The sequence below is a fragment of the Uloborus diversus genome, chromosome 7 (genome assembly GCF_026930045.1).
Source record: "Uloborus diversus isolate 005 chromosome 7, Udiv.v.3.1, whole genome shotgun sequence".
NCBI classification, from domain to species: Eukaryota; Metazoa; Arthropoda; class Arachnida; order Araneae; family Uloboridae; genus Uloborus; species Uloborus diversus.
In genome coordinates this window covers 164,141,408-164,429,765 of record NC_072737.1, presented here as the reverse complement: position 1 = coordinate 164,429,765, position 288,358 = coordinate 164,141,408, and the positions used below count along the sequence as shown (strand labels likewise).

General features: G+C 34.1%; 2 protein-coding genes and 1 long non-coding RNA gene across 3 annotated transcripts in view; all 3 read right to left on the bottom strand.

Annotated features, from left to right (window-relative positions):
- Nucleotides 1-9,044, bottom strand: part of LOC129226980 (TD and POZ domain-containing protein 4-like) — a 10,264-nt gene extending 1,220 nt beyond the window's left edge. Inside the window, exon 1 of the mRNA XM_054861608.1 lies at nt 8,363-9,044. Within this exon, the coding sequence (XP_054717583.1) occupies nt 8,363-9,044 (682 nt within the window). The remainder of the gene's footprint in view (nt 1-8,362) is intronic.
- Nucleotides 9,045-22,831: 13,787 nt separating this feature from the next.
- LOC129226979 (TD and POZ domain-containing protein 4-like) lies at nt 22,832-32,837 on the bottom strand. Its single transcript, XM_054861607.1, has 2 exons — nt 32,447-32,837; nt 22,832-23,415 (listed from the first exon to the last, which is right to left on the bottom strand). The coding sequence occupies exons 1-2, from the start codon at nt 32,835-32,837 to the stop codon at nt 22,832-22,834; spliced, it is 975 nt and encodes a 324-aa protein (XP_054717582.1).
- A 55,359-nt stretch (nt 32,838-88,196) lies between these two features.
- Nucleotides 88,197-285,530, bottom strand: LOC129226161 (uncharacterized). Its single transcript, XR_008580776.1, has 6 exons — nt 285,511-285,530; nt 107,880-107,930; nt 102,434-102,475; nt 95,898-95,968; nt 94,427-94,505; nt 88,197-88,377 (listed from the first exon to the last, which is right to left on the bottom strand). It is a non-coding gene; the product is annotated as an uncharacterized LOC129226161 (long non-coding RNA).
- Between the last annotated feature and the right edge of the window lie 2,828 nt (nt 285,531-288,358).

The window sequence follows — 288,358 nt, the reverse complement described above, 5'->3', positions numbered from 1 at the left end:
CTTCATTCTTGTTGCATTACTAAAATAATAATTCCATCTTTGCTGATTGTAAGAGAAGGATGGGGAAAGAAGAAAAAATGCAAGAAAACTTACTTTAGTGCCAGGTACTGTAAATGAAAAACTTGATTTTTATAATAAAATATGGATTTTAGCTAAGGCTTATCTTTGTTCACAAATTGATCATTAAAATTTCTAAATGCTTTTCTCAAGCATTTACCACTCATAATCATGTCCAGGGGAAGGGACCGATTTACACACCTGGGTGCCCCGGGCACTGACAGATATGGTGCCCCCCCCCACACACACACAAAAATATAAGGTAAGTGTTGGATATTATTTTGATAGAAAGAAAACTTTAAAATATCGATTTTATACAAGAAAGTTAATTATTAAGATGTTTTGCAAAGAAATCATTTGATATAAATCTAAAATAATTTTTTGGTTTTCATGTTAGAAAATTTTTTACAGTCGCAGATGGAAGAACTATGATACAAATGGTAAAGGTAAATCATAATGTGCTTTCTGCGCATCAATGATTCTTTGTATATTTTCTCCTTTGTTTTCTTGTAGTAAATTCATCTATAATGTCCTCATAATCAAGTTTTAGATCAAATTTACTTCTATTGATAACAGAGCTAATAAAGATAATTTACCATCAGAAATGTGAGTATGCAAAGGACATTTAATTCTCTTCGATAGCCAAAATGATCGTTCTCCGCAACAATTGGCTAATGTGCTTTCATTTAATAAAAAAAATTGTCAAATGAGAAAAAATTTTTGTTTCCTTTAGTTGGAGGCCCCGAGCACTGGACCATGAAAAAAAAATTTGATGACAGAAATTTGGTGCCCCCTTTCCTTTGGTGCCCCGGGCCACGAATGCTCCGCCGTAAATCAGTACCTGTCCAGGGGTACCCACCTAGGGGGGGGTCATGGCGCAGACTGCGCCATTGAAATTTTTAGGGGGGTGTTTTGCGAAGTATTTTTTCCTTAGTTTGTGTTGATTGAAAATATTGGATATTTATAACAAAATATCTGATATACAGTAGCCGTTGCTTTTATGAATCACGTTTTATGTAAATAGCTTTGATTCCACAAAGCGGCAGATTCGATAATGCGGCAAATTCAATGAAGCTGGATTTTGTTCTGTTTTTGACGGCTTGATTTATTAAAGCGGTTGATTTAATTAACCACTGATTCAATTAACCAGCGTTCACTGTATATCAAAATATCGTATATTTTCGAAAATATCATGATGTTTTTGAACCCTGACTAACAAATAGCATCTATGGTCCTACAAATTCTATAAATCACATGATACAGATTGAACAAATTTTATTCCAGAAAGTCATTTCAGTACTGCTGAGTAATTTTCAGAAAACTGCAACTTTATTTATTTTATTTAATTTTTTTTTTATTGGGTTTCATCAAGATTGCAGAAAAAAAAACTGAGGTACTTTCTTGAAGTTTGTTTAGTTCACAATTATTTGCAGTTTTGAAATTTTTTTGTCACGACAGTTTTCAACATTTTCAAAAATACCTGGGATGATGAGAAAGGTTTACTTTAACTTGTTGTAGGAAATTAAACTGCTTATTACATTTTTTGATGAGATAAAAATGAAAAGTAGAAAAGGTGACCAACGTGCCCCATCTTTCCCTATAGTACTTTCTTTCCCCTCCCCCAATAAAAAATTTTAGCTCAAGAATAGGTTCTATTTAGCCAGATTTAAATTCAACAGGTTTAAGAAACAGGTAGTATAAAATATTTAATGGATACAACAATCACGATTCATTTCTGTAACGACTTCCATATTTCAGGGGTTCCTAAACTTTTCCCATTTTTTTTAATCAAAAAAATCACAAACCTTGATTATTCCACTGTTGTGTTTTCCTACAATGCAGGTGAAAATGATAAAGCATTGAAACCATAACCCCTCCCTTTATGAAATCCTGGACACAGGTCTGATATCAGTTACTGAAGAGATTATCATTAGCAGAAAATCACTTGAATAAACTGTAATGATATTTTAAGCAACTTGGGTTTTGTATGTAAAGTAAATGCAAGATTTTTTACTAAGCACTTTTCATAACTTGGTATGATGGTATGTTTGTCAAGAAAAACCTGAGGCCTGCTTTTGCTTATATCTCAGTAACTTGGGTTACAGACCACTTAGAGACTTTAGGTTCGGGATTTCCCTAAATGATTGGTTAAATCATAATGCACAATGTAATACTAAAAAACTAAATTGTGAAATAAATTAATTTGGTTCAGGATGAAAAACAGTAAATTTCACGTAATTTCCCCATTAAATGATTAAATATAAAACTCATTCTTCCAAAAATTTGTTGCCTTATAACAGTAATATTAATGGTAATTATAATGAAAATTTTGAATGAAGGCTTCTCTGGAACAAGCATGAAATTTATTTACTATCATTGCTCTCATAGGATTTTAATTCTCATGTATGCCAAATCAATAACGGGGCTAAGTAAAGAGACAGATAAGGATCTTTATCATGAGGAATTTGTACAGGGGCCAATACAGGATTTTTTTCTCACTACCTATTTTTGTGAATTTTTTTTTATCAGCATTGTTTTTGTGAACTTTTAGAGGCATCCTAATTTTTGTAAAAGAGAAGTTGAACAAGTGAAATTTTAGTTTGAAAAGTGTAAATGTCATCTAGTATTATTTTTAACAGGTTTCGTTTTTTGGGGAGGGGGGGGGAGCTAAAAACCTAAGAAGTACAAAAAATACCATTGTAATTTCAGCTTAATGGGCTATGTACTGTGTACAATATTGGAAATTATGAGAAAAACGGTTTCTCAAAACATGTTAAAAGATTGCGATAATATTGCATAAATACACCTTGGCAAGAAACAGCTAAAAATTAATTAAAATACCTCAAAAAGGTTGCTATTTAAGCGATTGTTCATATAAACCTGCTTAGAATTTTATTTTATGAATAAATTTTGTTTTAAACAGAGAAAAAATTTTTATATTTTAAAATGCGCATTTTTGTGAAATTTTCGATGTTTTTGTGAAGCTACTGATTTTATTACTTGATTTTTGTGAAAGTACCTATTCCAAAATAAGATTTTTGTGAAGGTACCGAAAAACGGTAGCAAAATCAGCCTGTATTGGGCCCTGTTGTATGTTGTGAAGCATAAATTAGATTGGTAAACCTTTAATATTTAAATGGTTCTTAGCATACAAACAGATTCTAGAGGGGGAACAAGGATTAATTTTTAACTGCTTAAAATTTTATGCACAATATTTTTAGTATGGCACATTTATATGAAAGGATAAAGTGAAGTTTCGTGATGGTAACAACATCATTACTATTTCTGAAATACATTTACATTAAAAAGAATAAAATAAAAGATTTTTTTTAAAAAAATACTAACTACTTTTCATTATGCACTCAAAAGGACAAAATAACTTTTCTTGAGCAAAATGACAATTTAAGTATTCCTGTAGTTTTTAATTGTTTCAAGAAAAGGACACTAAAAACAAAGAAAAGTGCCGCTCAAGTTAGGTAGAGAATCTCTTGTCATTATCTATCTTTCAATCATAAATTTGAGTGTTTAAACATGAATATTATTTTCTGGGAAGGTTTGTTTTAACACAACTTGAGTCGCACTTTTCTTGATTTGTGGCGTCATTTTCTTGAAATAATTAAAAACTGCAGCAATACTTGAACTGTCCATTCTGCTCCAGGAAAATTATTTTGTCCTTTTGTTTCAGGGTTGGGGGAAGTTTTTGACAGATAGATTATGGTTTTATCCAGTCTTAATCTCAGTTTTTACCATCATGTAAAAACCCTTTTTTGACATTGTTTTTGACAATGTTGTCGAAAACCTAAATTTCTGTCCATACCCTTACTAAAATTTATTTTAACTATAAAAGTACTCTGACAAATGATTCTTAGTCTTATAAATTTTAAATTCATACACTACAGTAAGCTTCCGATTATCCGCCAGTCAATCAACAATCAGGAACATGTATTTTCGCAGCAAAAAGCAAATACCAATGGCTTTTTTTTCATCGAAAAATTATAAATTTAAACTAGTTGTTGATTAAAAATTAGTTCATTTATGCACAGAGAATAGTTTGTTCACAGGAAAAGTTAATTACAAAAGAGGAAAAAAATATCATCTAAAATAATAATTAACCATGTGCTGATCAACTTGGTTATTCTTTTACTTAAAAGGAGGGGAAAAACTGCACAAATTCTGACACAGAAGAATTTTTAGATTCATGAAATTACTTGTCATTAATTGTTTTAAGTTATTAAAAAGTTCTAACTATTTTGAAAATTGAATTTAACAATTTTAATATTTGCAACTTTTACAACAATTAAAATTTTAAAAAATGTTCTTATTAAGCTTATTAATTTAATTTTTGATTAACTTGATAGTTTTTCAGCATCGAGAAAAATGTATGTTCTTATAAAAAAATACAAATAGTCAATGCATTTGTCAAAATGTTAGTACTTGAAATTTTAACAAGTTTTTGTCACAAACAGAATTTGGACGTCAAAAACCCAACCCCGTTTTGAGTGCAATAAGAAAATAATTATTACAGTGAAGCACCGTTTATACGTTTCTGAAGGGACTGTATGAAAAAAGCGTACAAATGAAAAAAACGTATAGCAGGATCAGGGTTGGTTTTCTGCCGGCAGAAACTAGTTTTTGCCATGCCATTGGCAGAAACTGGTTGTAACCGGTAAAAACCGGCAGAAACTGGCAAAACTAAAAAGTGTCTTTAATAACTCAAGCATTTACTGAATGATATTCGTTTACATAAACTAAAAAAATTAACTTCATTTCATCATTTAAAAAAATAAAAAACTATGCTAGTGCCCTTGATTTAGTTCAAAAAGGGAACTTTTCTATTGCAGATGCTTGTAATATTTGGATTAATCTAACGTTTAGGACAAAAAACACAGGGATGCTTAGGAAAGAGGAGTGACATACAGAATTAAAACAGGAATCACTGATTGTAATTTGCTTCCTTATATGCTTCATCTCTATTGCTTGTGATTGAAATTATCATGTGCTTCCAGAAGAAAGTGCCAGAACTTAACTTGCCAATATTAACATAGATTTTGTACCTAATGTCACAGCTTTGCAAAACAAATTGGCCCCGTTTCTCAAGACTTATTTTCCCCAGTTAAATTTTTACCACTACTCCAGTTACTACATAGTGGACCAATTTTAAAAAACATACAATAGATGAAAGTTTCGCAAATATTGCTTGTGTCTTGATGCATTGAATTCTAGCTCTTCTGTTGCAAAAATAGTCTAAAGCTTTTCGTTTGTGCGTATTAAATTGAGAAACTATTTAGATTTTTGAAACCACCTTTTCTTAGAGGCAACTGCAGGGTCCAAACAATAACATTTGATTTTGAATTGTGATAATATTGTAATTAAATTGTGGTTAGGTTAACAATTAATTATTTTTCCATGCATTTTCTATTATGTTAATAATTGTCATTTTATGAGTTTTTGCCAGTTTCTGCCAGTTCTTGCCAAAAATAATTAATTGTTAAACTAACCACAATTTAATTACAATATTATCACAATTCAAAATCAAATGTTACAGTGTTTGGACCCTGCAGTTGCCTCTAAGAAAAGGTGGTTTCAAAAATCTAAATAGTTTCTCAATTTAATACGCACAAACAAGAAGTTTTAGACTATTTTTGCAACAGAAGAGCTAGAAGGCAATGCATCAAGACACAAGCAATATTTGCGAAACTTTCATCTATTGTATATTTTTTAAAATTGGTCCACTATGTAGTAACTGGAGTAGTGGTAAAAATTTGACTGGGGAAAATAAGTCTTGAGAAATGGGGCCAATTGTTTTGCAAAGCTGTGACATTAGGTACAAAATCTATGTTAATATTGGCAAGTTAAGTTCTGGCACTTTCTTCTGGAAGCACATGATAATTTCAATCACAAGCAATAGAGATGAAGCATATAAGGAAGCAAATTACAATCAGTGATTCCTGTTTTAATTCTGTATGTCACTCCTCTTTCCTTAGCATCCCTGTGTTTTTTGTCCTAAACGTTAGATTAATCCAAATATTACAAGCATCTGCAATAGAAAAGTTCCCTTTTTGAACTAAATCAAGGGCACTAGCATAGTTTTTTTTTTTAAATGATGAAATGAAGTTAATTTTTTTAGTTTACTTAAACGAATATCATTCAGTAAATGCTTGAGTTATTAAAGACACTTTTTAGTTTTTGCCAGTTTCTGCCGGTTTTTACCGGTTACAACCAGTTTCTGCCACTGGCATGGCAAAAACTAGTTTCTGCCGGCAGAAAACCAACCCTGATCCTGCTATACGTTTTTTTCATTTGTACACTTTTTCATACAGTCCCTTCAGAAACGTATAAACGGTGCTTCACTGTAATAATTATTTTCTTATTGCACTCAAAACGGGGTTGGGTTTTTGACGTCCAAATTCAATCAGTTTCTGCCACTGGCATGGCAAAAACTAGTTTCGGAACAAATCTGATATACCTCCCTCTTGGCGACTTTTTCCTGTTGGCGCCAAAAAAGCGTCGCCAAGAAAACTATGTATGACGTCATATGTCATACATCGTTCTTAGCGATGCTTTTTTAGCGCCAACAGGAAAAATTCAAATTATGTCATTAATTATTTAATAAAATTAATGCATTAATTTTTTTCCGTTGTTTCTCCGGGATACGAGCCCTCGGTCTCATAGTACTTTCGTAATGAGACCTCGGCTCGCCGGCCCTGCCTCAGTCTCATTACGAAAGTACTATGAGACCTCGGGCTCGCCAGGACCTCGCTGCCGCTCGGTCCGTTATCCCTCCGACTTTTAATATACATCACAGTCGGATATAAGTCACAGATCTCCTCCGTTCAGTATACAATAAAGTCACAGATTTTATGTGAAATTAACACCATTTTTGTGCTACAAAAATGCCAACCAGACCAAAATACGAACTACCAGAAACACACTAAAAACACAATAATTCAAAATATGTTCACTTACCTTTTTTACTTTTCTTTTACTTCCTCACGTGAGGCAGTGCACATATGTTCCGCTCTTAGGGAAATTATCCCATTTTTTATTATCATTACTTTACAAAAATATTTAAATATAAAATATATATATAAAAAATCTATTTAGGACTCCGGTACGTCCAAACGTTGGACGACCTGACGAAAAAGAAAAAGAAGATTCATTCAAAAATTTCAATTGATACATTTGGACAACATCACAAACCGAACTCATAATTAAAATAGAAAATTCAACTAAATTAACATTAAAAAACAACAAGAAAAAGAATACTCTAAAATAAAGTTTGAATTGAAACTTTATTTTAGAGTATTCAACTTAAAATCTCCCTAAGAGCGGAACATATGAGCACCTACCTCCTACCATACACACACGTGCAAAAAGAGACTTTGAGAAACTACTTTCCAGCGTTCAAGTTGCAAAACCAGGGTTGCCAAGTTATCGCCTTATTGGCGATTTTCGTATCGAGCGAAAAATTAAAATCTCGCCAAGAGGGGGGCATATCAGAGGAGAGCCCTAGTTTCTGCCGGCAGAAAGCCAACCCTGGTTAGTCTTCTAACCTACAACTTTTATGACTTAACTATAACAGTCAATTTGGAAATCACATCTTTATAAAAAAAAAAAAATGCACAAAAGCACATTAAAATCACCCTTGTGACGAACGTTAGTGGTCGATCAAAGTATTTTAAGTTACTGTCATAGAGGAAGATTATGTAGTCTTGAACTTTAAAAGAAGGAGTTTTGAAGGAGTTAAAACCAAAATGAAGGAGTTTGAAGGGCCCTTTAAAAAAATTTCCTAAGTGAAGGAGTATTGGAGGAGTTTGGAAGGAGCGTACGAACCCTGATTTTAATTGTAGGGGGGAATTACGCTTCACTCACTATAGGGCAGAATTAGGGTAGCGTGGTTGCTTGGAGCGTTAAGCGATGAACTATGCAGTTGAAGAATCATTTTGAGTTTTAAAGCTACTGTTAATATTTTTATGTTTTGCCAAATAGTTTTAAATTTCAAAGAGACTTTAATAGGTCTTTTGAAAAGGTGTGTACGCATTTTAGTTGAAGAAAAATGATCATTTCACATCAAAAGGTGATGGGGGGGGGGCCTGGATTTTTTTTTTGTTCATCGAACTTCCTTTAACTTCTTAGCACGGGCATCGTCGTGCGGGTACTGCTAGTTAAATGATGAAGGACAAAAACACTTCACCTGTAAGATGCTTTGCTGTTCCCATAGAAGACATCGAGGAGTTATTTTCTTGAGGAACTGTAATATCGCAATTTACTGTCAGCACATTTCCAGGCAAATATCCATTAATACTTCGCAGCACCTCATCTCTGCTTAGTACATTTCTATATCCCCAACATAGATTGTCATCGTTGTCTATTTTAAATCTCCGTCTTCTGGCGAAACACTTTAACTTTCCTTCTTTACGCCGAATGCTCACGCCGAATTTCATACTATCCAAGTGATTTTGCACAGTGGAATTAGTTTTTTCCAAATATATTCCAATATATCCGACGTTATTATGAAGTCTTGATCCATTCGGATGGAGACGCAACTGCCAAGTAGAATCTGAGAAATAGAACTCACGACTCTTTATTTCATCATTTGCTTTCTGTGCTCTGCGCCGATAATTGGCTATTTTCCATGTTACGGTAGCACATTCCACAGTTCCTCCTCCGACAAACTTAGTTGAATGTTTCACATGTAGTGAATCATAGGATGAATCTCGTTTAAGTTTCTCAGCTTTAGCTTTCTTTTGCCTACGTCTTATAGTTCTAAGTTGCTTAGATAAAGCTTTCCTTGCTTCAATTTCCTTAACTAAAGCTTTCTCAGCTTCAATTTTCTCAGCTAAAGCTTTCCTAGCTTCAAGTTTATCTTCAACTTTCAAAAATTGAACTTCCTCCTCTTCAATTTTCTCGGTTTTAATTTTCTTATCTTCAACTTCCAAAAATTGAACTTCCTCCTCTTCAATTTTTTCAGCTTTGACGCTATTCATGTTGCATTCGAAACGAAACAAAGAGTACAATGCTGAAAATCTCGGCAGACTTTTAAAACCAGCGGGAAGCTGTCTTTCATTTCATTTCATTTCATTTAACTTGGAATTACGGCTTTGCCTCCAACAATCTATACACCCCACTAAAAGGGTAAGTTCGGAAACTCGCCGCGGTCGCACCGGTGCCACCGCAAGCGTTCGGAAACGCAATGGGGTCTATTCACGATTTGGGTTCGAGCTTAGGCAAAACCACGTGATCCGTGAGTTTACATTTTGAATATTAATGCTAAGTACTGGAAAAGTTCGCCTTTAAAATTCAGGATTAAAATTATGTTTTTGTTGTTTTCATGCTATATTTGTAGTTTGGGAGAAAGATTACATTGTGCTGCGCTTCTGTATGGCACTCGAATGTGGGGATAGTGAATCAAGATCATGTTGTAGCGTAAAATGTAGACGCTTCCATACCTGTCATTTGCTCGATCCATAGTCTTAAGAAAAAGCGTGTAAAAAGTCAATCGGATTCGTCTTAAGTATTCTGTGGTCTTTTATTTAGTTCTCATTATTGATTTTAGTGAATGTGCACTATAGGCGTCAGAATCAAAGAATGTTTTTAAAAGAAAAACTGTTTACAAGCCTTTTTTGTTGTCATTCCTGCATCGTTCTTTTGACGTCAGTATAATACGCTACTGCATCAAACGAACTTTATTATGGAAACATCGATAACAAAATGGGCAGCAAAAGAGAAGTGCTAGTATACTTTAAATCTACCATACTCTATTGCTGACTTTTTTGTTCCATATGCTACATTTTTTTGGTTTTTGACAGGTAGGTAAGAATAGTTCTTGTTCTATGTTATTTCAATTATGGTGTTTTGATGTTCAAATGTTTACATTGGTTTCATTTGCTTGCGTAATGTAACAATCAGGATGTATTGATATTGTTTGTTGTTATGGTAAAAAACTCCATTAACAATTGAAGTTACTTGATTTTTTTTTTTTTTTTTTTTTGCATGTTTTGCTGTTTCAAGTTGATGGATTTCATTGAATTCAGAAACAATAATTTATACATTTACATTGCAGTAAAACCTCAACCAAGTGGTTGATAAAATTTAAAACTGAATTTAAATTCTCTTTAAAAATTTCTGCAAAAAACCATTGTATTTCTCCAGAGTCTTGATTGTCATATCAAAACCAACAGCAAAAACGTCATTGAGTTACAGTATAATGTGACCAGACGTCCCGCTTTTGGCGGGACAATCTCGCTTTTTCTCTTACTGTCCTGCTGCGGGAATGTCCCGCCAAAGTGTCCCGCTTTGTCGAAAAAGTCCCGCTTTTTTTGTTTAAATTCCGTCACACAAGAAATATAACATACAATCTAGATTTTTAAATGCTTTTTCGATTTTTTGCTGTCAGTAAACGTAAGAACGCCATGTAAAATGTTATTCTTCAATGTTTAATACGCTGAACTACCTCCACCATGATTTGGATTGAAGAGGATTTTATTGGATTTTATTTTCAACTTGAGTTCTTCATTGGTACATTTGAGTTATTTCTTGGCATTTTTCTGTTACATAAAATATTAAGCCTGTGGAAAAAAAACTACTCTACCCCCCCCCACCCCGTCATGTGTCCTGATTTTTAGCTTGAAAAATCTGGTCACATTAGTAGAGTACCACAATGATACCAGCATGTGTTTTTTAATTACATTTGTTCTTTTTTCAACATTAATTGGCAAAATTAGCGAACAACATTTGTTACTGGCCCAGAGGCCATATCAGGGCAAGGAGGGAGTTCCCGACTAGTCCCCTAGTCGAGAACTACGGGCCCAGCTTGGAATCTGGGATGTATAAATGTTACAAGTTTTATGAGAAGAGGGAGACCTGGCAAACAAACTGACAAGGGGCCCGCATCGACTCTATGCGGCAATGCGCACGCCAAAATAGGGTCGACTCAGAATTGAATTGGGTCCGCTTTGCGGCTCCTTCACAAAAATCTGCATTGTAAAAGCAGCCGTTTCACAAAATTCCACACCGTGAAAGCGGCTCATTCACAAAAATTTGCATCATGAAATAAAACTCAAGTTTAGGTTGCCCCCACGGCCGCACCGTCCCTATGTGCAAGGTCGTGCGATGCACGACGGCGCCAGAATCAAAAAGGCGCCGAGCTTTACGAATCAAAAATAATGCTCCAAATGGGGGATAAAATAAATAAATAAATAAATAATTGAACTTCTCATTACATGTGATGGTGGCGGTGGAATTGTTGTGAATAAACCTGCTAACTCAAAGGCGCAATCTTTTACACTGAAAACACGTGATTCTAATTACATTGGCGTTTTTCTTCCTAATGTGGAGCCGTTAATGCTCTTTCGGCATGCCATGGAGCATACAAGGCGCAAGAAATTAGCTATTTCCTCTTTTGGTTCTTGCAAAGAATTATAATTTATGCAATATGTCTTTTTGTGACTTTTATAACTATTGTTCGTGGTAATTCGGCTGCCTTATTTTATCATGCATAAAAAATAAAGAGAAAAAAATTTAGGCACATTTGCATAGTAACTTTTGCGTACATTGTGTATAATAAATTAGGTTAACATTTTAGTGCTAAAAATGTCAGGGGTGTCCCCCCCCCCTCAAGGCAAAGGGCGCAACCCCTCCATATCGCGGAGACCCCCCGAAAAGCAAGACCCTCAAAATGAGAACAATACCCCGCAAAATAACCCCCCTAAAAATTTCAATGCCAGTTCGCGCCATGACCCAGGTGGGCACCCCTGGAAAAGAAACTTTACTCGATTCTGTCCCCGCCCCCTCCCTGTTTGCGTATTAAATTAAAAAACTTTGGCCAATGCATTTGCTTTAGACATTAAATTCAAAGCCTTTTTAACGATTCCGTATTGGAGAATTGTTGGTTTCACCAAAAAGGATTTCTTCAATTTAGAAAAATAATCAGTACAGTGTTGTCACATTTTGACCGGCATAAAAGTTTGATTAAGTATCCGTCAATCAGCGATTAGAGACATTTAGACTGGCGTTAACGTTGATACTTAAGGGGTCTAATGACCCTTAACCTTCGAAATTGTCGATTTTCTGGAAAAAATATATGTTATTCATAGTCTGATTCTGAACACTTTGATACCTTATTTATTACCATACGCAAAAAACTTTTCAAGTTATCGTAAAAATGCGTAAACTTTCCCCATAGAGATTTATGTTAACAGCAGCTGTTTAAGCCTCTTTTTCTCAGGTGCCGGTTTCTTCAGTTTTCTGGTTTTGCGCGCATGATATCTCAGAAAGTTTGTTATATATTTCCGCGAAACTTTTCATGCATGTTTGTCTGGTATATTTTTATGACCTGAACCTAAATTTTAACTAAATATAAAAGTTAATATTTAAAAAATATATATTTTTTTTGCCCAAAGTTTTGGAAATGTTCGATATTAACTTATAAAATTTCAAAAAAATAAATAAATTTAAAAAAAATTAACAAATTTAGGTTCAGGTCATAAATATAAACCAGATAAACATACATTAAAAGTTTTTCGGAAATATATAAGAAACTTTTTGAGATATCATGCGCGCAAAATGAGAAAACCGAAGAAACTGGCACCTGAGAAAAAGAGGCTTAAATAACTGCTGTTAACATAAATCTCTATGGGGAAAGTTTACGCTTTTTTACGATAACTTGAAAAGTTTTTGGCTTATGGTAATAAATAAGGTATCAAATTGTTCAGAATTAAACTATGCATAACATATATTTTTTTCAGAAAATCTAAAATTTTGAAGGTTAAGGGTCCTTAGACCCCTTAATATATATATATATATATATATATATATATATATATATATATATATATATATATATATATATATCATTATCACATCAGAGGAGCTACTGAACTCCAAATAACTTCGAGACATGTAGTAAAAACGTACGCTGAAAATCCAAAATTAAATATTTACATTTTGTGTTTTTAAGAAATTAAAAATGCAAGCGTATTTTGTTTTATATCATATTTGTCTGCAGAACCTCGCTCTTAGTGTTAACTATATTTTCCCCAAACGCCACTGCATTAAGGCGCTCAAAAGACATTTGCACGACGGCGCCGATCAGGCTTAGCGCGGGCCTGGTCTCCCCTTGCCATGTGGCGATCCAGTGTGACAAAGTGCCGACCCCCAAAAAACGGTTTTTGTGATTCTATCACTTGGACATTAACAATTGCCTTCTTGTACTTCATATTGTGTAATTAAAAGGTTGCACAAGCATCATTTTGCCATGCCTATATATAACCTGGCAGTTCACAATAATTTCATTTTCAAAAATTAAGAAAATTTAGAAAAATATTTTGTTTTTAAACAAAATGGGGATCCAAAAAATAAAATTTGGATCGACCCCTGAAAAATTTTCTGAAAATTTAATAAGTTATCAAAATTATTGTCTAAGTAATCTTATTGAGCGGTAACTAGCATATCTGTATACAGGCATACTTCATGTCACACGGAGTTTCTACAACACGGTTTCGATATTACACGGTACGAAGTTTTCATTTAATACCCCACGGTTTTAATATAACATGAATTTCAAGAAATAGAATTTCATTTTTGTTTAGTACCAATTATTCTAAACCCACGTATAACAGAAACTTTTAAATACTTTATTTTCTCACTGGTGTTCAAAAAAAAAAAAAAAAAAAAAAAAAAAACATAATAATTCTTTTGTTTCCAATTCGGAACTCCAGCGCTCGAATACGCTACCTTGCGGTGATTTACAAAACTGCAGATGAAACTAAAACATTGCCACGTTGAGTTTCACGTGTGTCTGTTGACGTAAACACAGGCAGTTTGTTCTGAGTATTTATTAACGCAATCGATGAGTCTTAGTTTGCTTTCAGCTACAGAAATTAATTCGTCCCTTAGTAGTATTCTCGAGCTTCTCAAAATAATGTTAGTTTTCCTTATTTCCTTCTACAATATGAGTTGATTGAAAATGGTGAAAGCGAAAACTGGATTAACAAACTTGGATAACGTTATACAAGGCAAAAATTTTTATTGTTTTGTATGAATTTGTAAGAATATGAGTATTTTTTAATCTTAAATTAATTTAACTAACCATCTTTTACAGCAGCATTTAGTTGGAATGGACGGTATGCAAAATATTTTCTTGAATATATTATCGTAGAACAAAATGAAAAATGTTTCACCGAGAAAGAATTTACGTAATTCCTTTTATTCTCAGCTGAAAGGTTTCGCCAAATTTGTTTAGGGTTATAGTTTTAGTATTGTGCGAGCAAAGTAGCCTTGGCGAGATTTCGCGTTTTTAGTTAAACCATTTTTAATTTTTATCATGAGTGGAATAAAATGGTAGTAAGATTACAGAATTCGATAAGTAAAAAGAAATAATGGTCAATCAACTGAAAAGAAAACTACCACCATATATCCGTAAGAATTCTGTAGATGATTTGCATAACTTGACATAATTAAATCGTAACTCAGAAATTAGAAAAATCGAAACAGAAAAATTTTAAATTAACCGATTCGGGAATTCGAGAGAAATAACTCAGCAACAAGTGCAAAACAATAAGCGCTAGCCAAGCAAGGCAAAGAAGTATCATCTTCTTTCGATAATAATGTGTAATGTCATATTGAATTTTCTAGCATTAATTGTTGTTCTTGTCAGGCCACAATTATTATTTAGTTTTATCAAGAATTGATAAATATCGAATTCAACATCGTGGAAATAGCTGCTTAGAACTACGAACTACGTAGTTTGCATTAATCTTTGACGTTTAGTAATGCTTCTTGAATTCTCATTTCTTTCTACGTGGGCCAGAATATCCACAAGACTTTGAAAATTAATTTAAAAAGAATAAAGCGAAAAATATCATACATACGAACAAAAATCACAACACTTTTAGCATTTTCTTCGTTACCACATGCGTTTGTTTTAGTTTTTAAGTCGGCCATTAGACAGTGACTGCAGTGCCCCCTATAGTTCGTTGGAGTTGCGAATTCAATGTAAGAAAATAACATTTAGGAATAAACATAAGATAAATTTTGCAAACGATAAATAAAAAATGTAGTGTAAGTATGATGAACAGTACAAAGAAATAAATAGAATAATTTTATTTTTTCTTTTATTTGGTCGTCGCTGCTCAGACAAACTTTATTGCTATAGAAAAGCTCCTATTTTTTTCCCTGATAAAATGCATTTTTTCTTAGAAAAGACAGTTGATAAAGTTTTTCTTGAGCTGTTATATGTTCTAGTCGCCAGTTTTCATTTATATGTCCTATTTAGTTAAAATTTTATCTATTATGAAATCTTTACCTTAAGACTTGGTTTCAACATAACACGGTACACATTTCTTGATTCACATTATTTCAAAGCAGGCGCGGATCCAAAGGGGGGGCAATGGGGGCAATTGCCCCTCCCTGGGAAAATCAGGGGCGCCAGTAGGAAGGGGGCGCCGAAAGCGTCCCTGGACGAATATTTAAATACCAAAAAGAAAGAACGAAAGATAGTTGGAATTTATTAGTCTCATTCACCAGTTCTCAGCCTGTGTGAAGTGCGGCGCTTCCGTGCCCCTCTTGTGGGGGCAATATCCGCAAGTTATGAGCTTTCTTTCTGAATTTGGTAGGAAAATTTTGGAATTGGGTACTAAAGAAAGACATTTGGAAAATTTATTTGGTTCATTCACTACTTCTCAATGTGTGGGGAGTAGGGCACGTCCCTTGGGGGCGCAATATCCGCAACTTATGAATTTTCCTTCTAAACAAAGCGGGGGGGGGGGAGTTTTGGAATTAGGGACAAAAGAAAGAAATGTACTTAGAAAATTTATTTTTCTCATTTACGATTCTAAACCAATATTAAGTAGGGCGCTTCCACGCCCCTCTTAGGGGCGCAATATTCGCAACTTAAAACATTTCCCTCCAAATTTAGGGGGAAAATTTTGAAATTGGGTATAGAAGTAGACATTTATAAAAGTTATTTGGTTCATTCATCAGTTCTCAATCAGTGGGAAGTAGGGCGCGTTCCCCTAGGAGGCGCAATATCCGTAACTAATGAGTTTTCCTTTGAAATTTAGAGAGGAAGTTTTGGAATTAGGTACAAAAGAAAGAAATATATTTGGAAAATTTATTTGTCTCATTCACCGGTTCTCAACCTGTGGGAAGCGAGCTCTAGGGGGCGCACTATTCGCAACTTTTAAATTTTCACTCTAAATTTAGGGGGGGGGGGAGTTTTGAAATTTGGTACAAAAGAAAGAAAGACATTTTAAAAATTTATTTGGTTCTTTCATCGGTTCTCAGCGCACCCTGGGTGGCGCAATACTGTAACTTATGAGTTTCCCTATACATCTACTGGGAAAGTTTTGGAATTGGGTACAAAAGAAAGAGAGACATTTGAAAAATTTATTTGGTTCATTTACCGATTCTCAATCTGTGGGGCGCCCGCGCTCCCTAGGCAATATCTGCAAATATCATAAAATGCAATATCTGCATTTTATGAGTGTCCCTCTAAATTTAGGGGAAGTTTTGGAACTGGGTGCAATAGAAAGAAATTTAATTTTTTTTTAAACTTCATTAACCGTTCCTCAACCAGTGAGGAGTGGGGCGCGTCTGCGTCTGCTTAGGGGCGCAATATCATGAGAATTGCCCGTTCTCAACAGCGGATACAAAAATTTTTCAAGTGAGGAGCGATTGATTTTAATCATTCAACCTTTACTACGTATCCTGGTTACACATGTTAATAACACAGGTTTAGGTCTTCAATCCTGAAACATTTCCGCTTGAGAACTCTAACCTCCCACTCCCTTTCCCTATTATTATCGAAGATCATCTAAAATTGCGTTTTTTAACATTCAGTAATAAAAAAACTGCGGGGGAGGTCCTCCTTTATCCTCCTAATATCATCGAAGAGCGTCAAAAATTTCATTATTGACTTCAATTTCTAAAAATTTCTGGGAGAGAGTTTCAGAATGCCATTTTTTCGTTTATCGTTAAAGCTGGCTTGCGATTGTGTTTTTTATTTATGATTTTATAGTTTTCAAAAATGTCCGAGGGAAGGGGCGAACCTCTCCCCACTCTGCGATCACCGAAGATCGTCAAAAATTGCGTTTTTGAAACTTTGATTTCGAAAAATGTTCGCGAGAAAGTTCCAAATCCAAACCCTTCCACTAACGCCTAACGTCATCAAAGAGATACTTTATTTACGTCTTTAGTATTTTAATTTCGACAAAATTTCCAAGGGAAAGCCTCCTAACCTCTCTTTGCGAAGCATCATCGAAGATCGTCTGAAATTGCGTTCATGAAACTTTTTCAAAAAAATACACATAAACCTCATTCCTTCCTTCAACATTACGAAAGATAGGTTACAATACCGTTTTTATGACTTAAGTTTTGAAAAATATCTGGAAGTAGGGGGTTTGGAGGTGAAAACACCCCTCAGAGCCATTGGTTTTAACATAAATGCCAATTCTAGTAGAATTGTTTGAGCAAAAAAACCACCTTCAAAAGGTATTACCTTATCAAGTATAGCCTACAACTGATTTCTTAGAGTTCAATTTCGAAAAATTCCTGGGGAGGGGTCTTTGAAATCCGTCCTTCTAATATCAATAAAGAATGACGAAAATTGTGTTTTTAAAGCTACAATTTTGCTAGTTTTAAGGGGATGAACCTCTGAATTTTTCTCTCTAACATCGTTGACGAAAGTCTAAAAACCTTTGTTTTAAGGACTTCAATTTCGAGAAACTTCCAGAGGAGAGTCCCCCCTGGAACTCCCCTCTCCTCAATATCTTCAGATTGTCAAAAATTTCGTTTTCGGCGCTTCAATTTTGAAATATTGCGGGGGGGGGGGGGGGGTAAATCGACTCAAAAAATCGGTATTCTAGTAGTTTAATAATTCTTCGCATTCTAGGGCTTTTTTACCGTTTGATAATAGCCTATTTGCATCGATGACATTTCCTAAACCCCACTTCTTTCTTTAACATCCACAAATGCAGTCTATAATCCCGTTTCTAAGACATAAATTTCAAAAAAAATTCTGAGGGGGGGGGGGAGCCCGAACATTTGCTTCCTTTAACATTACCAAAGATCATCTCCCAGTTTTAACCTCCCAACGGTCCTGTTAGTTTTTGTATGTGTGTTATATATTACATATATACATATGTCTGAGGGAATTTTTTAAAAGTGCTGCCCCTCCCCCCTTCAAACTTAAAAAAAAAGCTATTTTCAAGTTGTGCACCTGCTCTTCTTTTAACTTCAGATGGAATGCAATTGCGTTTTTAAGACTACAATTTTGAAACATTTTTGAAGAATCCCCATCCTCCTTCCGCTAACTTCTTTGAAGATCGACTGAAATTGCGTTTATGGCAGGTGCACAGTCCCTCAAATTATTACCCCCATCGCCTCTCCCTTGCATCCGCGCTTACCATTTTGCATTTTGTTATTTAAGGCTATACTAAAACAATTGTTTACACTGAAAACGTTATGCGCATCAATTACTTTTATTGCAATAATAAATTAGAATACCTTGTTGTACTTTTTTTCCCTTGATGGGGCGAGTGAGGGGGGGGGGGGGCACCACAAATTAACGTCCAAGGTGTCACCCGTTCCGGGAACTCCACTATAAAATCCTATTATGTCCTACATTAGTTTATTTAAATTATTTTTCGCTTCCAGTAACAATGCATTTTTACTTAATATTTTTTTCCCTAGCGGGAGAATAGCTGAATGTTCAAAAGTAAAGAAGATGAGGATAACAATCAAAAATGTGATTTTTCATCTTTGAGAACTCATTTGGTGGTTGGGGGGGGGGGGGGCGCCAGGTGTGTGGGGGCGCCGAAATTGAAAAAAAAAGTGCCCCCTCCTGAGCCGAATCCTGGATCCGCGCCTGTTTCAAAGGTTCATATAATATGGTTAACAATACGTAGGACATAATTAATTAGTTCAAAAAATAAGTAAAAAAACTATTTATAAAAAAAAGTCTCGTATTAGACAACCGTGTTATACAAGATATACCTGTTTATGTATGATAAGTAAATGGCATAAGTGCTGTTAAAAATTGAATTAATAAAATGGTTTTTGAAAAGTTTAAGCTTTTCTTATTTTTATGCCATACATTGTGGAAAAAAGTGAAATTCTTTGTCAATCCGGTGGTTCAGTGGTAGATTCAGATTATCACGACTCGAAGAAAACTTAACATCTTTATTGAAGACTATGTACATATTTACATTGATGATTAAAACCAAATCATTTATTCTAATTAGCGAATTACTCGCTTCAACGGAACTTGCGCTCGTGTTTCGAATTCTATTCCATTCCTAAAACTCTCTCAGTGTTTCCACTAAATTTTTCCATAATCTACTTACTTAATTAAATAAGCGCTTGCAGCGCTCTTTATTGGAATAATAGGCGAGAAGGAGCATAGAGCTTAGGTTTCTCTACATACATAAACATACAGTAGAACTCTACAACAATTATCCGAATCGCTTTCAGAATTTGAGCAAAAAATTAAGGCGATGCACTTGCAGCGATTTTCAAAATGATGATTCTGTTGACTCATGCTATTATCCTTCTCTCTGCAGCAGCACTTGTTAGTACACATAGCATGAAAAGCGCTACCTTTCTACTTGATTAATTCAAAGTTCTTTTTCTTTAAAAATAGTTTTTCTGATCTTCAACATATTCATGCAGTAAAAAGATTAAAATATGCCCCTTTTTTTAGAAAAACTAACAATCTAAATGGGGTCCGGTTGATTCGGATAATTGGAGTTCTACTGCAATTTAGAAGTTTTTTGTTGTTCTAAATGAAGTATATGTCCTTAAATTCTTGTATTAAACATTTTATGCAATGCATATTTCTAATTACCAGTAAAGTTTCAAATAATCAAAACAGACAGATCTTTTTTTAATGAAAATGACTCATTTTCAATTTAATATTGAAAAATGCAAAGGTGGTACACTTTTACAGAAGAAATTGGTTTACTGCGTCTTACATAGCGATGGGATTGGCTACCCAATGGATGCGTGTCCTTCGTCATACTAAAAAATTTTTTAAGGTGGGCCTAGTTGAGCACCTCCCCTTTTGATTGCATTCGGGTGTTTCTAAAGGGGTCTTTTGCCCCTTTTTGGGGGAAATCATTGTTTATTTCGATGTATACTCAAGTGGTGTTATAATTTGGGGGACACTTGGCGATATATCGCCAGGCTTTTGGTCGCTAAGTTTTGTCGCCAAGTTGGCGAAAAATTTGGTGATTATTTTTTTATTTTTTTTTTTTAAATCTTGTTTCAATTTGGCCACTGGTGGTGATATTTCGAGAGTAAATTATTGAATCACATTAAAATTGCCAATAATGGGAAAATGACATTAAAATTGGAGTAAAGGGAAGTCATGTGATGCACACATCAGCTCGTTTTTTTTTTCTTTCTTGTGGAAACCAAATAAGCAAGCTTGAATAATAAAGCTAATGTACATATATATAATCTGAAATTGGATATAAGCAATAGCCTCTTCTCAATTTGCTAGGAATTTTCTCTTTCTAAATTGAGTGCAGGGACAATCTGGCAGAACTTTTAATTCTAAGGTTGCTGTCCGAGTTTTCTCTTAATATTAAACTAGCGCGGTACCCACACGGCTCTGCCCGTAATAGAAAATTAAAATGTCATTTGGTTCGCTTGTATATTTTCAAGTAATGGATGATGATTTTCTCGCCAATTTGTTAGGTTAATTTGCTCGCATATGTTATGGTTCTACGTTATGATAACTTGGCAATTTACCCGTTACATGTTATGATAATTTGCTCGGTAAAATCTTCTTAAAATTGGAATTGAAAAAGAACAAAATTGAGTTTTCGAAAAATCGCTTCGAGGTGCTCACCCCTATGCTACGAACTCTTCCTGTGCATAATTTCATGAAAATCGGCCGAACGGTCTAGGCGCTATGCGCGTAACAGGCACACAGATCCAGGCATCAAGAGACAGACATTCAGAAATCCACACACACAGACTTTCAGCTTCACTATTAGTTAAGATAAAAGTAAGGTTTCCAAAAAATTCTGGAAGGAAGTCTGTGGCGTGCCTGCGTCCAGGAGACCGCGTAGAATCTACAGCCTTGAAATTTAGTACAAAATTACTTCGAACCCCGGTGGTTTGCACTTGGAGTTTTGTTTTTTAAAACTGGAATTAGTTTTTTTTTGTAATTCATTTTTTAAGCTCAAATTTCACGTAAATTGCCTATTATCGCCTATTAAAGGGGTGAAAACTTATTTGCACATTAGTATACATCGTAGGAAAGGGTGGAATTTTCTGCGTTCTACGCAAATGCTCTAACTTAAATACGGCGGGACATTTCTATGCCTAGCTAAAATTTAGGTTCTACTTTCTTCATTAAAACTATCACTAACCTGATCATTTGTCAAAATAATTAGCGTCTATCTTCAAAGGAAAAAAAGTTACAAGCCGTTAAAAATCAAGTTCGAATAATCTCACCTCCATTAAAATTATTGTTTTATTTGGCGGTGCCATAGTTACCTCTTTTCGATTCGCTTGTTTTTTCTTTCTTATTCACAAACTTGAAGGGTTTCGATTTTAACGGAAAATCTTAGGCTCAATTTATTCAATTCAAGCTCCAGAGCAAAATATATTACTAGAGACCACGAATATGAAAGCGACTTTTCAAACGCACAAAACTGCATTTTTGCAATGCTCAGGAGCCCCTTAGCCCTTACGGCTCTGCAAGTTGGTACTAGTTATTTTGAGACCCGTGCTTTTTGTTCCAAAAGGAGTTCATAAATCGTTTTTCATCTGTTTCTTTCAAATCGACGATTTAAATCTTTGCGAATCAAATGAGATTGCGAAGCTTGGAGAAGCCCCAAGCGACTTTGGGGCTTGGTGAGCGTTAGCGAGCAGGGGGGCAGAGCCCCCTCTTGAGGAAAAAATGTACAACAGAAACTAGATGAACATGTTAAAATCCAAAAACTTGCTAACAAAAACAAAAATAACATTTTTCTTTCCATACTATGGCTAAATTTGAAAAAAAAAAAGTTTTTTATACTTTGTTTAATATTGATTACAATTGTTATTACTAGCTTTATCCTAACCACTAATCAATTCATTTTGGGATAATCAACCAATTGCCAACTTTTCTCAATGTTGTTAAGTCTACAAGAAACTTCTTTTTTCCTTTTAAAGGATTTTTTACAACATATTAAACGCATATATGTTCCTTTTTTAATTCTTTTTTTTTTTTTTTTTTTTTTTTTGCAGGTAGTTGACTAAAAAGAAGCTAAGTGTTATGTACAAAATAGGTTTTTATTTACATGCAATTTAAAAAAAAAAAAAGATTCTTACCAAATAATGCAAATTTTTCCAAATGGGTCAAAATTAAGTTTCACGATTGGCGATTTCTCTTTTATAAAGAAAAGGGTTATAAAAAAAACAAAATGGTGTTGCTATTTATATTTTTTTTTCCTCCTTGAAATGAACTATTTGATTAATTTGCAGAAAAATACCGACTTTTACTGCCCCCTATTCTGAAAATACTGCCCTTTTTATGCCCTGTTACAGAAAAGAGTGAGATTTCAAATTTCGTCCCCGTGTTCTTCAATCGGCATGCAATTCGAGTGTTGTTAAAAACATGTTTTTACGCACAAACAGTTGAAGTGAAATGGTTGTTTATTTAAAATTAAGAAATGTCAGATAAGCGTTTAAAAATCCAGACATTGGAAAAGTCTTTAATAAAATAGACAGAGATCGAAACGACTTAATCAGGTATTATAAACATAGAGTCCTTTTTTATCAGTCAATTATTTAGAATTACAGCGTGAATTAAATTCAGCACCAAGCTTGGATTCTCTTTTGCAAATTCTTGCCACTTGTCAGTCTTCAAAACCTGCTTCGTGTTTTCGGCCAGAAGCTCTTTCACGGCGTCCATGAGTGTCTGGTCATGGTGCAAGTCGGCGACCGAACTTACTTCGCAGATATTGTCGATCGACAACCCGCTCAGCATGATCGCGCGGCAATGGTGCACCAGTTCTCGCAAATCGTACCGGTCCGCCGCCGCGTACAGGCGAAGAGCATCTCCGGGAGTCAACCGGCGCACTTTGCCGCAGTAAATGTAACGGAGCATGTCCTTGACTGTGTCGACCTCCATGGTGGCGAGGTCGACTGTGTCCTGTCGATTCTCCTGCATGTCGTGCTGGAACATGGCTTCGAACACCTTCGATCGGCTGCTCAACACCAGCTTGTGCGCCGAGAACTCGCGATCACCTGCTTTCAGGGTGACGTCGGAAAATCTCGGGTTGTTGAACAGTGCCTCAAAGTCGTTAGCTAACGGGTCGGAACTGCTTTCTCCCATGGCATATATATTCTGAGGTTGGCTCGTGCCTAAAAAAAAAATTAATTAAATATTTCTAGTTTAATAACATTCAAATCAAAAGTCATCAAAATCCAGTTCAATTTTGCGTCCGATTGTGCTTCAAATTTCAGTTCAATTGTGAGTGGAGAAGGCATAAATAAACATGAATAAATAGCTAATAACTGGAGCTTTGAATAGGAACTGCACCGAAAAAAGAAAAAAACCTTTATTTTAATTGGAACGGAAACCAGAACTGAACCCTTCTGCGCAGGAAAAAAATATATCGGTTATTTTGGTTCGATAGATCTTGAGTCATTTTGTTACTGCAACCAACTTAACAATACATTTGAACCATTTTTTTTAAGGAGACTTCTGCGGTTTTGTAATTTTACGAAAGAGGTAAAAAAACTTCCTAACTTGCGGTGTAATTTACCTTAATTTACAGATTTTTTGCCATCTAATAGTACTCATTCATGTACATATATTAATGCACAAAAACCTAATTTATGGTCAGTACTTTTTTCAAAAAAATAAATTATTTAGGCGGTAGAAGCCCATTTTAAAATAAAATGCAGAAATGTCATTCAATTTTTATGGAAAAAAGTAAGTGTAATGGGTTATTTTATTCAGTGGCGTACCTGGCATGTGTGACACCCGAGCGGTAATTTGTGGTGTACCCCTCCCCCCCCCCCCCCCCGCCGGCAGACGCAAAGGAAAATAAATATGTAAACATGAAATTCATGCAATTTTTAGTAACACCTTTATCTGTGTTATAACGAAATTTTATGTGGACTAATATACAAAGAACGAATAAAAGTGGGATTCCAGGGGTTTACCCCCAAAAAATTTTCAAAATGTTAGTCTTAAAAATGCCTTTTAGCTTCATATTTTTCCAAAACTTGCAATTCCACTTAGCCCCCCCCTCTTATGACACCCCCACACCCCGGGGAGGGGACTACCTCCCCCTGTAGTGACGTCACTGTTTTATCACTTTCCCGCTAGAAACCTACGGTAACGTACAAGTTTGTTTTGCACGTTACAACGCGCGAATCCTCTTTTCTTTCACAAGGGAGTCATCGTGCATCGTGGTGGTCTTTGGGGGGGGGGGGGGGTCTTTGGGAATGCTTCATTTTGCCTGCAGCTTCAGATTCAGGCAAAAAGCACGAAAACAGGAAATGCTTTTGCTGAAGGCGAGGGCTTCATTGAGGGAATCGATTGAAGGGGTATTAGTAGGATTCTCGGACAGATGGCCGTTGCTTAGGAAAGGGGGATAAAAGGTTTTGCAAAGATTTAAAATCAGTTTACAAAAATGAGGAGTGATCAAATATTGGATTTTCCAATGTCGCCCAGTGGTTTGATTTTTCATCTTCCAGGCGACAATTTTTTTTCACTAGGCGACATTGGTGTCACATAGTCCCTATATTAAAAAATGCTCTGGGGGAGGGCGCAGCGGAATACAAGCTCTCTGAAATATTTCGGGATATTTTATGTTTTTTACCTGCTGAATTATTCTGAAATTTGAATGAAAATCATGTATACATCATCAAAATCATTAGAAATATTATTTTAATTTATTTTACCTTATTATTATACAGTACTAGCTGTGCCCGACGCGCGTTGCTATGCCAACAAAAAAATACATCATTATACTGATTTTCATGACAATCGGTTGAACGGGGCAGAAGTTGCTACTCTGCAGTGCCACCTGGTGGCGAGTGGCTTCAATGAGCATATTATGCACCTTCTCCGTGGAAAAATACATATATATAGCAATTTTCATAATAATCGGTCCAGGTATCAAGTGAAGCCGTGACTATACTCGAATTTTGTACCCACGCAGTTTGCAAGATCAATCAATCGCTAAAAATATCAAATAGAAAAAGTTTTAAATCCCCCCGTTGCATGAAAAGCCATAAAACAATAAAGAAAGAATTTATTTGTTCAAACTCAAGAAAAATGGCAACAGCTAACTTCTTATCAATGAGATCTTTCACGCGAACTAATTTCTGCAGCCGATAATTTTATTCGTATTTATCCAATGGATTGAGACTTAAATTGGAATAAAAAAGGAACTATCGATCGGATTTTTTTCGAACTGGTCTATAAACATTTCCAGTACCAAAAATAACAAACGGTGAAAGTTTCAACCAAATCTGCCGGGTAGTTTTTGAGTTCATGGATGACATACAGACAAACATTCATTTTTATGTATATATAGATACTGTACTATTAAGATTGTGGATTTCACATACTACCAGTCTTTAAGTGGTACTGTGAATACAAAATACTGAATTAAATTGATAGATATGAAGAAAGAGCAAAAAAAAAAAAAAAAAGAAGAAATTTTCTCTATATTTACCATCACTGCTCTACTCTGGCACTTTTTAAAGTTTCTCGGGGATGATTACAAATATCGTTAAAAATTATATTACAGTTTTGGCTACGGCAGGAACTTCTTTACTAACATAAATATAAGTCTATGCAGAACAATAGTAAGTATTTTTGGTTTAAAAAATTACTAATGTTCAAAATAAATGCAATGAAGCATTAGAATTTTTGCATTGCCCATATTATCACGATGTTACGTTGAGAATTACTTTGCCTCCTCCATGTTGTTTGCGTTACTAAAACAATAGTTTGAAGATGCATGGAATCACAACATTGTGCTTAATATTTTACGTGATCAATTTTTAAGCATAAATTTAAAAAAATTTCGTAACTACTAACTACACTAGTAAATTTTTTAACTAGAAAATACTATTTCCGCCATTCTTGCTGATTGTAAGAGAGAGATGGAGAAAGAAAAAAAAAATGCGAGAAAACTTATCCCAGGTGCTGTAATGAAAAATGCAGCTTTTTACTTCCTTTTACAAAAAAGGAAGTATTGTATTCGCGAAAAAAATTTCACCCATTAATCGGTCTTAATTTTCATTTTGCTCACCCCCAAATGAATGTTGAGTTTTTTTTTTCAACTCGACCACACGTGGATATGTGCCTAGGAACGTACAGACACCCGAAATATACATTTTGACGTTCCCCGAGTTAATTACGACGAGTTTTCTGGTGACGTCTGTATGTGTGTATGTATGTCGCATAACTCAAGAACGTGATGTCCTAGAAAGTTGAAATTTGGTACGTAGACTCGTAATGAGGTCTAGTTGTGCACCTCCCTTTTTGATTGCATTCGTATTCTCCAAAGGAGATCTTTTGCCCCTTTTTGGGGGGAAATCATTGTTAATTTCGATGTAAACTCACATAGTGTTATAATTTGGCGAACACTTGGCGATATATCGCCAGTCTTTTGGTCGCCAAGTTTTGTCGCCAACTTGGCAACAAACTTGACTTTTTTTTTAATTTTTTTTTAAAATCTGGTTTTAGATTGGCCACTATTGGTTTTATTTAGAGAGCAAACTATTGAATCATAATAAAACTGCCAATAATGAGAAAATGACATTAAATTGGAGTAAAAGGAAGTCATGTGATGCATACATCAGCTCGTTTGTAAAAAGAAGTAAAAAGCGAAAAGAGCGCAAGTGCGACTTTTCGTCACAAAAAAAAAAAAAAAAATACGTCACTCACGTCACACAAAAGTTTTTCGATCAGAATTTCAAAGCTCTCACATAAAAAGTTTCAATTCAAAATCCATTTGACTATCTTTCAACTTTAGAAAAATATGGCGATCAGAGGAGCTGCTTTTTTATTATCCCCCAACTAACGATTTTTTAAACTTCCTTGTACAAAAAATTAAGTATTGTATTCGCAAAAAAATTTTCACTCAAAAATCGACCTTAATTTCCATTTTACTCAGCCTGGAATAGATGTTGATATTTTTTTGACTCCACCACATAACACGTGGATAAGTGCCTAAGAACCTATAGACACGCGAAATATACATTTTGACGATTCCCGAGTTAATTACAACGAGTTTTCTGGTGACGTCTGTATGCACGTACGTGCGTATGTATGTTGAATAACTAACTCAAGAACGGTATGTCCTAGAAAGTTGAAATTCGGTACGTAGACTCCTAGTGGGGTCTAGTTGTGCACTTCCCCTTTTGGTTGCATTCAGGTGTTTCTAAAGGGGTCTTTTGCACCTTTTTGGGGGAAATCATTGTTAATTTCGATGTAAACTCACGTGGTGTTATAATTTGACGGACACTTGGCGATATATCGCCAGTCTTTTAGTCGTCAAGTTTTGTCGCCAACTTGGCGACAAATTTGGCGATTTTTTTTAAAATCTGGTTTCAATTTGGCCACTGTTGGTGATATTAGAGAGTAAACTATTAAATCACATCAAAAATGCTAATAATGGGGAAATGACATTAAATTGGAGTAAAAGGAAGTCATGTGATGCACATATCAGCTCGTTTTATAACGAAATATGGATTTTAGCTGACTTATCTTTGTTCACAAATCGATCATTTAAATTTCTAAATATTTTTCACGAACATTTGTCAGTCGTAATCCTGTCAAAAAGAAATTATGTACTTAATATAAGATAACTAAAAAAGTCTTATGATGCATAATAAAGCAAAATACTTTCATTTATTCTTGTCTAAATTCTGTACGTTACATTACGTATTAAGCAGTAAGTTATAACTGCCAAGTACCCCGTAAAAATATGTGTGAATCATAAAACATTTGTAAATTATAACAAGGATATTAAAATGCCTGTTTCTGTGAGAATTACGGAATGGATTTTTTCCCCTTCCAGGGTGCGACAGGAACGGGAAAAAAAGTTCCCTGATTTTTCCCTGACTTCCCTGATTAAGTTCACCAAAATTCCCTGATTTACGTTAACAATGATAACGGTTTCCTTTTTTGCCTACCTGAAAAGCATTGCATATTAAATAAAATGCAGTGCTTAAAACGGTTTATGTTGTTAATTAAAAATATATTTTGAAAAGATGCTCCTTTTTTTTTTGGTAAAAATAGTATATAAATTATCGACAAAGAAATATTATAGGAAATCTAAAACAAATACATACTTTATTTCCAGGAACCAGTTAACATACAAATTCTAAGAAATTATTAAAACCACTCTTAAAGACATATCTAATCACGATAAAACTGAAAAATTAAAATGGAAATATTCTTGAACTGAATTTTCAAGCAGTATATACTTGTTACTACAAGAATAACAAGTGATAGTTAAAGTATAGAAGTAATATAGTTTTACTTACGCAAATAATACTGCCGTGTGCAGGTAAACGGCAGTATCTGCAGAAATAAGTTTTCGATATATTTGAAGAAATGTGAGGTGGATTCCGTTCTAACAACAGTGATATATTGGAATTAGACGGTTTTTTTTCGTGCCTTTTTTTCAGCGAAAACCAAATAAGCGAGCATGTACAATAAAGATAACGTACAACAGGATGACAAAAATGCAAAAAAAAAAAAAAAAAAAAAAAAGAAAGAAAGAAAAAGAAACATTTGCAGTCACTGCTCTTTACCTGCACACGGCAGAATAGACATATTTATGTAAAATAAATGAAAATTTTTCAACAACCAGTAATATTGAACTATTCCCTAATCAAGAATTAGGTTTTAATGAATGAATACAGCATTTTAACTATTAAAAATAATGAAAATATTTACTTATGTACACAATTCAATTTCAAATGATTTCATAAGTTGTCGAAAAATAATCTTAGCTTACTTTAGTAACAAACAACATTGAAATGCAAAAACAAATATTAATTTCAAAATATATACGTATATGGTTTTAAAGTAAGAAAAGAAAAACTCTTCTTATAATCTAAAGCAGTGGCAGCGATTCGCACCTCCCCCCCCCCCCTACTTTTTATGGTTCATTTTTCTTCTTCCCAATTTAGAAACCCAAACCAGAAATTATGAAAAGAAAAAGCAGAAACGTCAAAATTTTCGGAACATAATTATTTGTTTTACTTTGTATATCTGTTTATAACATTATTTAACACAAGCAGTAACTTTTAGTTTATGTATTCATTGTTTAGATATTAGTGAATCAATTGATTAACTTAAACAAGCCATACTTGTTCAATGAAAGTATTAAGTGTTCGTGACGTCTCAAAATACTTTGGGGGAAATAGCGCAAGTTTAATTCATGTCTAAGTGTTTCTTCGGGGAAAATTATTGTGCACAAAATTCATATTAAAATCTTAATAAAAACGTGAGTTGTTTAGATTTACATCAATTACCACGCATCTGCTCTCAAAACCAGCCCTAGCAAAATTTTGTACTTTTTTTCCCTCTCTTTTTTTTTTTTTTCATTTTTTTGCTGCCGCTAAAAATCCTATGGCTTTTAGTTGTCGGTTTTTTTTTTTGCTCACCCCCTCCCTCCCACTTTTTAGTTTTTAGTTCCAATTGCCGCCTCTGATCTGAAGTGACAGCGAATAATACCATTGCAAAAAACAAATTTGATTTTCAGTTAACATTTAATTTTAGCAATTAAATTAAAAACGCCAAGTGATAACTTTTAAGATTTTATCCGCATTAATTTAAAAAACAAAGATTTCTTACTGAGATCATGACAGCAGTATGCTAATTACTTCAAGACAAAGAGTGAAGGCGAGGGAGCAAAGTCATTGATGATGGCTTCCTCTTGGCCTGTGGGTTTGTTTATTTTGCGTAGTATGGAATGCGTGGAAGGGAAATTTAAGCTTGCTAAAATGAACAACTTTACAGACATAGAATCAATATTAGGAAGCTCATCCTAAGATTGAACACTTTGACGTTGAGGGGGAAAAATGCACAAATATGCGGCATTGTATGATTGCACTTCATTAATTTTACTTTTTTTAAACAAATAATTGGCGGAAAATTCATAGGGAATTAAAATACTTCATTTTGCAAAGAAAAAAATTTTTTTTCTTCATTTAATCAATTTTTACTGAATTTTTGTTATTTTTTCAAAATTCCCTGATTTTCCCCTGAGTGATCAAGTTCCCTGACTTTTCCCTGATCTGTCGACGCCCTGCTCGCTTGAGGGGGGAGGGCTAAAATTGAAAAAATAAATAAATAAAAAGGAGGAGTTAGCCTTGGTAATGCGGCACTGTTTGGCAAAAATATGGTGCCCATGCGGATTTACAAATCAAGCCTTCATTGATTGGTTTTATTCTTGCACAGGGTGGTAACACATCCTGGAAATCAGGGAATTCTCAGGGCAATTTTAATTTCTGAAAAAAATCAGGGTATTTTATAAATTTCTCAAAATATCAGGGAAAATTATAATTTTCAATCACCAAGCCGCCAAACCTCTTAAAGTTTTCCTCCCTAAAATTTCTTTTTATTTGGACACGAATTTTTTTTTTTTTTTTTTTTATTTTTTTGACCAAACAAAACTTGCTGAACATTCTAAAATTATTTTTAAGAACTGCTACAAACCAACAAAGTCTTGGGATCAAACCCGAAAAAATGATAAAACTTTCCTCAAACGTTCTGACGATCGTGTATATAATCATTAATACTTTTTTAATTTTTTGTTTCATACCGCTGATGATCTCACTATTTTTGCATCTGTGTTTTTATTCATTTACTAAAGGTACCCGCACGGCTTTGCCCGTAATAGAAAAACTAAAAGATCTTTTGGTTCGCCTGTATATTTACAAATAATGTATGGTGAATTTTCTCGTCAATTGGCTTGTACCCATGTTACAGTTCCACGTTACGATAATTTCGTATCTCGTCAATTGGCTTGTGCCCATGTTACAGTTCCACGTTATGATAATTTCGCAATTTACTCCTCCATCTTATGATAATTTTGTTCTTAAAATTGGAATAGAAAAAGAACCACATCGAATTTTCGAAAAATCGCTTCGAGGTGCACACCCCCATGCTACAAACTAACTTTGTGCCAAATTTCATGAAAATCGGCCGAACGGTCTAGGCGCTATGTTGTCACAGAGATCCTGATAGACAGAGAGACTTTCAGCTTTATTATTAGTAAAGATTTTCATTTTTGTTTATTATTTTAGCTTTGTTAAAAGGCTTGTTTTTAAAATTTTGCTTGTTTTCCTTAAAACATTAATTCTGAAATGTTTAATCCCAATTCTGTGATCATTTTGATTGCGAGTTTTTAAGTGTCACAAATTAAAGGTTGAACCAAAAAAAGTTTAAGTTAAAAAAACTTAGTCTTAAAGTATTTTGAATGTTAATATTACCGTTTTCTCTCTTGTTTTCTGACTTAAAAATCATGAGGAACGATTTAGGATCGATTCGATATCGAACTCTTCCCAAACATAATGTGGTTCTACATTTCAGATATGTGTGATAGCCACGATTGTAACATCAGGGAATTTTTCGAAGCTAAATCAGGGAACTTTTTTTCATGGATTTTGTTACCACCATGTTGCAGTAAAAGTTTTACGAAAAAAAAAAACAATTTGATTCAAAGTGAACAAAAGAACATAGGAAATAATAATAATTAACAAACTAAATGTTGAAGGGACAAAAACACCTCACCTGTGACATGTTTCTCTGTTCCTTTTGAAGAAATCGAGGAGTCGTTTTTTCGTAAAACCGTAACATCGCACTCGATAGTCAACACGCCTGCAGGCAAACATCCATTTCTATTTCGCAACACCCAATCTCTGCATACTACACTTCCATATCCCCAATATAGATCATCGTCTTCTGTTATAAATGTTTGTCTTTTATGATCGAAACACTTGATCTTTCCCCTTTTACACGGTATCTTCACGCTGAATTTCATGCTAGCCAAGTGAGTTTTGGCGGTGGAATGAGTTTTCTCCAAAAAAATTCCAACTTGTCCAACGCTTGAATGAAGTCTTGATCCATTTGGATAGACACGCAACAGCCAAGTAGCATCCGAACAATGGAACTCGCGACTTTTTATTTCATCGTCTGCCTTCCGCGCTCTGAACCGAAAATTCACTATTTTCCACGTTACCGAAGCACACTCCACAGTTCTTCCTCCGACTAACTTAGTCGAATGTTTCACATTGAATGAATCTTTATGGGGTGAATCTCCTATAAGTTTCTTTAATTTAGCTTTGTTAGCTTTACGATTTTCAGCTTTAAGTTTCTTGACTAAAGATTTCTTAGCTTTAAATTTCTTACCTACAACTTTCTCAGCTTTAACTTTCTTATCTGTAACTTTCACAGCTTTGACTTTCTTATCTCTAACTTTCACAGCTTTAACTTTCAAAACTTTAACTTCCTCATTTTCAATTTTCTCAGCTTTAACTTTCTTATGTTTAACTTCCTCATCTTCAACTTTCACAGCTTTAACTTTCGCAGCTTTAACTTTCTTATGTTTAACTTCCTCATCTTCAACTTTCACAGCTTTAACTTTCGCAGCTTTAACTTTCAAAAATTTAACTTCCTCATCTTCTATTTTCTCAGCTTTAACTTTCCTATATTTTCCATCCTCATCTTCAACTTTCTCAGCTTTGACTTTCAAAAATTTAACTTCATCATCTTCAACTTTCTCAGCTTTGATGCTATTCATGTTGCATTCGAGAAGAAACTAAAAGCAGATGCTAAAATAGGAATCCACAACTACTCCACACACATGGACTCCACACACGTGGTTGGGATTTGGCAATGATAACAAAATGTCGCGTCTCGGCTGACGACTGAGTTGGGGGGTTGGAGCAACGGTTGTCTCCTTGGCTCACTTTTGGCGAGAAACCTGACCTTGACTGATGGGGCATAAGGAAGCTACAGACGAGACACCGACTGGGCATTGTAAACAAACAGCTGGCGGTCTCCGCGTGGTGGACGCACTGATCACCGATCAATGAGTGGGCTCCCCTTCCGGCTAGAATCGGCGCATTGTTTGAACAGAAACTTTCAGAATTCAATTGAATAACATAACAGATGTAATATGTATATACATGGATAAAATAACTCATCACATAATGATAAAAAAAAAGTTATGAAATAAAACTAAAATTGATTACTTGTTACCAGTGGTGGCGCTAGGAAGTCTCCGACGGGGGGGGGGGAACAAGCTTGCCCGACAGGGGGGCACAGCCAAATTTCGGTTCGCAAGGTCCCCCCCCCCTTTAGGTGAAAAAGAAACTAATCATTCAAGCGTCGAACAACACGAATTCCCCGTAAAAATTAAAAGCATAAAATATAAATTTTAAAATAGATAAAATGAAATATGTAGGGAAAAAAACAAATTTAAAACGAAAAACATGAAACTAGGCTTTTGTGAAAAAGCGCGAGATCAATAAACTAGAACTGTCTAAGAATTAGAGTTTAACGAAAAATCTGAATATGATGTATTAAATCATTATAAATGATTACATTATAAATGACTCTACAGAGTTTATGCAGAGAAAGAAACTTAACAACAGGAATTTAGTTGTGAGTGTAATGCTGAACTAACAGAAGTTAGAGGGGGTTGAGGGTTCCCCTCCCCCAGAAAATTTTCGAAATTGTCCCTCTGAAAACGCAATTTTATATGTTCTTCAGTGATTTCAAGGAGAGAAGCGTTTGGGTGCTTACTCCCAAAGAATTTTAAGATATTGAAGTCTAATAAATGAGATTTTAGTCTATCTGTAATGGTATTTTATGGGGAGTGAGAATCGAGGTGCACTCCCGAAAAAATTTCAAAATTAAAGTATCAAAAACGCATTTGTAGGTCATGTTTGGTAGCGTTAGGGTGATGGGGTTCGTGACCGATTAAGATATTGAGGGTTCCTCCCCAACCCCTTCCGTAATCAAACCTTATGAAAACACAAATTTATGGGGTGGCAACTCAAGGGTATAGCAGTGCTCATCCACTAGCTCAAAATACTCATTGGGGAGCGGAGAAACTCGCACCTTAAATGAACCAGAAGAAGAATAACCAATATTAGGTTAAACAATTCAAAATAAACTTGAGCCCAATGCCTAGCTTTATATTAACTCGCGGGTCAGAACACGTGTAAATTTAAATATATTTATGTTTTATTTCATTAATTTATTTTTCCGAAATAACATGGGAAAGCACGAAAAGGGAAGACAATCATAACTACTAAGTTTTGCTAGTGATAAAGCAGAATCAAGAGAAAAAATTGGAAAATCTTTTGAAAAGCCTTGCTTGCTAAAACCAATTACAAGTATTTTATTTGATAACAAATAGAAACTGGAGACGGATAAAAATTTTGCGCTAAAAAAAAACTGGAAAAGGTGCAAATTTTTACGGTTTTTAATTATTTTCTATGGTAATAAAAGTTCTATAAAGATTTGCAATTGAATAATATAAAAATAAAGCCATGATTTTTCACTTCTTTCTTTTGATCAGATAAATAACCATGATAGTTTCATAGGACCGCCAACATATTTCATTCCTAGTTTTTTTAAAATATCATCGTGAAAATCACAGCTATTCGGAGGAAAATGTGTGGGCCGCCGAAGCATGTTTGAAATTGAAAACAAAAGTTAGAATGTAGTGAGCGAAATTTAAATTATTGAAATGAATAGTCACACCAGTATTTCTAAGCAGGACTGCAGAGTCGGAAGAAAAATGACCGACTCTGACTTAGGGAATTTTAGAGCCTTCGACTCCGATTTCACAAGTACTGGCAGGGTTGCAGATTTTAAGGGAAAAAAATTCGAAATTAAAGTTTAGCATTTCCTTCGCAGGGGGAAAAAAACGCGCACGCAACGAAATTGCGGTTACGCAATCGTTAATGCTCATGATCAAAATTCATGTCTTCCTAACTACCCTCCCACCCAAGAAGGAGAATGCAGACATCTTCCCCCATTCCCAATAATAAGCCGTCAGCCCTCTCGCCCGGGGCTAGGAAAGCTTCCGACTTCCCAGAAAAGGCCCGGTCCCGAAAAAGGTGACATTTTCAGCGCAGTCACTTTTCTCGCGCAGAAACAATGCCTCAGGATCAAGAGTACACCATTCCATCCCCGCGACAAAAAAATTCTCCATATAGAAGGTAAGGGGTCGGTTAAAATTATAATTTGTTACACAGAAACAAGTAACAGAAGGGTAATACGAAGATTTAAAAAAAAAAAAGGAAAAAGGGGGGGGGGCATGCTTATAAACTTCTCATATAGATGATAACTATCCAATGTGTAATAAAAGTAATTTTAAAACTATGATTTTATTACTTTTAATACATGAGACATTTATCAGACAATTTTTAACCCGCTCTATTTATGAGTATACTCTAATCCAATGTTAGGAGCAACGCCCCCCCCCTCGCACACACACACACACACACACACAAGGGAATATTGTTTGACGGAATAATGAACAATGCTAAGAATATTATTTCCATAAAACCTATTGTTCAATGGCAAATCATGAAATTAATTGAGAAGTTCAAGAAATAAACTTCTAAAACTGGACGTTATGTCCTAGCTGTCAAAAAATGTGGACGTTCTGTCCGTCGGACATTGAGTCCGTTGGACGTTATGTCCGCTGGACGTTATGTCCATTGGACGTTCTGTCCCTCGAATGTTTTGTCCCTCGGACGTTTTGGACCTGGACGTTATGTCCATGGACGTTTTGGATCTGGACATTATGTCCGGCATTCATGTTAAATAGCCAAACATGAAGACGGGAAGATGACGAATCCATCGATACCTGGTTCGATGGTCAGTTCACTGTCGTTCGGGAGAAGAAGCTTGGACATAGATAGATAGATAGATACTCAGATTTTATATATTACTAGCTGCGTGCCAGGCGTTGCACGGGCTACCTAAAAAATGTAAGAGCAGTCCAGTTGATGCTTTTGTAGTACACTGACATTAGTTTCTAACGCGTTAAGGAATAAATAAATGCGCGTAAAGCAAGGTTTGCAAAACACCAGTAAAACATATTTTTGCCAAAACACCTCATCAACGTTAATAATCGTTATCAATGATACAAGTTATGAGTACATTTTCAGTCAGCACAAAAGGGGAAAATATATGCATTATCAACTATAATCTTTACTCACGTTAAACTGAATTACATCTGATAGACTATATCGGAAATATTTATGCACAATAACAATCCGCTTTTTACATAAAATAGTCTACTACCCGGCGTTGCCCGGGTGTTTATTAATGCAACATACCACTCAGATAAATATTTGGATGGATTCTATCCACATGGTCGTACAAGAATTACATCAATCCGTTTTCCAGGTACAAACCCTCAAAGAACTCAAATAACTTGTAAATCACTCATTTACTTTACGACGTGCACGGTCCTCCTCGAAAATGAAAGTTATGTCATGTGACGCGTATTTAACAATCAGGCTTGAACAAAAAAAAAAACAGCAAAATTTTGCTGCAGATTACGGCAAAATAATCGAAAAGTTAACAACTTAAACACCCTGATTACAGGAAAAGCCTTAAAACAAAAGCCTAATTTTATTTCTTTATATTCGAGAAAAAAAATTGCAACAGATGTTTCTTTTCAATGATTTTCTTCACGCTGTAAATTTTAATAAAAGCGTTCATCCGGAAAGTTGAATTGAAGCACTGAATAATAATTTGAATGGAGGAAAGCCTTCGAAAAATAGTGATTTGATTTTGAAATCTAAGAGTCATAATTAAAAGTTTTTAATTGATATCTCCGCTAATTATTATCGGAGAATTATGTTAAATAGCCAAACATGAAGACGGGAGGATTACGAATCCATCGATAACTGGTTCGATGGTCAGTTCACTGTCGTTCGGGAGAAGAAGCTTGGACATAGATAGATAGATAGATACTCAGATTTTATATGTATAAGATAATAATGTATACTTCAAACCGCCGATGAAGGGCAATGATATGGCGATGAAGGGTAATAATTGCGCTCACATGAAGCTGGTAAGTATTATATAACACCAGTTTTTAAGGGCATAAAAATATAGTAGGTTTCGTTTCTTGTGTTTCAGTTTTTTTTTTCGGTATATCTCACATCATAACGATTTTAGTTTACATTTTAGTTTGGGTTAGTGTACGAATTAGTATTTATGTTTGATAGTACATAACAACTGAAAATATACGGATTTTCGTGTGAAGGGGCACCAACTATTACCATAAGATATGGCATCAATTTGGCATCATCGACCCCTGATGGAAACCAATTCACATTGATGAATCTAAGCTGCCTGATGATGGATAGTGATGCAATGTCTCTCATTTGCGCTAAGTCTATTTTTTTACATACATGTTGCAATAGTGCTAAAGGCACAGCCTTAAAAAGAGTAAAAATGCTTGAAAACATTTGTTTTCGGCAATTGCGTTGGTTTTAGAAAACGGTCAGACAGTCTCAAGAAGTTATCGTTGACCCCTCCCCTCTCCCCCTTTTTTTTCCAAAGCTCAGACACTTTTTTTTACGACAAACAAATCGCTCCGATATAACGTAATCAAATTTTGAATGAATGAAAATTATTTTGTACGTTCCGTAGTACAGGGGTTCTCAACCTCAACCATTCAGGCTCTGTGCCCCCTTTGAACACTGATGTTAGGTCACCCCCCCCCCCCCCTCTCTACCCACGCACACACCACTACAGTGTATGGTTAATAAAATCAGACTTCAAAACCGAAGCTAGATACTAAATGAAAACACAGATAAGTTCATGCACAAAATCTGATTCGCATTTTTAAACTTTTAATAATATTATTATTATTATTAGAGCAGCTGAAATCAAATAGCCAAAGAACTATAAGTGCAAGTAAATTAGCATCTAGGTGAAGTTGGCTTGTAATACCAGTATTTTTCACAACATCTACGTGGAGTAATATTACCAATTTGTCCTTCACAAGTTTTTGAACATTAAATTGTAACTGTTACAAAGCACTCCTCAAATCAATTTCAATGTCCTTTTTTGACTGGTATTTATTCTGAAAATCCAAATTTAAAGACTATTGGGATAAACACTGTAAAACCAAAAAAAAAAACAAAAAAAACGAGGTAATGTCGAAATAATTTACATGTCACCACAGCATCTTTTTTTAATATCTCTACCTTGTTTTTGCGTCGGTCCGTGCAGTGGCGCACCCAGAGGAGTTTTTTTAGGAGGGGTTTTTAAATCGAAAAATATTGCTTTTTTCTCATTAATTTCTAATGTGAAAATATCATTCAATATATTTCAGCAAACAATTGATATACCTCAATAATTATTCATTATATCACTTGCTTTAAAAGATCAATAATTAATACATTCGTATTGATATCAAAATGACTTCAAAGGGAGCAAAGGGGATAAACTAGTCAAGAAATTGTAGTTAGTGTTACTTTTTCATTGTATTTTTTTAATCGTTCACGCAGCCCAGGTTGAGAATCGCTGCTGTAAATAAATGTTCCTGAACAATTTTAAGAAAGACTTTCGTTAATTTCTTTCAAGTTTGTTCGACTGTCTCCCCCTCCCCCTCCCACCGTTTTTTCAATTTCAATGCTTGACTCTTGTAAAGTGTTGTGAAACGAAACGCTTAGAACTTCTTTTATTCCACTACGCTTTGTAGATTCAAAAATAACTGTTATCAATTTTTATTTATGTTATAGTATATCGGTCGGTAACTGGCGAACCGCGGTTCAGATCCGAAACGCGATCGGTCAAAAATTGTACCGCCAAAACTATTTTGGAAGTATAACTTCTACAAATAAATTGTCTTCAGATTACAATACCTTCGGGTACTTAAATTACTTTTTTAAAATATTTTACTGTGGATAACAATGACTTCGAGAACCACCCTTACCATTTTTTAAATATACTAGTGTTGGAGCAAACTTAACCAGGCAGCATTATGAAGGCAAGGCATTTTTTATCACAACATTATGTTGCCAGGTTAGGTTAGAAAACTGTAAGTTTTCTAAATTCTAGTTCATCATGTTTTTTAACTTATTAATTGACTGATTTGAGCCATTTACTTGACCGTCATGTCAGGTTTACATGCGTTTGGGTAACTTTTGAATAATAAATATTGCTCAAAACTTATGGCGTCCACCTTAAAAGCTCTTTGCATAAACAAACTGCTTTTGCGTGAACCTCACTTGCAAAATCTGAGAACCATAAATTCTCCCACTGATTTTTGAATACAAATGAACCTATTGACTGCATTTAATATTAATTTGGGAGCGAAAATTAAAATAAAAGAATTGTAAGGCATTTGTTTTTCCTGGACCTCAATAAATTTTTTTTCAAAAGTATCCGAATCTCACTTAAAATTACTTGCCGACTCCTGTTATAAAGGTATTCAAAAATCTTTTGTGAGATAGTACAGTTAATTTATCCCTTTGGGTCCCCAAAAACCAGTTACTGAACTTCCCTTGCGTTTAAATCAAATCATCAGTAATTTTACTCAGAAAGATTTTGTTATCTATTTTTTCATGTTTCAATTTTCCAAGAAATTTCAACAGCGTATGATAGGAAAGATTGACATTACATTGTTAGTAAGTAAGAAAGAGTTCATAATGTTTTTTTTTCTTTTTGTTTTACTAAAATTTACAAATAGACCTATCTATATTTGTTAAGTGAACTGATATTATTTTTATGAATTTCTCAGGAGCTCTGAATCAAATAAGTTTAGTTGCATTCGATGCGAAAGTAACCTGGCGGCAGTAACGAAAAGAGACGTTTATTCGTATAAGCTTTGACGTTAAATGATTGTTAAAGTTTGACCACGGAGAGATGGCGGATGACCTTGAAGCGAAACATCAATTTTTAAATCATTTGTAATAAGTAGAATCAGTTAGAAGGTGCCGAGCAGTGAGGTGCGTGTTCTCGCTGATATTGCGAAATAATAACAAACCACCTATTACAAATGATGTTTTTGCTTCAAAGGCATCCGCCATCTCTACGTGGTCAAGCTTTGGAGGCATACGAAGAGTTTCTTTCAAAATACAGTATAACATGGCTAACTCTATCAATATTTTCATAAGTTCCAACTAAATTCCTTTGTGTTTCGGATTATGTTTTTACTTTGCGTCTATGAGTAAATGATTGGTAGCTCTTTAAATATTTAAATTTCTGATTGTATCTTGAAATAGCATTATTTAGTCATTTAATTACACTAGTAAGAAAATATTTTGCCCACATAAAATATTTATTTATAGGGTTAGTGTTCCTAAGGAAATTATTGACTGTGATTTCAAATATCAAATCAGAATTTTTCTATCACCCAGTTCCTGTGCATGTTTTAAGATTGCCTGTCATGAAGCGAATAAATGGGATGATAGATATTCAGGTCTGTTACTGCAGTGAAAACATGCTGGTGAGTCTCATTGACACCAACTTTCATGATGTATACATATACTATCAGAATTGAAAAATTTCCTGTTTTTTTTACATATTAATGCAAACATTAGGGTTTTATAGGTTTTTGCTCTAAGGGGAACGATTAAGGAAATGTTTATATCTGAGCATCCAACAGTTTAGACAACATTTGATATCAATTCTTCCAAATTAGTTTAAAAGCTACACTATTACATAACAGTAACTTATTGCCCTAAGTATTAGTGGCATATTCAGTTTAAATAAAGGAAACATGTAGATTTTAAAGTTTTATCAGATAAAATTTGTTCAACACTAACTGTGGGACTGTGGCGTACCTAGAAGGGTGCAAAGAGAGCCCCTCCCCCTTCCCCCAAAGTTTTCACTTAAGTGAACATTTTTGTATAATTTTTTAGTGTACTTACATTCCGGATTATATAACTTGAAAATTATTAAGATATGCATGCAAATATGCACTACAAATACTTAAAATATGCACTAAAACTAAAAAGATTTGAAGCGCTATTTTTTTTTTATTTAAATGAAAAGTTGTTATACCTGAATATAAAATTTTTGATCTCTTTTTTTTTTCGCAAATTGTTACCATTGCAATTAATTTGAATTTGAATGAAAAAATTGAAAATAAAAAAAGGAGAGTGGAAACGGGGGGGGGGAGGCATTTCCAAAAAGTGGTGGGAAATGGGGGGAAATGGTTGTCATATTTGGTTCTGGATCAGTAGGTCATTTTACATAAGAATCAGCAGAAATTGTGTCAGAACCATTTTTCATGCCTCTCAATCTAATTAATTTACTCACAATGAAAAATTTAACTTTAACTTTAAACAATTCTTCAGTTTTGAGAAATATGCGAAAACCTAAATATCGCAAAAGAACATAAGTTTTTCTTTTAATAGTTATGTTTTACTTCATTGTTTACGTCAGTCCATTTAAATTTTTAAAAAAAATCTTTTATATAAAAAGAAAATACATACAGAAAAAGAAAGTTCTATATAGAAAATTACAATCTTTAGACCTCGTGATAAATGAATCCATGACAAAAAGTAATAAAAAAGTACGGAATATTAAATGGGGTATTATAAAACTTAAAACAATAATGGCAATAAATAAATGAATAAAAAAATGAATAAAATCTTTACAGAAAAACAATGGAGAACCAGCAGAAATTGTGTAAGAAGCATTTTTCATGCCTTTCGACCTAATTAATTTGCTCATATTGAAAAATTTACCCTTAACATTAAAAAAATCTTTATTTTTGAGTACTATATGGAAAACTTAAATATCGCACAAGAACAAAAGTTTTATTTATTTATTTTTTTATAGTCATATTACTTCATTGTTCACGCCAATCAATTTAATTTTTAAAGAAAATATTCTTTAATAATAATAAAAAAAATCTGTATAGAAAACTACAATAATTAGACCTAGCGAGAAATAAAAAGAAAGGAAAATTCTTCGTAGAAAATTACTATCTTTAGAAATCGTGACAAATAATTTCATGACAAAAATTAATAAAAAAAATACGGAATACTAAAAAGCGAATTAAAAAATTAAATCAATAATGGTAATAAATTGCCTAGAAAATAAATGAATAAAAACTTTTTTAGAAAAAACAATAAAAGAAAAATAACAATAATAAATACAAGAAGACAGAAAAAAGAAGATAAGCAACGCGCGTAAGCCGCAAATACTGAAAGGGGTTTGTTCTCCCGTTCCACCTCTGCGCTGGAAAAGGCATAGCAAACGCGAACCCCCCTTCATCAGCAAAAATTTCTCCCCCACTCCGATCAATGACCTTCAACTGCCCTGTCTTCCTGAAAGAAAGGATGAAAAAACCTTCATGATGTATCCGTAACTATTCCCGCAGTAACTATCCCCGCCCGGGGCAAATTCCGAATTCTCACCCACATCTGCGAAGTAGGAAAATCACGTGAAAATACGGGGGCCATCTCTACGCTACATTTGCAGTAAAACACATTTTATTTTTAAAAAGGGGGGTCCTATTACTTAAATTATATTTCCATTTTGTCAGTGTGTGTGGGGAGAAACGGGGGGAGGTCTATACAGACTCAATCTTAATTAAAAAGACGTATTACACAAACTAGAGAACCCGACAGACGTTGTTTTTTGCAAACTTTGTAAATTGAAAAACAAAAAATACAATAAATTACATTAACAGTAGCTTTAAAATGTAAACAAATGATCACACAACTCTATTGTTTATAGCCAAAGTCGCCAAGCAACCACGTTACTGTAATCCAGATGATCAGTGAGCGAAGCCAACTCATTTTTTTTCCCAATTAGCAGTCCCACACACACTCATGCCAGCACACAGACACAAACACACATGCCTACACACATACACATACCCCCTACACACACACATACCCCCTACACACACATACCCCCTACACACAAACACGCATACCCCCACACACAAACACACACGCCTACTTACACACACTCGAGATTGCGAAAAACATAATTTGAATTCAAGATGTCAAAATTCAAATTAATTTTTCTTTTTTTTTTTTGAAATTTAGCACAAAATTAGTTTTTAGCATGGGGGTGTAGATCTCGAAGCGATTTTTCGAAAATTCGATTTTATTCTTTTTGTATTCCAATTTTAAGAACACTTTACCGAGCAAATTATCATAACATGGACGAGCAAATGACCGTCACAAGGGCGAGCAAACTAACATAACAAATTGGAGAAAAATTCACAATCCATTACTTATAAATATACAGGTGAACCAACTGACCTTTTAATTTTCTACTGCGAGCAAAGCCGTACCGCTAGTAATATATAAAATTACAACCAACACGCTAATTGCGTTATGCGGGCTTTTTCTCAGTATTCTTAAGTCGTTAATCAATCTCACTGTAAAAACATTCGTTTTTAGTTTCTTCTGCTATTTAAAAAGTATCGGTAAATTTTTCGGATCATTGCATTTGTTATAAAAATTAAATTTATTTCAAACTAGTTTTTACCCGCGGCTTCGCTCACGTTGATGTAGTTTTTTTTTTTCAATTGATTCAAGTTAATGGTTATTACAGGCAGAGGTCAAATAGTTACCAAAAAATTTTTTGTCTCTAGTTTCGCCGACATTTCAAATTAACTGCCCCCTTAAATGTATCAAAAGGTATGATTAAAACTGAAAATCAGGGGGAAGGGGAGTAAATGAAATGTCGGGAAAACTGGGAAGACACCCCAAAATCACAAAAAATATGGTGATTATAAAATGATGCTACCTGAAATGTTTCCAATAAATAGTAAAAATTTGGCAATTGTTTGAAATTGTGTGCAAAGACAAATTAATGGAAGTTTTTGTGCTGTTTATGGATTTTCTTAATTTAGTTGGCGAATTATTTTACGTGTTAACAAATTAAAAGAAAGAAATATTAAAGAAATGGCGATATTTGGTTACATGGTGAAAATTGAGAAACAGTATTGAGTAGTTTTTAGCTTCCAAAACAGCGACAGTTGAAAAAAATGCCTTATTCCCTAGCTATTGAAATGATTCCACAAAAAAACGTTATGCTAGATTTCCGCTGATCGATTAAATACCCAGTCAACACAAATAAAAAACCCATTAATTGCCTCAAAGTTGCATTAAAATGGAAAATAATCAGCCAAATCCATGTATTATTTGCCAATCTTGTGCAAAAATCTTACTTCAAGATTTGACTTGAGAAAAGCCTTGAACAGTCACGAAAAGCAAAGATAGTCAACAATACAACAATAGTCGCTATCAACAGGGAGTTGAGACGATACACTAAATATTGTATTGAGTTGAGGAAAGCCTTCGAACATGGAACTAAAAAGCTTATAACTCGTTTTTTACTCTACTTAGAAATTTCGAACAGGTGCCATCTTCAGCAGAAAAATCAGAGCTTTCGATGGACATATAATGTTAATATGTGCAAGTATTTTTTCATCCCCATATTAGAGAATTTATACGAAAATTGTGTTTTATTGCCCCCCTAAGGGGGTTTTGCCCCCCATAACTGGACGAAAACTACCCTATGTGTTATTCTGATGCATAAGCTATATTATTGTAAAGTTTCATCAAAATCCATTCAGTAGTTTTTGCGTGAAAGAGTAACAAACATCCATACATCCATCCATACATCCATGCATCCATACAGACAAACTTTCGCATATATAATAGTAGTAAGATAATTCAACAAAATTAGATGAGACAAAGGAAAAACTTTAAAATCCGTACGTTTTGTCCAGCCTGCTCAGAAAACTGGACGTAATGTCCTAGCTGTCCAAAAATGTGGACGTTCTGTCCTTGGATCTTTTGGCCGTCGGACATTGTGTCCGTTGGACGTTATGTCCGCTGGACGTTATGTCCGTCGGACGTTTTGTCCCTCGGATATTTTGTCCGTTGGACGTTTTGGTCATGGATGTTATGTCCGTGGACGTTTTGGATTTGGACGTTTTGTCCGGATCCCATTTAACATAATCCTCCGATAATAATTAGCGGAGATATCAATTAAAAATTATTAATTATGACTCTTAGATTTCAAAATAAAATCCATATTTTTCGAAGGCTTTCCTCCATTCAAATTATTATTCAGTGCTTCAACTCAACTTTCCGGATGAACGCTTTTATTAAAATTTACAGCGTGAAGAAAATCATTGAGATGAAAGATCTGTTGCCATTTCTTTTTCTCGAATATGAACAGGTAAAATTCTTGTTTTTGTTTTGAGGCTTTTCCTGTAATCAGGGCATTTAAATTGTTTACTTTTTTGGGGGGTTTTCCGCAATCTGCCGCAAAACTACACTGACTTTTTTTTTTTGGTTCAAGCCTGAGTGTTGAACTCGCGTCACTTGACATAACTTTTATTTTTGAGGTGGACCGTGCAAAGCCGGGCGACGCAGCTAGTACATTATAATTGGTGTAAAAAGCCCTATCAAAATAAATAGAAGTAGGAACTTCAGGGCAGCCGAGAGGTTTTATCGCTTTTTCCTCTCCTCTCATACAATGCACATATAAAATTTATACTGCTTCAATTTCGAACCGGACCCTAGCTTTCGACTAGGTTGACATGGTCTCTAGTTGGGACTAATTCTATATTTAATAGCTGTAATCAGAGACGTGCACAGGGTGGGGGGGGGGGGGCGGAGAAGAGACACCTGTTGGGCTGGGCCCCAGCCAGAAGGGGGCAGAATATTTTTGAAACTAGGGGTGAAATGTAGAAGTAAACAATATGGAGGGGGACATGGAAAAGTCATTTGTGACGAGCCCCAAAATTTCTGTGCACGCCCCTGGCTGCAATAAATAAATTAACGTTTCAAATACACTTACCTGCAAATTAGATGTTGTAGAATTTTATAACATTACTGGAAAATTAACAATGATAATAGCTATATGGAGGCACTAATCGCGAGATTTTATAGCTATTCTATTTAGAGATATTTTGTGTCAAACTGCTTCTGTAGAAAATGTTAACGCTTATGAATGTTTGTGCGTGTGCGTGTTTGAAGAATGTTTAACAGTATGGTTAGTAAAATTAAAAATAACGTTCTGTTGCACAAAACTGGCAGATTACTGCAGTGCGGCATATACGTGTTTCCGTGTTACAAGGAACGCCTTTTTCAATGCAAAAAAACCGAGCTTATGGATGAAGAGATATCCGACAAAAGCGGCTGATAACTGTTTGCAACAAGCGGTAAGATTTAACTTGGTAACCATGCTTCACCAAACATAAGCAATAAAATCATACTACTTGTACAATTACGATAGGCGTGATAGCTTTTGCTTTGCATTAAAAAACGTTTTGCGCGATATTTATTGTAAACTAGCTTACTGCCCGGCGTTGCCCGGGTGCTTTTTAATGCAACATATCTTTTGGATAATCAATTGAATGATTTCTATCTAAATGAGCGTAAAAAAATACATTCACAATGCTTTCTAGGCTCAAATCTTCAAAATACTTTAAATAACACAGAAAATCAAGCATTTGCCGAAAAGGTAGCATCAACTTAAAGCAAAAAAGTACGAGGAATATTATTTGGGCTCTGTAGTCTCCACTGGTACGTTGTCTGAGGTTAAATCAGACGGGCGGTACGTAAATTGTCTTAATGCAAAGACAAATGATTGTCTTTTGCAAATCTTGTGGGACAACCTTTTACGTGATGCGTTGAAAGAAAAGCGTTAGGCGGCCTTTGTAGGTTTTGTTTTCCCCAATACATCAAAAAATGCAACAGTACTTTTCACATACATTTTATTCGGAAATAAATCATTGAATGTTTCCTTAGAAATAGTCGTGAGCTTACCAAAAAATAAAAGTCAATCCCTATTATCAGGCACAAATATATACAAAATAGTCTTCTTGGACACGGTTACAATTTTTCAGATTAATTTGAAATCATCCTCAATGTCCAAAAGCTAAACAAATAGTCCACCGTACAGAAAATAAAGAATTCAGTCAGTGTTTTTAAAAGACGATAACACTCCGTTTTGCGGATTTTTTGGCGGTGTTTTTGAGAATGAAGGTATAAAGTGATAGGTTATTTTGTATGTTTTTCAGGCAAGCACATTTTGCAGAAAAAGTTGCTTAGTATAAAAAAATGTTATCAAATGTGTCGGCTCGCTCTTGCCATGGTGATTTAGTGTCATGCCATAGAGTAAAATTGCTTAAGTGTAACTTGCCTAAAAAGACGCACGTCAGCTACATTTTATTTTCTTATATTGATGTCAAATTTCTATTTTCGTAGGCAAAAATGACAGTTAGACAGTAATATTAATGTCTTGTAAAGATTTAAAATTTGTCAAGATTTAAGTTCTAGTTCAAATTTTTAAGACCTAATACTTGCCGTGAATGTTATACATGATATTTCACACTGATGCCAGAGAGCACGTATTTAAGTTTGTTGCTTTAGACAGAGTAATCCTTAGAGAGCAGCAAAATTTTAGTTAAAAGGGATACAATCGTCGTGAGAGGTGGGAATGGGTCCACCGACTACATTACAGTCATTATTTTAAGGTATGTAAAACATTAAAAATGGAAGTAAGTGGACGTGAAGTTATTGAACGAACTATTTAAAAACCGTCAATTAAACTGCGTTATAGAGAAAAAAGTAGGCGTGTGCATTTTGGTCACTATCCGTGTTAGGTTTTGTTTTTTAATTATTTGCAGGCCGTGAAATTTTTTGAAGAATAAATGTCTTGTTTGTACTTACAATTGTATAATAGACAAATCTTTTGTTTACATTTTACAGAATCTTGTTGCATATTTTGTTCCCCTTATCCACAGCTTAAAAGCAAACGAAATATATTTCACGTTTCGAAAAGTAGTTTAAAAATTTAAAACTTAAATGATTCAAATTTTCCTAATCCATAAATTTAATTCAAAACTTTCTAATAGATATTGTTCTTAGTCCCCCTCCCAGCAGCTTGAAGAATTACATTTGTGAGTGAAACCAACCTTGAGCAAGTAACATAAAGCTACATATATCGAAAATAGTTACATCTCACATACATTTAAAGCACTTAATCGTCCAATGTGGTTTCACGTGAGATAGAAAGTGTTTCACCTTATTCCTATACTGTTTAAGTGGGTTTAAGCTATTATAGTAATAATTTTCCATTCATATCTCACAGCACTTCTTCAATGACGGTTGAAATGCTTAACGGTAGCTACAAACTTCCAATATTTTTCGATTGTTTACAATAGCAGTTATCGAACTTAGCTTTTTAATTGGGAATGCAGCTTTTTTCAACTTATTTTACGATGACGAAAAAACTTCATATTGTGGAGTAATATTTCATCATGCCTTTAAATAGTAATCTCTGTGTGTCAAAAGTTGCATCATACCTGCAAACAGATATAAAATTATTGCTAGTCGGCGAAGATGCTTCATCAGATGTACTATTACTCGAGCGTTAAGGCAATATAAAATCTCAAATGAAGAAATTTGTTTATATAGAAAACGTAGCAATTTTTTGCAGTTTAAAACAGTTCAAACATAAATTAATATTTATTTGCATTTTTTTCCAAACTTAAAACTCCAACCCTCTCAAAGTGTATGAATTCCGCCGAAATATATTTCCGTGTGGTTTTGCGAGTAAAAAAGTGCACGACCATTAATTTTAGCACATATTGGCAATTCCAGTATGGTAGCTTATGTGCATAAAAACAACGTCATGACCATCCCCTCCCCCTTGACAAACAAATTCCAGATACGCTACTAAGCACAAATATGATTATTTTTCAATTTATTTGCGAAATTAGTATTTTTTACTCTTGTTCTTTGTTAGCCTTCAGCGATTAAACTTAGTTGAACCGAATTAGGTAAAGATCTGACGTAAATCATGGCATAGTATCCTTATATATTATTTCTGTAGCCTGTTTTTGGTTTCTACGCCAGATTTTCCTCAATTCTTGAACGATTTCTTTGATTTACACCTTATTTTAAAGCTTATGGTGCTGGCTACTGACGAAAAATAGACCCACGGTCTAAAAATTGTTTTTTTCAGCCGAAAAACCTGTTTTAAAGAACCAGAATGAAGTTTTCGGGTAAACTTATAACTTTAACTTGCACTCTGACCGACAGAGCTGAATAGCTTGATCGGCAGAGCGTTCTTCTCGTAACCTAGAGAATGCGTGTTCGGGCCCACGTCCGGACAATCTGCATCAAAAAATTAGAGAAATATCGCGCATTGCATGAACACTTAATTAAGTGAATAACAAATATGAGTGAATAGAATAAATGAGAAGGAAACGCTCCTTGCTGTTATGAAAACTTGATGTGACTTAGTGCTAAATTACTTCGGAATTGTACGTTTTTTTTTTTTAAAGCTTTGGCTCTGGTAAGAAAATTACAGCATAATGTAAGCGAAAATATAAGTAACAGTTTAAGATTTCAGACTGCAATATAGAATTAATTTTTGTTCAGAAAAAAACAGTAAATCGTATATTGAAATATATATTCTTCTAATGAGTTTTTGACTCTTTGTACAAATAAAAAAATTACTACCTCAATTTGAAAGGTAAAATATATTTTTTCTTCTTTTAGCAAAAAAAAAAAAAACTTATCACATTTTTACTACATTCGAAAAGCTACGCTTAAAATAGAGCATAGTTCAATTTATTTTGTATTTTAAACCGTGCTGTTAAATGATAAACACGTGCTGCCATCTAAGTTATAACGGTTCAAGCAGCCTGCGGTAACGAATTGTAAAAATTTTCAAAAATAAAAACATTTCTCTTCAATATCTTATCTTATATATTATTCCCTTCTCATTTTAAAACTTATCGGGCTGGCTAATGACGGAAAATAGACTTACGGTCGAAAAATCAAGTTTTCGAAAACGCACCTTGCTTTTTGAAAACCTTGATGCAGCCTGTAGTTCTTATGCATTTTTTTTTTTTTTTGCAAAGTTCTAATGCAGTTTTCCAATTTTTAAGGTCGCTTTCGGCAAAAAAAAAAAAAAAAAAAAAAAAGCCTGTGTGTGTGTGTGTTCATATTTTAATAACGCTTAAAAGCACTGGAATTAGTTGTTTGGTTAAATTGATAAGTTTTTTTCGGTAGAGCGTTCGGCTATAAACTATCTGAACTTCGGGCAAGCTTGGGCTGCCCGGCATAATATCGAATGTATATTAGTATTACGCATTACATGTACTCATAACATACACACGTAATAAAATAAATGCAGTGGGAATGCTACTTGGTGTTTCTACTCCTTTATGCAAGCTACAGTTATTATTCAGATAAGTTGACTGTTAATCGAAGGGTGTTCTTCCTTTTTTTTAAGCTCTGACTACATCCAGATCACTCAGCATAATATAATCATAAAAAAGTATTAGATTTACCTATAGAAAATCTTTTTTGTGCAGAAAAACATTTTCATTGTATGTTGAAATGTTGATGTTTCTAATAGCAGTGTTCAACCTTTTGTACAAATGAAAAAATACTACGCCAAATTAAAACTACGAGTTTCACCCAGTAAACCTTTAATTTTTTATTCGCGCAAATACGATATAAAGCATTAAAATTATTATCAACTTCATTAGCAAGAATTCATTTTTTACTCCTCTGCTTTCTACTGTAAAAAAAATACATTTCGTCTACGTTCGAAAAATTACACTTAAAAAACGGACTCAGTTCAACTGGTTTTGGTTTTGAATTTTAAGTGTTCGATTAAAAGAGGAACATGTGCGGGCGTTTAAGCCGTAACGGTTAAAGCAATCTTCATGTGAAATAGTTCAATATTCAAAGATAAAAACACTTATTTTCAATCTAAATTATTACTTCTCTAGAATGCTTATTTCAATCGCTACGTGAGATCTTCGTCATTCTTTAATCAAATTCCACGCTTTACGAATAATTTCAAATCGTATCATGCTGGTTAATGACAAAATATAGAAGCATGCTCTTATTATTATTATTATTATTATTATTATTTTGGCAAAAAGCTTTTTTGCTGTTTTTTACCACGCATGCCTTCAATGAATAGTTTTCGAAAAGGAAGGCGCAATTGCTAGGTTTGTTGGGGTGTCGAGCTGTTAATCAGAATGGCGCCAATTCGAATCCGTGCCAATAAATATCTCTTTAATGTTTCTTTTTTTTCCTGTAAGATGCTCACATGGGCAGGACTCTATTTGCCACAACCTGTTTTTTCACATGCACAAATATTGCTTTTTCACGAGTCACTACTCAGCCACTTTTAATGATATTTATGTTTGCATTGAAAATATGTACGGCCAAAAGGTGAGCGATGATCAAATTATCACAGCGTTGTGTTTAACGAGGTTTTGTTACTGATGTCTTTAAATTACATGCCTTCTCTTCTGCGCTTGCTTTTTTTCAGTTCTTCTTCATAATGTTCTTCCTTTGAAATTTTTACAAAAGCGAAATGCCTTATGAAACGATTCGAAGCATAGTGCGGAGTCCCGCACGGGTCGACTAGTAAATAACATATGCAGATTGGTTTAAAGACCATCCAACATTAAATTGTTGAAGCTTGTACATGGATAATGAATGAATTATTGATACCGAGCTGGTTTTCATATTTTCTGGGCTGTTCATGTGGGAAATACTGATCTAAAATTTCGTTCTACCATTACTGCAGCGAAAATACCAAAAGAAAGCATACAAAGTAAGTAGAACCGTCGAAGACCGCAATGCATTCCTGCTTTGAAGGATGCTATTCAAAAAACGCTAAACATCAGCATTTCGATTTCGTTCGTTTTTTAACCGACTTCAAAAAGGAGGCGTTTATCAGTTCATACCGTATGTATGTTTTTTTTTTTTGTCCACTCATAGCGTCTCACCTAGTGAACCGATTTTGATGATTCTTTTTTTAATGGATAGAGGATGGCTCAACTTAGGTCCCATTACTTTGTTTGACCATATTTGTTCTTTAGAAAAAAAGTTATGGGCAAAAAACAGTAAATTTCCCTATTAAATGATTAAAATGATATTGTAGCAAAGTTCGTACTTGTCATCCGTGGATAACGGTGGCTCAGTGGTAGAATTCTCGTCTCCCGCACGAGCAATCTGGGTTCAAATCCCGAGTAGGACAAAGTGAATTTTACTAAAATTTCGTTTCGACTGTTTCCCGTATTTTCTCGAATGTTCTATTAATTTCTGTATCTTTTCAAGTCTGGAAAGTTCCAGCACTTTTTCAAGTTGTATATAAGGAGATGTAACGTTCATTCGTGGTTCTGAATTAAGATCTCGAGTTGAGACTAACGAGTATTCGCTTCATTTGGCTTTCACATTGTCTTCGCTATCTTCATCTACGCGACAATATGAAACTCATTGTTATAAAAGTTTGGTGTCATATAACTGTAACATTAATAGTAATTGTAATGATAATTTTGAATAAAGGCTTTTCTGAAGCAATATAGTGATATAGAGCCGCACTTCTTACTAGGTAACTTCTTACTTTTACTGAAATATCTACATTTACACTAAAAAGAATGAAATAAAAAAATTTTGAAAAAAAAAATAGAACCGACTTCAAAATTGCTCTAAAAAGTGAAAAATAATTTTATTCTTTTAACACCATCGATAATACTTTTAAACATAATTTTTGAAGTTGGCGCAAAAACAAAAAGTAAAATGCATTGTAACCATGCTTCGTTCATATTTTTATCAAAAAATCATCCAAACTTAGGAACGAAACATTTATATCGTTACTCAAATATGCTGTCATCAATGCGTAATGCATGTGGTAGTGAAGAAACTAGACGTGGTTAAATTTATACTTGTAGTTGAGTTATGGCTGTGAATGGCTTTATCGATCGTTTTTGCGCCAACTTCAAAAATTATGTTTAAAAGTATTATCGATGGTGTTTAAAGAATAAAATTACTTTTCACTTTTTAGAGCAATTTTGAAGTCGGTTCTATTTTTTTTTTCAAAATTTTTTTTATCTTGCTAAATATGCTTTACAGTAATCGCGAATCGGCATAAACGGCCAATGTTGAGAATAACCTTTAGTTTTGATTGCATTTAAAATATTTCATGGTGGTTATAAGTTTCAAATCATTTTTATTAGCCTGGAATCAAAGTTCCTAAATTGAACGATAGTAGTTAATCTTTGAAGAAACTTCATCTAGGGCAGTTTATTACGGGCTTTTCATTAAGACCAAATTAATGACTATACACCAATTCGTTCGTGTAGAAAAGAGCTAAAATAATTTTATAACTCAAAATATGAATTTAGACCATTTTGGGTCTTTTTAAAATTTTAAAACGTGCCTATATACACTCCTGAGCAACAATTTACCTTTGTGCTAAATTTGGAAGAAATCCGACGAAAACTGGATTTGTAGAAGGAACATACACTCCCACACACCCACAAACATACATGTTCTTTGATAGCCTGGAGCGACTTCTATTTAACCGAATTAGGTTATTGGTTATAGTTTAACTGAATTACTTAAAGATTCGACGTAAATCGAGGAATAGTATACAAAAAATTTACACATTGCAAATTGATTTGGTAAGGATCATATGAATGAAATAGATGTGGTTTTAATAAAAGTATTCTAATGCTGAAACAGTCGAAGATAATACGTCAACATTGAATGTAATATTAATACCTTACTAAGGTTTGCATTTTCTTTGCTATTAACGTGGAAAACACTGATAAAAAATTACACGCAACCCTAACAGTCGGGGATTTTTTAATTAAACAGTATTAAAAATTTCAATTCAATTGTTGCATCAATGCATCCCTGGGGATACGAAACGATGTACAGCATTATCCCGTATATCTACGGCTCTCTTACCACACATGCGTTTCGCTTGTCGCTAAAAGATATTGCCGGCCGTTGTTTATGATACTTTTTGTGTTTATTGTGTTAAAAATATTTCCTGGTGGTAATAAGTTGCAAATCATTTTGATTAGCTTGGAATCAAAGTTCCTAAATTTAACGACAGTAGTTAATCTTTGAAGAAACTTCATCTAGGGCAGTTTTTTACGGGCTTTTCATTTAGACTTAATTCATAACTATACAAAAATTTGTTCGTGTCAAAAAGAGCAATTTATGATTAAAAATATGAACTTGAACCTCCTAGGATCTTTTTTAAATTCCAAAAAAAAGCCGCCTATATAAATTCCTGAGTAACAATTTACCTCTGTGTCAAATTTGGAAGAAATCCGACGAAAACTGTGGATTTGTATAAGGAACATACACATATACCCACACACCCACAAACATACATCCATTTATATATATATAGATTTAAATTTATTTAGGGAGCCTTCTCATTTAGCAGATTTTTTTACATGTGCCATGCTTTATAGAAATCTAATTATATTTTTCTCTTTTAAGCATAATGAATTAATAAAAGTTATTCAAACTTTAAAGTTAGAGATCAAGAAGTTTTGGTTCTTTTTAATACTTATCATTAAAGCCAGAAAAAGAAACATGTAAGGAGGAAAAAATCAAATGAAGTTAATATATATTTTTCCAGTGTGGGGTGGGGGGGGGGGGGATCTTTTACATTATTTTTAGAAATCTCATTAGATCTCTTGAAAATGAAAACAAGCATCTCGTAGCATTTAGATAGTGTGTAGGGGAAACTGGGCATACTTGATACCCACTTTAGTTCTCAATTTTTTTCTATAATGCAAATTATCAATTAAAAAAAAACAGTGCGTGAACAATCGTAGTTGTTCTTTCTAACTGACAGTATTTATTCCAGTTGAAATTAAACATAGTTTTGATAGAATTTTCTTTTTTTTCAATATTTTTATAAAAGGATCATGTATCCCCACATCAAGGGATACTTGATTCTTTCAAGGGGGATACTTGATCCCACGAAGAAAATACGTAGACTTTTCATTAGATCAGCAATTTAACTATAAATTTTAGTTTTTGCATAATGTTTCTAAAAAAAAACAACGTTTCTAATTTTCTTTCTAAGATAATAATAATATGAACAAGAAAAAAAAATAAAATAAAATAACATTGTTTTAAATTCAACTAGGAAATTTGTAGAAAAATGTGAACAACTTTAATGAACTCAGATGCTTTTGATCAGTTACTTATTCTCCAATACAATTATGAACAATATATTTCATAAATAAAACTGATAATGCTTTTAAAAATAGCGTAAAGATACTAAAATTACAACAAGTAATAAAAAAATTGCGATGAAAACTACGAAAATCAACTTATTTTCTTATAATAATAAAATTAAGAGTTTTTCAATTAAATTAATTTTCAAAAAAAGAAAAAAAAAGTAACTATCTGTATACTTATGAAAAAGAAAAGAAAGCCTAGCATACCTTTTCAAACCCTGAAAAATCAAATGCAAACATTGTAGTTAATGTAGCTCTTAAAGTTCTGCTAAACCTAACTGAATGTGGCACTTAACACATTCATTTTCATGTACTTCACTTTTGTCAATTTTTCAAGAGAAATGGGTTGATTCAGCACATTACATTTTCGTTTTAAAAAACCAAATTCTGGAAATCCAATTTTGCATTTTATTTAAATTACACAATGGGCAACTTTTTTTCGTTGCAAATCTAACTATAGGAAGATCATTTTATTTTTTAAATTCAAGCAAGGATAATCAATTTCAACCTGTTCATGCTCATTCGGCTGATGAGTGGCATAACTCATGAGTAGAGTTAGTTTATTTTCATATGTTTGAGGTGTTATGTGTAAATGAAAACCCTGAAATTGGTAACAAAGTGCGAACTGAGATTTCAATTATTCAGCAGATATACTGCAGTAATTGTTTATACACTCTGTGATAAATTTTATTGTGTTAACATGGTTTTGAATCTTTAAAATTAAATTCAACTAAGGAAACTACAGTTATATTGTTTTCATTGTGTTTATATTGTTATACCGATACTCCCTGGGATCATGTAGCCCTGAAACCAAAGGTATCAAGATCCCTAATATGAAATTTTTACAAGCATACTTGCTCTATTATTAACAGTCAGGGCCAGTTTACTAAAAAAAATGTCTTAATTATTAACGACTGTATGTACTTTAAAATTACACTTTGCTATTTTCTCTAAGTTGTATATAATAGATAACGTAAGCTTTAGAATGCTTTTCTTAACAAAAAAACAAAGTTTCTTTTGACACATTCAGACAATTATTTCTTGAGCCAAAAAAAAAAAAAAGACTGAAAAAGACAACGTGTTGCCGTTTGTATGTACGAGAGAATTATAATATTGTGGTCAGGTTTCAAAGCTCTACTTAATGAGTTTGGTACGTTTTTGGCTGAGGGATTATGTATCCCCCGGGATCAAGTATCCCTAGTCTCCCCTACAGTACATACCTTCTCCAAACAGTGAATCAATAAGTACTTTAAGAGATGTAGTCAGCATAATAATAATAACAGTAACAATTAGAAAAGTAAAGAAGAGAAAAATTAACGTAAACCTTACAAGTAAAAGATAGAAGCACAGTTAATTCCTGTGAATTATGAAGGAAAATAAGTGCATAACACTAATAAACGCCATATAGCATAGCAATTGCACAGTAAGAATTTTAAGAAACAACCTATAAGAAGAAGTATCAAAAATAATTGAAAATTTTTATTCTGATCTGTATCACATCATATACTTGTGATAAATATGTATCATAAAATAAGGTGTCGTCAAATTTTGCCTGGTTGCAATAAAAAGTAAACATCAAAAGTATCTATCATTTCAAATGTAATAGTAACGTAAACATACTGTTCAGCTTGGAGTAATATACAAGTTGTTAAAGAGTTTACAATTTTAAAATTCTTTTACTCTTCTTGATATTTACGCCTTCCTGTAGTGCGATATGAAATTACTTGATTTTTTAAAAATTTAGCTGCAGATTTGGTACTCCATGTGCCTATGCCTTCATCTGATAAGGTAGGGAAAGGGCGGGGAGGGGGGTGCTTATGATGGCAGCGTAAAATTCTCTTGCTACCAGTCCCTGATGTCTCTCTAGACTGGCAGAGAGGTAGGGTACATATATATTATGTGAAAAAGGTTTAAAAAATTTAAAAAAAAAGCTTTTTTCAGAAACATCGAATTTATTTTATTTTATTTATTTATTTATTTATTTTATTTATTTATTTATTTATTTATTTATTTATTTTTTTGTCCAGTTCAAATTTATCGAAATAGTTCTTTTTCACCCTAAAATTCTAATGAGAACTTTAGGCCGTGTAAAGAATTTCAAAGCGAGAAAGTGTCAATTTTTTTCTTTTATCTTTTCTCGCCCTCGCATTGTAATGAAAACTTCCCGTGTACCAAATAATTCATTCAGAATGTATGGGTGGGATTGTTCGGGGGTTAACCCCTGAAAACGCTTGGTTTTGAACCATATTATTAATCTCATCATAGAGTTATATTTGGTGGAGGGACTGCTTTACCACCCCCTCTCCTTTATTCAGTAAGTTAAATTCTGGCTGCGCTAGTGGCAATATTCAATCATTTAACAGCTACTTTCGAATCAAATCCTTTTAAAAAATCATTAAACGGCATATTTCAAAAACTATAAAAAGTTGTTCTTAAATATCTTTTTCTATCATATAACGTCCATCAGGTTTTATGTGACGAAATAATACATAATAAACTAAGCAGAAAGGATTATTAAAGTTTAAAGAGGCAAATTATACACTATTCATTTTCGTCGTAACGGCTTTTTTCTTTTTTTTTTTTTGAGAAATACCAGACTTATCATAACCTTTATGAAACAACTTCCTCGTGAATCCTTTATATTGTCAGACCTGTCAGTTGTTTTTCAAAACATAATTTATGTCGGTAATTGTAGAACAATATTAACTTACTGTAAAATTTCATGCATTTTACTATCCCCCCTTCCTTCAATGGGAAAAATTTATCCTGTAAAACCGTCCCATTGGCCCGTCTTGTGAATTTAAAATGTTTGTTATTGCAACAACTGATCTTATGTACTCTATCAGATTTAGAGATTGCAATACCGGACAGAAAATTCAATACCGGTATTCGGTATTTTAAAACGTAATACCGTTATTTGAAATTTCTCAAACAATTCTTGAAAGCATATTGTTCCATTTGCCACACTTCACAATTGTGTGCAAAAGTTATATTATTTACGAAAACGTATTGTGGAAAACATAAAATGAAGGAACAAATGTCATTATAAAAAATCGATTATAGTGAAAATCATTATGCATTTATTGAACTGTCTAAGCATGGAACTCATTTTAGTGCTCAACTTTCATATAGTTAAAAGTACTTTTTCTGATTCACGCAGGTCGGTGGTACTATTAACATTGTGCAATTCATCTCCTCTAATTGTCCTTCATCTTCAAATAATTTGGTATCTTGTTTATCCGTTTGTGTGTGTGTGTGTTTTGTATTGCGTGTATTATTATTATTGTTAATTACATTTATCTTTATGGCTAGTTGTAATTTCTTTGCGAGAGACGATACGTTTCCAATATTAACATCATTTTCTCTTGAGAAGGAGAGGTTTGTGTTTGCTTTTGAAATTTACGATACGTAACTAAATTAGATCTTGTTATTTTCTCTTATTCGTTTTCGCTTTCTTTTCAAAATTCTTTACAATTATAATTGTGCAAATATATGAAAGTATGTTTCAGTTGATTAGGTTTTACCTGTATGCAAATTTTCAAGCATTATTCTATAATTTCTAAATATTATCTTTCAAGTATAAAGTCAAATAGCGAGACAGGACAACAATACTGATGATGGTGACAACAAATTACCTATTTGTTATGCTAACAAGAAAAAGTTTTTGTCAAAATTTAGTACAGTTGAAACAATTTTTTTGTAAAAAAATCATAAAGTATTACTCAATTGACAGTTGAAATAAATTTTTCACAGAACATATGCATTCAAAATTACACTCGAAATTTAACTTTCACAGAAGGGAAAGTGATGGATCAGGGAAATGGAAAAAATACAAACATGGTGCACAAAAGCACACGAAAATACGATTCAGCTCAACATATATTGGGTTGTTCGGAAAGTCATTTCGTTTTTTTTTTGGGGAACATGAAAGACAGTTTTCGTATAATGAATAAATATTTTATTAAATTATATATTGGCCATTCTGGTCCAACACCTTTTGCCATCTTTCTGGCAGTAACATAATTCCCCTCTCATAAAAGTTTTGGTCCTTGCTGGAAAAAAACTGGTTCAGGTGGTTTTTGACATCTTCATTTGAGGTAAAGGTTTTGCCATCCAAAAAATTTTGCAGGGACCGGAACAAATAGTAGTCGGAAGGCGCCAGATCTGGAGAATATGGTGGATGTTGCAGTACGTCCCATTCAAGCTGTAAAAGTTTTTGGCGAGTGACCAAACTTGTGTGAGGCTCCGTAAGGACATGGGGCACCCACACATCGAGCTTCGAGGTTAAGCCCATGCCTTTCAAATGGCCATAAACAGTCGAATTCGACAAATTTAATCTCTCACCGATCTCTCGTGTGGTTATTCGCCGATTTGCATCAACTAATGCCTTTATCGCATCTTTGTCAGCTTCGACCGGCCTTCCAGACCGTGGTGCATCTTCGACATCAAAATTGCCGGATCGAAATTTTGCAAACCAGTTCTGGCACTGGCGTACTGTTAACACGCCTTCTCCATACACATCCGTCAATTTTTTTCTCGCTTGGACAGCATTTTTACCTTTTCTGAAGTAAAAAAGTAAAATATGACGAAAATGCTGCTTATTGCTCTCCATATTTAAAAGGGCACCAACCAAAAACTACTGCGTAGAATTAATAGAACTTTTTCACACACAAGCCTTGCAATATCAGCTCTCAAGACATATAATGGTTATGCGGCTTAAGTGTGAAGTTGGTTTCGAAAAATCGTAATTTAGTCCTCTGACGGGAAAAAACGAAATTACTTTCCGAACAACCCAATAGTAATGACAGTATCATTTTGTAATTTTTCCGCTATTTGTGTTAAATGATATTCTATTAGTTCATGCTTTTGAACCAAATGTTTACATCAAATGATTGATTTTGGTTGTTGTATCATGGACAAAGAAATATACGTTTAAAATATAAAGTAGATATATTTAATAAGTTGAAAATTCTTTAATTGAAGCTATTGATTATTTTCAGCTAATACCGAAAATACTAGTATTTTACCTCCGCAAATACTCGTATTGCAAAATTGTAAAGTTGCTCTTTATACCGGTACTCGGTATACCGGTAATGCAATCACTAATCAGATTCATTACAAGTATAGCGCAGCCTGAACTACCTCCTGAAGGTTTTTTTTTTTTTGATAAAAACTGTCTGAGAGAGAGAATATATGTATAAAATACTGAATTAAGTTTTACACTATTGTTAAGGTAGGCGAACAACCTAAATATTTTTTTCTTTAATATTCATTGTAACTTTTCTAAAAATTAACGCAACTTAAAGAACGCGGTTATGAGAAAATCAAGAAAGAAAAAGTAAATTTCAGTTATAAGCAGTGCATTTGAGTTTAGTAAATTTCTTCTAGTTTTCTTAATAATTCAACGTTTACCAATTTAAAAAACAATTGCGGATTTAGAAAGAACTCTCTAAAACACTGGGGGGCTCTCTAAATTTTTCAAAATCTCAAAATCGAAAATTTTTGAAAATAAGGGTGGTAGCCCACTTGTAACCAAGGCATCTAACGGAGAGATGACCCCCCCCCCCCTCCTACACACACACATCCTTCTCGCTGCACCTACAAAGAGGAGATTTGAAGTTTTACATAACAATAGCTTTTTAAGCATTTTTTAAATAATTCAAAATTACAACTCGAGCGGTCAAAAAGGAAAGGAGATGAAAATAGAAATTGTAACGAGGATAGAAGGAAAACTATTAAGAAAAAAAACTGCGAATGATTAAAGGAATTATTTTTACATTGGTTTCCTATTCCGTTAGAGGAAAAAATGTTTTATTTTCGATTATATAAAGTGAAAATTTATGAATTAAACAAACTGTTTGAATAAATTTTCATCTATCTTTCTTAATGTTCAGTATCAGTTTTATTTGAAAGGTTTGTCTGTATTCCGATAAAGAAGGATAGGGGAAAGAACATAGCGATTAGCCATATGGAAGTGCTTGCCACCTGTTTTGATAGGCTTGCGGTGACCGCCAAAAAGCCCCATATTCCCCCCTCCCCCCTTTCTTCTAAACAAATCACAATAAACCGGTCTCAACCCAGAGGGGGTGTTGAGCGAAACATATACCCTCAAGATTTGTTATCGAAATTGAAAATTGATGGAATGATTTTTAAATTATACTTCAGACCGGATAAAATGGCCTAAAATTCATTGTCCTGCAGTGGCGTACTAAGAAATTAATTTTGTGAAGTGCATATATTGTTCTTGTAACAAAATATGGCATTTTTAGAACTACCACTCGCTGAATATAATTTTTACTACCGTATTATAATTTTTTTTTGTTTAAAACTGAATAAGGATTTTTAAAAATTATATTATAAAAAAAACACAAATATGAATTATTTAGAAATAATAAAGCTACCACAAGAACAAAATTTGCACTAGCCAAAATTTGGGAAATCAATCATTCAATAATTGATAATACAGTCACAATATGAAAAGATCAAAGCAGTGAATGTCTCGAAAATAAAAATTATATACACATTTGGTTTTATAAATTTGCATCTATTTGCATTTTTTGTTTTACAAAATTATTAAGATTTCTTCAACCACGTAGAGACACATTTCCATGTAGTTTTATCCTAATATAAATAATAGCGGATGATCGAGTAACTCGCGTGTTTCAACAATGAAACTCGCGCCATGGCATGATAATTTGATAATACGTTTTGGTGTTGTTTACATGCAGGCAAAGACTAAATGGTCAACAATGAACTCTATCTACTGGAGTTTTGATTTAACCCACTGGAGTTGGGTTTAAAACTTTAACTGTCAAAATATCACCAAACAGGCAATTGCTGAGCTAAAATGTAGGAGCAAACTTTCACCCATCATACCTTGACGGGCGATTTTCTGGTAATATTATAACAAACATTCCGTTCACGCTTCTCAAAAGTACTAAAAATTATAATTTTTAAAAAAATAAAATTACGTTGTTGGAAACGATTTTTCAGCAGTGCATTAGGTTAGATCTTAAAAGCCGCGACTTTTTTTTCTGTTTTTTGCAGGCCAGTTTGAATAATGCATTAAATTATTTAGAGGTAAATTAACGGAATCAAAGCTTGAAAGATAACCGAAAACAACAATTTCTCGAAACTAAACAAAATGTGTTTACAATTACCGTATAAATTTCAAAATTTTTAAACATTATTGTACACATCGACTTAACTTTTTGTTTGAAATTAAAAATGTATCATTAATGCAAAAACTAAGACTTTTGTCTCTACTAGCAGTATACTTAGACTTTCAATAGCTTGTAACAGGAATTGATGTTGGTTTACACAATGGTTAACCCTCTGTCTCCCATAAGAGCAATTTTCACATTTTGTTTGTATGACCATTTACTGCTCCTAGGACTTTAATTATGTCCTTTATCTGAAAGTTATCCTCCTTACTCTGTTAAATCTTCCAGGTTACTTCCAAGATATTCAACAGAATAAAATTCCAACAATGGAAATATTATCATTGACTCATTTGTAACAAAGTCTTCTAAGATTTTGTTTTTAATTCAATTCAACTCAACACTGATTTTTTGGTGTAATTTCTACTTTAGCAGAAACTTAATTTTACATATCATTCACCACCAACATCAGTCTTTTTGTTGATATACTGACAACTATCCAATGAAGTTAAACACACAAGTCCTAATAAATATTGCAAGCGATTTGAAAATTTATTTGAATTTGATTCAGAAGTGTTGAATTATTGATGAAAATTCAAGTAGCGATTTCAGAAACAGATAATTGTAAGAAACTCTGGAAGCTTGCAGTGCAGACATCTGAGCTTTCAAATATATACAAACTATGAAAAGGTGCATTGGACATAGTCCTTCTCCTTTTGAATTTAATATAAATTGAGTTTTGGATGTTCGGAGCTTGAGGAAATATACGACTTAAGACCATATATGGTAGAATTGCTCCCTGTGACAATAGCTTATAAATGTAATTATACTAAGCTAGACCAACAAAAAAAGATGTTTATAAGTTCCAGAAATTCATTACAATCTCCTTATCTTTGGTTTATTTTGTTTTAGGTATTTGTTTGCATAGTCGATGGACTTTAACGTTATGCTTTCTGCTAGTTTTTCAATAATCTTTAATGAAGTTCCCGGCTCACACTTCATTAAAAAAAAATCCTAATATTTTTGAAAACTTTTAAGCAGCGCAATCTTCAGGAGAGGATGTAATTCCTATGCATGCTTTTAAGAATAAACTAATTATCTATACTCTATGATTTGATGTTTGCTAGCACGTGGAAGAAGTTTCTTTAGTTTATTGGGATCAGTGTTTGGACTGGTGCGACTAAAAATCATTGGACAAATGCTGCCATATCAACATTACCAATCTTAAATAGCTTCAGTCTCACTTTTTTCTGTAGGAACTGCGTAAAATTAATAAATTTCTTTCCCAGCAGCTCAATAAATGATCAAGTTCTTCAGTAAGATTATAGATTAATTTTCTAACCCTCCGTTCTTTACGATGTACAATTTATTAAATTTTCTATATTTTTAGCACAATTAAGTGAGCTTTACTGCTACCGCCTAATAATTACATTGTTTGAAAGCAAGTAAGAGCCAAGTCTAGCCTTAAGAATTAAAACCAAGTCTTCAACTCTAATCCAAAATATTCATGATTTCTAAAAACTAAGTTTCAGAAAAAATATTTCGAACATTTTTTAAAGGTAGTTAATGTATTCTCTGATAGCAACACAAAACGATTCATCTGTTTATTTTTTCCCTCTTTTATTTATAGTTTTACGTAGTCTAGTAATGCCTTACATAATTTAAATAGAAAACTGAAGTAGTAATGAATGTATTTTTATGATTTTATCATTAAATTAAATTTCCATGTGTTGTATATATGAATGTATGCATATGCATCAAATATTTCCCCATCGTTGAGCTACCTCTAAATATTGCTAGAACCAAATTGCCAAAACTTGTCTGTTTCTTTTTTTTTTTTTCACAAAAAGGAACCAAATTAGGGGGTGAGAAGATTTCAAAAATAAGCTCCACCCTGCAGTACAGTGTTATGAAAGGTTATTTGGCTAAGAAAGCTTGGCTAAGGAAGCTTCGGGTTAAGGAAAATTGGTTAAGGAAGTTGGCTGAAAATTTTAGTTAATTATATTCTGAAAAATATCTAAATTGCACTCTTGTAAAGCTGTTACAGCAATTAATCTCATTTGTATTGTTAATAAGTTCTTCCTCATGGTTAATTACTCCACAGTCAAAATACACATACTATAATCTGCCAAATCTTAAAATCAAGTCTCTCTCAGCATTTCTAATTGATTTATATTTACGTGGTACAGAAATGAGGTCATTCTCCGTGCTTTACGATGTACAGTAATAGCATTCAAAAAATTATTGAAAAGCAGTATGTTAAAATAAAGGAGAGGAAGAAAAAGGGATCATATTTTTTTTTCTTTCAAATTTTAAATTATCTACAACCAGTGGGGCCAACGCCAAAAACTGCTGTGATACTCAAACATGTCCCAAAATGTTTGTGATATGCTGGGTAATACCGCACTCTTTACTCCTGAAGAAAAAACACCTGATATATATATATATATATATATATATATATATATATATATATATATATATATATCCTTTTCTATCAAGTATTTCTCATTCAAAAATATATGAAGCACTTTTTCATGAAGATCTCAATTCAAAATTTACCACGTTTCCCAACCCCTCCCCTCATTTTGATTTTGAACAGTACCACTGAGTTTCAAAACTCGGTGTTACCGTCTTTAATATAATGAAAAAATCTTGAGGGTGCAGCATGTATTTCTTTGTTGCAACCTTTGCGTATGCCATCCTATACCATTGCCATCCTGTACCGACTTTTTATTTTCTTTCGTAGTTAAGTTATATTTCTTTCTGTTGCCAACTGTTTTCGGAAATCTTATTTTGCATGGGTATAATTAAACTGCTTTAGACACATTTATATGAGGAAAATAGAATAACTCTACTCTTAAGAATTTTTGACTACTGGAAGGGGCAATATTTATTTTGAAGAAATTTCTTTCCATAATTAGTCCAATTTTTCTTTTCCTTATAAAATGCAAAATATCAAAATATTTTCTCCAGTTAAAAGAATCGAAAAACACCTGAAAAAGGCAGTAATGTACATTTTATTAAGAAAAAGTCGTATTTATGGAATTATCTGCAACTAACGTCCCTAAAAGATGAAAAAAGATACAATTACTTATGAACTTTTATGGTTGCAAATAACCCAGGCTGTAACTGTAGCCCCCCCCCCCTTTTTTTTCCAATAGATTCATAATTTCAATCATTTTTTACAAAGACGGATTCCTCTGATTCTGACAAAGTAAAAGTTTTAATCCTCATGGTATTTTTCTCACTTTTCTCAAATGATATTTATTTTCAACTTGATTAAAATTGCATTAAAATTCGAACCACTTCGGGTCCATTACACCCAAAACGATGTTCAATTTACCACATTGCGAAACTTTTTTGTTGTGGAAGAAAATCCTTTTGTAACTTTTAATCATTTTAAGTCAACTACGATTTGCCAAATTTAAAAATCCGTAACTTAAATATTTTTTAAACTATTAGCACATATACCTGAACCGTGGAGTGGATCAATTTGAGAAATAGAATTTTTGCGCACAAATAAAAAAATGCATTTTTATAGAAAGAACTGCTGAAAACTACTTCCTAATCCTGGTACGTCATCTAAAAGACCCCTCTGGTTTTGAAAAATTAATGTAATTGGATAAAATGGGTGTGGTTTTGCTGCTTTTTGGTATAAATTTGTATCGGGTATAAAACCTTTGACCCCCCCCCCCCCGCCTCGAAATGTTCGAAATGACGAGCCTGTCCTCATCTTCGCATTCTTGATAATGGATTCCACCAGAAGAGGAAATAGGGAAAATTTGAAAGTTTTCAGTCAAAGTAATTATAATTGGTATGAAACACAAACTACTATTGTATGCAATTGAAAAACTAGTGAAGAGTTCGAAGACATTTTGAAGTAACTGTAAAGCGCAGCTAATTGAGCCTCCTGGGGCTACCTGAACGCATGAGAAAAAGTGTTTAAAATCCTTCCTGATCCTTATAACTCAATGTATAGAATTAAAAAAAAACTTTCTCTATGACAGGTAGCAGTACTAGGTAGAGGCTGGATTATGAAACAAAGTTTCTGCTATTCCTAGCTTTTTCTGATTGAGGTTAAGATAGCAAGTTGTCTAAACAGTTGTTTTTTGTGTGTCTGCAAACTTTCACATCTAAGTTCATGGAAACATCTGGTATCATCAAGGTCAAGATAGTTTTATGTTTGCATTCTATTTCTTAATAAAATAACAGTGTTTTAAGGTTATAGCTATAAAATTAACACAGTAACTAATATAAGTTAGTAAAAGTGCACTGGTTGCCTTAAAATGGGGCTACTTGAACCCAGCGTTCAAACAACCTCAAACCACATTTCGTCACTAAATTATGTAAGTAAGGTTTGTAATCTTTTAAAATAAAGAGGTTAGTTACTATTTATACCCGTTTTTTTTTTTTGCCAATCTAAGGATACACAGGGTCCGAAAGTAAAAGAGAACCCTTTGAAGTAGGAAATAATGCTGATTATTAAGAGGAAAATTTACAATTGTGTCCAGCTTCAACTAATTCCGGAGAAATGTCTTAGAGAATGGCATCAGCCCATTTTGACTTCAGTACATCAACTCTTAAAAGGAAATTAAAATATCTTTCGCAAAACAAGCCTGGGCATCCTGTAGTGTTTGGTAGCTTGGAAGAGCAGTTATTAAAAAATATCAGAGAAAACAAAATCATCCAAGCCAGTCAATTGAGAGGTTTTCATTCTTTGTAACGTTTAAATAAAGAGCATTTCAATTAATTTTAGCTGTAGTTGGATATTGTTTCAATTTGAGAAATTATGTTTGCCGAAAAATATGTTTTTTTATGTAAATGTTGATTTTATATTAACTTATATAAATAATTTGCAATTTATATAAATAGTTTGCTCACTAGAATATACGTTTTGAGTTTATTTTTCAAAATCATTGGTCTTTCTTGATACCACCACCTGTTTTACAGCTTTTTCTAATGGATTTGCTGAGTGGGACCAAGTAGCCCCAGCACGAGGCTACTTGAATCCAATTTTCAAAAATAGAAAAAAAATATCGAGTTAAAATTGTTGTTTAAAAAAGGCTTAAGGTGGTAGCAGAACGTCTAAAAGTGGTAAAAAGAAGGTTATCAGTTCAGATTATGGGTTTAACAAAGCATTCAGTGTAAAACTCGCAAAAAGTATGAAATTTCGGGTCCAAGTAGATGGGGGCTATGGGGGGGGGGAGATAACGGCCCTGGAAAGAAAGAAGTATACAATTTTGTGAGGTAATTCAGGATCTAGGTGAGTGTCGTGTGCTCCATTACTCACTTTTTCACAACATTAATGTGAGAGCTAACGCTGCTTTTTAATATTCATGATGCAAAATTAAATTAATATTTGTTTATTTTATTTTTATTTTAGCGGTATACCCTCACGCCCCTTTGAAATTCTTCTACGCACCCTTTGGATGCACCTCCCCCCTCCCTCCCCCAGATTGAGAACAACTGGTAAAGAATAGCACTTGTCTTAGAAGCATTTAAGAAAAGGTTTCTTGGATCTTCGAAACTCGTGCACGCCTTTTTTTTCTCATTTCAATTAAATTGTCTTTAACGTTGAATACAGTATATCTCTAATAACAAGGCGTTTGGTCTTGGAAGAGTATTTCTGCCCGGGGGAGTTTCTTCTTTTAGAGAATCTGCGCTCTGTAGTCGATTATTTTAAAGTTGAAATGTTGAAAGTTATACCATAATACTGGAAGCAATTAGCAGAAAATTAATGCAGTAAAAACTGCCCGTAGCTGTAATATTATGTAAAAGACGTGCCACTTTATAAAAAACTGGTTCATTGAAAAAAAAGTAAAAAGAACTTTTTGTTTTAAAGCAGACAAAACGAAAATGAAAAATCTACTAAAATAAGTTCATTTGAACATCTTTCGCACTAGAAAATCTTAGGTTAGATATGATTTAAAAAATAATCATTTATAAAGTTGCGCAACGGTTATAGTATCTAAGGGTTTAAAGATAAATAATACTGAAATGTATGCAGAAATAAAAAGAAAAAAAAAACAGGTGCAAAGAATTTCCGATTCGAAAGACATCACCAAAGAAAGAAAGAAAAAGAAAGAAAGAATGTGAAACCACACAGTACTGCATTTTTAACGTGATAAGAAAGCAGATGAGATTATAAATATATAAATTATCATAGACACTACGTAAGCCGCAAACTACTAATCACTAAGTGAATAAAACTCTATGCCAAAGTGAAACGTTATAAACAATCTCGATCGCTTAAAAAATAGCTAAATAGTTTGGTTTTGAATGAATAAATATTTTATATAAAAAAAAATAAATAAATATTTTGTTTGTTTGAGTCTAACAAAGGTGAGTCACAATATTTAAATAAAATCATAATTGTGAAATACACCGCTGATGAGTGCTAATAAGCACGAAACTGCAGTCCTCGGCTGGAAATGACTGAGCTGGCGGTGTATTTCACGTATTTCTGCTTTAGCCCTGGCTAATGGGCGGTAATTTACTGAAAATCATAATTGATTTGAAGAAAAAAAAAAGATACAAAAAAAGGAGGAGGGAGAAAGAATGAAAGAAAACGAAATAAATTATTGGGTTGTTTCCGAAATTTGAAAAGAATTTTTTCTGCAAGAGCATGCTAAAAAACATAAGATTTGACGATTTTTTTAAATAATTTGACAAAGTTAATATTTTTAAAAATATACTTTAATTGGTTCAATTTCATTTTCTTCGCTTCTGCACATGACATCACAAATGATGAAATGCAATTCACCGATGCCATTAGAGCAGAGCGCAATATTTAACTAGCATCTTTACTCACATGTACTTGAAACGGTATTGTTGATAGTAAGCGTAGAGCGCAGTATTCAATTCGCTTCTGAATTATCATAACTTGGAAACGCGGTAGACAGCAAGCGTAAGCATTCCGTGCCAGCGGAGATGCGCCAAAGTACATAATTGTGACGTCATAAAAAACCACGCCTATTTTCAAAATTGGACTGTTTAAAAAAAATAGTTAAAAATTAAGCGGTGGGAAATTGAAAGTTTTTTCTCTCTCCATGTTACATGTTTTTTTTTTTTGCATATTCTATTAATTTCAGTGACTAGAAGTAATACTTTTGACTGAAAAAAACAACCCTATTAAAGTAAAGATAAAGATTAAAGTTATTTCAAAATGTTAAAAATTAGTTTTATAAATATTTTAAGAAAATACGTGAGACATTTTTAAAACCATCTGATAAATATTTAATTATTTAATTTAAACCATGTGTCTGTTTAACTTATTAAAGGTTTTTCTTCAATCTCTTTCTCAAAGCATTAAATAATTTAATTTGTTTACATGAGGCCAGACTCATTAAAAAAAGGAAGCAAAAAAAAAAAAAAAAGAGAAAATAATAATGATAATTCAGTTTTCCAGTAAAAAAAAAAAAAAAGTCGCCATTAAAATGTCGCATTTACATCTCAGGGAAAGAACGCGGAACGCGCAGCAGTTTCGGAATCGTTTCACGCTCATTCTCAAATCTATACCTTCCTTACTACACTCCCAACAAGAAGAGAGCAGAAATCTTCCCCCCTCCCCCATTAAGCCTTAAGCCCACTCGCCTGGGGGACGATCTAGGCTAGGAAATCTTTCCACTACCGAGAAAAGGTGACATCCCGCGATCCACGCAGGCAGTTTTCCCGCCCAAAAATAATGCCTCCTAATAAAGGATACACCATTCCAGCGACAAAACATTCTCCATACAGAAGATAAGGGGTCGGCTAAGATTATAATTTGTTACTCAGAAACGAGTAGTAGTTCGAAGATTTAAAAAAGGTGGGGGGGGGGGGGGGGTGCTAATAAACTACTTTTGATTATAACCATCCAGTGTGTAATAAAAAGTACTTTTAAAACTATGATTTCATTACTTTTAATACATGAGAAAATTAGTAGACAATTTTTAATCAGCTCTATATATGAATATATTTTATAATCCAATGTTTGAAGCAGCCCCCCACCTCGCAAGCACACACACACACAAGAGAACAGAGTTTGACGGAATAATGAACGATGTTATGAATATTATTTGAGTATAACCTATTGTTCAATGCCAATCCTATTATTAATTAAATTTTAGAAATAAACTTCTAAAACTGGACGTTATGTCCTAGCTGTCCAAAAATGTGGACGTTCTGTCCCTGGACATTGTGTCCGTTGGACGTTGTCCACTGGACGTTATGTCCGTCGGACGTTGTGTCCCTCGGATGTTTTGTCCGTTGGACGTTTTGGTCATGGACGTTATGTCCATGGACGATTTGGATTTGGACGTTGTGTCCGGCATTCAAATACGAATGCGATCTTTCATAAGTTTTTTATTAACTTATAATAATTACAAAAATTACTTGTCTTTCATTTAAATTTAATTCTAAATAAATTATAATAACTGTCTTACAAATAACTTATGTTACAATTCCTTAGTATCAAAATCAGAGAACTGCGCAATAACTACTTGAGCTACAATGTGCTCCACGCTTTTATTTATTTATTTATTTTTTTATTCTAATCATAGTAATCACTTGCTGAGAGGTCCCACAGACAACTGTGCTCACTAACAGCCAAAACGAATTTTTCTGTATTGAATAATATGTCTGTGCTAGAGCTATAACTGTCGCGTACTTGGTGCGGGTTGCGTAGCTTGTTCTTTCAGAATTTCTGCTGCGATTTGTTGTTCTCAAGCGATTCTTGAGCGACTACGAAGTTGCAAGAGACTGCGAAAAGCTGTGCGGCCGGCTCCTGCAGATAGCCTCGTATAGCTTATGGGCTATAATCAATCAAAGGGCTAATGAGGTGGGGTGCTAATCGATTCCTTAATCGGTCGGGCTACAAGTCGTCGAATGTAGCCAAGGGATAAAATAGGGAGTTACCCCCCATATAGAAGAAAAAGAAGTACTGCATAAATACGTGCAACATTTTCCGATTTTCAGTACACTGCTACAGTTACAGTGGTGCTGCAAGAAACTTTCCTTGGGAGAGAAGGAAAGGGGGGGGGGAGTCATTAAAAATGTTTTTAAATGAAAGATCGGATAGTGCAATTTTGAATGCCTCACTTAGCGATTAATATTCGTATTTTCCGCATCGAATGCCGCCCGAAAAGAAAAGCCGCCGCGATAGCTGAAAAGTACCGGATGTTTTAGGTTTCAGGTTTACAGATATTGCTAGTTATGTTTTAATTATTTCGTTTTTCTTCTAAATTTCATTTAAGAACCCTCCACATTTTTTTTCATTTGCGGTTTTATTGGCGGCCCCTTTCTCCAAAAAAGTGGAGGGGTGTCACACCCCCTTACCGACGGCCCTGTATGCGAACTTTATACGTTCTGCAGGGGATCCTTTTAAACGACGACGTTGTGAAGAAAGTTCGCGTTTTGTCGCTAACTTTCTTCGTTTGGATTGAACAGCTGCATATTTGTCACGAGCTTTTTCCAACCTTTTCTAGCGCTCTGTTTCTGTTTCTCTTTTCATTGTTAATCACTCTTTTTGGCGGTTTAGAGTGTCTGTTAGAAGATTTTTTAATCTTATTTATATGTTTTTTTTTTTGTTTTGTTTTTTTGGTACCCCCGAATATACGGAATACAGTCGTAACTGCATTAAAGATACAAAGATAATTTTCATTTTGATTGAATTACAATAAAAAATACCATAAAAATTATTTTTCTTTAAAAAGCCAGCTTTTTATAGTGTTTTAAACCAAATAAAACCGGCTGGCCTTTTTTGGCCTGGCTAACATCGAACAGCCCTGCCTACCGGTTCCTTGAACCAGTGAATTATTTTTCTAACCCATGTGTAAGCACTAGGTAGCACTGCATGAGTGATGGCCTGTTTTCAGTTTTCATAAACTATGTAAAATTGTCTACATTGTGATATCAACGCAGCATATATAGAAGATTCAAAGGGTACTATAATGAAGTACCAAATACATATTAACATAGTATTGTACTTTTTGGTTATTACATATAATTTTCTTCCTTTTTCTAAGGAAGAAAACTTAAAGGGATCAAGGAGCAGAATGGAAATGCTTCTACTTTAACTTTAAAGTCTAAAAGGTAATATCTTTTTGTATTGAATTTTCATGCTTTTTCTCTTTCTTTCAAATACAAATAATATTTGTTTTTATTTGTCAGATTGTATAAATCTAACCTCACTTTTCACCTTTAATTTCCATCATGTTGTTTTGCTTATGTGTTGAGCTAGATTTCTTGAAGATCAAATAGTGACGAATGTTTTAATGTATGCATACTGAAATTTTAACTAAGGGAGTTACAGTTCTAATTTTGCTCCCCCCCCATATCTCCCCCTTTTCATGCAACTGAATTTTTAAATAAGTTCTTTGATTGTTTTATTATTTTTTTTAATTTCCTATGGTTCGGTTTAGAGCTGTTTTTAACCGACTTCAAAAAGGAGGCGGTTATCAGTTCATACCGTATGTATGTTTTTTTTGGTTTGTCCACTCATAGCGTCTCACCTAGTGAACCGATTTTGATGATTATTTTTTTGATAGATAGAGGAGGGCTCAACTTAGGTCCCATTACTTTGTTTGACCATATTTGTTCTCTAGAAAAAAAGTTATGGGCGAAAAACAGTAAATTTTCCTAATAATGATTAAAATGATATTGTAGCGAAGTTCGCACTTTTCATCCGTGGATAACGGTGGCTCAGTGGTAGAATTCTCGCCTCCCACACGAGCGACCCGGGTTCAAATCCCGACTAGGACAAAGTGAAATTTACTAAAACTTCGTTTCTACTGTTTCTCGAATGTTCTATTAATTTCTGTATCTTTCCAAGTCTGGAAAGTTCCAGCACTTTCTCAAGTTGTATATAAGGAGATGTAACGTTCATTCGTGGTTCTGAAGAAAGTGCCATATAATAGTAATTGTAATAATAATTTTGAATAAGGGCTTTTCTAAAGCAATACAGTGATATAGGGCCGAACTTCTTATTAGGTAACTTCTTACTTTTACTGAAATATCTACATTTACACTAAAAAGAATGAAATAAAAAAATTTTGAAAAAAAAAAAAAAAAAAAATAGAACCGACTTCAAAATTGCTCTAAAAAGTGAAAAATAATTTTATTCTTTAAACACCATCGATAATACTTTTAAACATAATTTTTGAAGTTGGCGCAAAAACAAAAAGTAAAATCCATTGTAACCATGCTTCGTTCATATTTTTATCAAAAAATCATCCAAAGTTAGGAACGAAACATTTATATCGTTACTCAAATATGCTGTCATCAATGCGTAATGCATGTGGTAGTGAAGAAACTGAACCTGGTTAAATTTATACTTGTAGTTGAGTTATGGCTGTGAATGATTTCATCGATCGTTTTTGCGCCAACTTCAAAAATTATGTTTAAAAGTATTATCGATGGTGTTTAAAGAATAAAATTATTTTTCACTTTTTAGAGCAATTTTGAAGTCGGTTCTATTTTTTTTTTCAAAAATTTTTTTTAGTCATAAGTATCTGTATAAAATGTTCCAAAATGAACATTTAAAAAGCATTTTAAATACAGTGTAACTTTGATTTAACGATTTCCTGAATTTAGCGATACATTTCACTGGTCCGAATTTAACAGCATTGAATGTATAAGATCCTTGATTTGAAGATAACCTTATTTAACGAAAACTTTCTCCAGTCCTTTGACAATTATTTAATCGGGGTTATACTGTATTTTTTTAAAATATTTAATAGCACATAATTGTGAGTGTAGCAAATCTGCTACTTATATTTTTTCATGACTTTGAATTAATGCACTCACAAAAGCAACTATGTTGTCAATCAAGTGCATGCTCATGTCTGTGTTAAGCTTGGTTTCAATGAATAAATTCTGAGGAATTACAAGAGATCTTACTGTTGGGGCGGGGGGGGGGGGGTCTCAGGCTTAAATGCAGGGCTGACAGAGTCTGACGACTTAGTTGGAAAGTATGGGAGGGCTGGGGTTTGGTGAACAAACTGACAAGAGGTCTGCCTTTGCATGACAAAACAACATCTGTGTTAAAATCTCCTTTAACTGACACTCCCAAATACTGAATGTTTATTCCGAGTCCCAGTCCCTTTATATAGGCTTTTCCATATCATTCACTCTGAATAGCTTACACCCAGAAAAGTTATTATATAAAACTCAGTGAGTATTCAAGGGGTGACCATCCCTTGAGGGAAATGGTGCATCGCCTCCTAAACTACGAACCCCCACCCACCACAAAAAAAAAAAGCATTCAAAGATGTAGTTTGTTTCAGTTTCAATAATACCACTCCCATTCCATCAAGACCCCCTTCCCTGCATTAAAGAATTTTTCTACAGTTCATACACCAATTGCTATTTTCTAGATGTATACGTTTGATTGAACAGAGTTGCTGAGTTGTACTTGCTTTCTATACTACTTCTCTCGCCTTCTTTTTCTACCAATTTCTTCAATCGTCATATGTTGAGATTATTACTTCTCTACAAAAAGTCGCCAAAATCCCTAACCGCTCGCTCGCCTCCCCCCTCCAATAACTAATTTTTTGAACTAGTGATTGTTTTTTGTTTTTCTCCCATTACAATATTCGCAACTTAATTTTGCATTTATTTGTGTAAATGTTATTTATTTATTATTGTCATTTATGGATTATTTTTTTATTTAGACGACATTTCATCCGACTTCAATTGCTTATTTTTATGTATATATAATGTTACAAATTCTGTAAATAGTAATTATTGTAGGAACGTAACCTGTAAATAGTTTCCCGTAATGAATATACAACCCCTTTTTCATATGGCTAAAATATACGACCCCTATTTTATTTTTCTTTTCATTGATAACGGTCTACGCATTTCGGGAAGCCGAAGGAAACGTGTAGAATGTTGTGGAAAATTCTTTTCGGTGTATTTAAGCCGTTAGCGATGGATAAACAGTTAGTTTCGATTGAGGATTTCGAACTGAGCGTGTGTATTTGCTCTGTTTATAGCACGGCATTTCGCTGTGTTGTTTTCGTATTTGGAAGTAAAGACGTGTGTAAACGTTGAGTTTACGGTGTTGTGTGATAATTGCTTAATTGCTGATGAATAATTTAGCAGTTGTTGAAGATCTTTCCTGTACATAGTGTAAATAAATTTCCTGTGTTTTTATCAAGAACTGTGTCTTCATTTCAAGAAAGTGGAAGTCGCACCGAATCCGTTACAATTTGGCGCCCAACGTGGGGCTACTTCAGGACTTTCTTGCAGTAAGTGTGATTTTGGACATTTTTTCATAAAGACTTTTTAAATTTGGACTTTATTTGTATGGTGATTACTCGCGCAATGGATGAACAATTAAAACAACTGCTTGATGCAATCAACTCTGTGAAAAATGATATGGCAGCTAATCAAGAACAATTAAAAAATGAATTGGCGGCTAATCAAGACCAATTAAAAAGTGATTTGACTGCAAGTTTTACTGCAAATCAAGAACAATTAAAAAATGATATGGCGGCTAATCAAGAACAATTAAAAAGTGATCTGACTGCAAGTATGTTGGCAAATCAAGACCAGTTAAAAAGCGATTTAACGGTGCTGAAAAAGGACTTAACGGTGCTGAAAAAGGACTTAACGGTGCTGAAAAAGGACTTAACGTCTAACCAAGAAGAAATTAAAAATGACCTTATTTCGGTAAAGACTGTGATGGAAAATAAATTTAATGACATAGAGCATCGAGTTGATGCAATTGAAGAAAAATTTGATACCGTTGAAAGCCGATTCAATGCTGTAGAAAATAAATTTGAAGATGAAGATAGAAGATTTCATCTACTTAAAGAAGAGATCTTTAAGGACGTGGAAAGGAGATTGGCGACCGCGGAAAGCAGCTCTGTACAGTTTGGCGCTCCCACATCGGTTGCTCGACCGTCCATTAAACTTGCCACATTTGATGGGAAAACTTCGTGGCAGGTTTACAAAACTCAATTCATGATAGTGGCGGAAGCGAACGGATGGGACTCTGCTGCCAAGGCCTGTCATCTTGCAGCATCCCTGAGAGGTGACGCAGCGGACATTCTCCAGACCCTTCCGGACAGCCAGCGCCTGGATTTCGCCGCCCTCACATCTGCGTTGGAGCTTCGCTTCGGTGAGAAGTGCCAGAAAGATTTCAGCCGACTCCAGTTGAAATCCCGTTTCCAGAAAACCGGGGAAACCCTGCAAGAGCTAGCGGCGGACGTCGAGAGATTGTCTCATCTTGCTTTTTGTGACTGTCCTGCGGATGTTCGAGACAACCTGGCACTCAACTACTACATCGACGGGGTTCGAGATCCGGAAATCCAGAAAGCTCTACGGATGGCGGATGTCAAAGACCTGAGTTCTGCTGTTGTGTATGCAATGAAGTTGGAGGCCGCCCAGCAAGCAACCCGCAAGGATCGCCATTCAATCCGCGGCGTGAAAACTGATGAGCCTGATCCGGTTTCGTCACGTTTTGCTGATCTGGAAAAGCAGATAAAAGAAATTGCAGGAATCCTCAAAAGGAATTCGGCTCCCAAGGACCATAATGGACAATCACTTAAGTGCTGGAAATGTGGTGGCGAGGGTCACTTACGAAGAAACTGTGAAGCTCGTCAAGAAACCAGAGGGAAGAGCACCTCTCCCTCGCAGGTCCAGGAAAACTAAGCCATGGCAATCTCGCGGGGCGGAGGTCGCCAAATTGGAATGAGCCCCATCTTAAAGTTTTCCAGATTTCATCGACGAGTGGCGGCAGTAATGGACTGTTTGTTTACGCATATGTAAACGGGTTTCCCTGCGAACTGATTATTGACACTGGAGCCAATGTTACGATCATTAGAACAGATGTGGCTCGTCAATTTGGACTCAACATTCTGTGGACGCCGCCCTGCGTTACCCTCCAAACTGTGACAGGTGACAAGATCGAGATTGAAGGTAAAGTGAACTTAGAAATTGTGTTTGGAAATGCCATTTACCATCATACCGCATTCGTTGCTGCTATCATAGACCCCTTCATTCTCGGATTGGACTTTTTAAAGAAGTATGACTTCAACCTCGACTTCAAGACTAACGAGCTGCACTCGACGAGAGAAGACATAGCAGTCTTTCCCGCAGAAAGTGATGTAAAATCCGCTCATCAAATAATTGCCCAAACAGATTTATCAATTCCCTCAAGGTCAGAATCATTAATACCCGGCTCCATTGAAGAAAGCAATAGTTTTAGATTTGGACTCATTGAATACCCCAACTTAAGCAATAACCCAAAAGGAGTGCTGGTGGCATCTACGCTTGTGGACCTTTCCAAGGATGTAATTCCTGTGAGAGTCGCCAACATGAGTGAAAGGCCAAGGAATATCCGGAGAGGCGAAGTGTTAGCAACTTGTACTCCCGTAAACTGCATCATTAGAAGAATCAATTCCCCCGAGACTGTGTCTTCTGAGTCCTTGACATCGAAGTTAATTGGGAGTGCACCCTTATCGAAGGATCAAAGAACTGCTGCGGAACAATTGGTGGACGACTTCAAGCATCTGTTTTCATCTACATCGGAGGATGTGGGCCGGACGAATTTAACGCAGCATAGGATCTACACTGGAGAACACCCCCCTATTAAACAGCATCCAAGACGACTACCGTTCGCCAAGAAGGAAGAGGTTGAGACCCTCCTGAAAGAGATGAAGGAGAATGATGTAATCGAACCGTCATCCAGTCCTTGGGCCTCTCCCATCGTCTTGGTCCGAAAGAAAGATGGCTCCACCAGATTTTGTGTCGATTACCGACGACTGAATGAAATCACCAAGAAAGACAGTTACCCTCTTCCACGGATAGACGACACCTTAGACACTCTTTCCGGACACAAGTGGTTTTCGACCCTGGACTTGAAGAGCGGCTACTGGCAGGTTGAGATACACCCTGATGACCGAGAGAAGACAGCGTTTACAACTGGACAAGGCTTATGGCAGTTTAAAGTGATGCCCTTCGGCCTCTGCAATGCACCAGCTACGTTCGAACGTCTTATGGAGACAGTGTTAAGAGGACTTTCCTACGAATCCTGTCTGGTCTACTTAGACGATATCATCATCGTGGGACGCAGCTTCGAAGAACATCTGGCAAATCTTAGGAAGGTGCTGCAAAAGCTTAAGGAAGCCAATCTGAAGTTAAGCCCGTCCAAATGTAATTTGTTCCGCCGGGAAGTGAACTACCTTGGTCACATCATCTCTTCTGAGGGTGTACAAACCGATCCAGAGAAGGTATCTGCGGTCAGGAGTTGGAGTCGTCCCGAAAACATCCATCAGCTGCGAAGTTTCCTGGGGCTCTGCACCTACTACAGGAAGTTTGTAAAGGGTTTTTCCAACATTGCACAACCTTTGCATAAGCTGACGGAGAGCAAGCAAAAGTTCGAATGGTCCAAAGAATGCGAAGATGCATTTCTACGACTGAAGGAGGCTTTAACATCAACGCCTATCCTCGCCTATCCTCAGCCTGAAAAATCCTTCATCCTGGACACTGATGCGAGCAACGAGGGCATCGGAGCTGTTTTATCCCAAGAAATTGACGGAAATGAACATGTCATCGCTTACTGGAGCAAATGCTTATCAAAGTCGGAGCGAAATTACTGCGTCACCAGAAAGGAGTTACTGGCCATAGTGAAAGCTGTAGAACACTTCCATCATTACCTCTACGGCCGAAAATTTCTGCTTCGGACAGATCATGCCTCATTAACTTGGCTTTTGAACTTCAAAAATCCGGAAGGCCAGATAGCCAGATGGATACAGCGGCTCCAGGAATATGACATGGAGATCAAGCATCGAAAAGGGTTATCTCACGGTAATGCTGACGCTTTATCAAGGAGACCCTGTCCTGAGAACTGCAATTATTGTTCCCGAATCGAGAAACAGTATGGAACGACTAGCCCTACCGCCTATCAGGTGACAGTGACTCCAACTTCATCAGAACCTGATCCATGGAGTGATGACCAAGTTCGAAAAGATCAACTTGAAGACCCCGACATAAAACCAATCTTGGAGTTCATGGAAAGTGACAGTCGACGCCCTAGCTGGCAGGACGTTTCCATCTTCACTCCTGCAACAAAAAGATACTGGGCTTTATGGAACTCACTCCATTTACGGAACGGAGTACTGTACCGAAAATGGGAATCTGATGACGGCAAAACATCTAGGTGGCAGTTACTACTTCCCCGATCAAGGATTTCAGATGTTCTGAAAGAAATACATAGTAGTGCGACTGGAGGACATTTTGGTGTCTTGAAAACTCTCAATAAAGTTCGGGAGCGCTTCTTCTGGAGCAAGGCGAAGGATGACGTGGAGAAGTGGTGCCATTCTTGTGACGCCTGTGCTGCTCGTAAAGGACCGAAGAAGAGAAGCAGAGGGAAGCTACATCTGTACAACGTTGGAGCTCCTTTCGAACGAATTGGGATCGACATCCTGGGTCCTCTACCAAGAACTGCTGATGGGAACAAATACATTCTTGTTTCCATCGACTACTTCACCAAATGGCCGGAAGCATATCCCATTCCAGATCAAGAGGCTACTACCGTAGCAGAGACTCTAGTCCAACATTGGATCTCGAGATACGGAACACCTTTGCAGATTCATTCCGATCAAGGGAGGAATTTCATCTCTGCTGTGTTTAAGGGCCTATGTCAAATTTTCGGAATTGAGAAAACTAGGACAACACCACTACACCCACAATCGGACGGCATGGTGGAGAGATTTAACCGCACAATCCTGAATAATCTCTCACTTATGGTATCCAGAAATCAACAGGATTGGGACAAGAAGCTGCCTTTGTTCCTGCTGGCCTACCGCAGTGCTGTCCACGAGACTACCGGATTTGCCCCATCTCAGATGCTCTTCGGACGAGAGCTTCGGCTACCTTGTGATCTCGTCTTCGGTCGTCCTCCGGATGCGCCTTCTTCACCTGAGGAGTACATCCAGGATCTCCAGGCCCGGTTGGAAGACGTTCATAACTTCGCACGAGAGCGAATCAACATCGCGGCGGAGAAGATGAAGACCCGATACGACACAAGGTCTACTGGACATGAATTCAACGAAGGCGACAAGGTTTGGTTATGGAATCCCATCCGACGGAAAGGTCTGTCACCCAAATTGCAGTCGCATTGGGATGGACCCTACAAAGTCCTTAACCGACTAAATGACGTCGTAGTGAGGATCCAAAAATCACCTAATGCAAAACCTAGGGTTGTACATTATGATCGGTTAGCCCCATACTATGGCCATAGTTCATGAGTATTACGTAAACAACCATGGTTGATAACATAAAAGTTGTAGATAATTTTTGCTTTTAATGTTTAGTAATATTTCTTGTTATTATTGTGTTTTCTGTATCTGTTAGTTATAATTTAATGTGTGTAATTGTGAACTTGTGATAGAAGTTTGGCACCCTTTCTGGGGATTGTACTGCCCGGGACGTGCAGTCCTTAGGAAGGGGGCAATGTTACAAATTCTGTAAATAGTAATTATTGTAGGAACGTAACCTGTAAATAGTTTCCCGTAATGAATATACAACCCCTTTTTCATATGGCTAAAATATACGACCCCTATTTTATTTTTCTTTTCATTGATAACGGTCTACGCATTTCGGGAAGCCGAAGGAAACGTGTAGAATGTTGTGGAAAATTCTTTTCGGTGTATTTAAGCCGTTAGCGATGGATAAACAGTTAGTTTCGATTGAGGATTTCGAACTGAGCGTGTGTATTTGCTCTGTTTATAGCACGGCATTTCGCTGTGTTGTTTTCGTATTTGGAAGTAAATACGTGTGTAAACGTTGAGTTTACGGTGTTGTGTGATAATTGCTTAATTGCTGATGAATAATTTAGCAGTTGTTGAAGATCTTTCCTGTACATAGTGTAAATAAATTTCCTGTGTTTTTATCAAGAACTGTGTCTTCATTTCAAGAAAGTGGAAGTCGCACCGAATCCGTTACAATATATATTGTTTGACCACAAAAAATCATCTTTTAAATAAGAAATCATTTGCATGTTGTACACATGCGCCAGGGCTGTACTCAGACTTTTGTTTCGAGGAGGGTTTTACCAAACATATTTCATGTGCAAATTCAATATGATCAATGAAGTTTGATTTCATATTTTGTGTTCTGTTGCTTTTTGTTACAATAGATGCTTGAAGAGCATTAACATGAAAAATAAAAATACAATGTATTTCTTTCAATGAAAGAAAAAAAAATCTAATCTAAGTTTTCTAATCACTCAAAAGGATAGATGTATTTACTCTTTACTCATCTAAGCACATGACTAGTGCAGCCACAAATACCTTCTGGAGGGTATTTTTGATCAAAAATACCTTCTGAAGGGTTTTTTTCATCAAAACAGACTTTTCATATGCATAAACTACTGTATTATAATTTGCATTTTCATTAAAACCAATGCTTCTGGGGTTTTTTTTTCAGCCCCTCTCCCCCTTCGCTACGCCACTGAAGCACATATGAAGTAATACTTCTAAAATTTCTATTTTATGACATTTACAAAATGTGTAAGTGAGTTTGGTACTTTCAAATTTAAAGAATTTTGGTATTTTTGTTTGTGGTATTTAAAATTCAAAGGAAAATGGTGCATTGTTCTGTAGAAATGTTTACAATAAATGCAATAAAAATAAATACTGCAGATAAAACACCTTATTTACATTCTTATTCAATAGTAACAAATTCATTTTTCAAATGAAATCGCGAAATAAACAAAAAATTAAAAATAAAATAGTAATAGAAATGTTTTCAACAAGAAAAGTGCATAAAAGCATCTCTTTTGACGAAGTAGTTTTGAAAATTTTTGGTGCGGATTTATTTCTAAAGAAGTGGCTATTTAGCTAGAAATTTCTAAGTGTTGTGCCCCCCCCCCCCCCCTGTAGTAGGAAGTATTGCCTTTGCTTTAAACTGGAAGACATTCTTGATTTGATTTTGAGTTCAACATTGATGATGGTGCTTGTTAGGTTTTTGCGATGTTAATGGCGTGGGGGGGGGGGGGCAAGGGCGGATTCAGGAGAGGGTCCCTGTGACAATAATTTGTTGTGATTATTATTACTTCAATTTTTTCGATGTGAAAAGCAGTACATGGAATGAATATTAACATGTGTGTGTCCCCGTTCTGTAAGGTATTTCTTCTCAGGGCCTCATAATTCAAAGGAGTGACTGGGTTCGTTTACTGAGGTTATTGCTATTTTGAGTTTTCTAATTGTTCATTTTCAAAATAACAATCATGACTAATGAGTTCGTTTCTTCAGAGTACTCTTCCACCTCAAACCACATGTGTGTGTGTATGCTTTTCCAATATTTTATAAATTTAATGCCATATATACAAAGCTTCTGGTAGCGTGACTAGCCTATCTTCCAATAGAAATATGACTTTTATGACGAAAATTTGAAAGAATTTGATTTATGGTGCAGGTTGCGACATTGAAAAAAAAATAGGGCTTTGAAAGGGCATAATTAAAAGGGTTTTGATCTCATTGGGTTGCCTCGTAGCATATGAGGGGGTGCGCCATCATCCTTGGGGGATGGACTTAACTGATACTTTTTTACGTAGGTGGTACAACGCTCGCAATTGAAACATGATGCCCTTTACAACAATTTCTGGATCCGCCCCTGTGAAAAGGGGGATGAATCTTTTTATTATTCATTTTACAGTGGGGACTAACGGAATAGGACAATATTTTGACAAGCCAGGAACTAGAATTTTCTTAGTACAATAGCTTATAAAATCACATGACTTTTCCTGTATTGAGCAAGTAATGTTTTTCTTTCTCTCCCCCCCCCCCAACCCATTAATATTGTGCTGTCCTTTTTTTTTTTTGAAAATATTCTTATTTTTTCTCTTTATTAATTCTTTTCCAGATGGTATTGGAAAAAACATGAAGGTAGCAGATGACCAAGGGAAAATGAAATCCTGGCTGAAGCATTCAGCAGACCAGCTGATAAGGGAAACAGCCAATAATTAAAGAAATCTATTGTATAAAATTTGTAAATAAAGGTGTTTCATTGTATTATTTTAGTACTGCTTTTTGTATCAAACTTCATGGAATCCATTAAATGAAATTCAGGTAAATTATATAAGAATGTTGTGCTACTTGTACTTCTTTTTTTCTTTTGCAAAACTAAGTCCTGGCTTAATGTATTTAATTATTTTCAGTTGGAATTTCATTGTGTATTGATAAGAACCAATCGTGTACTAGTTTTATCAACTTGGGGAACTGTATTTCAGTTTAACCCACTAATGCCGGTTTCGAAAAAAAAAAAAAAAAAAACAATAAACTGTGATGATTTTATTAGTATTTAATTTTTTGTATGTCTAGTAAGTGCATCATATACAAATTTAATTTTTCCCGTTAAATTTTCAATTTTTTTTATCGTCGATTTTTCTACTAACCAGCGTTTGTATGGCCTGAGCACATTGTTTTTTTGCAAATTTAACATTTATTGTTTGATTGCAATAATTGCATTGATTATCGATTATAAATATTTATAATTGTAAAATATTACTTACACTTATATAAAAGAGTTTTCTAATTACAATTTCATTTATTTCAAAAGAAAAAAAGAAATGTGTTCATTTTGTAAAATAAAATTTTATGAAATATGAACTTGAAAAAAAATCGATACTAAGAATGCAGTTAAGTTTCGAAAATAATTAAACTAAATATTTATGCATCACAATCAATGAATAGCGAATCTTCTTTTCAAAAAGTATGGAACATTCACCATTCTTTTGCTGCACTTTGCAAAAATTGTTCAAAAAAAAGTGATTACCACATTTTTTTTTTGTAACAGTTTCTAATACCGTATTCTTCTACGGATCAAAAAGGTCTATCCGACAGATGCACTTGCCATGTGTTTCAATAACTACGGCATTGGAATAATTAAATTATTTTTCTAAAAAGCATCTCATTTACTGCTTGATTCACACCATGTCCTGAATACTTTATTGCTTGTAATTGCTGCTGCAGTAGTGCCGTTCCATTTTACAGCATCATCTTTATTGCAGCATTACCTCATGCTGTTCTTGATTGATTGATTGTGTGTGTGTGTGTGTTTCTTCATTTCATTGAACCCAATGGAGCATCCATTTGAATACTCTTTCAATGCAAAAGTAGAAAGAATATCATTTAGCACAGGAATAAAAGTAAAAAATTGCCCATAATGGCATGCGTTTCCTCTGGTACTTAGGTTTTTATTATTTTTCCAAAAATCCAAGTGAAACGTCAGTCTATACCAATTCGTCTAGGTGCCGCAATATGTGTGTGGTACCGAAAACAATAAATTCTGTATTACGAAAAATTACACCCACAGCTTATATCCAAATCAGTTCGAATTTCCTCTTAACAGCTTTCTGCGTCTATGGCGTTCATAATAAATTAACAACAATACTAAAATACTTTTAAAAAATCTTTAAAAAATATCACTTATTTGTACAAATTTTAGATCAAACACTTCATTTGCCCAAAGCAAGACGGTGACTACATATTCGCCGGTTGGTACAATTTTCTGCCATTGAAAGTAAAAGGGAATTTATAACACGAAACAAAGATAAACAACTTTTTAAAAGTATATCTGAATCAAATACACTGTTACAATTATGGTACAACTTTAAAACCTTTTTGAAATTACTGAAATACATTCAAAACTTGCATTTTACTTTTTGACGGAAGAGGAATGCTGTTGGAGTTATGATTTATGCAAGTTTTAAGCCTACTAATACGTCCGTTTTTTACAAAGATACAGTAAACATATTTTTTCCCCTTTCTGTGATTATGCACTATGTAAAATGCACAGCTGTTGGGGTGATAGCATCATGTAAGGACGAATTATAGTTTTTTTCCCGGTTGGTATATTTTTGTACCAACCGGTATGAATGGGTTAAAATTGATTGCTTACATGCAGGGAATGAATTGAGAATAACTTGTCTAAATGTACACGTTCATTTAAACAACTTTTTATATCGTGAATAAGAATTTTGAATTGTTTTTCAATCGGAAACAAAATTTGCCTGCAATCTTAATATTATGTACTGGGCTATAAGTTGTACTATATATATTCAGGTTTTGGACAGTTATTAAAAGTAATAAATAAAATACATGTGAAAATGTATAAGCAGTTCAGGTGCTGCTCCATTGCAGGCAAGATATTTTATTGACAGCTAGTTCAAGTAGTTTTAAATTGCATTACTAAGAGGATTTTTTTTCAAGCCACTTGCTATAAGAAAATTCAAAGCTGTTGCTTAAAACTTGAAAATCTCCAATTATATATTTAATAAAAGGGCTACCTCTTTAAAGTTTTATCACAGCGAACTAAAATCATGCATTTTAAATTCTTATAATAGCTATAATAATAAATTTTTATATTAATATATTTTTTTAAAAAATGGAAAGTCATAAACATTAAACAGACAAGTAAGAAGGTACATAAAATGATAATAAAAATTTTCATTCGAGGAATGCAATATGCCTAAACTGTATTTTTGTGTTTTTCAAGCTGCTTTAGGAAAAGTTTGTTGGCCTCTCCATTCTCCAAAGAGCTTGGAAAAAATAATCAATAGAATACAATGCACCAAAACTATGAATGACAACTTTTTTAATTATCTGAGAGTAAAATTGATCTGAAAAAAAAAACCTGAAAGGCATTCAATATATGTATTTTATAGTGATGATAAATATACTGAACTAAAATTGCTTTGATTGGCTTTTTTATTTTTTAATTTAATTTATATTTTTTAAAATTAGTTTGCTTCATTTTGTCAAATAACATTGGGGCTGCAAACCTGATGAATTTTTAAGAGAAAAAAAATAATTGTAATAATAAAAATTTTCGTAACTAAATGAGCTACAAAATGAAGTAAACTGACTTTAAAAAAATAATAAATTGAATTAAAAAATAAAATAGTCAAATAAAGCTCACTCTACACAATATAAAGCACTATAAACGGTCACCCGACCCCTAAGGGGCTGTCTGTGGACGACCCTAGAACGGCATGAGATCGTCGCCTTAATGTGGGTTAGTCCGCCTTAAGGCGTTCCTGGGACGTCTCTGCGTCGTCCCTTATTAGTGGCCGTCTGTCTCCCGGACGTTAGACGGTGCCTTTCTGGGGACATCTACAGACCGTTATTGAACCAGGACATGGGAACAGACTTAGGATGCCGGGGAGTGATGTTGCTGGGACGCCTCTATCATTAGCAGATGACGTCCCATTGACACCTGGGCAACGACATTATGCTGAGTGGGCGGTCCGTCATCATCGACCTAGATGTCCAGGTCCAAAAATCATGATGGAACCTTGTATTGTCATCCAAGACGAGAGTTTAAGAAAAAAAATTAGCATCCTAGGACATCTGGAAGTTGGTTTAATCAAAGTTGTAAGATTTGAAAAAATTCTAAATTATTTTTATTTTAAATAAATATGGTTTGATATAAAAAACCATATTTAAAAAAATGAATTTAAAGAAAAAATAATGTTGTGCTGCTTATTGTTACAAAATAGTTATTTTAGTTATATAATTTGTATATTTTTTTTACACCCAAAAATACCGATCCGTCATCATCGACCTGGATGTCTAGGTGCGAATCATGATGAAACCTTCTTGTATCGTCATCTAAGACGAGTGTTTTAAAAAGTTACGTACGAGTGAAGTTAAAGAAAAGGGTGTAACCCTGAATATACCAGTCCGTCATCATCGAGCTGGATGTCCTGCTCTAAAAATCATGATGGAACCTTGTATTGTCATCCAAGACGAGTGTTAAAAAAAAAAAAAATAGCACCCTAGGACATCTGGAAGTTGGTTTAATCAAAGTGCAAGATTTGAAAAAATCCGGTCATACAGACAAACAAACTTTTTTTTCTGTATATACATGCTTGAAAACATGTTTCCAGCATTTCAAGCTGAAGGAAAAAGCGAAATTAAAAAGTTATGTACAACGAGTGAAGTTAAAGAAAAGCATGTAAAAATATTCTTGAATATGTGTAACTTGCATCACTCTCTAACATTTACTTCATTCTTTCCAATCAGGTTCGATGCCCAAATTTCTGGTTCTACCGCATTCCAAATGCCTTTCACCTCTTTTAAGATTTATTTTCAAAATTCTTCATAAACGAGTCTCATAAAAAAGTGCTTTTTTTAAGGAATGGTGTTGGTTTGATTAAACACTGACACTACTGGATAGATTGCGAATACTAAAATAAGCAAGTTTTAATGAGATCCAAATGTAATAACCTTTAAAAAATTTATAAAAAATCTAGATGAACTCCCAAACAACTGCTAGAATGAGAAGAAAAAATAAATAAAATATGGAATGTTACTTAGAGTTGTAGAAGGTTAAACTTGTAGACTGAAAGATCTGTTTTTTAAGATGAAGAATTTTGAAAGGATCTTCTTTTTTATGGGTTTTATTCATTAGTAATCAATTTGTAATTGGATGTTGATATGGCGATCAGTGTGGGCAACATCTCAATACGAAGGGGAAAAAATCTCAGACTTTAACAAAAATTTGAATTTTCCCCTGTATTTTTCAAGGAGTGAGAATTTTCCAGATTATTTCAGCTTTTGTAAAAATGTAAATTTTCTCCTGAGTTTTTTAATAAACATTTCTCTTACTTTTCAGCTTTTGGTAGAAATTTATATCTTACCCTGAATTTCTGAAATAATATCAATTTTTCTAAATGTTTCAGCTTTTGGAAAAAAATTTAAAATTTTCCCTGAATTTTTCAAGGAATATCAATTTTTCTGACTTTTTCAGGTGCATATTAAGAATGGATCAGTATTTCTGTAATAAATAAAAAACAAACTGAAGCAAGGAGAAAAAAAAGAAATAATTAAGTCAAAATTTTCAAAAATCACTTGATATTTTAAAAAACCAAAATCAAAATAATTTCATTGACACAAGTGAAATTTTTACAATGTTTATTAAACTTTTACATGCTTTACATAATTTACCAGGCAAAAAACCAGAAATTTATAGTTAAAATTAATCAGTTCTAAACAGATGACTTAAAAGATACAGCGGAATTTTATTTTCACATATTCTTGTTACTGTTTCATCATCACAGTTATTTATGTGGAATAGCATCAGTAAATAGGCAATTGTATTTTCAAAACGAAAACATTCTAAAGGGGGTAAAAAGGTTGAATTCAGTTCAACATCAAAATATATTTCACAGCACACATAAGAAAACATACATGAGCAAAAATCTTGTACGAAATTCCGTATTACGAGAAGTGAGAGAAGGATTGCTTTTTTTTAAAAGAAATTGAAAAAAAAAAAAAATCAACTGCTGCTGCGCTGGTATTTTTCTTGCACAACCTATTGGAAATTAAGGTATTAATATTGTAATAAATAATGGGATCCACATTTCACTAGACTAGAAGCTTTGAATGCGGAGAAATTTGTACTAAGTTTAAAATAAAGTTTAGGTACAAAAAATTTAAAACATAAAAACTTACAAGATTTGCTGTTTGAAAATTTTATTGAGAAGAAAAAAATCATTTATTAAAGGTTGACTCAGTCAGTTTAAAAGTTTTTGTTTCCCTTACATTATTTCATAAAACACTAAAAACACACAAGTGTTGAATGTTTCATCCTTACTGTCAGCCATTTATTAAAAATATTGTGGAAGATGCAGTTTCGAGTAGAAATTTGTCATCCAAGTCACCATATTTTTTTTAACTTCTGATAAGCAGCTTCTCCATTCTGTTTTTGAAGGGCCTTAGCCCACTATTGCAGGGGGTCTCCAAACTGTGGCCCGCGTTCCGCAAGCAGACAAAATCTGACCCGCGACGGCGGACAAGCTTTTAGCTCAATAAAACAACTAAGTCGTAATTAATGTTTGGTGTGTTGAATTACACTGTAAGAATTTCTTAGTACTTACACATTGAAGTTTCTGATTTTCAAGTATATTAGGAAACATTCGATATCAATCGTTCAAATGTTTATTACTATCATGTAATTCAGTTCCTGTATCAATCAAATTCTACCCAGAGTAGTGCAGCGAGAAATTTATTTCTAGATGGGTAAATAAAATTTTTGGCTCATCTATTGATAGATACGATTGATCGTGTTCAATTCTGTTATAGTTAAATATCCCCCCCCCTAATCTTGTTTTTGAAAATAAATCTTTTTTTCAGCACTTTGTATAGTTATAAATTATGGATAATATGATTAACAATAAAAAAATTATATCACGATTGGTGTCAGGAGGAATTGACAGTGCAGCATTTATGCCAAAATAAAATGTGAAAAAACTTTTCCACCTTGTCCAGCAAATGTAACAGCGAGAGTTTAAAGCTGCCAGCTGGACAAGCTGGAAATAATTTTTCAAATTTTTTTTTTTCGGTACATATTTAGCGCAGTCTTATTTTTTCAGATACTCCCCAACAGGAAAAATGTGTAGGAGAGTATTCCTAAGTCAATATGGGATTAATAAGGTTACATAAAATGTTTTTAATAGGCACTTTTTTTTGGGGGGGGGGGGGGGCAAAGGCGTATATAAGGGAGGGGCCGAAAGGGCACAGACCCCTCTAAAATCTAGGAAAAAGAAAATAAAGGTAGTTATCATTTGCGTGAAACACACCGCCAGCTCAGTCATTTTCAGCCGAGGACTGCAGTTCTGTGCTTATTAGCACTCATCAGCCCAGCATAGGAAAGTGACTGAGCTGGAGATGGAAAACCTCTTAAGGAAGCCAAGAGTGCCAAACAAACTGGTAGCTAATATAATAACTGGTAACTAATATAATAGCCCAGCAGGGTGAAAAACATTCAATCAAGAGAGGCATGACTTTCCTTTTTGTTTCCTTTAAATCGTAATCATCTGTAAAAATGGGGGGGGGGAGGTTGGGGGAATACAGTATGCTATTTCGGTTACTTTTTTGTACAGCACCGCCTCTAAAAGAAAATGCTTACCAATGCACTGTGTTTGTGAAATCTTTACTAATAATAAAGCTCAACGTCTGGATGTCTAGATGTCCGGATGTCTGTAAAGCGCATAGCGCCTAGACCGTTCGGCCGATTTTCATAAAATTTGGCACAAAGTTAGTTTGTAGCATGGGGGTGTGCACCTCGAAGCGATTTTTCGAAAATTCCATGTGGTTTTTTTTCTGTTCCAATTTTCAGAACAAAACTATGATAAATTATGAAATTATCATAACGTGGAACCGTAACATGGGCACAAGCCAATTGGCGAGATACGAAATTATCATAACGTGGAACTGTAACATGGGTACAAGCCAATTGGCGAGAAAATTCACCATACGTTATTTACAAATATACAGGCTAACCAAAAGACCTTTTAATTTTCTATTACGGGCAAAGCCGTGGGGTGCCACTAGTAATGAAATATAACAACAGGGGTGTCTAATCCGGCTGATCCCCAGACGGCTAAGTCCAACACTTACTCGTCAAGTGTTGGACTGCAAAAAAAAAAACTGCTTGCAGAAATAAAACTGAATCAGAAGTTGAATATAGTTCTTATTAAAGAATATTTTTCAAATTACTATCTCCGTCATAATCCCCGAGTTTTGTTTCCGGTTTTTAATTGTTATCAACAAAAATGAAAAATAATAGTAATAATTATAAAGTTATCATACTTCCGCTTCTTAATTGCTGCACAAAAAGTGAATAAGTGAATTATTAATAAGCTTAACAACTTCATTTCAAGGCTGAACCTAAGCAACATATATCTGTAGGTGTTTTAAAAAGCTTTTTTTAAAAACACCCACAGATATCGCACATTTTCATGTTCACACAAAATATGTTTATATTCGTAGTAACACAAAATATACTTGTTCAAAAGTGCTTTTAAATTCGAGCATACAAATAAGTAATATTGAAAAAAGGATTAATCTATATTAATAATAGAAAGCTGAAGAGTGTTTGTTTGAACGCGCTAATCTCAAGTCTCAGGAACTACTGATTTAAACTAAAAAATTCTTTTTGTGTTGACTAGTACATTTATTGAGGGAGGTTATAGGCTATATAACATCACGCTACGACTAACAGGAGCAGCAATAAATTGAAATTAAATCACTAATAATCACGATGCATTTTTTGTTGCATCACTAGCTCTAAATTCTATTGCCCGAATTACTCAGTTGGTAAAGTGCTGGGCCAGCCCCTTAGGGTCTCCCGTTCGAAACTGGCTGAAAAAGGGAAGATTATCAAGATTTATTACCCGGATCATTTAAAAATTAATTTATAAATCAAGGGTTTTCAAGTATTGTTTTATTGAAAAAATAAATTTCTCTATTTTCTTATTTGACAGAAAACATTAATGTGGATAAGGGTGTGTAATTTTTTACTGTATATATATATATATATATATATATATATATATATATATATATATATATAATTAAGCAAACAGAATTTCAAATATTAAACAAATTATATATAATTAATGATGATAAAAAGGAAAATTTTAAACAGCTATTAAATAGGAAAAGATAAAGTATGAATCCAGAGCTCATCAGCCGTGGAGGAAGGAGCCTGCATTTAATCAAGAAATTTCAGTACTCAAAAACTTACTTTTTAATGATAACTTCCCTAAAAATCTAGTTGAAAACATTTGCTTAAGTATAGCCTTCGATGAGCATTTCCCTCTTCTTTTGAAACTGTTTAACTGTGTAAATGTATGATACAACCGTGACAAACCATTTTTTATGAATCACCAGGGTGGATGAATTTTTACACATGGGAAACAGGCAACTGGTATGTCTATGGATTTATCTTCTGGACATGATTTTATTTTTATTTTATTTTTATGTTGACAACTGGAAAGGATTTTTATCAGGTTGAATAATGGAATTGGCTCTGTTTACATGGATTTCAAGGTAAGATAATTTTGCTATACCGTATTTTCAGGAATAAGTGCCGCGGCGCATACAAGAAAAAAAGTAAAAAAATTGCCACTGCGGCGCATATAAAGGGTGCGGCGGATAAAGTGTATTTTTTTCAAGTTAAAAAAAAAATGGAAAATGCTGCTCACAGATGGCACCACATTGTTTGCTTTCATTTCGCGGAAATCCATCGCCCTTAGGCGTCAAGTAAAGCAAAGAGGGGGAGGGGAGTCAGCGATTGCGTGTGTTTCACTGAGGAAAGAAATGCTGATCCACGTGCGCGAGCAAGCCTTATCGCGGCGGAGCGAAGGGGTCAGGAAATCCTTCAGCCTTGGGCGACAAGTAAAGCAAAGAGGGGGAGGGGAGGGGAGGTGAGTCAGCGATTGCACGTGTTTCGCTGAGGAGAGTTGATACACGTGGGCAAGCAAGCCTTATTGCGTCGGAGCGAAAGGGTCACGGAGAGGAGGCAGCAAAAGTACTAGTAAGAGAGAGGGATGGATGTCCAGTGTGTAAAGGGAATTTACCACCCCCCTCACAAAAATGGATTGCTTGGTCAAGCAACGTAATGGGAAACTTGTCTCCTAGCTCTAATTTTATTATTCACTCACATCGTCGTGTTGCATCTTTTGCTGCCGTTCGTGCGTTCTTGGCTTATCGTTTTTAAGAATTTTTTTAGAGTTGCTTTTGAAATGGCTCCTTAGCAATTGAAAAGTTATACTGCAGCCTTTAAGTTTAAGGTTATAAAGGCAGAAGCAATTGGAAATCGTTTTGCTGCCAGAGTTTGGCACTGACGAGAGATGCGTTTGCCATTGGAAATCGGATAAATTAACCATCGAAAGTGATGACCAATCGAGGGATGCCGAAGGCAAAAAGTGAAAAATGGAGATTTTTTTAAATTTCTTTATTGTTAATTAAAAATACTAACGAGAAATAAAAAAAAATATTTTTATTTACATTTAATCCAGCCTTCTTTACTACTGATTGTGCTTTTAAGTTGTTTAATGCTGAGTGCACGCTTATGGAAGGTGCGGCGCATACATTAAAAAACTTTTTTCTTTGAGAATATATTACGATGCGGTGCTTATTCCCGAAAATACGGTAGGCAGGTACTGTCCCGTGGTTGGCTAATTATCGAACTTGTTTTCCTAATTAGTCGAGGCGAAACCCCCTGCTTTTAGTTTTAGGTTTGAGCTCTAGTTTATTGTTTTTAGTTTAGCAAGTGGTGCTTTTGCCCAATGCTACTCTATATTGCATGTACTGGAGCTTAAACATTCTCTTTTAGTTCATAGTTAAATTTTTGGTCTTTTGACCATAATTAATGAATCCTCCACGGCTGATGAGCTCTGGATTCATACTTTATCTTTTCCTATTTAACAGCTGTTTGCAATTTTCATTTTTATCATCATTAATTATATATAATTTGTTTAATATTTGAAATTATGTTTGCTTAATTTTGTATTTACTTGGCTTTTTAGTTTTGCTGCATTGCGCATCTATGGGCTTTTGGTGTGGTCTTTTCAATATTTTTCACAATTATATATATATATATATATATACATAATTCTATATCATAGCGTGAAATTCAATTAAAAAATTGAGAGGAGAAAAAGGCAATATACAGCTCTGTGTACGAATGGCTTTTGCTATGCTTTCTATTTTTCTTCCCCCCTCAATATTTAAGATTGTACTTTCAAAGTAGTAATAATCGGAAAATTGCCATTTTTAGACTTAGTCGGACTCTGAGGAACAGAAACTGCCTAGTAATTGGCGAATTCCAGCGGTAACGGAAAGAGTTTTTATTAAAAAAAAGCGATGCATTTCTGTCTGTGAGCTTATCAAAATACATATTTTTCAAAAACTGGTGCATAGACTTTTATACAAATCATGGTAAGTTGCTAAACAATCAAAAACCAAGATTTTTTTGTTAGTAACTTTGTTTTTAAATCAAATTTAATAAACGTTAACGGAAGAACATTTTTGTCGCAAAAAATTGGAATTCACCAACTGTTGTTTCGGTCAAATCAAACTCCAAGTTGATTTCGTTTTTTTTAAAAATATTAATCACTCATAATACCAATTAGGTAGTTATATTTGACACATATGTTTTTGAATAATTCTGTTTTGTAACAAAACGATATCTTGTACTTATTTTTACCCCTCGGAAAATGCAATTCACCCGCAGGTTGCTAAACAATGGTCTAGTATTATAAGAAAGAGTAAAAAAAATGAATAAATAAAGGTTTAAAACCAACTTTTTTAATCCACGTGAAATGTTCGACTTTGAAAAGATTAATTAAACAATTAATATAAACTGAGACAAACTTACGACATATTTTTGCTAATCCAACAGTAAAAGCCACACTGGCGGCTTATGGGGCTCTCTGGGCATTTCACGAACGGCCGATCTGAAAAATATAAAAGAGAAAAAAGATTTTAAAATTAAAAAATCAAAGTTGTTCAATGTAATAAACAATATATTTCAAAATGTGCAGAGAATGCAGTTTTATAAAAATTACAGTTTCAATGAGATTGAACCGGGTTATAAATATGAGCAGTTGCCCGGTGCGTAAACTCTTAAGGCCGATTTATTTATTACTTGCATTGTCCATACAGTGTCTTCGGGATTAGAAGCCTTCCCAAAGCATCCCAATCCTCATCGAAACTGTTATTAGCTTGCAATTGACAAAGTGACCCTACAGTTACCTTTTTTTGACCTGTGGAATTACGGCATTCTTCCCTTGAGTTTAAAAATTTTATGTAGGGTTTCAAAAGAACAAATAAATAGCCTAACTGTTTGACTGTTAGCTCTTGTATAAGATGTGTATGTCATATAACCTCAAAAAAATATTAATGTACTAGCGGCTCATCACGACCTTGTTCGGGTTAAAAAAAAATATCTATGGTAAAAAAATATTATGTCAAAACTTTTGAGTTTAATAGTAAGCAACATTTTTTGTTTGCTTTTTATGAGATTTGAAACAAATTTATTTACCTCATTTCCTGATCAAGAGAGACCGACATATAATTCCCACTGAACAATACAATCTTCCCGTATGAACCGTTGTACTACATATAGTAAAGTTGTACGCTTGAATTTTATATTTGATGATGGTATAAGAAATTTTCATTCAAAATTGCAATCGCTTAAATTGGAAAACAAATATGCAGAGATCATGGGGATGCAAGGAATATGAGCTGCTTTACTGCTGATTCTGTAAGAGCAATACTCTAAATCATAATTTTTCTTAGTGATTTTAATTGGAGTCCAATTTTATTGCTAGATTAGGCAAATTAATGCTGCGCAACAAAATTATTGGGATATTGCCTTTAATTTTAAAAGCACGAAGAGAAGTCATGAGGAGTGACAGGGATTATCATATGGATGATGCACAGCATTGTTGGCAATAACTATTGCCCTCTCACACATCCACATGTAATTTTTTTGACAAAGTCTGAGTTTCAGAGTAATTATTGAGGAATAAATCATTTAGAGAGAATTTCCCAACTCATACATTTTAGTAGGATATCATTTTCCAGGTATTTTATTGTATCTTACTTAACCAGTCTGTCAACTCCTTCGATTATCACCAATCTTGTTAAAGCAAACAAACTGTCATAACCCCGTCCATTTTAGGCTCAATGTTTCCCATCAATGCGGCTTTAATTTCATTTCCTTGTCACTACAGGCATGTCCCCTCTTCTAAAAGTTCTTTCTGTATGTTAAAAACTAATAAAGAGGCGATCAGCTGATCATTGAATGTGGGAAGCTTCAAAAGAAAGTTATGATGCATCCTTACCTTTATTGAGCCCACCTCTTACAAATCGAAGAGTAGCTTTTCGATTACAGAGACATTCAATTGGATTCTTCCTGGAAAGAAACTTACTCATTAAGCTGGTTGCACAGATACAGTACAACCTCGATATCTCAAATCTCTGTGGACAGGGAAAAAATTTGAGATATCGAGTTTTTGTGTTATCAAGGTTTTAAAATAATTACACTAGTAACTCTCACAATTACACACACGTACGCTATATGCATTTATATGTGTACTATGGGACCACTTCGAATTACGATCAATAAAGTAGTCTTCAATATTTTACTAGATTTGAAATTTTATAATTGTCGAAAGTACACAGGATGAGATTTTGAAATGAACAACAATTTCAACATGGTTTTTTCACCAAAAAATTTAAAAATTCTAATTTTATCTTCAACTAGTAACTCTACATTCAAAAAGTTCTCAGCAGCTGTTTCGTAGGAGTTAAAAAAGCAAAATGATGAAAATGAGGAACGCATTTTCCGTTTTTGCTTGAAAACTGATGGACGAAAAATCGACACTCTTTCCTCAAAGTGCACAAATATTCTAAACTCTGAGGGAAACACAGCACCTCCCTCATACCAACACTCCCCTATTATCTTGCCCCAATCCTCTATTTACAAAATTTCCAAGAAAAGGGATGAAAAACGTAAGCAATTGTCCCTGGAACTGGTTTTACTACAAAGTTGCCAAAGAAAAACAACAATTGAAACTTGCTTCTGTGCAAAAATTTTGACATATCAAGGGTTTTGAAAAATAAATTTTGAAATAACTATGGAAAATACGTTTTGAGATTAGGAGGTTCGAGATATCAAAGCTTGACTGTAACTGAAAACGTTTTGAATTGGTCCGCACATCCTTTACAACCCCTGTAAAACGTTAATGAAACGGAGTGGGCTACCTGGTTAATAGGGAACAGAGGAAAAAAAATGAATTTCAAAACGCCTGCAGTCTCAAAAGTTGCCTTTTAGCATCAATAAAATCACTTATTACTTTTAAAAACTTTTACTATGTACCATTGCCGTAACATTAAGAGCGAAAAAGTAGCATTTCAAACAGTGGGGGATACATCTGGTGGGCAACCGGGCATTTGCCCGTTGGGCCCGTCATGTTTCAGGCCGACCTGCCCTGTCTACAAACAATAAAATGTAAATACCGCTACGTAAATTCTCTAGCTTCAATCCCTCTTTACGCATGAGCTCAAGCCCGCGGATGGAGGGTGCAAGGCCGTCGCTAAGGGGGCCGTGGGGGTGTTACACCAGCCCAATTTTTCAGAAAAGGGGCTGCCAATTTCATTTTAGTAATGCAATAAAAAACAGAAAAACAAGGGCAATATTTAAAAGTTAAAATACTTTTGTCCATTTTTCAGTTTCATGTATGAATGGCAATTCACAATTGTTATGAATTGTTGTTCATAATAACAATTGCAATAAAAGTGACGAAAAGTATTTTTTTCAATAAAGATTTAACAGGAAATGCAATCTTTAAACACAATTTGAAGCATCCAAAATTCTGTATTATAAAGATTATTTAAGACTTCCTCATTGTAAGTTTCTAACTTTTCTTTCTTTAACGAAAAATAAAATATTCAATTTTTCTCCCTCAATATAAATTGAAGGGATCAAACAAATAGTTGAAGACCCTTCAATTTAAAAATGATTATATAAAAAACTATGATTCTCAGGGGCAGCTGACACACCGACATTTTCTACCATTTACCTCTCCTACTTTTTTAAAAATTTCATCCTGCAAATCAGAGTTATGTATATAGAAAAATACACAGACCCCAGAAATATGGTTTAAATAGGAGAAAAATTAAAATTTAGCTAGAAAGATTGAAAATATTAAAATTAATAGTCACACCAGTATAGTTATAAGTGTTTGAAAATAAAAATCATGTATGAATTGAAAATTGAAACAAAACTTTATCAAGAAGTGAAGAAGGAATGATATTTAAAATAAAATAGAGTGAAAAAAAAAGACCAAAGATCATTAAGGTTATTTAAGGTCACCAAAGCACGAGATCAGTTCAAGAAAAGTTTTTTTTTTTTTACCCCGGGCCCCATATAGCTTGCATTTCAAGCAATTAAAAATACTAGGCAGAAAATTGAAAATTTTATTATGGAAAATCTAAATGTAAATGGTTTTGAAGAGGAACACTGTTGAAGGGTGTTTCATATTTTTTATCAATAAAATAAATAAAAGAAGATTGGGACGTAGTCAAAAGGAGGGGGGGGGGGAGAGGGATCCAAAAGCTTATATGTTCCTTTTTAGTCACCAAAACTTAACTAAAGTGCGTTTTTGAAACTTAGCTTTTTAAAAAATTTCTTTGAAAAACTCATGAACCCCATTCCTTAGTTTAACATCATTAAAGACAGGTTGCAACTGCGTATTTGGGATTTCAGCTTCGAAAAACTTCGAGGAGAGTATATCCGCCGCAATCGACCTAGAAAGGTCAACACCTCATCATTAAAGAGCGTCATAAATCAGGGTCGAAAAAATTTCGGAGATCCCTTAAGCATGTCCTTTTCATAATATCATCGAAGATCGTCTAAAATTATCTTTTTCCGGCTTCAATCTCAAAAAAAAAAAAAAAAAACCCAAACCGCCATTTTTTCCATAACATCATGACAGAAGATTTTTTGACCTAGTCCCAAAAATTAAATTAAAACCTCAAATTTAAATCTAAACATCACACCAAACAATTTTCGTAACTGGCCATTGTCCTTTCCTTATCGATCTACTACGTTTCTCACTTTCAGATTCTGTATCATATAAAAGTCCATGTCATGGTGTCATGGACTCACAGGTACACCAGACCTTTATATCTTCCACTGTCCACTAACCTCATCTTTCCGCATTAAATATTACCTCTCTAATTTCTCTTTCTGAAGTTTCGATGGTTTATTGGGTGAAAGCCCTCGATCCTCTATTCATAGCAACACTAAAAAATATCGTTTATAACTCCATTTTCGAATATACAGCATCGAAAAATTCAAAGAAAGTCCCCCGCTCCCTCCCCCTTCGTCATGATAAGTAAAGCAAGTCAGAAATCTGGTTTTAAATGCTTCAATTTCGAAAAAATTCCAAGGAGAGCCTCGCCATAATTCCTCCTCCTAAAATCATGGAAGGCTGGTAAAAGTTTCGGTTTTGGAACTTAACTTTTGAATAACTGTCTATGTCCTAGTTTTTATTTAAAAAAAATATAAAAAAGCTTACAATTACCTTTCTAAGATTTCAATTTCAAAAAAAAAAAAAAAAATGCTGGAAGAGGACCACCCTCGAGCCTTTGCTATCCCGAACATCACCAGAGATCATCTAAAATTGCGTTTTTAGGACTACAATTTGAAAAAAATTTCGGGAGACCCCAGGACCTTGTATTTTTGGCTCAATGTTAAACTCATAATTAGGTTTCTAATGTTAATATTTAATAACCCCATATCCAAGAAAATCAATCTACTCCCTATCTCTCTCTGTATTGATACATGTGTTTGAAAAAATTAAGGGATCGCACACAGATTACGGAAATTATCAATACAGCACCGCACTTAAAAATACTTAACAGGCACTTAAAAATACTTAAATAGATTATTACAATCATTTTTTTTTTGTTTTTTACAAACAAAGGTTTAGCTTATCTTGTATCAATTGTGCACCATTAAAACACAGAACCATCTGTTAAATTTTGTTTTAAAGAAAGTTTAATTTTTTTTAATAGTTTCCTCATATTTAAGTGATATTGTTTCCCAATCATTTTTGTAAAAATTGGTATCTATAGAAGCTATGGGGCCGCGATATCCCTTTATGCCAGGGCCGATTTCTATAACCAATCCGCTACTGGTTTCAAATAAGAAAATCAGAATATTGCAAAATATCTCTTTTAAAATATAACTTTTTGCATTATTCATGAGTTTGCACATGAAGTACTTCAAAACCAATTAACAAGCACCTAAGCTGAACAATAATATTTTAGGCACGAGATATGATTTAGAAATGAATCGAGGCAGTTTAGATCTGAACTCTAGTTTTATCAAGATGAAAACTTTGTGTCTTTCTTTGCCACAAACAGTTGTTAAAACTTCTGTTACAGCTTCACAACGGAGAGACAGCGGGTGAACTGGAAGCGGAAACGGAAAACTTCGTTTTGTAATAGATGGAATCAGTTTCGAGCGCGCAAGCAGGCAAGTTTTGACCACTCCTGTGATCTCGTTGACCCTACCTGTTACGAAATGAAGTGGTCTATTTCCGCTTCCAGTTCACCCGCTGTCTCTCCGTGGTGAAGCTGCAATAGAGGCTTTAACAGTTGTTTGTGGCAAAGAAAGATGCAATGGTGCTGCTGTTTGTTGCTTTTTATGTTGTACAAAATTTTACGGGAATAGAAAATAAAAATTTGTGCGGAAGAACACTCTTGTAATAAGTGGGCATAAAGATATTTTTGTTGGTAAAATTTACCGCTTATGTAATAATACGAGGTAATTGCAGATATCTATATCATTTTTCAAAACTGAAAGAAAATAAAAAATAACCTATTTTATTCCACACTTTTAGCAGACAGAAAAGAAAAATTTCCAGTACTTAAACAATTAATGTACACTGTGCATCCTTATCAATCGACTAGATTTGCAGTCTTCTCCAAAACGATGTAAAGTTAGAAAACTTTTTAATTTTACTGGAATGGAAAAGATCATTTTCTTAATCATAGATATTTTCTCTAAAAGATATTTTGAAAGATCATTTCTTAATTGACTGATTTAACTTTACGAATAAGTGTACTGTTGTGACAGAAAAAGATAATTAAAATTATATGAAATGGATGAAAGATGCAAATGGAAAATTGAAAGATGTAAATGGATTAAATTTTTGCCGCGAAAGCAGGACAAGGGGTCATTGTTTTAAGCTATTTAGGCTAACTTGGAAATCAGGAAAAACTACTACTTTAGCAGGGTTGTGGGCACTTGGAATAGCTTACCGGAAGAGGCGGTAATGAGCAAGGGAGTGGATAGCTTTAAGAGGGCCATTGATCTTCATTGGGGACTAATTAATTGACTAGGACCAGCCTAGCTGGGCCCAGAGCCTGTTGCTGGTCGTCACATTTGTATTTGTATTTGTATATTACCACTTTTTGGGCAAAGTTTCTATGGGAAAAATTAATTTCAGCACATAGAGATAAATGCAGGAGGAAATTAAATGCTGAACCTAATGTAAGATTGAAACTGTCAGACAAGACATTCGAGCCAAACTTTGAAATTCTTTGTTCCTTCTTTGAAAGTTTTTCAAAATGCTCTGAAACTCAAAGAATTAACAATTGGTTTGTTCTGCTGTATTTGTTTTGAATTTTTTTCCTATCATTTTCGCTTGTAGCAATGTTTGTACTTCAATATTTTGCCATTATTATTTTTGTTTCACAAACAAACAAATAGCAAAAAAAAAAAAAAAAAACTCCCGAGTTTTACTGTGTGTTGGGGGGGGGGGATGCTTGTCACTTAGTACTTAGTGCACAAGGAGTTCGCCAAACTCGTACGGTTTTTTGAAGTGGTTCACAAGGCAAGAAAGGATGTCAATCACTGCTCTACTTATAATAAATGCTTACAACCGAACGGCACAATCTTGAGGGTCACAGATCTGGATGAAATTCTGGATTTAGGTTAGTTCGCACTAAATCCAGAATTCCAGAATCGACCCAGGTAAAGCGGTTTAACTGCATAGGGCCTAGTTCAGCTGCAACGGGGGTCCAAAGTTGTTATTTGAGTCGAGAAAAGCAATGGTTTTTCCTTTGAAATTAAACTTTCTTTTCCCTTTCCTTAGTTTGCATTGCCCAATATGTCAATTTAATGCATTCATAAACCCCCCCTCCCCCCTCGTACTGACAAAAGACATTGTATATCTTCGGAGGGTAGTTATTGTAACAAAGTTTCGAATTCCAATAAAGACGCCATTGCAATTCTGGAGTAATGCAAATCAGTGTCATTCAGACGCAAAAACTTGAGGGTCATGAATTTGGATAAACTTCGGGATTTAGGTCAATTCGTACCAGATATGAGCCCAGGTAAGATAGTTTGAGTACATAGGCTTTAGTTCGGTTGCAAGGAGGGTCTAGCTTTGCTGGTTTGGTCCCAGAACTGCAGTAGCATTTTCTTTGGAATTTGAAATTTTGGTACAATTTGTGTTTTCCTAACATCTATTGCATCTATTGCTAATAAAACGTAGAACAGTGAAATTTATTCTATATTGTGAATGCATTCAGTTGGTTGATATTCCCATGCAATATCAAGAAAAGAGTTAAAAAAGGTTAGTTTTAAAGGAAAAACCATTGCATTCTGAATCTAAACTAGAAACTTTGGTACCCCATTATGGCCGAACTAGGCTATGCAGTCAAACCGCTACACCTGGGCTCATATCTAGCGGTAATTAACCAAAATCCAGAGTTTAGTCCAGATCTGTGACCTACAAGGTCGTGCCGCTTGGTAGTTAGATAGAACATAGTTGAAAAAAAAAGCCATGAAATAAAAACTTACTGATATTTCTCTTTAAATTTCTTGGTGAACGCCGCTCGATCTCTAAAAAAAAAAGAGGTGGAAAGACAAATTAATGTTATTTCATTCCAAAGTTGCTGCTCATTAATAAATGATAAAGAATAAATACAGTCAATTTGCGATAACTTGAACCTAAAGGAACCAACGAAAAACTTCAACTTATCAGAAGTTCGACTTACTGCTAGTTTTGGCTTTCGACATTTTAATATTAAGAACCATAAAATATTTTAATAAATATGTACATATAATAGACAAAATACAGAACTTAAAAGTTATTTCTCACAATATGTAGTTTCTCCGTGAAGAGTTTTGAAGACGAAGTTGTGTCTGGTCTTGAACTCCTCCAGCCATCCATCACTGGCATGGAAATTTTCTATGTTCAGTAATATAGAAAAATTCGTTGCTTTCTCACGCAGCAAAGATACACTTTTTGGAATGGCATGGTCTTAATTTCGATACTACTGGAACTACTTGAATAGAGCTGATTTTACTTCAGGAAAAGTGCACATCTTCATTCGTTTCAAAATCGGGTTCATGGATTCGTACGGCTTTTGAAGAATCTTTCTTTTTGATTGTTGGATTTCTTTCAATGTCATAAATAAGATTTACTTTACTTTCTAAATCTAAAGTTTTCAGCTTTGCTAAGATATCTTTAATAGTAAAGACAAATTTTCTCTCTCTCTCGGGAACTTACTAAATGATGGAACTAAAGAATGAAGGGGAACGCATCTTAACTTAGGCCAGTTTTTGAATAAAGGTACAACAATCAGTTGAGTTGCTAACTTGACAGCTGAAAAGCAGAATTGTAGTCCAGCAACTCTACTGTTTACACTTGAACAAATATAAACAGTACAACACAACAAAAGAAAACAAGCTATACTCATTTCTGCATGTGTAACTCCTTTATTGCATATTGGCTCAACATGTGCTGTTCTCCTTGCTTTAGAGGCAAGGATGGATCCAGAAATTCTTCAAGGTGGGGGCATTTGAATTTTAACCTGAAATTTTACTACAAACCTATTTACACTAGTGTAGGAGGGGGGGGGACACATAATATGGATTTAAAACAATATAGAAATTTAGCCAAAGATATCTTTGAACCTATTTTTTGCCTTTTTCTGTGATAGAGGTATTCTGAAATTTTAGGGATTTAACTACGCGAAATTTCTGGAGGAGTGGTTTGAAACCTCTCCCCCACCCCTTAACATCATCGAAAAATCGTCTAATATTGTGGTTTTTTGGAACTTTTAAGTATTAAAAATTAAAGTCACTGAGCCCATTCTTTCCCCTACCACTCACTACCTGAGATGTCTACAATTGAGTTTTTAAGACTAAAATTTTGAAAAATGCCCATTCTTTCCCCTACCACTCACTACTTGAGATGTCTACAATTGAGTTTTTAAGACTAAAATTTTGAAAAATGCCCAGGGGAAGGTATTCAAACTCCTTCTCCTAACATCACCAAAGATCTACAATTGACTTTTCGAAATTTCGATTCCAAAAAGCTTCCAGGACGGAGATCAGAACCTGATTCCTTTCCTAACCGTGATATCAAAGATGGTCTACACTTTCATTGTAGGACCTCGATTCGGAAAAAAAGCTGCTCAGGGACCCTCAAGGGAGGGGCAATAGCCCCCATTGCCCCTCCCTTGTATCTGCCTTTGTTTAGAGGTCTAATGTGCAGGAATTGCAAGTGAAGGTGAATGAATTTTTCTCTCAGAGTCACTTTTTTCTTTATTTTTTTCCATTCTTCTAAAATAAATTTTAGGTCATCTTTGAAAAACTTCAAGTTAAAGGAAGTTAACTTCGAGATATTGAGAATAATTAGCATGTAATTAAAGACAAAGGGATCGGGGCTTGATTAAAACTTTGAATTACAGTAATATTCTGGTTAACTGACGATATATCTTGTTGACTCGTGCGAAGGATTCATTTTATTCCAAGGATGGGAACCACAAAAACAGCGCAAGATGGAAAGGTCTGAAGTTGGAAGCTTAGAAATACCTCAGAATAAGTGAAAAATTCAAAAGTTCACAAGACGGAAATTATTAAAGTAGAAAGGAGGTGACTTCCAAATTCAGTATTTTAGTAATTATTTTTTACTAAAAAAACCCCTACTACGTAAACTGTTCAAAAATAGAGAATTTCATTAACAAATACAGTAAACTCTCGATTATTGGCAATCGGATTATCCGTGGTTTGGATTATCCGCAGGACTTTTCACAATTTTTGCTTTTAAACTTATGATTGTGCTATTGTTCGCTTTTAGATTTTACATATAATTTTAAAGCACTTTTATTATACTTGGCCTGATTGTCACAGAGAAATCTGAGGCCTGGTTTTGCTTATATCTCTGCAACTAGACCATTGAGATTTCACTAAATGATATGCTTAATCTTAAGGTACAACTTAGAGCTGAAAATTTAAATTCTAGAATAAAATTATTTCAGTTAGGATAGAAAATAGCAAATTTCATGTAATTTCCCTATTAAATGTTTAAATATAAAACCCATTGTTACAAATTTTGATGCCTTGCAACAGTAACGTTAAAAGCAATCATAATGAAAAATTTGAATCAAGACTTCTCTCAAGCAGGCATAAAGTTAACAAGCATAAATCCTAGAGAGGAACAAGGATTAAATTTTAGTGAAACTGCTAAAAGTTTTAGAACGTATATAGGTTTTTTCCTTTTTAGTACCAAGCATTTATATGAAAAAACAAGGGGAAGTTTCGAGAGGGTAAAATTATTCTATTTCTGAAATACATTTACACAAAAAAGGATAAAATAACAGAATTTTTTTAAAAAATACTAAGCACTTTTCATAATGCACTCAAAAGGACAAAATAACTTTTCTGGGTCAGAAAGGACAGTTTGAGAATTCCTGTAGTTTTCGAAAATTGCAAGAAAATGACACCACAAATGAAGAAAAGTGTGGTTCTAATCATTTCAAACCAAACTTTCTCAGTAAGAAAAATATACATGTTTCAACACTCAAAGTTATCATTGAAAGCTAGATAATAAGAGAAATTCTCTCCATGAAATGACACAGAAGTGAAACAATAACCAGAGATATTTATGTACTTTTAAAACTTAAATAATTGAAACAAAAATAAAATTCAGGCAGCGATTCAGCATTGAAATATTTAACACTCTAATGTAAGCGGATGAAATGTCGTTTAAAACTTTTTAATTTAATGAATCAATAAAAATAAGAACAAATTTTATTCCCTTGCCTCTTAAAAAGGTATAGTAAACGCAAAAAAATTTAATTCACATACCGGATGCAGAGTTCCCGATTTCCAAAATGAAGGCGTTAAAAAAAGTATAAGTTGTTTTGAAATTGCATTTTAAAGCTCTACTATACACATATTACTAATTACTATCGGCAAAACACATTGAAGAAGTGCGTTCAAAATATTTTAAGCGCTCAGAAGTGCCCATGCACTTTACAGTAAACGTCAAACTTAAAAACGATTAATTATTTAACTGTGGTAATCAGGGTAAAAAATTTTCATCAAAAAGAATGTTTAAAAGAAAAAAATGTTCATCAAAAAGCATGTTTAAAAGAAAAAAAAATGCTGTATATTCTCCCATATATCTCTATCCTAATCCCCTAAATAAATAATGAACTAAAAAATAATCATGGAGAGGAATCTGAAAAAAAATCATGTTCGCGAAAACGTAACCTTTTCCTCCCCCATCTTGCTTTGAAACCTTTGGCATCACCATTGACCGGCTCACTTGACTTGAATTACGATCTGTTTGGGGAACGCAGCGGTCCCCCCCCCCCCCGCACAACAAAAGTGCTGCTTAACTTACAAAAAAAAAAAAAAAACAGCTGAGGATTTTCCCTGATCCTTTCTGAAATTTCCTGACAATTCCCAGTTTTCCCGGTCTGTGTCCAAGCTGACTTTTTTCATCAGAATCGCTATCACTGGTCGCCTCCTCGCCTGTCAAAAATTGCAGATTTCAAGAAACGCCTTTTTCTGCTTTGGACAAGATGGATTTATCATTTGGAAAACAATCCAATATTTCCGAACTCAAATTAACAAAAAAAGAAGAAAAAAAAAAGGTTTTTTGGCTGTTAAAATAATTTCTTAATTCACCGCTTATTATACGGTAAATAGGGGTTTTTGCCTTCATTTTAGTGGGGGGGGGGGAGGAATTCGCTAAATCCCGAAATTTGTTAAATAGGTTTGTTAAACCAAGGTCTGACTGTTCATAAGAATATAGAAAATTATAACACCATTCATCTAAGATGGACTTTAATTGTTAAAAAAAAGATTTTTTACAAATCCTTAGCTTTAAAAGCAAATGAAGAACTAAAAAACTAAATGCTCATTTTTTTACAATTTAGTACTTTTACAAAAAATATGTGATTGCTAATTACCTCAATACAATAAAAGTTCACAAAAATAAATAAATAAAAAAAGTCATTCTAATCCATAGTTAATAAAAATAACTTCCTACCATTCAAATAATGGAAAAGTTTGAAGGATGCATTAGGACTGAAATCTCAAACATACAGTAGCGGATGTTAGGCGGGGTTCCCAGGGGGCCATGCCCCCCCCCCAAAAAGGATGAACTATTTTAACTATCCTATTTATTATTAACTAATTGACTTCTGTCTAGCCATTTTTTATTATTTATTTTTTTATAGTTAGTTAAAAAACACACATAAAGCATGTTTTGAAATATATATAAATATATATATATATATATATATATATATATATATATATATATATATATATATATATATATATATATTTCTGTTTGCTAAAGAAGTAGTATTGGAGTCAAAGGCCAGAGTGGCAGAATGCATTTAATTCACTAGTGTCGAATGTTTGTCCATTAGTTCTTTTTTGATAGAATGAATAATTAACATTTTTAAAGAAATGTATGGGCGTGCCTACAGTCATCTCCACCCAGGAAACTATTTGCAAAAAAATGAATTTCTTTCTCATCTTATAAAAAAATGCAAAATGAAAGAAATCATATGGTAATTTCTTGGTAAAACCATGATATTGATGGAAACGGTATGTGGTATCAATATGTTATCTCAATTGTATCATGGTTTTGAGAACAAATCAGCAACTGCTTTGAAACTCACACAGAAATAGTTTTTTCTTTTTTTTTTTTTTGAATTCTTCTATAAAACAAATGTTATAAAGTTATGATTTTCGTAATCATATAATATTTTGTAGGAAAAAAGAAATTAATTTATAAAAACTCAAATGGGGTGTGGTTTTTTTTAAAGAACTGCACTTGCCCATTTTAAAGGGATATGTGGAAAAATTGTGTCTAAAAATAGATTAGAAAAAAAAAAGCAAACTGCATACACATCTTTAGCTGTTACAAGTACCTCATTGTTTAGCACAAGAAAAAAAGAACAGAAAAAAAATGTGAGTGTTGATGAATACTTACTTTTTTGCTACAACAAAATTATTAGACTCAGTCGATTTGCCCACAGTGGATCTGAAGAAAAAAAAAGAAAAGATATTTGGGATTATTTGACTTTCTAAAGAATCTTCTGCAATAACAGGAGGACACTTTTATTAAGTACTGTATTCATTTTTCCCTTTCGGCAATGTTTGCAATCACTTCATGTAAGGTCTGTTGGAGTAATTAGAAATACCAGGGAAGATGGGAACAAATTGCATAGCACAACCCTACTTCTAAAAAATTTGTTAAATTAAACTGCTGGTGCAGGATGATTAAGCATCAAAGGAAGGACATTCCCGTTCTTCTTTCTTTAACCAATGATTTTTTTTCAGAGAATCTAGCAAAATGATCCATGCTTTTTTGACAAAAAAGTAATATATAGCATGCCTCCGTTTCGCGATGGCTGGGGAGTCGGCGGGAGAATGGCCAACTCTGATTCCTAGATTTTGAAACGTCCGACGCCAACTCCGACTTTTTTTAAAAAACTCTTTCCCTCTCATAGGAAGGAGGAAACCCCTTCACAGAGATGGGAACATCAATTATCAATTCCTTTTTATGACATGCTCGCGTTGAGTTTTATTGTAAACCAAAGATGATCAATGTCAGAAATTCAATTTGAAAATCAAACTTTCCCACAGCTGCAATTTTTAATGTAAGATTGCTCTGAAATCCCATTTTAAAAGAAATGAGAAGGATTACTTTACTTTCCTTTTTAATTTTTACAAATAAATGTTTGTCAAATTGTGTTATTTCAATTTCGGAAAGCTGTAACGTCAGAGAAAGAAGCTTTCTTGCAAAGTTAAAATACTTTCTTGCAAGGGAGTCCGCCCCAGATGACACCTATCTGGGGGCTTACACCCCAAGTCAATTTAAGAGTTGAGAAAAAACTATAAATACTTTAATTCCGAATATTTTCCCCTATAAATCTAAAACTATATTTAATCTATGAAATTTCATAATGCACTTAAAAGGACAAAATAACTTTACTACGTCAGAAAGGACAATTTAAGAATTCCTGTAGTTCTCGAAAATTCCACGAAAATGACACCACAAACGAAGAAAAGTGCAGTTCTAACCAGACCAAACTTTCCCAATAAGTAAAATATGCATGTTTCAACACTCAAAGTTATGATTGAAAGCTAGATAATGTTAAGAAATTCTCTTCATGACTTGAGTCGCACTTTTCTTCATTTGTGGTGTCATGTCATTTTCTTGGAATTTTCGAAAACTACAGGAATTCTTAAATTGTCCTTTCTGACCCAGTAATGTTATTTTGTCCTTTTGAGTGCATTATGAAAAGTGACTGGCGTTTTTTAAAAAATTCTGTTATTAAGGTTACAAGACAGAAGATCATTTATAATCTTTATACATAAATGGCTACTTCTGTGTAGTGGTGTTCCAGATATTCGTATCTGTATCCGCCGATATCCAAGGGAAAATAAAGATCTGCATCCGTATCCATTACTTTTTTGACAGATCTTAAATGGATCTTTTCTATTCTAAAAATTCTTAGATATATTAAATATTTAAATAAAAGACTATTAAATTCCATTTCAATTAGGTTTCATCCCCTATTTAAATTATAAGGTATCATTTCCGAGGCCAATTTGTACCCTCCGCCCCAAAAAGGAAGGGATAATAAGTTTTAAAAATGTGTATATGTATGTCTACTTGTGGCATCGTAGCTCCTACAGATAAACCGATTTTGATAGTTCTTTTTTTTCGTTCCAAAGCTGACTTGATCGAAAGTGTGCTTAGATTAGCCTCGATTTTGTGGAACTTTAATTACCGGAGAATCGGAGAAATTAATTAAAAGCCAGCTTAACTTTTTTTGCGATTATGGCAGTAAAAACTTACCGTATGTTAAAAATATTGGAGCTAATTGAAAGAACGAAGTTTTCTGTGTTTTATATTTATTTGGAAAGTAATATAAAATGCAAGATTATAGCTCCTATGTACAGTAGGAGCTATAATCTTGTTAAGTAAATTCTAAATGTAATTCTAAGCCTTTATACTGTTGGCAAAAGCCTTTTTTTTGGGGGTTCTTGGAGAGATTCGTAAAAAGCTTGAATGTATTTTAAATTGTTTAAAACTTACTTCAGGGCTCCCAACACATTTTGGCCATAGAAAAGGGTAAAAGAGGATCATTTTCAATCAAAAAGGGAACTAAAGAGAACCAGTTTGGATTAAAAAGAGGACCTTGGGAGGACCATTCATAGTTAAGCCCAGGGAAGCACCAAAAGGCAAATTAGTTGCCTGCTGCTAAATCCGCGAAGATAATTCGTTAATTAACTATAATACTTTTTTAATGATACAATTCCTTACCACCTGTACAACTGAACTTTTTATCCATTGAATAATATTATTTACAAACATTTGGATTGAGAGGGGGCAAACAAGCAAGCATGTAACTAACGATCTTACAGAGCAGAAATCATAAATAATCAGCTAAGTGACCGATGAATCAGTGCATCCTCGCTAAGACTCTTTAGATACAGTTACTATAGTAAACACCTTAGCACATAGTCATTTTCAAGAATTTTCGCGTAACCAGTTTAAGCGGAATTCACTTTGATATGAGGTACTCCCGCCCACCCCCAGTGCTCTTGTTTTTAATACATACTCGCTGTTGAAGCAACGTCCTGAACTTAGGAGATGGATGGTAGGATTTCGCCACAAGAGTTAGGGACTTTTTTTTTGAAACATTTCAGAATAATTCTCGTTAGGGTGTCAAATATTTTTTTGGAAAGATGTTCTTTTGGAACATGAAGATTGATTTGAGTATTGTTGAAATCCCTCATACTTGTTTATACCATTTACAGAAGTTTTTATGATTTACAGTTAATCATTAGATTTATAAATAAAATGATTTTGCTTTTCAATTTGAGTTCTGACATTTCATTCACTAGATAGCTACAGAAATGTGAAATAGAAAGGCATCTGCTAAACCTCAGGTGTATATTTTCCTTACAGGAGTTAGACACTTTAACTAACCTCAAGCAAGCGGCAGTGAGGTTCCTATCGTCCGCAGCTGTTAGCGACAGCTGCGAACTTCTGCAGCTGTTGGGGCCACAGCTTGAAGAAGCAGAGATTCAATACGCGATAATTTTGAGACATTTTCTCAGATCAGCTTGGAATTTCGGGAATATATTTTTGAAATGTGGGACCACAGGAAAAGACAAAAAAGTGGTAATAAATTTTCTTTGAAAGTGCAAAATCCTATCCATTCATTAATAAATATGAAAAATATTGTTCAAAACTAGTTTCGAAAATAATTACTTACATCCTTGTTGCAGCTGCCTGCCTCTGCTTCTGCTGAACGACTCTGAATCAAAGAGAAGAGGAAAAATCATTACACGCATTTTATTTAGTTTCAAGTCTTCAACAATTAGAGACCATCTATTTGATGGCTTACTGCACTTTTAGTTAATCACTTTGGCAATATTTATAGCCACATATAAGGAAATGAAACAAAGTCAATAATATTCACTAAAAAGTAATAAGTAAAGAACGGCAAATAAACCATGAATCTTATATAATTAAAAACTGTGCGTATGTACCTATGTATCTAATGTATGTCAAAACTTCTCCCGAACGACAGTGAACTGACCACTGAACAAGGTATCGATGGATTCGTAATCTTCCCGTCTTCATGTTTGGCTATTTAACATGATGCTCCGATAATAATTAGCGGAGATATCAATTAAAAACTATTAATTATGACACTTAGATTTCGACACAAAATCCCTATTTTTCGAAGGCTTTCCTCCATTCAAATTATTATTCAGTGCTTCATATCAACCTTCCGTAACGATGCTTTTTTTTTTTCTAATTTGTAGTGTGAAGAAAACACTAGCCCTTCTTTTCCAAACTCACTCCTGGGAGTGGATCGTTCCATTTCCCTTTAAGATAAAGCTAAACCTCTGTGCTGAACAGTAAAGTAAGGAAAAAAACCCGTCAAAATCTGCAATTTGTGCTTTTTTGACGTTCTTTTTTCTTACTTTACATTCTCCGTGCTTGAGTTCAAATGCAGATTCCACTTTTGTGCTTAGCACGGCACTATACAGTGTGCGGCAAAAAAAAAAAAAACGGCTCTCCTCTGATATGCCCCCCTCTTGGCGAGATTTTAATTTTTCGCTCGATACGAAAATCGCCAATAAGGCGATAACTTGGCAACCCTGGTTTTGCAACTTGAACGCTGGAAAGTAGTTTCTCTAAGTCTGTTTTTGCACGTGTATGTGTTTTAGGAGGTAGGTGCTCATATGTTTCGCTCTTAGGGAGATTTTAAGTTGAATACTCTAAAATAAAGTTTCAATTCAAACTTTATTTTAGAGTATTCTTTTTCTTGTTGTTTTTTAATGTTAATTTAGTTGAATTTTCTATTTTAATTATGAGTTCGGTTTGTGATGTTGTCCAAATGTATCAATTGAAATTTTTGAATGAATCTTCTTTTTCTTTTTCGTCAGGTCGTCCAACGTTTGGACGTACCGGAGTCCTAAATAGATTTTTTATATTTAAACTAATTGAAAATAAAGAGGTTAGGTAAGTGAACATATTTTGAATTATTGTGTTTTTAGTGTGTTTCTGGTAGTTTGTATTTTGGTCTGGTTGGCATTTTTGTAGCACAAAAATGGTGTTAATTTCACATAAAATCTGTGACTTTATTGTATACTGAACGGAGGAGATCTGTGACTTATATCCGACTGTGATGTATATTAAAAGTCGGAGGGATAACGGACCGAGCGGCAGCGAGGTCCTGGCGAGCCCGAGGTGTCATAGTACTTTCGTAATGAGACCGAGGCAGGGCCGGCGAGCCGAGGTCTCATTACGAAAGTACTATGAGACCGAGGGCTCGTATCCCGGAGAAACAACGGAAAAAAATTAATGCATTAATTTTATTAAATAATTAATGACATAATTTGAATTTTTCCTGTTGGCGCTAAAAAAGCATCGCTAAGAACGATGTATGACATATGACGTCATACATAGTTTTCTTGGCGACGCTTTTTTGGCGCCAACAGGAAAAAGTCGCCAAGAGGGGGGTATATCAGATTTGTTCCAAAAAAACCTTGGACAAAGATTGCATCATCGAATGGAAGTAAAGTAATTTTATTTTAATGAGTGTCTTATTTATTTTTGTTTCTCACTTTATTAGAAAATAATTTACAACATATATCCCAGTTTATGTATTGTTTTTCGATTTTCTTACAATTTTAAGCAAAAGACCTGCTATTTTAAAGTTGTTTAACTAAGTATAACGACAGTTCGTTTGTTTGTTGTGCCTCGACAAACAGTATTTGATGCGGTATGCCACTTCAAGTGGCTTAGAAATTACAGTCTGTGTACGGAAAGTATACAAAAACGTTGGAAAGGGTTTTTCTTCCCAAACAAGATGATGTTTGTTCCATTTTTCTCAATTAATTAGAACAGGAGATATAAGGGATTCTAATTGAGCCGATTTTTAAGGCTTCTCTTCCGAGAAATTGCTATAACACTAGGTCCACTTTCCAGACAATTTTCAACTATAGCACAAGGTCCATTTTTCAGACAATTTTTCAATTACTTTCTTTTTAAACATTTTGGAGGAAGTTGCCTTAGTTGCTTATGAATATTTTACCGTTATTACTTTATTTTAAATTCATTGTGCACATGTTAATTGATTTTCTTTTCAATTAGAAAGTCGCTTGGCGAATTTGGCGATGAATTATGGAGTGTTTTACATTTGAAAGCTACTGCAAATGTAATTTCGATGTAATTTTTTTTTCTTTAACTCAACGAATTTTCTTTAAATTTTTAGCACAGGCATTGCTGTGCGGTTACTGCTAGTAAAAAATGAAGAAAAATAAATGTGTGAGTAAAGGAATGAATGAATGAGAAAATAAGTGAATGAATGAACAAATAAGTGAATAACTAAATGAAAGAATCTAAATGAACTAATTAATAAATGAAAATGTTTGTGATTTATTTTAAACTAGGTGCACCAAGCACTGTTAACCCCTGCTAATTCCATTACCCGAGCAATGCCGGGGTACGGGAATGCTAGTAAGTAATAAAATTTGGTGATTGTTTGAAATTGTGCAAAAAAGAAAATTAATGGAAGTTTTTGTGCTGTTTATGGATTTGCCTAATTTAGTTGCTGGATTGTTTAACACAGTAAAAAAAGTCCTTTCAAAATTCTTTGATTGGCGATATTTTGTTTACATGGTGAAAACTGAGAAACATTATGACGTAGTATTCGGCTTCAAAAACAGCAACGTTGAAAAAACTGCCAAATGCATCAGCTACGGAAATCTTTCTGCAAAACTTTTGGCGATCTGCTGGTTGATTGGATAATGAGTAAGTGTTCAATCAGCATAAATAATAATAAAAACCATTAATTACATTAAAGTTCCGTTTAAATGGAAAATCATCAGCCAAATCATGTATTATTTGCCAATCTTGTGCAAAAATCTTACTTCAAGATTTGACTTGAGAAAAGCCTTGAACAATCCCGAAAAGCAAAGAAAGTCAACAATCACCTCCCTGTCAACAATACAACAATTGTCGCTATCGCTATCGACAGGGAGTTGAGATGATACACTAAATACTGTATTGAGTTGAGGAAAGCCTTCGAACATGGATCTAAAAAGCTCATAACTCGTTTTTTATTCTACTTAGAAATTTCGAACAGGCGCCATCTTCAGCAGAAAAATCAGAGCTTTCGATGGACATATAATGTAAATATGTGCAAGTATTTTTTCATCCCAATATTAGAGAATTTATACAAAAACTGTGTTTTTTTGCCCCCCCCTAAGGAGGTTTTGCCCCCCATAACGGGACGAAAACTAACCTATGTGTTATTCTGATGCATAAGCTATATTATTGTAAAGTTTCATCAAAATCCGTTCAGTAGTTTTTACGTGAAAGAGTAACAAACATCCATACATCCATACATCCATACAGACAAACTTTCGCATATATAATATTAGTAAGATGATCGAGTGAGCAAATGAAACAACTATTTCACTTTTCCCCATCCACTTAGCCCCACACGTACTTGACTAATTGTACAGTTTATTTAAAGTTCAAATAAGCTTAATCTATCTTCTATACATATAATAAAATAAGATGTTTGTGTGTGTGTGTGTGTGGCGCGCATCCCGGGAAAACGGTAACGCCTAGAAAGATGAAATTTAGTATACTGGTGCAGTTTTTGCTTAAGATGTGCACCTCGGGCTTCGATTTTTGATATTTTGATTAGAAAAAAAGTTATTTAATGTTTTATGTGATTTTTAGCACTTTTTAGGACTTTTTACCTCACAGAACCCAAACCAATCGCACCACACAAATATTTTTTGTACTGTAGGGTAGGAAATTTAATTTTAAATATGATTAATGAAAAAAATTTGAAGACAGAGCAATTTTTGTATTTTTTACGAATTTTTGAAAAAACCTTTAATTTGCAGTTTTTCCTGGGTTTTATTTTTTTCTAATATCATCCTGCGAGAAGTATCAAAGCCTCATTTCTAAAATTTAAGTTGGTAATAGTAAAAACATTTCGCCCTCTTCAAAAGAAAAAAGTTCTTAAAAATACGCAATAGTTTTTTTTTTTGCAATTTTTTTAATGCTGAACACTTCATGTCTCCTCACGCATCGCTCGAAAAAAAGCGTTCTTCAATCTCTTATGCTTGTGACGCCACTACTTGGATTTCGATTTGATATATACGATGGAATCTTAATCGCACGCAATGTTAATCTTTTTTTTTTTTTTACTATATAGCTTACTTCTACATTTTATGACGTGATGACCACGTGTTTTTCCAGCAGCGCTTGCTTTTTTTTCTTTCCTTTTTTGTTTTATTTAGGGATTGCATTTGTTTCTTTTTCCATCTCCCCCCCCCCCCCCCCAAGCTGGACCTTTTGCTGTATCTATATTACGTTACATTTCATAGTTGTGCGCATTTAATTCAATAAAAACAGCGAGATTTTTTCATCTTTGTCAAACGCTACTTTTTGCACACTACGGGGATTTTTTTTTTTGGGGGGGGGGGGGGTTCTACTTAAATAAAAAAAAAATCGGTTTTCTGAGTGATGTTTGTTTTTATTAGGAAATGACCGGGAGGTTAAAATAAGTAGAGATGGATAAGAAAATTTAGAGATAGATCGTAAAGGTAGATAGCCGCCGAAGGCGGCAATCTTGGCATAAAAATGTGAATGGCACAAAAAAAAGATAGAGATTAATACTGCTGCTTAATTTATTTAAACAGCCGCCGAAGGCGGCAAACTTGAAGTAAAAAGGTAAATGACAAGTTAGCCAAACAGCCGCTGTAGGTGGCTGCTTGCACAGAAAGGCGAATGGCGTAAGATTAAAATCTAGAATTTTATTTCTTCATATTTGAGGGGAAAAAAGGCCAACAGAACTTTTGTCTCAATGATCTTCATGCTAAAAATTTTAATAAGAGCATTGTTATTGAAAGTTGAGATGAAGCACTTAGTAATAATTTGAATGGAGGAAAGCCTTCGCAAAATAGGGATTTTATGTCGAAAAATAGTTTTTAATTGTATCTCTGCTAGTTATTATTGGAGGATTAACTTAAATAGTCAAAGATAAAAGATGGGAAAATTATGAATCTATTGATACCTGGTTTGATGGTCAGTTCACTAGCGTTCGGGAGAAGTGCACACAGTTTTTAATTACATAAAATGTCTCGATAGGGCACGAGGACATATAATTTTTGCGTTTAAAAAAAAAAAAAAAAAAAAAAAAAAAAAAAAAAAAAAACAATACACTCTTTTAATTGCTACCTATTTGAATCACTTTCATTATTACGCTAATAGTGTGGTTCCCTGGTTAGTGACAGATGTTTTAGTACGGGCTTTATCATTGCAATAAAAGTTCAATGTTGGAGCAATAACAATGACACAAGAGATTTAATATATCTTTACTAATAAGAGTGGCATCACTACGGGTGCTACCGGTCTAGGGGGTGACACACTTAGTGGAATTGCAAGTTTTTGAAAAATATGAAGCTAAAATGCATTTTCAAGACTACAAATTTGAAAACATTTTCGGGGGGTAAGCCCCCGAACCCCCCACTTTTATTTATTATTTTTTTGTTCATTAACCCACTTAAGATTTCCTTATAACACAAATAAAGTTGTTTGTGAAAATTGCTTGAATTTCCCATTTACTTTTTTTTTTCTTTTGTGTCTGTAGGGGGAGGGGGGAGGTGACACCACTAATTACCGCCAAGGTGTCACCCATGCTAGGTACACCACTGCTAATAATAAAGCCGAAAGTTTCTTTGTCTGGATGTCCGGATCTCTCTCTCTGTCACGCGAATAGCGTCTAGACCGTTCTGCCGATTTTCATGAAATTTGGCACGAAATTGGTTAGAAGTGTGCGACTGAAAGCAATTTTTCGAAAATTCAATTTTATTCTTTTTCTACTCCAATTTTTTAAGAACATTTTACTGAGCAAATTATCATAACTTGGACGAGTAAATTACCAAATTATCATGACGTGGACCGGTAACATGGAAGAGAAAATTTGCGAGAAATTCACCATCCATTATTCATAAATATACAGACAAACCATATGACCTTTTAATTTTCTACTACAGGCAAAGCCATACCGGGTACCACGAGTTATTTTTTAAAACACAGACATAAAAATATGACAAAACATTTCTCTACCTTTGATTTTTCGGCTGAAGTATTTGGAGCATGGTAAGTTGCCTGGGGGTAGATTTTCTGGTCCCCCCTGGAACAAAAAGGGAAAAATAAACTTCAAATGTTACCATTTCTGCTTCAACAAACTAAATGAATCAAATCAATGTCAAATTTTTCAATTGTTGCACTTAAAGCATGTTAGACCATTTCCAAGTCTTGGATTTTCATCAACTGTAAAAATCGCCTGCAAGACTCCACAGAACAGCTCAACACTGAATTAGAACCTAGTATTATTTTCCTATGTCGCTCAAAATCCGCATACATTACAAATACTGTTTTAAGTTGATAGTTGTAACTTTCAAATTTAAGGTAATTATTTGCTTCATTAAAGTAAACTACTTTTAGTGCCCCCTGACTCTGGCAAAATGGTTTATGTTCCAATAATGTTTTCTCCTGTGTAAAATGGTGTAGACAAAAATCACCATAGAAAGCTTTCCCTTTATGATTGGTTTGGGTTGAGAGTAAATGGCTTAAAATTTTGATTAGACAATAGTACGAACTTTCATCATGTTTTAAAAATAAGTTTATTTGTGTGACTCCCGTATTAGTAGCGATGCGCAGTGGAAAAATTGTTTTGTCTTCATACACAAAGATATTTACAGTAATGTTGTTTAGCTTTTCAAATTTTGATATTAAAGGGAGAGTCATCGGAAAAGAAATTCCACTTAAATCTAAAGAGTGTTCGTACTGTAGGTAGTTTTCATCCCTAAGAGCATTATTTGTAACAGGATGTAGAGATGCTAAAATTGACCACAAAAAGTATTTTTCGTCTCCGTTATTTATGTTTATAATTGCATGCTTATTAATAAATTCTTTCGGCAAGGGAATGACTCTAGACGCAGAAAGTGGTTTGAATAACACGATTTTTACGCTGAGCTTTAACTCCTTATCGATTACCCACCTGCTCTTAAGTCCTTCAAATGCATCAAAAGATTCAAACATTTCAACAACACTTTCGTATATTTGTTTTCCGAGGTCTTCCAAGACGAGAAGCATCATGCAGTTGTTCCTAAAATATGCCTCACAATATTTGTATTCAGTTGCATTTAATGCTTGGTGAAATTTAACATGTTTTACGGCGTACCATGTCAATGATGAAATCCAGGAATTAAGTTATTGGACACATTAGATTTACTAATTTCGAGGAAAAGTTTTGAATCCCCTTTCGTAACTTCTGTTGGATGTATTACATATGTGGTTCATTCTTCAACAGTAAAAACTTTAAGGAACAATTCATTAAACAATGATTTTTAATTTCATCAAAAATATATCTATTTAAACCTGTCAACAATTTTTTAATAATAATTTTTATTTTAGTATATTTTTGGTTCACAACATCTTAATTCTCACCTCCGTAGCATGTCACACACCTGTATGACTGTTTATGTTGCTTAATAGCTTGTTTAATTATACTTATTTATTATTCCTTTCACAAGTGTCTGAAATACTTATTGTTTAAGAATATTTATTTTTTTAATATTGTGTTTTAGTTCGTTTTAGTAGAACAAGAAGTCATATCCCACAATAAATTCTCACCTCCGTTACCTAAACACAAAATGGCGTTCCTCGTTAACACGTGGCAGTAATGACATCACATTTTATTTTCCATGATACAAGGGAGACACCCTATTTATTTTTTGCCATAGTTGAAATTGTGATATTTTTGTTGAAAAACAAGTAGATTTTGCTTTAAAAATTTAAGTGTTTATTCTGACTTCACACCTTTGTGAACTTGAATTACAGGGATGTTATTTAATGTAAAAAAAAAAAAGAAGTGAACATGTTTTCATGTTCTTATCATGTGCAGATTGTAGCAACGAAGAAAAAATAAGTTTTCATGAAAAATTTATCTATTAGGCCTATATTAATGGAAATATCCTCACCTCGGTGACAGACCCTTATCAATGTCATTATTTCTGAGGTGAAAATAAATTATGGAGGGGGAAATACGACAATAATAGGCATTCTACCACAATTATAAATTGCCAGTATATCCTCAAATTTACTAAATACTATTTTTTGACATTCTGCCTGCACACACATACACAACTATACACACGTAACCACCCAGGAGGGGGGCTGTTTCTAGAAACGATAGCCCCAATGAGTAGGGCCCTGTCGCAACTCGTGATTGCAAAAAACATAATTTGAATTCAAAATTTCAGAATTCAAGTTATTTTTATTATTATTATTTTTTTTTTTTTTTTGTTTTATGAATAAAAGTAGCTTTATAATTGCAACAATAAAAAAGATAAATCGTAATAGACTGTCGTCTGCGTATTTCGCGTGATTTTAATTGTTGAAAAATGACCAGAAAATCGCGATGATTTACACTTTTTATCTGTTGCCATCTTGTCTTTTTTAACAAATAAAAGTTTGTAATTATTTTAAGCTAGGCTTTTAAAATAATTTTCAATTTTCATTCTTTGCTGAACTTTTGAGATAAATCCATAATTGGGATGGTCGTCAAGTTTTGGCTTGTGTAATTTTGTTTTTGTTATGAATATTGCTTCCTCGTCAAGCATGGGGAGGAGTCAGAATTATACGAAAGATATAGAAGAAAGTTTCGTGATGGGGCCACAACATACTAGTTTTACTTCTAGGCAAAGTTGAATTTTTGTGAGTTCTAATTCTTTTTTTCCCACTTTTACTTTTCCCCTTTTGAGTATTACATTTTTCTTCGTGAATTTTTAAGTGATCAGTGCGTCCAAAGCGTTTTAAACAACGTTTGCAAGCTAAGTTTAGAGATGATTTGTTATGGGCAGTTTTTTGATGTCTCGTTAAGTTGCATTCCAAGCGGAAGTTCTTACCTGTTTTTTTACAGCTAAAGAGTTTACTGCTGTTCGGCACATCAGAAACTGTACTGAAATCTAATTTATCATTCTAAAAAAGACAAGTATGATAGTAAGGAACTAATTCTTCACAGTATTCACTAAATTATTTTTTTAAGTAACTTTAATTATGAGGAATTAATGTTTTAACTTTGATAATTTTGCTAACAAAAATAATGAATCTTTTAAAAAATCTGTACGTTATGTTGCATAAAGTGAAGTAACATTGTACTTATCGATTAAGAGATGACATTACAATTAATTAAAACGTTTAATTTTGAAAAATTCAATGGTGAAGTAACGTTGATTTTATCAATTAAGAGTTGACTTTAAAATTAATTAAAATGCTTAAGTTTGTAAAACAATTACAGTGGATAACTTGCTTACCATCTTTGAAGGACCAGCAACCGCAAGGCAGTCATTCGGATCTCTGTATAGTATCTTGGGGACGTCTTTCAAGTTAAGATCCAGTTCTGCATCCGCCAAAAACTCCTTGGAAATCTCTGCGAATTCCAAAATGGCGTCTGTGGTTTCCGGCGAAAATGGCCATTCACAAAACTAAAAAACATAAAAATATTAGAACAATTCAAACTTTTGCTAATTATTTTAATGATATTAACCACTATTTAAAAAAAAAAATAAAGCATCAATATAAGACTAACATTTGAATCAAATCTCTAAGAATGAACATAGAAGAATAATGAATATTTACTTCATCCATTATGTAACATTAATTCGAAATGCAGTCGATTAGGCTTCCAACACGAGCGATCTCTGGAATTAAAAAAAATATATATATTAATTTGAATTTTGGCATTTAAAATTCAAATTATATGTTTCGCAATCACGTGTTTTTTTGCGTGTGTGCAGGCATATGTGTGTGCGTGGGTATGTGTGTATGTAGACGTGTGTGTTTGTGCCTGTGTGCAGGCTTGTGTGTGTATGTGGGTTTGTGTGTAGGTGTGCGTGTTTGAGTGTGTGTTCGTGTGCAGACGTGTGAGTGTGGGCATGTGTAGGCGTGTGTTTATGTCTGTGTGCAGGCATAAGTGTGTGGGTATGTGTGTGTGTGTGAGTGTGTATGTGTGTGTAGGCATGCGTGTGTGTATGTATGCATGTAGGATATGGACGTAATCTGGAGAAGGTTTTCGCTAGAGGAGCAGCATCGTGAGGCCGGTGCACGGTGGTGCTGCAGAGGGAGGCGGGGGGGGGGGGAATAAAATTAAAGGACGCCAAAAACAGTCAAATGAGATCGATAAGCAATGTGATTGCTCAAAAAAAAGTAACCATTGGGAGTGTCACTAAACACATGACAGTAATAAAAATTCCCCATATTAACAATCAGTCACCATTTTGTCATTTCGGGATCGTGTCGCATGCTACCTGCGTGCGACACAGCGAGAGACAAATGCAGGTAGCGATTTCACTGCATGAATTTTTTTGTTTACTAACGACCAAACGGCACGACCTTGAGGCTCACGGATTTTGATAAAATTCTAGCTATAGGTCCATTTCCACTAGGTATGAGCGCAGGTAAAGCGGTTTGACTGCATAGGCCCTGGTTTGGCTGCAACGAGGGCCTAAAGTTGCTAGTTTGGCCCTAGAAATGCAATGGCGTTTCCATTGGAATTTCGGACTTCGACACTATGTTCGATCTCCCAACACCTTTGTCATCTTTTGTTAGTAAATTGAGTTTTAAGGAGAACACGTATTTATTTATGGGCACTAGCTAAGTTATCTGAAAAGTCGAAACGATTTTGCATTTTTTTTTCTTTTGTGTGTGTGTGTGTGCGTGCCATGTGCAATAAATCAGAGCTTTTTCTTCTCTCCCATTATTTTTGCTTATCAATGTGGGGTATCTTTGATAGCAGACGATAAATATCCAGTTAAATTAAATGTTTTTATAAGCAAACGATAAATACATTTTACTAGCACACGATTAATACAAAATGAAAATAATTAGTTTCATTCGCAAACGATAAATATCCTGTAACTATGTTATTTTGGCATTCACGTTTTTGAAATTAAAAGTAGAAACCAATTTAAATTTGAGAACCGCTTATAAAAAATTAGTATCCAACATAATTAATTCTAAGGTAAGCATACAAATGGCTCATACTGCAGTACAGTAACAGAAAAATTGATAAAAATGGTAATTTTAAAGGAAACTCTATTGCATCCTGGGTCTTAACGAATAATGATATGTTAGTCATTTACCTCAAGTGTCATCTTTCTACGTTTGGTAGAAAATATTTATTAGAACTTCATAAAGGAGGTAACACACGTAACGCTTTTGTACGATTTTCTTCAAATGTTGGATCTTCACATTTGAGTGTTAAGGAGGGCTGTTTTAAATGATTCATCTAAAAATATTGTGTGCTGACTCTAAAACTATGCCTCAGCAAAAAAATGAAATAATGTTTCATGTATAAATATGAGATTAAAAAGGGTTGTACTTGAAGGATTAGAATAGAACCAAAACGAAAATTATTTCCATATCTAAACAAAAATTTAAATGAAATATTTGTTATCTATATGCATGGCAAAGAGGTTAGTGACAGCATGAAAGAAAAGGTAAAATCTTTGGTTTAGGCAGAAAAGTATCAGTAAATTGAGAAACATAAAATTACTGTTACATAAAAGTTCAGTCAACTGATTTCCTCAACATAATAAAGGATTGTACACATTCAACCAAAGTATTTTTATTCAATCAATTTGATATTGACTTGAAGATAACCTGTGCAAAAATGTTAAATACTCTCCAGGTATCAAAGGAATGAATGTTATGTCAGCTATGAAGGCCAAAATTATGGCAAGCAGATGATCTGCACCAGATTTGATCAGTGTTGCCAGATTGGGGGAAATTTCCCCATTTTGGGTAAATCTGGTGCTCTCTGGGGAACTTTTGGGAAATGGGTTTTGAGGAGAATTCTTTGGGGAAAAATTTTTTCTTGGGAAAAACCTGGGGGAAAAAAACCTCGAGAATTTTTTTTTTTCGTAATTAAATTCGTCCGCGTCTTGACATCTGGTAGAAACATTGTTTGTATCAAACAGCGTTGGTTTAGCTTTGCTCAAGCTTATGGAATTCGCATTTCGCATTATGTGGAATATTATGCTACGGAATTTGCATTAATGTTCTGCGTGAGTAACAAGTTATATGTAAACAGATAAAAATAAGTGTGATGAAGAATGTTCTTGGATAAATATATACAAAAATCATAGTTTAAATGTACATACAGAAGCAGAGTAGTAAATGCGAGTAGAAAAAACATTTGGCTATTTCTTATCTCTCGGTCAGGCGCTTGTATTTATGCTTGTACACCCACACGGCTTTGCCTGTAGTAGAAAATTAAAAGGTCCTTTGGTACTCCTGAACATTTACAAATAATGCATGATGAATTTCTCGCAAATTGGCTTGCCCACGTTACGGTTCCACGTTATGATAACTTTATAATTGTCTTAAATGTGGAATACAAACATAACAAAATTGAATTTTTGAAAAATTGCTTAAAGGTGCACATTCCTATGCTACAAACTAATTCCTTGCCAAATTTCATGAAAATCGGCCGAACGATCTATGCGCTATGCGCGTCACAGAGATCCTGAAAAACAGAGAGATATCCAGACAGAGAGATTTTCAGCTTTATTATTAGTAAAACAAAAAGATAAAGAAGACAAAAAAAAAGTTGGGAATTTTATTAAAAAAAATTCGTTAATTGGGAAAAAAAATTTCAGGAGACAAAAATATCAGAGGAAGTTGATTCATTTTATGAAAATATTGGTAGAAAAATAATCTTTGAATTTGGGGAATTTTGATACAAAACATCGCTTTTTGGGGAAAAGTTGGAAGGGAATTGGGGAAATCTTGATTTGACCATCTGGCAACACTGGATTTGATAGTGATTTTTGATGAGTGATCAAATAAAACAAAGGCTGTTACTGAGCTACTAGTAGGTAACTGGTGTTATGAGGATAGGAAAAATCCAAGCCACATAACTTATCCCAAAGATTACCATCCGTCCAAAGAAGATGGCCCATCTCCCTGGAATTCTACAGAGCTACTCTCTGCCACCCAAATGGCATTAAAGAACTCTATAAAATGAATAACTCTAAAATATTTAATGGCGCAGTCTGCACCATAACTCCTTCCCTCCTAGGCACCCTTAGTTGACAATCTTGGGGGCTTTTAGCACATGTGATTTGAAATTCTCTTAAATAAGTCCTATTTTAGTACTAAAATGACTTTTGAATGAAACATATTTTACATATGCGGCCAGACTCGTAACACTCTTCAGTCACATTTGTACAGTTTATTCATCTTGTGCTGGCAACGTAAGAATCCGCCCCCCCCCTCGACAAAGCTAGTTGGTTCGAAAATTTAGAAAAAAATATGATTTTCTGCATTATTAATACATATTAGTAAACGATATCATTTTGTTCTGTCAATTGGAGGGCCTCCGGATCAGATGGCGCCAGGGACCTCAAAATCCCATGATTCGCCACTGCTAAATAACGATATTAAAATACCCACGGAAAAATCTACAATGAAACACTTAGTTACACTTTACTTCAATAAAATAGAACCAAAGTCTGAATATCTGCACAAAAGGCTCAAGAACAATATGAAACTAGTATGTTGTGGCCATCACGAAACTTTCTTCTATATTTTTCTTTTTTTTCTGATCCCTCCCCATGCTTGACGAGGAAGCAATATTTCCAACAAAAAAAAATTACACATGCCACATGCAAAAACTTGACGACCATCCCAATGTCTGAATTATTGCAAAAGCAAAGCAAAGAGCGAAAATTGAAAGTTATTTTTAAAGCCTTGATTGAATTAATTGCAAATATTTTATTTGTTAACAAACATAAGATGGCAACAGTTAAAAATTTTAAATAATTGAGATAATATTTCCGATCATTTCCATACAATTACTAGTATGTTGTGGCCATCACGAAACTTTCTTCTATATTTTTCCTTTTTCTGATCCCTCCCCATGCTTGACGAGGAAGCAATATTCCTAACAAAAACAAAATTACACATGCAAAAACTTGACGACCATCCCAATGTCTGAATTATTGTAAAAACAAAACAAAGAGCGAAAATTGAAAGTTACTTTAAAAGCCTTACTTGAATTAATTACAAATATTTTATTTATTATTTTTTAATAAGATGGCAACAGTTAAAAATTTTAAATCATTGAGATAATATTTCCGATCGTTTTCATACAATTAAAATCACGAGAAATACATAGACGACAATCTATTACGATTTATCTTTCTTATTGTTGCATTAATAAAACTATTTTTATTCGCAAAAAAAAAAAAAAAAAGAATCAACATTTCTTGGAGCGATTGGCGTCAAAATTGAACCAAAGCCTGTTTACGTATGGATTCACATATATTCCAAATCTCAACCAGAACGTAGCATTACTTCTTGAGATAGGGCACTCACAATGGAAAAAAAGAACGGGCCGATTGCGCTACCCCCTTTTCAGCTGTTGACACCAAAATAAAATCAACTCTTATACCCACTAACTGCTACTTGTCAAAAAATTTTTGTTTGATTCCGTTCGTTATTTCTTGAGATACAGCAGTCACAATTGACGACAAAAAACGTTCTATAACTCAACCCCCGGTTGAGCTATTGACACCAAAATTGAATCAGCACTTGCTCCTGTTAGGGGCGACATATGGACCAAATTTTTTTTGATTCCGCCAGTTACTTCCTGAGGAATAGCAAGCACGCGTAACTCAAAAAACGTCCCATTGCTCCACCCCCCTTGGAGGAATTCGCGCCAAAAACCAATGGGCACAAGTTCACATAGGGGCACAGATGTGTACCAAATTTCGTTCAATTTCATGCGGTAGTTTTTGCTGTAGAGCGGCCACAAAAAACTGGTCACACACAGACGTGACACACATACACACACACACACACACACACACACACACACACACACACAGACATTTTCCAAAAATAGTCGAAATGGACTCAGCACATCGCAAAACGTTCGAATCCGTCAAAATTCGAAAATTTGCACGAATCCAGTACTTTCTTCTATATATTAGATATAGAAGAAAGTAGAAACAAGCAACGATAAAATTAAAATTTTTTAAAAACCTCGACTGGGTCGCAACTATAGAATCGAGAGGGAAAACAAATAGAAACTGGCAACAGATAAAAAATTTAAAACATTGTTTTTCATTTCCTTGTCTTCCAACAATGAATTCGGTTACCAATCGCGTGAATAAAGGCTTAGCTGTACTTAAATTCTGCTATAACGCTTTTTTAAACGCGTTATAATTCGAATTCTATATAACATGGAACTTCCAAACACATTCTATCAGACGCGGATTTTTTTTTTTTTTTTTTTTTTTTTTTTGTGTTAATTTTTTTTAATTTGTATGTTTTACATATGTTTTTACTGCAAAAGTCTCAAAAAATCTTTTAGAGGTTTTTAATTAATATCTTCGTTAATTAATGTCATCCGAAGACGCAACCTAGCTAAGAACATTCTCGATCAAATCTCCTTTCGAACATTTTTTTTTTCAAAATCGGTCCAGCTGCTTAGATACACACATACACACACAGAGACAAATCACTTATAACCCCCTTCCTTTGTGTGTCGGGGGTTAAAAATGTCAGTTAACAATTATAATTGAGAGTCATTTTTAAAATAAATAAAAGCAAATCATAAAATACATACCTTTGATTTGCTTCAGATCTCAAATCTCGACTGTAAAAACAAAAGCTTTAAATAAAAAATCGTCTGCAGTTTAATGATATACAAAAATCGTCTGCGTGTTAATAACATCAAAAATAAATATTTTCCACGGAGGCCAAAGGTTTTTCTTCTTTCTAGTACAGTATTTGTTTTTAAACCTACTTAGCACACTTTTATAAACTTTCCGCAGACGATAAATTAAGGGAATTACTGTGAAGAATTGTGTTTGATAAATAATAGCACATCGCAGCGATTGTTACAATGGGGTGGTTTCCTTCAGTCAAGAGTACTAATTTTAGTCATTGAAATAGATAGAATGAGAGGGAAAAAAAAATACATGGACCCAGAAAATACATTTATTTTTCCAACCGATTTTTAAATTATTTTTTTTAAATGTCCGATTTTTCAAACAAGGCGTGGTTTTTATGACGTCACAAATGATGCAATTTGGTGCATCTTTCTACTACGTTTCCACGTTAGGACAATCAAGCAGCGAATTAAAATTGCGTTCAACCATATCGTTGCCAATACACGTGAGTAAAGATTCGAATTAAATATTTTGTTCTGTGAATGGTAGCATTGAATGGCATTTCATCATTTGTGATGTCACACGACAGAAGTGTAAACAATGAAAGCGCACCGATTTAAGTATTTTTTTAAAAAATATTAAACTTAAATAAATTATTTAAAAAATGGCCAGATCCTATGCTTTTAAGCATGCTCTTTCAGAAAAAAATACTTTCAAAATTTTGGAAACTACTCCATTGTCATTCTCGGGGTAAGGCTAATGCGTGTTTAATTAATACCTCACAATTAATTTCCTACAAATATTTGGTTAAACTTAGCTAGATATGTTTCACTAAACCTTCTACATATGTTTTTTTTTCCTGGCTCTGGAGGAGATTTTGTGAAAATATTTCAATTTCATTTATCTTTCATGTTCGTTATTTTTCCACGCATTTGTTCCACGCTTTTTAACTTGCACAGACGAACCAAAAAAAGTTCCCCATTGCGTATTCCTCTTTCAATCGTTTTTCGCTTTATTTCGCTCCGGTACACGTATATACCATTTTTTTTTCTTCGAATATTTGCATTACTTTTTGTGCTGCACCAATTTCGGTCAATGAAATTAAAAATTTTAATGTGCACACCACATAATTTCAGTGTATTCCTTTTAACACAACATACCGATGTTGCGCGCGTTTGAACTTATTATATCTGCTTCCTTTAAAAAAAAAATAGCATATCCCTTTGCAAAAAAGGACGTTGATAGAATTTTAATGCATTTTTCAATCAAATTGACTTTTTCCTTGTGGGGGCGAGAGTAAAGGAGGAGTTTTATTTTAATCTTGTAGAAATGAGTATTTTTCATATTTTTTTTAACTCCGGGGAGAGGAGCCTCCTTTTTTGGTCCAATTATCGCGCTTTTTCTAATTAAAATAAAAATTTGCCCATGGGAAAGGGGGCGATAGATTAATTCTCTCATTTAAATGCGTTTTTTGATGAAATATAATTTTTACTCGGATATGCTTTGAGGGATAGCTATCGATACTATTTTTACTTCGTTGAACTAAGGGCAGGAAGGTTTGAATTCACGGAAAAAAATCCGACCCAAATTTCCACTTCACTCACCACTGAATAAATATTGAAGTTCTTCTTATGATTATTTATATAAAAAATTTATTGAAAAAGAAAAAAAATAGAACCGACTTCAAAATTGCTTTATTAATAATTGGTGGTGGGGGGGGGGGGGTGACACCCCTCCACTTTTTTGGAGAAAGGGGCTGCCAATTTTACTTTATTATTTACTTCTAATTTAAGGAATAAAACCGCAAATGGACAAAAAATGCGAAGGGTTCTTAAATAAAATTTAGAAGAAAAACGAAATAATTAAAACATAACTAGCAATATCAGTAAACCTGAAACCTAAAACATCCGGTACTTTTCAGCTATCGCGGCCCTAATCGCCAAAAAAAAAAACAATAAATGGGGCCGCGAAAAGCAGCTAAGAATCGTTGCAGAAAATACGGATATTAATCGCCATGTGGGGCCGCGTGAACGATTACATATCGGTCGTTCCTTGTTAGAAAAAAATTACTGTGTAAACACGTGCGAGAGCTTCAAAAGTTAGCCAACATTTTCAATAAAATCTTAAGTGGAGAAGGCATGAATCAATTCTATATGCTGCAGTATTACATTAATCTGTTTCAAACTGCGTCAGAGTTCTTTGAAATTTAGAAAAAAAAAAAAAAATAAAATAATTAAGACATAGCTAGCAATATCAGTAAACCTGAAATCTAAAACATCCGTTACTTGTCAGCTATCAAAAAACTATAAATGGGGCCGCGAAAAACAGCTAAGAGTCTTTTCGGACGGAATTCGATGCCGAAAATACGAATATTAATTGCTAAGTGGGGCATTCGAAATTGCACTATTCGATCTTTAATTTTGAAACATTTTATGTGACCTCCCCTTCCCTTTTCTCCCAAGGAAAGTTTCTTGCAGCACCACTGTGTACCAGGGGTGCCCATTCCCCCCAAGCTCAATGGCGCAAATTCCCCCCCCCAAAAAAAAAAAATTTCTCGCTTTTGAATTGGGTTAAACATAACAGTTTTTAGAGTGTTTAATTTCCAGTCAAATTCATGGGGAGGGGGGGGGGAGCGCTAACAAATACCATTTGAACTGAAATGTTGTTGGATTGTTGACCCGCCTTGCCTTCCCTGATTTTGACACGTGGACCTTAAGTAAACAAAATTTGGGTACCCATGAATTTTGCTAAACCTTTTTTTTTTCAAACGTATGAATGATTACAGGGACAACTTTCTGGCTTGGGATGGAGTCATTACTAGATGTATACAACATGAACCGTGAAACGTAAATTTATTGTCAATTAAATAGTTGGTCCGGGGAGTTTCTCCCCCAGAAAAGTTTTGAAATTGTAATTTTAAAACCAGTTTTATACGATCTCTGGTGATGTTAGGAAAATAAAATAAAAGGTTAGGTGACCCCTTCCCGGTAATTTTTCAATATTGAAACTTTAAAAGCGCAATTGTAAATAGTCTACCGTTGTATTAAGGAGGGCTTTCCTTTGTTTTCGAAATTGTAGTTCTAAACACGCAGTTTTAGACTATCTGTGGTAATGTTATGAAAGAAGAGATCCTAGGGCTCGCCCCTGGGAAATTTTCAAAATTAAAGTCTTGAAAACGCATCTATGGTTGGGAGACAAGCAGTTTTCTGAAATTGAAGTTCTAAAATCGCAATTGTAGCCACCTTTGTGACGTTAAGAAAAAGAGTTTTCGAATGCTCTCCCGGAATTTTCTCGATATTGAAGCCCGAAAAACCAAATTTAGGACGACTTTTTAATAATGTTGACGATAGTGGGGAGGAGGGAGAGGGGCGTTCCACTTAAATTTCCGAACTTGTAGCTTTAGAAACACTTTTGATATATCTTGATAATGTCAGTGGCAAGTAAATTTCGGTGCCATTCCCCCGGCAATTTTTTGAAATTTATACTCCAAGAACGCAATTCTAGGCTTGTCTTTGATCGTGTTAAGGAAAGAGGAGGGAATCAGGGGCTCTCTCCTATAAATTTTTCAAAATTGCATGACGAGAAACGCAGTTTTAGATAACGCCTGATAATAAAGAGGATGTCATTCTGGCGTTCAAATCTTCTGATCCAACTTTGAAATGGACACCAACTCCATGTCGTCTGTGAAGCTCCTTTCATTGGAAAAGAGACACGGTCATTAAATTTTGGAAAGAGCACCAGGGTTGTCGCTATTTCAAAAAAACTGGGGGGGGGGGGAGGACGCTTTTTGCGGCCCCTTAGTTTTTTCAAACGCATGTTCGAATGTGCAGAGAGAGAAGATTTGGCTTTTGGTTTAGCAGGGATAGTCATATTACTAGACCTTAGAACTAGTAATATAAATAATCGTTAGGATAATATTCAGTCAGAATTAGGGAATGTCGGAGGGCTACCTTCTTGCATTATTTTGCAATTTGAAGACATAAAAACGCAGTTTTAAACTATATTTGAAGTTTGGGAAGAAGGGGAGTTCCAGAGGATAGCATCTCCCGATAATTTTTCCAAATTTAAGTTCCCAACACAATCGTACGTTATATTTAATTATGTTCAGAAGAGGGGTACAGGTACTCTCTCCCTCGGGAATTTTCAAAACTGTTATTTGAAAAACAGTTTTAGACGATCTATGATGATGTTAAGGGAGGAAGAGACTCAAGGTCATCATTCTATAATTTTTCAAAATGCAAACTTGAAGCACGCATTCCCAATTGTGAATTATTTCTGATTATGACAAGTAAAGGGGGGTCCGGGGGCTCTCCCCCGAACGAAATTTGAAAATTGTAGATCGAAAAATGCAGTTTAAGACAATCTATGGTGATATTAAGGGGATGAGAGATACGCCCTCCCCCATCGAATTTTTTTCAAATTTTGAAGGCTTAAAAACGCGATTGTAGACTTTTTTGTTGAAATTTATTGCACCGCCAGTTTCTTAAAATCAAAGCTCCGGAAACGTAATTTAAGCCAACCTACGATGAAAGGAGGAGGGAGTTTTGAAGGGGCTCGCGACCAGAAATGTTTCGTAATTGATGCACTAAAAGCGAGATTTAAGACATTTTTCGATGATGTTGGCGAGAGAGAGAGAGAGGCATTTTCTCGAAAAAAATTTCGATCCGTAGAAACCGCAGTTTTAGAAGATTTTTGTTAACGTTAATGGGTGGAGAGATTCGGAGTCCTCTCCTGGCAAATTTTCAAAATTGAAATTCAATTAAAGTAATCGTAGACGATTTATTAATACTGATAGAGGGGTAGAAGGTTTTGGAGATTTCTCCCCTGAAAATTTTTCTACATTGAAGCCTTAACAACGTTTTTTTTTTTTGAGGATCTCCGGTAATATTTGAAAGACGACAATTTCGGAACAACTCAGGGAGTTTTTTTTTTTAAATTAAAGCCCAAAAGACGAAATTTATTTGACCTTGAATGAGGATGAATGATTGAGAGGGCATTTCTCGGAGGTTACGTTGGGAGCACTCTCATGGTTTTTCGAAATTGCAGTCCTAAATACTCAGGTGTAGGCCAGCTTTAATGACGTTAGGCTAAAGAATGGGGTTTGAGAACAATTTTTCCGGGATTTTTTCAAAACCTAAATTTTAAAAACTCACTTCCAGCCCAGCTTTGGGGACGTAAAAAGAAGGGTTTGGAGTTCCCCACTCTTCCTTTTAGTCTGGCTACGTCCCTCCTATCTTCATTGTAAATTTTAATTACTGATAAACACATTGTGGTAATATTTTCTTCCAATTTTCCTTTGCCAAACACGATTATTTGTTTGGATTTTCCATAGTAAAACTTTCAATTCGCCCCCAACTAATATTTTTTGTTTTCTTGCAATACAAGCGTTTGCGGCCTTGGAAAAAGGACTTTTAACATTTTGAACGGATGTGGTAATTTTCTGCAATACTTCTGGTCTCTATTCCACTTCATTTTATTTTAAATATGCCACCTGCATCTCTTGATTAAGCTGTGATTTAATTACGACTTTTACATTCAAAAATTTAGAACTTTTGGTGTGAGTATTCATTTCAATACATTGAATCTCTCTTTGCATTTAACTGTTTTATTATTTTTTTCCTCTCTATTTCCCATTTATTTCGGCGACACATACATTTTTCTCAACTTAGCAATGATTTTCAGGACAATATTTTTCATCAAAAAAAAAAAAAAAACATATAGGAAAGTTTCGGCGAACCCTATCCTATGGGCTGTTCTAATGAAATTGTCCTAGTTATTTTTGTTTCTTTCTTTCTTTCTATTTTTTTTTTTAACTGAAGAACCATAAAGCATAATTTTGTATAACCAGGGCCGTCGAGAGACAAAGCGTGCACCATGTTAGTTTTGTCGCCTTTCCTCCTTCCCATTATGCTAATATTACTCTATGCACAATACTTTAATTTGAGCCGAGCCCATAGTTTCCGACTAAGCAGACAGGGAACCGGACATAACGTTCAGATCCATAACGTCCACGGACATAACATCCATGACCAAAACGTCCAACGGACAAAACATCCGAGGGACATAACGTCCGACGGACATAACGTCCAGCGGACATAACGTCCAGCGGACATAACGTCCAACGGACACAATGTCCGACGGACAAAAGGTCCAAAGACAGAACGTCTACATTTTTGGACAGCTGGGACATAACGTCCAGTTTTCTGAGCAGGCTGGACAAAATGTCCGGATTTTAAAGTTTTTCCTATGTCCATGGACTTTTGGATATGGACGTTATGTCCGGCATTCAAAAAAAAAAGAGCCTGCTTCAAAAAATTTCTGCGCTCCCCGTCTCTGTGTAGTGTCTGTCAAAATAATTCCGACCAGGAAGTGACCATCAGTTGACAGACGGGAGATGGACAAAGGACATATCGCCCTTCCACATTTTGTGGGGCACATTTCAAGCGAATCTTTTAAATAGAGCAGACAAGAAGGCACCTGCATTGACATTATAGAAATAGTCCCTGATGAGTGGTGACAGTCTCGTAACGCCCCCAGACTTCTTATCTGATTGGCGCTGTTTTCAATCATCCCATCGCCAAGCAGACAGCGGTAACGCCAATTGTCACGTTGCTTTGTTTACGTCCCCTATCAGCTCTCGCTAAATGGACTATAGCTCCTACTGCAAAGAGATAGAGCCGCAGCTGTGTCTAAGGGGGTTATATGGATTAAGTTTTGGTATTTAACATTGATTTATTTCACCCGGAATTTCAAGGTGGAAAATGGGTACCAAACATCCGTCATTTTAACATAAGTTGAAAATTTAAAAGTATATATTTACAGACGATAGTTATCAACGAACAAATTATTTATTCGAATTCTATTATATTATTAAATATTTTTTTGTAAATAATTTTTTGCAAATTTTTTTTTCCGTCAAACTTCTAAAAATAAAGTAAAATAAAATAAAAGTTAAAAAAATCTGAAAAAAAAGGGCCCCTCGCTTTTTTGTAGCAATGTGAACAAAAAAGTAAAAAATAATCTTTGGATGTTAAGTATGATAAAATAGTTGACCAAACAATTAATTTTAATGTAAAAAAAGTGTGAGGGGCTTGATATCAGTTGTCTTAAAAATCTTCCATTTGTTGTCCTTGCAAAAATGTAAGTACACCATCCCACGATTTTTTCAGCTAAAGTTAATTGTTTGGTCAAATATTGTATCATACTTATCATCCAACAATTATTTTTTACTTCTCAGTTCACAATGCTACCATATTGTGTGTGTTTTTTTTTTTTTTTTTGTAGTTTTAACTATTATTGTATTCTGTTTTATCCGCTCCCTGCCGCGCTCAGTCGCCAAGGAGTAGCGGCGGCGATTCAAAGAGGGCAAGGGGGCGGGGGGTGATTGCCCCCGCACCTTTTCAATGATCAAAGATTGTCTCAAAGCTAAGATTTTCATTTTGAAACATTCTTGTGAGATTACCCGAACATTAACATCACTAAATATTGTTTAAAATTTCATTTTGAAGGCTTTAATTTTGAAAAATTTGCAGGAGAAAATCCTCGAGGGCACTCCCTCCTTCCTTTAAATTCAAAGATGACCTAAATTTGTGTTATAAAGACTAAAGTTTGAGGGGGAAAATTCAGGAAGAGAATCCCCCTAGATAGCTTAAAACTACTTTTTTCGACTCCAATTCAGAAAAAGAAAAAAAAAAAAAATCCGAATATTTTTTTTCTAAAGCCCCGAAAGGAAGTTCTAGATTGAATTCTGGGTTAGTTTGATTAGATTTTTTGGCTCAGTGGCGAATCCAGGATTTTGTTCTGGGTGCGGCTGAGGCAGTGGCGCAGCCAGAAAATAGTTTTTAAAGGGGGGGGGGGGGGCTTTAATTTTTTTCCCATACATATAATTAATATCTCGAGCATACATAATACTATATACGTTAGAGGAAAAACGCCGAAATTGGGAGCCTCAGGGAGTTCTTCCAAAATTAAGTTCTAAAAACGCAATTTTAAAAGATCTTTGGTTATGTTAAGGGGAGGAAAAGGTTCATATCCTCGCCAGAAAGTTTTCGAAATTAAGGCCTTAAAAATGTGATTATCAGGGCCTGCTTACTGAATACTCGTAGGCCAGCATTTGGCTGAAGTTAAAGAAGGTAATGAGTCACAAGTAGGGATTGCAATACCGGACCAAAAATTTAATACCGGTATTCGGTATTTTTAAAACGTGATACCGGAATACCGGTATTAATACCGGTATTTGAAATTTCTAAAAATATGCTTGAAAACATATTGTTTCGTAACTTTATCTCATAAATTTGTCCAAAATTATGAAAACGTATTGTGAAAAAATATAAAATGAAGGAACAAATGTTATAATAAAAAATCAATAATATTAAATAAACATAATGCATCAACTGAATTATCTCTAAGCCACTCGTTTAGGGTTCAACTTTCCAACAGTTGCAAATACTCTTCCAAAATTTAAGCAGCTCATTTTGTGCTCAAACTTTCCAACCGTTGAAAATACTCTTTCTGAATTCACGCAGGTCAGTGGTACTGTTAACAATGCGCGGTACACCTCCTCTAATTGTCTAGAAGTGCTTCACCTTCAAATATTTCGGTCTCTTGCGTATTATTTTTGGAAAAATCCCTTTGTGTGTGTGTTTCTTTTGTGTTGTGTGTATTATTATAATAATTTTTTTTAGATTTATAGCTATTTGTAATTTTTTTTCCAAGAGACGATACTTTTCCAATATTAACATCATTTTCTCTTGAGTGGGAGAGGTTTGTGTTTGTTTTTATTGTTAGCCCTTTGTTTTGAAATTTACAATAACCTTGACAAAATTTGATGTTGTTAGTTTTTCTTGTTCGTGTTCGAGTACTTTTCAAAATTCTTTTCAATTACAGCTATGTAACTATCTGAAAATATATTTCAAATGATTATACTTAACCTCTATGTTAATGTTTAAGGCACTATATAATTTCTAAATATTATCTTGCCAAGCATCAAGCGAGACATGACAACAAACCAATACCGGTGATAATAAATTACCCCTTGTTTACTAACAAGAAAAAGTTTTTTTTCCAAAAATCAGTACAGTTCGGACAAATATTTAAAGAAAATATCATAAAGTATTACTGCAATTGATGATTGGAACAAATTATTCACAAAACAATATACTCGAAATTAACTTTCACAAAAGGGAAAGTGAGCGATCAGGAAAATGGAAAAAACAAAAACATGGTGCATATAAACGCACAAAAATACGATTTATTTCACCATCTTGTAATGAAAATACCATTTTATAATCTTTCGGCTACTTTTATTAGTTCGTGCTTTTGAAGTCAAATTTTGACATCAGCAGGTTGAATTTGGTTCTGTATCGTGGAAAAAGAAATATACGTTTAAAATATAAATAGATATTTAATAAGTTAATTTGAAAATTCTTTAATTTAAACTATTTATTTATTTATTTACTAGCTGTACCCGACGCGCGTTGCTACGCCAACAAAAACCATGGAAAAATACATATATATAGCAATTTTCATAATAATCGGTCCAGGTATCAAGTGAAGCCGTGACTATACTCAAATTTTGTACTCACGCAGTTTGCAAGATCAATCAATCGCTAAATATATCAAATAGAAAAAGTTTTAAATCCCCCCGTTGCATGAAAAACCATAAAACAATAAAGAAAGAATTTATTTGTTCAAACTCAAGAAAAATGGCAACAGCTAACTTCTTATCAATGAGATATTTCACGCGAATTAATTTCTGCAGCCGATAATTTTATTCGTATTTATCCAATAGATTTTGACTTAAATTGGAATAAAAAAGGAACTATCGATCGGATTTTTTTCGAACTGGTCTATAAACATTCCCAGTACCAAAAATAACAAACGGTGAAAGTTTCAGCCAAATCTGCCGGGTAGTTTTTGAGTTCATGGATGACATACAGACAAACATTCATTTATATATATATATATAGATTAATTATTATTTTTTTTTTTTTGCTAATACTGAAAGTACCGGTATTTTGCCACAGCAAATACCAGTATTTCGAAATTGCAAAATTGCTCGAAATACCGGTATTCGGTATACCGGAATAGCAATCACTAGTCACAAGAAATGTCCCAATCGATTTTTCGAATTGATTTACCACCTTCCCACAATGTTCCAAAATTGAAGCTTCAAAAAGGAAATTGCAAAAAACACGATAATATCTTATCAGGCCTGTCAGGCTACCACGTCTGCGCCACGTCCTTAAAGGGCCCAACGGCGCACGAAATTGAAATAAAAACTAGCACTAAGACTTATTAAAGCTGCAAATATACACTGCTGACCTCTGAGGCCATACAGATTTTGTTGCAGGGAAGCCCAAAATTTATAGATCCTGGCCTAGATATTATTTAAAAGAAGGGAGTTCTAGGCTCTCTCGTAAATGTGAAAGTTTTTCGAAATCTAAGTGCTTAAAAACGAAGTTTTTAGTAGTTCTCCAATGATGGGGGGGGGGGGGGGGGGGTTAGACGTAAAATGTCTGAGGTTTTCCTTCTTAAATTTAGCGAAATTAAAGTTTTTAAAAAAGCAACTTTCGTCGTTCTTTTTTTTTTTTTTTTTTGCAGACATTAGAGTGACGAGGTTTGAGGGTCCCTCCCTGGAAATTTTTGGATATTGAAATTTTAAAATGCAGTTTTTCGCTACATTTGGTAAGATTAGAGGCCTAGCAGTTTTTTGAAGCTCAATCCCCATAATCCAAATTTCGATTGTCTTCAATGTTGCTAGATAGCGGAAACCTCCCAGGGCTCTTCTTCAGGGAAATAGCATTAAAATGGAGGCTCTGAAAACAAAAAGTGAGACATTCTGTAATGATTTCGGTCCAGGGGGGGGGGGGGGCTTCGGAGACAAAACTTATTTATTTTCAGATGGACTAGAAAAGAGAGAGGGGAATGAATTAAGAGGAAGAGAGGCGGAGCGTAATTAGATGATCAAAAGTCATCAACTACTAAGTTTTTAATTCAACGATTTCTTTTTCAAAGAATTATGTTTTTTTCCTTATACATATATTCCATATTAAAATAACTATTTCCCGTAAGACACGTTGTTTTTTCTTCTCTTCTGCAAGAAAGAACACTTCGATTTTCGATTTCGATTCCGAGTCACAACTGACTACAACTGTATTTATGTCGAGGACTGCATACTAAGTGCCTTGCCTCCATTATTTTTTTATACCGATAGATGGCAGCACCATCACCGGATCGAACAATTAATCAGAATTTAGAACTAGGCCAGGAGCTAATAGCTACCTGGTGCTAGCATCCCCAGAGGTATTGTTTCACTTGGAGGACATTGAGACCACGAGCATATTTAACGTCGCCCAGTCCCCTTTAATGACGACGGTGGATCTTCGACCATCGAGGTTCGAACTCAGGACCCTCCGGCCCCGAATCCGACACTCTACCGATCGGGCTACCACGGCCCCAAAGAACACTTTCAACTCAGTATTCTGGAATGACAACGAGAACTGCAGGCCCCGCTTTGGTTGCACCACGGGACTGAGGTGATTAAGATTCTATGTCACCTTGTCATTACCAAAGGTTCATTGATGTGAACCCGAAGACAATTTTTAAAAACTATACTATCCTTTATCTGGGGTGTTCAAGTCTGATCAAGTTTTCTGAGTCGCACTTGAAATTGTCTGAAATTTGTTATTCAGTGGTAAAATTTCAAAATTTAAATGTAAGTGTGAAAAATATTTTTTAAAAAAAAGTGTGTATTTTAGACACTATTGCTAAGAGATTTAAAGGCATAATTTTCAATTCTTGTTTAGGGTACAAAAAGATTGCGCATGGTTGGCATGGATGTTGGTGGTGTAAACAAAAATAGAAAAGCTGAAAAATCATAAAATAGTAGTTAAAAACAGCGAGAACGGAAGCAAAATTTTGAGAATCGATACTAAACGCGGCAATTATAAAGAGAAGTCGGAAAAAAAAATAATAATAACTATGAAATTTACTTTTTTTTTTCTTTCCTTCTTTTAAACAGTAACTACTTTTTCGGAAACTTAAGTAAATTTTAGCAAATTTTGGAAAACTGACATCCCTGCTCCTAACGCAAATTCGCGTAGTGTCAACCTTACTATAGTGCCTAGAACCTTAGTAAGTGCGAGAACAAATTGAATGATAACGATAGAATGGATGTAGGAAATTATATCATTTTAGTTCACTATATTTTACATTAAGATACTTAGACATTTTAGTAAAAAATGAGGAAGAACATTTTTGATATTTAAATGGTGAGATTTTTTTTTTTTTTTTTGAAAAAGAACCGCTGTTTTCGAAATAAAAGAAAATTGAATTGCAATTCACTACCATTTTTTGGATACAAACGAAATATGAAATATAAAGCAAAACTTACTCAAGTAACGGAAGGTAACCAGACGACTAACTAAGTTTGCAGTCAATAATAAAGTCTTGTACTTAATATTTCAGGAAAAACTCACAAAACACAGTCTAAGGCTTGAATCTCCGAAATGGGTTTTTTCCCTTTCGAAATGTAGAATACATATTGCTGGCGATCGACGCAAAGCAGCTAGCAATTCTATTTGCTAATTAGATAGTCCAGATTGTTTGCATGCAGCATGCAGAGCAGTGCAAGGCGAGAGCTAAATAATATACTTTTTATAAAAAGTTCAACTGTACAAAATTGAGTGGAAATTGATCTTTTCCACTCTAGGTTGAAATCCAAACAGGTTGTTTCTGTTTCTCAGTCATTTGTAAATCTGACAGAAGCATGAATCGTGAATAGAGATTATGCTCTTTTATGGTAGCTCGATGTACTGCGAAACGAATAACAGAAAGAAATAGAAACTTCTGCGCTAGGAGATTAGATTCAACGGATGAGTGCGCTCGACCATTTTTAATTTTTTTGAAACTCATATCCCAAAAAGATGCATATGAATGATGTTTAAAACCACTTTTATTTTTTCTCTAACCTTAACCCTTGACTTTTTAGAGGTCATCAAAAGTCATTTTCGTAGTCAAAAATGGGTCTTTTAGACCTTTGCATTTTGGCCAAAATCTATTTGAATTACATTTATGGCAGTTAATTTTACGCTTTGATGTTAAAGTGCATAAGATGATAGTCTTACATGCTGAGTTACGTGGCTGTAACTTAATAGTTAAAATAATGGCAACAGGATAAAGTTCAAGGTCAAATGTAAAATTTTTACTCATTTCAAAGGGTTAAAAGTCCCCAACTCGCGTAGGGGACGGAAACACAAAATGAAATACGGCAAAAACTAATCACTGGAACTATACTAATAAGAATATGTAACTGTTTCTGTGTGTTTTTTCACCCTTTACTGATTACTTCCTCTCAAAAATCGGGAAAATGACAAAAATCATGTTTTTAGATCCCTGTAAACCAAAAGGGGATGGAATTAAAAATAAAAAGTTTTTGCCAATTAAATATTCAAGTACTATACATGTTCTATGTATTGTTTTGTGTATTTCGTTTGTAAAAAAGATACAGGTCTTTGAAATTGAGCACTTTTACTTGTTAATTCACAGATTAAAACAGAAAAAAAGTGTGAAAACCTCATTGCATCTTCTTAAATTACATATATTGTCCTCTATATAATATATTATACTGAGAAGAAACATATTTTAAGTATAAAAATAATTATTTTGATTTGATAACTTAGAAATATTTGGACATGAATGAGTAGTTCAGATTTGATAGACAGCTTAAGTAGTTAACTTATAGACTAGACTGATAATTTACACACAAAGTTTCAATACATACAAACATACGCTCTGTACAATAACAGATCCAAATTGCCTTAAACATATGCAAAAACATTATATGCACAAAATTTAAATTTTAAAAAGTGCATTTTTTATTTTTTATTTGAGTGTAGTTTTGAAAAAATCTAGTAGACTCATCTAGTAGACCTATAGTTGCAATGGTGACTCAAGTATATAACGTTTTGGAATGCATAACCAATGCACATTCATAATTTGATGCTTGAAACTGAACCAGGACCAAGACAATGACAGGGGTTCTAAATTTAGTGATCAACACAAGCTTTGTAATAACCTTTTTGACAATAATGGGCATCTTCTTTTGATAGTCTTTTTAGTAACATACTATTCTTCATACCTATTGCTAAGGGACAATAATATTACTGTGATAATATTTAAATTGGGTGGCATAAAGCAATGATTAGATGTTGTATAGGGAAGTTTATTTGCATAGTCAAACCTTTCTTGCAGCATTTTTTCAGCTAGTTTCATATATGGAGTGATCACAAGAATACATACAATGTTTAGTAGCAAAAATGCAGAAGGTATACATTTCTGTAGGAATTAAAATGTGACTTCTAATAGTTCTCCTTGCCAGCTAGTCTTAGTAGCATCAATTCTTTACACGGTTCCTCTGATTCCCTTACATTGTCCATTACCATGTGATATTGCATAGAAATGCCATTCAGCTCTCAAGTTGACACCCGTTTCGTGATTACATAAATTAACAAAGTTCTTTCTATTTTTGTTGTGTATTTGAGTTAAGTATACGCCACATACTGTGTCACCATCAGAACTATAGTACTACTGTGTGAGTATATTTTCTTAACACTACACTGATGCAAGAAATGAAAAACGCACTGTTTTTTTCTTTCAACTAAATAAATAATGTTTTTGAATGTGTTTAGGCAAGTTACATAAGTTAATGTACAGTTACATAAGTTAATTAATATGTTTGTATGCATTGAAAATTTGTGTGTGTGTGTGTAGATTATCAGTATATAGTCTATAAATTAACTATTTAAGCAAGTTAACTAGCTAATCAAGTATGAACTACTCATTCATGTTCAAATATTTCTAAGTTATCAAATTAAAATATTTTTTTTTATACTTACAATATGTTTTTTTAGTAGAATATATTATATAGAGACCAATTTACGTAATTTAAGAAGGTGCAATGAAGTTTTCACTTTTTATTTCTGTTTTAGTGTGTGAATTAACTAGTAAAAGTGCTCAATTTCAAAGATCTGTATCTTTTGTACAAACCAAATACACAAAACAATACACAGAACATGTATAGTACTTGAATAGAATATTTAATTGGCCAAGAAATGTCATTTTTAATTTCATCCCCTTTTGGTTTACAGGGGTCTAAAAACGTCATTTTTGTCATTTTTCCGATTTTTGAGAAGTTGTAATCTGTAAAGGGTGAAGAAACACACAGAAACAGTTACATATTCTTATTAGCATAGTTCCAGTGATTAGTTTTTGCCGTATTTCATTTTGTGTTTCCGTCCCCTACGCGAGTTATTATTCCCCTTTGAAATGAGTAAAATTTTTACATTTTACCTTGAACCTGTTGCCATTATTTTGACTATTAGGTTACAGCCACGTAACTCAGCATGTAAGACTAAGACTTATGCACTTTGACATCAAAGCGTAAAATTAACTGCCATAAATGTAATTCAAATAGATTTTGGCCAAAATGCAAAGGTCAAAAAGTCCCATTTTTGACTACGAAAATGACTTTTGATGACCTCTAAAAAATAAAGGGTTAAGGTTAGAAAAAAAAATATAAATGGTTTTAATTATCATTCATATGCATCTTTTTGGGATATGAGTTTCAAAAAAATTGAAAATGGTCGAGCGCACTCATCCGTTGAATCTGTATGGAATGACCCACTGATGAAGTGAAAGAATAGTAGTTAGTTTAGTTTAGTGTAGCTGTTTCGGAATTACTATCAAAGCCGCCGAAAAATAAGCTTGAACCCCTGGGGGAGAGGGAGGACCACGTGCCATAGGCGTCGGAGCCGGGGGAGTTGAGGGAGCTTGAGCTCCCCCTGGAATATTTCAGACCGGCTCTGCTCCCCCGGAAAAATTCTCGCACAGCAGCTTTCTGTCATACATAGTTTACCTTAAACCTGATTTCAAAAATGTGATCTGCCTTTTCTAAGAATTTTCACTCAATAAGCAACAAAATCAGGGGACAGACGGAGTGGTCAGTGCACTTGAGTCCACCTTCACCCTTTTTCTCACTGTTTACACACCTCTTGATTCCCGGAAGAAGATTAAAATAATTTTAGACAAGCTATCCTACCGGCTGCGGAAAAGTGGGCTTTGCCCCGCGGCCTGCAAAAATTAGTACCAGTACCGTACCGATAGGGGTTTGCTCCCCATCTTGAGCTCGTGTTTCGAGAGCGGCATCGCAGTTTAGTTCACATTCTTATTAGTTTTGCCTCGCATACCGTTTTTTTTTTTTTTTTTTTTTTTTTGTCGCGTGATCACAAAAAGAATAGTGAGTCAGTTTTGCATTTAAATATGAATAATATGGAATGTGATACAGACATAACTATAAAAAAGGTTACTAAGGTAATCAACTTGTTCAAATCAAGTGATTTCAACTTTCCAGAAACTTATCTCATTTTAAGATATCTGACTTCTTAGGCACAATATAAGGAATTTCCAGCGGAGTCCTTTGAAACTGGTTGATTAAAATAAACTTGCAAAATTTTACGTGAAAGTTAAACTAAAAGACCAATTGATATTGTTCTTTATTCATTGCAATTACCTACATTAAAAAATAAATAAATAAATAAAAAGAAATCGGGGAGGGAGGATCCTCATTTACAAACAAATTTATTTATTTATTTTTTACTCCGTCGTTTATTTCTCTGGTTTGATCATTTTTCACTCCTTCATAAAAAGTCAAGCCCCGAACAAAGAAAATTCTTTAAAGATTCCCCAAAAGTCTAATTATGTAGTTACAAAACAATGAACAGTCCTAAACTAATTCTCGAGGGATCATGAATGTACATATATTTCGGGTTTAAATTCTATGTTTCGATCAAAAGGTACCATCAGATCGCAAAAATGTCATTGTTCTATGATCTATCGAAACCGAAAGTAATCTGTTGCCAGATAGAGAACACGTAGCGCCCGAAATAGAAATTATTCAAACAAATTTTTTATTTATTTTTTGATTGGAAATATTATCAAAAGAAACAACATAAATCAGCGGCGTACCCAGAAATTAATTTTGGGAGCGCAAATCATTGCTGTGATAAAAAACGCATTTTTTAAAACTATCCCACGGTAAAAAATTAAAAAAAAAATGTGCCCATTACTTTATTTTATTTTAAACCGTCAGGGATAGATTTTTTCATGAAGTTATAAAACTGCAAAGATAAATATCATTCGAAGAATACTAAAGGTACTTACCCTACAGGAACAAAAATTCACATAAATCAAAATCGGTGAAATCTTTATTATTATAATATTCTTAAAATCTTTCAATGATTATAAAAACAGTTACTATGTAAAAATCTGTTTTGAAAGGTGCGAGTTTATTGAAATGAAAAACTTTGAACATAATACTTTACGAAGTTAGAGTTATTCATATTTTTTGCTTTCCTAATTTAAGATTTTTTTGTCACTTACAGATATATTTTCATGCCAAAATTGTAACTTTTCATTTATTATTTTTCATTTATTAAAAAATCACCTACAATATTTTAGTTTCTCTCAAAGACTTTAATTTATCTGAACAATAAAATATATAACGAACACTTCATTTTAACACATTTCTAACGTTCTGTTTCTCCACCATAATGTTTCATCCTTTTCCCTTTTTCTAGTTCTCAGAAAATAAGAGAGTCTTCTAAATGCTACTCTGCCGAAGTCCTTCCTTTCCTTCAAAATTATTACAGAGCGCCTCAAATTTTGTTTTCAGGACTGGGTTTCCTGAAAATTTCCGAAAGAGAGTCCCTGAATACCTCATTCTCCAATAACATGGGAAATTAAATAATATTCCGTTTTTGGAAATTCAATTTCAAAAAATTACTCGGCCCTTAACAAGGGCTTGATTACCTCACAGGACAATTAGACCTGGGCCTAATTGGCCAGGCCTAAGGGGCCCCAAATTACTGAAAAAATTATGCATAGCATTACAACTATACGAAAAAATTCCATGTATTTTTAAAAGTAATAATAAAAAAATAATGACTTTTTATTTAGAAAAGAACTTCCTTAAAGGAGAATTTTTATTAATTCTGCCAGTATCGAATTTACCATGCCACAATTTCGAGTGCCCCGAAGGGGATTCGTGAATGCACATGATAAATAATTTACATAGTTCTTTGGCAAACGAAAATGCATTCCGACAGGGCTAATAGAGTCTTCAGGGAGCCCTGAAATTATTGCAGGCCTAGGGCCTCACATTTTGTTATTGGGGACCTGCCCCTAACGCTGACAAATATCATCCGCAGTCGCGTTTTTTAGAGATTATAATTTCGAAAAAAATAAGGAGAAGGAACCTCTGAACCTTTTCTGATAACACCATTGAAGAACGCTCTCTAGGACAGTTTTTGAAAAATTACCAGAGTAGAGCCCTAGAACATGCTTTTCCCCTGACATCATTGAAGATTGTCTACAATTGCGATTTTGGATCCTCAAATTCGAAATATTGGGAGGGAGATGTAAATCGATTTGAAAATTCGATCGAGGAAAATCCCTCGAGTCATATTAGTTTCATTAGCATTAACAAATATAGTATATAATCCGTTAGGGGGTCATGGCACACTAACGAGGTACGGGGAGATATACCGTATCTCACGGTGAGCAAGACCCACACATTAAGGGGTAAACTCCCAGCTGGGCTGACGCCCAGCACGGGGACCTTCCCCGGCGCAATAAGTACCAAACGCGTCCGTAGCATGATACGACTATCGACCGCCGCACTCAGCCGTGCGGGGGGCCCGCTACGCGGACCCCCCGGGCGGTGGAACCTAAGGCCTACGGCTAAGAGGTGGGGTGCGTGCGGAGAAAAGTATATAATCCGTTTTTAAGACATTAATTTCGAAAAATTTTCCGGGAAGTTTATTCGTACCATTTCTCCCCTTAATATTCCAAAAATCGCTTAAAAACTCGTTTTTAGAACAAGAATTTTGAAATTTTCCCCGGGGAGGGTCCCCCGGAACCCCCCCTTTTTTTTATACGTGCTTATCTTCGAGTACTGACCGACCCCCTTTCAAAACCGGAGTTTTATCACCTCATTATTTCCATATACAATGTATTTATTAAATATGATTGAAAACTTTGCTAGGAAAGAGAGAGAGAGAGAGATGGAGAGAGAAGTTAATTTCTTATGGGGGAAAAAATTAAGTGCCCCCCCCCCAAATTATTTTTTGGTTATGGCATGATGAGTCTCAGCTCCCCCTACTTCCACTAAGTTCCTACGCCTCTGCCACGTGCTGTGTGTGTAACCAGCCGTGGGAAATCTTTTACATCTGATTTTAGTTTAGTTTTGACAAAAATAAATGATGCATCATAAAGCTTCACGGTGCTATTCCATTTCTTTGTCCTCTGTCACAGGCGAAGTCGGGAAGATAACAGCAAATACATGCGAATGAGTTCGGAACTCGAACAAAGCAACAGTAACTACATCAGCAGACCGTCCACGAAGCTATGTTGTTTTGATAACGGAAGACATGAAAGACAGTGACCTTTTGTATGAATATTCAGATAATCCTAACCATTGTTATTCTGTTGAGAGGTTATGGAGGAAGGAGTTAGTCTCTCCCAAAACTAGTTAGGACATAAGATTACCAGAGTTTATTTAAGGGCTGTAATTCAAAAACAAATAAAAATTTTCAGTTTAAATTTTTTTTCTTTTGGGTATGTTTATGTAAGTGCTGCTGCTGTAAAAAAAAATAATAAAAACAGGAAAAAAAAGAGAAGAAAATTAAAAAAAAAAATTTAGTTCTGGTCTTGGGGCGGCTGCAGCCTCACAGCCGCCCCCCAGGGCTATACTACGCCAAACGATTGTTAAACTGCGGAAAGAAGAGCCAAAAACGAGAGTTTTGTTAAGGAGCAAAGGGCATAAAACTTCTAGAATTCAGAAAAATTAGCCAAAATAAACACATAAACGAAGTTTTAAAGTTTTGGTGACGAGTCGAAAGGAAAATCTGAGAAACAATTTTGAGTAATATAAGAAATGTTAACAACAAAACAATGACTAAACAAAAACAAGGCCATAAGGATGAGCACTAAACTGAATTCTTAGGATTCCATTAGTTAAAATAAAATTTAAAAAAAAAAAAAAACACTGGAAGATCCTTCGGACCCTTTCGTTCCTCCTTAAGTAAACAAAAGAGAAGTATGAAATAATGATTTAAAAGACATTTTATAAAAAATGTTAAACTTTGCAAAATTTCAGGAAGAGAACCCCAAACCTCTTGCTCTAAGTTTGCAAAAGATGGCTTTAATTTGCGTTTTTAAGACATCAGATTTTTTTCCGGAAGAGTCTTCCTTACCGTTACATTACCAAAGACAGTTCAAACTTGTTATGTTATTTTTTATTATCATAAATGAGTTTCAAACAAATCTGTTTCACTTGATTTACATTTTCATCACTCTAAACTAGTCCTTCAGGATATTTACTGAACGAGCTGATGTGTGAATCACATCACTTCCTTTTACTCCAATTTAATGTCATTTCAACATTATTGGCAATTTTAATGTGATTCAATTGTTTACTTTCTAAATATCACCAACAGTGACCAAATTGAAATCCAGATTTAAAACAAAATAAAACTCGCCAAGTTAGCGACAAAACTTGGCGACCAAAAGGCTGGCGATATATCGCCAAGTGTCCGACAAATTATAACACCACTTGAGTTTACATCGAAACTAACAATGATTTCGCCCCAAAAAGGGGCAAAAGACTCACTTAAGAACATCCGAATGCAACCAAAAGGAAAGGTGCACAACTGGACCCCACTAGGAGTCTACGTACCAAATTTCAACTTTCTAGGACAAACCATTTTTGAGTTATGCGAGATACATACACACATACGCACATACATACGTACATACGGACGTCACGAGAAAATTCGTTGTAATTAACTCGGGGGTCGTCAAAATGGATATTTCGATGTGTCTGTACATTCCTAGGCATATATCCACGTGTCATCAGGTCGAAAAAAAAACACAACATTCATTCGTGGGTGAGAAAAATGGAAATTAAGGTCGATTTTTGAGTGAAATTTTTTTTCGCGAATACAATACTTCCTTTTTTGTAAAAGGAAGTAAAAATAGGGCACCTGGTGCCATATTTAAATAGAAACCGCCATAGGTACTTTAAAAACATTGTCGTCACTGTAGATATGACGACAATGTTTTTAAAATTATTTTGACAAAGTTGCAAATGTCCAATTTAGGAATATATGCGCCTATATTGAACCATGCTCTTCCTAAATTTGACCGTAACAATAAATGATACAATAACTTGCATTTGAACTGTTTGTAATCACGAAACGGATGTCAACTTGAGAGCTGAATGGCATTTTTATGCAATATTACATGGTAATGGACAATGTAAGGGAATCAGAGGAACCGTAAAAAGAATTGATACTAAGACTAGCTTGCAAAGAACTGCTAGAAGTCACATTTTCATTCCTACAGAAATGTATATCTTCTGCATTTTTACTTCCTTTTACAAAAAAGGAAGTATTGTATTTGCGAAAAAAGTTTCACTCAAAAATCGGCCTTAATTTCCATTTTTTTCACCCACGAATGAATGTTGAGTTTTTTCGTGACGTCCGTATGTACCTATGTATGTGCAGATGTGTGTATGTATCTCGCATAACTCAAAAACGGTATGACCTAGAAAGTTGAAATTTGGTACGTAGACTCCTAGTGGGGTCTAGTTGTGCACCTTCTCTTTTGGTTGCATTTGGATGTTCTTAAGGGGGTCTTTTGCCTCTGGGGGGAAATCATTGTTAATTTCGATGTAAACTCAAGTTGTGTTATAATTTGTCGGACACTTGGCGATATCTCGCCAGTCTTTTGGTCGCCAAGTTTTGTCGCCAACTTGGCGACAAATTTGGCGATTTTTTTTATTATTATTTTTTTAATCTGGTTTTAATTTGGCCAATGTTGGTGATATTTAGAGAGTAAATTATTGATTCACATTAAAATTTCCAATAATGGGGAAATGACATTAAATTGGAGTAAAAAGAAATCATGTGATGCACACATCAGCTCGTTGCTACTAAACATTGCATGTATCCTTGTTAGCACTCAGTATATTAAAGTAGCTGAAAAAATGCTACGAGAAAGGTTTGATCCCCCGAAGCTGTGTCTGGTCTTGAACTACTCCAGCTAGCGCCGTGTCCAAGGGGAGGGTTTTAGGGGTTAAACCCCCTCCCTTGGGGAAAAAATAAGCAAAATGAAGAAAATGTATATTTGACTTAAATTTACTTTAATGAGAAAGTTTGCATTCAGCGTTTTTACTTTATTTTAATTATCTCTCTGAAGTTTTTTGCAATTTACAACTGCTAAAGCCTTACAAACTGATGTAATATTTCGGAAAAAGTATGGCGGACGAACCGCTGAATGATCTACCAATGCAAAGAAAGAATATTGCTTATTGTAAGGAGCTTATGGTGAATTTGGCATACGTTACATCTATGAAGATGCATTAGTGATTGTGCTTGGCTATGTAATTTGCATCTGCAAAGAGCTCTTTCTTGTTTAGTTTATTAAGCATTATTTCAGAACATAACAACCTGATATACATCTACATTATAAAAGAATTTGTGAAGAGTTTTTAATACTCATTGCAATATACTACATAGTAAACAGATTTAATTAAAAAGAAGCAAGCAAAGTTTGATTAAAGCGAATCTGTGAAACGAAGGAATACTTTGGTAACTTGTACAGCTAGAAGTATCCTTCAAGAATACAGCAGTCCTTACATGTGAATAAACGCCATACTGGGATCGGCAATTTGTCGTAAAACTAAAAGCTGTAAGGGGGTTGAATTCTCCCCCCCCCCTACTGGTAAGATTAAAACTCCTCCCTTTATGAAAATCTGGACACGGGCCTGACTCCAGCCATCCAGCGCTGGCGCGAAAATTTTCTATGTTCAGCAATATATAGCAAAATTCGTTTGCTTTCTCACGCAGCAAATGTCTACTAATTGGAATGGCGTGGTCTTGAATTCGATACTGCTGGAAACAGCTGAATAGAGCTGATTCTACTTCATGAAAGGTGCACATATTCCAGGGGCGGATTTATAGGCCATTCAAGGGGATGGCGGTTGACAACCGTAAAAGCCACCCCCAGACCGGTAGGGACGGTCACGACCAGTCACGTAGGGAGGGAGAGGGGATAGGTAGTCAATTACTCTCCCCCCTAGAGCTTTTTTTTTTTACAAAGTGAACATGTTTCGAACATTAGCTCTTAGAAGTGAGTCCTATATCCTGGCTTTGTGCCGAAAATAAGTGAAAAGATTGTAAAACAAGCCCCTAGGAAAAAAGATCGGTTTGGATGATATTTTAAACATTTAAGAAGGAATACACCCATGAGTCCTCCCAACTTGCTACAAATGTTCATGCTTTTGATCGTTTAAAAACTCTCCTTTTATCTCCAAATAAAAATAATGGCTAAAAAACTGTCAAAAACTGAAAACATTTGGGGGGCATTTAAAAAAAGTGGGGCGTATAGGTGGAAAACGGCAGTAATATTTGAATTCAGGGGGTCATTTTAGACAAAAATTAGCAAGAATTATGTCAAAAACATTTTGAAGTTTTTTTTTCTTTTTCTTTTCCTTTTTTGCCGCGCAGTGTCATTAAACTTTGAAAAAAAGAGGGAGGGGCGAGTTTGGGTTAAAATTGAAAAGTGGGTAAAGCCGTCCATCCTCGACTACACTACTATCTAAAACTAATTAAACGAAATTTATAGAAGTTACTAGAGTATAATAGGAGCAATTGCTAGTAATTTTTTCAATTTCGTATTATTGTTTTCAGAAAATGAGAGTTACGGAGGGGGGGGGGGGCGCCCCCCATAGCCCCCCTAGTAAATCGCCACTGACATATTTATTCGTTTCAAAATCGGATTCATGGATTCGCACCGCTTTTGAATTCCTATCATTTTATTTTCCCACCAGCACCCTCTGCCAGCACCACCGTCGCGTCGACCGGCTCCTCACGATGCTGCTCCTCTTGCGAAAACCGTCTCCAGGTTGCGTCCATATCCTACTCTCTTAAAAAATTCCAGCGATTTTAACTCAGACTGAGTAAATTTTCACTCCTTTACAGTTTCGAAAACGCACTTTCCTTATAGGAGTGAATTTCATTCCTTTTGCGGAGCGGTTATTTTCACTCCGTTTGGATAAGCTAATTTCACTCCCTTTTGATAAGTGTTTTCCACTCTTTTTTAAGACTAAATTAATATCCTAAATGAGTGACTGCTTTCCGTTTTGGAAAGCCGGTTTTTCACTCTTTTTTAGAATAAAATAGATAAAATCATTTCACTCTCATTTGGTGAAATTGTTTTTTAAATGTGTTTTCATGTGTTTATGCTGTGTATTTGAATTTAAAACTGTTTTTAAAATTGTTATTTCATTTGAAAAAAAAAATTAGGTTAAAAAAGTGTGAAAAAAAAACTGTTTTTATTGTTTCCGAAGAGGTTGCACAAAAACTGTATGGTAAGTACGAAGACTTTTCTAATTTATTAAAACTTTAACTGGTAATATTTCTTGAACTACTCGTATATCGTTACAAATCACCCACGTGCAATATTACGTACAGTTCCGAATTTAAAGATTGAAATAAAATTAAACAAACCCACATAGTTCCAAATAAATAGATTTAAAATTTTGAAACTCTATATTGATATTCTCGGTGTGCCTTTTAACATTAATAATGTTTTAAAAGTTACCTCAGTTCAAATTAATTGAAAAAGTCACTCATAAATTATGACAAGATGCGTTAGAATTCAATTTTGCTTCTTCGGGGCCATTCATTAATTACGAAAGGACAATTTTGGCAATATTTTTGACCTTCCCTTCCCCCTATGTAAGGGTATGTAAGATTCCCTCCCCCCCATCTTACGTAAGATTCTTTTTTTTTCTTCACAATAATAAAATAACAAATATTACATCACTGGGATCTATCATTATTATTTTTTAAAACCTTTTTGAGTAAAGAAATGTTTACTGTAAGGAATCTAGACCGAATATTTTTTCGATAAATAATTTTTGTATATGATGCGATACTAATTAAAAATAAGACATGCAAAACACAGAGCGATTCTTTTATTATATTTTACACGTTTCATTCTTTGAAACACAAAACAGCTCATCCTATATAATACATACTTTTACCTTCCTGAAGCAAATGAAATATAATATTTGCCAAACCACTTGACCGCGGATTTCTAATATAAAATATCGGCTTGGAAAATATTAGTAAGAATGGATCTACCCCCCCCCTTCAAGCAAGAGTATGTAGAGAATTTTCCACCCCCTCCCCGTCAGGACACTTACTTAATTAATGAATGGCCCGTTACACATGAATGAGTGTATTATACAAAGTTTATGAAATTCTTTAAAGTTTATTATACACACAAACAATATTTGATTAATTTAAAATATACGCAGTGGTTGGAGCTCCGACAATCGGGAGCGGATTCGGTATCCGACCTATAGATTTACGCATGGTCGGGTCTGTAACACCTGCCTAAAATATATATACAGTACACACACACACCAAAGATGGTAACGACTGTTTCAAATGTCCTTTTTTTGATTCGATGACCGAAACAAAATTGTTGATGAAAGTTTCATTCATTTGGAAGAAAAAGTTACAAAAAGTTCGCCGTAACATTGCACGTGGATGATTTGTAATGACATACGAGCAGTTCAAGAAATATTAACAGTTACAAGTTTTAATAAAAAAGAAAATTCTTCGCACTTACCATGCAGTTTTTGTGCACTTCCTTCAGAAACCTCATTCGGCAACAAATATTGTTTAAATTCATTAAATGAAGACATTCAGATAGCACCATCCACTTGGTACTCGCGACCAACGTTGGGTAAGCCTAACGTGGAGGTATAGAAGATTCTCCCTAAACAAAATCACGTGACAGTATCGAACCAATGAAAATGTTTTTGAGTCCTTCTTTTAAAGAATGTTTTTATATTTCGCTCATCAAAGGAGTGTTTCCGAATTTCACGCGAATAAAGAAAAGGTTTAGTCTTGGATTTTTCGTAAAGCATCCTTTTTCGATAAAGCTAGCACTCAGAAAGAATGAATGCACCCGCAATAGATTTCACTCTTTTTAAGAGTTATTTTTTCGCTCTTTTGAATTAAGAGTGTACACACATACGCATACCCACGCATACCCACACATACACACACTCATGCCTGCGCACAGACACAAACACATACTCCTGCACACACACACATACACATACACACACTCATGCCTGCACACAGACACAAACACATATGCCTACGTACACACACACACACATGCGCTTACACAAACACAAACGCGCATTCGTACACACACACGCTCGTGATTACGATAAACATAATTTGAATTCAAGATGCCAAGAATTCAAATTAATATTTTTTTTCTTTTTGATTGTTGGATTCCTTTCAATGTTGGAAATAAAATTTACTTTACTTTCTAAATCCTAGATTTTTAGCTTTCGCTTAAGACACCTAAAGAAAACTCTCTCTCTGTCTCTCTCGGGAATTTATCGGCAAATGATCGAACTAAAGAATGAAGGGGAGCACATCTTAACTTAGGTCATCCATTGAATAAAGGCACAATAATTTGACTTGGCAACTTGACAGCTTAAAAGCAGATTCGTAGTCCAGCAACATGTCTAAGTGTAAATAGCCCAGAACAACAAAAGTAAACAAGCTGTACTCAATTCCAGGGCTGTCGCTAGGTCAAAAATTTCGGGGAGGAGGGGGGGGGTGTACGCATTTGGCGGCTCCTTAATTGTTTCAAACGCATGTTCCAATATGCAGAGAGAGATAGAGAAAAAAAATGCAGCTTCTGGTTTAGCAGGGACAGTCATATTAAAGTATAATATTCAGTAAGAAATAGGGGATGTCGGAGGACTACCTGTACCTCCTGAAATTTTTTCAAAATTGAAGATATAAAAATGCAGTTTTAGACTATATTTTAAGTTAGGGAGGAAGGGGAGAGAGGACCTGGAAAATTTTCAAAATTGTCGTTCGAAAAATGCAGTTTTAGACGAACTATGGTGATATTGAGGAAAAGAGAGATGTGGGGGCCATCCCCTCGAAATTTTTTGAAATTGAACCCATAAAAAACGTTGAAAGGGTGGGGGAGTTTTGAAGGGGCAGCATTTTTCGTAATTGAAGCACCAAAAGCGGGATTTAAGACGTTTATCGATGATGTTGGCTAGCGAGAGAGAGGAAGGAGCATTCTCTCGAAAAAGTTTCGATCTGTAGAAAACGCAGTTTTAGGCAATGTTAATGGGTGAAGAGATTCCGAGTCCTCCCCTGGCACATTTTCAAAATTGAAATTCAATTAACGCAATCACAGGCACTTTTCAATACTGTTAGAGGAGTAGGGTGTTTGGGAGACCTCCTCCGAAAATTTTTTTGAATTAAAGCCTTAACAATGAAATTTTTGAGGAACTACGGTAATATTAGGAGGACAGGTTCGGGAGACCTCAGGGAGCTTTTTTAAACTAAAGTCCAAAAGACGAAATTTATTCGATCTTGAATAATGATGAATGAATAATTGAGAGGGCTTTTATTGGGGGTTACTTGGGAGAACTCTTAAGGTTTTTCGATATTGCAGTCCTAAATACTCATCCTAAATACTCATGTACAGTAGGGCATCTTTAATGACGTTAGGCCGGGGTGGTGTTTGAGAACGCTTCCCCGGATTTTTTAAAAATCTAAGTTTTAAAAACTTAAATCCTTCGGGCTTTGGGTACGTAAAAAAAGAGTTTGGAGCTCCCTGCTCTTCCCTCAGTTTGGCTATATCCCTATCTTTATCTAAAATTTAATTATTGATAAAAATATTGTGGAAAGACTTTCTTTCAGTTTTCCTTTGCCAAAAACAATTTTTTTCTTGGATTTTTCATAGTAAATTTTTAAATTTCCAGCCTAATATTTTTGTTTCCTTGAAATACAAGAGCTTGCGGCCCCAGAAAAAGAACTTTTAACATTTTGAACGGATGTGGTAATTTTCTGCGATACCTTAGGTCTTGATTCCACTTCATTTTATTTTAAATATGCCTCCTGCATCTCTTGATCAAGCTTTAATTTGCTTACGATTTTTACATCAAGCATTTAGAACTTCTAGTGTGAGTATTAATTGCAATACTTTAAATCTCTCTCTGCATTAACTGTTTTTTTTTTTTTTTTTCCTCTATTTGAAATATATTTTGGCCACCCATGCATTTTTCTCCACTTAACAATGATTTTCAGGACATATTTTTCATCAAAAAAAAGTTACATATGGGAATGTTTCAGCGGCCCCAATGAAGCTATCCTATTAATTTAACTTTTTTTCAATGAAAATTGAAGAACCTTGGTTTTGTATAACCAGGGCCGCCGAGAGACAAAGCGTGAACCAATTTAGTTTTGTCGCCGGTCCTCCCACTCATTATGCTAATTTTACTCTATGCACAATACTTTAATTTGAGCCGGGCCATAGTTTCCGACTAGTCAGACATACCCACTTTGCGGCCGCGGCCTAGTGACTGAATACTTTTTTTGCGTTAAAAAACGTTTGAAGCGTACATTTCTGCGACCCTTACTTAGATAATCTTATTAAAAAAGATTCATGGATGTTCCTAAATCGTATTTTACGATGACATTTTCTATTGAAATTTTCAGAAAAAAAAATGCTTTTTGTCACTATTATTTTAATTGTGGAGTTATAATTATAATTTTTTTTTAAATAAAGAAGAGTTTCCCTTTTTCTTTGTTTTTTGCATTGCTAAAATGAAATTGGCGGCTCCACTTCTGAAAAACTGGGGGGGGGGAGGTAGCCCCCCCCCCACTTGGCGTCGGCCCTGCTCAATTCCGCACGTGTAATTTCTTTATCGCACACTGGCTCAACAGGTGTTCTCCTTGCTTTAGAGTTTTATTAGGCAATAATTGCAAGGGAAGGTGAATTTATTTTTCTCTCATAGTCACTTGAATTCGTCTCCCAGGAAAAAAATTTCAACTAGTTTTAAATAAAAAAAATATTAGAAATACACGCAATACGAAAGAAACACACACACACACAAAAGGGTTTATCCAAAAATGACATGCAACAGACCGGATTTTTTTTGAAGATAAAATACTTTTATGCAATCAATTAGAAGAGGTGTATCTGTCATTGTTAACAGTACCACCGACCTGCGTGAATTCAGAAAGAGTAGTTGAAACTACTCTTTCAACTGAGTTTTTCAACTGTAAGAAAGTTGAGCGCTAAAATGAGTTCCATGCTTAGAGGCAATTCAATAGATGCATTATGTTTCTTACTAGTATTGATCTTTTATTGTGATATTTCTTCCTTCAGTTTATATTTGTTCACAATACGTTTTCATAATAATACAATTTTTGTGAAAAATTATGAAAAGCGGCAACGAAACAATGTTTTCAAGCAATTTTTGAGAAATTTCAAATACCGGTATTTTGGTATCACGTTTTATCAATGCCGAATACGGATATTGAGTTTCTGGTCCGGTATTGGAATCCGTAGATACAACCAATGATTAAAAAAAATTATAATAATTAAAAAATACTTTAAAAAATCGCCATTTTTGGTTCTGGATCAAAAACGGCCGCCGGGGGGAGATTTTGGAATGTCTCCTCTTCCTAAAATATTTGTATATACAATGTCTACCAATGTGCCACTTTTCAAAATTTTATCACAAAATGCAGTTTCTTCCCCCGTAGCCCCCTGGCTAGGTAGACAGCCTGCGTAAACATTTAGTTCGCCAGTGGAGTGGTGCCAAGGTGCATCACTGCTGATGTCATAAAGATCACACCTTGTTTGAAAAATTGGACATTTAAAAATAAACAAATAAAATTAAAACATTTTGAAAATAAAATATTTTCCTTGCTCCATGTTATCATTATTATTATTATTATTAATATTTTACTCATTTTATCAACTTCACTGACTAAAAGTAATACTCTTGACTGATGGAAACAATCCCATTGTCACCTTTCACCTTTTCGTTCCAGGCACACGAGAATGTCAAGAAACAGAACATTTGGGTCTTTATTTCAAAAATTATATGACAAACAGCACATGGCCATTTTGACGTAAACTAGGGGGGAACGTGTATTTGGATTTACAAGCGAAAGCTGTTTAATCCGTCTCAGAAACGCATCTAAACTCCAGCTGTTTATATTTCGAAGTGTGGGGTCTAATAAATGCCCCACAGCTCAACAAGTGTTAAGAGAAATTACGAGAAACCACATGGCCCAGACTAGAAACCTAACATAAACTCGGGTCACACTATCCGCCATTTTGGATCGGGAGAGAGAGAAGGTTTCTCCAGCCCTCGGCTTGTTTCTGCATCCGCTCACTTTCGTTTCATGTTGGCAAGATGGCTCATTTTTCTCTAAAACAGAAGCGACATTTTAGGAACGGCGCAGGCGACGCTTAAGAAATTAACCATCCCATGAAATTATTTCTAATTCAGTTCTCATTGGCATTAATTAACCTTTTCAAACTATTTTTAAAAAAAGCAATAACAAAAGCATAATTGAAGAAAATCGTTTTTACTTCTCTAGGAGCTCTATTTAAGAGTCAGTGGTCAGTGCGGGGTGGGGGGGGGGGGTGATACATTTTACTCACTCAGCTCGTTAGTTTCTAATTCAAAGGTACATAATGTCGCTACTCTCCTATTAATAATTCTTCAATAATATCAGTAATACACAGTTTTTTATAAAGTGTATAGTGTGTGTATGATGTGGACCTATCCTAAAAGAGACATTTCATTGGAGGAAACTAAATGTGAAATTATGAATTCTTTCCCAACTTATTAAAAAAAAATAATTTGAATTTTGACCTCTTAATTCAAATTATGTTTTTCGCAATCACGAGTGTGTGTGTGTGTATGTAGGCGTGTGTGTTTATGTGTGTGAGTGGGGGTATGTGTGTTTGTGTGTAGGGGGTATGTGAGAGTAGGCGTGTGTGTTTATGTCTGTGTACAGGTATGAGTGTGTGGGTAGTTGTGTGTATGAGTGTGTGTGGGGGGGATGTGTATGTGTGTGTAGGCATATATGTTTGTGTCTGTGTGCAGGCATGAGTGTGTGGGTAGTTGTGTGTGTATGTGTAGGTGTCTGTATGTATGCGTGAGTGTATGTGTTAATGTATGTGTGTAGGCGTGTGTATGTGTTTGTGTATGTGTGTAGGCGTATGTATGTGTGTGTGTGTACGTGCGTGTATGTATGCGTGTAATTGTAGGATATTGACGCAACCTGGAGATGGCTTTCGCTATGGGAGCAGCATCGTGAGGCGGTCGGTCGATGGTGGTGCTGCAGACGGTGCTGGCGGGAAAATAAATGATAGCACATCAGAACAGTCAAATGAAAGCAATAAGCAATCGTGATTGCTCAAAATAAAAAAACAAAACAAAAAAAAAAAAAAAAAAAAAAAAACGGCGTTTCCTTGGTCAGTAGTAACTGAATCGTCAGCTTTAAGAAGGGAATGAAGACCAAAAAATGGCAAAATTATTTTTTGAACTCTAAACTATCTCCAAGCGTTGCTCTACATGTGAGTGGCAAAAAAAAAAAAAAAGAAAGAAAGAAAAAGAAAGAAACCTATGCAGTACTTTCGTGGCAAAATTATAAGGTTTATGAAAACGTCACGTAGTACTAAAATGTGGGTAACTTCTACTCACGGCTGGCTCTAATGTTTCTGCCGCCCTAGGCGATATTGACAAGTGCCCCCCCCCCCCCACTGAATAATGATAATAATAATAATAATAATAAATAATACATTAATAAAATAAAAACAATAGTAAAGAGCTTAAAATTCAAGTGAGTTCCAAGTTAAATTCCAAACTATGTTTTGCATATCTAAGCACTGGTTCACCTCTAAATTAGCTTTGAAGCAGTGAATCTTATTGCGCTGAAACAGATATTCGTACTTTAAAAAAATATTTCAATTTCGAAATTTGCCGCCCCTAAAATCTGCCGCCTATGTTGCCTACCCCAAGAGCCCGGCCTGACTCTTCTGTATCATGGTTTTACAAACAAACCAGCAAGTTCTTCTAAGTCCGCGAAGAAGCGTTTTGAATGGGTAGTCTTTATCTTCTTTACGAATAATAAAGCTGAAAGTTTTAGCCTGTTTAGTGGAAGCCGTCTGTCAGGATCTCTGTGACGCACATAGCGCCTAGACCGTTCGGCCGATTTTCATGAAATTTGGCACAAAGTTAGTTTGTAGCATGGGGTGTGCACCTCGAAGCGATTTTTTGAAAATTCGATGTGGTTCTTTTTCTATTCCAATTTTAAGAACAAAAATATCGTAAGATGGACGAGTAAATTACGAAATTATCATAACGTGGAACCGTAACATGGGCACAAGCCAATTCGCGAGAATATTCACCATACATTATTTGTATATACAGGCGAACCAAAAGAGCTTTTAATTTTCTATTACGGGCAAAGCCGTGCGGGTACCACAAGTACTTCAATAAAATTCATGTGCTAAGAAACTCTGATTTTTTTTAAAATCACGCAATATTTTATATTTCATAGATATAATGCCTTGCCCAAACAGGGGAGGTGGGTAATTTATATTATAATACTTTCTCTCACGTGAAAAAATATAAAATTACTAAACTCAACACGAGGCAATCGATCTGTTTGACTTAGTAATCGTGTTACAACCATAACAATGTTTCTAATTAAAACCGCTCATTATTTAAAGCATACGGGGAAAATTATTATTTATAGACTTTGGCAATTAATTTTGGCATTATAAAATTATTATTTAAGACTTTGGCATTTAATTTTGGCATTATAGAATTATTATTTATAGACTTTGGCATTTAATTTTGGCATTATAGAATTATTATTTATAGACTTTGGTATGTAATTTTGGCATTATAGAATTATTATTTATAGACTTTGACATTTAATTTTGGCATTATAGAATTATTATTTATAGGCTTAGGCATTTAATTTTGGCATTAAAGAATTATTATTTATAGACTTTGGCATTTAATTTTGGCATTATAGAATTATTATTTATAGACATTGGCATTTAATAGGTGAAAAATGCCTTAAAAGATTTCTCGGATCTGCACTTGAAATAAATTAGTATTATATATTTCTGTGCTTTAATATATATTAATTGGATTTGGGATTCGAAAAAAAAAAGCATTTTGAAAGAATTTCATGAGAACTTTGTGTAAGGAAAAAATGCATAAGGGGAACCACTTTTCATTAATTGTACACTTAGGTAGGCTCAAATGACCTCTAGTAACATGCATACAGAAAAGGATAATAGTAACGTAAATATCGTAAAGGAAAAAAAAATCCAGCATCCATTATAATTTGAATGGAGTTGTTTCCATCAGTCAAAAGTACTATTTTCAGTCAGTGAAGTTGATAGAATGAGCAAAGAGGAACATGGAGCAAAGGAAATCTTTTATTTTCAAAACGTTTGATTTTTAATTTTTTTTTTCTTAAATGTCCAATTTTTCAAACAAGGCGTGGTCTTTATGACGTCACAAGCGATGAATTTTGGCGCGTACTCCACTGGCCCGCTGCATGCTTACGCTTACTATCTACCGCGTTTCCAGATTATGATGATTCAGAAGCGAATTAAATAGTGCGCTCTACGTTTGCTATCGACCATATTGTTGCCAGTACATGTGAGTAAAGAAGCGAATTGAGTATTTCGTTCTGCGCTAATGGCATCATTGAGTGGCATTATGGTGTCATGTGCAGAAGCTTAAAAAAGGAAATTAAATCTGCACATCGATTAAAATAATTTTTTTTAATATTAAACTTTGTCAAATTATTTCTAAAGTGGTCAAATCCTATGTTTTTAAGTATGCATTTCAGAAAAAAATGTACTTTTAAAATTTTGGAAACCACCCCGTTGTGACTTCTTGAATACAAATGAGGTTTTTCACAATCTCGAATTGCGATATAACCCTACTCGTTCGGTTTCTTGTTTCTACAGATGGAATAGAAGTGAAATGGGCAAGAAAATTGCACCCGTCATATTATCACTGATGCTTTTCTAAAATAGGTAGGAAACACAATTGCTCCCTCTCCCTCCCCCAATCCAATCCGCTACTGGTTATAAGCTAGCTCGACTATACCGTCAACGCTCTTTAGAGCGCCCTTCCATTACTGCGACCCTTCTGTTACAACGACCGATGTTTGAAGTCCCGTTTGCTATTCCGTAGACATAATGTTATTTTAAAGTCCGTTAGAACGTCCAAACTGAATTGCTCATTCCAATACAACGTTCAAAATTAAGTTTCGACTTTTTTGTAATTCTCAAGATTATCAATTTGAAAACTGAAAATTAAAATTTTATATTTCTAAAGATGAAATATTTCGATTGAAAGGGATTATTTGGTGGTGAAAGGTTTAAAGAGTTGATGAGAATTCCAAACAAACGGTAGACAGTATAAAGTTTTTTTTTCCTTGAAAAAGTCCAAAAACAGAATGCAGCTACACTATGTTAAAAGAAGTATAAAATATATTTTTGAAAACAATCTCAAACAAAGCAGAAGCAAACCATGGTCTATAATTAAAAAAAAAATCTGTCAATTATTTTAGGGTACATTTCCCTTCATGTATTCACCCAAATGTAAGATAGTGTTCAAATATTAAGATAGTAATATAAAAAAATAGTTTTAAGTGCTCTCATTTATTATTTTCTTAATTTCTTGGTTCACTTTTAAAATGAAGCATAACTGATAAAAATTACTCCAGTATTCCTAAAAATATAGCTGAATAATTTTTCTGTATCTTCCACATTTACGTTACAGTGACCTCTCGTTATAGCGACCTATTTTGTTTGCACGACAAGGGTCGTTATAACGAACGTCGACTGTATACACTTCTGTTCCACTACATAGGTAAAGGACAGGGAGCAGGCGACTCTTATGATCCAAAATGGCGCATGTACCGACTTCCTAATTATAGCGGGCTTAGCCCAGAACGTATATTAAGGAAGCATCAGTTGACTTTTCTCGAATTATCTTCTTTGTAGGTTTCGTTTTGATTTACACTTTTGTCCAATGCCGTAGGGTTGGGGATTGTTTTTAGGCCGCCTGTCTCTTACAAATCATCAAACAGAACAGTTAGGGAATTTATGCTTCGATTTCAGTGACATGTATGTTTTCTACCAATCGAAAGAAAGCATCACTTCAATGATTCACGCCCCTTGAGATACCAGAAAATGACAATATCTGTTTCCTTGTCATTCGGAAAGAGGCGGCGAACACACACAGGATTATAATAAAGTACTTTTCCGGTAAGTATTTTCTATTCTTTATTTTCTTAATATTTATGGAAAAAAGTGAAGCAGAACTAAAATTATCCAGTTATCTGAATCACTGAGTATCCGAATCACCTTCAGAATTTCAGAAATGAAGCTGAGACGGAAATTTACTGCGATTCTCAAAATAATGATTTTATCTGAGCTCATTTTTCTCCGCGAAAGTAGTCAAGCAGTTTACTTTGTCCGCGTTGTTGAATAAGCAATGACTTTCATTTAAAGTACGGTACATACATACTGTACTAATCGACAGCTTTTGTAAATAGTGTTGCTCTTTGTTTTATCAATGAAAGCCATTTTTCTTTAAAAAAATTCCCCACCTCCCATTTTCAACATAGGTACATACAGTAGGAATTAAAATAACACTTGGTTTTAGGAAACCCAATCATCCGACTTTTTGACTATCCGAATGGTGTTCGGTCCCAATCGGTTCGGATAATTGGAGCTCTATAATAATGATAATTGCTTTTTAGTAATTTGTTTTCCTTTTCTCCTGCTCCACTGGTAGTTCATCAATGAGTTATGTTTGCTTAGGCTTGCCAGACGTCCCGGTTTGACTGGGACAGTCCCGGTTTTAAGGCAAAATCCCGGTGTCCCGGCTGGTTTACTTCAGCTCCCTGAAAAAGATAAATTTGATTAGATGACCAAAAAAGTCTAAAAAATATTAACTGTGAAGGATTATTTTGGATAATTACTTTGTCATTTGAAACATAGACTCATAAAATTAATATCGAATCAGCTTGTGAGGATTTTTACAACAACGTTAAAACCAAAAAAGACTTTTCAAAAAAAGTCCTAGCGAATGAAAAATACATTTAAATATTGTTCAAGTTTTTATTCCTCATTCAAAGTATTTCTTTTTACTAAAGTAACTAATAAATTTTAACATGTAAAAAATAAAATGTTTAAATTTATCTGCTTGTGTCATTTATTATTACCCCTGGTTTAGGCTCATAATTTTTTTTTCTTCGTAGCAATGAGAATGAACTACCCTCTAAAATACGCTAAACCAGCCACGGGTGTGTTCCCTTAACGGGTGTTTGTGATTCGAAATTTCCAAATATTTGGGGCTGACAACACATTTTAAAGCTGAAAAATTGTTTTTATTTTTTTTTAAAGAAAACTTTTAAAATGTTTCTTTTCAATAATTTCTGTTTGCATGTTGCAAAATTTTTTACGGGGAGGAGGAGGAAGGGAGAAAAAAATTATTTTTGTGGAAAATTTAGAGAAAACATTGCAACATTGATATTATTATTATTATTATTTCATTTTTAAAATTGTTCTTTAATGATGCTTAACGTTCCATCCGATTAGGTGTTCTGAATGTATGATATTCGTGCATGCTTGTATTTTATCTTTGGGCAAATTGTGAATTGTTTTCACTTGTGAAACAACGATTCAAATAATTTCCTCTGTGTTATTACTTTCACCCACTTAACTTTTCTAGCCACTCCTCATTGCTCGATGGTATTTTATTTGTAAATTGCGACTGGATTACATTACAAAAAGCTCAAAGATTCTGCTTTGAAAACTGCCCACTTGAAAAATATGTATTTCTTTTTAAAAACTTTTTGAAAATTCCTTTTTGTTCAACGGTTTTTAACTAAGCATCTTTCATCATTTAAAATCATTCAGCATTTTCGCTCATCACTCAATTTCATTTGATGCCCAGACTTACTACTATTAAGTGAAACGTTTTTAAAAATATTAAATAATCTTTATCTTTACTAATAATAAAGCAGAAAGTCTCTCTGTCCGGATCACTGTCTGTCAGGATCTCTGTGACGCGCATAGCGCCTAGACCGTTCGGGCGATTTTCATAAAATTTGGCACAAAGTTAGTTTGTAGCATGGGGGTGTGCACCTCGAAGCGATTTTTCAAAAATTCGATGTGGTTCTTTTTCTATTCCAATTTTGAGAACAAAACTATCATAAGATGGACGAGTAAATTACGAAATTATCATGACGTAGAACCGTAACATGGGCACAAACCAATTGGCGAGATACGAAATTATCATAACGTGGAACCGTAACATGGGTACAAGCCAATTGGCGAGAAAATTCACCATTCATTATTTGTAAATATACAGGCGAACCAAAAGACCTTTTAATTTTCTATTACGGACAAAGCCGTGCGGGTACCACTAGTTAAAGTATAAGAGAAAATACACGTTAATCACTGAAGAAACCATAATTGAATAAATTTTACTATGGCATTAAAAATCTTTGTCAAACTCCAATCTTGTTGGAGCTTCTGGTCAAACGCATGCTTTTCTTCAATCGACACCGGTGTTCGTCTTCACACTTATTATTTTATACACATCTATTTCCACATGCTTGAAAAATATTTCATTTTCACAAGATGAGTGAAAGTAAACATTATTAAATGGGATCGTTTCCGAAATTTTAAAAATATTTTTTTTTTCTGAAAGAGCATGCTTAAAAACATAGGATCTGACCATTTTTCAAATAATTTGTTTCAGTTTAATAGTTTTAAAAAATTACTTAAATCGGTGGGCTTTTATTGTTTACATTTCTTGGCGATGACATCACAAATGATGAAATGCCATTCTGTGTTGCCATTCACAGTGCAAAATGTTTAATTCGCATCTTTACTCACGTGTATTAGCAACGATGGGGTTGATAGCAAGCGTAGAGCGCAATTTTAATTCGCTGCTTGATTATCATAACGAGGAAACGTTGTAGAAAGATGCGGCAAAGTGCATCATTAGGGACGTCATAAAGACCATGCCTTGTTTGAAAAATTGGACAGTTAAAAAAATTAATCAAAAAAAAAAAAAACCTGTTGGGAAAATAAAAGTATTTTCTGGGCCCATGTTTTTTTTTTTTTTTTGCTCATTCTATCCATTTCAATGACTAAAAGTAGTACTTTTGACTGAAGGAAACCACCCCATTGTAAGAAAAGGATGTCACTATGGAAAATGAAAGAATAGGGTACATTTAAGAGCATTTTTTTCAATGAATTTTCTAATTTTTATGCTTGAACATAGGAAATTTTAGACATTGTGGTTTTATGAAGCAGTTAATGAAGTCCAAACTTGTACATTCAGTTGTTGCTCAGCTTGTGTATTTAAACTTTTTTTGCTTGTGTTTACATTAAAAAATGTTTTCTGAGCCCAAGTCGGTTGCGTAAACTTGCCCCAAACACGGGGCAAGTTTACGCATCGAGTGGGGCGCGTTTACGCATATTAAAAATGATACCAAGGAGTAAGTGAAATAGATATTTAACCAAATTTAAATATTTTATTTCTCTCAAAACACTTTAAGAATGAGAAAATCTCAAATAATTAATTAAAGAACATTTTATAGTCCTAAAATCATAGGACTTATTGCTAATTAAAATCAGAAACTACAAGTCATCTTCTTCATCACTGTTAGATTTTACTAACAAAAATAAAGTATTTCTTTTCGCATACTTGTAATGGGACTGCGTTTTGACATTTAAGACATGGAACCCTCTCTTGTGTACTTTCAAACAATAGATATAAGCACAATTTTCTACTTCGTAAACAGAATCGTTCATAAATTTCCTTTTTACAGAGTGTACTAACTTTTTCCCTGTCGCAGGTTTTGGTTTCATACTTTTTTCTTTGATGTCTTCTATTTACGCTTCAATAGAAATTTATTAAATTTTAAAATAATTTCTCCTTTAGGTTTTGTTCTGCCAATTTTGTTTTTTCTTTTCTTTGTAGCTTATGACTGCTCTTGTCTGAGGGCTTCTTTAATCGGAGTAACAGTAAGGATTCTGAGCATCCTTATTATTTTTTCTTTTCCTGGTTCTTAAGCTTTGGTCCTAATTTTTCAAATGGTCTTAGTTGGGGTACACATGTGACGATGTGGGAGGCCTACTGGGAAAAATACTTGGATTACCGATAAGCATTTTCATTATTTTGACATCTAACGTGGCTCTGTTAGTGTTTTGAACTTAATGTCTTACTATCTTTAAAATAAACAAAGTGTATTACCGGCTGAATAGCGCATAAAGTTAAAGCTGAACAATCATGAAGACAACAGTATATGATTGGAAGCTATAAGATACGAATCTTTTACTTAATTTCAAATGAATGGTGATTTTCAAAACTAAAGAACCTGAAATTACTAAAGATTTGAAACAGTACAGAGCGAAAAAAGCGTCCGATGCCCGTTTAGAAGTAAGACAGAGTAGTGAGACACCGTGAGAATGTGCGTAAATGTGCCCCAATGAAAATGCGTAAACGTGCCCCGTCGGCAAGTTTGGATTTATTTTTAACGTGCAAGAAAATTTAATAACTTCTCTGTCCATACAAATACAATTCTCAAAAAAGGATAAAATTCTGATAATTTTTATGTATTTATTTTTTCTAAACTGTGTATTATTTACTCACAATAAGCTTCAAAACGTTCAACGCAAAATTTACTCAACTTGGTAGAAAACATTTTTTCCTATCCGCATGCTAAACTGAAGCTCGACTGATGCTCAAAGTTGTGAGAATAGTGGCTAGGGAGCAGCATCAATCTCATATGACTGTTGGGCTTTCCAGTTATAACTCGTTTTGGAAAAAGGGCACTGCGTAAACGTGCCCAATGCGTAAATGTGCCCCGGTCATCCCTACTAGCTTCAAGAGTAATAATAAAAAAAAAAAAATTAATTTGAATTTTGACATCTTGAATTCAAATTATGTTTTTCGCAATCATGAGTGTGTGTATGTAGGCACGTGTGTTTGTGTGGGGGGTATGTGTGTTTGTGTGTGGGGGTATGTGTGTTTGTGTGTAGGGGGTACCTGTATGTGTGTAGGCATATGTGTGTTTGTGTCTGTGTGCCGGCATAAGTGTGTGGGTAGTTGTGTGTATGAATGTGTATGGGGGGGGGGTGTTGGTATGTGTATGTGTGTGTAGGCATATGTGTTTGTGTCGGTGTGCAAGCATGAATGTGTGGGTAGTTGTGTGTATGTGTGTGTATGTGTTTGTGTGTGTAGGTGTATGTGTGTGTGTGTGTAGTTGTTTATGTATGCGTGTGTGTAGGATATTGACGCAACCTGGAAACGGCTTTCACTATAGGAACAGCATCGTGAGGAGCCGGTCGACGGTGATGGTGCGGAGGGTGGAGGTGGGAAAATAAAATGATAGCACGCTAAAAATAGTCAAATGAAAGCAATAAGCAATCGTGATTGCTCAAAAAAGAAAAATTGTCACCGCTGAAAATATTGCCGCCTTAGGAACTGCCTACTCTGCCTATTGGGAAATTGGGCCCTGCTCCGAATGCGACTCCTGTCGCAGAAAATTGCAAAATTAATCGGACTCCGATTCTGACTTCTTAGCTTTGACAAAAATTTAAACACGGAGGGAAAATACCAACTCCGACTCTTGGAATTTTAAAGACTTCGACTCCGACTTCTTTATCCCAAAACAAGCCCGACTCCGACTCCCCAAACATTGGCTGAGTCCCGGACTTTGAGGGGAAACTAACTAACTCCGAGTGAGTGAGTTTAAAACCTTTGACTCTCTCTCCCCCGACTCTGACTCCTGTACCCCAAACTCAGATCGACGTCGACTCCGACCCCGCAGACGTGTTTTTTACTGTGAAATAATTATTGTTGATATGATTTGTTTTTATTTTCACTCTAAAGTTTGAATTGTCTTATGATTTTGGCAGCGGCTTATTAAGCGAAATTCGGAGTTCTTTATGTTTTAAGTTTTAACATAAAAAGCTGCCAGACGATTTTTCTTTTCTTTTCTTCTTCTTCTTTTTTTTTCTGGAAAATGAAAATTAATTTTTCAAGTTGAAAATTTATTGTTAATTATTTGTTTTTGAATGTACATTTATTTGCTCTTTTAATGATTTTTTGGCAACGGGGGAAAAACAAGCGATTTTTTTTTGTTTTTTTTTTTGTTTTTTTGATGCAATGTATTTAATTTAATAAGCTTATTATTTGTATACATTTTTTTCTTTTTGAAAGCGATTAAAGGGTTTTTTTTTTGGAATGGAAAAAACTATATTAACTGCTTTTTTAAAATGTGCTACTACTTAATTTGTTCGTTTATTTATTTTTGACATATCTTATTACTTTAGATGAGCAATGCATATTTTATTTCTAGAAATCAGTTCAAAATGTTAAAAAGTGATGTTTGAAATAATTTGCAGCCTAAGCTAATTTAGAGAATATTGATCAAAGACTAGAAAGTCCATATTGATATACAGGAAGGTAGGATGGTTTAGTTCTAAACGAACTTCTTGTTTATTTTCAGAACATTATTTTGAATTAGAACTGTGATGCTTGTACGTATATATTTATGCTGTCGTCGGAAAGTAAAGGGCAGTATTTTATTTGTTTATTTATTTATTTATTTATTGCGTCATTTTTTACATTTTTGCCATCAATTGATTGAGCTTTATTGCGCAAGTTTGCTTATTTGTTTTCCGCTGAAAATAAAGCGCAAGAGAAATATAAAATGAGGGTCGTTTCCTAAATTTTAAAAGTTTTTTTTTTCTGAAATAGCATGCTCAAAAACATAGGATTTGACCATTTTTAAAATAATTTGACAAAGGTTAAAAAATTTTAACAATTATGTTAATCGGTGCGCAGATTCAATTTCATTTTTTACGCTTCTGCATATGACATCACAAATGATGAAATGCCATTAGTGCAGAGCGCAATATTTAATATGCTTCTTTACTCACATGTACTGGCAACGATGTGGTTGACAGCAAGTATAGAATGCAATATTTAATTCGCTTCCTAATTATCATAATTTGGAAACGCAGTAGACAGTAAGCGTAAGCATTCAGTGCGCCAGTAGAGTAGCGCGCCAAAGTTCATAACTTGGGACGTCATAAAGATAACGCCTTATTTGAAGAATCGGACATTAAAAAATAAACGTTTTGAAAAAAAAAATCCTCGCTCCATGCCTTTTTTTTTTTTTTTTGCTGTGACTAAAAGTAGTACTTTTGACTGAGGGAAACAACCCCGCGTCAACATTTCCATATTGTTGGTACGGAATCCAAAATGCGTCTTTTCAAATATCTCAAAGCCTCATCTCTGCAGATACTGCCCTTTAACCTTCCCACTGCAGTATCTCTACATAGTATAAAATGAAGTCTCCAAAACGCGTCTGTGTGTTTGAACTCACAAAACTCGAGAACTACCCGGCCGATTTCGCTGAAATTCTCACAGTTTGTTTCTTTAAGTCCTGAGAAGGTTTGCAGACCAGTTCGAAAAACATTCGATGAATCGTTCTTTCTTTATTCCAATTTAGGTCCAATTTTCACATAAATTCCCGAATATGGGGGTGAAAAATTATTTGCACGTATTAAAATTATATATCGTTAGAAAGGGTAGAATTTTCCGCGTTTTACGCAATTAGTTTCAATGCTCTAACTTAATTACAGTGGGAGTTATTCACGTTTTTAGCTCGAATTTGTTTAGGCTTAGCTGAAATTTAGGCACAACTTCCTTCATTAAATCCATCAATAAAAAGTGAAGGAATTGTCTCGCAGTTTTCGTTTTGGCTTTATCGGAAAAAGCGACATTTTTCACTCCAGGTCTAACTCGACCTATGGCCGAAAGTTTAACCCTCTATCTCCATTAGAAAAAAGTTACAAGCGAATTATGAAATTCAAAAATCTGTTCTCTATTCAAATTTTTAACCATTTTATCTTGCGTTTCCACGGTAACGCTTATTGCATCCATTGTTCATTTCCATCTTTCTCATTTTCAATTCTTAAACTTATTTTATTTTGTGTTTCCATGGTTACGCTTTTTAAATTCTTCTTTCTAATTTTATTTTAATTTCTTAAATGTATTTTAATATCTGTCGTCATTGTTTGGAGGGGAAATTTTGCATTGTCTTTTTTTCTTTTATTTAAGCCTGATTGTTGGATATACGTCACTTGACACAATTTTTATTTTCAAAGTAGACCGGGCAAAGCCGGGCAACGCAGCTAGTATATACTATATGTACAGTTTTATTATTGTAATTGTTTTCTATTTATTTATATTTGTTATTATTTTTATTTTAATACTAGCTGCGCTGTCCGACTTTTCGCGGTTTACTTCAAAATAAGAAAGAAAGAAAGAAAGAAAGTTATGTCATGTCACGTGTCGCGTGTTCAACGTCCAGGCTTGAACAAAGAAAAGAATGAAAAAAAAATCTGCGCAAATTTCTGATCAAATCACGGAAAAATTACCAAAAAGGGAAAAGATTATATCTCCCGATTACAGGAAATGCGTCAAAACAAAAGCAAGAATTTTATTTGTTCGCTGTCGAAAAAAAAAAGTCAGCAGATCTTTCTTCTCAATGTTTATTCGATATAATAATTAAAATCATAGAGATAAACAATAATTAAAACTAAACTCGGGGCAGACGATAAATTTCTTATTTAATAATGATGTTCCATTATACTTGAAAATACTTGTAACTTTTCTCCTGATGGGTGATTTCAGAGCCTTGGTTTTTCTTTCTTGAAGTTCGAAGACAGTAAATCCTGTTCGGTTGGTTGTTTTTCACAGGCTTTTGAATGAGACTAAATTCAGGACAATCAAATAATGATTTCGGGTCGAAAGAGCCATTTTATACCTTTTCTCAGGACCATGTATCTTCCTGCCAAATATGGTCGAATTCCGACCTAAACTTTAGATTTGTAAAGGGAGCAAACATATACACTCTCTTTTTAATTTATTTAGACTAGCTGCGTCGCCCGGCTTTGCACGGTCTGCCTCGAAAATAAAATTTATGTCACGTGACGCATGTTCAACAATCGGGCTTCAACGAGAGAAAATAAAGTATACTTTAGAATTTCTCGTCAAAATAATCATTCTTAAAGAAGAAAAGGTAAATAAAAAGTTCCTGAATAAATTAAACGCAACTTTCCATAAACACAACTAACATCCTTTAAAAAAAAAAAAAAAAAAAAAAAAAAGAAAGAAAGAAGAAAAATCGCCAAACAATAATCAAAAGGAGAAATTTTTACCTCAAAACAAAAACAAAATTTATTTACTAACAGCCGAGGAAAAAAAAGTTCCATTTGGCTTAAAAGTGCTTTTTAATTTTTCACCAGTGATTTTGCAGCGTTTTTCTTTTAAAATTCGAAGGAAGCTAATGGACTGCATGGGTATTTTTCACGAGCTTTCGATTGGCGTTAAAACCGGTCTGATCAGATAATTATTTCGGGTAGAAAGAGTCCATTTAATGCCTATTTCGGGTCCTGAAATTAAAATTCGATCAGTTCTACTATTTTTTGGCGTTCGAAAACTCCCCTACGTTCTTTCTCGAGTGCCCAAGTACCTCCCTGCCAAATTTGGTCCAGATCCGCCGAAAACTGGATTTTTATAGAGAACATACATAAACATATGGGTCATTCCATGTCAAGTGATCCAAAATTTGGGAAATTTTTTCCCTCACCCTTTTGTATTTCTTGGAAATTTGGCTCATCGATTGTACCCTTCGAGGTAATCAAAAATCCAAATTTTTAGATTTTTATCTCTTTTATTTTTTTTATTTATGACACTTTGATTTTTCGAAAAACCCTCTTTTTTTCATTGATGTTTGAACATAAAATGGACGATAACTCAGCACCAAATATAAATAGAAAGATTTGGTAAAAAGCATTTTAAAGTACATTAGTTGCTGTTTAATTGGATATGCAACATGACTAATTTCAGAAAATTTTTAATTTTTAAAAAATGAAATTTAAATTTTAAATTTAAATTTCTTAGAAAAGGTAAAATGAATTTTTTTCAAAAAATTCTCAAAACTTTGTGTGTATTTTATCCTCATTTGTGCAAAGTTTCAAGTTGGAATCTCAATGGGATCATATTTTTATGAATTTTTAAATAAAATTTTACTTATGAAACAATGACATTTTTCAGATTCTAACTAGTTAAATATGGGGTTTTCTTACTGGGGATGGTCTAGTAAGTAGTAATTGATCATGATTATGCTTAAAATGAGCTGAAATGAATTTGTAGATTGGTAACCCCCCCCCCCCACCACCACTTTTAATTTTTTTTCAAAACATTTCGAAAATTAAAATTAAATAAATAAATAAATAAAACAAAATAAATAGTAAACTTATTAAAAGTTGGTAAATAATCTTCTTTAAAGCAAGAAAAAGCCCCCCCCCCCCCGCAGCACCACCACTTTTATTTTTTTTTTCAAAACTATTTTCAAAACGCTAAAAATAAATAAATTAATAAAATAAAACAAAATGAATAGAAAGCATATAAAAAGCTGGTAAATGTTCTTCTTTAAAGCAAGACGAAGTACATTCCCCCCCCCCACCCACACATACGCTTAACACTATAATAGTATCACGCCTCACCTGACGCTTTTTTTTTCGGACCAAGTGTTTCTTTTTCAGTCCGAACTTCACAAAATTTACTTGATTAATTCACTGTATGATAAGGAAAGTTATGATTCATTTCATCCCCTACCCCTGCGCCAACTTTCAATTTTGGAGGGAGGAAAGAAATAGTTTGCCCCAAGATCATAGCAAAATAGGAGTGTTTCCCCCCATTTTGTTTCATTCTTTTCACACTAAACTAAAAATCAATCTAAGTATCAGATCATATGTATCTCCGCATAAAACTGTCTTTCTACAACATTTGGAGTGCGGCGGTCTTCTTTTCTTTAATGCTAGTTTTCTTTTTAGTTTCAGTTGTAAAAGAGAGCAATGCAGCGAGATCTATTTATGCATATATCAAAAGCAGTTATAGATCAAACAAATTTTGCTAGTTCCATGTTGTTAAGCTTCATTCCAGATTGCTCTTCCCCCTCCCCCTATCGTCCCACTTTTCGAAAGAAAAAAAAAAGCTGCAAATGAGTGGTTCTATTTGTCTGTTAATGTTTTTCTGACTTTTAGTTTTTATGACCCCCCCCCCTCATTTATAAGCCTCAGTCACTGCTGATGTTTAGCAGCGTGCATCCCAGTTTATTATGATTATAACTCTTTCGTGCCAGCTTTTTATTATTAATTATTATTATTATTATTATTATTATTAAAGACTTTTTCTGTACTTACTTTTGTCATAATTTTCACACTTTGCTCCCGGTTGCCGGGTTAAATTTAGACCGGTGAAACTGAACACACTTCCGCTTTTCAATTGTTGCCAGAAACAATGAAATAATCTTTATAGCGGAGCGGCCTAGCGCATTGTGCCGTTAGCACACGAGGAGTCTCACATAAGGAAAAATATTTATTACTTATGTGAAGACCCTCGTGTGCTGACGGAACAAAGCGTTAGGCCGCTCAAATGAAAAGGAGTTTGGATTAGACTTTTGGAAGGGATGTGTGGCACACTGTAAAAAATATCGGTGAAACATCGAACCAAAATCGGGAGAACATTTGCTGGCTCTTCTGTTTGGGGAAAGAATGAACCATAAAGCGGCGTCGTTTTCTTCCCGCACGAATGGTGAAAGCTGAAACCTAGAATGAGTCTCGCTCGCGCAAAAGACTAGTGCGAGGTTGAACCAAAATATTGATCGGTTGAGCGCGGGTGGATAGCATATGGTAAAACAATGAAATGGTTTTATTTAATGCGATGGTTTAGAGCGTGATCGAACTGTACTTAGGCCCAATTTTAATAGTAGAAGCAGTGCGTAGTTTAACATACTATTATTTTGTTTTTAAGTATTTCTAAGAAATCAAAAATAAAATAAAAATCAATGTTATTTAAATCTAAATGACTAAAAAAAAAAATCTGGTTCTATTGCATTCTTTCATGTAATCACCTACGCCGATTTTCGATTTCATTATTAATTTTATTACTATTGAATCCAGTAATAATTATAATGTAAAAGGGCAGTTCTCAAAAGGTGGGAACAAACACAGACCTCAACTTTGAAGCTTCAACACCAAATAACTTTCATTTTAATTAACTCAAAAATTTTTGAGTTAAACTATAATACTGTATAGAGACAAGAATTGACATAAATTATGGAAAAAATGCTCTTCAAATGCCCTTAAAAAATATTTTCTTTGCTAAAAGGCACAATTTTGGACATACCAAAACGTTAACTGAGCAAATGTACCATTAAAAAATTTTTTTTTAATTATTTCCATACGTTTCAAAAAAAAAATTAAAGGTATGAATCTTACACTGAATAACTTTTTGTTAATATTTTACACAGATAACAAAAGTAAAGATAGATTATTTACTTTTTTAAACGATTTAAAAAAAACGTAACTTTGAAATTTGATGTATGTCCAAAAGTTGCGATCTTTAAAATGCTATTATTTGAGAACTAAGTATATGATGTTTTCGTTTTAAAGGTATTTATCGATCCTCAGAATCAATTTTTAATTGTTTAAAAGTGTTTTCATAAGCTTTTATGCAGTATCTTAGAAGAAAAATGATTTTTCTTAAACATACATGTGAGATGTCCAAATGGCGTTACGATCTTGACGCCGATAATTCTGTCCGTTTATTTATAATTTTTTTATAATCCACTGTCTTCTAACATCAATAAAATAGATTATTATGATGTTATCTTCTTTAATCCATAGGTATTTTGCATAATTAATACGTTACACATTGAACAATACATAAATTACAGTAGAAACATGGCTGTTTATGATCGAACGAAAGCCATTTTGCGCGAAAATCGCCAAGCAAACCTCCGTTGGTGACAACACAGTATACGATAAGCTAAAGGTTACCAGAGGGGGATTCCAGTTTGACAAATGTAGTTAATCGTCAGCTGCACCAGTTTTGGCGACTTTATCACCTGCACTAGCAAATTTTTTTTTCCCGCCGCTTTTATTATTTTAGATTTTTTTTTTCTCTTCTTTCTTTTGGAAACATAATTTAACGATCTCCAAATAGAAATACGAATTTCTTTTTTCAATAATTTTTTTTAGACATCGTTTTAATTCTTATGACATTAGAAAATATATTCATTATTAAAACTGATGTAACTTTTTACATTCTTTCTTAAAGCATATTTTGTTTATTTTTCCTTTAAAAATATATATGTCGTATTTATTTGTCTCTATTTTTATTCCTTATTTGTCCCAAAAAATCAAACTACAAGTTTGTATAATTATTTCCATGAAGCTTTTTTCTACCTTTCATCAACTTCTTCAAAATCATTCCAAAACTTTATTATATGTAAAGAGCAGTATGTATAGCCATTCAAGTGCTTCATTACTATCCTCTTTATCATTAAATTGCAAAATTCAAAAGATAGTAAATAAAATTTTCATTGGAAAAGTTAAAAATCAGATTATCAGTTGTCAAAAATGGTGAAACTTACATTATGATGATGTCCAAAATCCGTTACCTACAGAACAACAATGTCCAAAATCTGTTACCTACAGATTGCTGAATTAATTTGCTAATTAACAATTTTTACAAATACCTGCTGTCTTTTCATGTTCATATATTGTGTTCTAGGTATGCATACTATAGAATAAAAGCAAAATTGATATCAAATTCGAAAACTTTTGAAATTGCTCAAAGTTAACTTTTTTGTTCCCACCTTTTGAGAACTGCCCAAAACAAGAACTTTTTTTTTCTTTTTAGGCATAAAGATATTTTTTCAATAATTATTGAATTATTAAAATGAAATATTAAAATTATACAATTCTTATTATTTTAATATTTCATTTAACTAATACAGAATTTCAGAGATTTTTTATTTATTTATTTTTGTTGTTATTATTCTTTTTTTTTTCTTTTGAGGAAAAATATGAGCAGATTTAAAAGTAAAAGCTAAATTTGTGCTTTTGCCTTTGTGATGAAAAGTAACGTTGTATTATTTATGTTTTGTTTTAATGTCCAAATTTGCAGGACTTTGCACACGTGTTTCGGGGGTTAAAAGGAACCTCTTTTAAATGTGGAAGAATTAATCTCATGATATAAATATTATACATTGTTTCAGATGTGCTTGAACTTTTATTTCGTTTCTGTGTGATAAAAAATGTATTCCAAGTAATTCACGTTTTTTTTTTCGTTTATGCATCGAATCTTTCTTCAACTATTTTTGCACACAAGTAAACATTTCATTTTTTAAATAATGTATGATTGATTCAAAAATTAATATAGGAGGGGGAGGGGGTGAAAAAGGACATCACCCCCCCCCCTCTAGGAGAGGCAAGGCAAACTTTTTCGTGTAATTAAAACTCCGAATTGCATAAACTAATTGATAATCAAAATTAATAAAATTGCATTAACTAATTGATAATCAAAATTAATAAAATTGACAGGTAAGAGTATTTGTGCAAAAGGAAAAGCAAATTACAATTTTATAAAACTTGGGTAAAAAAAATAATTCAAAGATTGTTAGGAAGTAATCAAGCTGACTTTGTAATCAATAGGTGTTCTTTTAGAAAGAAAAATAAATAAATATATGCAGGTAGTGTTTTAATATAAAGTATGTTTAAAAAACACAACAGATAGTAAGTTTTTGTTTGAATTTGTTTAGCATTTAAATTGTGTATTGTTACTATACATAAAAAAAATGGATTTTGAGACCTTTAATAAAAATCATGTTTTTTGCAATCACAAACTGTGACAGGACTCAACACGTTGGGTTTCCTGCTTCTACTAATGGCTTTTATTGCAACCATTTTTTGAATTCAAGACGTCAAATTTCAAATGAATGCCATGGGCTGGATCTTAGATGTTATGTGTGTATACCGATTTTGCGTAAAAAAGATTGTGTCAACTCAAGGTGGTGGTTTGTAAATTCAGTAGACACCACCTAATGTGATAACATTTGGGCGAAAGTGATTTGATATCAATAATTGGCTGATTATAATAAAAGAGAAAAGTTTAATGTACATATGCACAACCAAACAAGGCTCAGCTGATAAACAACTGTGTTACACAAATATTAAATGTAATCACATGAAGCGGCGTCCACTGTAATTTGATTCTAAAGCACAGAACGCCACATTATAAGTATAGAAAAATAAAATCAAAAGACAAATCAACTGCTGTCAAGTGAAAACAGTAAGCAATCGTGATTGCTCAACAGAACCCTCCATTTTATAATCTATACATAGCACAGGGATGATTATACCGCCCAAAAGCAGGGGAGCACCTCTCTAAATGCCACAAGCTCCCCCCCCCCTCCAAAAAAGAGAAAAATATCCCTCAAAGCAACCCTTTCCATTATTTTTATGGTTTATCCAGTGGCCACCTTACATGAACCCTCTTTGTTCTACACAGCAACACATTCATTTATTTTGACATAGCGACACATTAATAATAGTCAATTAAAGTAAGAAAAAGTGTTGTTTGCGTGTTACGGATATGTCATATAAGCAGCGGCAGCAGTTGGGAGTACGGGGCATGCCGTCTCCAAAAAAATGTTTTTTTGTTGCAAAAATATTGCAAATACTGTGTAACTGGTTTCACACCATCTTTTCTTTTTTGAGTTCCCCAACTACAGCATTGCTTATTAAAATTAACTGAACATACTTGAAAATTATGGAAAAATCAGTAAATGAACACAAAATATAAATTAAATAATATCTTTATTCACAAATGTACATAAAAAGTTTTAAAATATTCAATTTTAAACATGTTTATGTTATTTCTCATAACCAAAAGGAGATACAATATAAAAATTCTATAAATGTAAAAAATACTTACATGGGTGATTTTACGAGTATATTAACTTTTGCCTATGGTAAGTTGAAACATTCATCTCATACATTAACCCTTTGGGTTTTAACTCTTATATGAAAACCATGCAATGGTCGAAAAAATATCTAAATGTAGTAACTAATATGTGATCCAAGTCGTCTGAATTAATGAAAGTTTAACCTACAAATTCAGCCAAGGTGCATAAACAAACTCCTGTACACAGTAAAATTTTGAACTCAAGACAATGAAATATAAAACTGCATAAGAGAAAAATATAAAAATACGAAATACAGCCAACAAAAATACATTATTGCTTTAAATGGCCTTTCATTTATACAGCATGTACACATAAATGATTGTTCAGATTAAGCAAAGACAGGTTTAATTGGGTTTGGATTAATGAGGGTTTACTGTCCTAAATTGAATGCTTCACAAACTCAGGAAAAGATTAATTTTTTTTTCAAGTAATTAAAATTGAAAAGTTAGACAAAAGACTTTATGTTAAGTAATGTTGATTCAAATTTTAATAGTATGTTTTTAAAAAATGGCAACAATTGTGAAGAAATATTTTGAATTTTGATTATTCTCAAGAATTTTTGGTGTTGTTACGTTAGCAAAACTTTTTTGTACGTTTAAATAGTAACTAGGTGAACACATTTAAGGGGATCAAATTTTGTAAATAAACACATAATATTTTTAATTTTAAATGAAAAAGTTGCTGATCTAAATTGCGACTTCTGTTTCAAGGAGCAGCAAGGACGGGTCAGAAATTACAATAACTTTATTTTTAACATAATTTTGCTTTGTTTCAAGACATTTTTAATGTAATATTTTTTATAAATAAGATCATTCCCTAACATTTCAGAACATATTTTGCTTATTTTATTTGTCTGTTGTACAGAAGAAGAAATAAATTGGGCACGATGGCACATTTATTATGTTGCTACACATAATCTCGCTTTCAGGAATGTTTCCTTAATTTTATGCTTTTGGCCTCACAAATACTACATTTTATTACACTGGTATTTTCCCCCATTGACTTTCTTTCATTTATGTAGCATATCTTAAGTCAAGAAACTGAAATAAGTAGTAAACTGAAACTTTGGTTCAGACTACATAAAAAATGTTTTTTTGCAGTTGGTATCCAAATTTCTATTTATTAGAAATTAAAACAAAAAATATATAAGTGTATATTGAAAATATTTGAAAATAAAAACTAATTAGAAAATTAGAAAACAGTTTAGTGTATTAATGTAATATGAAAGCACTACTCAGTTAAAAAACAATTATGCAAATGCTCGATAGTATTCAAATTTTACGAAGGATAAAATGAGAATAGCAAACTTCAATTAAATTGCTAAGAGGGACCAAAAAAATGAAAAGTTTACTCTTAAAAAACATTTTTTCAACATACGTTTTGTTCTACATATTCTAAAAATTAAAACTATTTTAATAAGACAAAATATTCTGAACTAAGTAAACAACATTTAAACAGGACATTTAAAATTTAATTAACAATAGGAATTACCAGGGATCTCAATAGAACAAATCAACTGCTAAATGTTTATTTTTATCAAAATTTAACTATAGTTCACATTCAAAATTTACATTTTGATTTACATTCAAAACAAAATTATGAATGGCTGACTTAAGATTAAAAAATGGGGAGGGGGGGGAGTTCAAGTGGCTAACTAACACCTTAAGATGTATAGTAAGATCTATTTTTCTTTTGTACTAATAACAGTATCTATGGACACATTTACAAAATGTGGAATGATTTTAGGAGTATCGATTTGACACATTTAATTAGATTTATGCTATTTTACGTATAATACTTGTACGTATACATTTCTAACACAGCATCATTATGCAGTAAACTTGCTGGAAAATCGATAGAACACATGTTGTGGACAAGGTACAGAAATGACATTTTACCTGCAATTTATTTTTAAAAACAAATTTTAAAAACAAAATGAGAGTGATAAATATTTTTATTACTCGTTGTGAGTATTTTAAGTAAAATATACCAGTATGTATTTTTTATTGAATGCTTAAGAAAACTGATCTCCAAAAAAAAAAAACGATTTTATTCATTCCTTAGATTAGTGGGCAGATAGGTGATGTTTAATGTCAAAAAAAAAAAAAAAAAAAGAATTTCAGTCTTTTTACATTATCTGCTTTGAGTGGACTCTTTGTGTAAATATTGGAAGTCCGAACAGAATAGAAATGGTGGTACCACACTCATCATTCATGGTTTAATAGATATTTTATCTTCATTAAGCCATGAAAATAGTAACAATGATTTAGTAAATAAAGATGAATTTAAAAAATTAAACAAAAAGAAAAAAAAACAAAGATGAATGTACAATAAATAAACAAATGAATAAAACAATATAAAATAAATAAACATTAAATAAGGGCAATTCCATGGTGTCGGACGTAAAAAATGAAGAAAATTTTCTCAGTTTTAATTCCACTTACCAAATATAAACTGTTCCAAAAGGATCAAATTTATTTACAAGATACTTACTACATCCCACAGAATAAAAATCATGTTAGTTTTTCACAATAGATCCCTAAAGTATAAATTAAAAAAATGTAAAGAGTTGGTGTCGGACGTAAACACACAAATAGTAAAATTGATGGTTCACTTAAAAATTTATTAAAAGTCTGTGAATTGGCTTACATTTTAATTTTAAAAACAGCATAATTATAAAATATACTTATTATTGAAGCATATTTCAGTTTTCAAATGATATCATAAGGAATAAAATTATTTAAAAAATATTTTTAGCTTGGTGTCGGACGTAAAATGTTCATATTGGACGTAAACTATTGCTCTTAAATGTAAATACATAACAATGATTACAGTTATAAATCTATAATATAGGTTACATATACTGAAACAAAATTTATGAAATAAATTCAAAAATAGGGTTGATTGGGGAAGTGGGACACTGGGGTAAGTGGTTCACCCCCTAAAACTGAAATATGTATATAGTTTTTATACTTTTTTACATTGATCATGTCATGTTTCATCACAGTGATTAGTTTTGAATATAATTGGGTTACGTGGAATTTTTTTTCTAGGTCAGTTGACTTAGTCAAAAAAAAAAAATCTGAAATTTTTTTTTTGGCGAGTTTAAGCAGAATTTTTCAAAGTGTTTCCCGGTTAGCATATATTTTTTATGATCATTAAACATTCATGTACAGTTTAACTTAGAGTGCATACTGCAATTAGAATTTTTGAATAAAATATTGTTCAAAACTGTTTTAGAGGAGGAGCCCCACTTACCCCGTAAAATTTCACTAGAAGAGGTCCCAACACTATAGGGTAAGTAGTTCCCCCATAACAGTGAGTATATGAAAATCAAAAGCAACTCTCTGATGTAACATTTGTATTAATGAAATACAAGACAACTATGATGACTTAGTAGGAATTGATAGTTCAGCTACAAAAGCTGGTGATTAGTTATTTGTGAAACTTAACTGATAGAAAACCATCAAGATTTATATGGATTGAATGTTGATAATGGTTCTTCCTTAACCAACTACACATAGACGTAGTCATTTAGTGTTTCCAATTGAAATTTCCAATCATAGTTTTGGCAAATTTGCCAAAATTGAACTTAATCAACTGTATTACATTCATCCAACACACCTTTTCTCAAAAGGGGTCCTACTTATCCCTAGCAACCCTAAATGTTATACAGTAAATTCACTAAGTTGTTTCTTATGCATGTTTCACTTTAACTTTGAAATCAAAGGCAAAAAAAGGAGAAACACAGTTGAAAACATATGATGTTTAAAGGAATGTAACAGTGTCGGACGTAAAAATTTTTTTACGTCCGACGCTTAGATTTTAGTAAAAAATATTCACTTGTTACAAAATAAAAATATGTTATATCAATGAGATTGAAAATCTTACTTTGTACCCAAAAATACATGTATGTAGCTTTAAAATTATTGGCTCAGCATAATTAACTGCACATTTTGGTGTTGAACCTAAAACACTTAATGTACCCCACAGGAATTCTTTTACAAATCAAAATGAATTATATTTTTGCCACATTTTTGCAGCATCACCAGCAACACATTGTATCTTTAAATGGTGATTTATCTCAATTCATAATATTAGTAAGTATTTTTTGGGAAAAACAGAATTTCTTTGAGAGTCACCAAATACGGTTTAAAAATACTTTAACCTCCTGAAACTTATTTATAACTGAAGTGAACAAGTTTTAGACAGGCATTTCAAAATATACAACTTTTTACCTTTAAAGTGACACCTCATTTGTTTAGAAATCTTAATTTTAAAATTTGACCATCTGGTTGACCTTATCAACTGGTTGACCTTGTCCATAAGCACATCTCCTGCACAGGATGCTATCTTTTTGAGACAGCAGACCACAAAGTCGGGATCCTGTCGAGGGCCACTTTGAGTAAGGTTCTGTGAAAAGCATAAAAGTGTACAAAATATTTAGCGCAGCATTTGGACATAAAATGTATCTTAAAATGGAGTAGCTAATTAAATCACTTAACTCAGGTAAAGATAATGAAAAAAAAAAAAGAAATATTAATGCAAAAAAGGGCTAAGTTGGAAAGCAACAGGTATGACTAAGGTGACTATATGTTCCGCTTAAACATGACTCCCATGGTCCCTGGACATGTTCAAATGCATCGTTCTCCGAGGTGACAATACAGAAATCTGAATGCTTCAACTGAAGGTCATTCATACAGCAATTTAAGCCTTTTCAAGGCGATAATTTAATCATGAATAATAATTGAATTTATTTTAAGGTTCTTCGGCCCTCATACACCTGTGCACGCAGGTTGAAATTTTGCTTTGTGAAAAAGGGTATCTATGTGTTTTTTTTTTTTTTTTTGAACATAACTATTATTTTAGACATAAAATTGTTTTAACCCATTTCTTAACTTTCTATTATCGAATTTAAACATAGAGAACTGAAATTTTACTGTATTTAAATTAATGCTCTGTTATTGAATAAAAAAAAAGGTTAGAATGCACAAAATCAATGGGAGAGACTGGCATAAAATTAGACGGTACATATAGTATGTAGCAAGAATAAAATGCAGTACTACAATAGTACTGTACAGTAGACAGTAATTATATTCGACTCACTTTTTAGTTGTTCAAACATATCGACATTTTTTAAATTTCTTTAGTTGTCGGAAACTTCTTATTTTTACTTCCATTTTAAAAATTTAGATAAACAGCCGCTTATGTGGAATTATGTTTCATCAACTTCATATTTAAAATGAAAAAGATGCGGAGTGACGATTTGTAAATTAACAAAGCGATGTTTCAACTAGTACAGTGCGGGGTACTTTTGCTTTCAGTGATGGTCAAGGGAAAGTCCATTTACAAAACTGATATTTAGTATCCAATAAAGAAGGTGATACTTAAGCCTTGCGATTCCCTTCCGAAAACTTTCGTGTTGCGGGATGAGGAATTCGCGTGAGCTCCGAAATTCGTTACTCAAGAAAAGTTCATTATTTATCCATTTCGCGTAAGTCGAATCACATTGGAGCGAGAGTCCACTGCAGTTTAAAATTGCTTATTGAAGTAAAATAAGCATTCTTAGTTATGTTTCATATTTCGTATATTTATTAATATTTGATTATAAACACTGGTACCATTCGGGATATTTTTCCTATTTCTTTATTTTCTTTTTTACTGATGGAGTGTTGATATATCAGCTAAATAAAAGTTAATTATCAAAAAATATTGTCAGTTTTTGAGGTCATTCGGTAAAATTGAAAACTGCTCTTACTTCATTTCATCAGCAGCGTAAGAAAGGAGATGGTGTCCAGGTCCGGATCCCTAGCTTGAAGTTCAAAATCAATTAACTAGTTCCTGCAAAATATAAGCTCCTATAAAATTAACTCCTATAATGAAAATTAATGTTTTTCTCTTTTAAAAGATGTTTTTCATCATCTAAATCAATTTTATGTAAATATAGTATGTATGCCTACATAACATTTTTAATCAAATTATGATTGCATTTATTTACATTTTCTTGGCACTTCTTGAATGAAATATTCACTGTCAGGAAAGGATTAAAAACTTGAAGGTTGAATTCCTTCAACTTTTTCAATCCTATCTTGCAGCGAATATTTGTAAAAATCGTAGAAAATGTTTGGAATGACAAAGTGGCTCAGTAAAGGAATGAAAGAATATATAATTCTTTGTTATATTAAATGTTCAAATGCGCCACTTTATTAATCTAAACCACTTTTTGGTAGAATTACGGTAACCGGGTCGCGTTGGCGTATTTTTTCAAAAGCTGCCAAATTTGGCACCTACGACTCAATGTGAACAAAGTACTCCAATGTAAACAAAAGAAATCATCAAAGGAGAGTTGACCCAAAGACAAGGGGCGGAGCTTCGAATTGCTCAATCTATCACCTAGGAAACTACAACTGTTTATTAACCATTTTCTTTCTCTGATTGCAACCGTAAAGAAAAAAAAAAAGCATTAAAATTATTTTTTCCTTTTTAAAATATTGCAAAATATGGAAAGAAACAAATGATTGAGCCTATTTTTTTTTTATAGACGTATATTATTTTTCTTACTTTGAAATAAAGTTTGCAGAAAAGACAAATGAGAGGTAACTTTTTTCAAGATGTTAACTTAAACGTGGGAAGATAAAGCGCAGTATCTACAGAGATGAATATTTGAGACATAAAAAGAAACGTGTTTTGGATTCGATACTAACAATAGCGAAATGGTGGAATTTGACCTTTTATTTTTTCAGTGGAAAGCAAGTAATCAAACTTGCACAAGAAAGCTGAAGCACAACCCATGACGAAAATGCGAAAAAATTTTTTAAATAAAAATATGCCGATACTGCTCTTTACGTTCCCATTGCAGTAATATTGAACTCATTTTTTTCTGTAGGAAAAGAAATAAAATGTTACACTTTCTATCATCATGTTTAATTTCCCAAGGAACATTAAAATGAAACATAAATTTTTACCGAAATTTAACAACAGTAAAAGTTGGATAGAACACCACATTAGTCTGAAATAATCTGAGAAAAAGCTATTAAAAATACTTACCGTTTAAATAAGACTTAAAACAATCTATTAAATAAGTTAAATAACATCAAAATATCCATTCAGAGAACGTTATTACAAGTAAAAGTATAATTCTATCTTACTAAATAAGTGATTACGATAATTAATAAATTTTAAATTTAAGATAGAACAATAAAACATGAAGGAAATAACTTACTGCGAACACATTCCAAAAATGTATCCAAAAGGTATGAATAACTAATTTTTAAATCGATAACTTAAAAGAGTAAAAGTGACAAACATTTCGCGATGTAAAATTTCATAAAATGTTCCAAAGATCTAAAAATTGAAAAAACACAATATGTTGCCAATTTTCAGAAAAAACTACCTTTGAGAAAATTTAAAATATTATTCTATGGAATTAAAATAAAAGAAAGATTTATTGGACAAATAAATTAAAATTTTGTAAAGGTGAATTCTGAAATGGCTGATTGGCCAAACGAAAAGCAAATCAGCTCTGGTGTAGGGTTACCAAAATTGCTCCGTCGCCATGGTAAGGTAGCGGGTTGCCAGAATGAAATATTTATCGCCGCGAACCGGTTACCGTAATTCTACCCACTTTTTGAATTTTTTTGATCAATCCTCAAACGGTGTATATGTGTATGCTTTTATTTATTTATTTTTTTAAAAGTAGCGAAGTAGCGACTACTTTTCAAAAGTAGTTTGTAGGTGCTACATTTTGAAAAAAGTAGTTGTAGTTGAAGTTAACTACATTTGTAATAAAGTAGTTGTAGTTCTCTCTACGAAAAAAAAGTAGTTTTTCCAACCACTGTTCAAACCATGAGTCTACAAACAGGCACACACTTTCTATAAGCAAAGCTCTAAATATAATACAGCTAAGCCTAAGCGAACCTTTAAATGCATTACTAAAATCAAAATAATGAAGGTTATGCAAATATTTTACAGTCTAAATTAACTGCGTTTGTGATTTTTAAAATATGGAAACATAAAGTAATCATAGTAACATCAAGTACATCAAAATATTACAAACCTTTGGATTGCAGCTTTAAATTCTGCGCTGCGCCGCGGAAAGTAAATAAAGATGACGGCCGGTGAGTAACTTCACTTCACTTCGTTAGTTGAACTGAAATACGGTGAGATCCGTAATTTCGAGCGGTTGCACCTAAAGCCCTCGATCCGTCTCTTAAGTGGCGACACGCTCCAGTGTCCGCCATTTTGTGTCGTTCCGCAACTTTCTCCCTATCTCAACAGTAGAAAAATGCAGAGTTTCGCTCATTGAAAAGTATCTTTTTATCAACGAATGTTTGCAGATTTTTGATCGTAACTTATGTAACTGATAATATACATACAAAAATGTTGAATTTTACCTTAGTAAAATATTTTTTTTTTTATTATTAAACCGAATATTAGTAAAAAGGTGTTTTGAAGAAATTTTCGACTATTTTTAAGAGTAATTTCTTTTTTCCCCCCATATAGACCTTCTGAGTTACAAATTATTTGAAGTGTTTTAAATATGCGTTTTATTATTAGAAAGTTGGTGTAGTAGAACCAGGGGCGGATACAGAAAAATCTCTCGGAGGGGACCCGGGAAATTGAATAGCACCTCCTCCTTCCCCCTGCCACATACGGTGTTTCATAACAAAGTTTTCATTACTTTATTTTAAAATGTCTTTTTTTTTTAAATTTTTTTAGGATCCCTTAAGATAATGATCCACTTCTAAGAACAAAGTACCAATATACTTTAAATGTGGACGTAAAACATCTTTAACGTTTCAAGCCAATTAAATACTAAACCATAATAATGTTACCGAAATGCTATACAATTAGCGGTTTTAATTTTAGGAACAATGTCGTAATGATTATAACACAAGGGCAAGGTTATTCAATAAAAAAATATACCCATACCTCATTTGATGTTTTAATGTTATTTTATAGTATTTTAACTATAAAATATTATTTAATTAAGAAAATTATAGCTATTAAACATATAAGTTTTACTGAAAAATTCAGGACGATTTCTGTGTGGTTTTCGAAGCAGTTGCTGATTGTTCTTGAAGCTATGATACAGCTGAGATAACATATTCATATTACATACCGCCTCCACTAATATCATGGTTTTCTCAAGAAACTACGATATGATTTCTTTCATTTTGCATTTTTTATATAATGAAAAAGAAAAGGCTATTATTTCGCATATAGCTTCCTGGATCAAAATAATTCTTTTAGGCACGCCTGCACATTTTTTGAAGAATGTTAGTTATTGATTCCATCAAAGAAAAGTTAATGGGCGAATCGCGATATTACGTTCCCTTGAATTCAAAACCAGCGAGTTAAATGTATAAATGTATTCTGCCACTCTAGGACTCCAGTATGACTTCTTTAGCAAACAAAAATGCTATTATTCAAAATATGTTTTATGTGTGTTTTGTGTTCTTTTTCATTAACTATATAAAAAATGGGGAAGTCAATTAAAAAATTGTGAATAAAATATTTAAATAAATTCATCCTTTGGAGGGGGGCACCGGCCTCCTCCCCCCCCCCCCCTTAAATCCACTACTGAGTAGAACAGTAGTGAGCTAAATTAATTATGTCATAAATTATTTGTGGGAAACAGTTAACTTATTCATGCAGGCAGTATCATTTATATTACTAATGTGTGTAGTTTTCTTTCTTTCTTTTTTTTTTTTTACCAACACCTTCTTGTTTCTCATGACGATTTTACATTAAAAAATGTCTTTCATTTAAACCTGATTTTTAAGGATACTACTAGTTCTTAAAAATTCAACGAACTGATAATAAAATGCAACCAGTTTTAAATCAATATTAAAAAAAAATAATAATTGAAATATTTGTTACCAATAAGAACTCAAATAAAAGAGTGAAGATTACATCTGTGACGAACTGTTATGAATAGTAATAATGAATTTGTAAATTAACAGATACTGGGATAAATCATATATATATATATATATATATATATATATATATATATATATATATATATATATATATATATATATATATATATATATATATATATATATATAAAAAAGTTTTCACATCAAAATAAAAATTAAACGAAAACAGATTTTTTCCGGGCAAAAAAAGAAAAAAAATAAAAAATTAAATTAAAAATAATAAAAATAATCTTCACGTAATTATATAACTTGGCTTGAGTTACATGTTACTGTAATTTCAAAGAAGCTTAATTTTTTTAATGAATAATTTCATACTTTTAATATCTTAATTTTAACGCGCAAAATAGATAAATAATTAACTTGGCAACAAACTGAAACTCATGGCTATGACACAATTAAAAGCAAAACGACGTGTTCTTAAAATAATTTTGCTACAGTTATTGAGGCATTTTGAAACTAACTAAACAATAGAAAATTTACATTAAAAATAAATGAAATACCTAGTATATTTAAATTTTGGCGGTTTTGTTATCTTGAACTCAGAAAAATCAGTTTTGAAAACAGGGCAAATATTTTACTACTGCTAGCAATTTATTAGGTGCCGTTACATAGTTGAGCTTTACAATATTTGAAGGAACTATTTATGATGATTTTAGTGAATGTCCTTATTATCCCATGAAAATTACCAAACCATCAGACAGTTTCATGAAAAGTAAAAAATATTACAATTTCAAGAGGAGTTTCATAAAGTATATGAAATTGCGTAGCAGTATTGATGAAAACATTTAAAATACATAAATAATCTTTCAATGTACTTCGATATAGTAATTTTGAACTGTTAGAACATCTTAATGCACTACACCAAGGCATCTTCACATTAAAGATAGCGTTTGATGAAAAATACAAATAGCAAAGAGAAAATATCTAGTATTCCGCACAGTGAAATCACACAGGCAACGACACAAAATGGCGGACTGAACCCACGTGACTGCCCGCCTCCAATCGCAGTCGAAAGCGGCGCGCAGTGCATGGATCAAAGGGTGTCGCCACTTAAGAGACGGATCCAGGGCTTTAGTTGCACCATGATTTCGAGCCATCATCGCTTCTGAAAAATTTTAGTTCAACCTCTTTTTCGCGATATTTGTACAAGTGCACCATAAATTGGTTCAAAATAGTACGGATATTTTTTACAGTGCAACAGGGCGAGAGATGAAGATATTAGGGGTGGCCAGAGGAAGAAAGGGGAGTGTGTTGTGAATTTTGGCCATTAAGTTATTATATAAGCTAAATATAAGCCTTCAATACAAATGTTTTTTACTTATATGAGGATCCTCGTGTGCTGACGGAACAAAGCGTTTGGCGCTCCACTGAAAAGGAGTTTGGAATAGACTTTTGGATGGGACGTGTGGCAACAGGACGATAGAAGGAAAAGCAAATACAGCAAAAGTCTTTAAAAAGAACTATAGCATTAGTTTGCCCGTCAAATATTTGAAACGTACTTGCTTTACCAAAATGGATATTTTGGAAGAACGTAAAAAAGCGAGGCGACAAAAAGATCGTGCTAGATATGTTTTCAGGAAAGCAAATAATATTGTGCTTCAAACTGAAAGCCCTATTGCACGTGAGCATAGATTACAAACATGTCGCGATAGATGTAAAAAATAAAAAGCAAATGAAACAGAAATTGAAAAAATTCAACGGAGAAGAAAGAATAATGACTCTCAGATGCTTGTTCGTGCAAGGAAAGCTGCAAAAAAAGTTGAAATTGATCTGCAAGTCAATCGTGAAAGGAATGCTGCAGCTTTAGCAGCTGAAATTGAAAGTATTGAAGCATTTAAAATGTCCATCAACGTCTATGCTGACCAATGTTGCGACGTGTGGTAAAATTCAAGGTGCCTGAAGCTCCAAAGGTATATCTGCCGAATGAACTAAAAGTCAAAGATTCCCTTCTTTTATGTCATAGTTGCAAGACTAATCTCGCTGATCTAAAGAAGCGTCTTTTCCCGCCAAAAGCTTATTGGAATCGGCTTGATCCTGGTCATGTACCAAAAGAAACTGAAGTACTCACAAGGTCAGAAGTTGGACTTTTGTCTCGTGTTCATGCATTTATGAAAATAATCAAGTTTGATGGCAGATTTGGTCAATATGGTTTCAGAGGTCTCGCAACACTTTTTGCTCAAGATATATTTGAAGTGACAGAAAAAATCGATACACTACCAAGATCTTCTTACGACTCAAATATCATCATCGTCTATGAAGAACTTGAGAAGTTGAACATCACAAAAGAGTACAAAATAGATCACACAAGAATATTCAATGCTCTCGCTTGGATCCTCAAACATAATCCTTTGTATCGTGATGTAAGTATCAATAAACGTGTCCACCTCGATGAAAATGATTTAGTAAGAACTGGACTAGTCGAAGGTAACCAACAGAAAAATGAAATGAGTCAGCCTCAAGAACTTCCACCTCAGCTGCTGCCTCAGTCTTACAAAAAAATCAGCGAAAAATCAAGAATCATTCATGCTGGATTTAATCAGGGTGAAGCTGTCTTTGAATCTGGCTATGCTGGCTTACAATCAACAGCCATGTCATTGGCTGCAATTGTGAGTCAGAGCTTATTTCACCTAGTCAATGGAATTCTTTCATCCTGAATGATATTCTCGTCAATGGTGACGTGTTTTATTCAAAAGTGAGAAGGCTAAGTCAACGTATTCCTCAGTACCTTCTCTTTCACCATTTTGATAGTTTTAAAAGCGATCTCTCAATGTTTGGTGAAAATTTCCAACTTGAGTACAACGATGATCAAAAAATCATTGTCACTTTAAATGATCGTGAAAAGAGAAAGAACAGGGAGATGCATATGAGTGAAGTTCTCAACAGTTTATTCAATGATCACACAGCAGCAATATTGTTCACCGAATTCAAGTCATTTGCCGTTATCAAATCTAATAACAGATACTTCTTTGCTGACTCTCATTCGTGTGGTAAAAAAGGTGCTCCTGCAAAATCAGGGAAAGGCAAAGCGTGTGTTATTCAAAGTGATGAACTTCATGAATTTGTCCGAATCATCAAAAGAGCAATTGGCTCTCGAAAAGTAAAATTGACTCTCAATTTCATCGATATTATTCACAAATTTCCTCTTCAACAAGCTTTAGCTCCAGCTCAACTCATGCAGCACGAAGATACGATTCCGTCAATTTCAGCTCCAATTCAAACCATGCACAATCAAAATCAATTTGAGCCTCAATACAATGTCAAGAAAATGCAAATTGAAGCATCGGGAAATCATGAAGATTTCCTGCCATTTGCGTTCACTGCCTTCAATCCCAACCATAATCCAAGGACAGTGCATGCAAAAATTGTGCGCGCTGATTTTCATCAAGGCAGTATGTTTCAATCAATCTATGCAGGTGTTCAGTGTTGTGGTATGGCATTAGCTTCAATTGTTCAAATGAAGTTGGTCCCTCCTAATTTGTGGAACAAGGAAGTGTTAAATAATATTCTTAAAAACGGCGATAAATTTTATTCAATGGTGAGAACTATGTCAGCGATTCGTGAAGTGTACATTCCATTAGATGGATTTCTTTCAGTTCAGAATTTTGATGTCCTCAAAAACGATTTCTCGTTGTATGATGAAGCATTTTCTATAGATTATGGCACAAATTTGGAAATTGTTGGTTCTTTGGAAGATCTTCCCAATAGAAACGAATAATTTGGGTATAATTTAAAAGACGGTCTAGCTCAATTATTTCAGAATCATTCATCTGGAATATTGATTGCCAATTCCAAGTCTTTTGCCGTTATGAACGTGAACGGTAACTACTACTTTGTTGACTCTCATTCCTGTGATAAAAATGACGAACCTTTGTACACGTATGATGGAAATGCATGTGTGATTCAATGCAATTCCATGGAAGATCTCGATGAAGTCATTCGTAGGACAACTGGAAAAGTGAACAATGTCTACACTCTGGACTACGTTGAAGTAAATCATAAACAAAATACAAGTGGTCCTCCTCAAATGAATCAAAGAAATGAGATTACTGATCAAGAGGGAGATGAAATATGCTTGCGACAGATTGACCATGATGCTATTGACATCCCATTACAAACTTCAGTGATGCTGACTCAAGAATATCCTGAACTTGATATTGAAGACGCTTTTACAATTGAAGGCAGAAAAATCATTCGAAAAACAACAGACAACATTGTCAACATCAATCGTGAAATTAGAGCTGAATAACTTGCATGGTTGTTCTTGTTTCCCTATGGCATCAATGGCCGGAGTGAAGAAAGAATTGTATCAATGTCACCGCTTCAATACTTTCAATGCTGAGTCCTTGGAAAAGACACACGATTCCAACGCAACGACTATCTTTTTTATGCAACAGCAACATTTGAGTATCTTCGAATACAATCAACAATTAATGCCTGCTGTAAAAAGATTGAAACCAAAAATCGCGCTCCAGAAAATTTACATACGTATCTCAAAAATATACGTGGCACTAAAGCTTACTGGAACAAAGCTTGTTATGAACTAATCAGTGGTGGCGCTAGGAAATCCCCGATGGAGGGGCAAGCTTTCCCGACAGGGGGGCATAGCCAAATTTTAGTTTGCAAGATTCCCCCCCCCCAATTTAGGTGATAAAGAAACTAATCATTCTTGGAGTCTAACAACACGAATTCCCCATAAAAATTAAAAGCAAACAATAAAAATTTTAATAAAGATAAAATAAAATAATTAGAAAAATAAAATCAAATTTAAAATTAAAAACATGAAACTAGGCTTTTGTGAGCAGGTTCATATCGCGAGATCAATAAACTAGAGCAGTGTAAGAAGCAGAATTTGACGAAAAATCTGAATATGATGTAAAATCATTAAAAATGTGTGCTCTACAGAGTTTATGCAGAGAAAGAAACTTAACAACATTAATGTAGTTGTGAATGTAATGTTGCTCTTACAGAAATGAGGGGGGTCCGGGGGGTCCCCCCCCGGAAAATGTTCGAAATTGTAGCTCTGAAAACGCAATTTTAGATGATCTTCAGTGGTTTCATGCAGACAAGGGTTGGATGCTCACCTCCAAATAATTTTAAGAAATTGAAGTCCAATAAACGAGATTTTAGTCGATCTGTAATGGTATTTTGTAGGGAGTGAGAGTCGAGGTGCACAACCGAAAAAGTTCCAAAATTAAAGAAACAAAATTGTAGGTCATGTATTGTAACGTTAGGGTGATGAGGTTAATGACCAATTAAGATATTCAGTGTTCCTCCCCCCTCCTTCTTCCTTAATCAAACCTTATAAACACACAAATTTACGGGATGGAAACTCTAGGGCTCAAGAGTATAGCGGTGCTCATCCACTAGCTCATCAACATATTTATTAGGGAGCAGAGAAATCCACATCTTAAGTAAGCAGAAGAACAGTAACTAATATTAAGTTAAAAAATTCAAAAGAAACTTGAGCCCGATGCCTAGCTTTATATTAAGATGAACCTCGCGAGTCAGAACATGTATAAAATTAAATTTATTTATATTTTCTTTCATTATTTTATTTTTCCGAGATAACTTGGGAAAGCACGAAAAAGGAATACAATCACAACTACTAAGTTTTGTTATTGCAAAAGCAGAATCAAGAGAAAAAAATGAATATCTTTTGAAGAGCCTTGCTTGCTAAAACCAATTACAAGTATTTTATTTGATAACAAATAGAAACTCGAAACGGATAAAAATTTTGCGCTAAAAAAATTAGAAAAGGTGCAAATTTTTACGGATTTTAATTATTTTCTATGGTAATAAAAGGTCTACATCGAAAAGGCCTAGCTGGTGGTGGATGGAACCGGCGGGCTGCATTGGATTTTGCAATTAAATAGTATAAAAATAAATCCATGATTTTTCCTTCCTTTCTTTCTTTTGATCGTATAAATAATCATGATAGTTTCATAGGGACCGCCAACATATTTCCTTCCTAGATTTTTAAAAATATCATCCTGCAAATCACAGATTATTTGGAAGAAAATGTGTGGGCCGCCGAAGCATGTTTGAAATAGAAAATAAAAATTAAAATGTAGTGAGCGAGATTGAAATTATACAAATGAATAGTCACCCGTCTGGATCCTCTTAAGTCTGTGGTCACACCAGTAGTTCTAAGCAGGACTGAGGAGTCGGAAGAAAAATGACCGACTCCAACTTCGGGAATTTTAAAGCCTTCGACTCCGATTCCACAAGAACTGGCAGGGTTGCAGATTTTAATTGAAAATGATCGACCCCGACTCTTGAAGTTTTAAACTTTCGACTCCTGACTCCGACTTCTTGACCTCAAAATCAGTCCGACTCCAACTTCTCAGACTTGGTTCTAAGTTTTGAATGCACAAAACGAAAGTAATGTGTGTGTGTTGTGCAATAAAAAAAAAAATTAAAAAAAAAAGAAACGAAACGAAACTTAATAGTATGGTCAGCACCATGCTAAACTTAATAAACAAACGAAGGTGAAAAATCGCGAATCTCGTTTTTTAAATTCAATGGTTTGCCGCAGTACTGAAAAAAGGCTATTACTACTTCGAACAATAAATTTTACACTTAAAGTTATCTATAAAATTAATACATTGAAAATAACTAAACGCGTCTAATGGACAAAATTTTGTTTTGGCTCTCCTGAAAAGAGCCAATTTTCAGATTCGTTAGTTCAGCATGGTGCCGACGATATTACGCAATAAACAAATTTATTAAGTATCAAAGTAATTAACATTAATTGCACCAATTTTATCTTGTGTAAGGTTTTTTTTTCTTTCTTTTTTTTTTAAATTTACTATATACCTACCTTTTTTATTTTTAAAATTTTTTGAAGCACTTTTCATAATTCGAAAATGCATAACCATTAGTTTCAAACTTTTTATTGATCATGTCAGTTGAAATCTGTCATACTTTCAAATTTTAAATTTGCACTCACTTTCCAGACCAAGAGGAAAAAGTGTAAATTTTAGTCTTACCTCAAAATTTCCATACATGGAGCTTTTTTGCAGATCTACGGAGTCGGAGGGAAAATAGTCGACTCCAACTTCAAAAATTTTAGAGCATTCAACTCCGTCGGGGTTGAATGCTCTAAACCCCGACGGAGGCAAAAAATGACGTTAAAAAAATACGTTAGGGTAAATGACGTTAGGGTAAAGGAGAACCTTTACCCTAACGTCAGTTCGATTCCAACTCTCACTCCGACCCAGCAATCACTGGCAGTGTTACGGCCATTGGGGGAAAATGACTCCAATTCTGACTCTTGTCATTATTAACCAACAAATTCCGATTCAGACTCCTTCTCTCCAAAATCAGTCCGACTCCGACTCCGCAGCACTGCTTTTTTTACACTATTTTAGCACTTGAAAATTGAAAAAAAAGCATATTAAAAAAATAGAACATAACTTGCAAAAAAAAAGCTTAAACAAGACTGAGCCTGGTACCAGTTTGTAAGTTGGTTTGATAGATTTCGAAGGAGCAATGTTGATTTTTGAATTAGACCTGGTCCAATCAAATAATTACAGCTGTATGGACTAAGCGCAGCTTATTGCAGGCTTTACTTTAAGTTAGAAACATGAGTTTCGACTACATGATAACATCTGAAAAAATGAAATTTGGAAGCAAAATATATTTTCAATTGCCTTTAGCACATGATTTATTTATTTATTTAATTTGGCCTTTTCCAAAAGGTTCGCCCCTCCCCTTTCTCCAGATATTTTTCTCAAAAAGAACCCAAACCTGATGCAATACCAACCCGACGCTTAATAATCCAATGATTGTTTAGTTGTGCCAAACCCGATGTTTACTAAATCATTCTCATTTCTTCTTCATTCCCAGCAAAACTATTATGCCCCCTAGTATGATCCCCTGATCCCCCAGTATGCAGCCTACAAACAAGATCAATATAAGTTTTTGAGAAACATGTATTTAAAATGTTAAACATGTATTTGCTTTTATTACATTAGTCAAAAGAATTTTTCTTGCGTTTAGCATTTGCCGACAAAACATCATTACACTAAAAAATTAAATCTACTTTAGTACGCTTCCTTGTATGAGGTAAAAGGATCGTTTACTCATCGATATGTTTTGTTGTAGAATAATCCAACAATAATCAGATAAATTTTAAATAACTATAGTAATAACTTACTTGTAACTACAGAGTGAAAATGAAAGATAATATTGCAGTTATTTACCCAGAGAAGTATTTTAAAACGCATCAATAGTGTGTCTGCACTGGCTGAAGTGCTGTTTAGCAAATGTAATAGAAAAGGAAAAACCTCCGAAGCATGTTTTTCTCCGATGACCCCCCCCCCCCCGTCTTGTCCTGGCTGTTGTCACTCGGTACGTATTTGTCTCGTAACCTGATAACCAGATGACGACGCCTTAGGTCTGACCGGAAATCACCACTACATTCGGCAGGGACGTGGATAGTCAAGGGGAGATTGTACTCTTTTATTAGTCGTCGACACCCTGAGGTGTCGAAACCAGCTCATCGATAAATAGAAATTTCAAGGATGAAAAACACATCATTTTCCCCGTAGCAATAGCTATCCCTTATTTTATCACCATCATGGCGACGTTAAAAGGCGACTTATGGACTCGGGCTAAATTGCAGGTGTCAAGGTGGGTGGCCCCGAAGGGAATTGATTTTTTGTTTCCTTTTTTTAAAATATTTAAGATACTTCTACTTTTTTCTACTAATGTTTTTCGATGTTAATGTTTTCATTTACGATAAACGCCAAAGCAAACAGATTCCCCGACGAAATACAAAATTTTCCCCGACGGGGGGGCAAGACGTTTCCGACAGGGGGGCAATTGCCCCCCCTGCCCCTCCCTTGGAGCCACGTCTGGAACTAATAGATGCAATTAAGAATCTTGGCCCACCGCACTACTTCATCACGTTAAGCTGCAATGATCTTAATTGGAGAGTTATGAAGAAAGCTCTTTTAATTGCTGATAGAAGACCTGAAGTTGATCCAAATTCCGTTAATGAAACTCAAAGATTGATCGAACTTTATCCTGTTGTAGTGAGCCGACACTTCAGCCATCGAGTAACAAAATTTATGAACTTTGTCAAAGGCAATCCGTGCATTTTCAAAAGCACAGTTCTTCATTATTGGTGGCGAGTTGAATTTCAAAATCGAGGCAGCCCACATATTCACTTGGTAGTTTGGATTAAAGATCATCCTGAATTTGAGAGTGAAGATGGATTGGCAAGAATTGATGAAGTAATCAGTTGTCATTTGCCTGATGCTGACAGAACTCTGCATGACCTTGTTGAGAAAACACAAAGACATCGTCATTCACAAAGTTGTTACAAAAACAAGAACAATTACTGTCGCTTCAACTTCCCTCGAATGATTACTACAAAAACTGAAATCATTGCAAGGGATACAAATGCATTCAACCGTAATGGTAAACGCGTATGTAACATAAAACGTACTGCCAATGAAAGATGGATCAATAACTACAACACAATAATGCTCGAAGCCTGGGAAGGTAATATGGACATTCAAGTTGTTGGTGATGATGAATCAGTCGCATATTATGTTGCAAAGTATGTCGCAAAAGCTGAACCTGATGAAATTCAAGTTGCCATGAGAAAGGCAATAAAAAAGATTAGAGAAGAAGAAACTAATATTTCAAAGAAAATGTTCAAAATCTGTATGTGCCTTCAGAAACAGCGAGAAGTTTCCGCATGTGAATGTGCATACCGATTGCTTCATCTTAAAATGCGTGATAGCAACATGAGCTTCGCTTATATTAATACAAGAAAGCCAGAAGATCGATATCACTTAATTAAATTTGACAAAAATAATGAAGGATCTGGATATTGTTTGAACATTATTGAACGATATGAAATGCGACCTTATGAACACCTAGATTATGATTTTGAAAATATGTGTTTAACTGAATTTTCGATGCTCTTCGAACCACATTACAACAAGCAACAATATGAAAATGAAGAAGAAAATGTTGATGAAGATATTGAAGGTCCCGAGAAAAGGGCAAAAACTCGAATTATTCGATTTCTTGATGGAAGTGCAATGAAAATTCGAAACAAGCCTGCAATTGTAAGAATTCCTCGGTTTCTAGTTCATACGCACTCTGAAAACTACTATTACAGCCTTTTAATGCAGTACAAAATATTCAGAAATGAAACTGAATTAATTCGAGGTTTTGGTAGTGCTAAAGAGGCATTTCTTGCTTGTAAAGAAGATTTGAAACCAAATAGCAAATTAATGGAAAAGTTCAGAAAACGTGATCAAGAGTTTGAATGTGCTCTTCAAAATGCTCATACTGAAGTTCTTTTTGAAGAAGACGAGCCTTTGGAACAAAATGATATTGGTGATGACGTTGATGCAAACGGTCAAGATTTGATGAATGATAAACTATTCGACAATGCAATCAATGCGCTAAATTTTAAGCAACAAGAACTTTTTGAATTTATCACAAACAGTATTAACGCTCAACTGCAAGGCTCTGAAGAAAGATTCAAAATATTTCTCACTGGCAATGCAGGATGTGGTAAAACATTTGCAATGAAAGCAGTTAAAAATCAAATTGTTCGATTGTATGGAAATAATCAGAATTGCGTAAAAATTTGTGCCCTCACTGGTGTTGCTGCTGTACTTATCAGTGGAGGGGCATTACAAGTTATTTTTGTCATTTATGTAGAGTCCGTAACGTGACCTTTTTTGCCATAACTTTTTAATTTACTGTTTGATTAGCATATTATTTTATTTTGATCTTTTCCTACCAACACACCAGCTCAAATTAAAATAATGTGCAAATCTAACGGTAAATTAAAAAGTTATGGCAAAAAAAGGTCACGTTACGGACTCTACATAATGTCCAAAATACCGTGGAATGCCCCTGCAGCAATACTTCATAGTACATTTAAGCTGCCAGTTCAAAAAGATGGACGAGTAAGTGGCTGCTCACTTCTCACTGGATTTGTGCTGCAGCAAATGAAAAATGCCTGGAAAAATGTGAAAGTTCTCATTATTGATGAAATTTCGATGGTGTTTTATCAAATACTGACAATGATAGAGTCAAGATGTCGCCAATTGAAAAATGAAGAAAACAAACTCTTTGGGGGACTTAATGTTTTATTGTGCGGCGATTTGCTTCAACTTCCACCGATTAAAGGAAATCAAGACTTTGATCAACCGTGCGATATGCAAGCTCAATTACACATTTGGCGCCAATTCAAACTATGCGAACTAGATGAAAATATGCGAAAAAAGGATGATCAGACCTTCATCAATATTCTCAACTCTCTTCGCATTGGCTTCAACGGCAAATGATGAGCAACGTAAACATTAATGAAGATTTTGAACTTGGAAAGGCTATTCGTATCTATCCAACTCGAGAACTTGTGCAAAAGCACAATGATTTGGTTCTTAATGAATTTAAAAAGAAAGGAAAAGAAATGTTCAAGATCACAGCACAAGATCAAATAATAAATAGTCCAAATTTGACTCGTGAGCAAATTGAGGAAAAAAATTTCAGTGACATCAATAAAACAGGTGGACTTCCTGCAAGTTTGACAGTTTTTATTGGGGCCAAAGTTATGCTCATGTCGATGTTAAATCAAAACTCGTAAATGGTGCTATAGGCTACATAACTGAAATAATTTGGCCTTTGTTCAGACGTGGCCAACTCTATGCTGGAGACATTCCAAGAGTAAAAGTTAACTTTAATGGTGTTGGAGAGCACATTGTTTTCCCAATGACAAAAGAGTTTCAAGCAAAAGGAGGCGCAAAAGCTGAAAGATTTATGCTGCCTCTTGTTCTTTCATGGGCATGCACAGGCCATAAAATGCAAGGAAGTACTCTAAGCTCTGCCGTTGCTTACCTTTCAAATATGTGGAACTGCAAAGGTTTGGCTTACGTAATTTTAAGTCGTGTACAGTCATTGACAGGACTACGTCTAGAAGCTTTGAATCCGACTGAAATTGTTGGAAGTAAACCTTGCAACATTAAAGAAAAAGAAGAAATGGAACGAATGAGAATAGTTAACAATCAAAATAGATGTTAAGTTCAAAACTGAATCGATTACTGCAGAAAGGTCGCAAGAACAACTGATGCAACTTTTCAGGAATCAATAAAAAGTGATTATTTCATTCAGAAATGAACTAAATTCTACGAAAATTTTTGTGACTAATTTAGCAACAAGTAGGATCATTATCAGACCTTAAATTACGTTTCACTTCGCCGCTGAAATTAATTTAATTTTTTTTTCAAATTTGGACTTGCGCCCTTTCTGCAATCAACATCCTGAAAAACTAGTTTAGAGTGATAAAAATGTAAATAAAATGAAACAGATTTGTTTCAAACTGATTGAATAGTAATATAACAAATTGACAAAAATAATTAGTGAAGTCCGTATTCATAAATTTAATACCTTAAGAAAACACATCGTGTATTTTCCTCTTTCTTCTAGCGAAATAATAAGTCTGGTGTAAAAAAAAAAAAAAAAAGAAAAAAGTTAACTTTAAATCATTTTTTAAAACGAAAAAACTTTGAAATAAAATATAAAAAAACTTTTAAATCTAAAGACTTTTTCATTAGCTTGATTCGCACTAAAAAGTGTGAAATAAAATAATTATTTAATTTCTTCATTATAATGCTGAAAAATTACAGTTCATCTTAGTATACTTAAATTTACGTTAATGCTAAAGCAGCCAAGAAAATAAGTAATTGATTTCTTTGTTATAATTCTCAAAAATTTCAGTTCATCTTAATATACTTATATTTCCGTTAATGCTAAAGCAGCTAGTCAAGTTTAAATTAAAAATTTGATAGAAGAAAAAGGCGGTATAGTAAAAGCTGTTCATACTGAACAATATACCGCCATTTTCTTCCATCAAATTTTTAATTTAAACTTGACTAGCTGCTTTAGCATTAACGTAAATATAAGTATATTAAGATGAACTGAAATTTTTGAGAATTATAACAAAGAAATGAATTACTTATTTTCTTGGCTGCTTTAGCATTAACGTAAATTTAAGTATACTAAGATGAACTGTAATTTTTGAGCATTATAATGAAGAAATTAAATAATTATTTTATTTCATACTTTTTAGTGCGAATCAAGCTAATGAAAAAGTCTTTAGATTTAAAAGTTTTTTTATATTTTATTTTTTTTTAAAATACAGTTTTGAAAAAAAAAAGATAAAAAGTGGTTGTGTGGCAGGGGGGGGGTACCAATCTACAAATTCATGTCAGCTCATTTCAAGCATAGTCATGATCAATTACTATTTACTAGACCATCCTTAGTAAGAGAACCCTATATTTAACTAGTTAGAATCTGAAAAATGTCATTATTTCATAAGTCAAATTTTATTTAAAAATTCATAAATATATGATCACATTGAGATCCCAACTTGAAACTTTGCACAAATGAAGATAAAATACACACAAATTTTTGAGAATTTTTTTAAAAAAATTCATTATACGTTTTCTGAAAACTTCAAATTTAAAATTTAAATTTCATTTTTTAAAAATTAAAAATTTTCTAAAATTAGTCATGTTGCATATCCAATTAAACAGCAACTAATGTACTTTAAAATGCTTTTTATCAAATCTTTCTATCTATATCTGGTGCTGAGTTATCGTCCGTTTTATGTTCAAACATCCATGAAAAAAAAGTTTTTCGAAAAATCAAAGTGTCATAAATAAAAAAATAATAGAGATAAAAATCTAAAAATTTGGACTTTTGATTACCTCAAAGGGTACAATTGATGAGCCAAATTTCAAAGAAATACAAAAAGGTGAGGGAAAAAACTTTGGATCACTTGACCCATATATAAATATACACATATATAAATTCTCTGTTTTACGTATTTATATAGACTAGTGATCACACAATGGTCGGAATTCGACCATATTCACAAATGAATATTAGAGAAAACTTGTTTGAATGTAGCTATTTCTAACAATTTTATTTCTACTCTTACTCATGTTTGCTGCATATCTAGAAACATACAATTTTTATATGTACACACAATACCAAACAGTAATAATTTATTACAATTTTGCTTTTTTCTTCTGTTAATCTCAAAATAAATGGATGAAAGGAGATATTTCCATAATGGGGTCGTTTCCGAAATTTTAAAAGTGTTTTTTTTTTTCTGAAAGAGCATGCTTAAAAACACATGTTTTAAACATTTTTTAAGTAATTTGATAAAATTTAATATTTTTTAACAATTATTTTAATCGGTGCGCAGTTTGAAATTCATTTTTACGCTTCTGCACATGGCATCAAAAGCGATGAAATGCCATCAGCGCACATCGCAAATTATCATAACCTGGAAACGCGGTTGACAGCAAAAACGTAAACATTTCGCGCGGCAATGGAGTAGCGTGCCAAAGTATATCACTTGTAAAGATCACGCCTTATTTCCAAAATCAGGCATTTAAAAAAATAAAATAACTGCTGTGAAAATAAAAGTATTTTCTGGCTCCAAGTTTTTTTTTTTTTTTTTTTTTTTTTTATTCTATCAATTTCAGTGACTAAAAGTAGTACTTTGTACTGAAGGAAACAACTCCATTGAGAAATTGGTGTAGTCGTCTAATTCTTTGCTTGAACAATTTAGTTTGTATACCATGTTGCTTTGGGCTAACCCTATGAAAATAGATATTTCTCTACTCTTTGTTCACTTATGCAAAGGAAAAACATTTTTTGCGCTGGCATTGGAAACAAAAAAATCGACGCCAATGGATAAAAATCACCAATTTGTCGGGGAGGGGGGGGGGGCTACGGGGGAATAAATTGCATTTTGTGATAAAATTTCGAAACTTGGCATGTTTGTAGACATTGTGTATACAAATATTTGAGGAAGGGGAGACATTCCGAAATCCCCCCCCCCCAAAATGCCCCTAGCGGCCGTTTTTGGTCCAAAACCAAAAATGGCAATTAAAAAATATATATATAATTTTTCAAATCATTGTTTGTATCACTCCATAGATGTTAATTATATTTTTTACCGTTTAAAGCCCCATTAAACGTCTAATTTGAGAAATAACTGCACAAAAAGTGGTTTTTAAAAACAAATCGATATTTTAAAATTATTAAATTCTCAGACGTTAATTTTCCACCCTCATAACATAATTACTGGTTTCTGAATTTAAAGATACATTTAATTAGGGTTGTATCAAAGTAGGGTTCCAGTTATCTGAACTCTATTTGCCCGAACTGTCCAATTACCTGGCCATGATGCACCTCGTTTTTTATGACTGAGTATGCATAATCGAAACTATTTCCAAAGCCCTCAGGAATTCGTTGGTATTGAAGTTTTAAAAACTCAATATTAGACTAAAAGATGAGATGTGAAAGGATTGGGTGGTCGTTACCCCTTGAAAATGTTTCGAGACTGAAGCCCTAAAACTGCACTTATAAGTTGTGTGCTGACGTTAAAGTATCGGAAAGTTCGGTTGCTCTTCCCAAAAAATGTGACATTTATTGAGGGTTTAACAACGCAATTTTAACCTGTCTTCGATGGGGCAGAGTTTTCCTCCCTAAAAACACATTTTAAAGCTACCCTTGGCAACGTAAGGCTGCGAAGTGGGGGGGAATGGGCAAAAACGCTGTTTTAGGCCATGTTTGACCAAATTAAGGGAGGAAGTAATGGCAAATGGCTCTCCTCCGGAAATTTTTCAAAATGAAAGTCCTGAAAATGCATTTTATGCTTTGTGACAGTAGGAAGGAGGTCAAAGGTCGGAGAGTTTTTCTTAGTTTAAAGTTTTAAAAATGCAACTTAAGGATCTCTTTGGTTTCTCAAAGGGAGTTATAACTTCCATTTGGATCTGTGCTTGAACGAATCACTTAATGCACTTAATTTTGACAAACTCGGGCGTTGTGTCGCCCAGGATACAAACAAGGCTTACCCTCTACCCTTCCCTAGATCCGGTACTGCTATATTACCAAATATAGATGATTCTCTGTTTCGCTGACACAGGATGAAAAGATAAAGATGCCCAAAAATCCTTAATTTTGATGAAAATGTAAAAAGCTTTGCCTAGACAATATTTTACTGATTGAAAACCTTTCATTAAAATAAATGACTAAATGGAAACCCATTTTTTAAAGGAATTTGTTGACATAAAACAGTAACACAAGCAATTATTATTTGAGTTGTGAATAAGTGCTTTTATAGAACTCATTCTGTCTTAATGAAAATTTTGTAATTAATGACCAATAAAAACATTTGTTGAAACAGATAATGCTATCCTGAAAATGTGCAAGACATCGCCCACCGTTTGAGATCTCTCTCCTCTTACTCTTGTTGTCACTTTCCATAAAAAAAGCGTTTTTTTTCTTTATTATTTTTTTAATAAGATGGTTTTAAAGGAACTTTCTTAAAATCAAGTGGTAGCTTCATCATCTAACGGATGGTTATGCAGTTTATTGTTTCCCCCGTAATAGTTAACAGTTAGAAAACAAAACTTGGTCGCTTGATTTTACACTACCCTCTCCCTCAATCTGTAGCTTTAGAAGAAGGGAAAGAAGAAAAACAAACAACAGTGCTGAGATGTCCACAAGAAATCACTTGTTTTGTTTTAATTAGTAACTAATTTTATTATCGTAGTCGTACCAAAACCTTACGATTCCAATAGCTTTTTTTCTTACTTCCAGTAATAGATCAAAAGCATGACTTCCTTATCGGGAAAATGCGCTGATGTTTTGCACATCAAAAGTGTTAAATTGCCGCCCTCCAAAAAGTGCCACCTGGAGCGGACCGCCCCATACCCTCCGACCCAGCCTAGTATTTTTATGGGTGAGACTAAATGTGAGTTACAGCATTCGCATAGTCTTTACTCTATGGTTTGTTTATATTATTTGTAAACTGTTTCTGAGAAGAATGCAGAGTTTCTAGGCTTGGTTAATCTTAGACATTGGGCCAGAAAAAATTCTCAAGCATTAGCCAAACTGATCTACATTTTTTTATATGTAGCATAATTAATGTTAAGAAATGAGAACTTATTTATCAAATGATTACTAAAAGAACATTAAAACAACTGTTTAAACTAGAGATGAAAAAAATTTTATAGAATTTATGTATCGAACCAATATATCTTGCAGGTAAAAACGTAACAAATGCCTTAAAAGTATTTAAGTGTAGTTGCAATTGAAGAATTCCAATATATTTGGAAGCGAGAGCAGTTTTCCTGCAGATTGGCGATTTTTTGGTTGATTTCAAGAAGCGGTTTGGCTATTTTCCTGAATTTTAGTTTGTCAGCTCAGAGTTCTGTAGTTTATTATATATATATTTAGTTACATATAATATAATTTTATTGTTTATATTGTATGTTTATAAACAGGCTCGCATGAAGAACGACGATATGGATGACACAGAAGAAGAAGTTAAATTGAAGATTAGTAAAAAAGTAGGAAGGCGCCCTCCCACATCAATTGTGGAGTTCACAAATGGCAACATTAACTTTCAAATGGAACCACAGATTCAGTACGACAGATATAACCCGATGAGTGAGAATTCAGCGACCGGTGCCAAACGGATCATGCACGCCACAAGCGGACGTTTGAATTATTGCGGCGAATCGGTTATGACGGACGGACCCTACCGATATTTCGTCGGGATTCGTAACAAGGGAAGCAGGGAAATGAAGCTGTACGAAACGGAATATTTTCGTTTGAGGCCAATATTAAAGCCTCTTGAACAGAAGGAACAGAAGGAAGAACAAAAGGATAACAGCAAAGACATGGGAAGCAAAATGATTGATTTTGAGAAAAAAAATAGGAAACAAATAGTCAGTTCACGACTTAGTCGGCGGCGAAGTGTGGCCTCCGATATCCCACTGCGCCCACCTACTGATGCCTCTGCTATAACATTGCCTGCACTTACTGTTGCCTCTGCTATCTTACTGCCTGCTCCTACTGTTGCCTCTGCTATTCCATTGCCTGCACCTACTGTTGCCTCTGCCATCCAACTGCCTGCACCTACTTTTGCCTCTACTATCCCACTACCTGCACCTAATGTTGCCTCTGCCATCCCACTGCCTGCTCCTACTGTTGCCTCTGCCATCCAACTGCCTGCTCCTACTGTTGCCTCTACTATCCCACTGCCTGCACCTACTGTTGCCTCTGCTATCCCACTGCCTGCTCCTACTGTTGCCTCTGCTATTCCACTGCCTGCACCTGCTGTTGCCTCTATTATTCCACTCCCTGCAAAAACTGCTGTCTCTGCTATACCAATACCTCAAGCTATCCCTTTGCCGGATACCCCAGTGCCTGCTATTCCATTGCCAGCTACCTTATTTGAAGCTATTCCTTCACCGGCCATCCCGTGGACAGTTATTCCCGCGCCAGCTGCCCCATTGCCAGCTATGTTGCCAAGCTATTTCACTGCCAACTTGTCAACTGGCGACAAACTCTCCATGTCATCTGTGACACATGTAGATTCTACAGACTTCGTGGATGAAGGAAGTCAACCAATCCAGTCGAGCACCACATTCAGCGGAACAGCCTATTCAGAAATTAACCTGGAGAACTTAATGAATAGAATTGATATTTTCTCCACTAACCTAACGTCCCCACCAATATTCCAAGATGTCTCCGATGCTATAAACATCGAACCATTGGACTCGTCCTCTGCTATCAACGTCGAAACATTCGCCTGGATAGACCCCTCCCGTGATTTCAACATCGAACCATTCTCCCCGACACAGACTTCCACTGCTATCAACATCGAACAATTCACCCCCGTAGACTCCACCCCCATGATTGGGAGCGACCACCAGGACTGGGCAGCGGACTTCAACAGGACAAGAGGTCCTACAAACAGCGAAGCAATTACAATCAAGAGTGGCACCAAAGCAGCTGACCTCCATGTGTCAAAAGACACCATGTGCAGCACATCACCCGCGATATTTGAAAATTTCGAAGACTCGATCCATGAAGCAACAAGAAAGAATGTTAAAGAAGAACAAGCAATATACATTGAGAAAGAGCAAGCTGTAACTATTTCAAAAGAAAAAGCACGAGTCATCGAAAAAGAAAAAGCTTTGAATATTGAGAAAGAAAAAGCCAGAAACAGTCAAGAAACGGCTGACTCCGGCAGCATCATCATACCACCAAGGAACGCAGAAGCTTCAACTCCAAGAGACGTGTTCAACATAAACGACATCGTCACCAAGGAAGAATATTTCTTTCTCGCCGACGATGCGAAACTTCTTTTGAATGCCAGGCCAGAGGACATTTCCAGGTGGAAGAGGGGCAAAGTGTATTGCAAGTACGTGTTGAGCCACTTGGAAGCGGGATTGGTGGATCCTCAGAAGGCCCGGTACCTGGTGTACTACAACTTGATGGCTCGCTTCGGGAACTACGGATTTTGCGAGTTCCGGAAGCCAGCTGCGGCCCTGGACATCATCGTACCGTTCCGGCTGAGATTGCTTCGAGACTTCACGGTGGCTTCCACTACGACGAAGAGCGGCAGGTGGGTCATTTTTAAAATGTTCAATGCACAAACGGGCAGAATCATATGGAGGGAAGTACACCCTCATGTAAATATCTAAATGGAAATAATTTTTACTAAGTTTTTTTTTTCATTTATTTATTTATTTTTTTTAATGTATTATTTCTTCTAAAGCGAACTCTGAGAGGTATTTCGCCGGTTTTAGGAAAAAAACGTCCCCAGCAAAACGTCCCCGGAAATAACGACCCCGGAAGAAAAGTCCCCAGAAGAAACGTCCCCTAGGAAAAACGTCCCCTAGGAAAAACGACCCCTAGGAAAAACGTCCCCTGGAAAAAATGCCCCCCATGAAAAAACGTCCCATATAAACAAAATTGAGATTTTATGCAATCGATTAAAATTTTAGCAGCATTTGGTTGAATATATTAAATTAAGTAAGGGTTTTAGTGATGCCATCTATTAAGTAGTTAGTTAACAAGAGACGTACATCACTGTCTTTGTGAATTGCTCCGATTCCCTACAATAGTACTGCTTTAATTTCATGTGTAGTTTTCTTAGAGCTTTTAGTTAAAAACTGAATTTCGAATTTTTTACGGGAGATTTTTTTTTTTTTTGAGCAATCACGATTGCTTATTGTTCTCACTTGACCGTCCTTGGCGTTGTGGTTCCTTTTTCAGCTTGGACCAGGAGCCTCCGCAGCACCACCGCCCACCCACCTCTGCAGGCTCGTCGGAATCCCCTTTTCCTGGTCGGAGGCGTCCATGTCCTGTACACACACATGCTCACATACAAGGGCGCCTATAAAGGAGGGCAAGGGGGGCTCGAGCCCCCCTTTGAAATGAGAAATTCCTTGCTTTTAGTGCTCTCTTCTTTGCAAAAATGTATACAAAATTCTTTTTCAGCCATTAATGAATAAATTATTAAAAATTTCGAAGTTTAATATGTCAAATCGGAACGAAAATTGGTTTCCAGGGAGAAAATATTTTGATAAACCATGGGGACAATTTTGGAGCCCCCCTTAAAATTTTGCATATGGACGCCCTTGCTCACATATACACTCGCTTACGTGCATACACACACATCTACGCACACACACAAGCCTATACATGCATGCACGCGCGCCTACGCACACACACACACACAACTATACACATGTAACCACCCAGGAGGAGGTTCAAGACCGGGGGGACAGGAGCCGTTTCTAGAAACAATAACCCCAATGAGTAGGGCCCTGTCGCATCTCGTGATTGCGAAATACATAATTTGAATTCAAAATGTCAGAATTCAAATTAATTTAATTTATTTTTTTACTTTCTTCTATATCTAATATATAGAAGAAAGTATTGGATTCGTGCAAATTTTCGAATTTCGAATTTTGACGGATTCGAACGTTTTGAGGTGTACTGAGTCCATTTCGACTATTTTTGGAAAATGTCTGTCTGTCTGTGTGCATGTGTGTGTGTGTGAGTGTATGTGTGTCACGTACACGTTGTACTGGCGGAATCAAACAAAATTTGGTCCATATGTTGCCATTAACAGGAACAGGTGCTGATTCAATTTTGGTGTCAATAACTCAAACGGGGGTTGAGCTATAGAACGTTTTTTGTCGTCAATTGTGACTGCTGTATCTCAAGAAATAATGAACGGAATGAAAGAAAAATTTATCGGCAAGTAGCCCTTAGTAGGTATAAGAGCTGATTTTATTTTGGTGTCAACAGCTAAAAAGGGGGTAGCGCAATCGCCCGTTCTTTTTTTCCATTGTGAGTGCCCTATCTCAAGAAGTAATGCTACGTTCTGGTTGAAATTTGGAATATATGTGAATCCATATGTAAACAGGCTTTGGTTCAATTTTGACGCCAATCGCTCCAAGAGGTGCTGATTTTTTTTTTTTTTTTTTTGCGAATAAAAATAGCTTTATTAATGCAACAATATGAAAGATAAATCGTAATAGATTGTCGTCTGCGTATTTCTCGTGATTTTAATTGTATGGAAATGATCGGAAATATTATCTCAATGATTTAAAATTTTTAACTGTTGCCAACTTATGTTTGTTAACAAATAAAATATTTGTAATTAATTCAAGCAAGGCGAAACAATAATTTAAACAATAATTTTAAAATAACTTTCAATTTTCGCTCTTTGATTTGCTTTTGCAATAATTCAGACATTGGGATGGTCGTCAAGTTTTTGCATGTGTAATTTTGTTTTTGTTGGGAATATTGCTTCCTTATCAAGCATGGGGAGGGATCAGAAAAAATATATATATAGAAGAAAGTTTCGTGATGGCCACAACATACTAGTTTTCTCTGTTTTTCCTTATCGCTAAAAGTTTGTAGCAGATTTTATTATTTTAATGCTTTGCTGCGCCCCTGATACGGAAACTGTGCAGATGAAAATAAGAAACTGACGTCAAGTGCGCGTCACGTCAAGACGACTGAATTACCCAGTTATCGTAATGCGGAACCGTGACGTGGGCAAACCAATAGGCGAGAAATTCATCATGCATTATTTGTAAATATAGAGAGGAATCAAAATACCTTTTTAATTTTCTACTACGGGCAAAGTCGTGCGGGTGCCACTATCATAAATACAAGCGTCTGACCGAGAGAAAAGAAATAACCAAATATTTTTTTTTCTATTCGCAATTACTTTGCTTCTTGTATGTACATTTAAACTATGATTTTTGTATATATTTATCTAAGTAAGAACATTCTTCCTCGAAACTTATTTTTGCCTGTTTCACGTATCAACTAGTAACTTACGCAGAACTATTAATGCGAGTTCCGTAGCATAATATTCCACATAATGCGAAATGCGAATTCCATAAAGTTGAGCAAAGCTAAACCAACTAACTTTGTTTGACACAAACAATGTAACTACCAGATGTCAAGACGCGACTTTAAATACGAAAAAAATATTTTTTCCCCAGGTTTTCCCCAAGGAAAAAATTTTTCCCCAAAGAATACCCCTCAAAACCCATTTCCCCTAAATTTCCCCAGAGAGCACCACATTTCCCCAAAATGGTGAAATTTCCCCCAATCTGGCAACACTGTCCTACATACACGCGCATGTATACACAACTACACACACACACGCTCACAAACACACATACAAACACAAACACATACATACACACACACAAACCCTTATACACACGCATACATACAGACACCTACACATACATACACACGCCTGCACACAGACACAAACACATATGCCTACACACACATACACATACCCCCCCCCACATACACTCATACACACAACTACCCACACACTTATGCCTACACACAGACACAAACACACATGCCTACACACATACACATACCCCCTACACACAAACACACATACCCCCCCTCACACACAAACACACACGCCTACATAAACACACTCGTGATTGCGAAAAACATAATTTGAGTTCAAGTGGTTAAAATTGAAATAATTTTTTTTCTTTCTTCAAATTGCTTTCCTGAATTGTATGAATTTATTCCCAGGTGGTTTCCCAGGGAGATGTGGAACAAGCTGTTGTCCTACATGGTCGTCCTGGCCCTCTTCATTGACGATTTCTGTGCCGATTCGAGCCTGATTCAGCAGGACTCGAGGTTCAGCTTGTCCCACGTGCTGGACATCGCGAAAAACCTCGGATGTTACGTCAAGGAAGCCACTCCCTCCAGCCCCGTCAAGTTTATCGAACTGCGGCTGCCTCTCAATGACTACAAACTTGTGGTTGGTAGAAAGAAAAATTCGTAAATATTTTTTTCTGCTTGTGAACTTCATCGTACCCAACTGAGATTCCCACATCTTCACACAGATTATTTGATGTAAACACTTTCTAAAACGATTTCGAATTGTATTGTTTATACGAATTTAGCTGAAAGGATTTTCGCTGAAGTTTAAGCTGTTTTAACAGTTTCATGCAATGCGAACTGTTAAGTGTTTGTTAGAAAAAGGTTGCTATCGATTGACCATTTAAACAAAACGATTCTTAAAACAGCCAAATTTGGCGAAAAAAAATTTTTTTTTTTCATGTTACACAAAATACAGTAGAACCTCTCAATAAGGGACACTAAAGAGACCAGATGTTTTGTCCCTTAAATAGAGGTGTCCCTTATTCGGAGGTGGATGAATTGATGCATGCCGTGTACTTAGTAGTATAATATCACAATCAACATTAACTATTAACACTTAAGATTTTATACTGAAAATGTTTCATATATGCTAAATAAAATTCACAATTATTCAAATTTTTAAGTTTATATTATTTTATTAAAATTTGATCAAAAATTTTTCAGTGGCAAAGTTTTGTAGCGTACAGAAATAATTTTAAAGTAGTTTATTTCATGTATTTGCTTTATGTTATGTAATTTACAATGTAATACAACTCTGTGAATTACAATTAATGTTCAAATTTTAAGTTTCATATACAAAGCTAATTTGTTGCTGTGCACTCTCCGGCGGCCCTGAACCTTCTTGAATAAATTGTTGAGAGGGCAAAGCATGCATATTAATTTCAGCAAGTTTTTTTACAATATATTTCTTGTTTCCTTCGCATATGTTTATCTCAAACTTACTTCAATTAATTTTTAGAGAAAAAGTTAAACTTGAAATCCCAGTAAATTCACTATTTCTTATGCACTTACACATTTTATTTTTGCTTTGTGACTGTCCCTGAAACAGAGTATCCCTTAGTTAGAGGTAAATACATGGAAGTTCCTATTCAAAGGGACTGGGGCCAGAAAAAATGTCCCTTAAATAGAGTTGTCCCTTATTCGGAGGTGTCCCTTAATGGAGGTTCTACTGTATAACGTTTCCTATTATATACACTAGGGTGGATCGAAAAACGAAGGTTGGAATCTTGATTTAGAATTCCCACCGAAAGTTACGTATTTATAAGTACAGTACACGCGCAAAATATGATCAAATTTGAACAACTCCTTGAGACCTCTACCAGGGCTGAATTTCTCCAAAAGTAGGAAAAAATGGTCAATTTTCAAAAAATGTTATGAAAAGGCAAATCTTTAAAATATTTGGTCTAATACCATTCAAATGGTTGCTTTTAACACTCTTTTCGCATACCTTTAAAATTATTCACATCCTTTTTAGTCTTTACTTCGCACATAAGCCTTAAAGTTTCTTGAAATCATCCAAATGGGTTATTTACTTTTTAAACTTTTTTTTTTTTTCACATTGCTACATATCTTCTTTTATAGATCAGTTATCTATTTATTTTTCTTTTTTGCAATGAATGTGCACAATGCACCTCTTAGCTGGATACACAATTGTATTTTATTACATAAACAGCCCAGAACTTACCACGAGGAGGTGGCTGCGTTTCGTGTTCCGTTCTGCCCTTCCCATCCACCCAGCCTTGTTATTTGCATCTTTACAATACATTTATACTTACAGTTACTATATATATATACATATACTACAATCCATATCTTGTCCCTTTCTTTGAATTCCAATCTACCAAATCATTAACTAGTTTTATAACCCTTTCAACAGCCGGAGTGTGAACGAGTAGCATACAGCTTTCTAGAAAGAACAAAATATTCTTATTTTTCACATCATCATTAAAAGGGAGGAAAGTCACCACGTTTACCAGTTAGTTAACTTCTATAGTTCGAAGCTTTTCAAAACTTAATACTGGAAAAACGATTCTCTTATAGTTATACAAGTGTTTCCTGACGGGTATACATTTTACCAGTATGCTCCTCTGTACTTAAAATCCTTTGCATTTTGACTGTCGTCTGCCACTGCCAGGGCCAATAACCAACTCCCAAAATTAGCACCTTTCGTATTGTGGTAGATATCAAATTTTAACTCTTAATTCTTGTTTCAAAAAAATATTGATCAAACCGTAACGTGTCAAGATCAACCACAGAAAATACAGTTGTAATATTTTGCTGTAAATGTTGCAAATCAAGCAGTCGATGGGACACGAACTCACTATTTTCGATGTAACATTGCATAAAAAAAAAAAAAAAAATTGGAGTTAGGTCCGGAGAGCAGGGTGCCTAAGGGAGAAGTTAATTGTTGTCATCAGATTCTAGTCAAATCCAACTAGTACTAGGAAGCTCGTTATTGAGGGAGCGGGGAATATCTGTGAAAGGGGGCTACGTCTTATTGGAAAATGAATGGCCGTTGATTGTGGTATGTTATCAGTTTTTTGTAAAAATTATAAAATTTAGGCCTCATGCTTTAAGTATTTTTTTATTTGAATAATTAGTTTTGTGGTTTATGCAGGTGTGAAGAAACGACTTTTTATCAAGTTTAAATTTTGAATTCTCTAAAAAAGCGCTTTTTGATCCATCCTATTATACATACCTTGTAGTAAAAGTTACAATTTCTAATCGTTAAGTAAATAACAGTAAAAAGTCAGTAAACAGTTTAGATGTGTTTTGAGCATGATTAGTAAATGTAAAATGTTGATTAGAATCTAACACACACCACAGAAAATGCACTGAAACATTAATGATTGTTTGGCATAAGTCTAGTAATCGTTAAATGCTGTTTCTAAAATCAGGAATCAGATTTTTGTTTACTCCTTAGTAACCATAAAATAACGAAAGTATCTACGAAATGGCATTGATTTTTGTGTACTTAAGACACTTTAAGGGAAATGCCTATTTAAGAGACCACGAATTAGATGAATAACCAACCATGATTTGAAGACTTCCAAATCGAACACAACAATCATTAGAAAAAAATAGTTAGGAACATTTCGAATTTCCTTAAAATTAAAGTAATAAAACTATTTTTATAGGAAAGAACATTTATCATTATCTAATTATAGATAAAATTATCTTGGAAAGAATTGCCGAAAAATCAGTCTTGGTATGGTTTTCAGGAATGGACAGACGGCATACCACAGTTCTATTCTTTCGGCCCTAACAAATCAAATCACCAGTGTTAACCCCTTCAGTCGGAATTATGAAATATTGGACCAAAAATATTGATATTTAAAACACATGTACTATGGTAAAGGGTTATCTTATAGACAAAATTTTGAGTTTGTAGGAGAAAAATTAAGTGTTATGGCACGTCCAATATTCCGGACTTATATTTTTGAAATCAATATTTCATATACAAAAACGATAAAATACCGAACAAACTTCATTATAAAATGTTCTACAAACAATTATAAAACATAATACAAGCGTTTGAAACGATTAATTAAAGATTATATTTTTTAAAAAAATCAGGAAGAAAATCTCGCTTTTCAGATGAAAATCCATGGTTGGAAAAATGAGCCACTCTCTATCTCTCAATCCTTATATGTTAGTGTTTTCAATCCCAAAACGAAAAATTATTTCACGGATTATAATAAGTAGAATGTAAAGAGTCAACTACAAAAAAATCAACTAATTAAATCAATTATTAAATGATTAGCAGCTGTTTAAAGTGTATGTCCGGTATACCGGACACCAGATCTGAAGGGGTTAACACGGCTAAATAATATTGATTTAACACAGTTTTAAACAATACTTAGTAGCAACCGAAAACCTATTAGAATGTCATTCTCACAGAGGAAACGGTCATTTTGATGTCCTTGCTACAATGCACGAATGTTTTGTGACTCATACTTATTTTTAAAGAATCAAATACTTTTCAGAATAGAGTTCAACAAGAGAGTTAAGGTAAAATTTCTATATTCTATTTTGTCTATTTCTTGTGTAAATCTGAAGTACCCAAATTTCATTCCCTCCAAATGTCCCCACTGTTAGTAAAAAGTAAGCTAAAAAAAAACAAGCAATAAATTCTCATTTTTGTGTTTTTTATTTTAAAATATTGTATAATTTAAGAAAAAAATCATGTAAAAATAATTTTTCATTAAACATTAGTTTAGACAATTATTTTTAAGTTTGTCCCCAACGAAAAGTGTCGTTCCGTCAAAACAGTCAATTTCCTTCCCAAAATCGCACAGAAATATTTTTTTTAAAGCAAGAACTCTAGTGGTGTACAGCTGGAAACACGGGAAAATATTACAGCCTATTTATGCCTTAAAGTTGTTGGAAAGTTTGTTCTTGGAATCTATATAAAAGTATAAAACCAGTACGGGATTTTGCAACCGTCATTCCTTTACATATGTTTTAACAACTAAGCAAAATAAAGCAATGCACGAGAACTGAATGAAATGTTACTTCTTCGCTTGAGGATGTTTGTAGAAGAATAAGACCAAATAATAGTTAGATGTGATTATAGAATCAAATTTTAATAAATTCGTGAATTTTTATTTTAAATGAAACTTGTGCAAATCGTCGCCTCAGTGCAACCATCATAAGATATCTAATTCCTGAAACAACAGTAAGATATCCTATTGTTCTGTGGCTACGATATATCTATCTCTATAAATTTTGTCATCTGATTCCACCCTCCTTAATTTTTCTGAATTTAATAAGCTCAAAATGACTGTTTTTATGAGAATGACCCTTTAACATTTCATTGATATCTAGATTGTTTTCAATGGAAAAAAAAGAATAAAAATATGTTAAAATACCATCGCCTACAGAAACATTGTTCAATCAACACACCGTCAAGATAGCAGCTTTCAATCTTTATGCAGAACACTAACCAAGCAACACATAGCACCCCCTGTACGCAATCCTCCTATATTACAATAGTCAAAATCCCCGATTGAGTAACGCTCTGACGTCACCAATAAGGAAACTCGCTATAAAACTGATGTACTTATGTTCGCAAATCCCAACCTCAGTAAGAAACCATAGGTTATAAATGATTGACGTGAGGGCATTATTTCATTGTTGGAGTACCTAAAATTCTATAATTTAATTTTAAAAGGGTGGTATGCTTGTAAACTAATCGATGTGTACATTTTCGCCGGTAAACCGAGGTTAGCCTTTCCATCTCATTGGAGGGTCAGACTCTATGAATAGGCTCTTATTCTCTATGAATAGACTCTTATTCCAAATTAAGTCATAACAACGTAATTTTAAAAATAAAGCTTTAAATTTACTGACCAGTTTTATAAGAGCACGTGTCCCAACCTTTGTATGCAGTAAACAAACGTTTTCACGCTCTCCTGAAATGTAGTAAAAATGTGACTTACGTTAGTCTGACTTTGATGTATGGATATTTATTGGAGCAAATCAAATTTGGAGGCCAATCTCTCTGATAAAAAGACAACTTGCCCCCGTCATACCATGAGGGGTTCTTTTGTAGTTAAAAAATAATTGTGGTGGTTCAATGAAGGAAGTAGCCTTAAGATAGCAACCTTATTCTAAGAGTGATTCTTATTTTAAATCTATGTTTTAATGTCTTTTTATGTTAGTTTTCATTTTATTCTCTCATTGATAAAGATTTTTTCTTCATTAATGATGTAACACTTACAGAGAAAGATTACATTTATAGTGTATTTTGGATTTAGCTAAAATCTTTTACACAAAATTTTATGTTATCGTAACAGCTTTATTCAATGTCACACGTTTAGTTTTATTAATGATGATTCTTTTTAACCACGAAGTTTTGCTACACTTTCATGTTAGTTTTCATTTTATTCTCTCGATAATAAGGATTTTTTTTTTATGCGCGATATAATACTTTCGGTGAGAGATTCAGTTAGAAAATTATTTTGGATGCAGCTAAAATTCTTGAAATGTACGTTATTTTAAGTTCTATACAATCAATGTCACGTGTTAGCTTTATTATTTGTGATTCTTTTTATCATGAATCTTTTGTACACTTTATATTAGTTTTCATTTTGTTTTGTCATTGATAATCTTTTTTATACATGATGTAATACTTTCTGAACCAGATTGGTCTTTTTAACTATGAAGGTAATTTTATGTTATTGAAATTAAGAACTACATCAGCATTCAAAACATGATATTTTTGGCATGGATTTGGTCGATATTACCTGATGAAAAAGAGCTCATGATATAAATAATTTCTTATTTCGTTTTATCACTAATAAAGACTTTATTTATGCACAGTGAATGAATCTCGTAGAGATTCAGTTTAATCTGACGTAGAATAAAGCTAAAATCCTTGCCAATAAAATGTTATGGTACTGTTATGTGTCACCTGTTTAATGTAACGAATAGTGATTCATTTTAATTTAGAAGTTTTATTTTTTTATTTTATTTTTTTTTTTAGCAACAATGTAGTAGTGTTTCATGTACTGCTCCTGAAATAAAAACGTTGATGATCTAAAGAAATAGATATTCTGAAATTCTGAATTGAAAATGGTTTTATAGTATTTTTAGTTTGAATTGCATTTGGATGTTGCTAAATTTTTTTAATGAAATTTTATTTTGTTCTAACCTTTTTATAATGTGTCACTTGTTTTAATCATGAAGCTTTAAGGGTCTTTAATGTTAGCGGAACATAAGAGCTGCAGCAGTACGAAATGAGGTAATTTTGCCAGAAATTCAGTGACACCCCCTTTTTTTTTCTTTTCTTTTTCTTTATTTTATTTATTTATTTATTTATTTATTTATTTATTTTTTGTGCTACTTCTGAGAAATTTGCTCATGATATAAAGAGTTTTGTATTTCATTTTTTCATTGATAGAGAATTTTTTTATAAGTTGTAAATACTTCTTCAAGAGATTCAGTATAATCATAATTTGGATATAGCTGAAATCTTTTTTATGAAATTCTATGCAAAATAACATAAGAAAATATTTTAACTTTTTTTGTTTCATATCACTTGCTTAGCTTTATCAAGAGTGAAATTAAAAAAAAAAAAAAAAACTATCGTAATTTTTACGTTATCGGAATGTAAAAGTTAAAGCAACATAATAAATTTTGTATTTTTAGCTGCAATTTAGTGGTTACTCTTTCTTGTGCTATTGCTGATGGAAAAGTGCTCTGGCTTTAAAGAGTTTTTCACTTGATTTTTTTATTCCTAAAGATTTTTTTATGAATCAGAAAAAAATTTTTAGGAAGAAAAAAATCTTTCATCTCTTGAAGAAGCATTTACAATGCATAACATTGTAAATGCTTCTTCAAGAGATGCAGTATAGTTGGAATTTGGATGTACAGCTAAAATATTTTTTATGAAAAAGGAAAATATTTTACCATTTTTGTATCATATCACTTGCTTAGCTTTGTTAAGAATGATTGTTTTTCTTGAATTATAAAAGTTTAATATAATTTTATGTAACTATAATGCAAGAGCTAAAGTAAAATACGAAATTTTGGTATTTTTAGCTACAATTTAGTGGATACTGTTTCTTGTGCTACAGTTGATAGAAAAGCGCTCATGCTACAAAGAGTTTTTCATTTAATTTTTTTTATTGGTAAAGAATTTTTTTCTGCATTCTGAACGCTTCGAATACAGATTCAGTTTGATTGCGTTCTGAATATAGCTAAAATCATTTTTATAAAATTTTATGTAAAATAACGTAAATTTTTATTTAAAAAAGATTATAATTTAACATTTTGTAATGTGTCACCGGTTTTGCTTCATTGAGGATGATCCTTTTGAATTATGAAAGTTTAATGTAATTTTATGTTATCGGAATGTAAGAACTAAAGAAGCATACGAAATTCGGAACTTTTTAGCTACAATTTAGTGGTTAATGATTCTTGTGCTTCTGCTGATAGAAAAGTGCTCATAATATAAAAAGTTTTTCTTTAACATTGATAAAGAATGTTTTCATGCTTTGTAAATGCTTCTCATAGATTCCGTTTCATTGTACTTTGGATGAAACTAAAATTGTTTTAATAAAATTTATTGCTTTTTTTAAAATTTCAGCAGTCTCTCATATGCTTAGCTTCATAAAAACTGATTTATTGTTTTTAATCGTTAAGCTTTGATGTACTTTTTTATGTAATCGGAATATAAGAGATACAGCAGCGTCGTAATTGAGTGTTTTAGCTACAATTTAGTCGACAATATGTCTTACGAAACTCCTGATAGAAAAGGGATCTGGATGCAAAGACATTTTATTTCCTTTCTTCATAAATAACGATTTTTTTAATGCGTGAAAAAATTTTCTCACAAGGAACCGGTCATAAAAATTAACTTATTGTTTTCTTACGCTCTTTAAATTACGATATAATTCGAAAATATAGCTCATTAGCATGATGACCTAAATGCTCACTTTTGGTGAGCAATTAGCAAGTTCTCCTACGATTTATTGGTGTCATCATAGTTCCATTAGCGCTATCAGAGTTTTACCAATATCGTTTTTTCAAAACTTTGTTAGTGATTCTTCCAGACCAAAAAAGGGCGGGATGCTTCCAGATAAAACGGCAATTCAATTCAATTGAAAGGGCAGTTTTGAATAGAAATGTTGTAGTAGAAAGGGCGGTTTTTTTTTTAAACTTTTTTTGTACACTATGCGTATACGTAGCCTTGTATTTTGTAATAGTACTTTTTTGAATAATAACTATTATAATTATTTTTTAAATAGTTAATAAAAACCTTTTTAATGTTTAGTTTAAAACATTGCGAATACTTCGGTTTCATATTTAAATCAAATTACAAGAGAAATAAGAAATTTGTTTCAAGACTAATATTAAAGATTGCTTTTGTGGTGAAGTTTCGTAAACTTCTAAGGGTCAAAGAGGGAACTCTGAAAAGTGCAAAAAGGAGAGCAAGGGACATCGAAAACTAACGTTAAGGGGGCAAGGTGCAGCGCCTTCCCACAAATGCCTGAGGGAAACCCTATCTATATTTCTAATTTCATTTCTGTGGGATGATTATCGACCGAAATGTGCTAGACATTAGTGCAAGTGTATAATATTATGAGAAGTAATTTTTCAAAGTTGAAAGTGAAATGTGTTTATTTCGGACAAATATCATTTTTTCATTTTCTTTCTTTTTTTGTCCATTTTTTTCTATACTCATTTCATCTATTTTCGATTCACAACTCGACATTTCTATAATTCGATGAAGCCAATACCTGTGTTAGTATAAAACTTATACAGCATTTTTTAATTTTATGTCTAAGCAGTTATTTTTTTAATTTTATAATATCTACTTTCTAGCAGATAAAAAAGTGTTTAAACTAGCACAATTGGAATAAACTAAAACTTTTTTTTAATAACACCAGTAATAACATGTTTTCACCAGAAAATCGGAAACTTGCTAAAATTCTAAATCTACTTTCAACTTTTTGTTCTATGGTAAAAAAAAAAAAAAAAATCTTCTGAGCATTTTAGATTGAGGAAGTTCGTTAATTGACTGAACAGTTCGGTTCAATGAGCGAAATGAAATTTTAAAGCACATTATTTTCTTCGTAAAAGAGAGCTGCAAGCGATTTTATGTTTGTTGCGAAGGATTACAGAAACATAAATCTTTCATTTAATTTGCAATTTTCAATGTTAGTACTTTTTTTTTCAATGATTAAAAAGTGAAACATTTTGTTTCTTGCAAAAAAAAAAAAAAAAAAAAAAAAATCAACGATACATCATTTTCTGCACATTTTGAGTGTGTGTATTATTCTGAGTCTTTATAAAATTATTTCTTATCTGTATTCACATGTTCAGTTTTGAATAATTGTACTTAGAAATTTAGTAAAATATTTCGGTACTCTGTTTCTCTTATGTTTGTGTGGGTTTATATTAAAAATATTTGATTATTATAGAATGTTTGCTGTTTAATTTTTTGAAATTGCTGAAATATAACACCAGGGATGATGAAAAAATGCATTTGGTTTAATTTTCATGGTAGCTAAAACTTTTTTTCCCCATGCCCTTGACATGAATGAACCAGCTAAGAAAGAGATTCATTCATGGAATCTTACAAATATTATTAAAGTTTCAGTTCATACTATTAAAAAAAATCTATCTTTACGTGTCTAAAACTATAAGCAATTGCTACTTAAAGTTAATCATTTTCCCTATCTGGGATATGCTTGTGTGTTAATTTAGTTAGAACCAATCAAATTTTAAATATTTCGCAAACTAATTTACGCTTCAAAACATGCAAGTTACTTATGATAAAGATCCTAATATGTCTATTTGCTTAGTTATCGATTATTTGCATAGGTGAGGATAAATATCCTACGAGAGCAAAGATAGTGAATAAATTTCATGCTTGTTCCAGAGAAGCCTTCGTACAAAACTTTCATTATGATTATTATTAATATTACTGTTGTAAGGCAACAAATCTTTGTAACAATGGGTTTTATATTTAATCGAGAAATTACATTTTACTGCTTTCCACCCTAACCGAAATAAACTTTTTTTTTCTTTTTTGATGTCAATATATAGCGCCAAGTTGTACCTTAATATCAATCGAATGTATTTAGTAAAGTCCCAAAGTCTTTAGTTGCTGAGATATAAAGAAAATCAGGCCTCAGAATTTCCGTGACAAACATACCAAGTATATTAAAAGTGCTTTAGAAAAAATGTTTTGAGATAGAAACACCCTGAGTTCTAAATATTTATTTAATTAAATTTCAAGGCTGTAGCACAAAATTCGTGCATAAAAATGCAGCCAAAACAAGAAAAAAAAAATATTTTTTTGTTTCCCCTTTAACACGTTTCTTTGCTTAATCAGCTTGCTTGAGAGGACTAATTTCTTTACAATAGTGCTCCTTAATGTGCAGTGTTGTAAAATTGAGTGAAAAGTAGCAGATTAGGCTTGGCAGACGACATAAATTTCATTGCCGGCTTATCTTTGAAATACTTAAAATTTTGTCAAAAATTGAAAAAAGGAGCCTTTACTTTTTAAATGACTCAAATACTCGTGCTTCAAGGACACAAACTGCCTATGAGAGAAACAGTACTGTGCTTTCAGGGCTGAGGTTTCTTAAACAACAATGATAACGAAGCTTAAGTTACTGAAAAATGGGTTCATTTTGAAATCTTTTTCCAGGGTAGGATTTTGAAAACATTTTACTGCAGCACCTGGATAATTCGGGAATGATAGATAAGACGACAGTCAAAAAAAAACTTCCGTTTTCGAAGTATTGTAAAAACAAAAAAAAAATCTGTGAAGGTATTTTTATATAGCACATACTAATAATGAGTTACTCCAAACTGTAACCTTTAGAGCCTATCTATTATGCAATATTTCTGAGAAGTAAAATAAAAATAATCCTTTTGAAGGCTGGGAAAGAAACTTCCGGTAATTCGAACAACCAATGACTCGGGAGATTATCGTCGGTCCATTGGGACATCGAGTTATTGAGAGTTGACCTGCAAGCAGACTTTTCCGCAACCCGACTGCTACCGATAAAGAAACTCATATACAGACGCGCAGTAATGTGTTAAAACTTTTCTTTGTCAAGTACTCATTTATGTGCATACACAAATAAACCATTTTGTGTATAGATACACGCTGTATATACATCCATTTTTAAGAGAATAGAATATTTACGTATTTCTCCCAGAAAGAGTTCGCATCAAATTACGATTAACGCTTCGAAACTGTATAAAAAGCGCTGAATTTACCGGTTTTTCTTATAAAGATTTCAAAATTATTTTTATCACTTTTTTTTTTTGAGCAACAATGTAGCAGTGTTTCATGTACTGCTCCTGAAATAAAAACATTGGTGATCTAAAGAAATATTTTGAATAGTGAATTAAAAATTGTTTTTTTGAGATATTTAGTTTGAATTGTATTTGGATGTTGATAAATTTTTTTAATGAAATTTTATTTCGCTTTAACATTTTTATAATATGTCACTTGTTTTAATCATGAAGCTTTAATGGTCCTTAATCTTAGCGGAATATATAAGCTGCAGCAGTACGAAATGAGGTACTTTAACCAAAAATTCAGCCCCCCCCCTTTTTTTTTTTCTTTTGAGCTACTTCTGAGAAATTTGCTCATGATATAAAAAGTTTTGTATTTCATTTTTTCATCGATAGAGATTTTTTTTTATAGTTGTAAATACTTCTTCAAGAGATTCAGCATAATTATAATTTGGATGTAGCTGAAATTTTTTTTATGAAATTCTATGCAATATTAGAAGACTATACAACAAATAACAGAAGAAAATATTTTAAATTTTTTTTTTATTCATATCACTTGCTTAGCTTTATCAAGAGCGATTTTTTTGCAATTAAGAAAAACTAATGTAATTTTTACGTTATCGGAATGTAAGAGTGAAAGCAACATTAAAAATTTTGTATTTTTAGGTACAATTTAGTGGTTACTCTTTCTTGTGCTATTGCTGATGGAAAAGTGCTATGGCTTTAAAAAGCTTTTCATTTGAGGTTTTATTCATAAAGATTTTTTTATGCATTGTAAATGCTTCTTTAAGAGATTCAGTATAGTTGGAATTTGGATGTACAGCTAAAATATTTTTTATGAAAAAGGAAAATATTTTACCATTTTTGTATCATATCACTTGCTTAGCTTTGTTAAGAATGATTCTTTTTCTTGAATTTTGAAAGTTTAATATAATTTTATGTAACTGTAATGCAAGAGCTAAAGTAAAATACGAAATTTGGTATTTTTAGCTACAATTTAGTGGTTACTGTTTCTTGTGCTACAGTTGACAGAAAAGTGCTCATGCTATAAAGAGTTTTTCCTTTCCTATTTTTTATTGGTAAAGAATTTTTTTTTCTGCGTTCTATACGCTTCGAATACAAATTCAGTTTGATTGCATTCTGGATGTAGCTAAAATCATTTTTATAAAATTTTATGTAAAATAACGTAAATTTTTATTTAAAAAAGATTATAATTTAACATTTTGTAATGTGTTACCGGTTTTGCTTTATTGAGGGTGATCCTTTTCAATTGTGAAAGTTTAATGTAATTTTATGTTATCGGAATGTAAGAGCTAAAGAAGCATACGATATTCGGTACTTTTAGCTATAATTTAGTGGTTAATGATTCTTGTGCTTCTGCCGATAGAAAAGTGCTCATAATATAAAAAGTTTTTCTTTTACATTGATAAAGAATATTTTTATGCTTTGTAAATGCTTCTCATAGATTCCGTTTTATTGTATTTTGGATGAAACTTAAATTGTTTTAATAAAATCTATTGTTCTTTTAACATTTCAGCCATCTCTCACCTGCTTAGGTTCATAAAAACTGATTTATTGTTTTTAATCGTTAAGTTTTTTGATACACTTTTTTATGTAATCGGAAAATAAGAGATACAGCAGCGTCGTAATTAAGTGTTGTAGTTACAATTAAATCGACAATATTTCTTACGAAACTCCTGATAGAAAAGGGATCTGGATGCAAAGACATTTTATTTCCTTTCTTCATAAATAACGATTTTTTTAATGCGTGAAAAAATTTTCTCACAAGGAACCGGTCATAAAAATTAACTTATTGTTTTCTTACGCTCTTTAAATTACGATAATAATTCGAAAATATAGCTCATTAGCATGATGACCTAAATGCTCACTTTTGGTGAGCAATTAGCAAGTTCTCCTACGATTTATTGGTGTCATCATAGTTCCATTAGCGCTATCAGAGTTTTACCAATATCGTTTTTTCAAAACTTTGTTAGTGATTCTTCCAGACCAAAAAAGGGCGGGATGCTTCCAGATAAAACGGCAATTCAATTCAATTGAAAGGGCAGTTTTGAATAGAAATGTTGTAGTAGAAAGGGCGGTTTTTTTTTTAAACTTTTTTTGTACACTATGCGTATACGTAGCCTTGTATTTTGTAATAGTACTTTTTTGAATAATAACTATTATAATTATTTTTTAAATAGTTAATAAAAACCTTTTTAATGTTTAGTTTAAAACATTGCGAATACTTCGGTTTCATATTTAAATCAAATTACAAGAGAAATAAGAAATTTGTTTCAAGACTAATATTAAAGATTGCTTTTGTGGTGAAGTTTCGTAAACTTCTAAGGGTCAAAGAGGGAACTCTGAAAAGTGCAAAAAGGAGAGCAAGGGACATCGAAAACTAACGTTAAGGGGGCAAGGTGCAGCGCCTTCCCACAAATGCCTGAGGGAAACCCTATCTATATTTCTAATTTCATTTCTGTGGGATGATTATCGACCGAAATGTGCTAGACATTAGTGCAAGTGTATAATATTATGAGAAGTAATTTTTCAAAGTTGAAAGTGAAATGTGTTTATTTCGGACAAATATCATTTTTTCATTTTCTTTCTTTTTTTGTCCTTTTTTTTCTATACTCATTTCATCTATTTTCGATTCACAACTCGACATTTCTATAATTCGATGAAGCCAATACCTGTGTTAGTATAAAACTTATACAGCATTTTTTAATTTTATGTCTAAGCAGTTATTTTTTTAATTTTATAATATCTACTTTCTAGCAGATAAAAAAGTGTTTAAACTAGCACAATTGGAATAAACTAAAACTTTTTTTTAATAACACCAGTAATAACATGTTTTCACCAGAAAATCGGAAACTTGCTAAAATTCTAAATCTACTTTCAACTTTTTGTTCTATGGTAAAAAAAAAAAAATCTTCTGAGTATTTTAGATTGAGGAAGTTCGTTAATTGACTGAACAGTTCGGTTCAATGAGCGAAATGAAATTTTAAAGCACATTATTTTCTTCGTAAAAAAGAGCTGCAAGCGATTTTATGTTTGTTGCGAAGGATTACAGAAACATAAATCTTTCATTTAATTTGCAATTTTCAATGTTAGTACTTTTTTTTTCAATGATTAAAAAGTGAAACATTTTGTTTCTTGCAAAAAAAAAAAAAAAAAAAAAAAAAAAATTCAACGATACATCATTTTCTGCACATTTTGAGTGTGTGTATTATTCTGAGTCTTTATAAAATTATTTCTTATCTGTATTCACATGTTCAGTTTTGAATAATTGTACTTAGAAATTTAGTAAAATATTTCGGTACTCTGTTTCTCTTATGTTTGTATGGGTTTATATTAAAAATATTTGATTATTATAGAATGTTTGCTGTTTAATTTTTTGAAATTGCTGAAATATAACACCAGGGATGATGAAAAAATGCATTTGGTTTAATTTTCATGGTAGCTAAAACTTTTTTTCCCCCATGCCCTTGACATGAATGAACCAGCTAAGAAAGAGATTCATTCATGGAATCTTACAAATATTATTAAAGTTTCAGTTCATACTATTAAAAAAAAACTATCTTTACGTGTCTAAAACTATAAGCAATTGCTACTAAAAGTTAATCATTTTTCCTATCTGGGATATGCTTGTGTGTTAATTTAGTTAGAACCAATCAAATTTTAAATATTTCGCAAACTAATTTACGCTTCAAAACATGCAAGTTACTTATGATAAAGATCCTAATATGTCTATTTTCTTAGTTATCGATTGTTGGCATAGGTGAGGATAAATATCGTACGAGAGCTAAGATAGTGCATAAATTTCATGCTTGTTCCAGAGAAGCCTTCGTACAAAATTTTCATTATTGTTATTATTAATGTTACTGTTGTAAGGCAACAAATCTTTTAAACAATGGATTTCATATTTAATCGAGAAATTACAGTTTACTGTATTCCACCCTAACCGAAATAAAACTTTTTTTTTCTTCTTTGATATCAATATTTAGCGTCAAGTTGTACCTTGATATCAATCGAATGTATTTAGTAAAGTCCCAAAGTCTTTAGTTGCTGAGATATAAAGAAAATCAGGCCTCAGAATTTCCGTGACAAACATACCAAGTATATTAAAAGTGCTTTAGAAAAAATGTTTTGAGATAGAAACACCCTGAGTTCTAAATATTTATTTAATTAAATTTCAAGGCTGTAGCACAAAGTTCGTGCATAAAAATGCAGCCAAAACAAGAAAAAAAAATATTTTTTTGTTTCCCCTTTAACACGTTTCTTTGCTTAATCAGCTTGCTTGAGAGGACTAATTTCTTTACAATAGTGCTCCTTAATGTGCAGTGTTGTAAAATTGAGTGAAAAGTAGCAGATTAGGCTTGGCAGACGACATAAATTTCATTGCCGGCTTATCTTTGAGATACTTAAAATTTTGTCAAAAATTGAAAAAAGGAGCCTTTACTTTTTAAATGACTCAAATACTCGTGCTTCAAGGACAGAAACTGCCTATGAGAGACACAGTACTGTGCTTTCAGGGCTGAGATTTCATAAACAACAATGATAACGACGCTTAAGTTACTGAAAAACGGGTTCATTTTGAAATATTTTTCCAGGGTAGGATTTTGGAAACATTTTAGTGAAGTACCTGGATGATTCCGAAAAGATAGATAAGACGACAGTCAAAAAAACTTCCGTTTTCGAAGTATTGTAAAAACAAAAAAAAATCTGTGAAGGTATTTTTATAAAGCACGTACTAATAATGAATTAATCCAAACTGTAAGTGTTATAGCCTATCTATTATGCACTACTCCTGAGATATAAAATAAAAATAATCCTTTTGAAGGCTAGGAAAGAAACTTCCGGTAATTCGAACTGCCAATTACTCGGAAGATTTTAGCCGGCCCATTGGGACCTCGAGTTATAGAGAGTTGACCTGCAAGCAGACTTTTCCGCAACTTGACTGCTACCGATAAAGAAACTCATTTACGGACGCGCAGTGATGTTAGTAGAGGGTATGGTAGAAAATTGAGCTGGAAACTGCGTTTTGTGATAAAATCATGAAACTTGGCATGTATTTAGACAATGTCCTTGTAAACATTTTTAGAAGGGGAGGCATTTTAAAATCCCCCCCAAAACCTCCCTGGCGGCCATTTTTGGTCAAAAATCCAAAACTACTTTTATTTTTTATTTTTTGAAAACGACCCACTCTTTCTTCTTTTGTGAATCCTATTATGCATACTAAAGCGTAAAAAGCCATCAAAATATCTCTTAACCTCCTAACTTTCATAATAATTTCAAAAACTTTCATTTTTTTTAAACAAACTTTAACTAACTAAAGTCTTGAACATTTTTGGAGAAGTTGTTTGAGAAATGTTTTTTTATGTATTTTGAAGCACTATGTTGAAGAAAATCAATCGGTTTATAGCATAATCCAATAATCCGAACCCCAGAAATCCGAAATATTAGACAATCCGAACATATGTTTTAAAATTTACCGATAAAAACTGACTACAAAACTAAGAATAAAACTAGAAATAAAAAATCATAGACAAAGCTAGTAATTTTTTCAAAATTTGAAACAAACATTTCAATTGGTACTTAAGAATGTATACAATACCTTGATTATATAAAACGAAATCAATTTTCATTTTTGGCAAAACAAAAAAGGACAAACACTTTTTTCGCAATTTTTTTGAAGTTTGACTCACATTCTGCAGTTTTATAAGTTATATTTGCACTAGCGAAATGAGGGCGGGGGGGGGGGGGCACAGATATTTTGTTCATTGAACACCAAAATCTATTATTAAGCGCTTTAAAACAGATTTTAAGTTTTTTCTCAGACGATTTGAAGCGTTTGTTCTATGTTTTAAACGATGTAAGAGGAATAAATTATTAATTACTGCAATAAGAAATTTAGTGCTATGTTAATAAAGGTAAAAATATTGTTATTATTAATAAAATTGTTATTTATTGAAATGTAACTCAAATTGCAAAAACTACGACTAAAACTACAACAAATCCGAGTAAGTGATATGTAAAATGATTATACAGAAGATAATTTTAAAACGTTTGAATTTACAAGTAATTTACACAGATACATAGCATTTTTCTTTGCAGTATTTACACATCGATGTGCAGATAAGTTCATTTTTGAAGAATCCACAAGTTATTTGAGAGCAGTTGTTTTTTACATTTGCGTAACATAAATTCGTTTTAAGCACTTGAAATTGCGGGCAATCTCAAACAAACAAGAACGTGTTTCTCATCAATTACTGTAAACCCCAAAATCATAAAGTCCAGGCTTAATTTTTAAGCATACTGCCTCATTCATATCTACCTTGATAAGCAGTAAAAAAGTTGCCAAAGCTGTGGGTGACAAGTTAATCATTGATCTTTGTTTGCTGGTGGAAAAACGTTTTCTATCTTCATTTACAGACGGAAGTTACATGAAGACGAGTTGCAAAGATTCGATAAGATATTTGAAATTTTTAATTAGGCATACTTTTTTTTTTAGGGTTAGGATAGGTATAAAAATGTACCAACCAGGCTAGTCTTTCCACCTTTTCCACATCGTCAATTTTCCCTTACTTGCAACTAAGAGGTCGTGTCACATCCTGAGAATGAATCGAATCCTCTTTAAGCAATTGCTTTTTGCTGACCGAATTTGTGCGCAAAATTTTGGACTAGTATTAGTCGAAAGTGTTTTCCAGCTACAAATGTAAGCCCCATCTTCTTTCTCCCCTTTTTGTACAACTCATGGAAACATGATATGCCTAAAATGACAGCGGCCGCCAACAGTTCTTACGCATATGCTTCTGTATCTTCTTTCTGCAGCATCCAAAACATGTCCGAAAATCCTACAATCAGTTTCCGCGTGATTTGAGGGAGCTAGAGGTGTCGTATTCAATTAAAATCCCAGTCGAATCTTTAAGAGCAAATCAAGATGGTATAGGCTGTGCAATCATTAAAAACAATTCTGTGTTCTTATCTGCATTCCCGAGGAAACTGATCCAGTTCTCTGGAAGCAAACCATTTTCTCCAAAGTGATATCTTTCTCCTATTTCTTTAATATGTCTTGCATCTGTATCCTGAATAGACATCAGATACAAAAACAAAAAATTTTCGGTCCTAGGTCGTTTTATGTGAACGATGAAAGAAGCATCATAGACAACAGCATCACAGTGTATCCTGCACTTATTCTAGAATTAGCATTCATAATTTTTATCTTCAGCATCCTTTCTCAAAACGTTTTCGTCTTCTCTCGAGTAGTCTTCATCAGTAGGAATACTATTACTTAATTCATTGAGCAGGAATGTTAATAACTAGACTTATTTCTTGTTCAAAGAGCTCCATTTATTGAAACCGATGGAGGATGAGGTTGATTTTCATAGAGAAGAAATTCATCCAGGTTTAAACGCACGATATGGCAAATAATGAAAAGTTTTGAAAATGAATCTCCATTAAATTTTAATATTTTCATTAAACAGACTTACTGGTTTTTCTGTAAAAATGAAAGACTAAAAAGATTTTTTTTTCCTACCCGTGAATTAGAAGTGACTTTTGCGTCACAATTCCTTTATCTATGAATCTGTTGTAACTTTTTTTTCCCAACTTGCCAAATCTTCATGATTTGCTCCACATATTATTCGTCTACTGCTATATGCCTCTCTAATGAGAACAATTCTTTCGATGTTTCAAAAAATGGATTTCCATGTTCAGCTATTGCTCTACAAGGCATGACTCTTCAATATCTTTCTTGAAAACTGGCTTTGGAAACTTAACATTTCTTCATTGCGTATATACAGCGTTTCTTTAAAAGAGCCGAGGTAACTTTTTCAAATTGTGTAAAAAATCGATAACTTGAAGACCAACCAACATACATTTTCTTAACGCAGTTGGAGCTGTGATACACCAATTATACCCCCGTCTCCTTTCACCATCGCATTGTTTTGCCTTTGCATATAAGCACGTTCCAATACAATTACACAAAACACGTTTATTTTGTCTTTTTTACATCAAACATTCTTTCTTTGAAGGCTTTGTGTACGTCAGGAATGTTTGTGGGTTAAAGAAGAAGATCTTTCCTGAAAACTGGTAACCATCGAGCATACTTGCTAAATATATATGTACGTCGTTTAGTATAGCAATAAAATGGGAAAAAACACAGAATCAACTCCTTCAAAGGTTCAGAAAAGATATTAAAGTTGGTTGAAAACTGTGATCTAATAAACATTAACATTAAAAGCCCCAGCTTTAATACGGTGCTTCCAAGTTTGAACATTGAGATGGTGCTTTCTTTCTCGGATTTGCAAGTTATAAAAACTTCTGTGTCAAAAGTGTCTTCATTGCATCGAGGTGAATCTTTTTGTAAGAAGTAGTTAGAGACATTTTAAAATACATTTTAGTTTTTTTCCCCCCATAAAATGAGCAAAAGCTTACTAGTGATCAATCGGGTAATGAAGAATTAACAACAGCAACAATAGTAATGATAGAAATAAGAAGACGTTTTTAATTCAAACTTTAAATTTCTTTCTTTTAAAATTATGTTGTTTTGACATTAATTTCACCCATTTTCCTTCAAATCCTTATTCTCTTATACCCTTTGGAAACAGTTTCGATTATGGCTGCTCAGTCATAAAAAACGAGGTGCATCATGGCCGGATAATTGGACAGTTTGGGCAATAAGAGTTCGGATAACTGGAACTTTACTTTGATATAACCCTAATTTTATTTTAGAAACAATTAATTATGTCATGAGGGGGAAAAATTCAAGTCAGAATTTACAAATTAAAAATATCGATTTTTTTTTAAATAACCACTTTTTGCGAAGTTATTTTGGAAATTAGACGTTTAATGGAGCTTTAAACGGTAAAAAATATAATCAACATCTATGGAGTGATACAAGCAATAATTTTTAAAATTATAATATTTTTTAAAGAAAAAATCACCAATTTTGGTTTTGGACCAAAAATTGCCGCCAGGGGGGGGGGCTTTGGGGGGGATTTTGGAATGCCTCCCCTTCCTAAAATATTTGTATATACAATGTCTACAAACATGCCAAGTTTCAAAATTTTATCACAAAATGCAGTTTCTTCCCCCGTAGCCCCCTGACTATATGTTAAAACTTTTTTTGCCAAGTACTCATTTATGTGCATACACAAATAAACCATTTTGTGTATAGATACACACATGTATATACATCCATTTTTAAGAGAATAGAATACGTATTTCTCCCAGAAAGAGTTCACATTAAACTACGATTAATGCTTCGAAACTGTGTATAAAAAGCACTGAATTTACCGGTTTTTCTTATAAAGATATCAAAATTATTTTTATCACTTTTGTTTTTGAGCAACAATGTAGCAGTGTTTCATGTACTGCTCCTGAAATAAAAACGTTGATGATCTAAAGAAATATTCTGAAATTCTGAATTGAAAATGGTTTTATGAGATATTTAGTTTGAATTGTATTTGGATGTTGAAAAATTTTTTTAATGAAATTTTAATTTGCTTTAACATTTTTACTTTCTTCTATATCTAATATATAGAAGAAAGTATTGGATTCGTGCAAATTTTCGAATTTCGAATTTTGACGGATTCGAACGTTTTGAGGTGTGCTGAGTCCATTTCGACCATTTTTGGAAAATGTCTGTCTGTCTGTGTGTGTGTGTGTATGTGTGTGTGTATGTATGTATGTGTGTGTGTATGTATGTGTGTCACGTCTGTGTGTGACCAGTTTTTTGTGGCCGCTCTACAACAAAAACTACCGCATGAAATCGAACGAAATTTAGTACACATATGTGCCCCTATGTGAACTTGTGCCCATTAGTTTTTGGCGCGAATTCCTCCAAGGGGGGTGGAGCAATGGGACGTTTTTCGAGTTACGCGTGCTTGCTATTCCTCAGGAAGTTACTGGCGGAATCAAACAAAATTTGGTCCATATGTTGGTATTAACAGGAACAGGTGCTGATTCAATTTTGGTGTCAATAACTCAAACGGGGGTTGAGCTGTAGAACGTTTTTTGTCGTCAATTGTGACTGCTGTATCTCAAGAAATAATGAACGGAATGAAAGAAAAATTTATCGGCAAGTAGCCCTTAGTGGGTATAAGAACTGATTTTAGTTTTGTGTCAACAGCTAAAAGGGGGGTAGCGCAATCACCCGTTCTTTTTTTCCATTTTGAGTGCCCTATCTCAAGAAGTAATGCTACGTTCTGGTTGAAATTTGGAATATATGTGAATCCATATGTAAACAGGCTTTGGTTCTATTTTAACGCCGATCGCTCCAAGAGGTGTTGATTTTTTTTTTTTTTTTGCGAATAAAAATATTTTTATTAATGCAACAATAAGAAAGATAAATCGTAATAGATTGTCGTCTGCGTATTTCTCGTGATTTTAATTGTATGGAAATGATAGGAAATATTATCTCAATGATTTAAAATTTTTAACTGTTGCCATCTTATGTTTGTTAACAAATAAAATATTTGTAATTAATTCAAGCAAGGCTTTTAAAATAACTTTCAATTTTCGCTCTTTGCTTTGCTTTTGCAATAATTCAGACATTGGGATAGTCGTCAAGTTTTTGCATGTGTAATTTTGTTTTTGTTGGGAATATTGCTTCCTCGTCAAGCATGGGGAGGGATCAGAAAAAAATAAAAAAAAATTAATTTGAATTTTGACATCTTGAATTCAAATTATGTTTTTCGCAATCACGAGTGTGTGTATGTAGGCATGTGTGTTTGTGTGTGTGTGGGGGGGGGGTGTTTGTGTGTACGGGTATGTGTGTTTGTGTCTGTGTGCTGGCATAAGTGTGGGGGGGTATGTGTATGTGTGTGTGGGGGGTATGTGTATGTGTGTAGGCATTTGTGTTTGTGTCTGTGTGCAGGCAGGAATGTGTGGGTAGTTGTGTGTATGTGTGTGTATGTATGCGTGTGTGTTTGTGTAAGTATGGGTAGGTGTATGTGTGTGTAGATGTATGTGTGTATGTGTTTGTGTGTGTGTTGTTGGCCTACATTTTAATCAATATCTAACGTGGAATGCCCACATAGATTGGATTAAGCACAAAACTTTCTATAAGCAAAGCTGTCTGCAACGCCTAGCAGGTAGAAACTGGGGGATTCGAATGGCAGAAAGAAGACTGATTTACACTCAAATTTTTGAAAGTACAATACTTTATGCAGCAGGATTGTGGGGTAGATGTTTACCAGTTAAATTAGAAAAGCAATTACTAACTCTTCAACGCAGGGCACTTCTCACTATAACCGGAGCATACAGAACTTGCTCGCACACCGCTTTGCAAACCTTGACTGGTATTCCTCCAATAGAACTAACAGTAAGGGAAAAAGTATGGATTTGGAAAATAGGAATAGAATCAGCAGAGATTATTCTAGATGGAACTACTTATTCACCTTCAGATTTTGAAACTCCTGCACCTAAATGGTTTTCCAATTCACATTTACAAATTAAAGAATATCCAATCTCAATAAATTCCAATTCTACAAATCTTTCCTTTCATCGCTTATACACAGATGGCTCTCGCACTTCCACCGGTACAGCATCAGCATATGCTTATTTTGAGGGCGAAACTCTTTCATCGTCTTGGAGTATCCGACTTCATCCCGATAATAGTATTTTTCAAGCTGAATTATTTGCTATTCATCAAGCATTAAAGTTCTCGGATTCACTTAACGCTGATTCCATTCAAATTTTTTCGGATAGTCAGTCTTCTCTCTTAGCAATTAAAAATCCTCTTCAACGGAATAAATCAGTATCTGATATTCAACAGTCATTATTAGGTAATTCTTCTGTCTCAATTCATTGGGTAAAAGGGCATTCTGGGGGCGTCGGCAACGATCTGGCTGATCGCTTAGCAAGAACTGCAGCTGACGACCCGCAGTTTCCTTCTTCATCTATTCCTCTTCCAAAATCTTCACTAATTTCATACATTAAAAAACAAACATTAGATGACTGGCAATTTAGGTGGAATGAAGCGGACACTGGACGAAGAGTCTTCGAATTCTTCCCCACCGTTCGTTTTTCTCCCCGCATTAAAAGTAGGTTTGAGACAATTTTCTTTTCTGGCCATGGACCATTCCCACAATATCTTCACAGATTTAACCTTTCTGATTCTGCTAATTGCTCTTGCGGCGAATTAGGTTCTCCGGAACATTACATTTTTTTCTGTCCACTAACATCGCATTTGCATATCAGACGTAATCATAGTCTTTCACTCAATAAAAACATATTAATTGCCTGTTCACAACATCATACCCGCATCAAACTTAACTCAATTTTCAGTCTATTGTCTAATGAAGGCTTCATGTTTCAAGGCGTTGATTAATACACATATTTTTTCTTTCTTCAATAGTTAATACCGTTTAAATTCAGAGTTTTTTCTACACTTTAACACGTTATCATCTGTAACGCAACAACTCTCTAATGTGGTTTATGTTTAATTTATCATTGTAAGCTTTTATGCATTGGTTTTGTCTACTTTATTACATATAATAATGTTAAATTACCAAAATTTTTGTCAAAAGCAAATCAAAATTGTAACAGTTAACAATGTATTTTTCCTGTATTTTTATGTATTTTTATGTATTTAAATAAAGTTCCTCAGAGACCCACTTGCTCAGATTTATCTGAGCATTTAAAACCGATAAACCAAGTAATTGGTAGGTGCGGGTGGTCTCTGAGGGTGTCAAGTGTCAAGTGTGTATGTATGCGCGTGTGTGTAGGACATGGATGCAACCTGAAGACGGCTTTCGCTATAGGTGCTGCATCGTGAGGAGCCCGCCTGTCCACGGTGATGGTGCAGAGGGTGGCGGTGGGAAAAATCAAAGGAACGTCAAAAACGGTCAAATGAAAGCAATAAGCAATCGTGATTGCTCAAAAAAAGAAAAATATAGAAGAAAGTTTCGTGATGGCCACAACATACTAGTTATAATATGTCACTTGTTTTAATCATGAAGCTTTAATGGTCCTTAATGTTAGCGGAATATATAAGCTGCAGCTGTACGAAATGGGGTACTTTAACCAAAAATTCAGAACCCCCCTCCCCCCTTTTTTTTCTTTTGAGCTACTTCTGAGTAATTTGCTCATGATATAAAAGTTTTGCATTTCATTTTTTCATCGATGGAGATTTTTTTTTCATAAGTTGTAAATACTTCTTCAAGAGATTCAGTATAATCATAATTTGGATGTACCTGAAATCTTTTTTCTCAAATTCTATACAATAACAGAAGATAATATAACAAATAGCAGAAGAAAATATTTTAACTTTTTTTTTATTCATATCACTTGCTTAGCTTTATCAAGAGTGACTTTTTAGGAATTAAGAAAAACTAATGTAATTTTTACGTTATCGGAGTGTAAGAGTCAAAGCAACATAATAAATTTTGTATTTTTAGCTACAATTTAGTGGTTACTCTTTCTTGTGCTATTGCTGATGGAAAATTGCTCTGGCTTTAAAGAGCTTTTCATTTGATTATTTATTCATAAAGATTTTATTATGCATTGTAGATGCTTCTTCAAGAGATTCAGTATAGTTGGAATTTGAATGTATACCTAAAATATTTTTTATGAAAAAGGAAAATATTTTACAATTTTTGTATCATATCACTTGCTTTGCTTTGTTAAGAATGATTGTTTTTCTTGAATTATGAAAGTTTAATATAATTTTATGTAACTGTAATGCAAGAGCTAAAGTAAAATACGAAATTTGGTATTTTTAGCTACAATTTAGTGATTACTGTTTCTTGTGCTACAGTTGAGAGAAAAGTGCTCATGCTATAAAGAGTTTTTCCTTTCATTTTTTTTTATTGGTAAAGATTTTTTTTTCTGCGTTCAAGGCGCTTCGAATACAGATTCAGTTTGATTGCATTCTGGATGTAGCTAAAATCATTTTATAAAATTTTATGTAAAATAACGTAAATTTTTATTTAAAAAAAGATTATAATTTAACATTTTGTAATGTGTCACTGGTTTTGCTTTATTGAATGTAAGAGCTAAAGAAGCATACGAAATTCGGTACTTTTAGCTATAATTTAGTGGTTAATTATTCTTGTGCTTCTGCTGATAGAAAAGTGCTCATAATATAAAAAGCTTTTCATTTTTCTTTCACATTGATAAAGAATGTTTTTATGCTTTGTAAATGCTTCTCATAGATTCCGTTTCATTGTATTTTGGATGAAACTTTAATTGTTTTTATAAAATGTACTGTTTTTTTTTTTAAACATTTAGCCATCTCTCACCTGCTTAGCTTCATAAAAACTGAATTATTGTTTTTAATCGTTAAGTTTTTTGATAAAATTTTTTATGTATTCGAAACATAAGTGATACAGCAGCGTCGCAATTCAGTGTTGTAGTACAATTTAGTCGACAATATTTCATACGAAACTCCTGATAGAAAAGGGATTCGGGATATTTAGTAAAGTCCCGAAGTCTTTAGTTGCTGAGATATAAAGAAAATCAGGCCTCAGATTTTTTGTGACAAACATGCCAAGTATATCAAAAGTGCTTCAGAAAAAATGCTTTGAGGTACAAACACCCTGAGCTCTAAATATTTATTTAATTAAATTTCAAAGCTTTAGCCCGAAATTCGTGCATAAAAATGCAGCCAAAACAAGAATTTTTTTTTGTTTCCCCTTTAACACGTTGCTTTGCTTATCAGCTTGTTTGAGAGGAAAAAATTTTTTACAACAGTGCTCCTTATTGTAAAATTGAGTGATAAGTTGCGGATAAGGCTTATCGGACGACGTAAATTTCATTGCCGGCTAATCTTTGAGATACTTAAAATTTTGTCAAAAGTTGAAAAAAGAAGCCTTTACTTTTTAAATGACTCAAATACTCGTGCTTCAAGGAGAGAAACTGCCTATGTGAGATAGAGTGCTGTGCTTTCAGGGCTGAGGTTTCATAAACAACAATGATAACGACGCTTAAGTTACCGAAAAATGGGTTCATTTTGAAATCTTTTTCCAGGGTAAAATTTCGCAAACATTTTACTGAAGTACCTGGATGATTCCGAAAAGATAGATAAGACGACAGCCAAAAATAACTTCCGTTTTCGAAGTATTGTAAAAAAGAAAAAAAAACCTGCGAAGGTATTTTTATATAGCACATACTATTAATGAATTAATCCAAACTGTAAGTGTTATGCCTATCTATGCACTATATTCCTGAGAAATAAAATAAAAATATTCCTTTTAAGGCTAGGAAAGGAACTTCCGGTAATTCGAACAACCAATGACTCGGGAGATTTTCGTCGGTTTATTGGGACAACTAGTTATAGAGTTGACCTGCAAGCAGACTTTCCCGCAACCCGACTGCTACCGATAAAGAAACTCATTTACAGACGCGCAGTGATGTGTTAAAACTTTTCTTTGCCAAGTAATCATTTATGTGCATACACAAATAAACAATTTTGTGTAGATACACACTTGTGTACATCCATTTTAGGAGAGAATAGAATATTTACGTGTTTCTCCCAGAAAGAGTTTACATTAAACTACGATTAATGTTTAGAAACTGAGTATAAAAAGCGCTGAATTGACCTGTTTTTCTTTTAAAGATATCAAAATTATTTTATCACTTTTTTTTGAGCAATCACGATTGCTTATTGTTCTTATTTGACGGTCCTTGGCGTTGTGTTCCCTTTTTCAGCTTGGACCAGGGGCCTCTGCAGCAAAACCGCCCACCGGCTCCTCTGGTCCTGAGCACTGCTCCCATAATCCGCTTCTCCTGATCGGTGGCGTCCATGTCCTACACACACGCATGCTCACACACATACAGGCTCACACATACGCACACGCCTACCACACACACAAGCCCACACACGCATGCACGCGCGCTTACACACGCACATGCCTGCACACACACACATACACGCTCACACGTACACGCTTACACACACACACAAGCCTACACACGCATTTACGCGCGTCTAACACGCACACGCCTGCGTACACAAATATCTATACAGATGTAACTGCACAGGCGGAGGGGCAGGTTTGGGGGGGATAGGAGCCGTTTCTAGAAACAATAACTCCACTGAGTAGGGTCCTGTCGCAACTCGTGATTGCGAAAAACATAATTTGAATTCAAAATTTCACAGTTCAAATTATTATTTTTTTTTTTTTACAATTTTTTAAAGACAGAACGAAGATATGAACTCTCGCTTCTTCGAAGATCTGCTGTCCGCTGACCGCTTCGAATATGATGTAACGCACCCACGTGATCTAACTGAAGTAACTTGCTTTTTTTTTCTTCCTTTCAAAGGAATCATTGACTTTTTTTCTTCAAAGGTATTTCCGTTTGTTTCTACCCCCTCCCCCCCGGACGTTTTGTGAACTATTCGATTTTTATATATTTTATTTATTTTTTTTTTCTTTCTTCTTTCTCTTTTCACAGCGTATAAGGCTAAACTACCTCACCAGAAAAAAGTTATTGTATTTATTTCATTCCTGCAAGTGAACTTTTTCGTGTCTCAAATGTTCCCGGCTAAAGGAAAAACTTTTACAAACGCGCAGTGAACAGTGGAAACTTTTTTTGTCAAGCATTTACTGTCCGTTTACCGGGAGAGGGCGCTTGGCTCCGCCTTTGACCGACGATTCCATTTCACTGTTTCAGAAGAAGGCTTATGATCAGAGCATTTTGCCGTTAACATAGCGATTTTTAAAATTTAGGAATAACGAAAGTAACAGAGGACACAAGTGAAGCAAGGGACGCAGAGGACACTAAGACTTTTTCGCACATTTAATAGTTCCATTGAGAATTAATACTAATGGAGAGAGCCGTAGCAAATGTCTCAGTGTAATAAGCTTGGGACTCAATGTTTCCCAGGTCAGGTACTTGTTTGGCTGGAAAGATGTAGCGTTTTGGCACGCAATCGCTCTTTTGGCATTAAATATTTTTCAGACGGCGCTTATTATGAAGTCGGGGCTACAAATCAGAGCTGCGGAGTCGTAGCAAAAATGACAAATTCTGGCTGCAACTCCTTTCCCCGTAATCTTCTTTACTAATAATAAAGCTGAAAGTCTCTCTGTCCGGATATCTGGATGTCTAGATGTCTGGATGTCTGTGACGCGCATAGCGCCTAGACCGTTCGGCCGATTTTCATGAAATTTGGCACAAAGTTAGTTTGTAGCATGGGGGTGTGCACCTCGAAGCGATTTTTCGAAAATTCGATGTGGTTCTTTTTTTATTCCAATTTTAAGAAAAAAACTATCATAAATTACGAAATTATCATAACGTGCAACCGTAACATGAGCACAAGCCAATTGGCGAGATACGAAATTATCATAACGTGGAACTGTAACGTCGGTACAAGCCAATTGGCGAGAAAATTCACCATACATTATTTTTAAATATACAAGCGAACCAAAAGACCTTTAATTTTTTCTATTACGGGCGAAGCCGTGCGGGTGCAACTATTTACTAATAATAAAGCTTCAAGTCTCTCTGTCCGGAGGATGTCTGTAGGATGTCTGTGACGCGCATAGCGCCTAGACCGTTCGGCCGATTTTCATGAAATTTGGCACAAAGTTAGTTTGTAGCATGGGAGTGTGCACCTCGAAGCGATTTTTCGAAAATTCGATTTTGTTCTTTTTCTATATCAGTTTTAAGAACATTACGGAATTATCATGACGTGGAATGGGAGAGCGAATGAGCATAGCCAATTGGCGAGAAATTCATCATCCATTATTTGTAAACATACTGGCGAACCAAATGACCGTTTAATTTTCTACTTCGGGCAAAGCCGTGCGGGTACCACTAGTAATAAATAAATAAGTAAATAACGGATACAAATACAATCCTATCATTCACACTCCCTCTCCCCACTTCTTCCCTGATTTTAAAATATAATGTAACTGCATTTTTCATGTATTTTGATGTTTATTCCTTGAAATGACGGGCATGTACAAATATATGTTTAAAGTGTTCTGTTATTGACTGAAAATTGAAACTGACTTGAATGATACTCGAAAGAAAGAATGATACTATTGACTTGAAAGATACTCGCCAACAAAGCAAATGTACACAAAATGCTTAAGAGCCGTTAAAATAATTACTAGTTAGGTAAAAAGTGTTTTTATAGAACTAAAATGTTATTTGCACTCAAGATATACAATGTTTTATAACTTTTGTAGGTAAAATAAGTACAAAAATTTAAAAATTATAGGCAACTGTGGAATATGTACTCGTTGAATGCATATGAATATTATTTTTTCTTTATTTCGAAATAAAAAACATTCGTACATGCTAGGGAAAAGTTACTGGACCTCCTGGTGTGGCTTTTTCCTCACAGTTTACAATGCTAGAATACTGCACTATTACTATAAATCTAATTTTTCACGTCAACAGTTAAAGGTTGTTATCATTCATGGCTTCAGCTAATGAAAACTTTTTCAGCGGTTACGGTCAACTCGAAATTGCTCCCCAGGTCACATGGTGCTGTTGCCGTATCGGGATAGTAGGGTTGCACTCTCTCCATTTATTCCTTCTCAATGAATAGTTCAGCAAAGTTGAAATTGTTTCATTTGCAAGCACGAGAATGGTTACCGATCACCCCTACGTTAAGTTGTTCCGTAGGGTCAGGTTGGGTAAAATGGGTAGTCAAAATATATTACTTAAAAAACAAATAATTTTCAATACATTTGCATTTTTTTGAGTTGGATATTCTAATTAGCTGTTCTGAGTTCTAATTCACAATATTTATTTTTTCAATAGATTCTTTTTTAATGAAGGGCAACACTTTAAACTGAAGTAGGTAAATTTAAGCCGAATGTTGACGGCTTGAACTTCTATCTCCAGCTCGTGATTTTTGAAGTATTTTTATTTCTGTGGCATAACATCTTTAGTTGGACATTTTTGTTGCTGCTTCAACTTGCAGGTAAGAAAAAAAAATAATTTTTCTATTTTTAATCCCATATTTTGAAAATGGGGGTAAAATGGGTATATGGTTAGGCTTAACATTCCAGCAAGTTGTCATAGTAGATGTAGTATGATATTCTCTTTAAATGATCGTTAGTTCAATTGTGGTGAATTTAAAATGATTGAAACATAAAAATATGCAATGCCATGATTATATAAAATAAACATTGCTCCATCATCTTTATCTTTACTAATAATAAAGCTGAAAGTCTCTCTGTCTGGAGGATGTCTGGATGTCTGTAGGATGTCTGTGACGCGCATAGCGCCTAAACTGTTCGGCCGATTTTCATGAAATTTGGCCCAAAGTTAGTATGTAGCATGGGGGTTTGCACCTAGAAGCGATTTTTCGAAAATTCGATTCGGTTCTTTTTCGATTCCAATTTTAAGAAAAAAAAATATCATAAGATGGACGAGTAATTTACGAATTTATCATAACGTGGAACCGTAACATGGGCACAAGCCAATTGGCGAGATACGAAATTATCATAACGTGGAACCGTAAGATGGGTACAAGCCAACTGGCGAGAAAATTCACCATACATTATTTGCAAATATACAGGCGAACCAAAAGACCTTTTGATTTTTCTATTACGGGCAACGCCGTGCGGGTATCACTAGTAATAAATAAAAATAAGTCAAAGGTACACTTATTCTAGTGTTTCAACTGCTTTATTAATATTTTTGGAAGTGAAATGCTGTTTTTGTTCCTTCTGAGTCAGTCTTGTTACATATTTTACATATTATTTAAAGGTTTAAAACAATAATAATAATTAATTACTTTGGATGAATTTTATTATTGTTTGCTATATTAGTTATAATAAAAAATACATAATCCTGTACATTGGTCAGCTTTAGACGGTTTAAAGCAGTTTTTGACCATTTAATCTAGCTTTTGGTCATTGAGTGAAAACTTCTTTTGAATGTCAAAAACATACTGCATTAATAGCAACCCAAATGACAATAAACATTAATAACTTCATATTATCAAAAATTCTACACTTTTTTAAAAAGTTTTAGCACTAATTATTTATATTGTTTTCTATTTAATGAATATTAAATGTAGACAAAAAAATCACACAGTACATTAACACAAGTCTTTTTTTCCAGGTTTTCTGACATGCCTAGGGTATATGTGAAGAAGAAGTTGCCTGCTTACTCAGAGGAAGACTTGAAACAGGCTGTTGCGGTTGTAGAGAACGGCGCATCAATTTTTAATGCATCAAAGAAGTTCAAGATTCCATATGAGACTTTAAGGAGATGGGTTGTAAAAACACCAGATGACAAGGGATCAGGAAAATTGACAGTTTTTTCAAATGAAGAGGAACACATTATTGTTGAAAGTTTGAAATTTATGGCAAGATGTGGGTACCCCCAAGATCGAAAGGATCTTAAATATATAGTTAAAGGTTTTACAGAAGCTTTGCCCCCTTCAAGAAAAATGAATATACCATTCAAAGATTTTGTACCAGGTCCTGATTGGCTTCGGAATTTCGAAAAAAGATGGCATGAGAATTGAGCAGAAGAAAAAAAATTTTGAAAAAAAAAAAAAAAAAAATAGAACCGACTTCAAAATTGCTCTAAAAAGTGAAAAATAATTTTATTCTTTAAACACCATCGATAATGCTTTTAAACATAATTTTTGAAGTTGGCGCAAAAACAAAACGTAAAATCCAGTGTAACCATGCTTCGTTCATATTTTTTTTTTCAGAAAAGCATCCAAAGTTACGAACGAAACATTTATATCGCTATTCAAATATGCTATCATCAATGCATAATGTATGTGATAGTGAAGAAACTGGTCCTGGTTAAATTTATAGTTGTATTTGAGTTATGGCTGTGAATGATTTTATCTATCGTTTTTGCGCCAACTTCAAAAATTATGTTTAAAAGCATTATCGATGGTGTTTAAAGAATAAAATTATTTTTCACTTTTTAGAGCAATTTTGAAGTCGGTTCTATTTTTTTTTTCAAAATTTTTTTATTTTATTCTTTTTAGTGTAAATGTAAGTATTTCAGAAATAATTCATAAAGTTACCATCACGAAACTTCACATTTTTTCTTAAAAATGCTAGATACTAAAAAAAAAAAAAAATATTGACACGTGTTAAACTTTAAGCGATTGGCACTAAAAACTTATCTTTGTTCCTCTCTGGAAATCATGCATAGTTAATTTAATTATAACCATTTAAGTATTACGTTTTTCCTAACTAATTTACATTCCACAGCATCTAAGTTGCTCATGATGCAATCTTGTATTTTCTTACTTAGCCCCGATCATCTGTTATCGGCATAGATGATAACGATAAAAATACTACAGAGTCCTAATCACTGCATCACCTCGCTTCCAGGTTAGGTTTACCCCTACTATGGAGCAATAGCACTGAAGAAAGGAAGATTTTGATAATTCACATAGGGTTACTATAAATCAGCAGGGTTACTAAAATAAAATTATTTACGCCAAAAATGAGACGACAGCGCCAGATTCCCCATTATTGAAATATCCCTTGAAGAAATTTGATGCTTACTTCAGAGAAGCCTTCATTCAAAATTATCATTACAATTACTATTAATGTTACTGTTATAGGGCACCAAAGTTTTATAACAATGAGTTTCCTATTGTCGCGTAGATGAAGATAGCGAAGACAATGTGAAAGCCAAATGAAGCGAATACTCGTTGTCTCAACTCGAGATCTTTATTCAGAACCATGAATGAACGTTACATCTTATATACAACTTGAGAAAGTGCTGGAACTTTCCAGACTTGGAAAGATACAGAAATTAATAGAAGATTCGAGAAAATACGGGAAACAGTAGACACGAAATTTTAGTAAAATTCACTTTGTCCTAGTCGGGATTTGAACCCGGGTCGCTCGTGTGGGAGGCGAGAATTCTATCACTGAGGCACCGTTATCCACGGATGAAAAGTGCGAACTTCGCTACAAAATCTTTTAATAGGGAAATTGCATAAAATTTACTGTTTTTTGCCCATAACTTTTTTTCTAAAGAACAAATATGGTCAAACAAAGTAATGGGACCTAAGTTGAGCCATCCCCTATCCATTAAAAAAAGAATCATCAAAATCGGTTCACTAGGTGAGACGCTATGAGTGGACAAACAAACAAAAAAAAAAAAAACATACATACGGTATGAATTGATAACCGCCTCCTTTTTGAAGTCGGTTAAAAACCAGAGTTATTGACAAAATCAAGAGCAGATGCGATGTCACCACATATAGTAAATCATTTTCTTGACATGTACGAAAATTTGTTACATGAAAACAATTAGCTGGAGCATCCAGAAAAAATCTTTAACTTGGATGAAACGGGGCTGGGCACAGAGTTTTCGTTGCAAAAAATGCTCGGACAGCATACCGAAAGTCAGCGACATGCGGTAAAACAATGTTTTCGGTGCTTTTTTGTGTATCTGCTGATGGGAAGAACATGCCACCCTTTACAGTTTATAAGAGTAAGCATTATTATGATACATGGACCCAAGGTGGACCTAGTGGTGCCATGTATGGATGCACTGATTCAGGATGGATGACTGATAAAGTTTTCGAACAATGGATTAAACATTTTTCTAAGTATGTTGAGAATTTGCAGAAACCGGTTTTACTTATCTTTGATGGACATGAAAACCACCTTACTTTTGAAACCATCAAACATGCAATGGAAAATCAAATCATTATATTGTGCCTTCCTCCAAACACAAGTAAGTCATGCACTTCAACCACTTGATGTTGGTGTATTTGCGCCACTAAAAAAACAATGGAAGGACATTTTGAGAGCATGGTTTACAGAAAGTCGTTATCAGAGTGTAACAAAATCGGTCTTTCCTGTACTTCTGGGGAGACTCTTCAAAAATATGTCAGCCACAAACGCCATAAAAGGTTTTAAAGGCAGTGGAATCTATCCACCGAACCGCAAAGCACTTGCACACAAAGTAACAATTTCCTCAGAATTTGCTGATACAATACAATCAGATGCTACCAGTTCCACCGATGTTCCTTTAAATTCTCAGAATTTGTCCTCGTCTCCATCTGAAAAGTTTACATCAAAAAACACAATTTCCTCGCCATACAAAGATTTGAAATGTGCAATACTGTCGGCAATTTCTCCTAAACCTTCGGATTTGACAACAACCTGCATGAACAATTTAAAAAGAAAGCGTAAGCGTGTGCAGGTAAAAAACAGGAGAAGTATTGACAAACAAAGATGTTCTAGAGAGGCTAAAAGTTGAAAGAGAAAAACGTAATGAAATAAAAAACAAGAGAATAAAGATAATAAAGGAAAAAGAAAATTTCTATTCAGAAGATGAATCAGGAAAAGAAACAGCTAAAAATGGGCAAAGTATAACCATAGGTGCCTGGGTGAAAGTGTTATACTTAGGAAAAAAAAGCATGAAAGAATTTGTTGGCAAAATTATGGCTATTGACGGAAATACTTATGAGATGACATATTTGAAAGAAATCTGAGATGGGGGATTTTTATATTTTTCCTGATATAGAGGACGTAGGTTTCATTGAAGAACATCAAATTATTAAAGTTTTTACTGAGCCACAGTTTAATAATAGAGGCCATTACTTTTTTAAAGAATGACGTCTGATTATCATATGATTTTTTCAAATTTACTGTATACACTATTTATTTTATTTTTTGAATTAAATAGTTAAATTTTGTTAACTAACTTTTAATTATATGCTATCACAATTCACTGAACAAATATTATCCTTTTTTTATCATTTCCTATTGCTTTTGACTATCATACCCATTTTACCCCATAGACTACCCATTTTCATCTGCATGGGGTAAAATGGGTATACAAAACATACAGTCATAAACACTCCCCTCACATATATATGCAAACCAAATAATGTGTGAAAATTACCTAATTCTACTCTCAACATATGTAATGTATATATAAAACAAAACAAAAAATTAGAAACAAAATAATTTGACAGAAATATTTGAGTGAAAAGCCAAAAGTTGGCTATTTTATACCCATTTTACCCCACCTGACCCTACCTCAGAGCCAGGCTTACGTAAGTCACATAATTGCTGCTTTACAGGAGAGAGGGAAAACGTTTGTCTGACTCATGCGAGGGAGGGAACGCGCGCTCTGTTAACGCTGGCAAATAATTACATACAAAGTATTTTTTTCTCTAGAATTACGCTCATACGGCTCGATGCGGATCAGGATTATACATACAATGCACCAATAAACGGAAAACCGCAATTTTCGGACTTAAGCTTGTCTGGCTCTGAAATACTGAATTGAATTCTGTGTTCGAGAAGGCGGAGCGAAGTGATATTCCGAGGTGAGCACACGGACACACATATTAGGGATGCACCGATAAACAAATTCATCGACTGCCTGATTAACGACAAAAGATAATCGGCCGATACTGACAAATCGGCTGCCGATAAATTATAATAATAATAATTTTTAGTTCGACACTTTTTCCCATCTGCCTTTTTGTCATGATCACAGTTTAGGCTCTTCAGAATTAAATCAAAGTTCGTTGATTTCTGTGAGTGATGACTTTTTCTCCCTTTTCATAATTTTTCTAAAAATAATGTTTCGAAAAACTATTCAAGCTCTGCAAACCAATTTTTTTTAAATCAATGTTGATACAATGGAGTTGTTTCCTTCATTCAAAATTCAAGTATTACTTTTAGTCACTGAAATTGATAGAATAAGCAAAATAAATAAATAAATAAAAATAACATGGAGCAAGAAAAAACTTTCATTTCCCAACCCTTAATTTTTAATTAATTTCTTAAAATGTCCAATTTTGAAAATTGTGGTCCTTATGGCGTCACAACGTATGTACTTTGGCGCATCTGTCTACCGCATTTCCACGTTATAATAATCAATAAGCGAATTAAATATTGCGGTCTACGCTTGCTATCAACCATATCATTGCCAGTACATGTGAGTACAGAAGCGAATTAAATATTGTGCTCCTGTGAATGACATTTCATCATTTCTTGATGTCATCGGCAGAAGCGTAAACAATGAAAGCGCAAAGATTAAAATAATTTTTTTTAAAGTATTAAACTTAGTCAAATTATTTAAAAATTGGTCAAATCCTATGTTTTTAAGCATGAACTTTCAGGAAAATACTTTCAAAATTTCGGAAACGACCCCATTACTGTTTGACCACGGATTGTATGTAAATTTGCAATCGGCCAAGTTAAGACGATTCCATCTGAATGAATCTAGCAGTGGAGAAGGAAAAATAGCGATGGGATTTCGATGCACGCGTTTCATAATTTCACTACTGCCTTATTGAGCAATCACGATTGCTTATTGCTTTCATTTGACCATCCTTGATGTTGTGGTTCCTTTTTTAGCTTGGACCAGGGACACCAGCACCACCGCCCACCGGCCTCTGCGGGCGCGACTCCGAGCACTGCCTCCTGGAATCAGTTTCTCCTAGTCGATCGCGTCCATGTCCTACACACACGCGCGCTCATACACACACACGCATACACACACATACACACACGCTCATACACACAAGCTTTTACACACATGCACACACGCCTAAGGAACATACACACAGGTCTATGCACACACACAAGCCTACACATGCACGCACGCGCGCCCACACACACACACACACCCACATACACAACTATACATACGTAACCGCCCAGGAGGAGGGGTAGGTTTGGGGGGACAGGAGCCGTTTCTAGAAACAATAGCCCCCAATTAGTAGGGCCCTGTCGCAACTCGTGATTGCGAGAAAACATAATTTGAATTCAAAATTTCAGAGTTCAAGTTAATTGTCTTTTTCTCTATTTATTGTCTTCATTGAGGTAAAAATGAGTTAAACAAAATGAGTTTCTATGGAAACAACAAAAAGAGAAAAAAATGTTTTTGTTCGTTTCGGAAATTGAAAAGCAAAATTGTAAAAAAAAGACTATGTTGTGAACAAAATAAATCAATTAATTTTTCAGTGATAATATAGATCTAATATAGTTTTGATTTAAAAATTATTGCAGTGAATATATTGTCATCTTTAAAAAACTGAGTCGAAATAATTAAGAGGCAGACACGCACATCTGTATCAGAAAAACTACCATCCCTGAAAGGTAATAGATGCTTCCATTTCCGCATGTAAACCGGATATTAGCCTTTCCGTATAATCGATGGTCAGACTGTATATTGTCTTATTTTTACTTCGACATAAAAATTTAAATATTTAGTTCGTGGGCTGCTGTCTGATGCACTATAGAGACACATTTAGTTCAACATAAACCTTTCTTCTATTAGTAGCATTTTAGTGCATGTCATTTTAAGGAAAATTACTCGACAATCTTTAAGTGAAATTTCGAAATTTTACATTGCTACGAGTATTAAGAAAACAAAAAGGAAAACTCAAAACACTCTTAATAACACTTAGTTTTATTTAATGAAAGAGGTAGCGATTAAAAAATATGTATAGTACGTAATAACAGGGTTGAAAATCTCGGAGAAACAATTTGAGTAGCATGTTGATTTTGAGAAGCATATTGAAATTTCGAGGAGCAGTTAGGTATTTTGTATAAAAATATTAAAAACCGCTTATTTAAAATTGCTTTGGAGCTTTGATAATCATTTTAAGCACTAGTAGTGTGACGGATGACTGGACTACCGCGATTTCCAAAATATAGCAGGTACTATGAATACAGTAATTTTTGAGATAGATTCGGGATATGTTTCCCTGGATTAGGTTTCCCATTCTGCATATTTCGAGACCTACGTTTCGAAATTCTGACGACCATAATTGGGACAAGCCTAGTCTAGAAGCATTGTGAATGCTACGCAGATCCTATTCCTAGCATAACGTCGCTACCAGGTTAGGTTTGCCTTAACTCTAGTTCTTAAACTGGAAGAATTTTAAAATCTGCGACAAATAACATTTCAACAATAGCACTATTGAAATACCATGACGATCTATTTGAAAAATCTGAACGAAGCAGCCCATGGGGATCAACTTTGTAACCGCTCATCGATTTCGCTTAAGTCCAACGTACTTTTCAAGTCTATAGTCGGTATTTTTATTTTCCTCCTCAATTTTCAAGAAAATTTTGAATATTGAAAGTTTCTCTGCAGCGGCCATTGCCTTTAGATGCTCTGCTTTCATTTGACCGCCTTTCTTTTCCTTCCTTCTTTATGGCAATGAGCATTCTTTCTCGGAGCTATCAGAGTTACTCGCATAATGTCACGGGTGACAATGATCAGGGCCTGATTACCGCACAAACCTACTAGGTCTGGGTCCGGGGCCCCACTCTTACTAAGGGGCCCCAAACTACTTAAAAAAATATGCATAGCATTACAACTACACGAGAAACGCACACATTTTCAAAATAATAACTTGTTAATTGGAAAAAAAAAACTTTTGTCAGTGAGAATTTTTATTCACTTTGCCAGTAGAAAATTTGCCGTGTCATAATTAAGAAGGGCCCCGGCCCCAAAGGAGCTTCAAAAATGCACATGAGACATGGTTCACATAATTCTGTGATAAGCAAAGGGGGCCTCCAAATATTCATTCCGACTGGCCCCGAACCTGTAAATCAACTCTGCATTCCGCTAAAGAGCCTTCAGGGGGCCTCCAAATTATTGTGGGCCTAGGGCCTCACTTTTAGTTAGTCGGGCCCTGACAATGATCTTGTCGAATTTCACCAACCGGCCATATTCTGTCTGCAAGAAACATTCCTGTCACCTGTTGATAGACCGAGGTTGAAAGATCTTGACACCTACCGCAAGGACTGCTTCCTATACCTATTCCTGTTCAGAGTCACAACTGACTACAACTGTATTTATGTCGAGGACTGCATACGAAGTGTCTTTCCTCTATTATTTTATATACCGATAGATGGCAGCACCATCATCGGATCGAACAGTTTATGAGAATTTAGAACTAGAGCAGTAGCTAATAGCTACCTCGTGCTAGCACCCCCAGAGGTATCGTTTCACTTGGAGGACATTGAGACCACGAGCATATTTAACGTCGCCCAGTCCCCTTTAATGACGACGGTGGGTCTTCGACCATCGAGGTTCGAACTCAGGACCCTCCGGCCCCGAATCCGACACTCTACCGATCGGGCTACCACGGCCCAAGAACTGCTTGATAGGAGATCGCGGTTGAGGAGGAGTGGCGGCGATAATCTGCGACGATTATGCATCTACTCAACTCAATTTCAACCCGTCCCTTTAGGCAAAACCACGCGTGTACACTTTCAGTCGCTTGTCACACTGTGTTCAGTAGGGTAGTTCAAAAAAACTTTGTTTTTCCGCTAGAGCCCAGGACACCCTTAATTTTTTTAGACTTCCTAATAGTATTATGCTGTTAAAGTTTTAGCTTTTTACTTCTTCTTCTTCTTTCTTCTTCTTCTTCTTCAAGGATTAGGCATATAGCCTGTTCCGGCTTCTTGGTCGCCCCACCGCTTCCTGGGCCTACCACGGTCTCGTTTGCCCCTTGGTCTGTAATAAAAGGCAGCTCTTGGAAATCTCCCTCGTGCCATACGTCGAACATGGTTTTTCCAATCGTTGCGATATTCCGTGATTTTTTCATTGAGGCTGAATATCTGTAATTCCCTTCGAATGGATTCGTTCCTTATTTTGTCTAGGATAGTGCAGTTCTTCATTTGAGCTTTTTACTCAAATCTTAAAACGGTGCTCAATGACCCCTCAATTTAATATTAGCCGTAGCAAAAATGTCGCAAATAAAAAAACATTTAATTTTCCCAGCTGGTTTTTTTTTTGGTAAATAATTATTTTATTGCAATGTATATTCATAATGCTCGTGTATATTATAATATGTAGCGTTGTTTTTTCATTTTAATGTATTTTTAACCCCTCTCCCCATGCTGATGAAGTTCATGGGAGGGTATTGAGCACCCTCTTTCAGTTGAAATAGGAAGCTAAAATTCTTCCAGTATATTGCAACCCACAAGTCTAAAAATATTGAGGGGTGTCCTGGTATCTAAGATAAACTTTTTTTTACATGTATTTTTGAACCACACTAGTGTTCAGTGTATATTAAACCTTCTTATGACCTTAGATGCGTGAAATTGCAGACATTAATTGATCAACTTCCTCCCTCATTTACCACTTTGGGGGATTTTAGTGACCAGACCAGACTCCAACAGTAGGGAATTGGATCATTGAAAATGTTACTAAAGAAAATGATCTACGGGGTTCTCAACAACGGAGCCTTATTTCTATCTTCCTACAGAGCCACCGCAGGGGCATACGGGGCACTGGCCCCTCCCTGAAGAAATCCCCTTAATTTATCATGCTAATTAAGAATAAATAATAATTTAACTCAGGATCTGGACTACAATGATATCATTGATATTTTTGCAAATGCTAAGACAAGAAAAAAATCTCTTATTTTTTTACTTCCTTTTACAAAAAAGGAAGTATTGTATTCGCGAAAAAAATTTCACCCAAAAATCGACCTTAATTTCCATTTTGCTCACCCCCAAATGAATGTTGAGTTTTTTTTCAACCCGACCACACGTGGATATGTGCCTAGGAACGTACAGACACCCGAAATATCCATTTTGACGATCTCCGAGTTATTTACAACGAGTTGTCTCTTGACGTCTGTATGTACGTATGTATGTGCGTATGTGCGTATGCGTGTATGTGTGTATGTATGTTGCATAACTCAAGAACGAAATGTCTTAGAAATTTGAAATTTGGTACGTAGACTCCTAATGAGGTCTAGTTGTGCACCTTCCCTTTTGGTTGCATTCGGATGTTTCTAAGGGGGACTTTTGCCCCTTTTGGGGGGGGGGAATCATTGTTAATTTCGATGTAAACTCAAGTGGTGTTATAATTTGGCGGTATATCGCCAGTCTTTTGGTCGCCAAGTTTTGTCACCAACTTGGCGACAGATTTAACGATTTTTTAAAAAAAAAAAATTTTTTTTAATCTGGTTTCAATTTTGTCACTGTTGGTGATATTTAGAAAGTAAACTATTGAATCATATTAAAACTGCCAATAATTAGAAAATGACATTAAGTTAGAGTAAAAGGAAGTCATGGCACACATCGGCTCGTTTGATAAAAATTCCCCTTAAAAACTTGATCTCTTTGCAAATTCTAAACCCACTCCAAGTTTAGTCTGTATTTACTATTAAAAGTTATATAATAGATAACTTTGTTATTTACGGTTTACTGCAACGGGCAAAGTTTAACCACATCTTATGTAATTATCGTCTACTATGAAACAGGAGTCCCATTTGTTCAAAAGATGCCCCATGAAATTTTAGCTAAGAGTAAGTCACATGTCAGAATATATAGTTATATCAAGTGGTGAGCGAAGTGTGGCAAAAACAGCTGTGTTGTGTGAGTCCTAAGGGGTTTTTATGTTTCTCCTGTCATAAAAAATATTAAAAAAATATATTAATTTGAATTTTTGGCATCTTGAATTCAAATTATATTTTTTGCAATCACGAGCGTTTGTATGCGCGTGTGTGTTTGTGTAGGCGCATGTGCGTGGGTGCGTGTGTGTGTGAGTGTATGTATGCATGTGTGTGAGTGAGTGTTGTGTACGCGCATGTGCGTGTAGGCGTTCGTGTGTGTGTGTAGGCGTTCGTGTGTGTGTAGGCGTTCGTGTGTGTGTGTATGTAGGCATGTGCGTTTGTGTCTGTGTGCAGGCATGAGTGTATGTATGTGTGCGTGTGTAGGAGTGTGTGTGTAGGTGTGTATGTGTAGGTGTGTGTGTGTAGGTATGTGTGTGCGTGAGCGGGTGTAGGTGTGTGTATGTATGCGTGTGTGTGTAGGTGTGTGTGTGCGTGTGTAGGTGTGTGTGTGAGTGTGTAGGTGTATGTATGCGTGTGTAGGACATGGATGCAACCTGGACACTGTTTTCGCAAGAAGTGCCGCATCGTGAGGAGCCGGTCGACGGTGATCCTGCAGAGGGTGCTGGCGGGAAAATAAAATCAGCGTAACATCAAAAACAGTCAAATGAGAACAATAAGCAATCGTGATTGCTCAAAAAAAATTTCTTTTTGAATAGCTTAGTATTATTTATAGTGTTTGTTTATCACTTGTAAAAACTATTTTTTTTTTATGGTTTGATTTTCTTATTTGAGAATGCGATCCATCGATGGAAACTCAATGGTCCATCCATAGCAACTGGTTCCCATGGGTGGACCCCAATGCTAAAATATTTCTTTTTGATTTTTATTCTTTATTAAATAAATTTAACATAAAAGCGAATCTTTTTACTAAAGAAGAAATATTCTGAGTAATTATTCCTATCGTCAATATAAAGTTGGAGTCTGAACTACTTCCTATAAAGGGTCAAAAGTGTTATGTAGTTCATTGACGGCAACCTCCCCCTATGTTCATCTTGTTAATAATGAATATAAACTTGAAAAAAGAGCATACATATTATGGTCAAGTCCAGCTTGGGCTTTTTTTTAGCATTGACCAAATCATGCCTTTGTGTAATATTTTCTACGTATGACAAATCATGTTTCCATCAATGTTGATTTTGATGTTGATTTCTTGGGTAAATATCTGGTGTACAAATAAGTTTTAAAGGATTTTTTTTTTCAAGTTTGACGCTTAATTGTGAAAAAATGGTTTCATGTTCAGTTTCCGAAGCATTGTCCATTGTTGACCATTAACTTTTCCTCATCTTTCTGGCAATTTTTGGATGCCAACTCGAAAAAACGATGCGTCTTTTGATGCAACCTACGAATCGATCCAATTTTGGACTTCTTCAAAAGAGCAGGAGTGCTGATCCTCAAGAGCATGTGCCATTCAAACACTGATTTTATGTACTATACGATGAATTAATTTAATACCCAACTAATTATATACGATTTCTTAGTTTTTAATAACCATTTGAAGTCGGGGCCTCCTATAAACTACTACCTAACGTAACTGACAACCCACCAAATCCTTAATTAAACACTAATTTAACAAAACGCGAAAGTCTTTAAAACTAAACCTACTCAGTTACGTTAGGTAGTAGTTTATAGGAGGTACCGACTTCAAACGGTTATTAAAAATTAAGAGATCGTATATAAGTAGTTAGGTATTAAAACAACTCATCGTATTGTAATTAAAATCAGTGTTTAATTTATAAGTGGGTGTTTAGTTTAGTTGAGTTTTGTACCGGAATTGTAAAATAAATTTTATTTATACGTTTGGGTAGGAAATCGTATGTAAGTATGACCAATTATTTTTTACTTTTTAGTTCCTCTTTGTTCTTTAAAGTCGGTTCTTTTTTTATTTGAAAATAATTTTTCTATACTTTGTGCCAAAGAACAATATCTATAAAAATATCTGTTTTGTACTTTTTCATCTGCCTCCAAGCTGCTAACATTTTTCCTGCTTTTTCATTTTAGTTATTTTGCTTCTCTGTTTTGTAAAGTTGGGAAATCTGTACTAGATTAATGTAGCTGCTAAATTAGCCTATTTGTTCCTTGTGTGTGAGACTGTAAGTCCTGACATTTTTCGTAACTGAAATCTAAAGGAAAAATACTATGCTTTTAGGAGTATATGTGCTATATATTAAGTGCTTCCCCAACATTTGAAGCCTAATTATGGGAAAGAAGAAAGTTTTCAATGCATCTTTGAAATTGGTAAATCAGACACTTTTTTTTTTGCTCTTTTTTCGGAATTTTTTGATGCATTTTTGAATGTCATCTTATTTTAATGCTTTTGCAGTGAGTTATTGGACTTCTTCCTTTTTGCTCTCTAAACACTCTCATCTTTAAAAATAAAAGCTTAGATTTTGATGAATTCGTATGTTTTGTTGCATTAAAAACAAGCAGCAATTGAAGAAAAAGTTACTTTATAAAATAATGAAACAATAGGTCATAAAAGTAAAACACATACAAAAATTTTTAACTACTTACAATAAACAAATACACATGAGTATAACAGGGGTGTCCATCTCTAAAAGCAAGGGCGCACCCCTACACCAAAATATCGTAAAAGCCACACCCGGGAGCAAGCCCCACCAAAATGAGAGAAATAACAGCTCCCCCCCCTCCTAAAAATTTCAATGGCCCAGTCTATGCCATGACCCTCCTTAGGTGGTTACCCCTGAGTGTAACACGAAGAATAAAATGGTGATTGACAGAATAATATATAATTGGCTGTTGATGCAGTTTAATATTATATGTATCGGATGAGATCCATTTTAATCACATCACACAGTTTCCAAATCTGGAAGTCAATAAGTTAACCCCCCCCTCCCTTCCCAAACATTAAAAGTACCCCAAAAGGCATCTCACTATTAAAGAAAGAAAAAAGAAGCGAAACTCTCAACTTAAAAAAAAAAAAAATGATAATATTGAATTTAATTTAATATTTGTTACTGATATGACATCAAAACTGCATGACACACTAGGACTAATTTCGCAAAAAAGTAACTATGTTTTGGTGCATCAAATCTACTTCCCATAAAATATGGTCTTATTTTTTGAATCCACAAAATAAATTGCAACACCAGGATAATAAAGTAAGAAAAAACAACGTCAAAAAAAGCACAAATTGCCAATTACAGCAGACACGTGTTTCGGCGTTACAGGCAACGCCTTGTTCAATGCAAAAAGTAATGAGCTTATGGATGAGAAGACATTACAAAGTTTTCTTGTGTTTGAAAAATAATGATTTGTACGTGTTGCGGGCGTGGCCATATGGTCACGCCCGCAAAACGTACAAATCATTATTTTTCAAATACGAAAAATTATTTTAGAAAGTTGATACTTCATATTATGACTTCATGTAAAATCACTGTAGGCATAGGTCACCAGTAACAAAGGAGGTCCAGTAACAGACAAGGGTTCAGAAACAGATAACAGTCAAAGGTGGTCCAGTAACAGACAAGGGTTCAGAAACAGACAACAGACAAAGGTGGTCCAGTAACAGACAAGGGTTCAGAAACAGAAAACAGACAAAGGTGATCCAGTAACAGACAAGGGTTCAGAAACAGACAGTCGTAAGTTTGGCCCTAAATAATAAGAGGGAATATCAGAGGGAATGTTATGAGCCAGTTGGTATTTACAAATACAAATACAAAAGTGACGACCAGCAACAGGCTCTGGGCCCAGCTAGACTGGTCCTAGTCAATTTACAATCCCCAGTGAAGATCAATGGCCCTCTTAAAACTATCTACTCCCGTGCTCATTACCACCTCTTCCGGTAAACTTGTGGTGACGATCAGTCAGTCTCAAAATATCTATGTGGGGTATAACACCCAAACATCACGTGTACTGCACATGTACACCACGCACTGTTCACGTGGACATCAGCCAATAGAAAGTGTCCAAAGTTTGTCCTTTCCAAGGGTAAAGATCCCCTAATATTCTGTTCAGTCGCTGACTCCAGATCAGAAAGTTGCACGCCAACCTCTGTGCTTTTTCTGTTATGTGTATCTTAATTTTAAATCTTAATGTTGTAGAATAACTAGTTTGTTTATGTTAAATAACGTGTATAACTTTAACTAAGAGTCACAACAAGCTGTTCCAAGGTTCCACTACTCTGCTAAAATAATAATTTTTCCTAACATCCATGTTAGCCTGAGATTTAAATAGCTTAAAACAATGACCCCTTGTCCTGTTTTCAGTGCTGAACTTCAGCCCCGTAACATCTTCCATTTTAATATATTTAAACAACTGAATCATGTCCCCTCGGTCTCTTCTTTGTTGTTACAAGGCAGTGGTGGAAGATTATGAACAGCTACTGCGAGGTCAGCCGGTGTTTCACGTTCATTTGATTTTAATAAAGCATTACTTCTGAAAATAAAGAACTTTTGCACATTTTGAAGAGAAGAAGGGAATTTTGTCTATATTACTCATCCGATCTGTTACTGTGTATCATCGGATCGGTGTCCGATCTCCATCTGATTTTTCGGTATCTGTTACTGGGAGTCGGACCTGTTTCCAAAATCGAGCAAATAAAAATAACTAATTCAGAGGATTCAGAAGTAGCCAAACGTTTAATGATGTTTTTAGATGTTGCTGCTGTGAGAAAAATTTTAAAATTTTAAAAACCTAATTGCATTAAAAGGTTCAGAAAATTGAGTTAAACTGAAAGCGATGTCTTAAGCATGTCTGTGACTGGTGCCGTTATCCTAATACTGTCTAACCACGGATTGTATGGAAAGGTAAACATCCGGTTTACACGCGGAAATGGAATCATCTATTAGTTTTCAGGGATGTCAGATTTTGCAGATGTATGTTAGCCTTTCAATTAAGCAGAGTCTCATTCAAATGAGCGGAATTCCGTGCATAAAATTTTTATTTTTCCCCTCATTCAGATGGAGTCGCCTTAATTGGATGTTTGCCAATTCCATACAATCCGTGGTCAAACAGTATTCGAATATATAAAAACTTATATTCTAATACCTTCAAATATATAATAGCCAATGATCCTGACGTCATCAAAAATAAAACTCGCGCCAGGGTATGATAATTTGATACTATGTTTTTGTAATGTTTAAAATGCAGTTAAAAGCTTTATTGTGACAAGGCTGAACTGGATCCGGTAACTTAACTGTTTTACTGGTAAGACTGTCATTTCAAGGGAATGAAGAGACGAAAAGGGGGTCAACAATAAACGCTATCAACTGGAGTTTAGCGTTAATCCATCGGTGCTAGGGTTAAGATTTCAACTAGCAAAATATTAACAAACAGGCAATTGCTTCGTTGAAATGTGGAAGTAATTTTCACCCGTCATACTTGACGGGCGATTTTCTAGTATAAAGATAAATACCCAAAGTTTAAAATTCTGGGAATAAAGTGCAAATATGTGCTAAAACTGTCCCGCCCACGCATATGAATTGAGTAATAGAATAAAAAAGTATCTAAAGGTACACAGCATGAAGCTCAGTTCTTTTAAACTGGTGGTTTCATGATCGGATATGGGTGCAGTCGATGCCATGAGCTTTAATTTTCGAGTATGTATGTCCCAAGAACTGAACATTCAAAAGTGAGAAAAAGTAATTGCAAAATTTGACTTCAAAATATGGATATTATACAGGGAGATTTCAGTACCGCTCTCAAAACGGTGTGTAAAAAGAACTACTGCTCAGAAGGACTTCAAGTTCGAACTAAATATATCGACGCCTCAGAGCAACAAAAAGATATCTTACTACAGTGTTACTATTAGTGTTACTGTGAGTCACCAATTAGTGTTATTTCTGAGATTAGATGTCTTAGTGTTGTTCTGAGGCGACGTATTTAAACAAAGGGGGAACTACATCGCACCCCGTCAGGGAAAGGGACACAACTCAAAAAACACTCAAGAAAGTGACACAACTCAAAATATATCGTCGCCTCAGAGCAACAAAAAGATATCTTAGTGTTATTTCTGGGATTAGATGCCTTAGTGTTGTTCTGAGGCGACGATATTTAAACAAAGGGGGAACTACATCGCACCCCGGCAAGGAAAGTGACACAATTCAAAAAACACTCAAGAAAGTGACACAACTCAAAATATATCGTCGCCTCAGAGCAATAAAAAGATATCTTAGTATTATTTCTGGGATTAGATGTCTTAGTGTTGTTCTGAGGCGACGATATTTAAACAAAGGGGACTACAACGCACCCCGGCAGGGAAAGTGACACAACTCAAAAAACAGCATTCAGGAAAATCAAAGTTTCACGAAATAGTTGTTTTAAGGGATTTAGCCTCTCATTACAATATGATCAAAATATTTATAATGTGATATTTATTGGTAAGTTTTTGTTGCCTAAAGTAATAATGCAGACTTAAAGTTCGAAGTTCTTTCTTTTAAATTACGAAACTATAATGATGTATTACTATTTATACTTTAATATATCGTTTTTACGTCACTACGCACCGTTTGTGTAAGCTATTTTTCTGCTAGTTTTGTTGCAAGAAAAAGCATTAAGGTTTGATTTTAAATCAATAGCTAGTACGTTTTCCCCAAATTTTGGGGAAATTTCCTTGTGCGATATGGCACAGGAAAAATATCCTTTCTAGAAAGCTGTGACCACGTCTTCTATTGATATCGAAGTCATTGATCTTCTTCCTCTTCCAGAATTTCACTTCAACTGTACCTGTCTCTTCGAATTTCTTAAATTTTTGCTTCAGACCCTTGCAGGGTTGCTCTGCGTCACAGGAAAACCTGAAAAAAAAAAAAAAAAAAAAACGGAAAATCTATGTTATTTTGAAATTTTCCCTTAAAACCTGGAAAATGCAGGGATTTTTTTTTTTTTTTTTTCAGCGAACTTGAAAAAATCAATCTCCAAATGTATGAACTACTAAAATAACAAAAATAAAAAATGGGAATTTTAGTTTAATTTTTTTCTTCTTTCGTTTACGTAAATATTAAAAGGGCAACTGCCCCCCCACCTTACTTCCAACAGTAAAGAGGCCTTGCCCTCTCACTTTTAGGAGTAAAAAATTAATCATCGATTTTTCTTCTTTTTTTTTCAGGATGGATCCATTTCAATGATCCATTTCACGAAAGTAAAAACTAAATATTCCAACTTTTCTCATCTCATTTCCTTAAAATTTGAACTTTGAAATGGAAAGGGAAATTCTACGTAGCCCATCTGTCCCAATTTTTGATGCTACATTCCACATTTTTAGAAGTTATTTAATGAGAAAAATTGAAAGTCAGTAATATAGCCAAATTTTACAAAAAAAAAAAAAAAAAACTTTTAGAGCCCCTTGCTCTCAAACTTCTTCCCCGCCCCCTCCCGTATTTTTTGGTGCACCAGCCGTCTATACTCTGAATAGAATGGAGAGCAACTTACTAGATTTTTCCATCATCCCACGAGAAAAACTTGCATCGCTTTTGGCCGCTTGGTTTAGGACATTTTAAAAATGGCTTTCCTTCGAAATATAAAAGAGAAAGAAATATTTAAAAACATTGCGATCACAAACTGTCCAATGTAATGAAAAAAAATACATCACTAAACATTTAACGAAAACATTTTTATCGACATCTCAGTCAATTGAAATTGTCCAAAAATTGTACTGTACACTCAAACCTGTTTTTGTGCGGTCTTTTTTTTTTTTTTTTTTTTTTTTTTGAGCAATCACGATTGCTTATTGTTCTTATTTGACTGTTTGGAACTCCTATCATTTTATTTTCCCACCAGCACCCTCTGCCAGCACCACCGTCGGGTCGACCGGCCTAAAGATGCTGCTCCTCTTGCGAACACAGTATCCAGGTTGCATCCATAACCTACACACACACACACGCATACACACACATACACACACTCATGCCTGCGCACAGACACAAACACACACTCCTACACGCACGCACATACACATACACACACTCATGCCTGCACACAGACACAAACACATATGCCTACATACACACACACACACGAACGCCTAAACACACACGTGCGTTCACACACAGCACTGCATACACAACACGCAAACACATGCATACATACACACATACACACGCACCCATACACATGCACCTACACAAACACACACGCGCATTCATACACACACACGCTCGTGATTGCAAAAAACATAATTTGAATTCAAGATGCCAAAAATTCAAATTTATATATATATATATATATATATATATATATATATATATATATATATATATATATATATATATATATATATATATATATATATATATATATATTTTTTTTTTGCGGTATATGAAAATATCAACCAGATTATTAGGACTCGACTGACAAAATTACTTATAAAATGAGTGCGAGACAGTATTTTCAAGTGACGACAGCAGCACTCTGATGGGAGTCACTGTGGCCTCCCAAAAGTTTCCTTATTTGGCAAATTTTGTCTGACTGTTCGGCAAAATTATCCACTTGGTTTATTTTGATTCCGTTTAAAAAAGCAATTCCTAGTTACTTCGTAAGTTTTTCTGTTGTTTTCTACATGGGACTTATTTTTATGCGGTCACTATCCACCGCATTAAAAGAAAAATATTTGCGAAAACAACTTTTTATAGCTACTCGACTCGTGTAGTTTCGGGCGAGTTTTTTATACGGTTCCTGTCAACCGCACAAAAACAGGTTTGGGTGTATAATAAAAATTACATTAGATAGTACAAAGCGTAGGACGATAATATTCTTACCGACATCCCAATCAATCGAGTATCCAAAAACTATCCAATATAATAAAAATTACATTACAGTACCACGAAAACATTTTTATCAACATCCCAGTCGACTATCCAAAAATTGTCCACTGTTTTTAAAAGTTACACTGCAAAGTGTACAACAAAAACATGTGTGAATTTTCTCTTTCTTAAACCATTTTTCTACTTTCTCAAAAAAAAAAAAAAAAAAAAAAACATACAGTTCACGTATAACATTCAGTAACAGTTACATTCATTTGACTTTTGGCGAGAGGACCCTACGCATTTGGTTTCTGGTTTCCACAGATGGTTCCTAGCGCAATCACAATGGGGTCGTTTCCGAAATTTTAAAACTTTTTCTTCTGAAACAGCATGTTTAAAAACATAGAATCTCAGCATTTTTTAAATAATTTGACAAAGTTTATTTTTTTTAAAACAATATTTTAATCGCTGCGCAGATTCAATATTAGTTTTACGCTTCTGCACATGACACCACAAGTGATGAAATGCCGTTTATTAGTACCATTAGCGCAGAGCGCAATACTTAATTCGCATCTTTACTCATATGCAGTGGCAACGATATGGTTGATAGCAAAGGTAGAGCGCAATATTAAATTCGCTTCAGAATTATCATAATCTGAGAACTTGGTAGACAGCAAGCGTAAGCATTCAGCGCGCCAGTGGATTACGCGCCAAAGTTCATCACTTGTGAGGTCATGAAAACCACGCCTTGTCTGAAAAATCGGACATTTTAAAAAAATAATTAAAAATTAAACGGTGTGAAAACATTTTTTTGAATAATCACGATTGCTTATTGCTTTCATTTGACTGTTTTGATGTGCTATCATTTTATTTTCCCGCCAGCACCCTCTACAGCATCACCGTCGACCGGCTCCTCACGATGCTGCTCCTCTAGCGAAAACCGTCTCCAGGTTGCATCCATATCCTACACACACGCGCATACATACACAACTACACACACACACACACCTACACACGCACACACACACCTACACACACACGCATACATACACACACCTACACCCGCTCACGCACACACATACCTACACACACACCTACACATACACACCTACACACACACTCCTACACACAGACACACACATACACACAGACACCTAACATACACACACAAACACATACACACAACTACTCACACATTCATGTCTGCACACAGACACAAACACATATGCCTACACATACATACTCATACCCCGCCCCCACGCACACAAACACTTTTACACACAACTACCAACACTCATGCCTGCACACAGACACAAACACACATGCCTACACACACATACACATACCCCCTACACACACATACACATACCCCCTACACACATACACATACCCCCTACACACAAACACACATACCCCCCCACACACGCAAACACACACGCTTACACACACACACGTGATTGCGAAAAACATAATTTGAATTCAAGACGTCAAAAGTTAAATGAATGCCAGGGGCTCGATGCTAGATGTTGTGCGCTGGATGCTGTTTTGGTCTACAGAAGATTGTGTGAAGTTAAGAGAATTCAGAATAAATCAAGTCGATTCTGGAGGAAATGGACTCCAACGCCCAGGAGGAGCACCCGCGCGCAAGCCGGCGATCCTCAAAAACACCACCCTCAAATCAAGAGAGAACAATTCGTGATTGCTCAAAAAACATGGTTTGTAAAAACGCATTCAAGTGCCAAAATCTGTACCACCAAAGGTGGTTTGCTCCCTCCCCTCCACCCTTTATTAATAAGAATAACGACACATCCTTACCTTTATTCTCGCCGGCCTTTTTTGTGAAGAGAAGAATGACTTCGAGTCCACATTGACATAAAATCTTATTTTCCCTGGAAAGAAACAGAACAAATTAAATACAATACCAATAATCAGTGATAAAATCAACGTTATAAAAGAGAAAATTCCAAGACTCTTGCATGTTTTTTTCGGAGATAAAAAAGAACTTCTTTTTCTAGAGAGAAAAAGTTTTGAGCTTTCAACTCGAAGCTCTTCTCCGGTGAGAGATGCGCGTATAGCTTCAGAAAACCTTCTTCCTTTTTTTTTTTTTTCAGCAATCACGGTTGCTTAATGCTTTCATTTGACAGTTTTGATTATGCTATCATTTTATTTTCCCGCCAGCACCCTCTGCAGCATCACAGTCGACCGGCTGCTCACGATGCTGCTCCTCTAGCGAAAACCGTCTCCAGATTTCGTTCATATCCTACACTTACACGCATTCATAGAATCACCTACACGCACACACACACACACACACACACACACATATACATATATACACCTACACAATCACACACACATATACATATATACACCTATACACACAAACACATACGCACACATACACAAACGCACACACACACACAAACAGACACACACACTTACATACACACACACACTCGTGATTCCAAAAAACATAATTTGAATTCAAGAGGTCAAAACTCAAATTATTATTTTTTTTTCAGTGAATATATATATATATATATATATATATATATATATTTCCAGTAAATAAGAACCCTCCGTACAGTCACTCCGTACAGTATATATATATATTTCATTCACAATATATATATATATATATATATATATATATATATATATATATATATATATATATATATATATATATATATATATTTCCAATGAATAAGAACATTCCGTACTGTCACGAAGCATGAACACAATATGCCAGCGACCGCAAACGTGTGCAGAGCTTTATAATAGAGAGAATATCGCCGATCTAGAGGTTCAGTTTACTCACAGAAAAAGGTTGTAGGTTGTAGGGTAGAGGATAATTTGGTGGATTAATGGATTTAATTAAAAAAGACGCATTTGTCCAAGAAATGCTTATTTCAAGCACAAAAAGCTTTCAAATTTCATAGTACATTAACGACTTTTTTTTCCGCTCATTTCAAAATAAAATAATACACTATCTTCATTTTTTTTCCTTGCAAAAGGAGACTTTATAATAATCAACTTGAACAACAAACATTTGAGAATAAAAGGGATTTAAAAAGTAAAGATTTTTTCAAGTGAGCCTGTATAGGTTCGAAATTTAACTTCTGGAAATCTGATAGGGCCCAAAATTCGGGTAGCAATGCTACAATTATTACTTTTTTAAAGTTAAAAAATTTTTTTAAAAAAACCTATAACTTTTAGGATTGAAAAAAATATATTGAAAAGAATCATGTTTGCTTTCTCTTGTAAGTGATAAAATGCATTCCTTGCAGGTATAGCTGTACCACAAAGACATTCGGATGAACTTGAAGTGGCACTTCATTTTGTGATAAGTAGGATCAGCGAGAGCGCGCAAGCGGTAAAGTTTTTACTGCGCGTGAAACTCGCTGACCATACCTATTATAAATGTGTTCCACTTCCAGTTCATCCGCCATCTCTCGGTGGAAAAATATAGTAGCTCTAACTCATGCTAAAACAGATAAACAAAATGATGAAAGCGACGATGATAGCGACAAATGTGAAGCATTACCACCGTCAAAAAAATGAAATTTTATATGCTGAAGTTTTTTTCGAAACCGAGAGTGCAGGTGGCGATGTTTTTAGGGCATGAGTCTTCTTCTATAAATAATGTTACAAATCCTGTAAATAGTAATTATTGTAGTGACGTAACCTGTAAATAGTTTCCCGTAATGAATATACAACCCCTTAACATATGGCTAAAGTATACGACCCCCCCTATTAAACAGCATCCAAGACGACTACCGTTCGCCTAGAAGGAAGAGGTTGAGACCCTCCTAAAAGAGATGCAGGAGAATGATGTCATCGAACCCTCGTCCAGTCCTTGGGCCTCTCCCATCGTCTTGATCCGAAAGAAAGATGGCTCCACCAGATTTTGTGTCGATTACCGACGGCTGAATGAAATCACCAAGAAAGACAGTTACTATCTTCCACGGACAGACGACACCTTGGACACTCTTTCCGGACACAAGTGGTTTTCGATCCTGGACTTGAAGAGCGGCTACTGGCAGGTTGAGATACACCCTGATGACCGAGAGAAGACAGCGTTTACAACTGGACAAGGCTTATGGCAGTTTAAAGTGATGCCCTTCGGCCTCTGCATTCTGCAATGCACCAGCTACGTTCGAGCGTCTTATGGAGACAGTTAAAACAACTTCTTGACGCAATCACCTCTGTGAAGAATGATATGGCGGCTAATCAAGACCAATTAAAAAGTGATTTGACTGCAAGTTTTACTGCAAATCAAGAACAATTAAAAAATGAATTAGGCGGATCGTATACTTTAGCATATGTTAAGGGGTTGAATATTCATTACGGGAAACTATTTACAGGTTACGTTACTACAATAATTACTATTTACAGAATTTGTAACAATAATATAACACCAGAAAGAGACAATAAAGCATTTTAACCAACATCTTTAATACAATGCAGTAGTAAAAAAAAGTTTTTATGCTTGGATTTGTATAATTTTTCCACACACCTGTTTTTTACGCGCACTGGGTCATAGGGAGCAAACATACTGGTCCCTTCATGCTTGTTACAAACGAGTTCGACAGTATCACGTGAAAAGTTAATTCAATACTGTTTCTTTTTCCCCCGATAAATTTTGTTATATGCTATAGGTTACGATATTAGTATTACAGCGACGCACCGTTTATGCGTCTTTTTTTATACGTTTTTATCGTTTATACGTTTTTCTTATTGGTCCCTGCAGAGCAATACAGTCGTCTCCCGCTACAACGCGATCTGACTTACGCGAAATGGCTACAACGCGATTTTTTCCCCCGGTGAAGAATTTTATTCCTAACGCGAATTCTTCACCCGCAACATGAAAATTTTCCGAAGGGAATCGCGGTTTTTTCGTGAATGGACCTTCATCACTTTGTCATCGCTGAGGACGGAAGTTTCCACAACGTACTAGTCTAAACATCGCTTATACAAATAACTACTCCTCATTTTCCATTTATTTTTTTCAATGGGAAAGTTGATGAATTATAATGACACCTAACAGCGCTGTTTCATTACAGTTTGTGAAGATAGAAGGATAAAAGAGAAAGTTTTATCACAGAAAGTTGCAACAACTATAGTGCATTTGGTTTTCTTAATACATAATTTACGTACCGTAGTGGTTTATTTTACGTCTTCCTTTCCCTTTGATCCTTGATTTTGTGCATCGTAGCAGTTTTTTATGTTAAAGAAAACTTGTTTTTTTTTTTAAACTACAATAAATAAAAATTCAATTTTTTGTTTAAGAAACAGTAATATATAGTTAAGAAATGATTTTTAACAGTTTGAGGTGGTGTTTACAAATGTCTTTAATCGTATGGGTATGTTTATAAAAGTTTTTACGCATACTCTTTTCCACAACGCGAAATTTCAACTTAAGTGAAGGGTCTTGGAACGCATCCCTGGCGTATGTCGAGACTCGACTATGCATATTAAGGTTTACTTACTATACGTTTTTTTCTTCATTTATACGCTTTTTCATGCAGTCCCTTGAAAAACGTATAAAAAGTGCTTCACTTTGTTATTTTTTTAGGTTTAAGTAACGATAATAACAAAACATAACGTTTAAAAGTTTAAACCAAATGATCCATGAAATGAATGCTTACTTGTGCCTCCTTATAAAGTCGGCTCTGTATGCGCCTTGCTGTCTAAAAGAAAGAGAAAGACATATATTTAATCTTTCATTCAATTGATGCTACTTCAAAATAAACGACGAAGACTTTAGTGCTGTGATCCTAATTTACATCCCGCGGGTCGCATGAGACCTGCGAAGTTGATTCAAGTTACTCTCTGTTATGCTCGTTACAGTCAACTAACTCGCGATAACGCGATGCCACATAACACGAACTATTTCGATATTTTCAGTGATTCCTAAATTTTTGCGAAAGCTATGGGAATTTCCTATGTCTCGAACTAATAACAATCATTCCAAAGTTTTAGCCAGTTCCTTGGAACTTCCAGTTAACGATAGTAGACTGTATAAGGAAAACTTGAGCATGGAACCTACCAAAGCAATCACGGAACTGTTCTAGATTCGTGCAAAGAATGATAGGGTCAGGTGGGGTTAAATAAGTCATGGAGTAAAAGAGGTCAGTTTAAAAGAAATCGTTAATATATATATATATATATATATATATATATATATATATATATATATATATATATATATATATATATATATATATATATATATATATATATATATATATATATGCGAGTTTTTTGTATTACTAGTGTTACCCACATGGCTTTGCCCGTAGTAGAAAATTGAAAGGTTATTTGGTTCGCCTGTATATTTAGAAATAATGAATGATGAATTTCTCGCCAATTTGCTATGTTAATTTGCTTGTCCATGTTAAGATAATTTGCTCGTCCACGTTATGGTAATTTGCTCGTCCACGTTATGGTAATTTGCTCGTCCATGTTATGGTAATTTACTCGTCCAAGCTGTGATAATTTGCTCGGTAAAATGCTCTAAACACTGGAATAGAAAAAGAACAAAATCGAATTTTAGAAAAATCGCATTGAGGTGCACATCCTCATGCTACATACTAATTTTGTGTCAAATTTCATGAAAATCGGCTGAACAGTGTAGGAGCTATGCGCGTCCAGACATCTAGAGATCCAGACTTTCAGCTTTATTATTAGTAAAGATTGACACCAGGTATCATTTTATATGCAAAATTAGCTAAAACCTTTGCTTCAATATTACAGATATTAGCCATTTAATGTTTTCTTTAATAGGAGATTGAATGTGCGCATCATAAACTTTTGATTTAAAGAAAATTAAAGGGTTGTACTTAATTCTTTTTTAACTTACTATACAGAGAGTGGTTCGAAGCTTAATTTTCTAAAATTTTGAAGTATAAAAACAAAAAACAACTTTTTAGTGTAAAAAAAAACATGTATGAGGTAAAATAGGTCATGGTTTGCATTAGGTTACGCTCAGCATATATTATATAGCAAATAACATTTTGTGCTTTTTAATTTTTTTTTTCATATGTGCGTGTACTAATTTAAAATAAATTGTAAATTGCTTTGTCAATCTTTTTATACATAAACAAATAAAGTCAGTGACAACATATTTTAAAACTTTTTTATCAGTATTAATATTTTGTTTTATTAAAGATATTTCACTTCAAATGTCACATGGAATTTTCATTAGTATATCTTGAGCATTTTATTGACTTGTTGATCTCAATATAGTTTTTCCTAGCAAGGTATGATCGTGAAATTGGTTTTTTGACCTATTTTACGCCACCTGGCCCTATACAATGAATGAATTTTCTGGGAACATGACGTGTTCCCTTACACTTCGGATGAGACATGAAGGTAGAGCAGGAGCATCAGGCTGATCACTTAGGGGGATCAGGAGTCAATTACCCCCCGGCTTTGAAAAATTAATGTTTTTACATAATAGTGTACGTGTTTTTTTTTTTTTTTTGAACAATCACGATTGCTTATTGCTTTTATTTGAGCGTCCTTGATGTCCGGTTTTCTTTTCAGAATGGACCAGGGGCCTCTGCAGCACCGCCGTCCACCAGAGGACGGAGCTGCTCCTCTGATCCTAGCCTCCACTAGCAGCACTGTCCACCGGAATCCCCTCCTCCTCGTCCATGTCCTACATACACACACTCCTACATACACACACGTCTACACCACAAGCAAGTCCTACATACACACACGTAACCGCCCAGGAGGAGGGGCAGGCTTGGGAGGACATGAGCCGTTTCTAGAAACAACAGCCTCCAATGAGTAGGGTCCTGTCGCAACTCGTGATTGCGAAAAACATATTTCGAATTCAAAGTATATATATATATATATATATATATATATATATATATATATATATATATATATATATATATATATATATATATATATATATATATATATATATATATATATATATATATATATATATATATATATATATATATATATATATATATATATATATATATATATATATATATCTTACTAATATTATATATGCGAAAGTTTGTCTGTATGGATGGATGTATGGATGTATGGATGGATGTATGGATGTTTGTTACTCTTTCACGCAAAAACTACTGAACGGATTTTGATGAAACTTTACAATAATATAGCTTATGCATCAGAATAACACATAGGGTAGTTTTCGTCCCATTATGGGGGGCAAAACCCCCTTAGGGGGGCAATAAAACACAATTTTCGTATAAATTCTCTAATATGGGGGTGAAGAAATACTTGCACATATTTACATTATATGTCCATCGAAAGCTCTGATTTTTCTGCTGAAGATGGCACCTGTTCGAAATTTCTAAGTAGAATAAAAAACGAGTTATGAGCTTTTTAGATCCATGTTCGAAGGCTTTCCTCAACTCAATACAGTATTTAGTGTATCATCTCAACTCCCTGCCGATAGCGACAATTGTTGTATTGTTGACTTTCTTTGCTTTTCGTGATTGTTCAAGGCTTTTCTCAAGTCAAATCTTAAAGTAAGATTTTTGCACAAGATTGGCAAATAATACATGATTTGGCTGATGATTTTCCATTTAAACGGAACTTTAATATAATTAATGGTTTTTATTATTATTTATGCTAACTGAACACTTACTCATTATCCAAACAACCAGCAGATCGCCAAAATTTTTGCAGAAAGATTTCCGTAGCTGATGCATTTGGCAGTTTTTTCAACGTTGCTGTTTTTGAAGCCGAAGACTACGTCATAATGTTTCTCAGCTTTCACCATGTAAACAAAATATCGCCAATCAAATAATTTTCAAAAGACTTTTTTTACTGTGTTAAATAATCCAGCAACTAAATTAGGCAAATCCATAAACAGCACAAAAACTTCCATTAATTTTCCTTTTTGCACAATTTCAAACAATCACCAAATTTTATTACTTATTTTGGTAACATTTCGGATGAAACTGTTTAGCGCCATTTTATGGTGACCAAAAATATCTCAGCATCTGGCGACGATATCTCTGTAACGAAAATTAATATCATATCGTTTTACAAAGTAAGGAAAGAATGGGGGAGCATCATCGAAGTTACCTCGAAACGACTTTCGCAAATTCGGTAAAATCGCACCAAGAGCCACAATGATTGAAATTTCCCGAAATAACTAAAGCAAGTATAAGGGGATTACGAGCGCAGCTACTTTTTTTTAATCACTTCGTACTTCATTAGCCATACAGAGAAGGTTTTAGACTCCATGTTAAAAAAAAGTATCAACAGATTAATCTTTTTAAACATGAGAAGATTAATTTCATGTTTTTTAAATTTGTATATGCTTAAATATAGTGCTTTCGTTTCTAAATCAATACTACTTTGTTCTTTATACTTATTGCTATTTTAGTTTTATGGGTAAGGAAGAAACTCGATTTTTAATCACGTCAAAAAGATGTGTTTCAAATTCTTTTACTTAAAACAGAAAACAAAAGCAAGTAACGATTTTTTCTGATAATTATTACTGACCCAGGCAACGCCGGGTATTTTTGCTAGTCGAAAATAAAAGTTATGTCAAGTGACGAGTGTTCAACAATCAGGTTTGAGCAAAAAAAAAAAAAAAAGAAGTAAAAAAAGTAGTAAAATTTTGCGACAGATTGCGGAAAAATAACCAAAAAAGGAGACATTTTAAACCCCCTGATTACAGGAAAGCCTCAAAACAAAAGCCAGAATTTTATTTGTTCATATTCGTATGTAAACATAAGTTAACAGCAGTGGTGCCAACCTACGACCCACGACACGTTGTTTTGTTCTATGTCACAAATTGAAAAAAAAAAAAGTAAGTCAATGTCACAGATACAATTTATAAATTTTATACGTAACTTAGTTGATGACAATTCTTAGTTTCTATTTTTCTTCCTCTTTCCATGTTTTATCATGCTATTTGGAAAAATTGCAAAATTTTTGTAAGTTTATGTGTGCTCTGGCCCGAGAGAATCATTTTGATATGAGGTTGGGCACAACTGGTTTACATAATAGTATATATCTCTAAGATATACATGAACCAAAATTGTAGTCCATCGCTCTCAATAAGTTGTAGATTTAAAAAATGATAATTTCACTTTAAATATGCACAGTGTCGTTGTTACTTTAGTATATATTTCAAGTCGCTATAAATACCTACTTTTTAAATATTTGTTGCGTTTCAAACATGGGTGCCATTCTAAAAAATTGGCCAGGTCTGAAAAGCGCGTGGCTCCATTTCGCGACACCAAAATGTTAGCGCTTAGTTTGTTTGATGTTTTAGACATATATAATGCTAATTTTTGATGAAGTAACTATATATATAGTAAAACCAAATTGTAAGATTAAGTAAAAATTAAAGCCTAAATATAAAAATAAAATATCATTGTCCAAGATTTTTAGGAGGTAAAAGCAGAAAAAGAACTTAATAATAAAATACATTAAAAAATCTTACTATTTGCTACTGCAGAAAAATAGCTTCAGATTTTATAGTTCATGTTACATAAATAGTTCATATTTCATACAAAAAAATAGTAATTAAAAAAAAATTCAGGTATGAGATTCTTGGCTATAAGATGCATTGTGATAAAAACTTTAATAAAATTTTACAGATTAAGATAAGAATTGTTGAAATCAACAGATTGAGTGACTTTTTTAATTATTTTTTTGGGGAAAAAAAACCAGCTTATCTTTTTAACTTTAGCAGATGGACCAGTTTTTTTTTCCTCAGAAGAATAAGACCCTTTTTGAGAGTGAGAGATTCAAAAGTAAAGATTTGTTTCATCTATAAAAATCATTTTGAACATGGAAAAAAAAAAAATCCGATGGTCGAAATTTTTGAAAAGACGGAAATCCGTCCCTTGGACGGAAGTGCGTCAACCATGGTTTCAAATATGATTTGTGCAAACCTTCCATCATGTAATTTGGTGTGATGTATAAGTATACTAGAACAATTATTTATGATTACATTTTCTTTTCTTTTCGCTTTTTTTCTTCTTTCTCCATTTTTAATTTTTCTTTTTGTGCGTGTGTGTTGTCTGATTTGAAAATACTACAAATTTCTCAATTTAATCTCATTATTAAAGAACTTATTTCAGTTTCTATATTATTCAGGTAAAAGATTAAAAGATGTTTTTTCCATTAGTTTGTCTTTTTTTTCTTGGACTTTAAATGCATAAATAAGTTCCCTATTAAAACGTTAATTACTAATTATCAATGCTATTAACTTTTCTTTGGCAGTTCAAAAATGTTTTTGATGAATTAATAAATTAAATGCTGTGAATTCAATTCTCCTGCACAAAAAAATCTTTTTGAGTTCATTAGGCAGTAATATACATTCAAAAGGTCGCTTCTTCCAAACCGCCATGTTTTTGAGTTGAAATATGGATGTTTTTATTTGGAGCATCGATGTTTTAAAATTACTTCTGTTTTCCTGTGTTTACTTGCAGTCTTATTTCTGAAAACATCACGATATTTTTTTCATAGTGCTGCCAATTTTTTTTTTTTTTTTGGTAAAATTTGCATTAATTATACACTTTTTCATCTCTTTTCTCCCCGGTAAAAATCGTAATAACGGGATTGAAAAGCAATCTTACATCATGAACTGAAAGTCTGACGAAACAGGAATGATTTCTTTGGGGGCGGGGGGAATAAGTTACCCAAAACCTTCATTAATCCGCCCGTATTAAACCGGACTTTAATAAATCCAGGCAGCCATTTAGATGTATATACTATATACATAAAAGGCGAGTTAGCGAGATAATGCATTTCTGTAGGCCATATTTTGTATTTTTGCCATTTTCTTTTACGAAGTTTTATATATCAATCTCCTGAATTCAAAGTACAATTATTACTGTGTACAGTAGTTTATTGATGAACCTTCTCTCGATTTACAAGTTATTTTGTTTATAATCAGTACTTTCATTAATTCGGTCAACCTGGATCCTCTAATAGTTCAGATTGAAATGCTTAGATTTGGACGAAACTGCAGTCTCTCGGTGGCATGACCGGGCTGTCGGTATTTTAAGTAGTTGTAGGTTGAGTACTTTATTAAGTCACCAAAGTAAGTCTTATTGTCACCTGGTGGGGAGTGGAGGGTACTTATTTTCAGGTTTAGGTTACAAGCGAGGCTGCAGATTCTGAGTCGAGCACTTTGGAGCAAAGGAGTCGGAGTTAATCAATTTTCCTACGACTACACTTACACAGCCGTGGTTGCAAATGATTCCTTTTTTAACCCATCAAAAAGCACAAGTTTTTATTTATTTTTTTCCCCGAAAAACTGGCAAAGAATAAGCGATTTTTTTTTTTTTTTTTGAAAAATAAAGTTATAGATTTTTTGCAATTTCGGTTGTGGGAGGGGTATTATTAGGGAGTGGGGAGAAGGGTTGAGGTTAATTTAAGAAACAAACGTATAAACAAAGTGTAAATGATTCCAGTGCAAGTTTATTTTGAATTTGAAAACATTAAAATCAAATTGTCTGACTAACAAGCATAGGAAATACTAAAAACTGCTTATTCACGGAGAGATAACGGATGACCTTGAAGTGGAAAGATAATCTGTATTATTAGCAATAGGTTGTTCGTTTGTAATAGCTAAGATCAGCGAGAACACGCCTCTTACCTCTCGTTGCTGATTTTACCAATTACAAATGATGTTTCTACTTCAAGGTCATCCGCCATCTCTCCGTGGTCGAGCTTTATCTTTTCCACACTGGTTTACACCAGCAAAATACTGCACAGTTGTACAATCTATCTTAAATACGTTCTACAAAAATCTAACCCAGGGGTTCCCAACGTTTTAGAACCCATCGCTCTCTCTAGACGTCATTTAGACTACATCTGACAGCTATATCCCCGCCCACTCTTTTTTTTCTGGAAAAAAAACATAAGTTGGATCGAGTAAACATCGATGTCATTAAAAATATAAATGCCTAATTTTTATTTAAAGAAAAATGTATATATAAAAACAATTTTATCCACTCACTCTTAAAAATAAACAAAAAAATATAACGACCATTTTTAGTTGTTTCCCTCCCCCCCTTCGTTTACTAAACAAATTGGCAGGTTTTCGAAGGGAAATACTTAACTAAGATCATTGACTAAATTTTCAAAAATGTAACTTCATTTTTTATGAAACTATTTTCTTTTTTAAATTGGAATCTGGGGGAATCAAAAACACTAACACTTATAATTACAAAAGGGGGGGGGGAGGATTAAAATATGAAAATTTGAAAATTCATAAACGTGGGGACGAATGATGAAAACCTTCCTCAAGGTTCAAATAGGTGTGAGGAGGAAGCTCCTGAACTTTAATCGTTTATTTTTACTTTTTTTTTTTTACAAAAAAGGAAGTATTGTATTCGCGAACAAATTTTCACTCAAAAATCGGTTTTAATTTCTATTTTGCTCACCCCCGAATTAATGTTTTTTTTTTTTTTTTTTTTTTTTTTTTCCCGACTCGACCACACGTAGATATATGCCTAGGAACGTACAGACACCAGAAATATCCATTTTGACAACGCACGAGTTAATTACAACGAATTTTCTCGTGACGTCCGTATGTACGTATGTATGTGTGCATGTGCGTATGTGTGTATGTATCTCGCATAACTCAGGAACGGGATGTCCTAGAAAGTTGAAATTTTGTACGTGGACTCCTAGTTGGGTCTAGTTGTGCACCTTCAATTTTGGTTGCATTCGGATGTTCCTAAGGGGTCTTTTGCCCTTTTTTGGGGGGAAATCATTTTTAATTTCGATGTAAACTCAAGTGGTGTTATAATTTGGTGGACATTTGGCAATATATCGCGAGTCTTTTGGTCGCCAAGTTTTGTCGCCAACTTGGTGACAGATTTGGTGATTTTTTTTTTTTTTTAAATTTGGTTTGAGTTTGGCCACTGTTGGTGATATTTAGAGAGTAAACAATTGAATCACATTAAAATTGCCAATAATGGGGAAATGACATTAAATTGGAGTAAAAGGAAGTCATGTGATGCACACATCAGCTCGTTTAAGTATAATTTTATCTCTTAAATAAATTATTTGCCCCTTCAGAAGCCAAATTGCCTTTCTAGGGGGCGACACCCCTCCCCCCCCTCTCAACCCGGGTCGGGAATCACTGATCGAATCTATGTATATTTTTACTAGAACGCAACTCTGTCGTGCAGTAGAAATGATATAATACGCGATGCATAAGATCACCCGTTGCAGACACGGGCATGTGCAAATTTGTCGTTAATTCTCGCCCGTGTTTGACTCGGGCAACTGTGCTTATGCAGCATAAGTGAGGTAAAGCATGAATACTTACTCTGGTGGCACGACGAAAAAGGAGGATGGCGCTTGCTTGCACCTAAAAAAATAAAAATAAATTAATTTGAATTTTTACATCTTGAATTCAAATTATGTTTTGCACAATCACAAGTGTGTGTATGTAGGCGTGTGTGTTTGTGTGTGGGGGGGGGGTATGTGTGTTTGTGTGTGGGGGTATGTGTATGTGTATATAGGCATGTGTGTTTGTGTCTGTGTGCTGGCATAAGTGTATGGGTAGTTGTGTGTATGTGTGTGCCTTGGTAAACCATTTTATAACGCCATATACTTGAGTCACCATTACAACTATAGGACCACTAGGTGGGTTCATTTTTTCAAAACTACACTCAAACAAGAAGTAAAAAACGCACTTTTTAAAATTTAAATTTTGTATAAATAATGTTTTTGCATATGTTTAAAGCAATTTAGATATGTTAATGTACAGAGCATATAATTGTGTGTATCGAAAATTTGTGTGTGTAGATAGTCTATAAATTAACTACTTAAGCTGTCAATCAAGTATGAATTACTCATTCATGTCCAAATATTTCTAAGTTATTAAATTAAAATAATTTTTTTTATACTTAAAATATGTTTTTTCAGTATTATATATTATATAAGTCATTTAAGAAAGTGCAATAAAGTTTTCACACTTTTTATTTCTGTTTTAGTGCGTAAATTAACTAGCAAAATTGCTCAATTTCAAAGACCTGTATCTTTTTTACAAAACAAATACACAAAACAATATATATAACATGTATATTACTTGAATGGAATATTCAATTGGCCAAGAAATTTAATTTTTAATTCCATCCCCTTTTGGTTTACAGGGATCTAAAAATGTCATTTTTCTCAATTTTCTGATCTTTGTGGGGCTGTAATTTGTAAAGGGTAAACAAACACACAATTACAGCTATATTTTCTCACTAGTGTGACTCCAGTGATTAGTTTTTGCCATATTTCATTTTGTGTTTCCGTCCCCTAAGCGAGTTATGACCCTTTGAAATGAGTAAAAATTTTACATTTGACCTTGAACTTTAACCTGTTGCCATTATTTTAATTATTAAGTTACAGCCACGTAACTCAGCATGTGAGACTATCATCTTATGAACTTTATCATCAAAGCGTAAAATTAACTGCCATGAATGTGATTCAAATAGATTTTGGCCAAAATGCAAAGGTCTAAAAGTCCCATTTTTGACTGAGAAAATCACTTTTGATGACCCCTAAAAAATCAAGGGTTAAGGTTAGAGATAAAATAAAAGTGGTTTTTAACATCATTCATATGCATCTTTTTGGGATATGAGTTTCAAAAAAATTAAAAATGGTCGAGCGCACTCATCCGTTGAATCTGTATGGAATGACCCAAGTATAAGTCGATGTAAGGCTTTAGTTTTTTTTTTTTTTTTTTAAGCAAAACTATTGTTTGACCGTCTTATTTTATTTTATTTACTTATTTTATTTTCTACATTTCAGATAGTTTTATATGTTTTTTTTAAATCGCGCATCTATATTTTATTTCGAAAAAACATGTCTTGAGACTGTTTTTATTTTGTTTTTATAATTTGTTGGAATGGTTTGAAGATCATCAGATTTTATGGATAGCGTGCTGTATGTAGCACTTTCTGACGTAAAGTTACAAACTACATTGATCTCTCACTTATACGCGACCAAACGGGACAACGAAATTTTCGCGCATAAGTGAAATTCGCGTATAAGTGAAAAACCCAAAAATTAGCTTAAATGCAATAAAGTTAACGTCAGTTATAGTAATACTAATAGTATACTACTAATACTAATGAATAAATTCGCACATAACTTCCATTAATACATCGTGATTTAATAAAAAAGCCAAATTTAAAGTTGTACGTTTTGTCATTTTTTATGCACTGTACAGTACGTAAGCGAATTCCCCAAAACCTAAAAAAATGTCGCGTGATGAGTGCTATAGTCTGCGAGGATGCAAAAGATTTTCGATAGGCTATGTCAACGCGTACCGCTTGAGCACGATTTTTAATGACGTCAACCTTTTTGTATGTAACCTGTTCTCCCCTCTCGAAGTCAATCACAAGACTAATTCCACCCCCTATTGCACACTTGTGCAAAAAAAAAAAAAAAAAAAAAAAACACGTTCTTTGAAGAATCCGAACAATGGAATAACGTCGTATGAATGTATTTCAAGAGAAAGAACAAGAAGGGTACAAATCCTCCGATAAGCAAAGCGTGAGTTAGGCGATTTAACTAAAATTGAAAAACGTTTATCGCGCATAAGCGAAAAGTGCATTTTAGGTTTCGTGTATAAATGAACAAGAGTCAACATTGTTTTCCTATATCGCTGGCCGGGCCCGTCAGAAAAACGCGCATAAGTGAAAAACGCGTATAACGGAGGTCGCGTATAAGCGAGAGATCACTGTACACTAAAAGTACTCATTCCAAATGAAAATCTTGATTGGAATAAACAAAATCGTGAATCGCAACGTAGTGTAGAAGGAAATTTCGGGTTAAAAACCGATTTCGTCATAGTAAAATTGGCTCCAAGTTCAAAATCTTTTAATTAATGACAGGAAAGTTATATAGTGGAAACAAAACTGTAACAGATAGTTTAAAGCAAAATGTTGATTTAATTGCAATCAGAATCGTCTTTGTTTGGTACTTTAGTGTTATAAGAAGGTCGCGACTCATTTTCAATCCATTTTTTTTTCATATTTATTGTCGCCATGTTTGATCTTAGAAACTACTTTTTTAGCAAAACCGTGCGTTAAACATTTATACGCAACCATATCAGAACTACCCTAGGTGGATGGATGTCTGTGGGGGAGAGGAGGCCTATATTCAGTAGTAGGCTTCTTATAGCTGAAATGATTATAATGCTAATGAAGTGTCTATGTATACTGCCGTGTGCAGGTAACGGGCAGTAATTGCAAAATTGTTCATTATTCTTTTTTTTTTTTTTTGCATTTCCGTCATCTATTGTACGTTGCCTTTGTTTATACACTAGTGGTACCCTCACGGCTTTGCCCGTAAGAGAAAATTATTATCGCCTGTATATTTACAAATATTGTATGGTGAATTTTCTCGCCAATTGGCTTGTACCCATGTTACGGTTCCACGTTATGATAATTTCGTAATTTACCCGTCCATCTTATGATAAATTTGTTCTTAAAATTGGAATAGAAAAAGAACCACATCGAATTTTCGAAAAATCGCTTCGAAGTGTACACCCCCATGCTACAAACTAACATTGTGCCAAATTTCATGAAAATCGGTCGAACGGTCTAGGCACCATTTGCGTCACAGAGATCCGAACAGAGAGAGATCCTGAAAGACAGAGAGACTTTCAGTTTTATTATTAGTAAAGAAGCTCACTTATTTGGTTTCCGCTGAAAAAAAAACGTCAGAAAGACGTGTAATTCAAACATTTTCCTATTATTAGTATTGAATCCAAAACGCGTTTCTTCAAATATCTCAAAAACTCATTTCTGCAGATACTGCCGTTTGCCTGCACACGGCAGGTCTCTCGTTTCTCGGAAGCATATCCAACGACTGGCGAGAACCTAAATATTTTGTTAACATGATGCTTTTCAAGTAGTATATTTGAAAAAGTATTGAACCTTAGAAAAACACGAGTTAACAAAAAAAATAATTCTTTTAAAACCGAGCGAGGCTCGGGTCATCCAGCTACTTCTCATTTAATTTCAGAAAATAATACTTACGTGGGCTGAACTGGCGCTTGAGGCGGAACTACTGGTGCTTGGGGATGAACAACCGGTGCTGGAGGCCGAAACACTGGTGTTAGGGACTTGTGAGGGGCAACCAGAGAGGATCTAGATTTAAAAAAAATATATATGTATATTAATTTGAATTTTTGGCATCTTAAATTCAAATTATGTTTTTCACAATCAAGAGCGTGTTTGTGATGAATGCGCGTGCGTGTTTGTGTAGGTGCATATGTGTATGTTTGTGTAGGCGCATGTGTGTGGGTGCGTGTGTATGTGTGTATGTATGCGTGTGTGTGCCGTGAGTGTTGTGTATGCAGTGCTGTGCGTTACGCGCGTGTGTGTGTAGGCGTTCGTGTTTGTGTGTGTGTATGTAGGCATATGTGTTTGTGTCTGTGTGCTTGCATTAGTGTGTGTATGTGTGTGTTTGTGTGTAGGAGTGTTTGTTTGTGTCTGTGTGCAGGCATAAGTGTGTATACGTGTATGTGTGTGTGTAGGAGTGTGGGTTTGTGTCTGTGCGCAGGCATGAGTATGTGTATGTGTGTGTATGCGTGTGTGTGTAGGATATGGACGCAACCTTTAGACGGTTTTCGCAAGAGGAGCAGCATCGTGAGGCCGGTCGACGCGGCGGTGGTGCTGGCAGAGGGTGCGGGTGGGAAAATAAAATGATAGGAATTCAAAATAGTCAAATGAGAACAATAAGCAATCGTGATTGCTCAAAAAAAGACATAATAGGTTTAGGTTAGCCTAAAGGGAGGGGTTCGGTTTTTACGCGTCAAATTATGCACTTTCATTACGATTTTTTTAGAAAAATGGTTTGATTAAATTTATTAAAACCTTTTATGCATTATTATGTATGGTTTTAAGAATATTCTATAAAATTTGATCAAAAAATATCCATAGACAAGCCGGTGACAGGATTTCCCATAGCACCTTTGAAGAAATACGATTTACCGTGTCCACTGTATGATCAGCCTGAAATCAAAAACTATTTAAATAGTCAAAGTATTAATAAATCTCTTTCTCAACGGCCCTAGACTTTTTTTTTTTCAATTTAAAACTTTTCGCTGCTTTTTTGAGTTAAAAGTGCTATTTTTCAAGAAAAATTCCGCCATTTTGTAAGTATTAAAAAAAACCATTAAAAAAAGTTCTAAAACCCACCGTTGGCGGGAGGTTTTTTTATACGGAGAATGTGTGTGCCAATTTTTAAATGAATCGGACAAGTAGTTTTAAAATGGGAGTGAAAACAAGCTGCGAACTTCTGCAGTTGTTGGAGCTACAGCTTGAAGGAGCAGAGACTCAATACGCGATAATTTTGAGATATTTGCTCGGATCAACTTGGAATTTTGGGATTATATTTTTGAAATGTGGTGAAGCGAAACTTATGGTTTCTTTTTATTGAATGATTTGATTCACTTTCCTTTTATTTTTTGTATTACGTCATTTTAAGCCACTCCCCCTTTGAAGTCAGTTGTATATTTGCTTTGGAAGTAAGTAGATCGCCTATGTTCGTTGAGGCGTATGCCTAACCCTTTTGTTTTGATATATTTCGATAGTAATTAGCTTTAGACTTCATTAATAAACTTATTCTAATTTTAATGGCTTGACTTCATTGCCCATTTGAACCACATTCGTTTTCATGGTGCATCGGCCAAAAATCGAAAGTTCCTTCGTTAATTTGAACACGAACGTCGAATATTATTGTTGAAGGATTCTTAGAAAAAATAAACAGTTGCGATTTTCATCAAGTTTGTTAAATAGAATTTAAGTTCTTCAAGAAAACAGAACTATGAACATTCTGAATGCATTGGAATGCCGTGGATTATTTTGTGGATTTCGAACAAAGAAGTGAGACATAACGGCGCCTAAGACTCTCCATGCATATTCATCCATTCTTCTTGGTAACGGATATCGTTTTTTCCCCTTCTCCTTTTTTTGCTGTTATTGAAGATTTTAGGTAAGCGAAGAATTTTGTTTCTTTTTGATATGAAAATGTCTAATAACGAACAGTGTGATAAACTTGAAAAGTATAAGAAAAACAGAACTGTTTTGGGATCATCCTGTACCAGATTAAGTAATCAAATTGATAGCTGTTTGAAGAGTGAAAATTTTGATTTCGATACTTTAGAAGAAAACATTGATCAGCTGAACATTAAATATGAATCTTTAATGAAGATTGACGATAAAATTGAACCGTTGGTTAAAGCTGAATAGTATGATTCTGAAGTGTCTTGTGTTTATGAATATCGTGATAAAATTACTTTGATGCTTTTTCGCGGTCGTAAAAAGTTAAAAGATAACGAAAAGAGAAGTACATCTTTTAGTAATGATAGTAGTAATATTTCAGAACGATCTTCGCTTTTTCATTCCAAATCAGAACTTGTTTCTGAAAATAAATTTGTCAAACTACCTAAACTTACTATTCCGAAATATTTTGGTCAAATTACTCAGTATTTAAATTTTTGGAATACTTTTAAAGCTTCGATTCATGATAATCCTGGTCTTTCAAAAATTCAGAAATTTAATTATTTTCGAAGTTATTTAGGTGGACCAGCCGCTATGGCAATAGAAGGAATTGAGATTACCGATGACAATTATGACGCAGCGTTGAAAATTCTCGAGGAGCGTTTTGGATCGAAAGATCTTATAATTCAAGAACATTTTGACAAACTGTTAAATTTGACTCCTGTGTATAAATTGAATGACATTTCCAAATTAAGAAAAATGCATAATGAAATAGAAACAAATGTAAGAAGTCTATCATCTTTGGGAATTAAAGCGGAAACGTATAGTCCAATGCTTACCGCAGTTATACTTACACTACTATACACTACTAAAATATTCCTAGTATTCTGACTTTGGAATTTAATCGAAAAAATGTGAATAACTCGAATACTGATATTTTTGAATTGCTGGATTTCATTCAAACTGAAATCAAAGTTCGAGAGCGTAGTTTTTTTCATCATAATAGCGGATTTAAAGAACCAGATTGCTCTGTAAATAAACCCTTTTGGAAGAACCCGAAGTCAGTTCCCTCCACACATGAATTTGTCGCAGTTGCAGAAGAAAAATCGAAACCGAATAGTAAGTGCATTTTTTGTAATTCATTTCATGATTCGTCCTTTTGTCATGCTTTAAGTACTGAGGAGAAAAGGGATATTTTGAAGGATCAAAATAGGTGTTATCTTTGTTTAGGGCTAAAACATAAAATCAAAGACTGTAGATTTGCAAAGTCAGTTTGTGAAATTTGCAAAGGGAAACACAATGAAAATATTTGCTATAAATTTAACGATTTGGCTAAAGATAAATCTAATGAAGAATCTTTTGTTGGGACAGATAATGTAATTTCTGCTGTATCGCATTTGGGAAATAAAAATAGGACTCTTTTGCAAACGAGCTATGTGTTAGCAAAAAATGGAAACTTAGATTCGAATTGTGGCACGCGTGTTTTACTGGACTGTGGTTCGATGCGTAGCTTTACCACGCAAAACATAGCTAATAAATTAAAATGCAAAGTACTAAGGAAAGAAAAATTATCTGTGTACACATTTGGAAGTAAAATCCCGATCGAGAAACAGTATGATGTCATCAAAATTACGTTAATCAACAGAAACTCTCCCGACTCGAAAATAGAAATTGAAGCGTTGGTTACAGACGAAATATCTGGATCAAATATTCCCCCTCCAGACTTTAAGGGTATGAAACAGCTAAAAAATATGACACTCGCGGATTTTCCAGAGAGTAAAGAGCCCATCACAATTTTAATTGGTGCTGATTATTATTATAACGTTGTCACGGGGAAATATAAAGCATTTGAGCAAATCACTAGTTGCAGTTGAAACAATTTTTGGTTGGTGTTTGCAAGGGAAAAAGAGTGAAAATAACATTTCTTTAATGATGAACGTAGTCGTCAAAGATAGCGTGATTTCAGAGCAAAATCAGAAGTTTTGGGACTTGGAGACTTCAGGTCTTGTTGATTCGAAGCAAGATACTGATAAACCTTTTAGAATTTTGTTGGATTTAACGGACTTGCATGTCGAAGGGTTTAAATATGTTTGGATTAATGCATCGCCTCGTGAACTGAAAACAATATCCGACTTAAAATCTGATTTATTAAAAAAACTGAATTTGAAAAGACATAATATTAAGCTGTTCGTCCGAGATGGCTTACTTCTGGATGAAGAAACAATTATTGTACTTCGAGAGGATGACACTGTGAAAGTACAGTATGAAGAACAGTCTGTCTGTTCTCATGCTAGTGAAAATTGTTTGATGGAGAGCAAGTCACAAAAAACATTTCAAAAGCCAAGTCGTATTGAATGTTGTGAAGCTAGTTCGCCTTTTCCTAAATCGAAGAAGTATAAACGTAGTTATGCCTCAACTTTGGTTGAAAAGGAATACCTTGAATTAGAGAACGAAAGGAAAAAAGAAATAGAAGATTTATCAAAAGTTACCTCTGACAAATTACTTTTGCAATTTCTAACTAAAGAAAGAATAGTTTGGAAAAATATTATAGAGAGATCCCCATGGTGGGGAGGCTTTTACGAGCGTCTTGTTCGATCTGTTAAGGAGTGCTTGCGTAAAATACTTTCTAAAAAATTTTCTCTTTTGAAAAGAAAGAGATATCAGCAGTTATTCTTGAAACAGCAGTGGAATAGATGGAAAAAGCAGTACTTATTGGATCTACGTACTGCTCATTTTGTAAAGGACCCGAACACACACATTGGATTCAAAGTAGAGGATGTTGTGTTAAACGAAGAAAACACCAAAAATGAGCTTCTATGGAAACTAGATAAAGATGAAAGAGTGCTTCCTGATCGTGACAAAAAAAAAATCGTTATTTTGAAATGAAAACCAGCAATGGACCATTGAAGCGTACCGTCCAGCACTTATGTCCTTTTGAACTATATTCAAGAACTGTACTTTTGAACTTTGATTATTGAAATGGAACTTTAAAATTTGAACTTTATAATTATTTTATGATTGCTTTTTTAACTGAAAACTCCTTAAACTTTTGCATTTTATTTTTCATGATTACTTTTTTTTTTTTTTTGATCACATGACTTCATTGAATTTTTGAAATGTTATATTTTAATTGGTATATCAATTTAGTAATGTCTAGTATAACAATGATACATATAATTAGTAAAATTTGTTAGTGAACTCGTAAAAGAGTTCAGGTGGGGAGTGTGAAGCGAAACTTATGGTTTCTTTTTATTGAATGATTTGATTCGCTTTCCTTTTATTTTTTGTATTACGTCATTTTAAGCCACTCCCCTTTGAAGTCAGTTGTATATTTGCTTTGGAAGTGAGTAGATCGCCTATGTTCGTTGAGGCGTATGCCTAACCCTTTTGTTTTGATATGTTTCGATAGTAATTAGCTTTAGACTTCATTAATAAACTTATTTTAATTTTAATGGCTTGACTTCATTGCCCATTTGAACCACATTCGTTTTCAGGGGGACTACAGGAAAAAACAAAAAAGTTAAAATAAATTTTTTGAAAGTGCAAAACCCTATCCGTCCATTAATAAATATGAAAAGTATTGTTCAAAACTAGTTTCGAAAATAATTACTTACATCCTTGTCGCAGCTGCTTGCCTCTGCTTCTGCTCCTTGACTCTGAATCAAAGAGAAGAGGAAAAATCATTACACGCATTTTATTCTTTTGGTTCATCACTTCGGCAATATTTATAGCCACATATAAGGAAATGAAACAAAGTCAATAATATTCACTAAAAAGTAATAAGTAAAGAACGGCAAATAAACCATGAATCTTATATAATTAAAAACTGAGCGTATGTACCTATGTATGTCAAAACGACAGTGAACTGACCATTGAACCAGGTATCGATGGATTCGTAATCTTCCCGTCTTCATGTTTGGCTATTTAACATGATCCTCCGATAATAATTAGCGGAGATATCAATTAAAAACTATTAATTATGACACTTAGATTTCGACACAAAATCGCTATTTTTCGAAGGCTTTCCTCCATTCAAATTATTATTCAGTGCTTCATCTCAACCTTCCGTAACAATGCTTTTTTTTTAATTTGTAGTGTGAAGAAAACCATTGAGAAGAAAGATCTGTTGCCATTTTTTTTCTCAAATATGAACAAGTAAAATTCTGGCTTCTGTTTTAAAGGCTTTTCCTGTAATCAATGGATTTAAAATGTTTACATTTTGGTTATTATTCCGCAATTTGCCGCAAAATCTTACTGACATTTTTTTTTTTTTTGTTTTTTTGTTTAAGCCTGATTGTTGCACACGCGACACTTGACGTAACTTTTATTTTCGAGGTAGACCGTGCAAAGCCAGGCAACGCAGCTAGTGTTATTTGTCCTCGTGTTCCTGTTATCGAATTGTGAGTAATCCTGAAGTCGGGGCGAGATTTAGCAAAAATTGCCAAATTTAGCGAGTTTCGTTGAGTTATGTAAGACAGCGTTCACGCGCTTTGGCAGATGGATGTCCTGCCACGTGCATAAGGGGAATTTGCGTAGCATTTTCAATGCTTTGATAATTCTGTAAATTTGGCACTTTTCTTAAAACTTCGGCAGACGTTTCAACTCAGTAATGGGGACCGGAAGGCAAGTAATTTTTACGTTAAAAAATGTCTTACTGTATCAAATGCTCTCTATTTGAATTTTCCTTTATTACGTTGTTAGTGTGGTTCCCTGGTGATATTCGATCCATGAACTGAAAGATTTCCATTTTTCGTGGGAGCTCGATCGGTCCCCCTCATCTTCATGCGACTTCAATGAGCAGAGATATTTGTAAAACGTTAATGCTTAGCCATTCCGAAATTTCAGATCTGCTAGCCCATATTTCCAATATTTCCTTTGTCTCTACTTGTACAAAAGTCAATTCGGTACACGAGTCGAGAAAGGTCGAATGGTTCGAGCGAAAGTGAATAAAGGGATACTTTGAATTCCAAAACCATCCGATCGAATCGAACACGGTTAAGGAACTTGCATTTGTCAATAGCGCTACCAGAAATTATCCTTGTCCTACTCAGAAGAAAATTTCTCGCTACGCTACTGGTGGATAGAATTCGATCAAATCGAAACAAATCGAGTTGAATATGGACTAGGTTAGAAGCGGGAAAAGTCTGCCTTGGAATAGTTCGGAACGAAAGTGCATTAAGTGAGACTCGACAGCGGTAAAATTTAATGTCTGTTCATTCATTATTGGCGCGCCAAAAAAAGGACGAAGGCTCCCGAAATACACCGCCGAAAATAGTGTACACACAGGGGCGTGTACGGGAGTGAGGGAGGAACACCTGTTGGCCCGGACTTTTTTTTTTCTGTCATTTTAATTGAACTTTCAACGATGTGAAATTCAGTTAGTTGATAATTTTATGCTTTAACGAAACTTTTAATCATATTTAATGACTCAACATCATTCTTCAATTAAATATGATGGTTTGACACAAAATAATGTCCCCATCGAAATAACGAAAATCCTCCTGACGTTTTTCTAGTTGCTTTAACGTGACAGGGGTCAACTTAACCCCCCGAGGGTCTTTAACAGGGATCTTTAAACCCCGGGGGAAAAAGTTTAATTGGAGAAAAACTTTGAAGAACGAGTAATGATATTTTTCAATAAGAGTATCTAATGAGCATACTATTTTCTGTGTGCATAATTGTTTAAATATGTATTTAACAGTTTAACATTTTATATGTAAGTTTTGGTCAAATTCAACGTGACAACACTGCCGCAGTCATCCTACAGGCCCGACTTGGCTCCAAGTGACTTTTCCCTCTTTCCTGAATCAATAAGACAGGTCTAAAAAGGAAGCAATCCACGGGGGAAAAAAAAAAAAAAAACGCTCTACCAGGTTTCGACGAGAGCCCTCGAGAGCATGTCGCTCGAGCAAGGGCGTCCATATCCAAAGTTTTAAGGGGCGGGGCTCAGATATTTTGACCACGTTTTAGCAGGATATTTTCCCCACAGAAATTGATTTCAGAACAGATTAGAGTTATTAAAATTTGGCATTTTTAAAAACTTATTCATTAACTGCTGGAGAAGAAATGTTTTTACATTTTTGCAAAGAAAAAAGTACTAAAAGCAAGAAAGTTCTAATTTCAAAGCGGCGGGGGAGAGGCCCCCCCCCCTCCCCTAATGGGCGCCCTTGCGCCAGAGAACTTCCAGAAGGGCTACGAAAAAAGGAAGAAGCACTGGCAGCGCTGCGTTGGTGCTGAAGAATCATATTTTGAAGAATTTTAGTCCGCTGTACATAAACGTCCAATAAATTTCTAGTTCTCAGATCAGTCTTGAAACTTTTGAATCATACCTTGTATATGAACGGGTTTCCACTGTATTTAAACAAAACCAGCTGCTTTACACGGCCTACCTTGGAGATAAAAGTTGTATCAAGTGACGCAAGTTCAACAGATTTACATAAAAGAAAACTAGTATGTTGTGGC

Excerpts from the sequence above, each read along its gene's own strand:
- LOC129226979 (XM_054861607.1), bottom strand. The coding sequence starts at position 32,837 with ATGAATAGCATCAAAGCTGAGAAAGTTGAAGATGATGAAGTTAAATTT. Across the intron at positions 23,416-32,446 it reads TAAAGCTGAGAAAGTTGTAG|GCACGAGCCAACCTCAGAAT; the intron begins GTAAGAAATTTA and ends TTTTTTTTTTAG.